Here is a 222,069-nt window from a genome sequence, read left to right on the forward strand (position 1 = left end):
CCCCTCAACCATCTATTCCATTGCTTCCTGCACCAGCCGTTTTCTGCAAGATGATCACAACAGATGTTTCATTGTCAGGAAGAAGAGCTAAATACAAGGAGTGAGAGTGTATTTATAGCTCCCCTGGATAAGAACATTCTGTTTAAAAGTTCTGCCGCAGTACATACTTTCTCTCTCTCCCCTACTAAAGAAGGATCCCAAGCACACAGGACTGCATTGCAAAAAGGTGTTTCCATACAGGGAACTCCAGAGGGAAAGATGCGAAAACCACTCCTGCAAGCAAGGCGGCTTTTTGCACATTATGCAAATGGCAAAGGAGAAAGCCTAACTCACTCAAGCCCTTTCCCCATCGTTGTTATAAACGTACAGAGGACAAAAAGCATTTGCCATGGGAAGATGCCAAGTTATTCTCACATCTGGAACTCATGCAGTCCCAAACCACCCCTGCTTCCTCCTTGACCCGCTTCCCGTAATGGGCAAGAAACCCCTGGGTAAAGTGTTTCCAAAACAACACAACAACAAAAATGGCTTTCAAAAACCAAGCAGGGAACAAATCTTCTCCCTCCCCTTATTTTATTTCAAGCCAGGAAGCAAAATAACCTGTAGTTTCTTAATAGACTTTCTGAGATGGTGGGAATACAGTCTAATGAAAGGAGGTGTGGGGGTTTTTTTTAATGGAATTGGATTTTTTAAAAATCCTCCCACATGGAAATGGTAAGGTCCAACTTTGAAGGTTTCAGCAAAACACAGACTGATACAGGCTTCCATGGAAAGGGGTGCAGAGAAGAGATATGGTTCTAGAATATATAAAGAGTGGGAGATTTTCTATCCACAAGATCAGGTGGGGGTTGGGATAAAATGAGCAAAATCAGTGCAGGTCAGTCTTTGAAACTGGCAACACTAAAGGTCCCAAAGCTAAGATGAGGGGCAAATAACCCTACATAGATTACCTTTAAAGTAACAGTGAAACCGCTGACTAGTCCCTTCCTATTCTACTTAGGTAACCATCAGACACCTAGGATCACATGAATGAAATTCACCATCAGGCTCCTTCCTATGCCAGCTTTGCCCCAACTTCTAGGAGGGGCAACAATAATCTGGCAGGGAGCCATGTCTTGGGACTCCTTTCACACGACCCAGGGCTTTTTGTGTCATCCTTGCACTGTGCCAAAAAGCTGCACCGCAAGGTCTCCCATGCCACAGTTCCAATGTATGCAAAGGTGATGGGGGGGATTATCTACCAGGAATATAAGTATACTCATGGCAAAAGAAATCTATGATCATGAACATGCATGCAAAGCTGGCACGGACTACACAAATACACATGTAGAAAAACAGACAAGGCATCTGACATTACTTAGCTAATGTTCAAAAAAAATGGAAACCATTCTGGATCTGACTCTGAGTGCTTCATGTGTTATTTTCTGCTTCAGTGAACTGTAAGAGATGTATAAAGATCCTACATAGCAGGACTGCTTTGTGCAGGTAACATTCAAATTTTAAGAGGAAGCTTTTTAGCAGTATCTCCCAGAAGTGAGTCACATTTCTGCTTGAAATGCTTGCAGAACATTTGGAGCGGAGTCCTCTTCTCCTCTTCCTCTAGTGCTTTGGGAAATCTGTCTCTGAAGGGAAACTCCCACACTGTTCTCAGATGCGCGCGCGCGCACACACACAATTTCAAGAAGTCTACGGCAAAGGTTCCAGAAGCTTGTCATTTCCAAAACGAGGCTGTCTTAATTCTTAACAGAGCTGCTCTGAGAAGCAAAGCCAGTGTTACTTTAAAAATGAGCAACTCCTCAACACCTGGAAATGCGAATCGGGGTAGTAAAGCCAAGTATCACAAATGACCATCGTTAGTAAGAAAGTTTAATATGAAAAAAGTATATATTTACAGACACTATTAAGCTGTACAATTCATTCTAATAAAAAAGGAAATGTTTTCACTTTACAAATTAGTCACACAATATATGCTGAGAATGTGCGCACGTGCGCACACACACGCACACACACACACACACACACACAAACACAAAATGCTGGCTGCCGTCAGTTCCCCAGCAAACTCAGTTGGATTTACTTTGAGCAATCTTCTGTTGATTCTCAAGGCACTCCTTCAGCTTGTCTTCAGTTAATGTTAATCTTTGTTCTAGAATGGAAACAGTCTGCGAAAGGAGAAAGGCAACAGCTGAAAGGTGTTGGAAGACCTTAGCATGCAAACCTACCACCTGGGACAAAGCTGAACTCAGTGGGACTTCACTCTGAGCAAATATGCCCAGGATCAGGGTGTGTAGCACATCTTCTATTTATGCATTGCGGGCTGTTTTGCTGCCTTACCAAACAGCCTTCCAAAGAGAATAATAACAATCACACAAAGTTACAACAGAACTTAAAATGTCTACTTTTGAGATGTAGGATCCTGGCACAACATGGGAGAAAAGCAGCTTGTTATTTTCAATTTTAGATGCAGACTTTTTGGGGGGGGTGATCAGGGGGAGGGAATAATGTCCCAGCAGATCATTTCCCTGCTGCTCTCCACTATTTCATGCCACAATTAATTCCCAACTGAGAAAAATAACCTTAATTAAAAGGATTTGCCATAATATTGTCCTGCTGAAAAAAGTCACTGTGTGAAAGAATGTCTGGCTTTTACTGTACACTAACTAAAGGACCACTGGGTCTGAGCCACAGGGAAGGCAGGGAGAATTCCCCCACCACACACCCAACCTGTAACCTCCCATTCATTGACACTACTGCATCAGGCACAGCGAGAGGTGAAAACAGGGCTGGTGTCCTTGTTCCCCAAGCAAATATAGCCTCCAGCCCTCAAGACGACAAAGCCAACAACAGATATACCCCCATTGCCCAATCAGGAATTGTGTTTCCTGGGATGAAAGGTCACGCCCTTTCATAGAATCCTAGAACTCCTAGAGTTGGAAGGGACCATGAGGGACATCTAGTCCAACCCCCTGCAATGCAGGAACCTTTTGCCCAACGTGGGGCTTGAACCCACGACCCTGAGAGCCTCATGCTCTACCAACTGAGCTGTCAAATCTTGGATTTTTGTCTGGCATGGGGAGGTAGTTTCTTTGGCCAGGGTGGAGCAAGGAGAGAACCCTATAATGACTGAGTGACCTGGGAAGAAGGGTGGGCTCACGATCAGTGGAGGTCACTCCAGCCACATCAGGAAGACAAAGAAGAGTTTGGATTTGATATCCCGCTTTATCACTACCCTAAGGAGTCTCAAAGCGGCTAACATTCTCCTTTCCCTTCCTCCCTCACAACAAACACTCTGTGAGGTGAGGCTGAAAGACTTCAGAGAAGTGTGACTAGCCCAAGGTCACCCAGCAGCTGCATGTGGAGGAGCGGGGAAGTGAACCCAGTTCACCAGATTACAAGTCTACCTCTCTTAACCACTCACCACACTGGCTCTCCAGTGACTGGCAGGTTCTTCCTCCCAGTGCAACATTCCATGTGGTGCTCTAATCTGTCCCATAGGAATGAATGCTAGCAATTCAGTTATATGATAGAAAAGCAAGAGTATTAAATTTTGTTTAAAAGAAATTATTAAACAGAAAAGAAAAGTAAGAGTACACACTGAGAGACAACCTTGGGGTGGTAATAAGGCTAGCTAGCCTTGGGTCTTGCTTGCCAGCAATCCTAGTGCTTGGATTGACAGGAGAGCTTGCCTCCTCTTAAGTGTGCCCCACACTGACTTAAAGCAGAAGAATGGGAGCAAGTGAGAATCAACCCAGATCTGCCTAGCCATTCCCTGGGTTCCGTTTCTTGGTCGCAGGACACTGACAACTGGTTTTTACAGATATCTCTATAAAGTGAAAGTATTAGAAGCCAAAGAATCACCAGTCATATACGTCCTAAAACTGGCTGCTGTCACCCTTCGATAGATAGCAAACTGCTACTTCATTGTGTGTTGTAAAGCTTGGGGGAAGAATATTTTGCAAGATGAGCTGAATGATGTTTGCAGATATGTAATATTAGAAGACCAATTAAGGCATCCAGCAATAACAGCCTCCTTAATCCATCTGAAGCCTCTTATGGGTGAGAAAGGCACATATTTAAAGCAATCATATTAGGACCTGACCCTGAAGTTCAAATGTAGAAGGCACATGTATATAAAGCTAAGCATATATCTTTCAGTACAGCGTGTTGGATATTAGGGCCCTCTGCTGGTCCTTTTATGGCACTGTCCAAAGGAATGCCATAGTAAGAAATCTCCGATAAGTACCAGGTGTGAATTTGTGCAGTTAATACGGTTTTTAAAGGTTCAAAACAGAATACAAGTTGAGGCCTATATATTCACATTTAATGCCGTTGTAAGTACTGGTGAAGGAACTGTAAAAGAAATGTGAAAGATCATTTACCCAGTACATTTAGTATTTATACAACACTTCCTTCAAGCATTGTATCATATACACTCTCAGTAATCATCAGAAACACCCTGTACGGTAGGCCAATAATATCATCCCTGTATTACAGAATGGAGAGGGGAGAGGCTGAGCTAAGGTCTGAACTGGAGACTTCCAGATCATAACTAACAATTCCAGTGCCCTAGCGGCTGCCGGTGGTTAGAACATGACCCAAGAAACAAGACGTTCAATTAGAAGGGAACCATTCTGCTACATTAACCTGCCAAAAGGAAGTACTGTTACTCTGAGATGCCACACACAAACACCCCTACCTATCAACTTCTGTTTGTCTAAAGTCAATTCCCTGGCATCAGCAGCCTTGTTCTTTTTTATAAAGGCAAGGTGGGACAATAGCCGTTTCAAACTGCTGTCACAAATACAGTCTGAGCAACTGGGACCTGCCATTTTAGTTTCCCACAATGTTGTTTTCCTGGAGTGCTGCTACTGCCAGGAATGCTCAACAGAGGGCTCCTCTGGCAGGCTTCCCTGGTAGCAGCAGCACTAGCAAGCTGGCCAAGGACTATAACCACTTGGAAACACTCAACTGTAATCTCTGGGCCACTGAATTTCCAGTTCCGCATTCTTCCAGGAAACTTTATCTGGACAAGCCTCCTGGTTGATAACTCCAAGCAAGATAGATCTCATGATAATGCTACTGTATTTAGCAATTGCAGAGGCCAGGACCGGGGTGGACTTAAGTCTCTTTAATGTAATCTTCCACCAACTCGCTCAGTCGCTGTGGGGTTTGAGATATATGCTTGACTTGTCAGGGAGCGCCCATTCAGCAAGCTAGAACAAGGCAGAGGCTGCTGACAAAATGAACACTTCAGCTAAAGTGCAAAAAGAAGCAAGGCTGCATATGAACACCTTGCTGTGCGGGATGTAATACCACTCCAGCCTCATCATTCCTAAATAATTAGTGTCTGGCAGATGGAAGCTACTTAACAGAATAAAAACAGTCCTGCTGTTCTCATGTACACAGAAACGCCACTTGACACTTTTGTCTCAGTAGGAAGCAGACTATTCCACAGTATCGCCACTGACCGCAACTGGAGTCGTCCACCACAGTGGTTTGAGAATAGGCCAGTGAATCTTAATTTTAAAAAAAAATCTATCCTGCCATCCTGGTGCAAAGCTCACAACACAAAAGCACCACAATTAAACACACAATAAATATGAACTGAGTTCATTTTTGAAGAACTGTGCGTTCTATGTTTTGAATATTGAATAGACCTCCCCAGATGCAGAATTCAAATAAAGCAACGGAATTAGAATAAAGCTAGCTGCATACCAATGACAACTAGAAGCGGAGAGTCTTTGTCTGCCAAAGAGAGAAACTATTCTGAGCACAATATCCCATTTTATAATTTAGAGGAAGCTGGTGATACTACGAATCCATGCCTCGCAACCTTCCAAATGGGGCCAGCCACACATGACGTTTTTTTCCTTTACTAAGATAATGCCCTTATAGGAGAAAACACACAAGCTGTCATTTGTAAAGTTCAGTACAAATGTTTGGTTTGCCATGAACACTATTCCTAGGGTCTCATAGGCCATGCCTCACCATTTGGCCCCAATGCTAAATCAAATAAAACTTGGGCTGATAGGAAGCACACACATGCTGAATTATAAGATGCAACATTTCCTCTCTTTATTTGCGGACTAGACAAGTAGAAAAGGACTTAAGATACATCAAAGAAGAATCGGTTGAGAATATATTTTGGGATATTCCATTTCAAGGCATCCATTTCAAGGAAAAGTCTCAAGTAGTAATTCCTTTTAATACCTGCTCTATCAACAAATAATGGGAGGAAATGTAGAAGTTTTATGACCCTATTCAAGGTTTCATAGAGACTCCTGAAAGTATTGCATACCTGAGTGAGAACATCCAGCTGTCCCACAATATGCTGGAGGGTGCTGGCAAGACCAGCCTCGTCAATTTGTTCATGTTGTCTTCTGGCGGATTCTGCTGTTTCAGTTTCTTGAATATGTTTATCTGGAACTTCTGCAAAATCCATCTCTGATTGCTAGAGGATGAAAAAAAACATTGCTTACCATATTCAATGAAAATTGGCGGAGTGGGTAGGTGGAGACTAGTGGAGAGAGACAGCAGCTCAAGTGAAATACACAGTTAAGGATCATGTGCATCAGAAATTCGGAGAAGGGAGGCTGCTCAAGTCACTGTACTGCAGCTGTACTGCTGACACCTTCCAATTTGTGCATGGTGGCCATGAAAGCTACTTAGTAGTGATCAGCAACACAGACACTCTGCCCGTAAGCCATCCCCACCCACCCCTTTCCCAGTGCAGCATTTATCTTTTAATTAAAGTAAGTATAGTGGTACCTCTAGTTACCGACTTGATCCATTCCGGGGTGCCGTTCGCACCCCAAAAAGTCCATAAGTAAAGTGCCACTTTTGCGTGCACAGCAAAACCCGAAAGTATACACTTCCGGGTTTGCCGCGTTCGCAAGCCGGAAAGACGCAACATGAACCTAACGCAACACGAGGTATGACTGTATAAAAGTGAAATATAACCAGAGAATCAAAAGAAAGAGCAGACAACTGCTATTTTTATACTCATCAAGAAATTTAGAAGCCCTTGGCTCCTCAATTTGATGTCAGGGGAGGAACATTTCTCACACCCCAAGGCACTTCAGTTGATATTTTGCACCTTTAGATGAATATAACTCAAAATACAATATAAAGTGTGTGTTTATTAAATAACAGCACAGTCTTTTCCTAGCCTACTGGATACTTGGCCATCCTTTCTAGCTCAATCCACATACAACATTCTCTTTCAATAATTCCTCAGTGTTTCTTGTCAGGTGCACAGGCCAGGAGAGTCCATCTACAATGAATGTGGAATTTGGAAAAATGCAGGTTCAAATCCTAGCATAGGGCTATTTCCCACAAAAGGGAAGAAGAGCATTTGCACTGTTTCCACCATAACAGGAGATTTATTCCTGCAGCAAAGGAGACATCTAGGGCCTGTAAGATTTTATTAATCACACTTGCAGGCAGAAGCCTGCCCTTCAAGTATTCTAATGTTCACTACAAGCACGCATAGGTCCGTAACTCACTGAAGGCTAAGTCATAGTTCAGCTACATGCATGGGCTACAAAGACTCATGCGCTGCCTCAGTCTTGCACAATCCCCTCTTCTCTCTTTTCCTCAATGCTAGGGGAAGACTTTGACAGTGTTTACTTTCAGTTTCCACAAATCCTGGCTTCTTGTTGCATCTGAAGCAAAGATGATGGTTCAAAACAAACCCATGGAAGTTTCAATACAGGCTAACTTCAAGCCATGGGTTATAATGTGGTTGTTTGAGAAGTTTGATTTAAACCACTATGTCTAGGTCATAGACAATGATAGTATTTGTGGAAGCTGAAAAAAAGTCTACATAAGTCTTCCTTCTGGCTGTGTAGCAGGATAGAGAGGGGGCCATATGCAATTTTCAGGCTTTGCTTGATCTCATTCTAGCTTATGTAGGTAGTGCTAAAACCATGTCTTAGCATTACATGCGAACCAGCTCAGAGCGGACATTTGATTATCATTTTCCACAGCTCACAAAGTGTGTTTCTGTCAAAGTCAATAAGTGAGGCTGTGACAAAGCTCTGTCAAAATACTTGTGAAGGCTTGCCTCTACTCATCACAGTAACAGGAAAAATACCCTACAGAGATGTTTGGTTTCACTTACCTTTTCTTGTCTGTAAATTCCAGATTTCTGAATCTCTCTACTGCCAGTATCCATTGGTTTCTACAAGCAAGGAATCCAAGAGGGTTGTGTTATTCTGCATTACCTGAGATGTGAAACTCGATGCACCCTAAATATTCCCTTCTGTCTCTGACAGATTTTCAAAAGTTAGCTACCTGCTGACTTGAACTGCACACTTGACCTCAATTTCACAGTGCAAAGCAGTGCCCTGGTGTCCAATTCGACAGCCCCCAAACCTGGGGTTCTGCCCCGAAAGATTGTTTCAAATAATGCAGTCAAAAAAATGAAGACTAAGCGCTTTCATCACTTATTCTCACGAGTTGTGACATTAGCCGCTGCTCCTCAAGATCTACAGTAAGTGGCTTTCCCCATAATTTGATCCTCAAGAATAATTTCAGTTGCCTTACTAGAACTGTGGAAAAGAGGGTGATAGAACAGCAGGGAGTTTAGTAAGCATTTCTTAGCAAGCAGCTGCACTGTGAGTAGAAGGAAAGGCCATCCAGGATTACGGTCTTAAATGCAAGGGGCCTGGCTTCTCCATAACGGGCAACAGCCCCACCATCACTTCCTTTAGTTTCCTTGAGGCTTCACATAATTTGTAGCTTAAAAGGTAAAGGTAAAGGACCCCTGACAGTTAAGTCCAGTTGCAGATTCTGGGATTGCGGAGCTCATCACGAGGGATGAGCCGAGGGAGCCAGGCCGAGGGAGCCAGGGTTTGTCTGCTTCTGCAGATAGTTTTTCCAGGTCATGTAGCCAGAATGACTAAGCCGCTTCTGGCGAAACCAGAGCAGCGCATGGAAACGCCGTTTACCTTCCCACCGAAGCGGTACCTATTTATCTACTTGCATTTTTGGCGTGCTTTCGAAACTAAGTTGGCAGGAGCTGGGACCAAACAACGGGAGCTCATCCCGTTGCGAGGATTTGAACCGCTAACCTTCTGATTGGCAAGCCCAAGAGACTCAGTGGTTTAGAACACAGTGCCACCCATTTCATCTGTACCTTACTGGACACAAACCTTTAAAAGGTATGACATAAAATAAAAGCAATCATAGATTGGCCAAGTGAAATGGCTCCATTTAAGAATTTTTCAACTTGCTCTGATTAAAAAATAGGATAAAACAGAACCTCCCAATAAAAAAAATCAAACGGATATTCTGAAGTTCAGCCTGAGAATGACTGCATATTGGAGCATATCACGAATTTCTCTAGCCCTGTGGTAAAAAACTAAATTTAAAGAAGGGCATGTAAAACTGACTCAAGTTCTCCATAATTACACCTATAATTACACAAGGTTCCAATGGGGCTTTCCCAAGCCTTTTAAGAAGATCAGCCCCCACCCCAGAATCACAGCACCGATGATCAAAGACAAATAATGCTAGCAAACCAATATTTGGTACTATCTAGACAGCATCATAAGATCAGTGCCAAAGTCCTTAATTCCTAGCACACACTTAACGTCATTCACAACTTAGTTTTTAACGTTATTTTTTAATGAAGGAAGCTGGAGCCTTCAGACCCTTTCAGCCAAGCAAACACACATACATGTGCATGAAGACAATGGCACTCACTCAATGGTTATCAAGCCACAGAAAGAAAAATTAAGCACAAGACATTTTTTCAGAGCTTGTTCGCAGCCAATATGCAAAATTCTAAACAGGGACTATTTAGAAGGGGTACTGTATAATTACACAAGTGCAGAGAATAATCCTATTTTAGTTCATTGTTCCTGTGCACAATTTGAAGAGCACAACAGAACAAAGGTATTTGATACTAAGTACCTACTTAACAGGTACTGGAAATATTCAAAAGAACAGAACACTGAACGGTAGGAGAGACAAGCCGTTTGTGGGACTATTATTGGCAACAACATAATTGACTAATTTATAGCTTCTACTAGATGAGAGCTGCAACTACTTTGGGTTGGGGAGGAGAATAAAAGCAATCCTCTTTTGAAAATCCCTATCACACTCCCAGGCAGCAGGCTACTCTTGCTAACTAAGGGGGTTGTCACAGACTGGTTGGACACAGAGGAATGGTGGGAGGAACCAGCTGGGGAACCCCCAAGTGAAGAAGGCTCAGAGGGAGAAGACTGGGAGGAAGTGTCGGAAGCTGAAAAGGTAACAGGGCTTAGTGAGCTGGGAGAGTCTGTGGCAGAGAGAAGTCCAGAATTGGGGCAGAAGCTGAAGCAGGAGAGGAGGGAGGCCAAGAAAAAGAGATGAGTCCCGCTCGTGAAGAGGCAAGGGAGTCTCCCCCCTCCTGCTGTGACAAGCTCCCCTTCCCACTGGTCTCCCAGAACCAGGAGAGGAATGAAGAGGGAGGAGGTTAGCTTAGTGGGAGGCAAAGTCTTGGAGAAAACCCTGACGAAGAGGGGACTTAGGCAGCTGTGGGAAGACATGAAGCTTCAGGCTCAGCAACTGCTTCATGGAGGCAACCTGCCGCAGACAAGTCACTGTCCTGTGCAGATCCTGTTTTTGTTAACAAAGAGTTAACTCCAACTTGCTCAGTGTGATTTACCGCTGGCTCGCTCCTGCCAAAAAAAAAAAGGTTGTTTGTCCAGCAACTTATCTGGGCCTGCAGAAGCTGAACTTTATTCACAAGTTGTTTCAATGGTGTCAGTCCATATTTATTGGGTTATAAAGAGCAGCCATCCTTCATAGAAACATAAAATTCAACAATAATTACTTGGCATTTATATATTGCTTTTGAATGTTTTAGTACTTTATACGTTATCTTATGATTAGGTTCTAATTTCCATATCACAAATTGGGGGAGATTGAGGCTGAAATCCCTCCTAGCACTACATACTGTAGCAAGTTCATGGGAGAGGTGAGATATGAACCAGGGACCTTCTGCTTCACAGCTCAAGTTTCTTTTCTCCAGCTAGCATTTCTCAAATACAAACCCATGTAAAATGACAAAGATCAAACACATACGACTCTTCCTTACTGAGTTCTCTGCAGTTTTACATTTAGGGGAATTCCAAACAAGAGAAAGAAAGCAAATTGTATTCCTATCCTCCCTAGAATTTGTGTAGCCATGGTATGAACTAGAAAGTCCACTCTCACTCAGAGTAACCAAAGTTATGGAGATTGTATACAACTGAAAGTATATGGCTAGTCTAATGCATCAGATAGTCTAGTTAGGAATAGAAAGAGAAACATTAGATTTTCATTTTTAAACTAAAGAATGCTTACATCTCATGACAAAAGTCAGGTCATAATAAAAATATTTTCACCTATCAGACTAGTTGTTTTAGATATGGGTAAAGGATTATTTCATCCCTAGCTGCACAGAAAAAGAGTAAAGAGTGACACCCAGTGGAATAACTCTCCTAAGAAAAAGAAAACACTGAGCATCAGATCCTCTGGGGCATGAGTTTTTGTAGAAAACTGGCAGAGTTATAAAATGCATGATAAGAAGCAAAAGGTGATAAAGTCAAGGTAACTGGAAGATAATCCAACCAGACAATAAATCTACATTCTTCTAAAAGCTTTCTTGAAACCTGAAAGCCAAACCCATCAACAGTCTGGTTCAGCTCAAAACAAAACGTGTCAAGTATGCCCACAAACATTAGAAAGAAATAATAAGCATCAAAATTAGTAAGGCACTGTACAATCCAAACAAGCTATTTCTTTAGGCAATGATGAAAGACAATGCACAATCTGGTTTTGATTTTGGAAGTGCTGCTTAGTAGAACTAGCAAATTACTTAATGAGGAAGTGAGGACTTCCTTATTCCAACAGACTTTTGGGAACTGACTGCTATTGATGAAAAGGGCTGGTGCTGCAATGTTTTTACTGTAATTATGTGTACATATTTAATAGATCTTATAATTTTCAATTCTATTAGTGTATAATTTTTTAAGAATTAAAAAATGTTTTTAGCTGTTCTTATGAATACTTGTCAGGGAGAAAGGCGGGGTATAAATAAATAGATGAGGATGATAAATAGATGATGACGGTGATGCTCACAAGCGCTCTGCAAATATGAAGTCCTTCTTTTAGGATTATGCCATATTATTCTAATCTAAACTAATTAAAATTGCCTCAAATATTGGAGGAGCTGGGCTAAAAAACACTTTAAAGAAAAGAAAAAAACCCTCAGCTTTCAATACACACCATGTCACTATTCTCTACTCTAGAGTTATTTGTGCCACCTGATAGTTTTGTTTTATTTTGTGCCATTTTAAAACTGTTTAGTGTGGGGAAAGAAAAGTTGCATTCTGTCTTTTGGAACTTGGGTCAACCATAAAAATAAAAGAATGTGCACGGCAACAATTCCAAGTTGCATTTAGAAATATAAGCAATTTCATGGTTGCTCAGCAACGTTTTGTTGCAACTTTCTCCGTTGCTCATTCAATGAATACATACCAGGGTGGTGTTCATTATAAGCAGTGGGGTGGACCCAGAGGTGCTCCCCCCGCCTCGCCAAAGAACAGAAGAGACTGCAGTCCAGTGAAGGTTCCCCACTGAAGACAGGGAGCCAATTATCATTGATTCCTCCTTCCTCCTCCTTTTATTCACAGTCTAGGAAAAGTTGAGGGAGGGAGGCAGGAAGTCTAACCACTTTCATTTTTATTTCCTCCAAATCCAAAAACATTCTTTTGATAAATAAATAAATAAGTTCTTGAATGTGTCTTTAGTATGAAGAACACTTAAATCGTTTGAATGACTGAACACTGCCATAACCTTTTGACCTCGTTTCTTTTTCTGATACTTTAAAGACAAAAACGGGTAACAGATCAGAGACATTCAGTTCTGAGAAGGTTATGTAAGGAGCACATCATGCATTAGACCTCTTGAAGCATCGCAGCTCCTGTGCTGCTCTACATGGGAGCTGGGATGTGCCTGGTATCCCTTTACACACAATTGGGGGTTCCAGGTTGTATGGAATCCTTCATGCATGCAACTGTACCTGTGAAGGCACAGGCCAAAGAGGGAAGGGTAGTTGACACTCACCCACACCTGTTTAGAGTTATACAGGCCAGAAGAGGACTGCAAAAGTGACTAAAGCCAGAAAAAAAACCAAATCATGTGCTCAGAGGTATTCAGATCTCTCATGATTACTAACCTGGTTAATTTTTTTGCTTTGTTTTTAAGATGAACCTTTTTCATCCTACAGGGGCCACAGAGAGAGGATAAACAGAAAAGATATAGCAGCAAGGGATAGGTGTAGGATTCTAAGAGGCACAGGGAATGGTAGTCAAGAAAGACAAAGAGGAACTCTTACAAAACTCTGGGTTGATTCTTCAAGACATTCTTCCACAAGCCTCGGGATAGTATTGTTATTTATAAAACTTATATACTGCTCTTCATCCAAAGATCACAGGGTGGTTTACAACACAAAACTCAAAATGCATGCCAAAAAAAATTAGGTTTGGGCTATGATCCTATAACGCACCTTAGCTAGGAGTAAGTACTGCTCTACTTAGTGAGGTTAACTTCTGAAAAGACATTTATAAAAGACTGCACTATGTATAGAAATTTGCTCAGGGCTTTTTTGTCAGCCAGATCTTGCCAGAACTCAGTTCCTGCACCTCTCAGGTGGATGCCATTGCCGTTATAAGAGAACAAGGCTTATTATGGTGAGCTCTGGCACCCTTTTTTCTAAAAAAAAAAAAAGCACTGGAGTTGCTGTTTATGACATAAATACTCAAAGAATTACATTGTGCACGGTGTAAGCTATTTAATTTAATCACTTCTCCTAAGAGAAGTTCCAAGGAAATTGTTTATCCTACTCCCCCTCATCCCCTCAAAATGCATTAAAAATCTGCTGTGGGGGGAGGGAGATGAACCAATGCCCAAATTAGAATGAATTCCTAATTTGAGAGCCACAAGGTCAGAACAGAAAGCACATCTGGCATATGAGCAGTTTGAGAAGAATTTGCTTATATAAAGAATAGCTGGATGAAAAACAACAAAATGTTATAGTCCGCAACAGAAACAGCCCAAGAGACCACTGACAAAGTGCAAGGAGTGGAGTGCCTTACACAGTAACCAGATGGGTAATAATGGGGCTATTGGACTTGAATGCCAGGCTTTGCTTTCTTTATCATCAACACGCAATGAGAAGCTCAACCGGGATTACAAATAATCTGTCCCAGAAAACTAGAACTCTGGTAATGGACTTTCTTGAGAGCTATTGGTTCTACCAAAGTGTGGAATAACCACAGAGCCGAAAAATCTAGAATGACCATCAAGGACATCAACTTACCACACTGTTGGAAGATCCATTCACATTCATACTGGACCTCTGTGTTCTCAGTGCATCACCATAATCAGTGCCATTCACATTCATATTGCATTTCCGTGTTTTCAGCAGGTCGCCATAATCAGCGGCATCAAAGTTTGTTTTCCACACCATTACCTGTAAAGCCATTTTGAAACAGCTTTCAAACATATGATTTGGGTAATAGCTTGTGTACAATTCACAGGATTAAGATTACATCTTCCCCAGAATGAAGCTTTTCCAAACTATGTTTAATTAATATTGCCTCCCCAGCAGAGTAGTTTCATTACAAGCTATTTCTTTTTTTAAAAAGCTTTTGAAAGACTGGCCCAGAGAGCACATGATGCTATTTTTTGAAGCTATGATTCCATATTGCCAGAGAGCACTGATGCAAAATAAAACTAATAATAATAATAATAATAATAATAATAATAATAATAATAATTTATTATTTGTACCCCGCCCATCTGGCTAGGTCTCCCCAGCCACTCTGGGTGGCTTCCAACAAAGATTAAAAATACATTAAAACGTCACATATTAAAAACTTCCCTAAACAGGGCTGCCTTCAGATGATCAAAAGCAACTTTGAGATTAGTAAATAAACTGGTTGCTTTTTAAAAAAGTTTTCAAAAGCATGCAGATTGTTTGGGGTTGTATCTAACAAGCCTTCATTGGAAGAGCCACTTATTAATGCTTTCCTATTTTTATTTGTTTTAACAACACAGAGAGAGAGAGAGAGAGAGAGAGAGAGAGAGAGAGCGCCACTCAGTACAAAAATGAGAAGTTAGGTCATTAGTAAGTTGCCTCTATATAATAAATAGGTAAGAAGCATAGATTAGATCCTTTGGGCAATGTCTGTGATTCCTTTTAGGACCTCTTGGCAAGGGCAGACTACAGGGGGAATACTGCTCAGCTGCAAAGACAGCTAACTAATGGCAGGTACTGGAATCCTTAGGCCCAGCACACCTTAGGGAATGTGTTCCCTCATACATATCTCCCTGTTCTTTTAAGATCAGCTGGAAGTGTCAGCTCCAAGTTCCATCACCCCAGAGATGCCAGACATATCACTACCAGGAGGCCAGGGCTTCCTCTCTAGCAGTGCTGCAACTTCTAGAACAAGCTCATCAAAGAACTTCCTTAATTCTGACACCAATTTGCCATATTTCCACTCTTCCAGGCTTCTAAAAGGCTGCTTTTGATATCTTATCTTCTTGTTTGTTTCTAGTTGCAATACTCTTTTGTACTCTGCCTTGGGCATTTTTATGAAAAGGTAGCAATTTTTCTTTTCTAAATTGCATTCAACTGCTTTCAAATTAAACACAAGATTTCAATATTTTAAGGCAAGCTTGCAGACACAGAGAAGAAAGTAAACAGAAGAACAGCATGGCCATATCTAAAGCTCTCTCTCTCTTTCCCCATTTAGGCCTAGAAACACCACCAAAATATTTGGTCTTCCAACTGGCCCTAAAATCCCACCGTTGAGACACAACAGGGTTATATTTATCTAACTTATTGCAACTCATTTTCCTGGGCTCCATTTCAGCTGGTTTATCCCGTCTTCAACTACCAGTCATGACTCAACACTGCAACACATCCCACAATCTTGGACTCTGATGAAAAGGAATGAAAGGGCTCGGCAATATTAACATGCTGGTGGCCTTTTATACTCAATCTCCAAACTCAGGTGAAAAACAGTTTGCTGAACAAAAATTTTCTAAAGAATCAGAGGAGACTCTTATCTGTGACGCCTGCCCTTGGCCCACTGCATTTTGTCTGTATATATATTATAAAATAAAATAAAATAGGTTTTTATTGTGAAATTGCAATTGTAATTTGTTGTAATCCACCTTGAGTGATGTGTATGAATTAGAAAAAGTAGGATAAAATTTTTTATCTCTGATGCCTGCCCTTGGCCCACTGCATATTGTTTGTGTATATATATTAAAATAAAATAAAATAAATAAAATAGATATTTATTGTGAAATTGCAATTGTAATTTGTTGTAATCCATCTTGAGTGATGTGTATGAATTAGAAAGGGGGGGGGGAGTTTTATAGAAAATAAACATGAAGCAGATACCTGTTCATCGAAGCCTCCAGAAGCAAAGAAATCTCCAGCTCTCGAGAAAGTAACACAGGCAGCTGGTCCCTGTAAGAGAACAACTCATATAGTATGGATTGAACAGCCAGAAACTATATATTGAAACGGGCAGTGGGAGTGGACCTGCTTTTCTCTTCTATTTTTTTTTTAAAGATATTTATTGAAGTTTTACAAAAACATAAGTTTACAAAATGAAAAAAGGTCATATAAAAAGAAAAAGATACAAAAAAAAGAACATAGAAAAATACATGAAAAAGAAAAAAGCAGAATAAAAATACAAAATACAAAAGACTTTGAACTTTGTAACTTTGAACTCATTAGCTTATTTCCTTGGCTTCCTCACACCTCCCCTTTTTGTGTTCCCATTTAAATAATCAAATCAGCAAATCCTTACCCTCTTTCGTTTATCTTAACTCTGTATCTTAACATATTATAACTCTATATTTTCATCCATTATCAATTCATTTTTGCATATTCTTATTAACTTTGTTGCTAATGCCACTTATTTTCTCTTCTATCTATTGCAATATATTTGTTGCAATCCCCATGTATTTCAACCACAATTAAGCATTAGTGTTGACTGAAAGCATACTTATATCCTGCTTTGCAGCCCCGAGAAGCTATAAAGCAAAGAGGTTCTTGCAGCAGCTTACAAAATATTCTCTGGAGTCAGGAACAGAAATAACATAGTGTCCCCATGATGCTAAGTTCAAGTTTTATTGCGGCAAAAGCCAGTAACACTAAACACCACAAGATCAAACAAAAAGAGATCAACAACAACATCAGAAAGGGGGGGGGGGAAGATTACACAAGGGAACTTTGCAGTGTGCCATTCAACGGAAGAGATTTACGCTTCCTGATTGCTAAAGTGCAAAATTTGGCCACTTCATATGATATTGAGCTTGAGGAATCTTCCAGAAGGTATTTTCGTAGAATTTCGGGGGAGGATTCCAAATAATGTTGTAGGGGTATAAATTTTGATAAAAGCGGCAAAATAAGTTGAACTCGTTCTTCACTATAAAATTCGCAAAATAGAAGGATGTGTGTGACAGATTCTACCTTATTAGACATACAGGGGCAGAGACGCGCATGCATTGGTACCCGCGTGAATTTGCCGTACAGCACTGCTTGATGCCAAGATTATTCAGGTGGCATTCCCCCTCCCACCTGCATCCCACTGAGGTCCTCTGAGGCTGCAAGGGGTGAGGCTGAGCAGCTAGATCACACGCAACCCATGATGGCAGCATGTTTTCCCTTGCTGGCAGGCAACAACTCCCACTGACGTCCTCGGAGGCAAGGGAGTGGAGCTGAGAATGTACAGCTATGACACGCTAAATAACCTTACCCAGTGATAGTATCTTGAACCTTCAATTATATTTGCACAGAACCACCCACAGCCAAGCAGAGCAAGGGAAGATACAAAATTTAGAAGTGCCTACTCCCTTTTTTAAAAAAGATCTCCAAAACTGTACAATAGGTTCCAAACCGCTAAAATACTAGATTTAACCTAAAAAAGAATTGCTGGCTGATTAAATTATGTGAACAAAGTCATGCCATGCAAACTTTTGAGAAGTAGCTAGAATACAACTTGGTTACAATAATGTCATATGCTCAACCAGCGTAGTCATTCAATCCCAATATTCCACGGTTAGTGCTTCTCCCAAGATATTGCCATAAATTCCCCTGAGTAAAAACTGAATCTACCCACAGATTTGTTCTGCACTCTTCTAGCCACTTACCTGGGACTAAGCTCCACTGAACTCAATGGGACTTATTTCTGAACTCAATGGGACTTATAACACACATGCACAGGGCCATCTGTGCATCCGCAGGTGACAAATCATGGCCACTGAATGTAAACAAGAGACTAACCATTTGTTTAGGACAGTTTTGTCACTGGTATGATTAATCTAGAAATAAGTGTGTGGGAAATATAATTCCAAACATTTATGTCCAGTATCTGCCAGATCTCATTTTGAAGGAGACGTGAAATGTGCATTACTGAACTTTACTATCAGATGATTCCTACCTCAACAGATTATAATCTATGTAAATTTTTCACACAAGGGAGATACTGTACTTGCAATTGTACATTATCTTCAACATTATGCTTAGGGACCTTTTTATAATAATGAGCAATGCAAATTCCCACAACTATCTTCCTTGATGTGATTAAATTAAAACAAAGCAACCACAGTGGGTATACGGATTCTACTGCAAAACTAATCTTAAAACCCTATCTGCGCTATACATCTAAAGCACTATGATACCACTTTAATCAACCATGGCTTCCCCTAAATAAACTTGCAAAGTGTAGTTTGTTAAGGATGCTGAAGGTTGTTATTTGTTATTCCCCTCACAGAGCTACAATTTCCATTCTGGGAACTGTAGCTCTATGAAAAAAATAGGGATCTCCTAACAACTTTCATCATCCTTCATTCCCAGGATTCTTTGGTGGAAACCATTTAAAGTGGTTTAAGACTGCTTTTAACATATAGTGCAGATGGGACCTTAATGTGAGAAACCATAAAAAACAGTAGCATTATAGAAGCATTTTAATATTAGTCCAGATTTAATATAGACACATCCACTGGGGCTTGTTCCAGATAAAACTACTCAATAAATATGCTTAGATTTGCTTCTACTTGCATTATACAGTACTCCTATGTTGTACCCACACTTATTCAGTCTTGTTAATTCTTTGAAACAGACTCTCATTTGTGGTCCATACGTTACATTCTATGGCTCCCCGTTAAAAAAAACTTGTTTATCTCAAGATTATTATAGCTTTATCTGTATCAAGCCTGGTTTATCTATCCAATTACATGTCCTGAGAATGGGTCTAACCTGCTATCCCAATAATTGTTCCAGCCTTCCCCAAGCTGGTGCCCCCCAGATGTTCTTGGACTACAATTCCAATTGTCTTTGGCCATCAGCCATGCTGGGTGGGGCTAATGGAAGTTGGAGTCCAGCAACATTTGCAGGGCACCAGCTTGGGGAAGGATGAATTATTCTATCATGTAGGACAAATTAGACAGCAAGTACAGCTTTATCGAAAAACAAACAAAAATCCCACAACCCTCCAATTGACACACAAAGAGAGAGAGAAAGAGAGAGAGAAGGAGAGAGACGCTGTACTTCTGCACAGGTTTAATGACCACCCAAGAATTGCATAGTTCTGAAACATTCTGTTTCTGTACAAGTAAAATGTCAGCAGTGGGCTGTATTCATTCCAAGTCCTGTTTGTACTTCAAGAAGAATGTATTCCATAAACTGAAAGCCTTAAGACGCAATCACAGCAAACCAAATTTTGCAGCTGCAAATATCAGCAGCGAGTTAAAACACCATTTCCCCAATGATCCTTCTGGTATGAAGAGTAAGCACCATTATAATTGAAGACAGCAATGTAAACTTGGCAGCCTTCTCTATGTAAACTAGTACTAATCAGCTAGTAATGAATTCCTGGTAAACCAATAGTTGCGTCAAAGCGCTTCTAAGGAATCCGAGGCTTCTCTCATGAGTAATTGTCCCAGAGCACCAGTCCAGTGTCAGAACAAGAACCAAATCTGAACCAGGCACTAACACGCAAATTACAAGAATTTAACAAGCTGTTCATCCAAGTAACGAATATTCCCTGTAGACTAGTCACTTGACTTACTGTCATTTCTATCAAAAGCCATTTAAAGCCTAATTATTAGTCCTATAAGATTCAGAACATCTATGCTATTAGGTCCCACAGAACTCCATCTCATCTCCCACGCTTGTTAGCACCTACATGAAACTGATGAGCAAGGTCACCCAGAGATTTTACACTCCCTGCTCTATTTCTGTTTTACATTGGATCCAGGTGAGGCAGCAAGGCAAATGAAGAAAGGTATGGCAATGAGAGCAATGGCTTTTCTGTCCTGCCAAGCAAGCATTGGTTGAAACGTACTCCATGAAATGGAGTTTCAGACTCTTTGGAAGCCAAAGAGAAGGAGAAAGGAGAAGACAAAGAAATACGGAGAAGAATTCTCAGTGAACCACTCAAAGCAAAGGCAGGAACATAAGAGAGGAGACCCAAAAAGACTTTTGAGACAACTGCACTCCTGCCTTTGAGAGGAGAGGGGAGGCAAATCTACTTGAGTCCATTATAATATCACAGGAGGGACTTCCGGGTTGGCGCCATCGCCGAATGGCGGACTCCCTCCGAGCTCCGGAGGGAGCCGGCTCGGCAGGGGCTGGGTTTTACCGCACCGGCGATGCGGGGACCCTTAGAAACCACGGCCACGGGGGCCGTGGACTTGGAGACTCGGCTAGCACCGCTAGCGCCCTCCCGACTCGTGAAGGAGCCTTTTTAAAGGCTACGGATCGGGTGCCGGGGAGAAGCGTGGTGCTTTGAGTCCTCTGCCATCCCTGCCGAGCGAAGCCGCATGCCATCCGGCGGAGAGCGCTGACTTCTTCCATTGAGAATTTGGACTTTTAACAACAACCCGTGAGTAAATTGGAAATCGGGTTTAAAAGAAGAAAAATTTTTTGGATTTGAGACGAGCGGGGGGGGATCTAAAAAGGAAGTCAGTCCCCCTCCCTATTGTAGACATTTTAAAACAAGGATTGGGAAGCCAAGGCCCAAAAAGAACGGTATCTTTGCTAAAATCAAGAATTCCATGATGGGAAAGTACAAGAATTGTGCTGGAGGAAGAATTGAAGGAGAAGGAAAATGCACCCCCCTCCCTGGGAACCGGGGCGATTGAGGAGTGAGCCTGGTGAAAAGAGCCGGTGATTTTGACAGCTGTCAAAGTAGCTGTCAAAGTCGGAATTTTAAAGAGGATTTTATTACAAGGACCTTGCTGGTCAAATTTGTTACAACTTGATATAATTTGTTAAGACTTGAATACAAAATGGCGAAAATACGGAGAACAATCGGATTTTTGGAAACAAAGTTACAACAACCCCCCTAGAGGAGCTTCGGGACATTACAAAGATGGGCGTAAGCCGGGAAAAATACAACACTTCGGAATTTCACAGAACTGGTTATCTCCTGGGAAAGCTGCAAAACTGAAACTGAATCTCGTCTACAGGGTGTTTAGACTAAAAGGAGACAACAGAATACTTTACTGAAGAAGGAAGGGACTGAACGCAAGTTTTTGTTCCTGAATAACAACAACCCATGTAGAGTTACTAAACTTCTGAATAAGAAAGTTTTAGCAGCGGAACAAGAGGAAGCTGGACTATAACCTTGAAAGAACAATGGGGGGAATTTTATAATTTGACATTTTTAAAGATTTAGGAATTAATTTTTAAAAAGTAATCCTAAAAATGGGAAATAATTCTGCAAGGAGTTGGGGGAAAAATGGGATTGATGGACTTAAGACTTCCAGGCTGGAAACATAGATTGGAGGATAAGGGAAATTAAACCGGGGAAGGGGAGGGAGAATTAGAATCCAAAGGCTTGCAACTATTTTCTGAATTGGTTTTCTTTTTTCTAATATATTTCTTATTTTTTTATACTTTTATTCTGTGTGCTTTTACTTTAATGGGAAAAAAGGGGGACATTGTGGAAAGAAAAGGGGGTGGGCTATGGGGAGAGATCTTTTGCTTTTTTTTTATCAAGGGTGTTGCATAAGGTTTGTATAAATTTAAATTTGAACAATGGGGTATATAAATTGTGCTTTAAATCAGAAACAGAACTTGTGGAAACAACAATATGAAAGGGGAATACGGTAGGGGTGGGGGAAGGGGGGAGTCCCAGAAAGTGGATGTTTGAAAATAAGGTTCTGAATGTATCTTCATAATTTCTTTTCTTCTCTTTCTGTATTTTGGAAACTTCAATAAATATTATTTAAAAAAAAAAAAAAAAATATAATATCACAGGAGAAGGTGTAGTGTACACAAACATGTGTGTGGAGCTTTGAAAGGTCTACAGTAATAAACGACTCATGTCTAAAGAAGTTCTCCTCACCTGATGGCCATGAAGTGTATATAGCAGTCTCCCCTCTAGTAAATCCAGTATTTTTAGAGTTGAATCGTTGGAAGCAGTAATGAGGTAGTTTCCAGAGGAGTGAAAAGACAGGCAGTTCACTGAAGCACTGTGAACTAAGAAAGAAAGACAGCGCAAGTTACCAATACAGTTTGACATTAAAAAATACAAACTGAAATAGAAAGGTGGATAAGGTCCATACATCAATACAAAAAATGGCTGAAAGGCATTTTTCACCCTGCTTATGATTTTCATCCTATATCAATGTAAGTTTTCAAGGACCCTCAGAAAAATCTAGTCCTATGAAAACTGGCACTGCCTCAGAAGCTCAATGTCTGCCATAACTGCAAGTTAAAACACATACACACTTCTTTTCCTCCAAATTTTAGTTTTTAAGAGAATAAACACATTAGTCCCAGTTGTAGCAATAAGCAACTCTACAAAGATTTCTGACCACTACACCCCTCTTGAGCCCCTCTGGTTAGCTGCACTGATGTCAGATAGGGCGTGGGAAGCCATGAGAGGGCAACTAAGTAGTAAGGGAGAGTTGTGGAGACAGACATCAGACCTTGAAATCCAAAGTTCATCAGCATCATCTATTAAATTAAACAGTATGTATGGCCCAGATACCATAAGCAAAGTGTAATTCAGAAGACCATGGTATTTTGAAATATCTTTGGATTAAAAGCAACCTAAACCAGCTTCTGTATATTTGAAAAAGAAGAGAGAAACTGGAGTCTTCAATCCAATTTGTTTACGCAAAGGAATTCCCTACAGCTGCAGTAACATTTTATTATGAATATTAAGCTTCATACACAAAATACCTTATTGAAACAAAAATGTCATTCCTGAAGTTTAACTAAAAACTAGCACTCTCTCTGTATAATGGTGTGATCACATTTTATTTAATTTCTTTAACTTTGGTACGTTTTAGAAAAATTATCTTCTTTTAAACCAGGTGTGGGGAAGCTTTGGTCCTCCAGATGTCGCTGAACTACAACTTGCATCAGCCTGAGCAAACATGGTCAATGGCTAAGGATGATGGGAATTGTAGTACAGCAACAGCTGGAGTGTCAAGCTTCCCCATGCCTGTCCTAAGCCAATGGCTCTAATTCAAAATTCTGCATGCAGCTCTTTCTGATGCTTGGAAGCTATGATGGCAAAACTACCTTTTTTGTTTAATTATCCACTTCAAGAATCAAGCTACAAGTTTAGCAATGAAGACTTCTGACAGCGCACTGCTTACCTTGGTAATGCTGCAGAAGCCTATTCATCCTAACATCCCATACTTTCACTGTGTTGTCTGTGCCAGCTGCAGCAATACATGTACCACTAGGGTGAAAGTCCACGTGAGGCACAAAGCTGCAAAAAGAAGGGAAGACAAGATCAAATCTCTCTTCTATTTTGGAGGAAGAAAAAACATTTTCATCTAAGCGAGTAGCAAAAAATACTAGCTCCTCAAAAGTTGTTCTTACAAAACATTGTGCAACTTCATAGTAGGTTTCCCCAAAAGTGTGTAAGATGGATATTAAATGTTTTTATCAGCCAGTTTTTGCTTTCCCACATGGTAAAGTCACCATGAGACTTTGCTCAGCCCATTGTATTGACTATTTCACTGCAACATTGGCTCTCTGTGCAGCAAAGAAAGCCACAGAATGGTGAACTGCACTGTCTTTCCCATGGTTTGGGGATTAGAGAAACTTCCATTAGGACACATCTCTTTGGATGTGATTATGAGGAGCCCAACAGAACACTGCTCACTCCAGAGAGGTCTTGTCCTCTCTGCACAAAACTACTGAAAGCTGTAACATACAATCTCACAGGTAACACAATATTCTCTTGATTTAGAGCCTTTAATGATGTTATATAACATTAATAAAAAAAATTAGCCTAACATGTTGAAATCAGTGGATTATGAAATTACCGATTCCTGCTAAAATACTGAGGACTTAAAAAATGGAACGACATTCAGTCTCCTATAGTCTCCTGAAACATCTGAGCTGTCAGACATGGAAAAATGAACAGGAGTAATTCAAAGCTGAGAACTGCTGAGACCATTAATGGTGCAACTATTTTGACTATTAATGTCAACAAATGAATTTGATAGCTTATTGAAATTTGCATCTTTACGTTACGTTAGATAGAACTTTGTTTTTGTAACTGGGTTTGTTTTGTTGTCGAATTTTTAAAACAGACATTAAAAAAAAAAGCAACATCACCCCGAAGATTACATATTCCTTTCTCCAATTAAGGTCCAGATGCAAGTGACTGCTGAGCCCTTGGCTGACAATCAATATTTATTATATTTTGCCCAGTCTTCCACTGGGGGTCTCAAGGTTACACTTCTCCCCTCTTATCCTGCTTTACCTTAACCAACAACCCTGTGAGATGAAATAGGCTGGCTGAAAGACAGTGAAAGGCCCATGGTCACCCAAATAACTTCAGGGCTGAGAAGGAATCACAAAGAACCTTGCATTGCCACAGCAGAGCCTAAAAAAGAGAAGTACAGCCGTACCTTGGAAGTCAAACGGAATCCGTTCCGGAAGTCCATTCGACTTCCAAAACATTTGGAAACCAAAGCACAGCTTCTAATTGGCTGCAGGAAGTTCCTGCAGCCAATCAGAAGCCACAGAAGCCCTGTCAGACATTCAGGTGACATTCGCAAACCGGAACACTCACTTCCGGGCTTGCAGCATCCGGGAGCCAAAACGTCCGAGTACCAAGGCATCCAGGATCTAAGGTACAACTGTATCTGCTATTCCCCAGTACTCTAGGAAAGCTAGAACACTAAGACAGGTTCATGCATGACCCACTTGAATCCAACACCCTCTGTGGTAAGTCCTCAAGTTCCCCCATTGGGGACAAAAGTGAGCTTTATCCCAAATCCCGGGTGGGACTGACTTTCATTGTTTTATTTCTATGCATTCCGTATTATATTATGTTGTTAGCCACCTGGGGCTCAAGGAAAGGTGTGATAGAAATGTTTGAGATAAATAGGAGCTATCCTAAGGGGCATGGCTGAGCCAAGCGAAAACAACGTCCAGAACACAGACAAATTTTAAGCATCACAATATTTACTCCCTCGCAATATAAATTTCTATCACACGTGGGTACATTCAAATGGGCACGGTCACCATGTAAAACCAACATTGTTTTTAAAGAAACTGTGACAACTTTAGCATTAGTGTGACACAGGCTTAAAACTCATATAATAAATGCTTGCGAGTCTACAAAAAAAACCAAACCTATGCACAAATGCAATTGTTATTATCTGGCTTCTAAGCTCAGTGTGGTGTAAAACGTTATATTAAAAATTTAGAGAATGTGACCAAATTAAAGAGAATGTTCACAGAATGAAACATACAGCACATAAGGAGATATGCTCTTGTACATCAATATAGCAAAGCTCTAATCGAGGTTCCACAAGCTGAAGGCCAGTACCCTGAAGCCCCAAGGAATTGCACCAATACTTGCCCACCATGTTCACAGAAAGAATGTATACATTCTCTGCTCGTTTTATCCCAAAGTTTGACAGTTTTGTCATCACTGGATGATACTATCAATCTTCCATCAGGAGAAAACCTAAAATAAATACATTCATTAAAGAAAGATTAGGAGCAACATAAGCTAGATCTGGATTTTCCTCAGTGACAACAAGATCATTATTTCAAAAGTCAATGGCTAAGAGACACTTGTGCTAAGCAAAGAGGGTGTTATTTAACTAAGTTTTACTCAAAATAGACTTACCTTTGTCATATTTACTCTGAGTTAAAACGTAGTTGAATACCACCCATAGGCCTTTTTCGAGGACTCTTCTGATTGTAATTTGTTTTAATCAATTGTAATGTTTACCTATAGTGGTAAGTTGCCCTGGGACTGTAAAATGATGGGCAGGTAAGAAATTCAATAAATAATAAATACTGCTATTGATTAACTCTTGGGAGTTTCCTCTTTGACAATCTATCTCAACAAGATTCCGTCAACTATTAGTCAGAACAATGGACTTTTCCATACATGGACAATCCTTTTGAGATATTATGGTAACCAATAAAAACCATAGCATTATAATGCAAGCTTTTCTATTAAACAATCCTATTGGACCAGTAATTAATGAAATACTGTATTAATGAAATACTGTACAGGTAAGTCTTATTTTTCCTTACAATTATTTCCCCTTTCCCCCTCTTTTTCTTATCTAAAATTTAAGCCTCTTTGGAAGGCTTAATTATTAGAAACCATTTTAAAGAACAGTGATCATAGTCAGTAGACTTATTGAAAACACGTGGAGAAACTGATGGGGAAGATCAGAAACCAAGAAGACCAAGTATTTGTTAGAGATTGGAGTAAATCCGTAGTTTATCTAAAAAACCACAGTAAGCAGTTAAAATCATTGGTAGCGTTGTAATGAAATTTGTAACGTGAAACTGATTATGATAAACTAGGGATACACAATTGTTGGAAAAATTACAATACGCAAGAATTTATTTTTTTTAATTTAAGAACCCATGGGAGGAAGGGGAGGAAATCGGAAGGTTCATGCAACCTTGTAATTGGATATATGTGAGAGATAATACAGTATGTATAAAACTGTGAAAAAATAATAAAAAATTATTACAAAAAAAGAAAGAAACCAAAGCACTTATTGAAATCTATGGATTTCAGAAAGTGCACTCAGTAGGATGACTTAGATAATGCTGCTTGGTTATATCCAACTGACTGCTTCTTCTAACAATGATAGTTCCCTTCCAACAAGACAGGAAACACAACTGAAGCTCTAAAAGGTGGCTAACTCCTAAAGTATATTGATAGCCAGGTTAAAAGATGAGTGGGTTTATAAGTGAGTTAAGCAGAATTTCAGATCTTCCTACAGTTGTGTACTTTTGCTATACAAACTGGTTTTATGCCATATATATATCCCTGCAACAATGTCAACAACAAAAAGGGGGGGGGAGAGTTTTACTTACTTCGCACAGCGAACCCAGTTTATGTGCTGACTTAGTGAAAATAAGAATTTTTGTCTGTGGACAGCCCAAACTTTAACTGTTTTGTCATCAGAGGCTGTAACCAATGATTGGCCATCATTAGAAAAGTGAACACTTCTGACGGTTCCTGTATGAGCCTTGAAGGTAGTCGATTCTCCCTTGCTAAGTTTAGGGGGGAAAGCACAAAAGATTAACATACTGCATTCCACACAGTATGAAGCTTATGCACATTTGCCTACTGGCTTCTAATATATATATTTACATTAGGAGAAAGCTGTTGGTTTAGGCCTCTGGAGCATACCAAACACAGGAAGAAAACTGTTTTACTTATATCTAGTTACTGGAATGGCTCCTAAAAGCAGACAGCCTGCGTTTGTATCTTTTACGCAGAACTCCAAAAAAAAAAAAAGTTTAAAGTAGTAAACGTCAAACAGACTCGTTCCAATGATGCAATTTAAAGAAAAATAATGTAAGAACGTCACATCATAGGTCTTGCTGCAAAAAGGAGAAAGACATCTAAACATGAGGGGCATACTATGAGTTTGAGAAACTTTTCAAGAGTAATTCACATTTAATTATACACATACATCATTCCGCCCTGAACTTTTTTGCACAAATAAGTGACGAGCTACAAGCATATTTGTGTATTCTTGTATATGATTCTACTGCTTACATGAAAGTACAGAACATCAAGCTAGGAAAGGTCAGAGCCAGGGTTTTGTTGTTGTTTTTTTAAAAAAAGAAGGTATTGAGGTCCCTCTTCTAAATATATTTCATAAAATTTATACACCACTTGATTGTAAAAAAACCTGAAATGTGTGTGAAACATAGGAACTGCCTTGTAGCAAGTCCATCCATCTGGCTCAATATTGTCTGCAATGACTGGCAGTGGCTCTCCAGGACTGCAAATACAAATATGCCCAGCTCTACCTAGAAATGCAAGGATTTGAACTCAGGACCTCCTGTATGCAAGCTCTTCCACTGAGCTACAGTCCTTCCCCAAAGCTCTGCCAATTGACACTTATTTTCTTATCAGATAGTATGTGGCTACTTTTTAAAAACTGGAGTGAAAAGCTCTTTGCCATAGTTACATACACGGAACAAGCATAAAAAACTTCTAATTCAGCATGTTTCCAAAAAATGGAATACCACAGAAGGAACATTTACAATATAGTTAACCTTTCCTCAAGGAAAGTGTATGCAGAGGCAGATGAAGCAGTAGCTTTTTCTTGTTGAAGCAATATGCTGATCGTCAACTCATTTTTAACAGGGACCATACAGCCATACCTCGGAAGTCAAACGCAATCCGTTCTGGAAGTCCGTTCGATTTTCAAAACATTCAGAAACCAAGGCACGGCTTCCGATTGGGTGCAGGAAGCTCCTGCAGCCAATCAGAAGCTGCGGAAGCCCCGTCGGACATTCAGGTTCCAAAGAACGTTTCCAAACCGGAACACTCACTTCTGGGTTTGCGGTGTTCAGGAGCCAAAACGTTTGACTCGCAAGGCGTTCAAAAACCAAGGTATGGCTGTATTTGGAATCAATCTACAACTAGAGGTCAGTAATGTGAGTTCCGTCCAATAAGTGTACCCACATGAGCTGACACACAAAGGGCTTCTTAACCTTGTCTTTAGTGTGAACAGCAACAGTGTCTTTGCCATTGTTCTTCCCTTATATACACCTGTTTTACAGTGAAAGTCGATGCACTTTATCCAGAAAAATAATGTCCGCCTTCATCGTTAATAAGCTGTCATATTCACCGTAACTGAACTTGGTTAAAACAAAAAGCCAAATTCAAATCTTGGAAGACTTTGGAGAGAGCGGCTGTAACTCAGTGGCAGAACTCAGGCTTCACCTACTTTAGATCCCAGATTCAATCCCTGACGAGGATCCCCACGCAAGGATAGAAATAATATCCTGCTCTGAAATGCTGGAGAACCACTGACAGTCAGTGCAATGCTGAGTAAGATCAGCAAATGGTCTGGCTCTGTACAAGCAGCTTCCTGTGTTCCTAATAAGAGAAATAACACACATACAAAGTGCTCAGATAGCATATACTTACACACTTGGAACCCACAAGCGAACTGTTTTGTCTCTAGAACCTGAAGCAATCAGATGGCCGGATGGTGAAAAATGCACACTCAGGACTGCATCTTTGTGACCCACAAAGCGGTAGGCTCTCACTTGCGGTTTCATACTCCAGATCATCAGGCATGAATCCATAGAGCCACTTACTGACAAAAAGAATATACTACCTTTCAAAATTATACTCAAAGGAGAGATCATATACATACACACCTGTCAGGAATTTCAGTCACTAGTTTCAATTTCTCTCTTCCTTTCCTTGAATGAAAGTACAGTGGTACCTTGTTTTCAGTCTGGGATCTGTTCCGGAGCCCTGGAAGCTCAGCGAAAGGGACGCTCGACAAAGCGCCACTCTGCGCACACACGCAGAGCGGTTTGCGCTTCTGCACATGTGCGAGTGGCAAACCCAGAAGTAACCTGTTCCGGTACTTCCGGGTTTGCCGCAGACGTTCGCCGAAATGGACGCTCGACGGGGCGGACATTCGCGGAGGTATTACTGTATTCACTAATCACAGAACTGAAAGCAAGCACACAAGCTTTCCAGTTCATCCCCGTAATTGAGAGAAATACTTCTTGAAGTATATGCAGTCTCACCTTAAAAACAGGCAAGGAAGGAAACCAAAGAATTACAAGCAACCATTTAGAAAATTTAGTACAAATGTCCTTTATTATCACATCATTTTAGCTGCCTCCACCAAGCTATTTGTTTTCAAATATTTATATACTATCCAACAAAAAAGTTCAAGGGGAATTTCAACTAAAAAAGATTATAATACATAAATATATGTGATGTTTTAAAAAATAATAATCAAAAACCAAATAAAACTTAACAGATCTGCATGGTTGAACCAGCCTTTCATGTTATGACTCAGTTGCTCTGCTGTAAAATCTTGGGTTTGTTGCTACTTTTCTTAATATCTGATAGCTAAAACCAAGGAGAGTACTTTAGCCAAGGCCCAATCCCACGCTGGATACTCTGTATGCTGTTAAGTCCAAACAGTTTGGGAGAACTGCTAAAAGCAGACTGAATGCTATTTTGTTCTATGAAAGAAAACTATACTAAAGAAAATTCTGCTTAGCTGACAACTTACCTAGCTGTTTATTATTTAGACTGAAATCCACACTCGTTACAGCATCACGGTGCCCTTTGAAATGCCTCTCCAATGTTGGATCTTCCTGCAGAAAGAAAGAAGTTGATATTGGACTAAATTTTTGTACGGCTACAGACAGTATTTCTGAAGCAAGAAGCACACTTTATATGTTTCTGGATGCTGCACATCTGCCATAGCAGGCATCGTTTTTATTGTGATTTCTTACTGGTTTAACAGTTTCATTTTCTAATTTGCTCAGTCTAGTTTCAGACTGATAGCACAGCCTTTTACCGTGACTCACCTGCTTGGAACAGGCAACAAGGAGTTCCAAGCAGCTCAGGATCCATGCGAGCAGAGAAGGGACAGACCACTCAGTTCCTCATCGGCCAGCCCACTGCATTTCCGCAATGGCCATAGGGGAAGGCAAGTCCTGTCCTCCACAGCCAGTGCAGAAACCAAGTGGGCTGGAACTGGAAGGCAGACAAGGGTTGGCGAGATCCATCTGTTCTCCACTGGTTCACTTGGTAGAAGCCAAGTAAGATAATCCTTTAGGTCAGTGGTTCTCCAAGGGTGTGGCAGGAGAAGATGGCAAGTGTGGCAGAAAGATTCAATGACAATCAAAAAACAATTTAACATTTCAGTGTAGCATAGTGTAGTATATTACCAAAATATTTCTTTTTTAAAAATTTAAAAACATTTATTCAAATGTTACAATACATTTTCAATCAATTTATTTCTTTTATTTGCATAATATGGATAGATATCTTTTCAAAATGAGAGCAGGAGTGCCAAGTGATACTGAGGACAAAATCCTAGTTGTGATCCAGAATCGCTGTGCAAAACATCATACTTTCTGGATGTCCAATGGTTTTATTATAAAGTAATTGTGTTCTATGTTATAAATCAAGCACTGCTAGTTGTTGTTTCTTTTTGTTTTCCAATGCATTTCTTATCAGTAAAAAAGTTAACAACTACAAAACACACAAAGGCAAGGAGAGTAGAGCATAAGGGCAGAATTCATACGGATATTTTTTTATTTCACAAAAATGCTGGAGCCATGTTCTTAAATGTAAGCATTTAAATACTGTACCATTCTGCATACTCTGTGGGAAGTGCAGTAGTGGCAGAGACAAATGCCAAGCACCAGACTCACAAATGCATATTCTGTACACTGAGCTTTGCAGTATACCTCTCTTCCTGGGATTCTTTTCTTCAGAATCCAGTTTAGGATGCACAAGGCCATTTTAAGCTACAGAGCTCTGCCCAAGGATTATACTTTAATACTCTGATTAGATACTCTCAACATTCAACACACAAATACTTCTTTGGAAGGATCAGTGCAGGGCTGTATATTAAACTATAATTCCAAAGAAGCAGTGTTCAGAATTCAGCTTCCTAATAAAGTGTGTACTCATTTTTTTAAAAGTTTCTATCCCTTGTGACTGTGAAGATATACCATATTTGTCTGTGTGTTATCAATTCCTGCTAAAACTGCAGAAGCCAGGTTTCTTGCATTTGTTTAGCAGTTTCAAATTGCAAATTGGTTTAATTTGAATACTCCAGCTCATCCTGTTACATAAACTGGATGTTCTTGTGTAAAATTTTATTTTACTAAACACCATACACATAGACCTGGGATAATTTTGGGGAAGAAAGCTATCCAAAATGGATTTTAATATAAAAAAGGAAGATGAAATAGCCTTTAGCCTACAAAAGCCAATACCATCTATTGAGTTTGTTAGTCCTTAAGGTGCCCATGACAACAGTTTGATCCTGCTGAATCAGACCAAATGGTATCTGGGTCAGACCAAACTTCTAGTCCAGTATCCTGTTCTCACACTGGCCAACCAGATGACTATGGGGAGCCCACAAACAGGACATGAGTGCAACTGCACCTCTTTGATCATGATCCCCAGCAGCTGGTATTCAAAGGCATACTGCACTGCCTCTGAAACAGACATCATGGCAAGTAGCCACTGAGATAGCCTTATCCTCCATAAATTTGTCTAATCCTCTTTTAAAGGCATCAAGTTGTGGCCATCACTAAATCTTGTGATAACTTTTTATAGAACAGTTCTAAGAATTACAGTTTATATAACGTGATCACTGATATACAGTGTGCATGCAACACCCAATCACATTCATGCATATTTTCAGCCACAGGTGTACACACCTGTCTCTTTAAAATGTATTGTGAGTAGCAGCTATTACATCACAATCCTAAGTATATTTCCTTGGAAACTCTCCTAGAATCAACGGAGACTTAGGGAGCTTCCAGGTCATCGCTATTTGGAGTGGGACTCAAATCCAGCAACAGGCAAATTGAGGGTCATTTGGAGCTCTCATGCAACAAACCCACTTTCTCCCCACAAACCAGACTTTTTTTTGCTGTAAGGAAATTGACAGGAAAGTCACTGGAAAGTTTCGAAGTCATTTGCTTGATGCAGTGCTGTCTAACACCCACAAACACAAATCTGAACGAATGCTTGTTAAATAACCTTCCTGCAAACTTTGTGCAAACAAATAAGAATGAATACCTAAAAGCAACATTACTTCTAAGCAGTGGTTTTTCCCCTTAGAAAAAACAACCATGAAGTTGTTACAGTGCTACACTTTTCAACAACAAAAAGAGGTGCCAATACTGCATACTCCTGAGTACCCCCTGAAAAAGCACTGCTTCTAAGTAACAATAAGGGGTTTGTGGTATTTGATCTAAAAACGTTTTTAGGTTTTTTTACAGCACCACTAAAATGATATAAAAACTGCAATGCTCCAGAATGCCTATCTCTACACGTTGTTTTTCAGGTAGTTCCTGCAAGTCAGGCCAAACAACCCTGACAAAACCCACTCAGGAGACCAATGTGAAAAACAATACAACCTAAAATTGCAAAGAAGCAAAAATGGGCAGGGTTAGCCTTAGGAAGTGATCAGAATTATCCCAAATCTGACAAACTGTGTCAACACATCAGGACCCATAGCCTTCCCCAACCCCACCCCCGGTGTCTTTATTCATTACAATGATGTGTGGCAGGCATTCATGTGACGCTTTTCCCAGCAGAGCGATTCTGCAAAGCCGAAATGGTCCCTGACTTACTCTCTTGTAGCTGTTATTTAACGGGGCGGGAGGAGACGGGCGGCAGGACTTCCTAGACCCAGAAGGGCAAACAGCTCTTCCTGCACCAAGCACAATCCAACCGACTTCAAGCCCAAAGTGCCATTTTTAAGCGTGTTACAGGCAGGAGCGTTTAACACTGCGCCCAAACCACGTACTTCGCTCTCAAACCCTATTTTCTCCGCCCGCCCCACTATATATTTATGAGAAGGAAATGTTACTAAACGTGTTTTGTTTTTGTTTTGAAAAAGCTTGCTGGCTCCTCTCTTTGTGACTTTTTAGACAGCCCCAATAGAGCCATGGTTCCCCACAGGGGAGCAATTGGATTTTTAAGGGGGGCAATTCGAGAATGAGTTATGAACAGTTAATGGCCTTTTAGGCTTCCTCCACGTGAATAGGAGTTCACTTTTTGAACACTGTAGTAAGAATTATATGTCGGGGGCGGGCGCTTTAGGATTTTAGAGATGCTTAGATGGGGCCTGGCCAAAAAAAGTTTGGGAACCACTGCAATAGAGAAACGTGTGGTGCTGGTCGCCGCGCGCCCCCCCCCCCCCGCCCACCGACCCCTTTTTGTCTGCTAACAGGGCGCTGCGGCTCTGCAAACTTGTGCCGACCCAGCAGCCGCGGTCTCCATCGCCCGCCCTGCTCCGAGGGGCCTCCCTCTTCCCGCCGCTTCGAAGCCCCGCTTGCCAGGCTGCCCGGCCCCGCTCCACCCCGGCCCCTTACCAAGCAGGCGAACGCCATGGCGCTGCGGAAGCCGGAGCCGGAGCGGAACCGACAGGCCGCCGCTGCTGTTCGCCGCCGGAGCGATTCAGTTTGCCCGCTCCTCGGGCCGCCTTAGTAACGGCGTCGTGCGCTTAAAGGGGAGGCGGGGCAGCGAGCGGGGAAGTGTCCGCCGACTGGAAAGCGGCGTCCTTTGAATGGAGGAAGCGGCGCCTGGTTTTCAAATCGAAGGGGGCGGGGAGCTCACGCTGCGCGAGAGACGCTCTCGGCGCCAGATTGTAGCTTGCAGGGGTCTCGAATGAATGGATGGATGGATGGGTGAACTCAGGATGGAATAAGCCTCGTTGAGTTCAGTGGTGCAAAAGTTAAGAGTGTCTTACTCTTGCTTGGGAGATCAGGGTTCATAATCCCAACTCAGCCGTGAAGCTCGCTAGGTGACCTTGGCCCACGCACTCCCTGTCCGCCTTCACCTACAGTGCCGGATTTATGTACAGTATAAGCTAAACAAGTTATAGTTTAGGGCCCCACTCTCTTGGGGCCCCCAAAAAAATTAAAGGGAAAAAACCCCTGGGTGTACATTTCCAAAATATAAGATAAAAAATAAATAAAATAAAAACTACATCCAGCAACAGTGGCAAATGGCTTTAGATACCTATTGCGTCCATAAATTGCCATATAGCATATATTCAACACAAAAGACAGCGACAATTTGTTGTTGACAAGGGACAGCTGGATGTATAAAGGGCCCCATTACCTTCAGTAGCTTAGGGCCTCATCAAACCTAAATCCGGCTCTGCTCACTTACCTCGCAAAGTTGTTGTGAAGATAAACACAGGTACTATGTGCTCCTCCTTGTGCTCCTAGAAGGATATAAATGCAATAAAGGAAGAAAATCTTACTCTGAGGAAAGTGGGTACAGGATTACAGCCTAAGACTGGGGAGGGGGAGGAGTCAGGTTGGAAATGGCTAGATACTGAGGGCCCTACTATTTATTTAATTGGTCCAGTATACCTGAAGGAGCGTCTCCACCCCCATTGTTCAGTCCAGACACTGAGGTCTAGCACCGAGGGCCTTCTGGCAGATCCCTCACTGCGAGAAGCCAAGTTACAGGGAACCAGGCAGAGGGCCTTCTCAGTAGTGGCACCCGCCTTGTGGAACGCCTCCCATCAGATGTCAAGGAAATAAACAACTACCTGACTTTTAGAAGACATCTGAAGGCAGCCCTGTTTAGGGAAGTTTTTGATGTTTGATGTTTTATTGCTTTTTTATTATTACTAATATTCTGCTGGGAGCTGCTCAGAGTGGCTGGGGAAACCCAGCCAGATGGGTGGGGTATAATTATTATTATTATTATTAATAATAATAATAATAATAATAATTAAAATTCACTGAGCAGTTTACCACAAACATTGCCCAGCACTGATGTGCTGATAGGAGCTGTGGTCCAGCAACATATGAATGTGATTGTTTTAATGGAAAAGTAAATCAGTCCTACTTCAGTGCATTTTGATGCAGAAATAATCACCACAGATCTCATCAGTATTTTTTCCCAAGTAAGCGTGCCTAAAAGAACAGGCCTATGCATGTTAGCTCAAGAAGTAAGTCTCGCTGAGTGTAGCGAGATTTACTCCCAAGTAATTGTGACTTGGGATAAGTGCAGAAAGCACTTATTCAGGAGTATGCATCGCTGAACAGTATAGGAGCTCAGCTGCACTGAGTTGCCTTTTCCTTGGGGTCCCGGGTTCAATCCACAGCAAAGCCCCTGCCAGTCAGTGTGGACAATACTAAGTTAGATGTACCAATGGTTTGGTTTTATTTGATTTGATATAATGAAGCTTACTACGTTCCTATGAGCTAGACTTAACTGTGAAGAAATCTTTCTTCTCTATAAATTACATTAACTCAGGTGCACCCAAACTTTTTTCAAAGAGGGCCAGATTTGATGAAGTGAATATGCGTGAGGGCCGACCAAAGTTCTTGAGCTTTTTTTAGGATTGGATTTGCTGAGCTTTTTTTAGGTTTTTACTCCAGGACATATACTGCTACAGGAACCAGATTAGGCCCCCAAAACGGACTGCATTAACTGATCAACCCTCATTTTGGAAAACGCACATTAACATGTTCCTCCAATGGTGGAAGTTGTTCCATATTGGAGCCACCAGATGGCGACTAAAATCTAGGTGTTAGAAAAGTGCAATGTAAAATGGTCTATTGAATACAATGTCTAATCTGAAATATTTGAGGGCTCGGCCACACTTCTGTTTTCCCCGCTTTCCCCAAGGAAAAGCTGCTGTTTGCTGCTGAATTGTAACAAACGGTCTTTCTGAGTATTGACTCTGTATCACCTTTGAGTATCGCCTTTGAGTTCTTTGCTAGTCCTGTAAGAAGGGTAGAGAAAATTCCTGTAGTGCAGGTAAGGCTGGTATTTCACCACAGAGAGATGAATGATAAGTGTGCATGTTTTACATCTCTAAGATCCTAGGCTGAATCCCTGACATTGCCAGTTTCTCTCTGTATGTGTTTTAAGATCTCAAGTAGCGGTGCTGGGATGGGCCTTTGCTCTTTATTATTTGCATTTCCTGGTCTCTCTCTCTCTCTAAAAAAAAATGTTTCACTACTGGGTAGGCAATCTTGGGCTAAAAGCATCTGCTCTTCATGCAGACGGACCCAGATTTTATTCCCTGGCATGTCCAAACAGGGCTGGGAGAGATCAGTGCTTTGGCTCAGTATAAGACTGTGTCCTATATTCCTATGTCTGTCTCAAATTCCAGTTATCTGGGTTAATTTAATGAAATACTGACTCAGCCACTAAGTACTGTAGAAGAAAATAAAATGCCTGTCAGTGTCCCCTTCCTCCATCTCTGGACACAACAGATGCGGGGGTGGGGGTGGGAGAAGCAGAGAGAACTATTTTCACAATAATGGACTCTTTCCTGTCATAGAAATTCAGAGAGCAAATCAGTTTGATGACCTTTTATGTAAGAAGAGATGGTATCTCTAATTCGGAAAACGGCGAAAGGGAAAGTAGGTATGGCTGAGGCAGCTTTTGTGGGGTTGTGTGGCAAATGCAGAGGTGTGTGTGTGTGTGTGTGTGTGTGTGTGTGTAGCTGGGAGAGGGACTGGAAGATGGATGTTTTGGATCTTCTTAAATTGTCTGAAAATGAGTCTGACTCTGTTCCACAATTGCAGCTCTTTAAAAATATGCATCCAGAATCCTCTCTTGTAAGAGTGGATTGTTACTGATGAATGTGTCTGTATTCTAATGGTGTGAGGATGTTTCCCTTCCAAAAAAGCCGGCTTTCAAAACCTTTAGATGAAACCCCTTCTCGCAGAAGATACACACAAGATCTACAGGAAATGGAAAGAGGGACTTGCCTCTTGATGGCATTCTGAAGCAGGGCAGGAGAGGAACCAACGCTGGCACAAGTGACAACGTACCTAAGGAAGAGCAGAAGACCAGCTGAGCAACTGGGCTTGGAGGACATTCTGCCCATCCATCACTTGGAAAGCTCAGGAGGAGTCAAGGTATTTGAAAGAGGCAGGGATGACTGAGCAAAAACCCAATAACAAGTGTTCTGAAACTTCTGACGCAGGAGATACTTAGCCTTTTAATAAACATTCCTTTAAAGAGGAGGGGAGAAATCATGACATTCATTTTGTGCAAAGTTCTGGCCTTGATGTGTACTCATTCTGTTGCTGGACCACCACACACACTCCGTTGGGCTGGCGTTTGCATGCGAAGGTCAACAAAGTTCACAACCTGTGCTGCACTCAGGGACACATTGACACAAATAGGCCGGATGCCAAGATTAGTATCAGGTGAACGCCACTGGAGTTCACGGAAGTTCACCTCCTCCCTGCTCCCTCTGATTACCTTCAAGGTCTAATTGCTGAGTCATCCTGAACACCCAAAGGACTGGGAGAATTATAGGTGTGTAGGTAACAGGCACCCCCTTTGCAGCCCATCTGTCGGTAGAGCAAACCCATCACAAGTCAAAGCAGCAATTTCACAACTTTGTCTTCAAAATATAACCCTGTGTATGTATTGCCTATACCTGGAGAACGTTTCATATGGAGGTGGTGTGTAGAAACCTCTGGACGAGATTCAGCTAAGTTGTGTGCACAGAACAAGGTTTGCTCATACAGTGGGACCCCCTCCTCAATTCTCCTCCCCCTGGTCTTCCTAAATGTGCTCTGGATGGGGGTGGAAACCAAAACAGTTTCAGGGAGGTGGGTAGAAGAGAGGTGGGAATCTTCTCCTTGCGCAAGCGGACTTCATTCTGTGTACTCATGTTTCCTACCCCATTTGAATGCTGATTTATTTTGTTATTCCTGGAATGGAAAGAGCTGACCAAGCTGGTCAAGCTTTACCACATTTATGAGAACCAGGCCTAACTTTGGCCTATCCTAACTCAAAAGGTGGTTTTGGTGAGACGGAGGCTGACAAACCCATGGCTATTTAGAGCTCCCTGGAGGAAGGGTGAGATGTAGATGAAATAAGTAAGAAGAGAAACAGAACACACACACACACACACAATGTTTATTTCTGCTTTATGCCTTGCCAAGAACCCTGTTGGCAAAGGATGAGTAACACTGATGTACTGTAGCATTGAACGGAATCCAGAACTCTTATCACCAGCCCTTTTTCTGCCCCGCTCTTCTCATTCTGCAGATTTTTCAATCTGAAAGGTTGGCTTCATGACACAGAGCCAGCTGGTTCATACAAGTTCAATGAGAGATTGCCTAGTCTAGATAAAAACTTGCTGAATGCCACGTGTAATGATTTGGAATTCTAGAAGCTTCCTGTAGAACTTGGTGTTTACAGCACTGGTGCTTGCCCCAGTCGGAAGGAACCACCTCACTCGCCTTGTTGGGCCAGCAGCAGTAGCAGCAATAAAAAGAAGGGTGGTGGTTGCGGGGAGACTTCAAGATTCACATCTGGGTTCTTCTCCAAGGCAAGCTATACTGTCACTCTTCTGGACAGCTCAGTGTATGCTATACGTTATCACTTGATCCCCACAATTTCGAATTATGTCCTGCATGTCTGAATCTTCACAGACAACTTCAGTGCTTGCTTTGCAGGTACAGCAGTGGGTGGAAGCCGTTGTTCAGAGCCTCCATTCCCACCCCACAGGGCTGCTGTAGTCCTAGCACAATATGGGCAGAATAACTCACACTGTTCCTTTCCCTCCAACAATCATTACTTGATCCCTGCAGGCTGGCGACTGTGTGGAAAAGGCTTGCACAATTGGCCCTGCCCAGTTGGTTCCAAGCCTTAGGACATTACAGGAGTCTTGTGGGGTGAATCTCCAGAAAAGCAGCTCTCATACTTCTTTCCCAGCCCGAACTGCAGGTGCTGAGAATTGAACCAAGGGCCTTTTGTATACACTGAGCACAGGAAGTTGATGCTCATTTCCTTAGGAACTCATTGGGGCTTACTTTTTATCAAGCATGGTCAGCATGCACTCACTTATTTTATTCCTTATTTATTCAGTATTGCCATGCAGGGTGATTTTGTTTCAACAAGCATTTGGGCATCTTATGCTGTGTCATTTATTAACTATGGGAAATATGTATGTCACTTTCCTACAACAGGAAGAGGTTGTGCAATTAAATGAATGCAATGGTTCAAAGTACAGAGAGCCAGTGTGGTGTAGTGGTTAAGAGTGGTAGACTCGTAATCTGGTGAACCAGGTTCGCATCTCCGCTCCTCCACATGCAGCTGCTGGGTGACCTTTGGCCAGTCACACTTCTCTGAAGTCTCTCAGCCCCACTCACCTCACAGAGTGTTTGTTGTGGGGGAGGAAGGGAAAGGAGATTGTTAGCCACTTTGAGACTCCTTAGGGTAGTGATAAAGCGGGATATCAAATCCAAACCCTTCTTCTACAGAACCTTTGAATTCATTTAATTGCAACGAGCCTGTGAATCCTTACAGCTCACTGTCTAAATGTATGGCTTTTTACTGCTTGCTTATTTATCTGCTCATATCATAATTTTTAAGATTATACATAGCTATGTTTATCGCATTAGATGATATTAACGTTTTGTGTCATTCAGGGTGCGGGGGACTTAACTTCCGAGTGGATATGCGTAGGATTGTACCGTAAGTGTCTTGAAAGTTGCCATACATTTTATAGAAAAGCATGACTAAAAACTGATAGATGAACAAACAAACAAATAAGAATATTTAAAGTTCTCATGGGTAATTCAGACCTTACGCAATATCTCCAAGACAATTGCCCAACCTTCTACTTTCATTGAAACATTAAAGAGCATGTGCCTCTCTGTGTGGGAGTCAAGCAGATGACCTGGAAAGTTTGCCATTGCTGTTTTGTTGGCAGCTAATTGGCAGGATGTCTGTAAAGGACTTGAATCTGGATGCAGGACACACAGGCTTATTTATAAATGTGTCTTTACAGAAGGCTCTTGCACTGTACAGGGCAGAACAAAGAAAATCCGGTTGTACCCAGCTTCAATCCTCCTGTTGCACGTTTCCTCTTTATTTCCTTTCTCCATTGCCTGTGATTTGGGAATCTGCTTCTCTGCACTTGTCCAGTTCACTGAGCCATTTATGGCTGCTCTCTCATTACATTTTATGTTTATGGACTCTGCCATTGAAAGGGGGGGGAATGCTTAATCATTTATAAGAGTCCAAGCAGCCTAGGAGAAGAGGCAGAAAGGGGGTTTCCTTGTCTGTGCATTCCCACTGAGAACACAGAAGAGGGAAACACATGAGTGGTGTTCTTTTGTCTTCTGGGAACCAGGCAGAGGGCCTTCTCAGTAGTGGCACCCGCCCTGTGGAACACCCTCCCACCAGATGTCAAAGAGAACAACTACTACTAGACTTTTAGAAGACATCTAAAGGCAGCCCTGTTTAGGGAAGCTTTAATGTTTGATGCATTAAAGGTAAAGGTACCCCTGCCCGTATGGGCCAGTCGTGTCCGACTCTAGGGTTGCGTGCTCATCTCGCTCAAGAGGCCGTGAGCTGGCGCCGTCCGAAGACACTTCCAGGTCACGTGGCCAGCGTGATGAAGCTGCAGCTGGCGAGCCAGCACCAGCGCAGCACACGGAAACGCTGTTTACCTTCCCGCTATAAAGCGGTACCTATTTATCTACTTGCACTTAAGGGTGCTTTCGAACTGCTAGGTGGGCAGGAGCTGGGACTGAACGACGGGAGCTCACCCCGCCGCGGGGATTCGAACTGCCGACCATGTGATCAGCAAGTCCTAGGCACTGAGGTTTTACCCACAGCGCCACCTGCGTCCCTTTGATGCATTACTGTATTTTAATATTTTTTGGGAGGCCGCCCAGAGTAATAAATTATTATTATTATTATTATTATTATTATGTTGGCTCCACCATTGTGAATTAAGACACATTGCAAACATCTCAGCTCCTCAAAACATTTGTTTTATATCTTCATCTCCCACCACATTTCTTTGGTGACCAACTCAGCCAGATCTCCACATATAACTGCTGAAAGTTGCCCAATTAGCTTAAAGCCAGTCTTAGTAAGCACTGTTATTTGTGAGTGTCTGCAACACTGCTTTTGACCACTGATTTCCCTCAGTGTATAAGTATTGTCTGCTGACTAGCAGCAGCTTTCCAGGTGGACCTTTTCCCAGTCCTACTTTGAGATGTCAGAAACTAAACATACTGTATATGCATTGCAGCTGCCCACCCCATCAACATCTGCCACCTGAGGCAGCTGCCACACTCTTCATAATGGTAGGGCCGGCCCTGTAAATTACAGAGCAGGGATGGTTGCATTACTAGAGACCTGGGGCTAATCCATCTTCCTGATCTTGCCCTACAAAGCCCCTAATTTGAAGGACTTCCCCATTCTTCCTTGTGCTTGCTAGATTGATTGCTTTTTGTTGTGTGTTTTAAGTAACATAATTCCATGTGACACATTTAGCATCATGTCTAGTTTGGCTCAGGAATCACAATCATGTGTGAGCTGCCAATGAAATGCACAAGGATAATTCCATGAGGATTAGAAGGCCAAAGTAGACATAGAATTAATTGTTTAACCTCCCCGCCCCCATGATTCTGGCAAAACTCATGCCGCCATGCCCCCCCTCCCTGCACAAGTTACTATTTGCACTGAGAGCAAAAACTACAATGGAAAAGCTCAGATAAATACAGATAGCAAGGGCTTTGTTTTTAAAACACGCACATACAATAAGGGATTTATTCAATAAGACAAGACCTTTCATAAAAATGTAGTTTAGATGTGTATGGAGCATAATAGAAAAGATGAAGAGCCTGTCAATTTTGTAGATAACAACAGGGATATTGATAGATGGACCCACGAGATCATCAAATCAGTCATATCCTTCAGAGAGGAAAAGGCACAAAGCGAAAGCCATGTGACATATTAGATACAACAGGGAACAGAACTGCTCTCAGATGTTTGCACCAAAGTCAGCCAAGTGTCTCGGGACTTACAAGATCATCTAAAGGAAATCAGCATTGAGGAGGCAAAATGTGAAGCCTAATTGTAGGCAAAGTACTTAAACCCTTCTGCGTTTGATGAGTAGTGATCTTACAGATCTGATTGGGAGTGTGTAACTAGAAAGGTGCCAAGTGTACCAACCAAGCAGGTAGCAGAACCTCCTTTGATAAGGCTATTCCAATAGACTAGGAGTCAAATGGTGCCTTAAAGTAACAACCCTTTTGGTCACTAGGGTGCAGGTTAGCATGGTATGCAATGAATTCATATGGGTGTTTCCTGAGTGATTCACCATATAGATTGTCATTTTTACCACGCCATTGCAAACATTCTAAAAGTCCATTAAATGAAGATGTGCTGATCATGTGCTCCATATTTGTGGAGAATAAAATTAGCACACTTGTGCAGATTGTGGGCTCAGCCATGTGAACCATAACCTGCATCCATACCAGAGGATCACCATAATTTGGTATTACTCTGGATGTTTCCATGACTTGGTGCTGGTGAACCACACTGGCCATGATAAGTTCATGGCTTCAAACCTGTTTCGGACAATATATCGCCCAAGCCTAACACACATCACGATTCGCGATATATTGCCAGGTCAAAAATTATGAAACTAATATCACAATACGGACTTCAAACCAGTTTTGGACAATACATCGATATATCGCCCAGCCCTAATCTCTACCATGAAACTTCAAGACTGAATGCAAATATGAATGGTACTGTTGGTATCTCTAATCAAGAAGGACTATTATTTGACTAATCAATAGATAATACGAGAGAGAAACTTGCCTTACATGTCTCATGCATGAAAGAATGCTTTTGAGCGTGGAACAGAGTAGCAAGTCTTGGAAGTAGGTGCAAAATAGATGTGCCAAGATTACAGAACAGCTTTTGGCTGTTGTGCAACATTGGGCGGGGGAGGGGGGGAGTTCTGTAAGCACCATCTTTACTTCAAACAAAATCATGTTTTAGAGACAGTGATTTCACCACCACCACCAACTGGCATGTATCTTTATGACTTGTCTACTTCAGTGCCTCAGAAAGGGTAGAAGGAATTACTGTGATGCAAGAGCAGCCCTTGTTTGAGCAGCTTAAAAATATCCATGTGTTTGCTTGCCACATGGCCTTTTTTAAAAAAAACCCAGCCTGGGCAGACTTTTATCTGTGCCAGGCTTTTTGTTGTTGTTGTTGTTTAGCTCAGCTTTATGAGTCATTGTTTTGAAAGACTCTTGCCTCCTTGGAGTTGCTTCCGAAAATTAGGGCTATGATCTTATCTGCACTCACCCGGGAGAGAACCCCATTGAAATAAATGAAATGTGCTTAGGTGTGCATAAGATTGCACTGTAAATATTCGGAATGTCTGTCTCTTACTAGGGAGGAGCTTGAACTTTGTAGAATAATGTTTTAATAGTCCATATCCTTGCTTCATAATCTGGAGCCTCTGAACCTGTACAAGAATAAGGGTGCTTTCTAATGCTTGGTGCATAATACAAACCACAGCAGTTGCAGTCAGTGATGTTATGCAGACCCAGGGGAAGGCAGACTTCTGGCTTGAGGGACCTACTTTGCTTTTTACTAGAACCCAGAGTCAAATAATTATTCTGAGTACCAGAACTAGCTGAGCACTCAGTCCTTCCATACTAAAAGCCCACCCACTGTTGAGCTTTCATTTCAGCAGTATAATTTGGAGGGGGGAAAGTCGTTTTGTTGTGCCATTGGGAGTCACAAATCCTCCTTGATCTGCTTTAAACCACCCATAAATCTACCAGTATATCCCTACCTACAGCCCAAGTGTAGACTATCTTATTTATTCTTTTTTAAGTAATTGACTTCATCAACATATTATTCTAAATTATAATGAAATATAATTACATGTTTGGTTCTGGTAGCACCTGAGGTGTAAGACTCAGGGATATCTTCTCTCTCTATCTGTCTCAAGGGAGGGTATGAGCCCCTATCAATATGATGCTGAGCAATCAGTAGTAACTACCTGCGCTTGCTTTCTTGGTATAGAGGAGGCCTAGCAAAGGTGAGATTTTGTGAGGACAGTCAGCTGCATAAGAACTGCCATGTGCCTTTAATACTCACCCACAGCAATTATTAAGAGTCCACTGTAGAGTGCATCAGCTTTCACTCGCCACATGAGTCTCGTTATAGCCCTGCCACACAAAGAAGTCAAGCTGTTTCGTCTCCTTGCTGCGGCTGTCGAAGTCTTTGCCGCAGGAGTTCGGTATTATATAAATCTCAGAGGCACATGTGCACTAAGCCCACAACATCCATTGTGCTCTGGCATTTAGAAGGTTTTTATTTGATTTGCTGGCCAGCGCTACCTCACATGCCCGTCTGTTAGCAGTTACAGGTGTGTGTATTTGTGTTTGATTGTGCTTTCCCTCTTTTTCATACAGCAGCTTTGAAAGAAATATTTGTTTATATTTATTTATTTAAGCAATTTATGTACCACTTAACTGCAACTGTCGCTAAGCAGTATACAGAAAATATTACACAGAAAAGTTAAAAACCTGTTAGAACTATGAAACCAGATATTCAACAGGGAGGGGTGCTTGTCTGATCTCAGTTGGAAGGGTCCTTTGAAGGCAAAAACTGGGGCACCATGTTCTGGGATGCCAGACCTTTATATATAGTGGGAGGGACCCTATATATAAGGGTCTGATGACTTCTGTTTCAGTGTATGTGAAGAAGTGTGCACGCACACGAAAGCTTATACCCAGAACAAACTTAGTTGGTCTCTAAGGTGCTACTGGACAATTTATTTATTTATTATTTTTTAATTTTGTCTGTGTCAGACCAACATGGCTACCTACCTGATGCAAGAAGTGAGGTTACAGGGAACTAGGCAGAGGGCCTTATCGGTAGTGGCGCCCACCCTGTGGAATGCCCTCCCACCAGATGTCAAGGAAATAAACAACTGAAGTCTGAAGGCAGCCTTGTTTAGGGAAGTTTTTAATGTTTGGTGTTTTTAATATTCTGTTGGGAGCCGCCAGAGTGGCTGGGGAAACCCAGCCAGATGGGTGGGGTATAAATAAAAAAATTACTATTATTATTATAAAGGCATTGTAAATTGATACACGAGCCTTGAAGCTTGCTCAGCAGCGTATGGACAGCTAGCACATGCTTTTGAGCACTGGAGTTATATGTTGGCAATCATCTGCCCCGTCAACAGTCTAGCTGCTGCATTTTGCACTAGCTGGAACTTCTAGACCAGACCCAAGGCCATGCTGAAATAATCAAGTCTTAAGGTTACCGATGTAGGGATCTCTGTGGCCAAACTATCCCTGTCCAAGGACAGCTGTAGTTGATGCACCGGCCCTAGCTAGTAAAGGACACTCCTAGCCACTGAGGCTACCTGAGCTTCTAGCAGCAAAAGTGGATCCACAAGCACCCAGTAAACCCCAGCCTGTCCTTTCAGAGGGAACATACCCATCTTGGCTCAAGAACAGCTGTGTCTGTACTCATCACTCTGTTGTTCTGTTGCAAGAGTCAGATATGACCATGCAGGGAGTCAAGTGACACATACGAAAGCAGACTTTAGACCAGAAGTGGCATAGCACTTTCTCTAAAGTCAGGGTCCAGTTTGTGTTTTAAATCCTAATCACTGATAAAGAACACAACAAATTTTGAAGCATGGTCTAAAAAGAGAGAGAGAACTGAGTCACATTCTGCAAGCTGGGTTTATTTCTCAATGACAGAATTTCCCAAGTCTTCCCTCAAGAGGTTTGCTTCCTTTGTACAAAACTTTGAAGTCATTGTGGTGTTCTATCGCATGCTTCCCTATCAGTCTGTGGACACAGATGTGTGTTTTGCTCCTAGCCTTCAATTCGGCATCAGACCATTTCTCAGCCTGGGTGACAGAACAGAAACTTTCAGAACAAGAACATTCATGACGGCTTATCACCCTGCCTTGATCCCCTTGCACAGCACTGTATTTTAAAATACAGCACTGGAGGAGACTCAGCTGAAACCCCAGAGCCTTGAGAGGTGGGAGACAGCGTGCTGCTAATTTCCACAGGAACATCAAAGCCGATTTTAAACATTTATATGCTACGTGACGCAACCAGCCCACAGAACCTTGAGCAGCTTCAGAGGCAGCAACTGCAGATGATGGAAAGCGACGCTGTTAAATAAAAATATCCCTCAAGTCACAAATGGAGGGCTATGTTCACTTGGCTGGGACATGGCCTTGCTCTTTATCTACCTATTATGGCACATGTTCAAGGAAATTAATGGAGCAAAGTCGTTTTCTTTCCAGAAATAGTAAACAACAAGGCAACAAGAGAGTCAGTGTGACTGGAATAGCAGTTAGGGTGTTGGACTAGGACCAGGGTTCAAATCTTCACTTGGTCGTGAAGCTCACTGGGTGACTTGAGGCCTATCACTGCCTCTCAGCCTAATCTACCTCACAGGGTTGTTATGGGGATTAAATGAGGAGGGGAAGACCTTGAGCTTCTTGGAGGAAAAGGTGAGATATAAATGCAATAACTATAAATAAATAAATACTGGGTAATGTCCAGATTACATCCTCCCAAAGTTCCCAGAGCGTCACAGTATTGGACAGCGTTAACACTTCGGCCACACCTACCAAAAACAGATATTGTTTAGCATTACATGATGTAATTTTACAAATGTTAATCATCATCATAACATTATACAAGTACAACCAATGTATACACTGTGTATATCATATTGAGATAGAATAACTAATCATTTTATTGGTGTAGGGTTTCGGTTATCTTTGTGTAGATAATAATGATGATGGTTTAGCATGGAGATTAGCACCAGCAAGCGGATGATTAAAATATCTCTTTTAAAAGGACTGACTGAAACTTCTGCCCATCTCACCCTTTGGTCTTGAAGAGAGGTTTGACCCTGAAGGAAAAATGTGTCGTACAATCCAACTGATCCCAGTGAACTGGCTTCTAAATGGCACATTAGAAATAAACACCCCCAGAAAGAATGAAATGCACACCCAACAGATTTCATTTCATCCCACATGATGCTGCCACCTGAGGAAAATTTAGCACTTAGAAGCAAACGTGCTTCAGGATGATGGGCACTTGAGGTAAAATCTTGGAGTGTAACCAAAGGGATGTCAAAACCATGAGTTGTTGATAGCACAGGGAGTGTATTCTGAAAGAAACACAACAAAACGCACCTGCCGAGAACAGTGAGCTGAGGGATGATGGGTGAGTCTTTTCAGAGCACAACCAGGATGTGCTGTGCAGCAGCCATGCCAAAGGAACATAAACCACTTAAAGCGTAAATAATTGCAGAACGACCACATTGGCCTATTATGAGTTATTGTGGTGTTGTATTGCAGCATTATTATGCTGTTCCTTTCCTCTTCTGTGGAAAAAGGCCCTGAATCACCCAAGATGAAGAGAGCTGGATAATGATTATGACAGAAAAATACTAGTTGCTGCAACCTCCATATCTCTGGCTCAATCAGCCTATTCTAAATGCATAATGTCTGTTTAACATTTTTATCATGTCCTTCCTCCAATAGCCCTATATAATATATGGGATTATTGCATTTCACCTTCACAACAACCCTGCAAAGCAGCCTGAGGACAGGCATCAGAGTCATAAACATATTGTTAAATGTGTCCCCCCCCCCAAAAAAACCTTGAGGTCCACCAGTGGTAGTCATGCACAAAACAGTAACTTGGGTCAGCTGTGTGGGGAGCCAGATGCAATGTGCTCAGGGGACAATAATAATCACCTACAGCTTTTACTCAAGTGAAACTACCATGTCGCAACACAGCACATGACCGGTAGTCATATGCTTCACTCTCCATCTTATTGTTGCCAGAGGCCATGCCTGCACTGCAGTATTTCCTGCTAATACTATGTATGATTTTGTTTCACAGCGCATAGAACACATTTGGTTTGTCATCGTCTGATCCCTCTCTGATCCCTGATCCTGCACACATTTCGGTTACATGATGCCCTGTGTGCTTATGCTTTTGTTGGTGTTTTTAATGTGATGCTGTTGCGTCATTGTTCATATACTGCATTTTATGGATTTTTTTATTGCTTTATATTGTGGTATGGTATTGTATATTATTTTACTGTTTTACAGTTTCCTGTTTGAATTCAGACTATAATCTGTCTGTGGAACTCCCCGTTCTTCCCGCTATTGAAAGCATGTGGTATCCAGTACAGTATTTAAATAATATGTAAATCAACAGTCAAACAAATGGAAAAATTGCCTTCACACATTTTCAAGGCATGGGTTAATCATACTGGGTACTGTACTGAACAGTGCCAAGGACCACACAACTCTGACATACATTCTCACTTCCGTGTGCTAACACAAATAACTACATGAGCTCACACTCAGTGAGGGGAAAGGAAATTATTTTTCTAGTGATGGAGACAATACATGCCAGGTAAAGGCTTCACAACAGGATCTGTCCTGTGGACTTATGAACAGTGGAAATAATTTCCCACAGGCCAAGTTAACACAACACATGAGGAGGAAGGGTGACTACAAAGCTCATCTGTGGTGCTGCTGCAGTCCATCTGATCCCTGCAGACCACCCAGCATAGGCTTCCTGGATAGCTTCCCATTTGAGGAAAAAGAGCCTGAAAGGGAGAAAGTCTGAAATTTCCAGAGTTCTAGCTCTTCCTGGTTCCTGGAGAGAATGAGGAAGTGGCAAGCAGAAATACCTAAAGGAGTGCCTCAACAGCAACCTGAGAGGGGGCATTTCATGACTCTGAAACAGCATGCAATAATTCACTGCTGAATTATTATTCTACGCCACTTCTTTCTTTCCAAAAACAACAAAGAGTTTTGAGTACTTTGAAGACAACTTATGGTGCCTCAATGTTCTTTGCTGTTTTTGCTGCAGCCATGGCTATGTACATATTACCAACTCAAAACGCAGCCAGGTCTTTCTCTTTCTCGATTCGGATCAATGCTGATTGAGGAGGGAGACTCGGTACTGTATTTCATAAGAAACACAAGGATATATAAGGATTGTAGCTAATATTGTGTGTACACCACTTCCCAATGCAGCAGTGGGAACACACAGAATGTAGAGTGAATGGAAGTGTGTACACACAGCCAGACTAGCATGTCTACCCCTCTGGAAATCCTTCCAGTCACACTAACATTCATGTTTCCCCCCAGGACATCTGCCCTGCTGCCAGAAGCATAAACAGCTGCCGCCTGGATATGCATTCTCTCATAGCTGGATCATGTGAGTTTATCTTTTGCTCTTTGTTCCATCCCCACAGGGCCTTCTGGTTTAGTTGGAGTATGAGTGCTTCCAGACTGTTCAGGTGGGATTCACATACCCACAAACATTCGCAGTGGTTCCACTCTCTCTCTCTCTCTCTTTTAAAATAATTTTTATTAACCGACCAATCAAATCAAATCAAATTACATCACATAAATTCCGAATTACAAAGCCAAATTTTAAATTTTTTGTTGGGGGGACCCATATTTCAAGTTCCGAAGGGGATTCCAATCATCTTCTTGCTGCTGCATTAATATCCACAAATCTGTCCAAATAATGTTCATAATTCTATCCAGTCCCATCTTGCTGTTCCCACATCTCATCTTATTCATCTATTTTTCTTTTTTCCTTATGGTCTCTTCTGATAATCTCCTTAAGCAGGTAAACACCAGTTATAATCCTGTGTGAATTTTTCCGTTCGTCCAATCACCATATCAAGATGGATTCCATATATCATCACTTCCATAAATTAAAGCACTCTTTCCATCATTAATCTTAGCAAATCTGTCGCCTTCTTTAGTCCCTCTGAGGAGGCTCGCCCACAATATGAAAACAGATCCATTCCTCCTCCCAGACATAAGTCTCTTGACAGAACTTGCCAAAATGGCGACGCTATTTTTTACTGCGTCATCCCAAAGCTCTTATACTTTCCACGATCTTCTTAAAACATGCTTTTGGTTAGAAAATTATCTCCACACAGTCTTAAATCATCAGCTTAGGTCATTTAAATGGCATTTCTGACTTGTGTGGGGGGGATACTTGGTTAATCAGATAGAGAAAAGAAAGGAAAGTCCCCCCCCCATCCAGTCCCGTTGCCGACATACCGAGCCTTGGTGTGTCTTCTCATGATATATTCCTGCTTATCCGACCCGTCTTTTTTCTCAGAGATCTCTTCAATTAGCAGTCTTTACTCCCCCTTCTTCCTTGAAATATGTGCATTAGCTTCCTCCTAATTGTTTCTTTTGAAGTTGCTGCAGCTAGAGGTGCGAATCAGAGACAGCGTCCAGGAGCGCCGAAGTCCACACAAGGGCTTTCTGCCTAGTGCCCCCACTCCCTCAAATTCGGGGGTGGTATAGGGCACAGCAGGCAAGGGCAGTCCCCCCATTTGCTTGGGGGGGGGCCGGGAGGCTGTTTACTCCCATCACAGCCTCTTAATTACCTCGTGTGGGTCGGAGACAGTGGTTCCACTCTCATCTCTACTTCATCAGATGAAACCCCCTCTCCCCAGCCTGATGTTGGTCTCTCATCAACACCCATCATCCCTAGCCGGCATTAGGAAAAATGCGGTCATTGCTGCTTCTCTCAACACCCTAGACAAATTCATGCTTGCCGTAGGAAATCAGCCATGTCCTGCTCGTCCTGATTGTGGAGATAGAGCTGTTCATTGCACAATAACCTTCTCCCCCCCCCCCCCAATGCCATCCTGTTCCCATTACCTGGAAATAAGCCCCATTAAACACAAAGAGACTCACTTTTGAGTTGACATTGTACTATAAGGTAACTAACTACACAGTGAATTTTTATTGAGTGTCTGGCTCTAGGTCCTGCCAAAACATCTGTGCATAATTTTCACATCTTGCACCTGTCATTTGGGGAGGGGATTCTTCAGCATCCACCTTCACTTATCACATAACAGCATTTACAAAATATAACTTCTAGGGAGCACCTGATAAACACACCCAGGAAAGATGCATTCTGGTTGCAAGGGAAGGAAGGGCAAATGCTGGAGATTCCAAGGACTACTGGACAAAAGCTGGAAAAGTGCTATAAATGGAAGAGGAAAAATAAAACTCTTTAGGACTCCAGGGATTCCTACTTACTGGTGTCCAAACAATGCACTTATCAATCAAAACTCATTATCTAAAAATCCTGACAGGCTGGCTTTTTTTCGCAGAAATGGCTTAGAAGGGTACACATTTTGCTTCTTAACTTTCTTTCTCGGTGGGATAGAGACTTACTTCTTTCTTTAAATATAAGCTCTGAGTCAAAGTTGCCTGACTGGGAGTGCCAATAGAGGCCTTTAGCAACACAGTATGGCTCAGATACAGACACGGGTGGCGCTGTGGGTAAAACCTCAGTGCCTAGGACTTGCCGATTGTATGGTCGGCGGTTCGAATCCCCACGGCGGGGTGAGCTCCCGTCATTCGGTCCCAGCTCCTGCCCACCTAGCAGTTCGAAAGCACGTCAAAGTGCAAGTAGATAAAGAGGGACCGCTTTATAGCGGGAAGGTAAACGGCGTTTCCGTGTGCTGCGCTGGTGCTGGCTTGCCAGCTGCAGCTTCGTCACGCTAGCCACGTGACCCGGAAGTGTCTTCGGACGGCGCCGGCTCACAGCCTCTAGAGCGAGATGAACACGCAACCCTAGAGTCGGACACGACTGGCCCGTACGGGCAGGGGTACCTTTACCTTTACCTATGGCTCAGATGCTTCATAAGGCAATATAGAATCAGTACAGTGTGGTTCCAGGCACTCCACCCTCCGCATATGGATTTGGGTGCATGGCACTTAAGTTGTAAGCAAACACAGTTTATGACATTGCAAATCATTTCTGATCATGGGACACATCTGTTATGTAATTAGCCTTAGCTTCCAATTTCCTGGCTTTATGGCATTTGAGCCAACATGAAGTAGTTTTAACTCTGGTCTTAAACTGGCAGATTTTTTAAATCAATGAATCTTTTAGATTTTTGAAGATAGCTGTCAACGTTTCCCTTTTTTTAAAGCGAAATTCCCTTATTCCGAATAGGATTCCTCACAAGAAAAGGGAAAAGCTGACAGCTATGTTTTTGAAATGTTAGCAATCTGACCTTTTCCCATCCAATTCATCTGCAGCCATTAAGGAAACAGCTTACATGATTCTCCTCCTTTCCCTGTATATCCTCATAATGACCCTGTAGTAGAGGCTCAGAGGAAAAGACTGGCTCAGAGTCACCCAATGAGCTTCACAGCTGAGCAGGGATTTGAACTCTAGTCTGCCTCTCCCCACTCTCTACCACAGTAGCTCTTTTAAGATTTGTTCTTTTTCACCCACCTCCCTCTCTTCAGCAGCAGCAACGGTGTCATTTAATTAGCCATCTGTTCTAATGTTTAGGTAATTTGAAAGGGTTTTTAACATTCTTCGAAAGCCGCTCAATCCCCTGCAAAGCTCACTACTGCAAAAGCAGATTTAGCATTGTTGTTTTTTCCAAAGGGAGAGGGAAGGAAATAGCAGCATAACTGCTCCTTTACAACAAGGCTCTCTGACCCTTAGCTAAATATCTGCCCCATAAATAATCCGCCTGCATTTTTCACTGGCAAAATGTTGGAGGGGGACGGAGTATGATGCAAGGGCTAAGCTGCACTTTAACTTGTTGGGAGGGACATGCTTTCTGAGGCCATGCCAAAAGGCCCTTTCAGTGCTTATCACTTTGTTTGCTTATTATCCTGCTGCTGCTTATTTTAAAAAAATCTTTAAAAGAGGGGAAGGAAAGGGAGGTGACCATACTCTTTCCAAAAATCAGTTAAGTTTGTGAAGCAGTTTCAGAAAACATACCTTCTAATTGTGCTTGTCTTCAGCTTTCATATGACCTACATACAATGTCACTGAAGCACAGTTGGTGTTTTTTCTTCCCTCCCCTGTGGCACAGGAGAAAAAAAACACTGAAGACTTTTCCTACTGCACTGTTCTGAGAACAATCAAAACAATCTTGTTTCTGCAGTCCCACCCTGTGCAGTCTGTAAACAGCTCTCCTGGATACGAATGGGAGCGATGGCCCCATGAGGAGAAAGCACTCAGCATTCTGAGTTTCTGCCAGAAAAGAGAACAAACACAAATTCAAGAACCCTCGGCTGCAATTTCAGCCCTCTGAAGAATTACAAAATGGCGTTCACGTGGCTGCAGGTTCTGTCAGGAATCACAGGGCTCTGGTTAACCTTTCCTCTGGCTGGCTGGCAGCTCTCTGCAATGGTGCTCCATCACTTGAGTCTAATTACAATGGCAAGTTCCACCACCATAGCATTTCATCGCCTTATCATGCGGTAATAGAGGAAGGAAGGAAAGGAAAAATCAAGAGTCTTTTACGAAGACACATTATGCTGTCCTACTTCTGGATCCTTTGCTGTCACTTGAGGCTCAGGTGGCCTCAGTGGTGCAGAGTGGCTTCCATCCACTTCGGTTGGTGGCCCAGTTCAGCTCCTATCTGTACAAGCATAGCCTAATTTCTGTCGTCAATGCTCTGGTAGCTTCTAGGTTAGATTACTACAACACGTTATATGTGGGGCTGCCTCTGAAGGCAGTTTGGAAACTTCAGCTGGTGCAGAATTCGGCAGCTAGGTTGCTGACTGCGGCAAGACGGTTTGAGCATATTACATTAATGTTACACTGATCCTGGCCCGACTGCACTGGCTGTCAATTAGTTTCCAGGCCCAATTCAACGTGCTGATTTCGACCTATAAAACCTTAAATGGCTCAGGACCGCAGTATCTCAAGGACTGCCTCTCTCCATATTAATTGACCTGGACCCCACAATCACCACCTGAGGCCTTCTTCTACATGAGGTCCAGAGGGTGGCAACACGAGAATGGGCCTTTTCTGGCGCCTTTAGGTGCCAGATGAAAACTTTTCTCTATAACCAGGATTTGGCTGATTGATATGGCCTTTGAAATGTTTTGTGGGAAGGGGTTGTTGGTTTGTTCCTGTTTGGTTTTTTTTTAGTATATATTTTGTATTCTCATTTTTCATTGTTCCAGGCCACACCAATCTCTGCCGACTGGTTGCAAGATTCCAGGGGTCTTGGCACTTAACCAGGGTTTGTGTTCCTTTAAGAAACATGTTTTATTCACACATATTTACACCTGAGTTTTATGGAGAGTTCACAGCGTTTACATCCCAAGAGGGGCTTGTCCTTCCTAGCAGCACCATCCTCGTGTCTCTCTGTAATAGCCTGATCCAGCCAGCCAGCATGCAGTTCTGCCTACATCCTCCTTCTCCTTCCCAGCAGCACTTGCAGAAACCACTCCTGTTTCAAACGGACACCTTTCTTCCTGTGGTGACATCATGTTGTTGTTTAGTCGTTTAGTCGTGTCCGACTCTTCGTGACCCCATGGACCAGAGCACGCCAGGCACTCCTCTCTTCCACTGCCTCCCGCAGCTTGGTCAAACTCATGCTGGTAGCTTCGAGAACACTGTCCAACCATCTTACCCTCTGTCGTCCCCTTCTCCTTGTGCCTTCCATCTTTCCCAACATCAGGGTCTTTTCCAGGGAGTCTTCTCTTCTCATGAGGTGGCCAAAGTATTGGAGTCTCAGCTTCACGATCTGTCCTTCCAGTGAGCACTCAGGGCTGATATCCTTAAGAATGGATAGGTTTGATCTTCTTGCAGTCCATGGGACTCTCACCTTGTTACTCCTGGCAACCTCCTCCTCTCAGTTCTTTTCTTGCTGAATCATCCACATATGGGGGCATCCAGGGAGATTTCTACTGCAATGGGAGTAATATTTTTGGCCCTGGACGAGACCTTAGAACATATGGTGGTGTGTCATTTTAACTTTCCTGAGACCAAGACCCTGGGAACAAAGAAGCAATTTATTGAGGGGGAAGCTAAAACAAAACAAGTATCTCATATACCTTTTGAGTTCTCTGAAAGAATTCTGGGTACTGTAGTTTAGGGAAGCTTTTAATGTTTAATAGATTATTGTATTTTAATATCCTGTTGGAAGCCGCCCAGAGTGGCTGGGGAAACCCAGCCAGATGGGTGGGATATAAATAAATAATAATAATTATTATTATTATTATTATTATTATTATTATTATTATTATTATTACACTGTAGCTACCTCCCCCTGCAATATCTTTTTTCGTTGGAACTCCTGCATGTGTGCTCTGTCTCTTTCACAAATGTGTGCGCACAAACATCAGCCTCAGATTATTGGTGAGTGGTCTTGAGTGAATTAGAAGATCTATTCCAAACTCACATTATCCTTTCCAGTGTTTTGGCAGAGTGGAATAAAAACATTGTGTTCTTTTTTAAAACCCAGCGGAGCAAAACCCTTCGGTTCTGCCCAACCTTAGAAACAAATAAAAACGTTTCAGTTCACTGCAAAAAGAGCAAAGCGGAAGAGCTGTCACTTGCTCAGCAGAAGCAGGCCAACCCTGCTTGATGATTGCCAGAGACAGGAATTTGATAAAATTACTGTAACCAGATCACGGAAAGGTGAAGTCTTGGGGTATTTATAGAAAGCTGATTTGCAAATGGTTGCCAATGTCATGTTTCCCATTTACAGACTTTTTCTGCGGAACTGGAATTTGTGCTATTGTCTATTTTGCCAGTTTTTAACTTGTACCACTCTTTGAAATTTCTTTTGTAATTACCCACGATAAATACAATAAAGTCCAGCTTACCCGTACCACTTAGCCATACCACAGCTAATCACGAAGAAGCAAGTGTGTGGATACACAGAGCAAAAAATCACTGCTACTTCACTCCCCACCCCACCCCATCCTGCTTCTGCTGGGGAGGCAAACCAAAAGCCTGGGTTCACAAATAAAGAATGCGCTAAGGCACACCATGCTGGAGGTTGTATGCAGTGCTTTTTTCTGGGGGAACGCAAGGGTACACATATCCCTAAACATTTTGTGAATCTTTGTATCTTTGTCCATTTACTGTATTTATTTTTCCAGATTTGAACTATAAAATAGTGATTTTCTTGAGTCAAAATGAGAGGACCCCTAAACGTTTTTTTAGAAAAAAAGCACTGGTTGTATGGATATTTCATCACTTGTGGCATGGATTTAAGCCTTCTAGACATTCAGATGGGACACACATGGGCAAAAGTGTGCAGAGGGACAGAGGCATACATGCTAGCCCCATTCTCATTGCCGCTGGACCAACAGCCCCTTGTCATTTTGTTCTTCCTGCAAGATGGGTGTATGAGCAACTTCCCAGTGGTCCTGGGTCCCTTGCCTGATGGCAGAGGCCAGAATATGCATCCCATCTTTTCTACAGTCAGGAACCATAACATATTTGAACCCAGTTCTCCCAAGTTAAGGTCAGGGCTACCTAACTGATCAGTATTTATCCCAGAGCACTTCCAGGCAATTTTCTGGTGAGATACAATACCAGCAAATGTAGCTTTTGTGGCTTCAGTTGTACAACTGTTGCTCTTGTACCACAAACCCCTCCAAAAATCAGAGTGTTTGCAATATTTATTTATCTACCTTTATCTGTTTATTAAATTTGTATACCACCCTCTATCTCGTGGTGGTTCACAGCATAAAAACACAAGATCAAAACACATAATATAAGCAAAACAGTAACACCCCCTCCGTCAAACACATTAAAAAGGATGTTAGTTAGCCAAAGGCCTGGTTGAAGAGGAACATTTTTGCCTGGTGCCTAAATGTGCCAGGTGTAGGATAACATTTACTTGATGCAGCATTGTGTAACTTCCCCTCAAACAAGTCAGAATGAATGCTTTATAAACAGGTATTAAGTATATGCAAGAAACAGTTTCTAAAGTAGGCCGCTCACAAAAGAAATGAATGTAACATGATACAGCAAGAAGCTTGGTAATCATATTTGTGTGTGTGTGTGTGTGTGTGTGTGTGTGTAGCAGCAACACTAAGCCAATGTAACAAGTTAACTTACTTCATCAGAAGCTTAGATACAATCCACAGGCAAAGCTTAGATAAGATCCAAATATGAAGCATATAATTAATTAGGCCACAGCCAAAATAAGGCCATAGACTGAGGCAGGGGAGATACATCATCTGATCTATGTGTCACCTGATAGTTAACAGGAAGAATTTTCAAGGCACTGAAAAAACCAGTTACTGTGCAAAATGTGTCATGGACAGGGGCACTGAAGCAAAGCAGCATACACCAATGTACAGTGGTACCTCGGGATAAGTACTTAATTCATTCCGGAGGTCCATACTTAACCTGAAGCACCACTTTAGCTAATGGGGCCTCCTGCTGCTGCTGTGCCGCCGGAGCACGATTTCTGTTCGCAACCTGAAGCAAAGTTCTTAACCTGAAGCACTATTTCTGGGTTAGCGGAGTATGTAACCTGAAGCGTATGTAACCTGAAGCGTATGTGTCAGGGACTCAGGAGCAGGAGCACTGGGGAGAGAGGAAATGGAGAGCGAAGGGGAAGAATCCGAGGGCAGCGTAGGGGAGTATGACAGTGGCCCGAGAGATTCCATGAGCTTCTCCAGCGAATCAGAAGATTCCCAGAAGGGGGCGTCTATGGTCAGGGCAAGGGGGGTCCCAGGGGGGACGCACCAGAAACAAGGAGACAGAGGGGAACCCCAAAGCAGCAGTGGGGGATTGGGACCAGTTTCCCCACCAGAGCGTAGTGGGGGGGAAGAGTCACATGTGTCAGGGCCAGCGTCTCCTCCAGCGGGGAGAGAGAGTGAGTCAGGGCTGACCACGCCTCCAACGGAGGGGAGGTCAGTTGCAGCTAGCCCCCCCAGAGGGGGAAGCAGTGACAGCAGCAGCAGTGAAACGGTCAGGAGAAAAGTTACCGGCTGGGCGGGCGCGCCAAGTTCAAATGTACAGGTGCGGGGAACAGCAGGAGACCCGGATGGGGAACCAGCTCCTAAAGCCCGCCGGAGGGAGGGGGAAGGCTCAGGGGACTCAGCGGTCTAACAGTTGAGACGTAGAGCTGTGCGCTGCGGCTTTGGAAGTGAAACTGAACTTCAATAAAGACTTTTGTACTTAACAAAGAAGCAGCGTTGGTCCTTTGTGAGCTGGGACCTTGGGCAGCCCTGACAGTATGTAACCCGAGGTACCACTGTACTCTGAAATGTACCAAGCAGCTAACCAATGCCATAAGCCCATTTCCTTCTCCAGAGGTAAGAACAAGCAAGAGCAAGAGGGAAATGGCATTCTTGGGGGTTCAAGAGGTGTTGGTGTACAGGCTCAGATTATGAAACCGATTCATCCAGAATATCTGTTGACGCAAATCTTATCTAGAATGAAGGGGAGTAGCTGGAGGACGGAGTCTTGAGCAACTCCATTCATTTCAGTGCGGCTTCTTCAGGAGACAGTGCCAAGAGTCTAGATTCTAATCTGCTTTGCAACGTGATCGCCTTGTACAGTTTGATCTGCTTAATGTGCTGTTCTTCTAGCGACAGGCAAGTGGCCAGTTGTGGTGATGAAAAACAATTCAAATTAAATTTCCTCAGGAGGCACCTGGTCAGCTAATTAAATGTGTGAACAACATATAATAAAAGGCAAGCATGTCATAAAACAACTGAACACATGGGAAAAAGCATGTGAAGACGTCAACACATGCCTGCTTCTGGTTCAGCTCCCCTGGACTTCACCATGTATGGGAGCTTTATTCTGGCTTATTTTGGGGGTTTTCTGTTTTTGTGATTTTTTCCCCTCCTGTTTTTGTGATTTATCTTTTAGTTTGGTATTTTTACACTGGTTTTCAGTCTGTTTTCTTCTTTCTCAACCCCTGCTTCGGATACCCTTTACTCATGAAAGCATTTTTTTCATTCTTTTAATATTTAAAGTGTGAGATTTTTAATGGAATGATTCTGTCTGCTGAACATTGCAAGCTGTTCTGGGGACAAGTCAAAAAGTAGCATATTGTTAATTATTGTTAATTAATTAAACAAAACACTGTAAGGAAAGGTTAATTTCAATATTTTTAAAGGAAAGCAGCTGAAAACAAAAACCATCCCAAATCACACCTGAAATTGTGTCCTTAAGGAAGTTAACATTTGAAAATCTGTATCAAATTCAATGAGCTGTATTAAAAAGTAATACGTATACAGTACTCAGATGTAGTAGTCCTTTTTGAGTCAGAGTGAAATGTAGGAATCAATTCTGAGATTTTGATGTTTGGTTTTAATACCATTATTTGACTTTTAAATGGATATTTGAATTTCAGCACAAAAATTGTTATAATGAAAAATTTAAAAAAATGAGCAAATAATCTATGGCTACATACAAGTAATTAGGACATAATTTACTTTGGTGGAAGAGCCTTTCACTTCCCACACTGATGAACTTCAAATCAATAATTCCATGGTTCCATCATCAAAACTGCCTTTAAAATTACAAATCTATTTTGTTAACAATAAAATAAAATAGATTTTGTTAAAATCTATTTTGTTAAAAAATCTATTTTGTTAAATCTGAGGGCTCCCTTGGACAAAAAAAAACAAACAAAAAAAAAAAAACCAAGGACACCAGCCAGGAATACCAGAGCAAAAACAGCAGACAGTAGGCTTGGTCTTTATTGAAGACTGTCGTGACAGGACTCCCACCTGCCACCAGGTGAAACAAGATGGCAGCCCTGTACAAAAGAGAACCCAAACTTTTATTAGCTGCTAATTCCCATGTTACACCCCCCAAAACTACATCACTAATACATCATGGTTACATCATGAAAGGAGAGGTCTGGTGGCAATAATCTGAGCATCCTGGACCCTGCCCCATGCCTCTCCTTGCCCTCCACCAAGCACCTATCAAATGTAACAAAAGAGATATTTACATTTCCCTGTTTCCCAGCCAAGTTAATCACACCCTTTTGTCTTCATCTGGGTTTCTTATTTCTGGAATGGCTACCTCTCTGGCAATCAGGTATCAGGATGCCAGGGATAATCACTCAGGCAGAGGGGCTGCTGAGTAGCTGAGCTCACATGTCTATGTGAATTTCTGAAGTTTTCCCAGTGAGCCAGTACAGAGATACATTTATCAGTGAATTGTTACATTTGGTACAGTATTGTGCAGCAGAGGCCCTTTGCATACAGTGGTACCTCGGGTTAATTACTTAATTCGTTCCAGAGGTTTGTTCTTAACCTGAAATTGTTCTTAACCTGAAGCACCACTTTAGCTAATGGGGCCTCCTGCTGCTGCCGCGCCGCCGGAGCCCGATTTCTGTTCTTATCCTGAAGCACTATTTCTGGGTTAGCGGAGTGTTTAACCTGAAGCGTATGTAACCCGAGGAAGAAACTGTGATGAAGTGTTTTGTGGGGACAAATCACAAAAGTCACAAAAGTGTGCTGATTTTAGTAGTGGGATGCATGTGCATGATATCTGCTGGAGGGGCAACACCCGCCCCCCCAACCTATACATAAATTCCTGCAACAATTTCAACACAAGAAAGTGTGCATCACAGCAGCCCATGACTGCAAATTCAGCCAGAATAATGCTGACCAAACACCTTACCTATTCCAAACCAAACACCTTACCTAGGCTATTGCAGCCAATTTCTGGAGACCACAGTGGGGAGAAAGTGTTCTAATGTCTGGGTCCTGCTTGTGAGTTACCCACAGGCATCTGCTTGGCTGCTGTGTTAGAACAGGATGCTGAATTAGATGGGCCATTGGCCTGATCCAGTAGGCTATTTTTATGGTATTGTTATAGTCGGTGTCATCTCCAGGTTTTGGAGGATCCTTGGGCAACACCCCCTCCATGCCCCCCACCGGTGAGTCTACTTCCTCATTGTGGCTGGTCCAAGGCTGTGGGCTCCCTAATGAGGTGCAGGTTCTCTGTGTGTTCCCACCTATGCTAATCCTCGATCCCAGCCCTGAATGGGTCAAAGAGTACATTTGTGCACATTGCCTTTTGTTCACCAGAAGACCAAACTGAGGCACCCTCAGCATAAATACTGAATACACAGCTGTGTACTGCAAGGGCCCACACTTATTTTTCTTGGCATGTTGACCACCTTATATTTGTTACTTTCTATATATTGTGTATACATGCCGCCAGGCTGTACAACAGATCCTAACATGTACACACACCATTCTTCCTTCCATCTTTGCTCTGCCATTCAAGATTTCTCAGTTTAAGGCAGAGTCTGTTTTGTAATAAAGTGCTGTAGAAATATTAAGCCACACACCCCTTGCAGTTGCACACACTAATGAACATTTGCACATGCACCTTTGAGATGAAACGCTTAGCCTGCAGCCTAACTCAACTCAGCTCCAGCTACAACTGCCATGAGAAGTGTCTAAAATCCTCTGATAAATGTCTGGGTGTGTATTTTAAGCACAACAGCCTACCAGCCTGCTTCAGGGAGGCATGTGACTGGAAAAAACAGGTGATGCTTATCAGCACTGCCATCTCACACCTCTGCTGCTCCTTATGGGATCAAAGCACTGAGAACTTCAGCAAGGAAGTTTTTAATGGGACTACAGCTCAGCCAGCCAGACCCCAATAGCTTCTAATATTACAGGCGTTCCCCCCCCCATACACTTATGCAATGGTTACATTTTGGGGCCCCATGTGCATAAATGAAATTGCATAAAGTGGGGAGCACCCTCTAAACACCCTTTAAATGCCCTCTCTGCTGCTCTCTCTTCAAACTGTACCAAAAATACTGTATCCAAATATATCCACAACTAGACTTGATGCTCTGGGGCTGGCAAGAGACTGGAGGACATGGAGGAAAGTGGCGGCGGCTGCGCTACCCCACACATCAGCTGTTAGGCGGGGTCACTGCACCTACAGTCTCTTCAGGGCTTCCTCTGCCCTCACTGACGTCGTCTTCGGGCTCCGGGGAGAGTCTCCTCGCAAGCCACAAGGACTCTCCAGCTCTCTCTCACCATTTCCGGATTTGAATTTAATTCATTAATTATTCCCCAGCACCACGCATATACGCTGTTGCACACGAGTTGATTGCGCATGAGCTGGGGAACACCTGTACTGAAAATGCTAACGCTTTTACTTATCCCCATATTCTGCTATAAAAGAGGTTTGGGTGACTTCCAGCATATATAAAAACATAATACAACCATAAACCTTAAAAAGCTTCCCTAATCAGGGCTGCCTTCAGATGTTTCCTAAATGTTATACAGTGGCGTAGCGTGGGTTGTCAGCACCCGGGGCAAGGCAAGTAATTTGCACCCCCTAACCCGTGGATTTGCGCCCCCTAACCCGTGGATTTGCGCCCCCTAACCCTAACCCCCAGATGTTGCGCCTGGTGCAGCCGGCCCCCCCTGCACCCCCCACGCTACACCACTGGTGTTATATAATTACTCATTTCCCTAACCTCTGATGGGAAGGCATTCCACAGGGTGGGAGCCACTACCAAGATAAATGAATATATAGGTATTGTAGCATTGGATAGGATGGGATAGTAAAGCAATCCAAGTAAATCAGGGTCACCTTAGAGTTCTGATGTCATAATGTTTGTTATAAATCTCTAAACATAGTATCATGGATACACATAACTGAGAAGCCTGTCTGAGCTTTTATTTTTTTCAGGAGGCATTTGAGGTTGGCTGTTTGCTTGTTATTGTTACCTCTGGAAAGTGCTGCTGTTGGTGGTGTTATGCCTCTTTATTACCTGCTCTTTTTGCTCTCTAAAGAAAAAAAAGTTTCTCTGGATATATCGAGTTGGCCTCAAGTGACAAGGGAGACTGACACAAATGCCGTTCTCTCGTACTGTACTTGCAATTTCTCTCCAGACAAGCAACATAATTGGTCTACTGTTTTTATCGATTGTTGCTTAGCAAGGCTGCCTTTCTTAGAAACAGACTTCAGGTAGACTTCAAACATGAACACCTTTATTTAAGTACAGTCCAGCTTATTCTTCACTCTCTGCAGGCCTGCAGTGGTTTCTGCCTTCCCCTCACCTCTACAGGCATTTCCAGCAGGGAGCAGGTGGCGCTGTGGTCTAAACCATTGAGCCTCTTGGGATTGCTGTTTGGAAGGTTGGCAGTTCGAATCCCTGTGACAGGGTGACCTCCCGTTGCTCTGTCCTAACTCCTGCTAACCTAGCAGTTCGAAAGCACACCAGTGCAAGTAGATAAATAGGTACCGCTGCGGCAGGAAGGTAAATGCTGTTTCCGTGCGCTCTGGCTTCCGTCGCAGTGTCCCGTTGTGCCAGTAGTGGTTTAGTCATGCTGGCCACATGACCCGGAAAACTGTTTGTGGACAAATGCTGGCTCCATCGGCCTGAAAGCGAGATGAGTGCTGCAACCCCAGAGTCACCTTTGACTGGACTTAAAAATCCAGGGGTCCTTTACTTTTTACCTTTTACAGGCACTTCCCTCCTTTGATTTTCTTTGACCCCATAATTAACTACATATACACCTTTCACCAATAGAAGTATGATACTGGCAAGTGAGGGTGGGGTGGGCAAAGCGCACTCCACCCCATCCCTCAGCTATCTAGAGAGAAAATGCCTTCCACTCATGTATATGAACATACCTGGTGGTACGAGGATGGACCACCATCCCTCTGTTTTTATCTCATGATGTTTGAGTTCATCTATATTGTATTGTTTTAAATTTTGTAAGGTGTCTTGGGGGACTCTGCCCCAAAAGCAAGGTACAAAATTTTAGATATAAATTTGTTCACATTTTTAAAAAGGGTATAAACACCCTTGTTCAGAGATAGTGTACCTCTGAAGCCCAGATACTCAGCACAAACAACATGGGAGGGCTGTGGCCTTCATGCCCTGCTTATGGACATCTAGCTGCCACTGTTGGAAACAGAATACTGGGTTTTGATGGACCTTTGGTCTGACCCAATAGGCTTCCGATGTTCACATTTCCCAGGCAAGAACCTGGCACTGTGTGATGTTTTGTCCCAGCTCACGTATATGTGGCACATTTTCCAGTTACTTCATTTGGTCTGTGGGTTAAAAGTAACATTACAGATGTGAGGAAGTGTAGTTTTAATACTGGGTTGCATCTTGTAGGTAGTTTGTGGGTTGTATCCTAGTATTTGTTTTTAAGCTGTTGCCTGAACTGTACCATTAGGGAGGATTGGGTAAAAATATAATCCTGTTATTTATTTATTTTTTAGAGGGCTGTTTGCTCCAATTATGTATCAACGTTGATTATATGCCCTCAAATGGATTTGTGAAAAGCAACCGAATTAAGTTGCTGAATCATCTATGTCCACTAGGTCAGTCCAATGTCAAATGAGAAAATGAGAATACTGCTATATGAAGTGAATAAACTTCTATTGGGAACATAGGAATCTGCTTGTTACTGAGCCAAACCATTTGGATTTGATATCCCGCCTTTCACTCCCTTTAAGGAGTCTCAAAGCGGCTAACATTCTCCTTTCCCTTCCTCCCCCACAACAAACACTCTGTGAGGTGAGTGGGGCTGAGAGACGTCAAAGAAGTGTGACTAGCCCAAGGTCACCCAGCAGCTGCATGTGGAGGAGCGGAGACGCGAACCCAGTTCCCCAGATTGCGAATCTACCGCTCTTAAACACTACACAACACTGGCTCTCATTGTTCCATCTTGCTCAGTACTGTCTACTCACTGACAGTGGTTCTTCAGGCTTTCAGATAGGAGATTTCGATCTCCTCCCTGGTGACTTGAAACTTGGACCATTTGCATGCAGAGCATGTGCTATACTCCTGAGCTACAGCACTTATACTATTTGGCTATAGTCCTTACACATATTCAAGTCAGGCTACATAGTCTATATCTATGTTGGGTTGCACTTGAGGAAAGGAAAGGGCACAGTAAGGCCTGTTCATGCCATCCTGAACACAAGGAATAACCAATAAGAATCTGTTACCACTGGATTTGGGTTTTAGGGGCTGTCACTGTTGTTGTTTATAAAGACAAACTTGATATCTGCAAGATGTTTTGAACTACAAACGCCATAAATCGCAGCCAGCACAGCTACTGCTTTTCTATGGCTCATCAGGATTTTGTTCATAGAAATCCCAGATAATAACCAGGGGAGAGACAGTGTGTGTGTGTTTACTGCTTTCACCTGCCATGCTCTACCATCCTTTCCCAAGGGCCTTCATAATGAAAGAGCTGCCAGAAAAACTGTGATGGGAATTTTGGCCTTTAGAATCAAGTTATAAAAGCTGAGCACTACAAGGTATTGCCATTGGCTTTGGGTCTACTTGGCATATTCTTAATTGTCTTATTGGTAAGTTTTATGCTTTCAGTTTTCTTTGGACATATTTTATTTTATTTATTTTAAATAATTTTATTAACGTTTTTCAACAAATTTTAACATATTCAAGAAACTCAAATTACATTTTGCATATTCAATATACCCCCACACAACTTCCCACAACTTCACTTTCTGATTTAGAGTGTATTATTTTTGTTCTGCATATAGTTTTGTATCCCTTCTATGATGAACTTATTTCTTAATCTGTACTTAGTCTCTTAGTCCTTATTTGTTTTTACTATTTGTATTTGTCCATTGTAAGTGTATTACACAAATCCTGCAAGTGAGTTCATTTCAATGTAGTTTCTGTATATATATCTTAAAAGGTTCCCAATCCTTTTTGAAGTCATTATTGTCTTTATCTTTAATTCTCTCAGTTAGCTTCACCATATGTCTTTGAACATATTTTAAATCAGTTGCTACTTATTACTAGTGATGTTGTGATGCTTTATGAACACTGTATTGCACTACTGTATTTATTTTCTGTAAATGTCTTTGAACACAAATACAAAATGTGATACATATAAATTGATCAATGACTAGCAATTCAGGGTGCTTTCCCTCATTTTTCTGGGCATCATTTGGTTGCTAAGCAATATTTTTTAAATATTTTAAAAATCAACAATAACATCATCTGCTATTCTTCCATAGTTCCATGCCTGGCTAAGTTACATGGCAGCTGAACATATTACAGCAGGGGTAGGCAACCTAAGGTCCTAATCGCCTTCTCAATCCGGCCCACAGACAGTCCAGGAATCAGCGTGTTTTTACATGAGTAGAATATGTCCTTTTATTTAAAATGTATCTCTGGGTTATTTGTGGGGCCTGTCTGGTGTTTTTACATGAGTAGAATGTGTGCTTTTATTTAAAATGCATCTCTGGGTTATTTGTGGGGCATAGGAATTCATTCCTCCCCCCCCCAAAAAAGAATACAGTCCAGCCCACCACATGGTCTGAGGGACGGTGGACCAGCCCACGGCTGAAAAAGGTTGCTGACCCCTGCATTACAGTTTCCTCACTGTATTTTTAATCTTTTGTTGGAAGCTGCCCAGAGTGACTGGGAAAACCCAGCCAGATGGGTGGGGTATAAATAATAAAGTTGTTATTGTTGTTGTCACTGCATTGTCAGAGATCTCTTTAGAGTTTAAGTTGTCACTATACCTTTAATAATGATTCCTAAAGTCAATTGTTTGGTATCCAGAAAGAAATCAAACAGTTAAGCTGGCTGGTCATGACATTCACAAGCCCACGGAAAACAAGCAACTTGCTCCAATGTAGTGTTGAACTGAACTGAAGCCTTCTAGTCCTCTGGGGAAGGCGTGGCTACTGGTTTGGGAGGCAAGGCCTCACTGACTCGTGGAGGGGCCCGTGACAAAGTGGGTGTGGCCAAAGTGTGGAAGTGGGCATGGCTGGGTTTTTCACTGTATTAAGGGTACACTTTAGGGTTTCGTGGGGGGGTGTCACAAAAACCTTTCGGCATCACAGAATCACAGCAGTGGACCCCATGGGAGTGGTCAGATACGATACACTCATACACACATAGGCTACATGCTTGGGGTGCTACAAAGAACCTTTTAGCATTACGGTATCACAGCAGAGGACCCATAGAAGAGTAAAATAATAACGTCTATGAGGCACTTTAGGTCCGGTGCAGAAAGGGATCTAACCATGATTGCTTCTGCTAAGAGCTCGCCATGGTTCCCACTTATCAAAATGGAGCATGCCCGAGGTAGATACCTGACAAAGCTCCCACTTGCCATATTAAGAATCGCTTTTACAGAACTATGATTCCAATCGATGCCCTTGGTGGTGTTGGATGGACGGTATGGCAAAGTACATTACGAAGAGAGACTCTGTGTGGACAACCCTATGTCGAGGACCTGTGCCATTATTTATTGCAGTGCCCATTATATATAGACCCAAGAGACCAACTTATAAAACCCGTTTACGAATGGAACATATTTGAATAGGGTGGAAAGGGTGATATGGCTGCTGAGCGACACCGACGACTTTGTTACTTATAAAGTAGCACTCTATGTGCTGGCAACTAAGAAGATCAGGAGAAGGAACTACACAAAACAGCGGTCAACTGCAAAGGGGATTCAGATATTTAATTTGGCACATCTTACCTGAGAATATCCTGCTATTCTATTCTATTTAATGCAACAAATAATTTTAGTAGCTGTGAACGTGGTTTTATTGTATGTCTGTGCCCAATGACTTTTATGTTTTTTTGTTTTGTTTTTGTTCTCCTTCTGAATGATGCCATGGCTAGTGCAATAAAAAGTTTAATTGGAACTGGAATAACGTTTATGTAGAGACGGATGGTTCTTAAGGGGGTGCAGGCTCATGGACTACTGATTTAAGAAACTTCAGTGGGGTCCATTGGCTCCAATGTCTCTGACTGATAAGTTCCACCTCAGGTCTGGTCATGATGTTGGATGAGGGTCTGTACTCAGCATCTCTGTCTGCAATGCCATTGGCCCAACTGAACTGATTGGTCCCAGGTGGTTGCTCAGGGTGGTGACATACGTATACGCATTATATTTTACGACACTAATGTTTATTCCCATAATTCAGATTAATGAACTCCATAAAATAGCCTCAATGACAGCAGCAGTATGCCGTTTAACTTCTACAGAGGCAATAAAGACGACACCCTTAAACCTCATAGGCATCACCTTTCTCCAAGATTATTGGCACTACTTGCAAAGGCATTTTGCTGGGTGGTGATATAAGACAGAGATTTTTAAAAGGCACTATCCTGTCAAAGTTAAGCAGTTTTTAAGTCCAACAAATACTCAACACTGGGTACTTATAAGAAAACATGTATAAAACTGAGCTGCATATTCAGAGGGATTCATTCCCAAATAAATGTGTTTAGAATTTTAGCTGAACGGCTCACCTCCTGTTAGACCGTGCCCTATATTTCTGTGCAAAGTCAGCTTCCATTTCAGTGGAGGGGTGGGAGGAGACAGGCAATTTTAGGAGAAACCACTTTAATGATAAGAACAGAAGATGCAACAAAGATCCTCCCAACAAAATATAGGCTAATCTAGTGTGTGCACTAAGGTCTCCTATTTCATAATTCTGTTGTACTCAAATTACATCAGGGCTGGAGCTAGAGCCAACGTAGATAAAAGCATAACTGTTAAGTCCATGGCTGAGAATCTAGGACATGGTTTAGTTACTCTAACAAGTCTCTTAAACAAGGTTAGCTTGTTGTTTTTTATTGTTTATTCTTTCAGCAGTCTGCTTACACTCATGACCCTTTATTTCTGAGTACCAAAACTAGTATTTTTATGCATGAAACAAGTACAATGAAACCTATTATTAGACCAATTTGGTTAGAATCCACCAGCTTTTGATCACTGAAGTTCATTAAGTAGAAAATAGAAGGCTTGGCCTAGGGTCTGTTTCGTTATGAATAAGAGTTCTGTGTATCTGAAGCTTGAACGCATTAATAGCATTATATCCAATGAAATAAAGCATTGGGTCTTTTCTTTTCTTTTTACCCTGCCTGCTGTTGCCTGGTATGTTATTAATGTTTCTTTCTTGCTGGTGACATACTATATCAGATTTTCTAAGTGGTCTGCAAAGTGAGCTGTTTGGCATCTTATACTGTTTGGTTGAGGATGTAGAGATGCACATAATAAAACTATTGTACTCAACAATATTTACTGTATTGTACTGTATCTTTACTTCAGGAATTCAGTTAAATAGAGCCATTCATATTTAAAATGTTATCAGTTTTGCTTACATCCTCTAAGTCTATTTAACTCTGTAAGATATGCATCACAACTACCTTTCAATTTTTTGCTAGCTATTCTTTTGTTATTGGTGGTGGCCTGTTTCTCCATTTTTGTGTCACTAGCATGTGAGCAGCAACCATTAAATTGCACATTAGCACCTTATGCTTGATTTGTTCCCCCAAATTCCCTAATAAAATTGTCATAGAAAGATAGGGTTGGATGGTACCACGAGGGTCATCTAGTCCAACCACCTACAATGCAGGAATATTTTGCCCAGTGTGGGGCTCAAACCCATGATCCTGAGATTAAGAGCCTTATGCTTCATCAACTGAGCTATCCCAGGACAGTGACTCTAAGGATAGGTCAGCTTGTTATCATCGAAACAGTTTTAACCACTTTCCCCCACAATTTTTTGATTAATAGATATGTCCACCACTTATGCTTCATGACTGCCCTTAGCATATATAGATTGCCATGTTGGTCCATGGGGTGGGGGGAGGCCAAATATTGCAGTATAGCAGCTCATTTATTAGAACCCACCAAAAGGTCATGAGCAAGCTTTTGAGTTCTCCAGAACTCTACATCAGCCTGGATTTTAAACAAAACGAGGAGTAGGGGAGAAAAAGCTGGACACGATATTCTCGCTCCAAAATCTGCAGTTTGTGTAACAGTCTTAAAATGGAATTCAGGAAGAGCTGTGCAGAAATAATTGGATTAGGCATACAAAGAGCAAGACACATTCCAGGATGCACCCAGGGCTACTTGGGATAAGTAAGCAATAATGGCCACTTCCACATTTTTAAAAAACAGAACACCACACCAAGTAGTTACCCAGTTTTGTCTCTAGATAACTACAAATCTATTATGTGCAATCCTAACCATGTCTATTCAAAAGTCATATTGAATTCAGTCAGGCTTACACAAAGTAACTACCTGCATACCTGTAGGGACATCTCCATCCCCAACGTTCAGCCTGAACATTGAGGTCCAGCTCTGAGGGCCTTCTGGCAGTTCCTTCACTGCGAGAAGTGAAGTTACAGGGAACCAGGTAAAGGGCCTTTTCGGTGGTGGAGCCCGCCCAGTTGAATGCCCTCCTGCCAGATGTCAAAGAGATAAACAACTATATGACTTTCCGAAGGCATCTGAAGGCAGCCCTGTATCGAGAAGCTTTTAATGTTTGATGTTTTGCTGTGTTTTTATGATGTCAGAAGCCTCCCAGAGTGACTGAGGCAACCCAGCCAGCTGGGCGGGATATAAGTATTAAAATCATTATTTTTATTATTATTATTATCATCAACATCATCAAATCGAGTTAGGATTGCCGATTGTTCTACTAGAAGTTATATTGTCTGTTGCAAACTGCAACCTGTGACTTTTCCCTCCAACCCCGCCTCCAGTTTTGTTTTAATAACCAACATGTTGAAGAACTCAAAAGGTTTGCTTATTACTTTGTGATTTTTTGTTTCATTCTAATGAAGTGTTACCATATTGTGACTTTTGGAAAATGTTGTGTTATTTATTCGTTTTCTTCTGTTTCTACCCTGCTTTGTTGCCAAAACCTCTGGGTGGCTTACCACAGTATAACAAGCCAGAGAATTAAACACGAAAAGCTGAAGCATAAAAACAAAAACAATACAAGCATGTGTAATGTGCTTGTTTACATCACTGAGGTTGAAACAGGCTTGTGTGGAATTACAGTCAAGGAATATGGAAACGAGGACTCTCCCATGCTTCCTGGGTCCCCTGAACCATCACAATTTCATTGCTCAGATGTGTTTTGGTTAAGTTTTGTAACTTGGATCTGCTGACTCACAGTGCTGAGATCACAGGGAAATTTCACACGCAAAGACCAGGAAATAAGTCCCACATCCTTTCCAGTTACTTCCCTGCCTACTTTCTCTTACTGGAGGGAAGCAGGCTTCATCTTAGCCATACTCATACTGTCTACTAGTTTGAACAGAAGAGAGCTTGGAGCAGGGACCTGACCACTCAAATAATATAAAGCACTGAGTGCAGATGTTCCTATATATAGAATACTGTAATGAAATTAGTTTCACTCCTGGCTTGAGGATGCTGTGCATTTGACCCTTAAGATTGCCTGTTCCACTGATCCAGAGACAACCAGTTTATTTGTTGCTGCTGCTGTTTTAAACCTTCTTGGGCTTCTGCTTTTGCAATACTTCGCAGCAAGAAGCAGCACAAGTATCTTCAATCAGAGTTTGCTCACTTTTCATTTCTGTTTCACTCCCCGCTTCCCCAAGGGCATGAGGTAACAACATTTTGAGGGAAACACAACATGTTTTCCAGTTAAATAAATTAAATGGATCTCATCCTTCAGCTTTGTTTGTTAAATCCAGCACAAGCAGAAAAGGTATTTAGGCTTTGTCCTTTCATGTTTGTCTAGAGAAGAGTTCCCCAACTGACACACACAGCTCCTCTCTAAGATGTGCCCTTGATGTTTGAACCTGGTGTACAGACGCACTTGGCTGACATTTAAAGGCCATGCCTGAAGAAATTAGAAAAGGCAGGCCTCTGAGATATACAGAGCCCAAGCCATTAAGGGATTTATTCACCAGTACAAGCACTCTGAATTGTTATCAGACAGTAAAGGAGCCAATACATATGCTTAAGCACTGGAGCAAGATGCTCTTCACAGCTCATCCCTCTCAATAAACAAGCTTTTGCAGTATAACAATGAAGATTTCAGCAGCCTTCAAGGACTGCTCCCATTTGCAGCATCAGACCAACTCTGGAATGGGCAAAGCCACAATTAAGGAGAATGTTCCCTATAAATTGATGCAGAGTGCCTTTCCTTCTCCACTGAACTGAAGCTCAGTTAAGCAAAATCTGATAATATCCAATTCAGTGGGCAAGATTGGATTGATTCCTGGGGGAATTAATCGGTACACAGTATGATCAAAATACAGGTCAAATGCAAGTGTGGATGTGCCCGTAGCACACAATTCCCACAACTTTGGCCCTGATATTAGAGAGCAGGACTTTCAGGCTAGAGAAGGTGGGAGCTTCCCAACATTGCTCTACATGCTGAGCCAAGCTTGACTCAAGCAGCCACCATGCCAAACAGGAGTCCCTGGCCTGTTCCTGTTAGGCACAGAAAGGGCTCTCTACACTTACCTTTCCCTGCTCTTTCCAGGCACTGCCCCTGCTTTAAAACTCTGGGTCCGAGGATCCTTTTCGCCCCTCCAAAGCTTTCCTTGTGAAAACCTGTTCTTTAAAGCTGAATTGGAGCAAACAGCAATCTGTGGAAAACCCAACTGACATTTGATCTGATTGACTGCTAAAGAGCAGGTTTTTGCAGGGAAAGAGGTTAAAGTGCCTGTAAAGAGTGGGGTAAAAGGTAAGCATGGATAAATACTAGGGCAGCAATCACAGGTGGAGTTGGACAGCATGTTTGTGTGTGTCCTTAGGGGTTGCTTTTATCTCTCAAGGAAAAACACTTTCCACATATAACTGGGTCATAAAGTAAAAACTGAAGGTGGGTGGGAGAGATGGTCCTTTCGAGTTCTGTGATTCTATGCAATTAAAACAAGGCACTTCTCCGCAGCCGCAGCCGGGAGACATAGAACCATCTCGACTCTCTCCCTCCCCGCAAATAAACCCGGGAAAGGAACAGACGAGCGCGACGAGGATTTAAGCGGCTGAGGGACAGACTACGCCCCCTCGCGAGGAGGGCGAGTTGCCAATCCCGGCGCATGCGCGGCGGCAGGGCTCTTGTGGAGCGGCGGCGAAGGGAGGGGGGTTGCCGCGGGAGAGGCGTCTTCGGGTGCGCGTGCGCGGTGGTGCCCCTTTGCTTTCGACTATATAGGCGGCGGCGGCCGGAGCTGGGTTGACACTGAGCGGAAAGAGCTGGAAGGCGAGGGTTGGAGGGACGCTAATTGACGGGTAAGGGACCGGGGGGGGCGGGGAGGGAGGCGGATAGGATGGCGGCGGGGGGCGCGTGAGGGAAGGAGGCCCGGTTTCCTTCGAAAGCGGCGCTTATCCCTCGCTTGCTCGTGTCCGAGGCGGCGGCGGCCCAGCCGGCACCTCTTCGCTCCTGACCTTGTCCGGCCTCGGATGGACGGAGCTGTCCGGGGCGGGGGGAGCGGGTGTCCGCTCGGGGCGCCCTTGGCCGCCGAGTCTGGGCGAGACGCGGAGGGGCTTCTTCACCTACAAAGCACGGATGCTGCCCGTAGGCGAAAGGGGCCGGGAGGGAGGTCTTCGTCCCCAGGAGGGGAGAGGGAAAGCGGGGGGTGGTCTTCCTCCTCCTCCTCCACGCCCCGATCCCTCTGTGCCCATCGCTTCGTTTCCACCGTGCGCCAGGGGAGACACGGCCCTCCTTCACTGGCAGGCTTGCGATCGGCCACAGAGGAGTCTTCACTTCGGTCCCCCGCAAAAGAATCCGAGAAGAGGAGGAAGAAGTGGCCGGGTTGGGGCGATCTCGTTCAGTCCTCGGGGATGGAGCCTCCCTAGATCTGCCCGTGTCAGTTGTCTTAGGAGACTTAGATGGGGTTTCCGACAAGTTCCGCGTCCTCTCCACAAACGTCCCTCACTCACACCAATAAGTTTCCCTGGTTTTTAAACGCCTTGCAAACAGAAGTGTTGGCGGGGTGGGGCGAGGTCTTGCAGGTTAGCGAGTTCATTGTGGCATATTCTTAGGCGGGCTAAAGCTCGCTTCACTGAACCCATGAAATATTGCCTGTCCAGATACTGGCATCTAGCGTTATCTGTCATTTTGGGCAAGCACTCAAGGCTGGCTGTAGTCCACAATGTGCTATGCCGCAATAAGTCTTTGTAAGTTTTAACATGCTGCAAGACTCTTTGCACACAACGTTGCAACAGATCCGTAGGCTACCCTTCTGGAACTGGTGAGTCAAGATTCTTTGGACTGCCTATCCTCCCAGTTTTTCTTTCCTCCTTTTGTCAGTCAAGGGGTCATATGTGAAATTATCCACTGCTGAATTACTATGCCAGTGGTTCAGGTATTTTGGCCTGTAGCTCAATGCGTGTGCAGCTATTTAATCTTTGGTGGCGCTATGTTTTTGTTTTCTGTTGTTTGCTTTTGCTTAAAGGTTGCTTCATGCATTGTAAACATCTTGAACTGGAGGGCTGTCCTTTGTAGGACTGAACCTGCAACTGTGTGTGTAGATCGTAATATGTTACAATCTTGAGTGCATCTAAAAGCTGCAAGCACATCCAAAAGTCAGTAACCTATGTATGCTGGTCATCTATATGTTTGTCATATGTGAAGTGACCCCAGTAGTTCTTGAAGTCTTGTATACAGACTGTCTCTTTGCATCTTTGTATGAGGTTAAACTACTTTGTTTTGTTATTTTCAGCAAGACTTTTGAAAACTCTTGAAAAATGGAAGCTGTTGTTCGCCGCTGCCCATTCCTGTCAAGGGTATCCCAGGCTTTCCTGCAAAAGGCTGGCAAATCCCTTCTTTTCTATGCCCAAAACTGCCCTAAAATGATGGAAGTTGCGACTAAGCCTGCTTCACGTGCCCTGAGTACTTCATCTGCTCACTGTCAGCAAACTGAAGAAACCACTTCTACTAGTGAGAGTAAGGCTCAACTTTGCGATTTTGCTATTTAATACTGCATAACTTGAAACTTTCTTGAAATGTTGTCCTTACTAAATTGAAATACAGCAGTGAGCATACTTCTGAAATCCAATGGAGTTGCAATACCATTGGCCTGATCTTATTCATCCACAAGAGTTTTTGCAAAATACTGATAGTTAAACCTCCTAGAATTGCCTGCTTGTTTGTTCAGCAATTTAATTTATTCTACAGTACTCTGAAACTTAGGGTGAGATCTAGTAATGGCAGCCTGTGAGTGCAACAGCCATACAATTGGGGAAGGTGGGGGGACATTCTTAATGTAGTGCAATGGCCAAATCCAGTGAGTGGGCAGCTTAGGGCAATAGAAATGTCAAACAGAATTAACCTGTGATATCCTGTTTTATACTGTTATACTACTTCTGCATGAGTAGCAAATAGCTTGCACAACAGTGCCAACTCTCCTTGATATGGGATCTTGCCCATAGTGATTATAATAGAAGTGATGCATTACATTTTAAAATTAACTTTTTATTGGCAGTATGTTTGTAAATGGTTTATTATTTCAAGGCAATATGATGTTAGCCAAGTTCACTTTTGAGAAAGTGGTAGGCTGACTGAACTTTGAACGTCCTTTTCCCAGTTACAGAGGCCAGAGTATATTGTAACTCGCTCTCTGTACAATCTAAGAACAAGGGTGAAGAACAGTATAAAAATTATTGCATACGGTGGATGACACTGATGAAGCTTTTGCAGGGCAACCTTCCAGGGCCCACATGCCAGCAGTAGGGGGGGGGCAGAGACAGAACTGGGCAAAGCAACAACTGGAAATGTTACCTTTGAACAGTACCCTAGTTTCCACACACACACACACACACACACACACACACACACTGTCTAGGCAAGCAAAAGGCATTATCAAAGTTCACATTCCAGCCATGCAGTAGTGTATGAAGTGGGACCGGTGAGGAGAATGGCTAGTGTGGCTGGTCACGGGGTGTGGTTTGCAAAGAGATTCAGGGGCCAGATAGGCTTGCGAGGCTGCATTTGCCCCTGAGCCTCAGGTTCCTCATTCCTGATTTAGGGGCGTCTTAAATGGCAAATGACCTGGCACCACAGTTTTGCCTTTTTTGAACTTTGCTTTTGTTGCTTAAAATATCTTTAATCACAGGCTTTCTACATGCTGTTGAAATATGTTTTCATCACTGCATCAGGAAGTGCTAACTAAAGGCAAGAGCCTGGCAGGAGAAACTTCAGGAAGCAAGAACTTGGGAAATACTAACTGTACAAATCTATGTTTTTCATTAGAAGAAAATCCCACTTAATTAAATGAGGTGTACAACCCTTCAAAGTGTGCATAGGACTGCAGTCTAAGGCTTTTATCCTATATACTGTAACTTAGAAGTAAATCCCATGGATTCAGTTGGATTTCCTTTTAAGTAAATGTACATAAGAGTGTGCTGCTGGTTCTCTTGAACACTTGTCAGTTAAAACTATATGTTACACACTGTTATTGTGAGGCATAGCCCTGATTTTTAAAATGATTCTACAAAAGCAGACTTCTCATTAATGAAAGAAAACTGTTGTGTGTTCAAATATACTGTATGTCAAAACGAATAATGGGACTGATGTAACGATTCATCCATTTCTTCTTTGCACAATACTGGTCCGTTTTTTAGTGTTCCCCTCTGAGTATAGTGTTCCCTTTTAGTTTTAGTGTTCCCCTTTAGTTTTCTGAGTATAGTTTGATATGTTGCTGGGCAGGGGGGAGAGTGTAGTGTTTCCGCTCTCTGAGTATTTTTTTAGTTTGGTTAGTTAAACAGCGCTTCTGAATGAAAATGTTTTCAATCCTTACAGTATCTGGATAATATTTAAGGTATTACACATAAAATATATTTTAAGACACATACAACTAGCACCCCTATCAAAATGAGTACCTCAGATACCTTTGTTGCATACTAAACACTTTATTCTTTTATTCAAGAGGCCAAAAATTCACCAGATGTGGCCCAACGAAACATAAGCAGATCCCAACTTCCATTGAGCCACCCACCTGCCGCTGGCCAGAGTGCAAGCCAAGCCACTGTGACTAAATGCCCATTCTTGGCAGCTCAGATGAACGAAGGGAACAGCAGTGTTTTCCGCAAAGCTAGCCTGGAACTCCAGGAGGATGTGGAAGAAATGCAAGCAGTAAGAAAAGGTATCACCTCTTTGGAGGTTTAATAAAATTTGGTTCTAATCGTGCTAGGTAGATTTTAAAGAGAGGAGACAAAACTGAACAAAGTTTAGTCCAAGTTTCTCAAGCTCTTTAAATTGTGTAGCTCTCGCAGAATCCACGTGTTGCACATCCATTGGCTTGGGTTTTTCTATCTGCTTTATTTACCGTTAGTTGTTGGTGTAATAATAATGATCATAGTTCTGAAACCTGTCTGAGCCAAAGATCTCTCTTTCTAATGGTGGTGTTTCCTGTAAGTACAGTTATGAAATAGAGGAAAACACTTTGGGACAGTTAATTCACACGCTGCTTTAAATGCACTGTAAAATAACAGACTTTCACTTGCCTCTGCTCTGAAAGCATGGCTACTTTTAGGGAAACACTAATTGATTCTCAGTGACTTGGACTTTGAATAGGCCACAATACAAGGAAGAAAGCAAGTGGACACCAGTGTAGTGCTAAGCAGTTGTTCATGTATAACTATAAACTTTCGTTGTCCGGTTAACTAGAGTAGATTCATGCAGCTGTGTTTTATTGGTTGGATTTTTGGGGGGAAATGTGGGATAGTTTGAAAATAACTGAGTTTGAAAATAACTAACACACATAAAACTGGGAAGATACCTATCATGAAATGAATGGTAGAGGGCTGAGAAACAGTTATCCCCTATGTGAATCCCCAGCACTGCCAGGACTTATTCTGAAGAAAAAAAGTACTTGTAATCATTAAATATACTACTTCATTCAGTTACAGTAACATTTTTTAAAAACAACTGCATTGTTTACACATGAAATTTAATTTGAGCTGTCCAATCACTACTTTAATTTTCTTATGCCACCTTGCTATGTAGAATTTGCCAAAACACCAGAAAGTACTGTTGCGGTAAACACTAAGATGGATGGGGGAAATCCAAATGATGGCTTGTTGAAGAAATTCCAAGATATGATGTTGAAACAGAGACCAGAAAGGGTGTCTCATCTGCTTCAGGAGAACTTACCGAAATGTGAGGCACAGTCTTGTTTAACTTGATGGAAATCAAAAGCTTGTATAAACTTTGTTGGTTGTTCTAGCTGCTTACATATGCTAATGCCTTCCTCTTCTAGCTGTTTCTACTTTCCAGTATGATCAGTTCTTTGAGAAAAAAATTGATGAGAAAAGAAAAGATCATACATACCGTGTGTTCAAAACTGTGAACCGAAGAGCCCAGGTTTTTCCCATGGCAGATGACTATTCAGAATCCCATAGCAGCAAGAAAGAGGTGTCTGTCTGGTGCAGCAATGATTATCTTGGGATGAGTCGTCATCCTAGAGTTTGTGGAGCTGTTATGTAAGTGGTTTTTAATTGACAGTAAAATGTTGGCTAATTACATTGTGTCTTCTAGAAGCCTACCCAACACCATTGTTGGTTACAAGCAAATTACTAAGTTATAGGTCCTCTTTGGTTATTAGGGGACCTTTTGTCACTGTCTTTTCCTTGTAATGAGCCACCCACCTGTATCATATTTCCACATGACACCAAACTGGTTTTAAAAGATTAAATGGAGTTCCCCTGTATTTCTTAATACAGAATGCTTCTCCTCTAATTGCCACAAGTAGTTTGCTTATAATGAAGAGTGTTTTTTAAAAAAATCTCAAGCTGGTAACCTATGAGATCCGCCCCCCCCCCCCCGCAAATTATCCTAGTTTGTGCTTGGATTTATCACTCAGGCCAGCTATTTAAAACTCCCCTACATGAATGGGAATGCAACTTATTTGTGAATGTGAGATTGCTTCAAGTTGTGTTTAATGACCCTGTTGGAACCTTCCTCACAGGGAAACACTGAAACAGCATGGTGCAGGAGCAGGAGGCACCAGGAATATATCAGGAACCAGTAAATTCCATGTTGATCTTGAGAAAGAATTGGCTGATCTCCATGGAAAAGATGCTGCTCTGTTGTTCTCTTCTTGCTTTGTAGCAAATGATTCAACACTCTTCACACTAGCCAAAATGTTGCCAGGTAAATCTAACATGAATATGCTGTTCTACTGTACCTTGAAGGAATTGCTAAAAAAATATATTCCGTGGTACATTCATTTCAAATACTGTAAAACACCAAATTGCATCAAGATTGCCCCATATTAATTCAATACAGACACTTAAACTAGCTTGGAGTTGAACGTGGCTAGCAGTTTTATCAATCCAGCCAGGTTAAGTGCATGTTTTTGCCACCTCATGGAAATTGTATCAAAAGCTTTGAACTGAAAAAACCCAAACTTGATGTGTGAAGACAAAATGCAAGTACAATGCAAGCGCATAGCGTCTAGGGTTTTGTTCCGGATTCTGTGTATACATGAAAATTGCTTATACCCAAACCCTTGGAGCCGCCCCGGCGGCTAGCAGGTGAAGAGAGAGAATCCCCCATACTTCCATAGCCTGTGCACTGGGCAGGCTTTGCCTCCCAAGTAAAAGCAGAAAACGTAGAAGTTCTTTTTATGCCAGGTAGCCCCAAGTGGACCCAGTGCAAAAAGAGCTTGCTGGGCACATCCCGCTTGGCACACTGGCTCTGGGAGGCTAGGGATGCTCATATGAGATCTTGCAGGAACTTGGATGGGCCCCACAAGATCGTGTGCAGAAATCCCAAAGCTGGTGCGCTAAGCACGCATTTCCCCCCGCGGGCAAGATAGGGAGCTTAAAAGCTCTTTACGCACTGGGTAACCCCAAGCAGACCCAGCAAAAACATAACTTTTAACCTCTCCACCAGGCTTGGATTTAACTTGCGCAGTTTCAGCCAACTTGTTGAAACTTGCTCAAGTTAAATGGGTATAAGATGCGGCTGTACGGTAGCTGAATTTGAAGGTACCACTTGGTTTTTTGTTTCTTTACATATTTTCCCTATGTTCTGGGTATCTAATGACACTTCCTATATAATATGTGGCCACAGCAATACCGAGGCAACACTGGATCATTCCTGCCCTGCTCACTCACTAGATTTCCTGCTTAAAAGACTACCTTGTTCAGTGATGTTGCTTCCCTTCCAGAATCATAGAATGGGGTTCTCCTAACAATTCTGGATTTGAGCAATAGTTGCCAGGAAAATTCCAAGAACAGAATTTGAAAATTGAGGTGACTTGCAAAAGGCAGGACCAGCTGGGTAATATCTGGGTTCAAGGTTTGAACCCGCTGCCTCCTTTCCCCCAGATACAGTAGCTTGTTTGACAGGTTCCCACAAGAATCTTATTGCTCTAGGTTTCTTTACATTCAGGTTGGGATAATCTGATCTCTCTCTAGCTGGATTAGTGAGTTGTCCTAATCCTATCCAGTTACAGATGATCAAGCTGCAATGTGGTATTTGACTGGCATCTCTCTCTTTCCCTCCTCAGGTTGTGAAATTTACTCGGATGCAGGAAACCATGCTTCTATGATTCAGGGGATTCGAAACAGCAGAGTGCCAAAGCACATTTTTCGCCATAACGATGTTGGCCATCTCCGAGAACTGTTGAAAAAATCAGATCCATCTACTCCCAAAATTGTTGCATTTGAAACTGTTCACTCAATGGATGGTATGCTTGCTATATCGTGCTCCAGGTCCTGAAAACTGGGAAGACACGGGTTCTGAAATGCAAGAACTTGATATATTACTATTACCTTGTTTTAGGTGCAGTCTGCCCATTGGAAGAGCTTTGTGATGTGGCTCATGAACATGGGGCAATCACCTTTGTAGATGAAGTACATGCCGTTGGGCTGTATGGAACTCACGGTGGAGGCATTGGAGACAGAGATGGGGTCATGAACAAAATGGATATCATCTCTGGAACGCTGGGTATGTGTACACTGGTGCTGTTCATTCTAATTTTGAGTAAGAGTGACTAAGAATGAGTCATAAAACAGAATGATCATACCCTTGTAATTCCATTTGCAAGGATAATTTGTATTTGTGGTAGGTCCTCCATTCCTGCATTAAATCAGTGTATGTGAAAATGTTAGTTGTTTTACAGAGTCCTCCTATCCTTACCTTGAACTTAACTCTGTAAAGTAGAACGTTCTTAATCCTGAAACCTGACATGGGAGTTGTGTAAGGAGATTTGGTAGGAACAGAAGTAGTAAATCTATGTCGTAGCAACAAGTTTTACCAGTTAAGGCTATTGCTTATTGCAATTTCAAAAGCTGCTATGAAAACAATGTACCAGTGGAAGCACTTTACCTCCATAAATTTTAAGGAACTATGAATTGGCAGTTGGTATTACATAACAACTGCAAAGTTGTACCCACTCCAGACTGCTTGCTCTTATTATGCAAGTGAAATATATGCTTTCTCTGTAGATAACAAGACACTGTGAAAATGCTGTTAACACAAAGTAGCAAAACTAGTAGAGAGGACTGAATATTGTACTAATCTTTCCTAATTTTTTGGTCCTAGAAGCCCTCTTGGTGGGCCAGTTAGAAAACTGCTCCTGCCACTGAAACCTGTTTGACAGTTGTTTTTAAGTGTCACCATGTGATGTCAAAATGTACTGATTCCCCAAAGAAGGCTTCATGTCTGCCTTTTCAGATGTGGTCAGGGGTTTTCTTTATGCAGTTTCCCTGTATACATGTGTTTGTGTGCGCACACCTTTAAGCAGCTTATTTAAAACTGGGGTGGTAGTTCTGTATTGAACATACCACCTTACTCTGTTGCATGAAGACTTAAAACAGCTCTCTTCTGTAGAAGAGGGATCAAAATACTGCATTGCTTGTTAAACATCTGCTTTTTACCAAAATTAGTGGTTTGGTATCAAAAGAACTGTACGCCAAGGATAAAATAACCTTTTGCTTGTTTTTCCTGCAGGCAAAGCTTTTGGCTGTGTAGGGGGTTACGTGGCCAGTACAAGTTCTCTGATAGACACTGTCCGTTCCTATGCTGCTGGCTTTATTTTTACAACGTCCCTGCCCCCCATGCTCTTAGCTGGCGCTCTCGAGTCTGTGAGAATCCTCAAAAGTGCAGAGGGGCAAGTCCTTCGCCGCCAACATCAACGCAATGTTAAACTCATGAGACAGATGCTGATGGATACTGGCTTCCCTGTAGTGCACTGTCCCAGTCACATCATTCCTATCAGGGTAAATATTTAAGGACTTAATCCAGTACATAAAAACTCCATTGTTCTTTTATGTCCCACAGAAATTTCATAATTAAGTCTGTATGCATTTACATTCTTGTTGAACTCTGTAGAATATGGCATCTTCCCCAATTCCCCAAGAGGCATCTTAATGGTTATGACTTCAGCAATCCCCCCCCCCCACTGTTTCAGTTTAAATTTATGCATAAAACAGATTGAGGGAGTAGGAGATTGATGGCAACCTGCATTTCTTTGCTTTCCGGCCCAGGACCCACAGAATACAGCAATCTGACATTGATTAGGGAAGAGATTGTTATGAAGCCCACATGGTCTGTTGAAGGAACCCGGGATGGGGATACCCTGAGGTCTCCCTGGCAAGAGAAGTGGCACAGGAGTATATCACTGGCCTTGGACCACACACATGTGCTTCGTTCTCCCTGCCTTTTCTGCTTCCACCCCACCCCAAAGCACTTGCCTCCTAGTTTTAGCTTGTATCTTACTGGTTAATAGTTAATGCAACTGGCAGTGTCTAAGTACAGGTCTTTGTAACTATAACTTTTGGAGTCTGGTCATGGGAACACCTGCTTGTCCTTGGTGGTGCAAATAATGCATTTTAACAGTCTTGGAAACTTGTCTAGAAATAATCTTTCTGCCTCAGGTTTCAGATGCTGCTAAAAATACTGAGATCTGTGACAAAATGATGAGCCAGCATAGCATCTACGTCCAAGCGATAAACTACCCCACTGTGCCACGTGGGGAAGAGCTGCTACGTATTGCCCCTACCCCACATCATACACCACAAATGATGAACTATTTTATTGGTGAGTGAACAAAGACATAAAAGCACAACAACATTTCCTAACACTTTTCTGACTATAGTGCTAAAGAACTATTTGGGCACTTATTGCTTGCACAATTCCAATCGTGTGTGGCAGAGAGTAGGGCTGCCGTATCCACAACACCCCTTATTCTCATTAAGGTTGAAGGCTGAAGCTAGGAGCCCACTCTACACTCAGACTCCCCCATGTGACTTTAAACCCTGATCATGCATGGGGAGCCTTTTATGTGGAGCATGGCCCTGCTGTACCCCCGCATGTAACTGGAATCCCCTAAGTAATTAATGCTCAAATAGGGTTACCCCTACAGAAAAAAATGTGCTTTGTCCCTAAGGCTGAACTACCATAAACATGAGAAGCAGGATGGGTGACTGCAAGTACCACTTCCTAAAATGTACATAAGCTTACACAGTGCAATATATAAAACTGAATTTGAGACCAGTAAAGTTTTTTTGTGATCAGGTTAGATTGCTGGGGTAAAGGTAAAGGAACCCCTGACCATTAGGTCCAGTCGTGGCCGACTCTGGGGTTGCGCGCTCATCTCGCTTTACTGGCCGAGGGAGCCGGCGTACAGCTTCCGGGTCATTGGCCAGCATGACTAAGCCGCTTCTGGCGAACCAGAGCAGCGCACGGAAACGCCATTTACCTTCCTACTGGAGCGGTACCTATTTATCTACTTGCACTTTGATGTGCTTTCGAACTGCTAGGTTGGCAGGAGCAAGGACCGAGCAATGGGAGCTCACCCCATCACGGGGATTCGAACCGCCGACCTTCTGATCGGCAAGTCCTAGGCTCTGTGGTTTAACCCACAGCGCCACCCGCGTCCCTCAAGTACTGGGTTAGTGCCAGTAAATCTGCTATTTCTGTCCTAACACACACAAGCTTACTAAACAGTTGTTGGCATTCATCTGTCTCAAGAGACAATGGAGTTCACCTCTGGGGGTGAAATCAAACTGAAGTGACCTCTTTGTGGCACAAGCCTGGGCTGCCCAGATGACAAAATCCCCTCTTGGCCTCACTGATGTGATCCAAAGGAAGGCTGAGCAATACGTTTGGCACCAGGAGTTGCTGGAAGGAGGCGTACAAGGCTCCATCCAACCGTTTTAGAGACTCCATTTCAGATTTGCGTAGGGTTTTGGAGGCTTCCTCCAAAAGGGAATATTGTCTAGCAGGTAATACAAGAATTGAGATTGTCTCTCCTAGTAAACCTGTAACAGGCAAAGGGCCATGAAACCTTTGAACATAACGGGGTCATTAGGGTTTTAAAATTCAAGGCTACTGTGTTAAAGAAAGCTAATAAGGATGAACCTTGTATTAGTTGTTTTGTGTCTTCATGCTACAGATTAGCAAGAGTGTTTGCCTTGTCTCTGCAATTACCAGAGTTTCCTTCTCTTGCAGAGAATCTGTTAGCTACTTGGAAGGAAGTTGGCCTGGAGCTGAAGCCACACTCCTCTGCTGAATGCAACTTCTGCAGGCGACCCCTTCACTTTGAAGTAATGAGTGAAAGGGAAAGATCCTACTTCAGTGGAATGAGCAAACTTGTGTCAGCGACTGCATAAAGCAAACTATAGTCCTATCTATGTCTAGTTGTTTAGTGTTCAAATGTTCACTGTAGCCTCTTTCCTGCATATGACATGCATTTTATTCCGTAGCTTAAGAACAGAATTCCTGAAAATAAATTTTCAGATGGTGTATACTAGTTCTGTATTTTATGGTGGTGTTTTCTTTTCCCATCCTCCAATTATAATCATTGCAGATATAACAGAGAGCATGTTCAGATAGCAGTAGAAACAAGCTGGGGTCCTGTTAATGAATAACTCATCTAGTCTTTCAGTTGTGCTAACAAATTGCCTTAACAGACTAGGCTAGATGTTACTAAACTGGCAAGGTTCTGAACCTGGGTATTCTTTCTGCCTGTGCCAGGCCCTCTAATACCAAGAAATTTAAAAGCCAATAGGAAAGAGATGTTATCCTTTATGCAGGTTTAAGAATTTTTGGGGTGTTGGGGAATCAGTAGGTTGCATACTTGTTCTCCAGTGCCATGCATCTACCTAAAATGAAAGTCTTTAACCAGTAATTGCTCAGGAAGAAATGCAGATGGGGGGCGGGGAGTAAATGCAGAAAGAAATAGCACACGTGTAATATCACTTGGGGTGGAGAGGAAATTTTATTAGAGCTAGTGGAGTTTGTCCCCAGACAGTTTTCAAGTCCCAGAACTCCAAAAATGGATTTGGGGAAGGAATAATGTATAGACACCCAGGAGTAGAGGGGATAGGATGAAACCGCTTTCCATGCACAAAGGTACCGGGGCCTTGATGAGCAAGGTTTTCCTGCAGCTTTTAGTAATTTTATATCTAGTACTTCAGCCTCCCCCAAACAGATGTTGTCTCAGCTGAAAAAAAATTGCTAGATTTTACATAGGTGTGCACATACCAGCATCTATATAAAAGTGAGGATGTTGGGGTTGTCAAATGCATGAATTAAGTGAGTCATAAATTCTGTGAGGACTTTCCTCAAAGTATAAGGAGACAGTGGGATAAGTCAGAGAAACTTGGATGATTGTCTCTCTCTCTCTCTCTCTCTCTCTCTCTCTCTCTCTCTCTCTCTCTCTCTCACACACACACACACACACACACACACACACACACACACCATAGGTATGATTATTTACAAAAAGTTTCCAAAGTAATCAGACCTTGAGAAAGGAGTATGGGAGAAGTGCAACTCCACATACTATGTTCAGAATGACTCTTCACTTCCTGTTTCAAATAAAGGCAATGGTCTCTAGTGGACTGAGAGAAGCAAACAGCACTCTCAAATTACTGGAGGTAAGAGTTATGAACACACAAATCCCTTTCAAGCCAATAGAGACATAGCTAAGGATTTGGTATGTTTGAATAACTAAAAATTGCATAACAGTAGGTGAAAAGGAATTAGTAACGGGTGTGTCAAATCTATTTAGTAGGAAAAAACATTCCAACCACACATCGTCTACTAATCCATGCATATATTTGACCCAGTGCTCAAGGGTTGGGGGGTGGAATCAGTGGGGACATGCAGGTGGAGCTGGCACCCACAGCCCCCTCCTCCTCTCACTCTCTCTGCCCCCACCTTTATTTCCCCAGGTGTTCTTTTGAGAACCTGGATAAGATTATAGTCAGACTATAAACCCTATTATCCATTGCTTGGCTAATTTCCCAGCTCCATGACTGCTTCAACAGCTCAAGTTTTCAAATGTACTTGCCAACAAACCAGAGTCTTTCATTATCTGCATTCCCAAATCAAATTCCTAAGTGGAGGGTGGATATTGGTTAGCAACTATTAGGATTCCTCCCCCCCACCCCGCACATATCTGAATTCAAGTCAAAAAAGATGTTAGCAGCTGTTTTATAAAACCTGGGCGGATTGGTCTGAATCCAATAAACCAGATGTTATTTTAACCTTTTGTGTTTTGCCTTGGAAAAAGGAAAATCCTGTGAGAAATTAAGCTTCTGTGTTCTGAGGGAAGACGGTCACATTTCTAATGCCAACTTTTCAGTGAGCTCAGAAATAAGCATTGTTTGAGCTTTATAGTGATCCTGTGAGGCAGCTTGTCTGAGGGCCATTGTGCCCTCCAGTCATGAAATGTGAGTGATAAATAGCAGGCCAAAGGACACCTGTGCTCCTTTCTTGCATTCAGTTTTCTCTGTGCTTACGAAATATAATTTGGCAATATGTCTGACACCAGACATCAATGGTGAAAGATCAGCGACAGCCCTGCCATTAGTGAGGCAGCCTGTTTGGGGTGTCATGAAAGGCCTGCACATTAGTAGTGATTTAACGTATTGCTTTATTCTTACTTCCTAGGCGAGATGCTTGTGGGATTTTTCTAATTCAAGCATCAAAGTAACTTGGTCAGCTTTGGGTACTATGCATCTTGCTTGAGGGAAAAGGGGCAACCATTTACCTTTCCATCTCAGGCAGAAAAATGTCTCGAGCCAGCCCTGTTAAAGGCACTCCTGAATCCAGTTTGGAAACCATGCTGATTTCAAGCATGTGGTCTTGTCTATGGCATAGAGAGGACCCTCTTCAGCTGTGTTGCTCTGCAGCTCAGTACACTAAAGGCAAAAAAGACCACATCAACAAGGCCCCAGAGTAGGTTTGTGTGCAGTATCTTATATTTCAGAGTACTGCAAACACTGGTCCCTATTGGTTTATTGGAGGTGGTAGAGAAACGGAACAATGTTTTGGCCTGACCACCGAGGGTTCTGCATAGGACCTCTAAGAATACTATTCTGGCAAACGCTGAACTTAGGAAACCAGGTAATACACACGCCCGAGTGTATGTATTGACAGCATGAGCCATATTTTCCTGTTAACAAAAGGAACTACAGTCTCAACTAAACCTCCTTCTGCCAGTGTCAAGCTTCGTGGGAAGAGGGGAACTGAGGGAGTGTGTTTTGCAGACCTGCAACTTCCTTTGTGGAAATATTTCTTCAGTCCTGCACTCTTTAAACTTCTCTTCTGATGAAAAAGAAAAGAGCAGCTAAAACAGTTTAGATTTGTCTTCGCTATATAACCAGGCAGATGAAGGTAGAAATTAGAAGCCATTTTTTTTTGGCCTGCTGTTTCTTTCCTAACATTTGTGGTGCTCCTGCCTTGCTTATGGTATATTATTTGCACTGAACCTGCCATTGGAAATTGATTGGTTCCAGAACACAAATCACTTGTCGTTCCTCATTACTAGATAAGGCACTGAACCCTACATTGTTGCAGATTACAATGGACTTTGCATCTCACAGCTGCTATAATAATAATAATAATAATAATAATAATAATAATATTTTTTGTTTGTGTGTTCTTGTTCAGAACAGTCAAACAAAGATGGGAAGGACAGATGACAACTCTGACCCCATTCCCACCCTTGTCCTCCCTCATCTTTCTGTCATAGTAGCACCAGAAGCTGCTTCTTTTCAGGAGAGGGCCTGGAATCTGGACAGCTGCCACGGTCTTCCAACAGGGCCGGCCCAAGGCATCCTCCACATTTCAGATATCAAAGCCAACCAGACTGTCACATGAATCTTACTTCAACACTGGCAATGGGCAGCATCCTCCACTGCCCAGCAGTCTCACCTAGGGGCAGATCATGTGGCGCACAGTTCCTCCGCTCTTCAGCATCTGCTGCCATCTCACTCTGCCTAATAGTAGAGCCGGCCCTGCTCTTCATGGATTTCTCATTTTCTCCTCAGGCGGCACTGACTGCCCACATATCAAGTGATCCTCTCACTCCTAAACTGCTTTAAAAGCGTGAAGAGTCTCACTCCTTTCTGGTCTCTTCACCCACCCAACCCACATTTTCTCTCAAAAATATTTTGTTTTTCTCCTTCCACTTTGCTTCTGCTTCAGCATGGACAGAGGACAGAAACTGCCCACACTCCACGCCTAGACTACAACTGAGGAGAAAAGAAAGGGGAAGGAAGCACCTGCTCTCTCACACTCTGCTACTGCTGCTACTACTACTAGGTGGCTCTTCCGGGTTGCATGAGCCCAAAACTTTCTGTTATCCCTTGGTTGGGCAACAGCACCAATAAAATAATAAAATCAGAAATGCATCACATTGGCCAGCCTAGCGTATTCTCCCACGTACGATCTTGATTGATTCAGGGCTGACCCTATCATTAGGTCAAATGGCACAGCCATCTCAGGCAGAAGATGCTGAGCAACTTAGAGCAGAATGGGATGTTATGTGCCAGCTAGTTTGCTGAACTCAGGTATGATGGAGGTGCTGCCCATAACCTGTGCCAGAGTAACATTCAGCTGCAGTCTTGTCGACTTCTATACATGGAATAAGGAGAGAATCTTGCCTTTTGCCTCAGGCAGCATAATGTCTTAGGCCGGCCTTCCTTGGGTTTCTTGTTACCATGCAATGATGTACATTTAGAAGTTGAGGGCTGCAGAAGGGGCTACAGCCCTCCTCAAAATTTGTTGGGAGCTGGCTGAGCGCCCCCAGGAATAATCAGGGAAAAAAGACTGTTGTTGCAATCAGGGTTTAAGTGATACTCTGTAATGTTATTTTAGTTGTACTCCAATCAGTTACAAGGAACATGATGCCATTCTTTCCTTCTGCCAATCAGCCCTTTCAAATTGACTCAGAATATTAGTTAGCCATTTATTTGATTTATAACCCCTACTGTCCCAGGGACAAGTGACGTGTTTATAATTTTTTTAAGGTAGTGATGAAACCATCCCCATTTCAACCAGAAGGGTTCAACAATCCCTCTTCCTAGGCAGCTCTGGAAAATGTAGCTGTGTGAGGGGAATCGGGGTCTCCTAACAACTCTCAACACTCCGAACAAACTACAGCTCCCAGAATTCTTTGAGGGAAACCATGACTGTTCAAAGTGGAATCATAAGGCTTTAAATGTCTGGTGTAAATGTGGCCCTAAGTTAGTCATGCTTATTAACCATGTGGGTGCATTGAGGAAGACTGCAACACTATGTTGTAAGAAGTGAGCTTCTCTCTTCATTACAGATTTGAAATGGGCAATAGTTTGGAATATTGTTACACTGATGAGGCTGTATCTGCAAGTCACTTATCTGATATACAAAACACACACACACATACACAAATAAATAAATAAATAAAATAAACAACTGTGTTTATGCGAGAGCCTGGATGTTATGCATAGCTGCTTCAAGCTACAGATGTATTATTTTTGACAAAGGTATGATGAACTGGGAACAAAATTTGCAATCTGAAAGGGGGTCCCCAGGATCTGTGCCCCGCCCCATAATTTGTCACTCCATTTCATAAATGAAAATACCCCTAGCGGTCATTGAGATAGCTTGATTCATCAAGAAACCACTCTTCTATTTTGCTGCTTCTTTTCTTCACAGCTTTTGCCAAAATAAAAAATATTTTTAAAGTTCACAAAACTTAAAAGCACAAGCATCATGCGTAACGCATATGTCAAGGCTGCCCAAGGTCCCAGCTCACAAAGGACCAACGCTGCTTTCTTGTTAAATACAAAAGTCTTTATTGAAGTTCAGTTTCACTTCCAGAGCTGCAGCGCGCAGCCCCACGTCTCAACTGTCAGACCGCTGATGACCCTTCTGAATCTCCTCCCCCTGTACACCAATTTGAGACCCTCGCCTTGCTCCACCTTTTCCGCTGCTCCTTCCTCCTCTGGGTCCGCCTGCCCGCCGGGGTCTCGCCCTTCCTAGCCTCTTCTGACGCTGATTCCCCTGAGCCTTCTCCCTCCCTCCGGCGGGCTTTAGGAGCTGGTTCCCCATCCGGGTCTCCTGCTGTCCCGCGCGCCTGTACATTTGAACTTGGCGCGCGCGCCCAGCCAGCAGTCTTCCTCCTAACCGTTTCACTGCTGCTGTCACTGCTTCCCCCTTCGGGTGGGCTAGCTGCAACTGACCTCCCCTCCATTCCCCCACTCTCCGATGGAGGCGTGGTCAGCCCTGACTTACTCTCCCTCCCCTCCGGAGGAGACGCTGGCCCTGACACATGTGACTCTTCCCCCCCACTACGCTCTGGTGGGGAAACTGGTCCCGATCCTCCACTGCTGCTTTGGGGTTCCCCTCTGGCTCCTTGTTTCTGGTGCGTCCCCCCTGGGACCCCCCTTGCCCTGACCATCGGTGCCCCCTTCTGGGAATCTTCTGATTCGCTGGAGAAGCTCATAGAATCTCTCGGGCCACTGTCATAGTCCCCTACGCTTCCCTCGGATTCTTCCCCTTCGCTCTCCAATTCCTCTCTCCCCAGTGCTCCTGCTCCTGATTCCCTGACAGCATACAATTTCTACAGAACGTTGTTAAAAAAACAAGAACCGACGATGTTATTCTCTCTCTTGCACATTGAGCAAATACTGTACCCCAACAAAATATATTAGAAAAAATGAACTGCAGTGTAACAACCACAGTAGCACACTTTTGCAGCCTTTTCCCAACACATCAAGCCATTTCCACACATAAGGGCATCACTTTATTTGGCACACATGTTCCGTCATTTGACATACATTTAAGGTGAACAGGACACTGCCCCAGCAACCTCAGTCTGCCCTTTGCCAATCTCACCTGCCAGTCTTCTTACTTAAAACCCATCCTTGGGGGGAGGGGGAGCACTGGCTGTGTGCTTTCTCATTCTCCTTAATCTCAGTCCTCCTGTCCTTGTAGAACTCAGCAAGGAAGATGACGAGACAAAGGTAAAATTAGTTGGCTCTGCCTCTCAATGACTCTGGCTCCACCTACTGTTGGTTTCTCTGCCTTGCACCCTACTAGTCCCAATGGGCTGCAGCCAAACAAATACAGCTGTCTTTTGACTATAAGTCACCTGGCTGCAGTCCTTTCATCAGAGGGATGAAAAGCAAAGCAAGAATATTCAGAAAGTCATTTTTCTGTTCTTTATGCATTTGGACACCTCTTAAGATATCATAACCAGATTCTGTGTGATAGTTCCTGAGCTCAAGAAACAGGTTTTCATCTAATTTTGGGTACAATTGGACACTACAGTGGTACCTCAGGTTACATACACTTCAGGTTACATGCGCTTCAGGTTACAGACTCTGCTAACCAAGAAATAGTACCTCAGGTTAAGAACTTTGCTTCAAGATGAGAACAGAAATCGCACGGTGGCAGCTAAAGTGGTGCTTCAGGTTAAGAGCAGTTTCAGGTTAAGAACGGACCTCCGGAATGAATTACGTACGTAACCAGAGGTACCACTGTATTGTGAATCAAGATACTGGACTGAAACTTTCTAAACTGCACTGATTTTGTTGTTTCTTAGAATACCTAAGCAATGTTGGGCATAAGGCTGCTCATTGCTTATAAAACAATACTGGAGTAAGCAGTTCCACAAAGCACCTTGTTAGTTATTTTCCCCAAATTGTCTATTAATTCTCAACAAGGCAAATACTAAGTACTTAAGGGAAGGGTTGCCCAAATTCCCGAGGCATAAGCGCTTTGGAGAAACTCCCTAAACTGAAGGTCTAAACCTCTCTGTGGTCAGCTCTTGTGGGAAACTGATAACAAGGTACGCTGTCCTTGCATTCCTTTGCCTTTGTCTATTTCTTTGTCTCTACAAAGAAATAAGAAACGTTTTCTTGCAAAACATAGGATTATTATTCATTTTAGTAAACTATGGAGAAGCATAATTGCCCTTTTACTCATGGCTGAGGAAATCTTAATAATTTGCATAGCAATTGTGTTGCCATGGCTACACCAGAGTTTCCTGCAGCCAGCCTGTGTAAAGTGGGGAAAGGCAGAGCACATTCCTAAGCTTCCGTTTCCACACTCCTGATATGCAGAGAGGCCTAAGGTTCATTACAGCCTTATTAAAGCAGAGTGGCACAGTGGCTGAAGTGCTGAGATGTGGATGCGGGGGGGGGGGGACTAAGGCTCAAATTTCTGCTCAGCTGTTGAGGCAGAGCAGGTGGCTTGGGCAAGTTACTACCACTCGATATAAGCCACCTCACAGGGTCCATTGTGAGGATAAACTACTTCTCACAGCTTTCGTGAGAGAGAATGGAGTATAACTATACCAAGCAAATAACCAATGCTCCTAAATTGTGTTTTTGCGACAATTTATTTCTGATAAAATGATCTGGCCCACAAGAGCCTTAAACCGACAATGTGGACTATGGCATGTGCAAGCTTCTGCCATAATAAATTTGTTAGCCTTTAAAGTGCACCAAGAGCTAGTTGTTGCTGTTATTTTTGCTACCACAGGCTAACATGTGGCTACCCTTCTGGAAACTGTAAAGGTAAAGGGACCCCTGACCGTTAGGTCCAGTCGTGGACGACTCTGGGGTTGCGCGCTCATCTCGCTTTACTGGCCGAGGGAGCCGGCGTACAGCTTCTGGGTCATGTGGCCAGCATAACTAAGCCGCTTCTGGTGAACTAGAGCAGCGCACGGAAACGCCGTTTACCTTCCCGCCGGAGTGGTACCTATTTATCTACTTGCACTTCATGCTTTCGAACTGCTAGGTTAACAGGAGCTGGGACCGAGCAACAGGAGCTCACCCCGTCGCGGGGATTCGAACCGTCGACCTTCCGATCGGCAAGCCCTAGGCTCTGTGGTTCAACCCACAGTGCCACCCGCATCCCTGCATGCCAAAGTTCACATTTAGATGTGAGATGACTGTCCTGAAAAAAGGGCAACTGTCTTCAGAGCAGTCCTGTCAAAAGTAACTGACCCCGATATAAAATTACAGTATAACGAAATGTTCCATAATTTATAAAGGGCTGTGACATGACACGTCAGCAGGTGGCGCTGCAGAATCACAATATTTAGGACTCTCAAGTCAAGACCATTGGTACTTTTCATTTTGAGCAGCTGAAACAAAAGTCCTTGCAGAAGCCTTTGAACTGCTCTAATATTAACCCAGTACTGTCCGTCTACTGTAACTGGTGTTTGCTTCCTGGGGGCTCAGGAAGGGAATCTTTCCCAGTGCTGCTTCTCCTCATTGGATGTGCTATGAGTTGAACCTAGGACCTTGTGAATGAAAAGCTTACACTCTGTCACTGAGCTATGATTCAACAACTGCTTTCATTCATGTTCTTTCTGATACTTCACATTGGTTCAGGTGAGCCTGGGTGTGCGCAGCCCCCCACCCCATTTTCTAGTATGGGGTTGTTCCCTGGATTCAGGTAAAACACAGGCTGCTCCATCAAGCTAGAATTCCCCCCGCCTCTTCTGTTCTCCTGGTGTCTTAGGAGGGTGCCAAATGCCCTATGGTGGGTGCAACTGCTAGCGGTTGCTGTGGCTGAGTGGCCAGTAAGCAGTTTGGCGGTGTCTGCAGTGTGGGCCCAAATCTCAGGGACTCCACCTCTTTTACCCCTGAGTTGACCTTTCCCCCCAGAGAAGCAAAAGGTGAGTGTTGCTCCCTGCCCAATTCCCCTGGTGGGGCTGAACTGTTTCCCAGACCCATACCATGCAATGAGTCATGGTGGGGTGTGTCGGGATACCCAGATTGTCACAACACCGTGGGCTGCTTCTGCATCCATGTGCCATGGCTGTAGTGTCAGCGCTGATTCCTGGTTAGTTGGCTATGGAGCAGTTTCTTAAATTCAGTTTTGAAGCTTTCAGTGCACAACTTTCCTGGCAGGCAGCCTCATTTATTTTAGGAAGCAACCACCCCGGGCAAAAGCCATTGAGGCACCTGCAGTTGCCACCTTATTTTCCCCTTGATCTTCTTCTGTGACTGCCTCCCTCCCTTTCCCCATGTCACACCCTCGAGTTCACGAGCCTTTTCCTGCTTACTCAGAGATGAGTCACAGGTGAAGACATCGCTGAGCTGCTCCCAGAAGCACCAACTTCTGACGACTCCCGGGCGTGAGCGGGCAGGGTTCGCGGCCAGGTGAGGCGGTGGGCGGGGCCGGTGCTGGGTGGGCGGGGCCAGCAGGTGAGGGGCGGTCCTGTGCCCTCCTCCCCCAGGTAAGCGGCGCCGGGGGATCCGGCGGGACTCAGGCAGCGGTCCAGCCCTGGATGCCTGGACAAGGAGAGATGAGGACGCGGCAAAGGTACGTTTGCGTCGCGGCGTCTGCTGGGTTGGGAAGCCTAAGCCGGTCCTTCCTATCTGTTGGGAGCGGAAACCTCCCCGCTCCCTTCCTCTCTCGAGTTTCTCAGTGACTCCTTTGTTTGCAAAGACTTCGGGCAATACAAATACCAGCGTCCTCTTGGGAGCTGAGTTCAAATCCAGGGGGTTGCTGTTCTACCTGTTGAAATGGGTCTCCGTGGGCTTCGAGCGTTGCTTCGTGGTGGGTCAACTTTTTGGAGACCTCTTCCTCTTCCTCCGCCTGCATTTCCACTTCCTTCCTGCCTTCTCCGGGGCTGCTTTTCCTAAGGAGCCCCTTCTCCCCGCGCCCCGGGTCTTTCCCTTCCTGGTGTGTAGATCCAGGTGTGTAGGTCCGCTAGCGCCGCGCCCTTTGATATTTGCATCTCTTAGCCCGAGAGCAGCAACTCCCTTGTCGCCTCTCAAGATCGCGGCGAGTGAGATTACCTTGCTGGAAGGGGCTGGGGTGAGGGGCGGGAGAGAGAGACGGTGACAGGAATGAAGCCCACCCCTCAGTTTGCTTCTGGAATCAACTGGCAAAATCAACGGGGGGGGGGGGGCATCGCAGCAACCTGTTGAGTCTCTGCCCTGCCCAGCAACTCCACCCTAGGTATTTATTTCATTATCTGTGCTTGATAGTTGGAGAGATTGCCATTCTATAGAGAAAAAATTCACCCCATCTCTTCTGAATATTGATGGTTCCCCTGACCACAGCACCTGAACCTTGGTGTGTGTGTGTTTAAGTCTTGTTTTAGTGAAGACACCCTAAAGCTGTTGGGTAGGCTTTGTATGCTAGATGAATTTCAAACATGTACTGGCTGCCTGTGCATCATGTTGTACCCATTACCGAAATGACCAAGCCTACTCAATAATGTTCTGATTCAGTCAAGCAAAGATGGCCCTTGATGTCCCTTCGAACTCTGCAATTCAGTGATTCTAAGATGGGGTTTGCAGGTACCTTCTCTCATCTGGGCATTGGGCAGACCAGACCTCCTTAGCTTCAGCAAAATCGTGACCTCATGTGCCTTGAGCACAGATACCTTGGGGGAAACTTGGATACGTAATACCCATTTCCCTCTCCAGAGTTCCTTCTGTGCCAATCCTTACATGCTGTCCTTGTTCAAGTGTCCTCTCTTAAAATACTTCTGTGGAGATTGCCACATATGTGAGCAAATACTCAAGGAGGAGGGGTGGGGAAAAACCTTCCTAAAAACCCGGCATTTCTTTTCCTTCATTATGCAACCCCCAGGACTGCAGTTGATCTGCCAATCAGATTTTTATTTGCAGTTTACAAAGGGTTTGCAGCAGCTGTGTGGAGCTTGCTGTGTAGAAGACGCTGTGGATGACATCAGCTGAACGATTTGTGGTGGCTTTTGCCATCACTGAGTGCAGGGCATGGAGTGGAACAGTTTGTCTGCCCCAACACACCATGTACAGAGAGAGTGCCCTTTTCAGTGAAGTGCCCAAAGCTGATCGACATGTGACATCCACAGGTATCTTGAGCTCATGCAGCTGGCCAGGAGCTGCCTGAGAAATGCTACTGCTCTAAGCACAAGGTTCTTATGAGCACAGATGTGCACTAAGGATTGTGGACTGTGGAGTTCATGGAGTGTGCTGGACCAGCTTAGACAAAAGTTCTCTCAGGCATGGTGATAGCTACAGTCAGCTTCTGTTGGATATGAACTTGCTTGTCTGACTTCTCCCCATGATGATCAAAAACCCTTCCAGTGTGGTGTAGTGGTTAAGAGCGGTAGATTCATAATCTGGGGAACCGGGTTCGCGTCTCCGCTCCTCCACATGCAGCTGCTGGGTGACCTTGGGCTAGTCACACTTCTCTGAAGTCTCTCAGCCCCACTCACCTCACAGAGTGTTTGTTGTGGGGGAGGAAGGGAAAGGAGAATGTTAGCCGCTTTGAGACTCCTTCGGGTAGTGATAAAGCGGGATCTCAAATCCAAACTCTTCTATCAACATAAACAGACCTGCCAACATTCTCTCTAGCTCTTTGGGAAATGGGCTGAAACACAAGTTTCACTGGCTAAAAAAGCATTCACTCTAATCTTAGCTATTTATTGCTAGTAGCATTGCCTGGTAGTATACTATAATCAACTGAAAATGGTGAATATAACTGCAACGGTTATGAATGTAGATGGTTATGAACAGAAATGATCCTGCCAAATTGAGCCTTGTTTCCATTTTAGTGCATTGTCAACTGGCAGCAGCTCTCCAGGGTGTTATAGCAGAAAGGTGGTTTTGTCCTCAACATTCACCCAAATTTCTAGCCAAACTACAGACAGAGGCAGGTGCCGCATGTGAGCTTCATGGCTGAGCGGGGATTCAAACTCCAAGGTCCTAGTCTGACACTGTAGCCATGACACCACACTGGCCGCATTAGTGGCCATAGTCTAAGTATTAAACTACATGTGATGGCAGCAGATCATGTGCAGACCCCTTTTACTCTGACTCCCCTCCTCAATTTGGGGCAATTTAACCACAGCTGTAGAAGCGGTCCTGCAAACATGCCCTCTTTCTTCCTCTCCCCATATAAACTCTGTGATTGGGACAAATCCATGTTTTAAACACATGAATCTATTGCTGCCATGTGTACTTTGAGCCTTAACTGCTCTTTTGATCCATAAATACTCCTTAGCGCAGGAATGCAAGCATTCACAGGCATTTTACAATATACAGTATATATAACGTTATAGTCCTTTAACAACCTCGCTAAGCCAGGTTAATGCAAGCAATTTTATCATGAATGAGAACAGGCTTACAATCTGGGTGTGCATCTGTTACTTTTCTTGTATTGGTTTAAGAGAGGAAACAAGTTGACTGTTAGATTTGTCTCCCACAAATTGCTGTACCTGTTCTGTTCTGTGAGTAATGAACACATCATTGTTTATGTTTTAAAAGAAGCCTGAAATGATAAAAATATTTACAACCCGATTAAGAAATTAGTATTTTGGGATATGCTCAAGGAAAAACCTGGTACCTTTTGAGCTTCTGCTGAAAAAATGTTTTGTGCAGTCTTCTGAAATGTAATCGGCCATCTGCCAGATGAGACCCAGACCTGGAAACTGCTAGATAACAGCAAGGCAGGCTGACTGAGCTGAGTGTTTCAACATTTGAGCTTATGAATCCAGCTGTTTAAATCATTGCAGGATTTGTTTAGCTATGAACATGAAATTATGATGTCAGTTTGCTAATCCAGAGTGAGTGCTCTTTCCTGATGCATAACCTAAATATATCTGCATGAATTCATTTTCTGGAGAAGTAGGCATGCTTAGGAGAGCTTGATATTTAAGGGAAGATCGGTTAGCAGTACTGCCTCAAGCTGGAGAATATTATTTGGAGATTAGTGTCAGCTGCTACCAAGGGCAAAACTAAACTGACTGTAGCAGCATTGTAGTCTTTGCTACATGGGTGGAAATCTACAGCAAATGAATGCTAGGCAGCTATTCCAGACTGAAACCAATTTGACCTGAAATCCAAATGAAATCTGCTGTTGTCATATCTGCTCAGAGTTGCCTCCCTGTTCTGTCCTTTGCCCGGATCCTTTAATGTTCAACGGATTCTATACCGCCTTTTATGGTTTGTTTACTTCCACGCATGTCAAAAGTGCCTTGCAGTGCAATTAGAGATGTCAAAACAGTTCAGAGAATGGGGTTCATTATCGTGGTCTCCTGTGGATGGCTGCCTCTGCAACGAAGCCAAAAGAGGAGGAAGAAAGAAAAGGAGCTGTTGTACAGTACAAGCGCAGCCCATTAATTCCTCCGTGATGGTGCTAGCCAACTGAAATGTGGCCATTTTTCTTAATAGGAAATTTTGAATTGGATGCAGGACACAAAGCTACCTCTTCTAGCTGCTCTTTATATGTGGGATGCTTCACTAGAACCTAGTTGTGATGGAAAAGTTCACTGCAACTAGGGAGTTCTGCATGCGTTCCTTCGCACGTATCCACATTTTCACCTACAGTTGTTAGTCAGCTCAAGTGTTTGGCAAAGCCTTGGGCTGCTTTTCCCCTATCAACTCACAACAGGTTCTCGGGGCTGGATAGGCCAGTCCTAAACCTGTATACACAGCAGGAAGTTGTAATGAGTTCAGTGGGACGAAGTTTCTAGTAAGCATATGGTTAGGATTGCAGCTTGACTCTATTGGGTAAGGACAAGGAGAAAAACAGGCTAGCTTGGGCTTGTTTATGGATTAGGGTGAAACTTTCCACTTTCTACTAATCTTGCCTTTCTAAGATAAATTAGAGCCAAACTAGACACGCCACATAGCTCGCCCTTTTACAGTTGGTTTTACAAAAGAAATAGCAAGTGTGTTTCCTCTCATTGTGAATGGCAGGTGTAGTTTGTTTGTGTGTGTGTGTGTGTGTGAGAGAGAGAGAGAGAGAGAGAGAGAGAGAGAGAGAGAGAGAGAGAGAGAATCTATTGGATCCCATTAATCTTTGATGTGGATGGTTATCCCATTTCTGCAAGGAGGAGCTGCCAACATGTGACAAAACCTCAACAGGAAATGGTCTAACCCTGACAGCAGACTTATTTTGGCTCGCACTATATGCAGATCCTTTCTCCCACACCTTGAGGCAAAGACAAAATAGAGGATTGTATTCTCCTCTACGCATTGGGCCAGTAACAAATGAGAGGGCCCTATGGTTGTCATGGATGCCATGAAGTCTCAAGTCTGCCCATCTAAGGCAGCCTTGGAGTGAATGTTGAAGACCCACAAGACAAATGTCTTACAGTTCTCCATTATCACAACTGTTACTTGCTAGTACTCTACCAGTTATGTTTAGTCAATGCTTGTTGATGTATATTTTGATACATCAGTGTCGGTGGCTGGTAGGCAGGAGGAAAGGCTTTGCAGAGAACCTTGTATAGTAAAGGATAAACGCATCTCTCTCTCTGTCTCTCCTTTGAAAATTGCACATAGAAAGCTTTGGGCTTCTGGTGTTGTTTACTTATTCTCTGGGCCATTTCAAAATATTATTTTTACCAGGGTGTCCACTGTCCACCTACAATGAAGCCATGTTAGATTGATAGTCAACAGATGTAGGTTCACTCACACTCTGAGGCTGGCAATACAAGGAGTGGAAGCAAGCAGCAGAGCATCATTCAGGGTCTTTTTGAGCTTTTACTGCAGGAAGCAACTGAGCAAGGGGAAGGTTTCTGGGCACTGCACCAGTGACAGCCTTAGAATGCACCTGTGCAGACAGCACCAGTTTCTCCGAGGCACAGAAGTCAGTCAGGAATAGCTGCATAGAGAAGAGCTCTCACTTTCAAGTCTCTTCCTACTCCCACCCCACTAAGAACAACTGTGGAGGATTTGGATGAGGGGAAGTACAGGATGTTTCCAATGTCCCCACCAGTTCTCATAAAATCATAACACTTCTTGGTGTGCAGTAGCACCTGGGGCACCTAGCTAATGCCACAGAAACTGTGCCCACAAACAAAGTCACACAGCAAGAAGGTCCAGCGCCGAGGGCCTTCTGGCAGATCCCTCCCTGCGAGAAGTGAGGTTACAGGGAATCAGGCAGAGGGCCTTCTTGGTAGTGGCATCTGCCCTGTGGAACACCCTCCTATCAGTTGTCAAGGAAAGAAACAACTATCTGACTTTTAGAAGACATCTGAAGGCAGCCCTGTTTAGGGAAGCTGTACACTGTATTGTGTTTTTAATACTCGGTTGGGAGTCACCCAGAGTGGCTGGGGAAACCCAGCCAGATGGGCGGGGTGGAATTGATAAATTGCCATTATTATTATTATTATTATTAATAACATTACTACTACTATTATTAGTGAATCCCACCCTTCCAATTAACATTTAAAGGTTCTCCCTAGACCTGAAATTTTAGCAGGTTTCTTATCTAGGGTACCTTTCTCATGTCTGCTGTTTTCAGACTAGTTTTCCTCATAACAAAAAAGGAGAACTGATTACTCCTTTTTTTAACTAACCTCAAAACTGTAAACACCATCCTCGCAGGAAAACCATGGCAGTTATTCACCACCTTGGAAGGGTCTATGATGCCTGAAAACTCCATCAAATTCTGCCCAAAAAAAGTACAGATGTGATGCTGATAATACCAAGGTTACAAGTTTTTCTCCCCAATATGGGACAGCTCCCTCCCTCCCTCCCTCTGTGCATCTGAAGAAGGCCAGCTGAGAAAGGAACATGGGAAACAACTCTCAACCTGGGCAAACCTCAAGTTGTTTTACAATCTCTCCCTGCAATTGTGTGAAGGAGATTCCCCAGGCAGCTGCATTTCTAGACATTTATTAGCTAGCATTCTGTATCACAAAGGGAATCATCAGGCACACAAAGGTAGTGGAGATGTCCTTGGTTGCAATCTATTTGGAGGAAATTATTCCATTCTGCTTTGCATGACTGTGCTCTCCAGGGTGGCCTCTTTTAAGAGTTACTGGCCACAAGAAAGCCCTGTAGCCCTTCCCTTTGGTATTTTTATTTGTCAGGAATCTCTAATCTATGGGAGCTCTGCTCCTTTCCTTCCTGAAGAGAACACCAGTTGCTCCTATTTTGCTGTAGCAGGGCCTGCAAAACAGGGAACGCTAGTCTTGATTTTTCCCCCATTTAAAAATATTTATTTTATTACTTATTCCATAAAATGTATACACCGCTTGACTGTTAAAAAGCAGCAACAACCTCAAAGTGGCTTACAAAAATATAAAACCAAAAAAGTTAGGAATTTCCCCCCCAGGACATTAAAACATATAAGAAGTTAAAATACTAAAAGCAGATTAAAATTCACATCAGCATTTCCAAGCATCTGGGTAGGCCTGTCTAAACAGGAATGTTTTTCGCTGTACTCCTGATGCTCCATCATCAGGGTCTAATGATGGAGTTCTTGCTATGTTCTGTTCACTTCCCTTGTTTCCCAGCCTGTGTGTGTGTGTAAGACTCTTAACTGAGACATTCTTCTGGTATACACTCATAGAATCACAGAATTGGAAAAGACCATGGGGGTCATCTAGTCCAACCCCCTGCAATGCAGAAATCTTTTGCCCAACGTGGGGGCTTGAACCTATGACCTTGAGATGAAGAGTCTAGCTAATGCCACATTCACAAGATCCAACCCTTGTACTCTGCACAATTAATTAATCTGGAAAAAAGAACTATCCCTGATATTGTATATTCTATCAAAAATTGAATTAAAATCTTGATGAACTTTGAGGTTAACCAAATTCCCAAATATTTAATTTTTTAAACTACTTTTATGCTCGTTTGTTGTTGCATCTTATCTACCATTTCTTTATCCATATTTTTAATTAACATTTTTGTCTTTTTTATATTTATTTTAAAGCCTGCTACTTGTCCAAATTCTTCAATTTCCTCTAATCCTTTCTTAGCACTGACTAACGGTTCTTCTGTTGTTAGTACCAAGTCATCGGCAAAGGCTTTAACTTTATGTTCCTTTCTTCCAACTGCAATTTTTTTAACTTCTTCTGTTTTCCTTATCCTCATCAGGAGGACTTCGAGTACCGAATAGTAGTGGTGACAATGGACACCCTTCAGGGTCATCAAGTTTTAGGAATAGCTTGTCATGGCTTTGTGTAGAACTATCACACCTGTAACCTGTATTCCAGCGGCAAAGGAAAATGGCTGTGGAAAAGCTGACAAAGCCATCACTTTTTCTTATTTTCCAAAAGCTGGCTGTTTTTGCTTCTTTTGATCACCACATATTTTCTGATTTCCAGAGATGTCCCCCAACTCATCTAGAGCCCAGCTGGAACAACTGCATATAATTGTTGCCTTTTGAGATTTGTTAGCCAATCGTTGCCAGAGACAATCAGCTTGATTTTCATTTTGCAGCTATATCCTAGAACCATCAGGCTAGAACCTCCTTTGGCTTTACTGAAACGATAGTTCAAGATGGTGGGTACCTGAATGAGGAGGAATTGCTCAGCTGCCAGCGCTGGGTATGGGACAAATGTTAACATTACAGTTTTCAAGTAGTAACCTGCATGTCAGTGCAAAAATCTATCATGCGCCAGCTCCTCTCCGCTTGGTACATGTTAATGAAAAAGCTGTAGGGGGTATTCCTGCCGCTGAACAACACATTATATGCGTGCCAAGTTAATCAAAGGGAATTGCTTTTGTTCTGATGAAGCTATAAATAAATAACGAATGCACATCTGGCCAAATTTAAATTAGGAATAGTTTTGGATCAAATATAGTTGAGTGCATTTGCCTGGGACTCCTCTGGGATGTCAAGGATTCAGTTAAGGCAGTTTTTATCACGGAGAGCTGGTGAAACGTTAAGGCAGTTTTTATCACGGAGAGCTGGTGAAACGCCTTATACTGTCAGACTGTTGGTCCATTCTAGAGTAAAGGCCAAAGCCCTGAGGTCCACTAATTGGGTGCAAAGCAGTGTATTGAGGAAGGAGAGGGGAATGGCATGACTTGCACTTTGAATTAAGGAGAAGAATGTTCCTGAGCATATGCTCAGGCACGAAATGTGGCCTTAAGAGCAGAGGTGAGCGCACAAATTCACACAAAAATCCACTCCTGCCCCTCCACCCCAGGTCTGATGTCAGCAACCTAATTGGGGAGTGGTGGGGGGGGAGGAAGCCATTTTGTTCCTGCTGTTGTGAAACCATCCAGCAACAGCTACCACAAGATGTAGTGATGGCCACCAACTTGGTTTAAAACAAATTCATGGAGGATTAATCAACCACGAAATACAAGTTCCGGTGGTTAAATATTGGCTCCCATTATCACTGTCGATATCCCTCTGAATAATGGGGAATGAGAATGGGAGAGGGGCCTATTGCATTCAGGGCAGGCTTTTTGTATCTGGATGGGTTACTATGAGAACAGAAGGCTGGCCTAGATGGGCTTTTGGTCTGATCCAACAGAGTCCTCCTTACATTCTTACTTGCCAATCCTACTGCAAACCACCCAGTCAATCCCAATCTATGTTCTACCCACCACTGACCAGGGCTGCAACTGAACTTCTTTTCTAGCCTTCCTGCCTGAGACTTGTCAATGGAGTGAACCTGAGACATTCAGCATCCATGACATGTGCCTCTGGCCCTGAACTCCGGCCCCTTTGTAAAGCTAGGCGTACTGAGTTAAATCTAAGCTCCCTGATTCAAATTGCACTACTGCCGCTAATGATGTGCCAAACCTTGGGGAAAGCATGATCCACAATACAGGGATGCTGCAAACCTACCTTACAGGTAGGTTGGAAGAATAACTGAGCAAATTTATGCAAAGTGTTTAGATTGCTCCAAAACACTAAATATTATCATAATCCATTAACTAAATTAATCGTACTGTTTGTATAGCAGGTGGTATTTTCCATTGTGTTTTTAAAAGGGGATAGTGGAGCTATTTCCTCCCCCCCTTTTTTTGGATTCCATTGGAGGAAAAGCAGCAGCAGCCCTGGAGTAGTTCTTGGATTCTTGCGGCTTCAAACTGCCTCTGCTGAACTTGTACTGTACATGCCTTCTCTCCCCCACTCCCGCGTCTTCCGCTGTCGAAAATGTTTTGAAGTCTGTTTTGCTTCACGAGAACCGCAAGCAAATCGGGTACCCAAGGGAAAAAAACCAAATAGCTACTGTTTCGATCTTGCTGGATTGTGAAACGAACCACAGCAGGTGGGATGGGACTGTATATGCTTCGGGAAATTGCAATTCCCAACGGTTCATGGGGATTCTCATTTAACTCAGCATATTCAAGAGCTGCTTTCGGAGGCAAAGCTTTGGAATGAGCACCGTCCCAGCAGAGCCAAATTATCACCAGCCCTTTAGCCTGAGTCTCGACAGCTGAGGACCAGGGGAAACTGTCTGGTGAAATGAAAGACTTTGGGATTGGCAGCAGCACTTGCTAGCCTCCAGATGTCTGCCTGTCACTCGCCAGTATTTGTGACAGTCAAGCCATCTGCACTGATAACTGCGAGAACTACAGGAAGACAACAGGAATGTAAAATGTTGACAGATCTTGCACGAGATGGGTTCTGTGCCATTTAATTGTTGCATGGGATGGAGTTTTGTAGCAGGCCTGGCTTTTCTGCCATAGTTAAGTTAAGAGAAATTACATCTGTCAAAGTTCTCCTTTGTACACAACTGTTAACAGATACAGGAGCCTTATCATATGTAGAATTGGCAACTTAAAGCGTGCCTCCCCATACATCCGTAGTGAGTCTTCTAACTTGTTAGTATTAATTAGCTGGTTTAAACCAATCAGCCTCACCAACCTAACTGTTTCTGTGTTATAGTCTTGGCCCTAAATTTCTTAATACGGTTCAGGAAAAGAGCTGGTCCAAAGTGCAGATTTTTCTGTCCTTGCGCACTCATTTTAATAACTCTCTTGATTCACCATGTTGCAATCTCTTATGATTCTTCTGTAGAGCGTGACTCCTTGTTTTCTGATCAGAATGACCAAGAAGCCGTTTGGGTCAGGTTTCCCCAATTCTCTCATATGCTAGATATCCTTTGGGACTAGCAAACTGAGCAGGACACATCGCCGAAGTGTTGTTTCAGTTATGCCTACGCCTGGGTCCGCACCCACACACTTTTGTCACGCTCGCTTTGTTTTGTTACTTGCCGTTCCAGAACAGACCACTTCCTGTTTTTCCTACATCTGCTGGAGTGGCAAGCTTGGGTTTTTAATTAAAGAGTAAATTTGAACAATTGCACGCATATACCAAACCACCGCCGCACAAGGATTTGCAGAGTATATACATGCTTTTGGAGAATAGGCACACCAGGCACACATTCACTGTTTAAGCATAAGGAACTCACCCCTTTGCATTTCCACTGAAGCGTTGCACAAATATTGATGCCTAACGGGGCTGGCCCTACCATTAGGCAGAGGAAAGCGGCAGCCTTGAGCAGCTGATTTGGGTTGTGTCAGGAAAAGGCAGCAAATTGTCAGCTATTTAATTTATTATGGCTGCACTTTTACTGCCAAGGAGCTTGAGAGGCACTTGTGGGATTCTCTGCCTCAGGTGCCAAAATAACTTGCCCCCTCTTTGGTGATGTGAACCTTGACCAGTGGGGAGGGGTTTCCATTTGTTGCTTCACCTCAGGCAGCAAAATGTCATGGGGTGGCCCTGATCACTAGCTGAGATATGGACTATCCTTCCTTGCGCCAACATGGCAGATTGTAGAAAAATCAGCCATTCTGGAAACTCACACTGATCTGTGTAACAACCTGTGTAACAAGAGAATATTAAACTGAGGGGGGTGGGGGAGACCCAATATTTTAAGGAGATTTAGAGATGCATGCTTATGCTCCACTATTTGGCCTGTCAATCTTTCAGCCTGGTGGTGTTTGTTTCACCAATTTCCTGTCTGTAGCCACTAGGTGAAGCAAGGTAGACTAAAATGCTGTCATAATGTATTCATTCATGCTTTGTGTTGCTTTTTGGGTTGCTGTTATGCTTTGAAGAGAGGCAGCAGAGCAGTTAGGTAGCTTTAGACTCTGGACTGTATTGTCTTCCACTCACCCCCTCTGTAAATAGTATGATATGGTGCATTGATAAACCACCTTTTAGCCCCAAAGAAATATACAATAAAGGTATAATACATAAAAGACATAAATGAAAACCATATAAAATAGCTGTTGTTCTCACTGAGGTTTATTATGCATTGTATTTTTCTGTATTACTTTGCTATGGTAATGTGTATTACTTCAGAATGTCCTAAGCCAGTCCTACGCTCTGTGTGCTTTATTGGGGTGGGGGGCTACTCATTCTGCAGAGTGAGGCCCTGGATTTCTGCCCCAGAGGCTCTTGCCCAATAGGCACCACTGCAGGGGAGGGATGCGCCTTTCTTCCTGTTGTGGTGGAGCAAACGTATTATGATTCGTCACTAATGGAGTATAACACCACTACATGTGCTGGGAATCTCTGGCAGAGCCGTTTGACCACTCCTCTTCCTCTATGCTGCGCTGTTCTTTCCCTCCAACCAGATGGCACCTGATGCCTCGGGGGACTGGCAATGGGCTAAGGTAGCCTTTAGTCCAAGCGCCGTTTCTCTGATCCAGACAGCCAGTTGTGAAATATCTGGCTGTTGTTTCCTGCCAGTTTTGCTTCAGTTGCCTACTTGAAATTCGTTGGAAGGTTTGGGCTTGATTCCCACCCTGCACCATTTGGTCCTCCCAGAAATGCTAAGGCATGGAGGCAGTTTTGAAACTGAACTCTGGAAAGACATTCCATTTAAGTAGGTCCCAGGGTCAGAAAGCAATATAAAAGTGGGGTTGTAGTTAGTTTTCGGTGCCAGTCTGGGACATTTTGCTCCCTGAAGCAGCGGGGGTCTTCTCCCTCACCCCCACCGCACCAGGGCCAACACTTAAAAATCTATACCTTGGCTTTCTAGAGCAGATTCAGTAGCCTTTCTTGCTCTGCACCTGTGTTTAGGTGTACCTAAGAAGAGCCCTGCTAAGTCAGACAATCGATCTAGTCCTGCATCCCATTTTGCACAATGGCCAACCAGATACTACTAGGGATCCCACAAGTAGGGCATGAAGGCGACCTCTCTGGTTACCTAATCCTAACATGTGCAGTAGCTCTGACAGAATCTACCTCCAGAATATTCCTCCTTTTGGGACCATCCTATGAATGATCTACTGTTTCTGGAGAGGGTAGGGACAACCTATAAAAGACTGTCTGACGCATTCCCAAGACAACCTCATTGTCGTGCAGTAGCAGAAGAGCAGTGTAACCTTGTTTGGGCTCATGAATTCTAGACAAAGATTTTCCTTTAAAAAACATGCATTCCAATTCTTATCTTAACTGATCCTGGGACTTAAAGTCTCAGACCTGTTGTCAGAGTTGGCCCACATGAGGCAAGGTGATGCAATCGCCTAGGGTGGCAGGACCCCCAGGGACAGCAGATCCTGATGTAGATCTTTATTCCTTTCTCCGTAGTTTCTGATGTAGATTTCCACTCACCCCTTGTTCCCTGGCAGGGTGTGTGTGTATGTGATTATGTAGTTTGCTTCAGGCTCCAGATGCCTTAGGCCAGGCATGTCCAACAGGTAGATCTTGATCAGATCACCAGTAGACCCCGGAATGTCCATTGTAGATCACTGGTAGATCACTGGCTTCCCCAAAGAAGCTCAAAAAGTTTGCCCTGCATGCCTAAGAAACTGTGCTTTTTCTCCCCTCAAAAAAAAGCTCAACAACTTTGACCTGAACCCCTCAAAAGGGGGCGTGGGGTAGATCACTGCCAGTTTGAGTAGATCGCAGTCTCTTGGGAGTTGGCCATCCCTGTAATGCCACCCTCTCCAAGGTTTGCAAGTTAAGACGCCGCCTAGCACTCACTCCTGTTCCGAACTGGCAAGCGCAGCCTATTCGGTTTGGAACTTTGGAGCAACTGTCTCTCTTGGCAGCCCGCTGGGTCCCTTTGCACATCACAGCTGCTTTGGGGCTGTCAAATGCATCGGAGCAAAGGAAAACCAGGGAGCTCCAAAGGGCAAGGCTGCTGCCGTCTGCTCAGAGAGGCTGTGGAGACAGGACAAAAGTGGCTGCCGCTGCCGCTGCCCGCCCGTCCTTTCTCACGGGGTCGAGCGCAGGCGAGCTTTCTGTTTGACTGAATGAGCACACACGGCACTCGAGCACGAGGTTAGCCTGGAGGAGGTGCTCACAATAAACACAGCTGTCCACAGAGCACACAGACATGGGCTGTACCACTTCAGATGCAGGGGAGAGCAGCCACAGGTAGTTCCCCCTCCCTTCCGGGTCCCTTGGTCTAGGGAACCACCTCCTGGGTGTCTCTGAGCACAAGACTGATGTGCAAATGCATCTGGCAGGGATGCAGGCGAGAGGCACTGAGGCACCCTGAGCAGCCTGAGCAACTAGAGGGCTTGGTCCTAGCCAGAGGGGACCCACTGAGGGCGCTGGCTTAGCAGGCGCCCTCATCTCCCAGGTCTGAGCCTGACTCTTAAGAGGGAGACAGAGCACTGGAGGGGCCAGGAGGAGGTGGCTCGGTCCCATGGCTGCAAAACTCTTCAGGTAGGTGCCCCTTCCCCTCCCTCCCCACATGTTTTCTTTTGTTTGGCTGAGCAGTTGTTTTTGTATTGTTCTTTGGAAAAGAGGTGGGAAATCCATTAGGGCTGCGCTGGAAATTCACCTGTCAGAGCTAGCAGCAGCCAGAGAGAGGCTAGTCTTTACTCCAACCGCTCACATGGACATTGGGGGGTGGGGGAGGTTTGAAGTCATGAATTGCAGAGATGCAAGTTTGCCACAGGCTCTTTAGTCTTCCGAAAGCCTGCCTTTTCAAATCAGAGTGGGGTTCCCATTCCTCTTCATTCGTAAAAGTGGCTGATGGAATGAAGACACAGAAGGAGCTTGGCGAATTAAAGCTTTCTGCTTCTGATGCAAGCAGCCAGGATATCTGAAGCCTTCGGAAAATTGCTGCTTCCTTGCTTTTAAAGTATCTGTACTTCCCCTCTACTCCTATAGTCTAATGATGGAACATCCAGGAAAGAGAATCTATGTCTCACTTTCTGATCACATTCTTTCTGTGGCTCATCCTACTGCTTATTTAATGGATAATTGTAGTTTGTAGATCTTCTGGAATTTTATGTGACTTCCTTCCCTTTGAAATGCAATTGTTAAATGACTGAGGTAAAATAGCCTGCCTCTTATTTGCCATGAAATGCATAAGAATGAGAGAGAACAATTCTTATGTATATGCGTGCATACACACAAAGACACACGCCTGACTTGTGTCCTCCTATAAACAATTTGGTAAACAGCTCCAATTTTTAAAAGCAGTTTTAAATGTTTAAACTGTAGCATTGTTGTGAGTAAATTCCTGTTTTGTAGTGTTTATTTCTCTGCCTTTTACTTCAGAGGGAGACCAGAATCTATGAAAATAAACTTCACAGGACCCTCATTTACAGACATGAAGATGCTTAGCATTACTTAAGTGTGCCCCCGCCCCACTTTCATGGAATTCAATGCATCCCTTGCTTAAAACATTGATAATTGGATATTTGTTATTTATATTCTAAGCCCAGAAAATGCTGGAAACATGTGAAGAATAAATAGAATGTGATGGTGGTGAGAGGAGTAAACTGAGAAAGAAAGCAAAATGTTTTCAAAGGCATCAAATGTATCTTGTTTTTTCTTTCTTCTTTGCATTACACTGGTGATCCTGCTCTGTTTGACATGTGTGGTTGCCTGAGTCCTTAACCTTTGCTGGATCATGTCCTAATTTATTCTTTAGCAAGCAATTTCAAAGCACTCATCTGGCAGGCAGGATGCTACCCTAGTACAGGGTGTGTGTGTTTTTGTTCTTCTTACAAAGTTTCTTCACAAAGTTTTGATACCGTTCAGAGGTTAACATTTTTGCTATATTCTACACCTGAGAATACTTACTGTTACCTAGTTTTCAGCATGATGTTCTCGTATTTTCAGGCACAAATGCAATATTAGTTCTTTTAAAAGGATGGCTGAGTGTCCGATGAGCTAAGAGCTTTATGGAAAACGGGATCATGTGGGAGGCAGTCTTCTGTAACTGTCATAGTCTCTCCAGAAACTCCACCTGGATTTACAGCTTAAAGAATCAATAGCTGCCCCGAGAGCATTGATGCTACCATTCTCTAAAGAGCAACTGATGCTGAACACACACCCTCCTATATATCATTGTATGGGATCCACTTAACGGCCATCAGAACTAAGTGCCTCAACACGAGGCCCCTGGGGTCAGTGGACCCACACAGAATTGGCAGGAATAGTTAATGGCCATTGTGGCAGATCAATTATTATGACAACCTGTAGGTTTGTGTTGTAACTGTAAACTTGGCCCAGGAAGTTACATTAGCACAAAAGGCTGGTTTGCTGCTATGGCACCAGTAACACAACTGCCATTCCATCACAAGGCCTCTTATTTTTCTCACAATAAATTTTCTCATTAATTTGTTTGAAAGGGGAGAGTTGGCACAGGCCAGGATTTAGGGATGACTTCACCATAGACTCCTGCAACAATGGTTTTGGCACAGCCCTATGCACGTTCTGTAGAATAGCAATTTTATAATTAACGATGATTGGCATGGGAACTTTCGCCTCGAGATGGAAGTGCGCATGATGCTGAAACTGTCACTTGAAGGTGCATCTTTGTGCAAAACCTTAAAACAGCTGGTGCGGGGGGGGGGGGGCTCGCCAGGCTTGCAGCATGGTGGGCTCTATCCATGACCACCATCTACAGTTCTGTGATCCCAGTGAAGGTTCTTCCTCTCCCCCAGGCTGCTGTTAGTCCCAGAAAAGTGTTCCCATGGGCGCCACTTCTGTTACACTGGGAGCAAGTCCTTCTGGCTGCTCTTGTAACTGCACACAGAGAAGGGGCCACGGCTCAGTGGTGGAACATCTGCTTTCTGTGCTGAAGGCCTCCGGTTCAATTCCCATCAACTCCACATAAGACTTGGGACTCAGCTATAGAGCAGCAAATAAGGTGTTTTGAATATGTTGTAAAGTGCACTATACATATGTGACACAAGATGGCGACCGTGAGCTATGCCAAATTCAAAGTATTTTTCAAAACGTGTTGTTGTTTTTTTAAAGCATTTTCACAGCATTTTTTATATGTGTGTAGGTTCCACCTTGGAAGTACACAAATAATCCGGCTCTTACAAGACAGGGAAACTACAACTTTGCATGTGAACCCCCCTGGCCCCCTTTTCTGGTTCTTTCACTTTCCTGTAGCAAAGTCTTATCTTTGCCTTGCAATTACATGCATCTAGTCTCTTCCATGATCCATTTCTGCAACAGGAATTGAGTGGTCCAGGAAGAGGGGATGGGCTTGGCAGTGGAAACATTACCATGTTTCTGCAGTGGCATTTCAAGCTGCGATGCTGCTTTTAACTCATTTATATTGTCGTATTTTCATTTAAACCTCTGTTGATTTACAAATAAATATCACAACTATGCAGCAGTGTGGTTATTGCTGGCTCTCTGGAACAAGCACACCAAGATTGGTCTGTGTTAATTCCCCTGAATTAAGCCAGGTTATCAGACAAATGCAATTCTGTCTGCCCTCTCCAGTAAATATCCCAAGAGTAGCATCACAAATCCGTCCCCTCCCCCGAATACCTGTTTACCCGTGTAAGACATATGAACATGCATATGTATGCATTGGCACACTAGGGAGCACCATGTTATCCTGTTTATCGCTCTGCCACAAAGTTGCCTGGCATCCTTCCAGCAGCCTTCTCAGAACTTAAGTGAGCTGGCATCTACAGTAGCAAGAGCATGAATTATGAGCAGGAAATCTCCTTAAGCTCTGAGCTCACTGGGTGGCCTTAGGCATGGCCTCCTCTCAGTCTTCGCTTTCAATCTGCGAAATGGGGATAATAATGCCAGCACTTACAGGGGCGCTGTAAGGATTACTGAGATACATGAGAAGCACTTTGAACATTTCAGGGGGGAAAGCACTATAATTAAATATTAGTGCATTATTAAATAAAATTGGTGCATGGGATGTGAATCACATACACTACCCCGGTGAGGAGAAGAAACTAGCTGGCAAGTATTTAAATGCTGTTTTCATGGCTTCCCTGGAGTAGATCCCTCTGGTAGATTTACTCACTGTTTAGGAACACTCCTGAGATGTAAATTATGTCTTGGGAGTCAAGTGGGTGAATTGCTATGCCATTGAGACCGAAGGCTAGGTAGTATTTAATTATAGTTTGTTCTCCACCCCCACTGCTTAGAGAGGAGGAGGGGGGAAGTCTTTCTTTTGGGAACAAACTCCCCCCCCCCCCCCCGCTCCCTCCCATACAATCTGCTGCACTGAGAGCTTTAACTCTCCAGAAGGAAATCTTAGCTCTGTATCCAGTGTTGCCATTTAATCTTCCCTGGAGGTCTACTTAGTGCTTCTGAAGCTTGGGTTCAGATAAAAGCAACTTCTCCTTTACAGCTTGGGGGGGGGAAGCTTATTCTGCTCCTGGGTTGCTTGGTGAAAGTGGTGCTGCTGTCCTTAAACAGAGGGCAGCATGGCACACTACGCTGGCGCTGCTGCGAGCTTGTGATTTTTGTTGATTTCACTGTAGATCCAGGGGCTGGAGAGATGCCGAGTGGCTTATAGGATTTATCTGGGAGATCAAAACCACAGACAGAAGCAGGAAAAAGGAAGGCCCGTTTACAGGCACCCTGCTCCCCAAGTAAGTTAATTGGTGGTTTGGCTATTGCTTCCTATTTTCTGGTCATCTTCTCTGAAAAAGCCACTAAACTCCCATTATGATTGCTTTTTTGGCATTTCCCCTTCTAAATATGCAAATGCACCTTCAGGGTCTTTTCAGGTCTGGATGAAAGATCTGGTGGAGATTATGGGAAGAATAAATAGGGAGGAGACAGGAAGAGGAAAAGAAGGTATTGATTTTTCCTTCCAGGCACTATGGCATCATCACTTTTCATCCTGCCTTTCCTCCTCCTTTACAACAGCCCTGTGGAGTAGCACTCAGGGATGATGAGTGGCCACATGGCTAGATCAGCAGTCAGGTGGGATCTGAACCGGGACCTCCCTGTACAGCAGCATTACCACCACCCCTGCCTTTGATTTCTCTGTGCCACCTGCCCAGCCTCCCTCCGTCCTCTGCCCATGTGCAGAGTTTCAGGCTGGGCACGCTCCGTTGGCTCCTACCCACCCAGAGGCCTCTTTCTAGCCTTCATTCTGGTTGATATTCTACCTCCCCCTCCCTCAATAAGCCCCTGATTCCCCGCTCTGCAAAAGCTCACATGGAGGCGCTTTGTTCCTCTCCCCTATCTTATCAAACGTTACAAACTTTCTGGCTTTCACGCTGCTTCTACCCTGCCATGTTATACAAGGTTTTCTGAGAGCTCTGGACATTAGTGGGGTAGTGCATTTGACTAAGAAGCGCTTCACCTCCAGGGAAATACTAGGCTGTAATGCAGGTCAGCAATGATTGAAAGCTGTAATCATCAGATGTCTGCTCTGTGGCCTATGCAGAATGAGGTTAATGTGACTACTCACTTCCTGGTGGAATTGGCCTCACTGAGCTGAGAAGCATGAGAAGGGGAGAACGGGATGCTTGCAGTGGTAGGAGGGGGAAGGGAGCACCTTGAATGTGCCAACAACAAACTGGAGCTTCAATTCAGAATGTATATCCATGTTATTTTATAAACCCTAAAGTTGCATCAGGGTTTTGTTTTGTTTTTTTTATTTAAATCAATGGATTACATTATAAACTGGGCTAGGGAACCTGTGGCCCTCTAGGTGGTTATTAGACTCAAGCTCCCATCATCCCTGACCACTAGCCATGCTGGCTGGGGCTGATGGGAGCTGGAGTCTTGCTAATGCAGGTTCCCCATCCCTGTTTTAAACAGAGAAAACTGCTAATGACAAAACAGACAAGGCTATAGTGACACAGCAAAGTGAGGCCACCATTTACCCTACACTTGGATAAATAGCACTGGGAGCAGATTTGTGACCCTGGAGCCGGATGGCCTCTAAGGAGCAGCAGCAGCAGCAGCAGCAGCAGCTCTCCTTCCCTCCCTCACGTATGCTGCAAATTGAATTACTCTGCAAATTAGCTTGAGGGAAACCTCTTGCAGCCGAGGCAATTAACAAAAAGGCAGCTTTCCTTTCAGACCTGATTTGGAGAGAATGGAGCCTTTAAAAAGCCACCACTCACCCATTGTCCTGAGCTTGCCACCAGTCGTCCTTTTCCTACCCAGTCTGCTTTTGACCCCTGACCCTGGGATGTCAGACAAAAACAAGGGAAGGGGCAAGGTTTCATTTGTGCTTTTTGCAGCTGGAGTCTTCAGAGGCTCTGTGATGCTCACAAGTGAAAGGAAGACCTTTCTGACGGCAAGAGCTGTTTGACGGTGGAACAGACTCCCACAAGGGGTGGTCAGGCTCTCCTTCCTTGGAGGTTTGCATTCACTGCCTTCAAATTGTACAGTTCTATGATTGTAATGTGGCTGTCGGATGAAAACATCTATGATGAAGAAGGCTTTACATATATAGCACTAGTTGGTGAGGCAGGAGGCAAGGTGGCCAACAGTAGGCCAGGGCCAAAGACAGGCAGAGCAAACTAATTCTAATTTTGCCCCATCTTCCTCTGTCTGGGTTCTAAGAGCAAGGAGGTTGCTGGCAGCCAGTGTCAACCATTATTTGTTTGCAAATAAGGGGGCAGGCAGGCAGGCCGGCCGTGGCTAAGCGTGGTGGGGCAGTGCCCCACTTGCCCTAATGGATCAGCCTTGGGATGACTGGGGAGCAGTCACACTCTGCGCAGTGTTAGAAACTCAGTTGCGCCAAATGGCACCTTAAACTTAGGTTGCGGTTGTCTGTTTGCCAGGGGGTTCTGCTCTATATGACCCTTCTAATGCTACAGTTCTATGATTCTATGATCTCAACTACTTTGCTTGACTGTAGCTTGCTCTTACAACTGTTCATTTGTCGCAGTATGCAAGAAGGAGAAAGACACGCACAGGGGAAATGGAAATAGTATTAGCTGTGGACTAAGGCAGAAGTTTTTAAACTGTGATCTGAGTTCCATTTGGGTGACTTGTGGAAAGGCTGCAACGCAGTCAAATATATCTGCACTCAGCCCTGCACTGACTTTCCTTGATGGGATGACGGAGGACTAAGATGCCCAGCAAAGGGTTCATGGTTCGCACAGGAAAACAAAATGCTTGTCTTTTGCTGCACACAAGTTAGCTGGCTTGATGGAGATGTCAATTGCCAACCTGGTGTCCAGAAATCTCCAAGTAGATTTCTGCAATTGGGCCTGCAATTGTGGGGGAATTAAACACCTGGGGCATTTGACCCTTTAATCACTTTGCTTTCCCCCCAAACTATCCAAGACACATGCTTTTAAAGCTAAAACAATGTATAACTTTTACTTAATGTACTTGCAACTTGCAAACTAAAATATGCAACGTAGGTAGGTGTTAACTTACATTGCTAATATATCTTACATATCTAAGATAAATACTTTTACAGACTACCTCTGAGACAGTCAGCAGCACAACAGTTCAGCTGCTCTCACATGAAAGACTAACTGCCATAACTGTACCAACTGAAATAACTGCCTCTGGGCGTGTGACAGCACAGATTTCTATAGCCCTTGTGAGCATTAACCCATTTAATTAGCATTTTGGGTGCTTCCATCCCACAAATTGGACCCGTGGCAGTAGCAAAATGCACCTGGGGAGTTCCGAACATTGCTGCATGGGGAAACTGATTTGTTAGCTGTTAACCAAAGTTCCAAACTGGAATATGGTTGGGTTTGTTTTAGAATACCTGGCCAGTCAGCATCAGGCTCATGTAACTCTTGACGGGCCTCTTGTCTTTCCTGCAGCATTGCATGCGACGCAGCACCCTCATGCTCAGCCGGGCCACCCGTGTGGGCATCCGCACCCTTGAGGCTGTGCCAGCCCTTCAGCCGCCATGCCCTCCTGCTGCTCCTGCTCTTGTTCCCAGACCTGCCTGTGGCATCTCCCAACCTGAAGCCGTCCTTGCCTCCCATTGTCAAAGAGAGCCCCTTTCTGGTGGCCTGGAATGCGCCCACTGCCCGGTGCTCGGCTGCCTATGGGGTGCCCCTCCGCTTGGACTCCTACAGCATCCTGGCAAATGCCCAGGAAGCCTTTGTGGGCGGCAACGTCACAATCTTCTACTACGACCAGCTGGGCTTGTATCCCTACTACTTGAACACAACGGTGCCGCCCACTGCCGTCAACGGTGGCTGCCCTCAGAACGCCAGCCTGACAAGGCACTTGGAGCAGATGGAGAGCGACCTGACGGCAGCCATGCCCTCCAGCTCCTTTGCGGGCCTCTCTGTGATAGACTGGGAGAACTGGAGGCCCCAGTGGGTCCGGAACTGGGACAAGAAAAACGTCTATCGGAACATGTCTGTCCAGCTCGTCAGGCAAAAGAATCGCCATTTGTCGGACGCCCAGGCCGAAGTGCAGGCTAAGTGGGAATTTGAGACGGCCGCCCAGGAATTCATGTCTAAGACCCTGCAGCTGGCCCGCTCTCTCCGCCCCAAGGGCTGGTGGGGCTACTACCTCTTCCCAGAGTGCTACAACTACCACTATTTGGATAGCTTTGAGAACTTCACAGGGCACTGCCCTCCGCTGGAAGTGCAGCGCAACAACGAGCTGATCTGGCTCTGGGAGAACAGCAGAGCCCTCTACCCTTCCATCTACATGGAGGAGGCCCTGAGGACCTCTCCGCAAGGGAAGAAGTTTGTGTGGGCCAAAGTGGGGGAAGCCCTGAGAGTGGCGGAGCTGCCTTCTGTTCAACATTCCCTCCCTGTCTTTGTGTATGCCAGGCCGTTCTACACCTACACACTGAAGGAGTTGTCTCAGGTGAGATACTTGCCCTCTTCCCCACCCTTGCTCCTAAACTGCACAGTGTGTATGTGTGTGTGTGTGTGTGTGTCTCTGTGTGTAGTGTCCATGCTTTGAGGCCCAGTAGATTTACTGCTCAGCGATGTTGTGAACACATCTGAGTCTTAGTTAGAGCTCTTGATCAATGGTAGCCAGTGAAGGAAGGAGCCTTGTGGCAAAGAGGAATGGAAAAGAGATAAGGTGTTAGTTGATTTCTGAGTTTATCTCAGGACTGTGTGAGTTCCCACCAACTTCACTCCTGGCCATGGTGATGCAACCAAATAGAGGGTGAGAGGGCTATTGGGAGAGACCTTTGGATTAAAACACAATATTTATTGCAAAAATTTCAATACCCTCTTCATCTAGAGTGACTCCACGATGAATGGCATCCTTTTTTTAAATGTAACTATTACGAGGGGTTGGAAGAGATGACACTTCCAATACACACACACACACACACACACACACCACATTCTTCCTTCACAATGTGAACATCCCTTCTCAACATACACTATTAAATCTGATACACATGGCACTAATGTTGAACATTTAATACCTGCACGCAGATTTCACACCACTTTACTGGCCATGCTTGCCGTGGTTTTCTTCCCCTCCAACTACGTTCCAATTAAGTGTGTCTGCGTGAGCAATTCTCAAATATTTTGGGCCCTGTGGCAGGAGTAGAGATCCATTAGGAATCTTGATTTTCTATGGTGGTGTAATACTCAGTCATAAAAATGTTTAAAATGTGTGTGTGTGTGTGTGCTGTGTTGGGAAATGCCATTCCATCTCTCTTCAGGACTGGAAATTTTACTGTTTTACAGGATAACAAAAACTGCTTCTGTTGCACAGAAAGCAAAATGGATTAGGTTTATGGTTTGACAATAAACTTACTCCTACTCATGCTCCATGAACACACACACACACACACACACACACACACACACACACACACACACCAGTCTTCCCTTACACTGTGCAGTGTCATTTGCATCAAGTGAGACTGATATTCCTGTCTAGCCATTTGAGCATCAGCAGTGGCCGTATTGGGCTATATACAATGGTGCCATTCTGCTCATGCAACAGGCTTCTGTTTGCTCAATCGAACTTCCTTCTCCTTTCCTCTGCAGCCCCCGTGCACAATCAAAATCCACCCAGAGGACCTTCCAGAGCATTTGGGGGGGGGGCACGTGCAGGGAGAGGATAGGATGTCCTATTGTGTTGAGCAGAGTCCCATTATTGCAGCACTGGACACAATCCACAGTTTGGGTGTTTGTTCTTGACTATAGCAGGAATAGAGGATATCCAAACTGCGAGCGAATATCAGATTCCTGGTGGTCTTTGCTTTTAATTCAAAAGGAGAGGCGATCCAGAAGTTGCCAGCAACTTGCTTCTCCATGGGGGCAGTACCAAAGAGAAGGCAGCAGTGGAACATGGTGCCCTTGCTAAAGCTTTAGTGAATAGTTGGGAATTGCTACCAATACTCTTGGCCCTTCTTTCCCAGCCCTTGCTGCCTGTACTGACCACTTCTGAAAGACATGCATTAGAGGGCTTGATTTCATACAAGTAGTGTGTGAATTGCCTGTAAGTTTATCACCCTCATGGTTGAACAAAGAGAAATACTGGTAAATGTCTTGAAGCAGGGTGGCTAACCTGGACCTGGGCCCTCCAGATCTTATTGGATTACAACTCTCATTGTACTGACCACTGGCCATGCAGGCTGGAGTTGAAGTCCAACAATATCTAGAAGGCTTTGTCCCAAAGCTTCAGAACGAGAAGTCAAACCCAGATTTGTAACTGTGTTTATTCAGTTGAGCATCATGATTTATAAACTCATGTAGAAGCTTCCTTTCTTTATAAGCCAACTGACTCAGATCTTTGTAAGTATGGGGGAAAGTTCTATGAGAAACGTTATACCAAATATATTCTGGTGCCCGACATCCACCAGAAACGGCTTAGGTATTTACCGTAAACTTGCAAATTAATGTGTGCTGGTTTCTGTTGTTCTAGACAGACTTGGTGTACACCATTGGGCAGGCTGCAGCCATGGGGGCTCACGGCATTGTACTCTGGGGAGACGCAGAGTATTCTCGCAACCGGGTAATTTTAATAGTAGCCCTTGAGGCTGCTTTTCTTACTCATTCTTTTATTTTATCTGTCTTGTTTATTTTTCTGCATCAGGTTGATGGGCAAAGGGAAGAAGCAGAAGTTCTACTTTGTAAACTGGTTCTTGGTATGAGCTTTCGTGTGCATGCACACTGCACACGAAAGCTCATACCAAGAACTAACTTAGTTGGTCTTTAAGGTGCTACTGGAAGGAAATTTTTTTTTTTGTTTTGACTATGGCAGACCAACACGGCTACCTATCTGTATTTGTAAACTGGCTACTTAAAAGACTAGCAGAGAGTACCATGGGGTATTTAAAATGTTCTAACTTCACACACTGCTGCTTATTCTGAAATGTTGAGCTTGTCAGTCTTCTATATGCACATCTGCAGATGCAGAAATTCCTTGCATGTTAAAAAAAATAATGTCAGGGAGAAGGTTTCTAGACTAGTCTTTTCCTTGACATCCTAGCTCCTGACATGCAAGGGGTATTTAAAAAAACAACAACCCTTTTCCTACAGTCTGAAATGATGCGCCCCTGATACAGATTTGCCACTGTCCTGAGAACTTTTGGCCTAGGCATTGGTATGCAGCCAGTGTTTGGGTGCTATATTTAAGTTACAGAATGAATTACGAAACCTCTCCTGTCACAGACCCTCCCATGTTATGCTAAAGGAATAATTTTAAGGCAGAATCAATTCCACAGGACCCCAGCCTCAATTAGGACATTTTAAGCACTAGTCAAATAGGAATAAACAAGTCCCCAATACAATTAAATTCCAGTATTTTCTAATAGATTTATTTAGTTTTGCATCACAGACTTTCTGGCATTTGTAGCTATTAACTCTTGTAATAACTGTTTTCCTCACAGACCAATTGCTTAAAGATTCAGGACTACCTGAACAGCACCTTAGGCCCTTATATTGTCAACGTGACCATGGCGACCAAACTTTGCAGCCAGAAGATCTGCAACAGCCACGGCCGCTGCATTCGCCGATGGATGGACTCGGCCAGCTACTTGCACCTCAGCCCTGACACCTTCCAGATCCAAACAATAGCAGAGGGCAACCAAACCCGAGTGCTGGTGAGGGGGCAATTGAGACGTTGGCAGGAGGACAAAATGAGAGAAGAGTTTGTGTGTCACTGTTACCAGGGCTGGAATGGAGAGCGCTGCTCTGCCCGGGGGCGGGGCTTCTGGCTGCGGACAAGTGATTGGTTAATTCTTGGGGTGTTCCTGTCCACACTGTGGGGGTGTTGTTTGTGAGCCATTTGGACCAGTTGTGATACATGTGGATTTTTTGTGTGAAGCCCACAGGGGTGAAGTGAATCCCACGAGCCGCTGCATAGTGGTGAGAAGGGAAGACCAAGACACGCATGGTGTTTGGTGACAAAGGTGTTGTGAAGTGATCTGTGGCTCCCACTGATGTTCCTTCTCCTTGTTGTGTTCATCTGGAAAAGTGAGCACATATGGATTTTACCCTCCAACAACTTCCATGACCTATGCAGGATTCTATTCTTCCAACACACTGAAGATTTTCTTTTAAAGTTTTGTAACTCTCTTCACCAGCATAGCTGCAGCTTTAATATTCAGCGGTGCATATTTTCCTAAACTGTGACAAGAACAGTAGTTTTCTAATTGTTTTTTTTTTAAAGCAAAAGTTAATTCAGTCAGGATCTGATATTTATAACAGTTAAATAATGGCACAGTCACCTTTAACAGCACTGTACTGTATTTAAGCAGATTATTTATACAGAAGAAACATTTCCTACTTGAACCAGATAGGAGTCCTCCAAATGTGATTGGTACTGTTTAACTGATGTGTGTCTGTCTGTCTGTTTGTATATGTCAAGCTACCTCTCTTATTAAGCGGGGGCAAGATTAAAAAAACTTTTTAAATTAAATATTTTTCATGTGACACAGATTGACCTAGCATTTCAATATTGTCACCTACTGAAAGCCATAACCACCGCTGTTCAAGATCAGTGGCTCTCAGACATCCCCCCTTACCACAAACCCATGGACCATGTAAAAATTGGGTGCATGGAGGTTCTTGACAGACCGTAAGAGTAGTCTTTGTTTTCCAGCTGCAATGGATGTGCCTGTTTTTCTGAGCGAAGTTCTGTAGTCTCAGGTGTCATGTTTGTCAGCTGTAATCTCAGGTCAAAAGCCTTAATCTCAGTCGCCACAAAGAATAAATCAATTGCAGAGCCAAATACAGATACTCTAAACTGTTTGACAACCTGAATGGAGTTTGTGGAGCACCAGATGAGAAACTATGATCTAGACTGGGGTGGGCCACCTGCAGACCTAGCCTAATTCCAAAGGCCTTCTGCAAGAGAACCAGGTTAGACTCCTGGTAACAGCAATCTACTTCTCCAGCAGCCAGCTGAGCAGGGAGAAAGGGTGGAAGAAAAGAAGTGGTTCTTCTCCCCTGCTGGCCTCAGCCCTGCCCACAGCTGCCCTGCTTCCCTGAACAATTACCTGTAAGAGAATGCAGCCCTCAATAGCAAATGTTCCAGGGATCATGTAGTCCAGAAACATTTGCAGGGCCACAGCTCTCATGATCCATGATCATTCACCATGCTGGCTGGGGCTGATGAGACTTGTAGCTCATCAACATCTGCAGCACAGTTTTCAGGAGCTGCTGCCACCGCCATCGCATCTGTGCATGGTGTTGACTCAAATCTAGAGTCACAGGCACATAGCTCTAATGTTGCAGGAGAAGCACAGACACAGCTCCCTTCAGCAGGTCCTCTCCTGGTTTTATCAATTCTCCCCCTGCCCAGGCCCAGCCATTTTTGTCTGTGCTATGCAGCAGGGATGGGAGCAGGAACAAAACAAAGGGTCATGAAAAGGAGGAGTGAGTGGAAGGTTCTTTGCTGCCACCACCTTATCCTTTGCTCCTGGGCTGCTGCTACAGATAGGAAAAGAGGCAGAGGGGGTGGGCAGTAAGATGCTCCCCCAAGCATCAGCTGCAAGATTGATCTAGATCAGATAGTGGAACCTTGTGGCCCTCCAGATGATTAAAAGCTGCAACTTAGATTTACACAATATTTAATCATCCATTTAAGCCATGATGGGAGAATAGTAACACATGAAAGATGGCCTGGGAAATGCTGAGATAGCAAGCATTCATGTTCATCCCATCGCTAGTGCTTCTATTTATTTTATTTTTGGTTGGTTATATGCCATGTAATTTTCAGTATTCATTCAGACAACGTTGACGTGGTTCCTCCGCCTGCCTTAACAAGTCAAACTTTTCTGTCCTATGCTTATGAGATCAAAAAACAAAGGATTAGAGAGGAGATCCAATCCTAGCTTCCACTTTTAACAGGCATGGGAAGGGGAGGGGCTTACCACACCTTTTGATCACAATTGCCAGGGAAAGTCAGGTGTTTATTTTCCAACACAAGGCCAAAAGGGTATGTTCATTTCCTTGCTGGCACTGATATACAAACATCAAATGAATTATTCTTCCACTTCCTGGATTTTGCAAGAATACATTGGCAAAAGCTGGGAAAGTGGGGGGGGGGATGACCCATCACAAGGCTGGCATTCTAGGACATGATGGTGTGCGAGTGTAAAACCTGGTCAGAATACAGAAGTTGCGTTTATCCCTGCATTAGAAGACCCCCCCCCCCTGCCCCTAGAGAGCATCTGTCCCCTGTAATTATGAAAAAATGGTTCCAGGGCCTTATAAACCAAGGATAACCAATTTATGTAATCTAAGGGGCAACATTATTTTCCACGAGATGGAATTAAAATTTGTTATGAGTCCAGGCTGTCTTGTGGATAAAGTCTTCAAGCAACTAGGACCCACAACCTACAAGACCCAAAAAGACTGAGAATGGAAGGTTTTGCTAAATACCAATAGGATCAAGATGCAAACATCTGGTGTGTGTGTGTGTTGCTTAAAAAAAAACAAGGCAACATACCTGTGTCTTCAAAGTTTGAAGTCCATTCATTTGCAAAGCCACCTTACCTCCTTCCAGTGCTCCAGCTGAACTGATTGATATTCAGAGTTACCTTCAAAAGCAAGCTAAGCAGCACCAAAATCTACCCAGTAGGCAATGATTGCTACCTCCTTTTAAGCACCGAGAGACCCCAGGAGAGAGACTGAGAAAGGGTGGCAATCCCAAATGGAAAACAGAAGCTTCCATAGCTGTGTTGACAGGCAGGAATTCAGCATGTTTCGCATTCCCCATCCTTGGCAAAACCTATTTAATGTCTGGTTATCACACAGCTGCTGAAGGCATGGAGGCTCTCACGAAAAGAAGGTTACACCCCCAGTTATAGCCATAATACAACCAAGGCATGCAGCATCAATGAAAACAAGAGTCTGAAGCAATGGGCAGGAAGACTTGACTGCGCACAAGCCAGCACTTGCTGTTTTGTGGAACTGGCAATCACATTCCTTTGGCTCTGGCCCTCCCACAGAGTTGCAGCGAAGTTAACGATTATACACTGCTGGTTAAGTTTAGAGCAATTAGGGTGATCTTACAAGCTGCCTACAGACAATATCTCCCTTTTTATGAGGGGTCTGCATTCCTGCCTTTGCTCCGACTTGTCCCTTGCACATTCCAGAGACGCAAACTTGTATTCTTGTCGTCAAGCTGGCTACCACAAACGCTTAAGGAAAAGGCTTGACTAAATTAGTACAGTGACCTTTACCTAGAAACTGAACGCATGATTATTGGCTGGGGTTGATTCATAATTTACACACCTGCTTGCTACACACACACTGGGGTTTGCAAGGCTGAACACCAGAAGGGGTGATGGGGAGACGTCCATTTCCAAACACACAACTAGGCAAGTGGTTGGGAGTCCCAGCCTATTGGCACACAATCATGTCCTGTTCCCCCAACCGATGGGAGATGCACGCTGCTGCTTCACCATAGGAAATACCAGCAGTTACACATGGTTGAAGTGTAATAGGTAAGCGGACATGTTAGCTTGAAAATTAATGCCCCTGAAGGTAAAGCACACTTCTTTTTTTACAAGAGTGAAAGACAAATTTTTTGCAGCCAATACGAAAGACAACAAGAGTGCATTTTCCAATCTAGAAAACAGGCCACTATACCACACATAATAGTTTACAGGAAGATTAAGTAAGTAGGTAAAAGTGGGGGGATATTGCATGAATTGAGCCCTCAAAGACCCATGGCCAAACTGGTGTGGTAAGAATGTGGGCCGAAAATAAGCTGGGTTGAGTTGCAGTCCTAGCAAAGCAGTTGGGGGGTAGCTTTGCTATGAGGAGACCTTGACCTCACCTGCCAGATACTTGCTATCATGTGCGGAACATGTGAACTTCTGTGCCTTCCTCCTAGTGTCCCCCTCACTCACCTCAATGTGCCAGAATGTCACATCAAGCTTATTAAAGAAACCCACATCCTATCACACCTATGATGAAGTAGACTGTGGTCTACAGGTGCCTAAAACTGTTAGCCACAAGCTGTTCTTAGTGCTGAGAATAAAGAGATTCAGAATGAAATGACTCTCATACAGGAACAAGAACAGGATCCATAACTGTGTCCCATTATGTGCATGGCAGCTCTGGCTTGATTCTGGGAACATGAACAGGATTAATATTATGTATTTATTTATACCTCACTCCCCCCACCCCCCCCAAATGGGACTCAGGGCAGCTTATAAATAAAAACAAGAATCACTAAAAATGGGGGGGGGGACTATCATTAAAAAACAATTAAACATTAATAGAATTAAAACTCGATAGATTAGATATAGATAGATAGATAGATAGATAGATAGATAGATAGATAGATGATAGATAGATAGATAATTAGTTTAAACATATGAATAATCACAACAAAAAGAACACAACACCAGCCCTTTCATTAAAAGCAGTCAATTCTGCAAAACCCGTTGGAACAAGGTCTTCCATTTGCTAGTGGAAAGACCCACTAAGAGGGAGCCAGTCTACCTTCTCCAGAGTCTGGGAGCAGCCACCCAGATTACATGGGTGAATGCCTCTTTCTACTCACTTAGGAACTTACCCTACTTATTACAAAATTCACAGCAAATAGAACTACTCATCCTCAAGATCTGAAGATCCTCAAGCAGGAATACTCACCAAAATGCCAAGTTTCAGCTACTATTAAGTACACTTGGGGTCAAGTGTGTACATTCTATTTCACAAGAATATTCTTCCTCCTCATGCTCTTGCAAAACACCTACTCTAACTTGGGCAAGTTGCTCTCAGCCTTAAGCGCATGCTGATGATGAACAGCTTTTCTATGCAGTAAATCAAAGGGATATTTTGTGATTTTTCTGAGCAGCTGCAAAACAACAAAGAAACAGATCTCACATTTCTCCGCTTGCTGTACACTCTGCTGTGCTGGAACCAGCCAAGAAGGCAGAAGAACATCAGCAACATTCTCGAAACAAGTCAGTAAACTGAGCAGCAACAGAGTTTGGGAGATGGGCTGTTAGAAGCAAGTGGAGCACCATCTCCCTTTGGTGCACGGAAATAGCCACCGGAAGTACCACCTGTACCACCAGTGACTGAGTCTCTGCCAGGTTGCGGTCTTTGCATATTGAACTTTCAAGTAGCCAACACAGGGCAGGCAGCTGCCTCAACCTACTAAAGAAACACACAAAAACCAACTGTTTTAAAAATACTTTTTATTTTTTAGAAAATACAGCATTCAGTACAGTGTGCCCTGCCTCCCCCATAATCTACAAATCCACATCATCACCCAGTCCAATCAGGAATGTGCATTTCCTAAGTTTCTCCAAACCTCTGGTGCTCATGTTAAGATTCTGCGTGCTGTTAGTGTGAATAAGCTAGTGGTAGTTTCTGGCCTGCTCGTCACTGTGGCAAGTTACAGTCAAGTGACGGCTGCGAAGAACTCATCACTTTTACCACGCTGTCCATTGGCCCTGCCTGTCAGCCACTACAGCTAAGCACCTGCTAGAGCAGAGTCTGCACTAAACCTATCACAGCCTCCACCGAGCACGTGCAGGAATACTCTACTGTTCTTCAGTAGTAGCATAGTCTCAACACTCTATGGGCTCCTGCCACTTTGGGGCCCTTCAAAACATTGCCCCTGGGCTTCCATATAGCGCCAAAATGATTCAAGTCAAAACAAGTTCCAAATGAGAGCGCAGCAACTACCTTGGCCACCATAATGATGCAATATTAGTGAGCCCACTAAAATAAGCTGAAACATTTTAAAGGGGAAGAAACCATGTCTTCTGTTTCTCTGACTTGACTCCTAGATGGCAAAATTACGACGTTATCTTGACTCATTGATTCTAATCCAGCCTAATAAATTTGGAGAATGTTTTAGGGGTGGGAAATGATTTCCACAGGCAGATATACCTGAGGATACCCATGGAAAGAAGGATATCCCATGCTCTGAGTAACATTCCTCTCCAGCTTAGAAGTGTTCCAGTGCTGGGGTGTTTCCTCCAAAACAGGTAAGGTGTGTGTGTGTGGGGGGGGGAGTTTTCTATTGTGCAGATTGAATGGATACTTGTGAAGGATGGGGTGCGGGAAGGCTGGATATTTATGGGATTGTCACATAATCATCCAGCATGGCTGATTTTGAAAGTCTTCTCGTCACCTCGGAAACAAGGGTTACCCGTCCATAAAAGAGAGAAGCTCCAGATATTTAGATCACATAGTGGAGTAACCACAGGCACTAGTCATGTTCATGGGTCAGTGGGTAGGCGGTGGGAGACACAATGATTCTGTAACTAGTCTCTCTGAAATCCTGAGATTTGGCCTTTAGTGTTAGTGGAGAGGAGAAAATGAGACAAGAAAGGGAGTACTGAGACGTAGGCTACCAATTCTCTCTTTTTCCTTCATGGACGTTCTGACAGGTCCTCAAATTATAACTGATCATGCACTTGAGGCTGCTGATTGGACCATCACCATTACATGGTAATGTTCTGAATTAATACAGCAAAAGAATAGATTCAGACCAATCTAATGGAGTCCAAATATCACACAAGGCCAAGCTAGGTCTTGGTTGCTTTAGCCACCAAATTCCTTTGGGACATGTTGTGGGATAATGAACATGGGGCTAATCCATTAAATAGAACATGGCAGAGAACATGTCAACAGTGACCTTGCTAGACAAACTTAAAATGGAATGAAATCCTTGTTTTATTAATCTTTGGCAGTGGTGGGGATCCCAAAGAAATGTCTCCTCTGTGACATGCTGGTTACCATCTTCCAGCTACAGAATGGAAAATGCATCCGAGTCAGCAAATGCTCACATCTAGATGTCCCTTTGCTTGGGCCTTGGGTAGATGCTCTTAAAAATGTTGGACTTCTTGCACATTCCTGAGGGAACGGGATGACAGAGGCACCAGTATGCATTATCTCAAGACAAGAAAGCTTTTCGCTGATTCACTATGTCTCACAGTGGCAGTAAAAATGCCCACAGAGGGTGGCAACATCCAGAAGCACATGAATGAAAGCACAGGTGGGCTAGATAACCCCACACGTGCATAGCACACTCCACCTAGAATGCAGACTCGCCCCACAGGATTGTTACTGGGAGGTGGGGGGTTAGGGATAAGCCAAATAATGGCGGCTGGGGAGCCTAGAGCAGGGACAGCCAGTGTGGTGTCCTTCAAATGTTGTTTGAATGCAACTCCCATCATGCTAGCAGGGGCTGATGGGAATTGGAGTTTGACATGTGGAGTGCACCAGCTTGGCCACTCCTGGCCTATAGTTGTCAACAGTTACGGTGTTCCACGAACAAGAATTGGGGGTGGAGGAGTGAGACAACCTACCACTGCAGTCCCTGAATGTAGCTTGACAGTTTGGGTTTTGGTCACAGAAAATATAGGCAAATGAGAGAGGAAACCCCCAGTAGAGGATTTCATTATCCCTATTTGAATCTGGATCTTGTTGGCTGAACATGACATGCTGAGCTAGGCCAAACTTTGAACCTAATCAATGTCTTCTTATCGCTACATACTGGAAGCAAGGCCTGCTGCCCAATGTGGAGGAAATTCTTAAAAGCTAGAAGAGATGGTTCTTCCAAACCCTTCCAGCATACCTCTCAAGAAAATAAAAAGATTATGGGAGAGTTAAAATTTAGGTTTCTCCTCTGAAATTATGGCATGAGCTGTTCTGTATTTTTTAAATCATTTTTAAAAAGCCAGATACTTGAAACTGCCCTAGGGCAGTGTGCTTTGAACTTGGAGAAACCTGCCCTTCCTTTCCTGAATCACAGGCCCAAGTCCCAGCTGTTTCCACCATGGGAATGAGCGAGCTAGAGAAAACCCAGGCTCTTTCCTTCACAAGTGTTGCAGCATTCCTTGCTGCTTAACTTATCTGCCTCTTCTGTAGACTTCAAAAGAATACACTGACTTCATAAAAGGGGGGTGGAGGGAGGGGCAGGGAAGAAATCACGATTCAAAGCCATCAAGCTAACACCACACAATTGGCTATGCAAGAAAAGAAAAAAAGAGAACAGGGAGAAAAAAGGCTTAGCATTTGTGTGGATTTTTTTTTTTTTATGAGATACAAAACAGACCACTACGAAGCTCCCCAGGGGTCAGAAGGAGAAGTTTAATCATGCACGTTAAATTCAGTGACCCCCATGGAATGAACACATTGTCATCTACTACAATGGTTTTCAGAAGTCCCCAGTCTGGGTCACATTGCTGGCTTGAGCTGAGTCAGGGCCTACCTCTACTCTTGCATTCACAGCAGATCGAGAAGACTTCTTCTACCACCACCACCACCACCACCCCTGGCAATGCAACTGCCCTTCCATCATGAGCTGCTCCAGCCTCCCTGCACATGGGTAACACACCAGCAGCTGCCCCTTCCTTCCACCTGGTTTACGTGGATCTGCAGCAATCACTCTGGGGCACAGAACATTCCCGCCACGGTGAACAACATCTGTCATGGGGAAAGTGCATCCCATGAAGAAGACAACCCGTTCAGCGTTCAGCATCCTGTGGAAGTGCCAATATTCCCTTAGCTTGGCAAAGCTTTACTGTATAGCTAAGGATCAGCCTGGTTTTGCATCGCAACCTACAGGTGCCAGTGCAGGTGTCACGATTGAGGGAGGAGGAGGAGCACGACACCTGAGCAAATACATCACTGGGCCGAGGAGCCCAAAGGCTTCACAGCCAACAGCCAGCTGAATGCAATATTTGGAACCATCTAGCTTGAGAAAAGGCAGTTCCTGTAAGTCAGAGCAACAGCTAGGTAAGCTGACATGGCCATTTGGCTGGGAGCCAACTGCAAGGTGAGGCGCTGGTGTGGCAACGTGTGGTAAAGCATACCAGAGCTATACATGGAGGTGACACAAAAAGAAGAAGTGGCAGCCTTAAATTAAGAATGTCAAGGAGCCAACCAAGAGGACCTGGGCAGGGATTGCACTTCCTGATTTCTAATTGCTCTCGTCTTCTCATGTGGCTGCAACAGTGTGAGGCAATGAGCCATCAAAGTGAGGCAGAAGAGGTTGGGGGAGAAATAGCTTTACAAAACTCATAAAAGTGGAAAGTGACATCCAGGACCTGTGTGTGGATTTGTGGCGCCACAAACAAGGCTACCTGGTAAGGCCTGGAACTGGACGCCAAGCCTCTTCACTGGTGAAATGAGAGCCACTATCAGGAACTATCAGGCTCTCCTTCAGCTGCCTGGAGATGAACAGCTTTTCTACATCCAAACAACACACCTGTGTCGTTTGAGCAAATCCCACTAACCTCTAGCACCTCCCCCACCAACTCCATGGTTTTAAACAAAAAAGGGGGAGGGGAGATCCTGCTGCAGTGTTAATCCCTGGAACACACTCCTTAAACCTCAAATAGTGAGTACTGAGTCAACTCCTAGGCAAACTTGCCATCTTGGTAAAACATGACATTAATGGTATGGGAATTTCCAAAGACTATTGATGCACTGTTTTGTAACAGTGAGAGAAAAGGCATTTGGAGGGGTTTTTGTGGGGAGTGAGTAGAGTTCTGCTCTTTGCGTGTGAATACCCCACCCCAGATAGGTGGTGAAGAAAATCCTTTGAGTGGTGCTGTTTCCAAGTAAACCAGGTCACAATATGAAGCAGTAAACAGGAGCATCAATTTTAAGAGTCATTTCAATCTAGAACAGTTATGGTTTCCCCCCCCTCCCAGGATTTACACAACGACAGAGCAAAAAGGAAGAGAAATGGCTTGCAGGTTCTCTCTCTTCCTCCCTGCCCCCAGATTCCTACCCTCCCTCCCCCTAATGAAACCAGGCGGAGACGACTTTGAAAGAAGAGATGGAGGAAACAGCTCTGGAGTTCGGTGGACAGGCTCAGATGCAGAGAGGTGGGTTTGGTTGGAGCTGCGATTCCGGAGGCTGGTAGGCACCCGCAGCCCCTTTCCTGACCTGTCCTCCTGTCCACGAGGGTTTAACTGTCTTCACCATTCTCGCCTGGTCCTTTGATAAGTCGCTTCTGTCCCCTCTTTCCCACAGGCCCCTTGGGTTTGGCAAAGGCCTGCTTGAAGGCATGCTGCTTGGGGTGGACCTCATCATACAGGAACTCTGCTGTCAGCTCAGCTCCATCATCAATTTCAATCTGGCAAAGAGGAAAGAGGAGATGCAGTCCTCTGCCTTGGCCTCTGAAAACACCTACATCTCAGATGAGACAAGGACTGTCTTCCTCGTAATGCCACTCTTACCTCCCTCGTCCACCTCTTTCCCCAAAATCATTTCTACCATCCAGCAGCAACTCTAAAATGTTGCTTCCAACCAGATCTACTTTTCATCTCCAGAATCTGAGTATCACAGCTCCTCATCTGAGCAACGAGCTTCTCATCATTCCGTAGGTCAGCCATACAATTTTGAAATTTCTCTTGGCCAAGAGTTCCTTCATTCCTCCCCCCCCCCCCACTGTGAGAACTATCCAGTTATTCCTATTCTCTGCTTCCTTTTCCTTAAGCCGTTACTCATCTAAGAGAGGACCTGTCCTCTCATCCCATGACTGCAAAGAACTCTTTTTTCAGATGCTTGGTATTTCTATCCTTAATAATGGTTTCCACCAGTTTCCCCAAAACACGTTAAGCTAACTGGCTTGTAATCCCTTGGATCCTTTTTTAAAAAATCAGCAATTTTCTAATCTGCAATCTGATCTTAGGGACAAGGCACAGTTTCCTTAGATGGCCAGGATCTGACCTACATCTTCTGCTGGGAAGACAGATGCAGCTGATTCATTCAGCTTTCCTGCAGTCTCTTTTTCCTTCTTTAACACATATTTGACACCCTTGTCATCCAAAAGCCCAACTGCCTCTCTAGCTGATCTTCTGCTACTAAAGTATTTAAATATTTTTTTAATGATTGGTCTTAAGATTTTTAAGACCAACGTCGGGACACTTCCCCAAGTTATATACTGGGTCCTGAGGAATTCCTCCGGAAGAATCTTCATCTGCTGTCCCAACAGTCCTTCACACCATCCACAGCTCCCAGTGTCCATATGGAAGGAGGAGGATTTCATCAAATATAAATTTAAGGGTCAAGGGGTGGCGGCAGCCTAGGCTTACCTTCTTTGCAATCTCTAGGCGGAAATCTTGTTCCACGGAGTCAAGCAGTCGGCTCTTGCAGCTGGAGTACAACATGCGCTCCTTGATGCTACATTTGTAACCAGGCATGGAGTAGATAAATACTGCAAGGAAGAGGAAACAGGGCAATCAGTCATCCCTGGGTCCGGCCATGATTAATTCCACAAAACTATAAGGAGCGAAACCATGCATGCAATAACTATAATGCAGGAAGTGCAGAACACAAAGAGTAGGAAAAAGTTTTGCAGACGAGCATCTTCCTTTTCATGTACTGTATTGTTTTCAAAAGTTCTAGTATTGGTTATATCGGAATTCTTTGCACTAAACCAGTGATGGCCAAACTTGGCCCTCCAGCTGTTATGTGACTACAACTCTCATCATCCCTAGCTAACAGGACCAGTGGTCAAGAATGATGGGAACTGTAGTCCCAAAACAGCTGGAGGACCAAGTTGGGCCATCACTGCACTAAACCAATGGCTTATGAGGCTTCTGGCACTGGAGAAATTGCATGAGCAAATACGTATCATCAGAAAGGACTTAAAAGGCACATTCTCACAGTTCCCCAGATTCATGGACAGAAGAACCTGCACTGGTGGGGAGAGCCCTTTGATACATTCAGAAAATAAATTCCTATGCCTGTCCAGAGGGAGGGAAGGAAGGATGAATGAATGAAAGAATGGACAGGCACAGATACAGTTTGCAAAGGGCAAGCAAAATTCTGGTCTGTAAAAAAAGACAAAGACAAGGCTGTCTTACCAACTGACTCCAGATAATCTCCCTCGTGAGAGTGCTTATACAGGAAGAAGTGGTAACGGGCCGAATCCTGAGGAATTCTTTTAGGCAGGTCTGCTATCTCAGTGGCGTTGGTGTGGACCAAATCTATGGTCTCCCGTTCCAGGTCCAGCTTCTGTATAAACAAAGGCAAGAAGACACACTTCAGAACAACATTTGGCTCGGGGGAAACCAAGAGCCTTTGAACAAGCAGGGCTTGCACAGAAGTCCAAGAGGTGTTCAAAAGGCCAAACCGAATAGTGAAAAACGGACTTCTCACCAGCTGGATGTAATTGATCTTCTTCTGTTTTAGTAACTGGATGGCCTGCTGAGCTTCTGGCTGCAAAGGAAAAGCCAGTCCCTGGAGGGTCTGGTGTTTGCTTTCGACGCTGATTTCAGTCTTGACCTGTTTAACAGGGGTGGGGATGGGGGGAAAGGAACAGAGGTGAAATGAAGGAAGGAGGAAAGCAACAAAGGTGACAGCAAAACACAAGCCATGCTGCTGGGACTCGGGGCGCTCAGAAGCTGATGCACCCTGGAAGGGAAAGAGCCTGTGGCAAGGGGCTGCTAGCAGCTGCCATGGTACATGGGGATGGAGCCTGTCCACAATGCTGGACCAAGGAGAGGACCAGTGGAGAAGCCTGGTGCCCTGCTCCCTAGACCGATGCAGTTGCAGAGTAAAAGGATCAGTCTGGAGGCCAGAAGAAGAATCCTGGGGCAGGATTTGCACTGAGGCACTGGCAAAGTCTGCTTTCAAAACACCACCACCAGGTTTGGTAGGCAGTTGCAAGCAGGGGCGCTTCTCAGTACCTAAAAAACCCTCTGGGAAATGGAATATGAAAGAAATTTGCATGTGCTCATATATATATATGTGCACAAATTTAGGCCTCTGAGCAAATTAAGACGGTGAGTGGCTGGGGTCTCGCCAGCACTGTGCTTTGCAAAGTTTAAGTTGAGGAAAGGGGCAGAAGATATGGGGCCCAGCACAAAAGACCCAGAAATCAGGCTCCTTGAGCTAGCCCCTAACATTAGCCCAGCTGTAAAGAAAAACACATGCAAGCCCTCCCCAATTTTTGGTCAAGTGTATTCCATATGTTCTGAATAGAAGCATTCATTGAAAACCAAATTGTACATCTGTTCTGATCTTTATCCAACCCCTCTCCACCACACACACCATATTCTTTTGTACCTGCCCATGTTTTGTCTTGTTTTTAAATCAGAGAAGTCTTTTTGTGGAGGGGTGGGACAAGATTTACAGAGGAGAGAGAAAGGAAGTTTCTCATTAGATTTATGAAACTGGTTAATTGTTGCAGTTCAAATGTCACATGTTTTAAAAAATAATTAAAATACAGTCTTAAGAAGGGGAAATGTTGTGACTAATTCTGGCGACTTTGGTGCACTAAAACATATACATCCTGGCAGTCTCTCTTAGCTTAAAAATATTAATAATAAATTCATTCCAAAATAACTGCAAGTAGCTGTAGACCACAGCCTTATAAGGCTTTGCACAGTGTCACCAGAGGAAAAATCATTAGCTTTTTGCTCCCTGCTTAATAGAAGAGCAAGAAATAGGTCACACGCTTCATTGAGTAACTATCAATATTTCACTTTCGTTCTTGATAAAGGAGTGAAAGCGAGGCTTTGCTTTTTATCATGAGAGAGAAATGTCATTTTCCGGTAGATGAAAAATTATTAAAATCCCAGCTCTGCCGATATATAATTTGGAATATATTAAGTATCAGAATAAGGAACTGGTCTGTAGAAGAATCCATGAGTGACACAGTTAGAAAGCCGGAAATGTGGAATGCCTGAAAATAATACTACTTAAAATAGATCATGCTGTATTATTTCAGGAGTAGCCAGTTGGGTCATGCTGGCTGGGACTGAGGAGAGCTGAAGTCTAGCAACATCTGCAGGGCACCATGTTGGCTACCCCTGTATTACTTACTACAAAGGAGGCAGAGAACCCAAAACTACAAGACAAACTTGTGAAAACGCCGTTTAGGACAGACATAAGAAAGTAGTTCTTCATTTAAGGAACTTGCAGCCACATGAGGTGGTGGTGAATGGCAGTTTAGATGTCCTGAACAGTCCTATGTAGTATACACAGAAAATTACAGATCCTGCCACAATTGGGATTCCTCCCCACTTCTGAAGTTGCAACCCCATTCTGGGAAGGAAGCATCAACAGAAGCTTTCTTCCTGAGGGTAGCAGATGATGTCTGGGGGGCATTTTCACTGGGACTGCAGCACCCAATTTTTTGAAAATGCTCTGAAGGCCAACATTTTGTCTCAGCCAGCCCCAGCGTTCGAATGAGGATCAGGATTTAAAATGGAAGCCAGGAGATCACATAGCAATCTGCTTGGACCTGAGACTACAGGGATGGTCTCATTCAATGCTATGCAGTAAATAAATCAGTTAAACTCTTGCCCACGGTGTAGGGAACACTCTCCCAATGTCAGCTGCACAAATCCTTACTATACAGAGGCATTATCTATGCGTTCCCAAAGCAGCCTACTAAGTTTATCATCACGAGACAGAAACTGGGAGAGGCTTCCACATTCTTTGGTTGAAATGTAAGGATTGTCCTGATGTCCTTCAAATTCAAAAATAAACACCCCCTTTAACATATTTATCTTGAATTCCTGTGATTATTTTTTTTATCCAAGAGCACTCACTCTGTGCCACATTTATCACGATAGCATTTAAGCAATTACATGCGTTGCACGGAATCCTCCACAGAATAGGCCCTGAATTAGTGAAGATCTCTAATGACCATCCAGATTACACTATCAGCAAAACTCGCTCACCAGTATACACCAAAATCACTCCAAAAAGGAAGGCAGGGATCAGATTCTTTCTGTTAGAAATTCACATCTCCCATTAGGGAACTTATTTCTCTCAAGGCCATTTAGAAAAATGGGACCCACACTCACTTGGTGAGCATCACAGGGACGGAACTCTGCTTTGTTGGGAATGTTTGTTTCTTTGAGAGAACACAGAGAAGGATGCAACCAAACTGGCAATCAAGAGAAAGAATTCCCCACCACAACCCCAGCGAGAGCAGAAAGCAAAATGCAGGCAACGCCGCCTACCTCCTCAAGGTGAGGGTATTCAACCACTGATGGGCAGCAGCAACAGCCCACTACCATCTGTCATGCAGAACGTAGGGAAACGGAGTCACATTGTGACAGAGACAAGAGAAAAGAGTTACCTGAAAGTCTTCACATATTGTGGGCTGAGCTAATAGCCAAGAAGGGCCGCTAAGCACTCCAGGAGAACACAATCCTTAAAAAGGGGGTGGAAAACATCTGCCCCATGGGTTAAAAATGCGGCCCTCTAGGCCCTTGAAACTTTCCCCCAGCTGTGCCATCCCACCCATCTCACTGCTCTGCCTCACCACAAGAGTGCCTTTGCCTGCCTGGACTGTGTCCTTGTTTGCAGGATGATAATAATAATAATAATAATTTATTTATACCCCGCCCATCTGGCTGGGTTTCCCCAGCCACCTGGGCAGCTTCCAACAGAATATTAAAATACAATAATCTATTAAACATTAAAAGCTTCCCTAAACAGATAGAGAGCAGTGTGGGATAGTGTCAAAACCTCTGGCTTTTGTGAGGCTGGAATCCAGCCTGCTGTTACACCCATTGCTCAGTCTACCTTTGCCTCTGGCCTCACCCACCACTGGCATGTGCCCACCCTTCCAAGGTTGCCCGTAAGGTAACATAGTCCTCAGGCTGAAAGAGATTCCCCACTCCTAGTCTGAAATGTTGCCAACAGGTATACCACCTCAGATACAGAAGAGCTGCTTCACTAGGCACAGATGCCCATTTTTTGGAGGTGAAATTTCTGCAATGGGTTCTGCCTTGACTTTGGGGGTGGAAGGAACCAGCCAGCTTTTCAAACCCCCGCTGAACTTAAAGATGATGGCTTCAGTCCCACAGTCTTGAGCATGCACTCAGTGGGGCCAAGCAAGCGTACGTGACTGATTGCACAATGGCTGGGGAAGTGGTTTCGAGTGTTGCTTGTAGGTTTTTGTTTCGTATTGTGTGCAATGAGGATGTGGCCATTTTTCAATGGAAAGCACACAATTACTTTTTCTGTTGACCAGTATAATAAGAGTCAAACATGGGGGGGCAGGGAACGCCATCCAAAAATGTTGCCAAATGCTTTCGGTTGGACAATGGCCCTGGGAAGCCAAAGAGGCTGAGGTTGTGTCTGCAAGGCTTTGCCTACATCTGCATGGTGCAGAAGTGCAACAGGAGGGCAGCATTAACATCTTCCCACAAAACACTCACACTAAACGTCACATTATGCACTTTCATAAGAATGCCATTCGCTATTCAGGTCAGCATTTCCTCTTCTAGAAAATTTCTCAGTTCATATTATAAGAAGGCAGCACTAGCAACATAATCTGTCCCACTTTCACAGGGAAAGACCAGCCAAGAAAATGTACAGGGGTTCAGCCATATATCCTCCACTTCACTGTATAAACAAAGTTCCCAAGCAAATGAGAGCCAGTGTGGTATGGTGGATAGAGTGTTGAAATAGGACTGGGAGCCCAGGGTTCAAATTCCCATTCATGCACAAAATGGCATGATTTGGGGCCAGTCACAATCTCTCAGCCTCGCTACCCTACAAGTTTTGATATAGTTCGGGTTGGGGTGAAGACTATGTATACTGCTTTTGAGGTGCTTGAAGTTAACATGGACTATAAATACAATCAAATGAATAAACAAACTAGGTAACTTACTATGATACTTGGTAGCTCAGAAGTGAGTCTGAACTTACTTTAAATGTAAAGTAATAAAAACAGAGGCTAAAAAGACTCTTTAGCCCTCACCTTCTTGCAATGGCACAAGAGAGAGCCAGCAGGCTGAGAAATAAGGAAGCCCTAGAGTCCCACTGATTCCTGACCTCCCCACCCCCCACATTACTCTATAGTTAAATGATAAATTAATTCCACAACTGTGAATCTTATATATACCCAACATGGCAACATCCATGCACAAGGGGGGAGTGTCAACAGGCTTGGGGAAAACTCAAGGTTTACAAAATATTTTAATGAGGCTAATTTTAAGGAGTCATATTTATATTTCAGTATTTGCATTGCTCTGTGCTCCACAAAGATTGCATCAGTAATGTTTAGGATACCCCAATAAGGCATTTGGAGAGAGAAACAGAGGCACAGAGAGGGAGGGTGGCATGCCTGAAGAGATGTTGGCTGACTTGAGACTGGAACATCTCACCACACCATGAGGGACTACAATGGATTAGCTCAACACACTGCTGAGGCAGGAAGGAGACAATAATTGTTTACTATTTCTGAAAATGGTTGCATTACAAGCTGCTGGGTGAAGTGGCTTCTATAGAACGACAGTAGCACTTCCTCTTGAAAAGAGGCTTTGAGCTTGAGGTGAGAGCTGGCACATGCAAGAGAAGGAGCTCCATAAGGAAAACATAACTGTGAGGGAGGAGGAACACACATCACCAAGCCTACCATCTTCTCAGTGTGAGACTCCTGGGAATCTGAGTACGTACTGAGGGCAAGTGAAGAGAAGAAACAAGAACAGCAAATAAATGCAGAACCATTTGAGAAAACTGTTCTTTGTAGAGGACAATGGATAATGCTATATACCAGTGTATTGGGGAATTGTCACCAAAAAAAGTGAAATAGACTTTGAGGAGGACAAGGGCCTACCATCTCACTGCTGGAGGCCAGGGAATGAAGATCCTTGGAGCACATGCAAAACAAAATGGCAACAAGGTTAGCTCTGTACTAAAGCCCTCCAGAAAGGAGGATCACCAATACAGAAATGGATCAGAGTTTGAGCCACACTAAAGAAAGGCTTTGCGGTATCTAAACGTTTTAGCAAACCCTGACATTGTGCACAAGACAGTAAAATAGTTTCATGCATTTACCACAGGCCTTCTAATGGAGTTCATTCACACAGGGTTACTTTCACAAAAACTAGAAGGAATGCCACACAATTCCTTCATACAGAAATATGCAGAGAAGATGAAGAGGAAAGCAAAATACAGAATGGCCGCATTCAGATTATCTTATTTGGCTTAATAACAATATTATTGAAAGGACTTGATTGCTATATGAACATATTATAATTGCTAATTCCATGAATAACTCTCTTAAATTAATGATAATGTTTGGTTTTGCTTATAATATGTGTATGGTATTTTCAGGCCTTCAGTAACCTATACTTTGTTTTGTTATATTGTTTCTTTTGGGGAAAAGGTATCATTGAAGAAAGACACAAAGAACAAATTAAAAAATAATGAGCCTTTTGGCCATGCACACAGCACTTTGCTCGTCCCTGTGAATGGACTACAATTAACCAGGAAGTCTCTACTTAACCACAGTTTCATGTTTCCTCTGATCCAAGAAACTATGTTTACCAGTTACAGAACAAGTCAGGATCATAAACCACAGGTTGCAGTTGGTTTAGAATCTTCCATAACAGATAAGATGTGGTTAACCTGCAATGGAAAACACTGGGATCTACTTTTTGGATAATTTCCAAAGAAGACCATGTTTGATATACTGACTTGTGGACTAGCACAGTACAATAAAGTACTGACTTAAATTGAATAAGCGAAGCCATCGTGCTTTAGGGTTCAGAACCACCTGTCAGTCACAGACTCTGCAGTGGAACGAAGAGGCCCACTTGGTTCAAGTGACAGGATTTATTGACAGAACAATGTTTTTCGAGGTAACATGACCCTGAGCATCAGCCAGTTTTCCTGAACGGAGACATGGACTATGGGTCAGCGCATCAACCTCCATCTCCTAAAAAGAAATCTGCCAGCAACTTTTGTTACCATAAATGCTACTTTCTCCAGACACATTTCACATCTAGTATGGCAAGCGGGTGAATGGGTGGCTGGTTTGGGCCCCTAGTTGTTCACAGTGTGATCCTATGTATGTCTACTCAGAAGAAAGCCCTATTGACTTTGGTGGGACATACAACCAGGTAACTGTGTCTAGAGGGTTGCAGCCTTGGACCCTGAAAAGGAAATGCTAAACTGTTCTCTCTCTGTCTCTGAAGATAAACATTGCAATAAAAAGTTCTAAGAGAAACTACAATTCTGTCTTAAGAAATCACTCCTATGTTAATTTGAGCTAAAGAACTATGCAGGTTTCAGATGGGCTAAAGAACTTTCAAGTGCATTTTTATGTTCTGTTACAAGAAACCAGAATAAGATGGAAGGGTTTAATGCTGAAAGTCCGGAAATTCCCAGGTCTTAAGCCTGCCCTTGGAACTCAGCCAAATATGGTATCAATCATTTCTCTACTTCTCTTTGGTAAACATCCACAATCAGAGTAATCTTAATGGTATGCACTAAAAGCACAAAATATTGCCTCCCCAAAAGAGTCAGTAGCACCTTTACACCTGAGATTTCAGAAGGAAATCTGCACTGGTGTAACATTTGGATTATTTGACAGCCCATTTTTTCTAACTCTATAGAACAAGGTATACGACTGAAGTCTTCACATTCATTCTTGGGTATTTCTGAACTAACACAAATTACTGCCATTTCAGAGACACCGTTCAGTACTGCGTGCCACACTCCAAATACCTTGCACACTTGCCTTGACACACACATTGAAGTCCCCATTTTTATTTCTATGCCTCTCCAAATTAACAAATGTTTTAAAGTGATATAATTGTCATAATTGCCAAATGATTTATTATACAGAGTAGAACATTTCAATGGTGGCCGCATTCAAAAACTTTCCAACCTGGCATGCACATTCTAGCGCATGTGAACACACAGCAGTCATTCAAAATGGTTTTTAGATACTGCATAGAGTTTTCATATTCAGTGTAGAGAACGATCCCATGAAAACCTCACAGCTTTCTCTATGATGCATTTTAACCACAGCTTTTTTTTTCAGAGTGAACTTGGCAGAACGCAATTCCAGCACCTCTCAGGTGGGTGCCATTGCCATTCTAAGAGAAAGAAGGAGGCATTCATGGTGAGTTCCAGCACCTCTTTTCCAATAAAAATAGTACTATTTTAACCAAATCCATCTTATCCAAGGCAGGGGTGCCAACTTGAATAAAATATTTGACCGGGGACGGACGGACAGCTAAGCCTCACACCACATAACTGATCACAAAACACGATACATGCCCACCATCTGAGTGGCAGTGCCCATCAACTTTTGGGGGGTTGTCCCCTCAATTATTTCATTGGAGGGGTGTGCAAAGGTACCTTGGTCTCTAGGAGTTGGCTCCTATGATCCATGGGCACTTCTAATTTGCGATTTACTACTGCTTTCAAAACCTTAGAAATTTGTATTATATTTAAAAGTGATGTGGGGGGGGGAGGGGAAACCCTCTTAACGTCCTTTGGATTTGAAGAACAGGAGTGCAAAAGGATTCGGCCTTCAAGCATTTCCCATGGGGAAACAGCCGTGCACAGCCAAAACGATCTTACGCAAGAAGACTGACGCCTTTTTTGCTGCACAGGGACGAAGGGATATTAAAAATAAAACCTGGGAGCAAGTTTTTAGTGAACTCAAAGGGACTTACTTCTGAGTAAACATGCACAGGGCGGTGCTGTTCAATTGTCCCATTTCCTTTAGGCTACTTACACAGCTTGCTTTTCCAACACTGATGTGACTCTGATGCAAGAACATGACAGAGTACTACGACAGAGAGCTTTTGAAAAGGACAAAACTAGTTTTGAGAGCATTCAACCTGAACACTAGAAGGTTGGGAAAGAAACGCCGAGATGTGCCTAATGGGCCACCTGAATGCCGTCCTGGGAAGTCAGGCAAGTCACAGAAAAGCAACACTCCAAACACTCAGCAACCTCTCTCTTGGGGTGAAAGAGCACAGAAGCACTGCACAAACAGGCACTCATGCGTTAGGCACAGAAAGGCAAGCATGGAAGAAATACAACTCACAGCACACTGATTTCCACCACCACCCTTTAAAGCAGCAGAGGCCCCCTTCTAGCACCAGCTAAAATCCACTGCTTGATTATGAAACCTGCAGTCAATAACGTGTGCCATTTTCCCCTACTGGTCCAGAACTGTTATCACCAGCCATTTGCCTCCAGTAAACAAACAGGTCAAGGCTAGCAGAGGCTTATCAATGGGGATCTGCTAGCGTTCCTTACCTAATTGTCGAGTCTAATAAATTCTGCCCCTTAGTCTACTTAGACATGCCAAGGGCACTTGAAAACTAAAGCAGAGGGAGAAAGGGGCAATCTTAAGTTTTAAAGGGCTTAGCGAAGCCGGGGACAGGGATGGGCCCTTACATGTTAAATGCCTAACATGATGCTAGCACCTTGAGATACAAAGATTGCCCAGTTAAACCTCTCTCTGTGTGTGCGTCACTAGTACTTGAGCCTATGGAAAAGATACCAGTACTAATACGTATTTCAGGCTTTTGTCGTCAGAGCTCTGCCCTTCACTCAAGGAAATTGGAAAGACAGAGAAATGATAGAAAGCAAGCAACAAAAAGCACTTACCTGGGCTGTTTTACCCTGCAAGACACAGGCAAAAAGCAGCTTAAATCAAATAAAACTAAAATAAGGCTCGTAGCAAGGCAATTCTGAACAAGAACATTGCTACTTCTGTAAAACGAGACGACAGAAGGCACAAGCCTGCCTGGACCTGGGCTTTCTACCCAGGCACCGCTTAGGCCAGTTGTGATGGCACAGTGGCAAGAGAGAGATGTTCTGTATGTGCTCAGAAGTGCTGTCTTCTGTAATAATAAGTTAAGGAATAACAGGAGACTTGGTTCCTGGACTGAAAATCCATTCCAGAGCAAGGTTACATAGCTGTTGTCTCATTAAGTAGCAAGGCAAGAATTGTCCTTAATGAGAGGCATCTCCATTCACTAACATGCATCAGGAGGTAATGATACCCACATGCATGATGGAGGGGACAATCCCTGCACCTTGACAAGGGTGTAATGATTCCTTGGCAGTGCTAGGAAAAAAGGGTCAAAATGGAGCATGATAGGAGGGATTTAAGCTAACTGCCCCTTGGCTTTGTAGCATCAGTTCCAAAATGGAAAACTGGGAGGATGGAATCAGAGCTTCTGATCCCCACAGCCCAGAAATGTGGATCCTTTGCACAATATCTTGTCCTTACAGTTGGGCCACCAGCATGAATGTCTTTCCAAATGGAGAGCATGTGGTGCAGCACAACCCATAAGCTCCCAAGCTCAATTCCTCTCTCGAATGGAGGGTCAGCAAAGACCTTGGCTCAAGAGCTGGGAGAGAAGCTGCAAGGACTTGCTAGGTGAAACGGAGCAATGCCTCAACTCTGTACCAAGCAGCTCCTTGTGGGTTGCATCCAGTTGGTGTCCCCTCCACTGATAGAAGGCCCCTTCCCCCTGCGCCCCCCTCAAGCTGGGCAACAGTTTGGGAGGTGGAAATTGCTGAGGATGGCGTTGATCCCTCTGACGCTGGCAGGAGACTCTGGAGTGTCCCAGGACAAGGGGACGGAGAGAATGTATCTGCCTGCCCAGGGACAATTCATTTACTTCTGTTTGCGAATTATGGCATCCAACCAGGAGCATGAACAGTTGCAATCGCAGACGAATTCTGTCTGCAAAGTACTCTCTCTGTGTTGTCAGGAGAAGCGAGGGAGGCAGGGAGAGATGCCACTGTTTAGGCTTTCACCGGTGATAACCAATTCTGACATCTCTCCTGCCACAGTGACAACAGAGGCCCTGCACGTTGACCCAGGAAAAAGAAGCTCTGAACAGAGAAGGACTCTCTGTCCTAACCACTGAGCCGTGCAGGGATGGCGATGGGCAGAGGCAGAGCTGGGCGCCTGTCAGCAGAAATATCGACATGAATATTCAGAGAAGGGTGCAGAACGAGAGGTGATAACTGGGCTGGGATTATTTCGACTGACTTGCTGAACAAGGAAATGAGAGGTGGGTGGACAGAAAGACTGTAGGGCTGTATCTTTTGTACATGGGTCTGATATGTTAGGGGGCTGGTTGTGATTGAATGGTGGTGAAAGAATGGTCTTCTGCACATACTTGAAGATATTGCCTTCTGCAATATGTGGAAGTGTAACGGGCAGGGCAAGCTGATTACAAAGTCAAAGATCGAGGAAGGCAGAAACTGCTGGGGTGGGCTGCATTTTTTAAAATGGCAAACTCTAAGTTGTGTGAAGTTGATCAGATTTAGCCATTCTCTGAGTGTCAGTCCTTATGCAGCCAAAACAACCCCATCTATGCACAAAAAAGGACCTAACATCAGGTCTGGGTGAACCCCAAAAGTTTGCAAATGTACCAAAAAAAGGTGAAAAACTTAAGTGGGGAAGCAAGTCTCAAAAAACAGCCCAATGAAAACTAAACACACTCAGTGGCCATGGAATGGGGGAGAGGAGGGAAAGGAACTAGGGGAGAAGAGGAAGGGGAATGGCACGGCCAGCATTGTTCCACACTGCAACACTTTGCTGCGGATGCTATCTGCATATACTGTGAGCGATCTCAATTTCTCCAAGTGCCAGAACACTTGCTCAAGAGAGAGACATCAGTGGGCTTGGGGAAAGGTTTGCAGAATGGCAAAATATTTGGTGGGGGGAGGAAACCCTTGCTAGGGAAATCCCCAAACACGATTATGCATGCTTAGTCAGCTGGAATGCTGACTCCGACTATGTGGAGGGGGGTGGGTAGACAGAAAACAGGGGGCAGTGGGGGTGGAGTGGAGTGCCCCGAGAGAGCGTGTGACTAGAAAGGCTCACTCCACACCGCAACATTTGGTGCAAGCTCCAGTAGTCTATATAACATGACACTTGGTTTCAATATTTATGGAACTTTTCCAACATACGGAACGTTGAAATCAGGTACACACAAAGCTCCAGGTAAACTCTGATTATTAGAGAAAAATGGGTGGGAGGGAGGGACATTTGTATGTTTTGTGCCTAAAATGCACACCCCCCACCTCTAACTTGCTACCCAGCTATCAGCACCTCGTACCTCTACATGGTCAGTACAGATACTGCAGGGTGTGTGGCAAACAAGTAATACAGACAAGAAATAAGTCACTATTTGGAGCTCTAAGTCTGGGAAGGGAGAAATTATCCTGCATTGGTTTTTTCCAGTCCACACCAGCTGAACGTCAGTCCAAGTAACATCCCCCAGAAAAGCAAATCCTTTTCAGCGTTTCCAGCAAAGAACAATACAATTTGGTGCTTCTCTTGCACTCCTAACACCGAGCAAAAGAGGTATACTTTTTAAAATGATTTAAATTTAGACCATGACAGAAGCTTAAAGACGGAAACAAATGCAGAGGAATTTGGGAGACCTGACTTAACGAAACTAAATTTAGAGAGAATCCATTTTGGGGGTAGTTCTTCCACATCCTCCCGCCCTCGACTCCAAAGCAAGTGTTCCTTTGCCATCCTCCCTGCCTTCCCCTGTATTCCACCCACTCTAATTCTCTGCTTTTTAACAGACAGAAACCTTTTTCTTTCCTTTTTTTACAAAAAAAAATTACTTCTCCAAACAAACTCTCTTCCCCAGTCCATGTCCCTCAATCTCACTGATGTGGTGCAGCCGTTGTTGTTTTAGACACCTCTTGTCCATTCCTCCAGCTTATACCTGGGGGGAGCCCTGGCCCCACCTCAGTCCATGTCCCTCATCTGCAGTGGGGACAGGGCGTTCCTGGCTCTTCCCTGCTTTTCCTTTTCCACCCACTGTCACCTTTATAAAAACACAATGTTAAGCCTCCCGGAAAGTGCTTGCCGCACATTTAAGTGTTTATTTTACTGCACTTATAAGCTCATTTCAGAAACAGCTGAAAGCAATTTATTTCTGCCTGTTTTCAGGCTTCTGCATTAGCCCTTCTGGGAGAGAACGATAACATCCCAAAGGCTTAAGTCGGTACAAATGACAACACTGGCTGCCGCACCAATAGTTGCTAAATCACCATTTCAATTGACCATCATCTATGGCTGGGAGAACAGAGCCATCAAGGGTCAAATCCTGTCAGTTAAGAAAAATTGTCTGTATATATACATATTATACTAAAGGAGCAAGTGGCAATAGAAAACAATGCATGGAAGCACAGTGGTTGCAAAGCTCCTACTGGACAGCGCCTGTGACGGGAACTGCACTGGGTAGGGGCACAGATTCATCTCCCCATATGGCTATGTTCTGGGACCGACAAAGGTGGGCAACTGAGAAAACACAACAGCGAGGCATGAAGCAGATAAGGTGAAACTGCAGAAACAGACTCTGCAAGGGGGAAATGGCACAGGAATGGAAATTTGGAGGCAGGGAGGAGAAACTATACCCATAGTAGTTTGTGCCTTGAAAAGCTTTCCGCCCAATATTGCAAATTTTCAGTTTCCTTAGCCAGTGTGCACAGCCCAAAGCGAGGTGGCAGTGGATGGGACACTGTTATGGCCACCCCCCTCTGCCACCAGCAACAAGGCTTTATCCCTCAGTCTAATAGAATGCACACTGGAAGTCGTTCTGCTTGCTCTATGAGGCACAATAGTGCCAAAGGAAAACCATGATTAGCTGGGCAGGATCACCAAGCAATCGTTTGGATCAGTGCCACGATGTGCTGCCTCTCACCTCATTGATGCGGATCTGCTGGAGCTCTTGTTCAGCTGCAGTCAGAGGAGCCGGAGCAGAGTAGGACGACACGTGCTTCTGGTAACCGCTGAGTGAGATGTCTTCCTGTAGTCAGACAGAGGTGGTGATGTAGCAGCCACAGATATGGTTCAAAGGACAACAGAGATGAACGGGGGCACATTTTCTTATGGGCTACATAGGTCAGGCAGCCCATAAGCTTACACACAAAGGCAATCCAGTCAATGCTATCAGCTGGCTTTGTTGTGCAGGGCCAGGAATAGCAACTCACTGTTAGCATCAACGCTCTTAACAAGCTCTCATTTAAAACTGCAGCATAGCACACATTGCTAAAAGGGGGCATCACCTATTTCCAACATGGTAAAAGAGCACTTAATGCATTAACTCATGGGTAGGCAAACTAAGGCCCGGGGGCCGGATGCGGCCCAATCGCCTTCTCAATCCGGCCCACGAATGGTCTGGGAATCAGCATGTTTTTACATGAGTAGAATGTGTCCTTTTATTTAAAATGCATCTCTGGGTTATTTGTGGGGCATAGGAATTCGTTCACCCCCCCATATAGTCTGGCCACCCACAAGGTCTGAGGGACAGTGGACCGGACCCCTGCTGAAAAAATTTGCTGACCCCTGCTAACTGATCAAAGAAATAGGAGCAGTAGTGGCTGGCAGGTGGTGAAGGCAGGATAGTGTTGCTTACCTGGCTTCCCAAATCTGTGCATGACGTCTGGTTACTGAGAGAAGAGGGGCAAGGAAGCAGGTAGCTCAGCACAGTGCGGCTGCAGCAGTGGAATCGACCCAATGCTCCGGCCACTGCCCCTACACAGAGCTCTCCACTTCTCAATAATTGGCAGCGCCATGAGCCACTGAGAAGTCAGGTAAACAATGTCGCCCTGCCCTGACAGCTGCTACTGGAAAGGAGTTCTTTGGTCAGTTTCACCATGATCCAGAAACAAGGGCAAGGAATGCATTTGTATGTAATGCTAGACCATGCTGTGGTGCAACAAGACTGAGCCTGTGCAAGTCACGGGCACATGTGTTCTCCCCCCAAAGCATCCATGAGAAAAAGTGAAGAAACATCTGTTCTTCATTAACCAGGGCAAGCAGAGTCTGAACTGTAAATGGTGGTTCAACTTAACTATGGCTTTCTAAAACAAGCCAGCTTAATAAACCATGGTTCATCAAGCTGGTTTTATTTGGAGTAAACCACAGTTAAAATCAACCTACTGTTTGTCCAGGTTCAGACCTAATGCTAGGCTGTGCTTAGAGAAAAATGGAAGCAAAAGCTTTCCAATTCTTCCCTATGGCAAACTGCAGAGACTCCTCCACCCAAAGAAGATTGCAGGTGTTGGCAACAAGCCCATACAAGTTTGACTCTGTTGCTGGAGGCATGGGGACCAGCCAATGCTCAAACTGGTTAACAGCATAGAATCACAATGTTTTCAATGTAAAAGGCATAGCTTAAAAGAATAAATATGCCACCACTGAGAGGAACTTGTCCAATGTTAGCTGGTCAAGTACACTGGGCTTAGTATTAGATTTCCTGTCAAATGACAGGCATGTCTTGAGGATTTCACAGTTATATATAACTACTGAAGGTTGCAGACAAACAGAAACGCAAGATTCCTCCCACGCTATATAGTGTGATCTCATTTCATGAGCAATGCTGCCACCTTATGGTGCTTTCCTAGAAAGCCACAGTGCCATGAAAACCATGGCTAGCAAACCAGGGTTTGCTATTGCATCGTGCATAGAATCATGGACTACCCAAGTTTCATATCAGTACACCCACCCAAAAGGGAGTGCTCAAACTTGATGTTAAGCCTATGTGCCTCCTTTCCTTTCTGTCTTTCATCCATCTATCCATCCACCTGGGAGTACTGCTCTAATTATGGAGAGGAAAGGTAGAGACAGGGCCTTAATGAAGACCACACAGCCCAACCTCTGACCCTCACCAAGTGTGGATCCAAAAGGATTAAAAATAATAATAATCACAAATTAAATAAATCTGTGGTGGGGGAAAAATGGGAAACACTGATGATCTCAGTTAGTTTAAGAACTTAAGAAACCTGTTGTATGAGGCCAAAGGTCCATCATCCTGTTCACACAGTAGCCACCTTGATGCCCATGGAAAGCCCAAAAGCAGGACATGAGAGCAACAGTGCTCTCCCTACCTCTGCCAGAGGCATACTGCCTCTAACAGTGGAGGTCAAACACAGCCATCATGGCTAGTAGCCACTGATAGCTTTATCTTCCAGTTTCCCAGAAGCTTTTATTACTACTGTTAACACACTTGATTTTCTTCTGCCTTAAAGAACTGAAAACTACTCAAAGGGGGTGTGGGGGAGGGGGTTAAATTGACCCAGAAAAATGCCTGCTTTCTAGATGTAAGGTTCTGAGCAACACGGTACAAGACAACAATGGCTAAGGCTCTTCTTGACGGCCCTGCTGCATATTGCCGTACCTTAACTGTTCCAAAGAGCTCATCCTTCACATGCCCTCCTCCAAACTCTTTCTTCACTGTTGCTCTGGTTGCTGCATAGAGCATCTTCAGTCTAACCTGGTCATACAGAGAGAAACATCAGTGACAAGGACAAGTCATTCCATGAGTATGAAAACATAATAATAATAATAATAATAATAATAATAATAATAATAAGCAGCTGCCTTGCCCCAACCACTCTGGGTGGCTCCCAACACAATATTAAAAACACAATAAAACATCGGCCATTAAAAACTTCCCTAAACCGGGCTGCCTTCAGATGTCTTCTAAAAGTCATATAGTGAATTATCTGTCTGACATCTGATGGGACGGTGTTCAACAGGGCAGGCACCACTACCGAAAAGGCCCTCTGCTTGGTTCCCTTTAATTTCACTTCTCACAGTGAGGGAACTGCCAGAAGGCCCTCGGAAATGGATGTTGGTGTCCAGGCTGAACAATGAGGGTGGAGATGCTCCTTTAGGTATACAGGACCAAGGCCGTTTAGGGCTTTAAAGGTTAGCACCAACACTTTGAATTGTACTTGGAAATGTACTGGGAGCCAGTGAAGATCCTTTAGGATTGGTGTTATATGGTCCCGGCTGCTGCTCCCAGTCACCAGTCTAGCTGCTGTACTCTGTATGAGTTGTAGTTTCCAAGTCACCTTCAAAGGCAGCCCCACATAGAGCGCATTGCAGTAGTCTCCCAGTTACAATGGTCATGGAATGCTGTAACTGCAGGGTTTTACAATTGTGGGTTCTGAGCACATTCTTTATTAAGGAATATGTCCCCTTGCCAATATTTTTAGATAGGCATCTTCAAACTATTGTTCCAAAATACATTCAGACAGACTAGAAAGTCAACCATGTGAGGGCTTGCAAGTATAAAATCTATAGGGCTGCCAATATAAGCAATTACACAGAGTCAATTGAACTGGCAGCTATTCCCCAGGAGGTATTATGGATGATCTTATCACAGAGTTCAACATCAGGACTTGGGGGATGGTTAGCAACTATTGTTCCTATTACTGTAACCTTTTTACCTTAACTGCCTTTTCACAGCTAGGAGGGTTTTATGTTTTAATAACTGGGTGAAGATACTTGGGTTAACCTCCACCCCCGGCTGAGGGGAAAAAATCCCTTGACCCTCTCTTATACTGTTGGTGGCTATGTATGAATGATGTTATCACAGGTAAGACACAGAAATATATGTATTTCAATATAAAAATATTAACACTCTGCCATTTGAATTAAAAATAAAAATCTTCAAAGCAGCTCAAATTTAAAATCCAAATATTTTTTAAAACTATGAATAAGGCAAAATGCCACAAGCAGAACAGAAGAAAATTAGAAACTCATTAGTTAAATGGTAAAAAGAAAGTCAGCAGGACACACATATTGTATTCCCTCAAACTCAGTCCTGTAGACCTTCTGAAAAAAGCACCTCCTTTGCTGCCTGTCTAAATGTTAGCACAGCAAAACTTCCCAGGAAGGAGTTCCACAATTCTGGCAACATTTCTGCTGCCACTGTTAAAAAGACCTTGTTCCAGAGAGTAACCATACACTACACTGAATAGAAGAAAAGGATCCAGATCAGAACCTCCACAGAAAATCTCAAAATATAGCCAAATTCATATGGGAGCAGGTAGGCCTTAAAGTACCCTGAGCCCCAAGGATTCACAGCAACCTTCCCCAACCTGAGGCCCCCTTAGATGTTGCTGGACTCCAATTCCCATCATCCCTGACTATTGGCTATGCTGTCTGGGTCTGATGGGAAATGGAGTCCAACAACATCTGGAGGCCACAGGTTGGGGAAGGCTGATTTAGGAGTTTTATGATTTTGTATTATTAAAGTATTTATCAACTTCATTTTCATAGAAAATGTAACGAGGTGGTGATTTAAACACAGGTGCCGATTTAAACATGGGTGTCACACGTTCCCCTTCAGCTAACTATAGTCAGAATTCTGGCAGTGTCAATCTCCACACAACCCCTCCATATTCTAGCGGTCGAAGGTTTTAACTATGCAAAAACCATTTTAGAGTAATGTGTGGTCTGCATTTTATTTATTTATATCACCCTTCCTTCTGTGTGTGGTGACCAGGGTCAGGGCTTTATCTGTGGTGCTACTTCTTCAGCAGCTGTGAAACTCCTTCCCTCCTGAGATATGGCTGGTGCCACCATACGAACCTTGCTTTCTGCCATTGTCTAAAAACATACCTCCCCACACCCCACCCCACCCCCGGCTTTTGTATGGGAGTAACCTTTCAGGTGGAGATTTGCGAACGGGTGTTTTTAAAAGGCTGTCTTATTTCAACTGCCTCTGATGTTTCAACTGTTTTAATGGCTTAAGTGTACAAACTGCGTTTTTACCAATTTTTATTGCAACCTGCCCTGTAATGACTTTTTGATGAAGGGTGGCATAGAAATGCATTCAATACATAAACGGGGGAGAATGTTTCCACTGATTTAGCTGATGATCCTTTAAAGAAATCTGGGAAAGAAATCTGGGAAAGAGCTAGGGAAAAAGAATGGGAGCACTTCTCACAGAAATGACAATCCATGTTAAAACATTGCCTCCGTTGGCCTCCAGATGGCACGCTAGTCTAATAAGAGCAGAGATTAAAGGAGCAAGAGTTCTGCAAGATTCTTGCAGAGTAGTTCACAACACAAATGCCTGGGAATGCAAGAATGTGTAAATGGCAGTAGATTAAGTACAACCTTCCGTATTTACCCTTGTCCACAGAAATATTATATGATGAAACAATAGGATACATTAAGTCCTATCTCTGCTTGTAGGGTTTTTTTTTTTAATCAAGTGATGGTCCATTTGACTGTTCTTTAAAGTCTGTTTTGAATGAATGCCTAAACATTGTGAGAAAGAATCACCTCCAATTTCCACATGATATTAAACCAGGGGTAGGGAACCCCTGGCCTATGGGCTGATCATAGCCCTCTAGGCCATGTTCCCCAAACTGTGCCCACCTGCCCATCACTGGTGACGGCAGCTGGTGGGCAGAAGGACCGTGTTCAGTCTTGCATTGGCTGCACGATCCTCTTCCCAGCAGGGAACAGGATCTACTTTTTCACCTACAACCCACTGCATAAACCAGCTACCCATGCCACTTTGGCTCTGAGCCCTAGGAGGCTAAAGTCAAGCAGAAACAAAGCAGAGGCTTACAGGAGAGTTGTCAGGAGACCAGGAGATGAAGAGCCACTCGTAGCCCTGTGCATTCTGGGTGTCCAGGCGGTAGAGGATGTAGCATGGCTGTAGCTCATCCAGCAGCGGCAGCACAAATGAGTCGTAGTCCTTATCCCAACGTCGAGACAGTTCTTTGTAGGCTCCAAGCACCAACTGCTCTGCAAGTTGGAGGAGGCGGGGCAGAGAAAACGAAAGAACTATCAGCAAAAAGATGTGGCACTTAAACGCAGCATCGGTCAGTTACAACCAGGGAACCTTCTGCAGCCCCAGAACCACATGCAGGCAACTTTCTGGAGGTTACAGGACAGTGGTGGGCAGAGCCTTTGTCCTTGTACAGTGGGCTGTATACATCCCAGCCATGCAAGCCAAAAGTTTCTACACCTGCCTACCCACCCTGCAAAAAAAAAAGGGGGGGGAGGGAAAATTATCAAGGATGCATTCTAGCCAGGCAAAAGCACCTGAGGAGGGTGTGATGAAGAGAGCTGGAGAGAGGCTGGGAGGTCTGGGGGGCTGCAGTTGGGCCACCCAGGCCTGTTCTAAATCAAGGGTGAGGAACTTGCCACCTTCTCCCGCCAACCCAGATTCTTTGGTAAGGCCCACACATGCTTGGTTCATCATCATCATCATCATCATCATCATCATCATCATCATCATCATCTTAATTTGTTGAAACTATGCTCAAGGCAGCTTACAACATGACAAGATTTACATAATTACAAACATAACAGAAGTCATAAACAATAAATAAAAGGTAAAGGTAAAGGGACCCCTGACCATTAGGTCCAGTCGTGACTGACTCTGGGGTTGCGGTGCTCATCTCGCTTTATTGGCCGAGGGAGCCGGCGTACAGCTTCCGGGTCATGTGGCCAGCATGACTAAGCCACTTCTGGCGAACCAGAGCAGCGCACGGAAACGCCGTTTACCTTCCCACTGGAGCGGTGCCTACTTGCACTTTGATGTGCTTTCGAACTGCTAGGTTGGCAGGAGCAGGGACTGAGCAATGGCAGCTCACCCTGTGGCGGGGATTTGAACCGCCAACCTTCTGATTGGCAAGTCCTAGGCTCTGTGGTTTAACCCACAGCGCCACCTGCATCCCTTAAACAATAAACACATCAAAAAGTACACAACTTAATGGAAACAATTTCCACATAAATCATAAGATCTGAAACTAAAGATACAACAACAATATCAATAACAGCAACATCTCTCTCAACTCCCCATAAACAATACTCCAGCCCAAGAATCTGTTCAACAGCCTCAGCTTTTGTAGCTGGAGTCAGTCAGCACTCCACTCTCCCAGGCCAGATGGGAAAGGGCCAGTAAGGAAGGGTGCAGGTCTTCCAGGGCTCACAGCCAAGATGGTCTCATTTAAACCAAAACAGATAAAAATTAAAAACAATTTAAAGGAGGAGTCCTCAGTGCTAAGCAGCAGCCACAGTCCTTGTGAAGCCAGGTGGAAAGAGTTGCCCTAGGCAGGCATCCTCCCAGGCCCTAGGAAGACAGTCCTTCTTGGTTGCAATTACGAGAATCTCAGCTTTCCTTCCTTCTGAGAACCCCTGCTCACTCTTTTTGGTCAGAGAGACAGATCTGAGCACTTTGTGGGCAAAAATTACTGCCACGTTCCCTATGGCTGAAAAGAGGCGATAGTTCTGTTTAATGGGTTATGGGAAAATAAAAGGAGTTGGGTGCAAAGCAGAATGTCTGCATTATGTATTGATCTTCTCCACTCCCAAGAGCACAACTCCAGGAACACAACAGGCGTGGCAGACCTGTGATCCTAGAGCCACTCTCCTTCACTGTTGGGACCCCTTGTTCTCCATCATGGAACTGAGGGGGGAAATCTGTTCATGGAAGTGCCTCTTGAACGGACTGCATAAGGTTACGGAAGAGCTTGGAAGGTGCACAGAAGAGATGCAAAAAGCGCAAGGACTGTGTGCCTCCCTCTTCCCCCAACCCCAACATGCTGCTGTCAGACTGCAATTGTGGCAGGGCAAAAGCGAGACCCATCCCTGCCTGTGTTTCTTCTCAGCATATATTGAAACACCCATTTTATGTTGACACAGCTGTAAGGTTCTGGACAATCCCTTTTGAAATACAAAGGGCCATCTGGCAATGATAATAACCTGGCAGTCCTATAGATTACATAATGAAACCAGCTCCTATGTATGTGTATAAAAAAGAAGCCCGGCCTAGAGACTTTGCCACTTACAAAGGGAACACTAATACTCTGAGTCATGACTTGCTTTGCTACATGCAGAAAGTCTGAGGTTCAAATCTAACACTGCTACTTAAGAGCATTGGGTAGGGGAAATACCTGTGTGCCTGAGACCTTCCAATCAGGATAGACTGTCCAGTACATGGGACAACAGTTGGCTCCAATATAAGGCAGCTTCATAGGATTTTATGTTGGGGGGAAACAGGGGTAAAGGATGTGATTACTCTGAATGTACCTATCAGCCTATAATCAGAGCTACTGAGTTAGGCAGAAAATACGAAAGCACTCCAGGCCCTGAGACAGTGACCACTTGGCTGGGTAAGTGATAGCTGTCTGTTGCATCATTTGTTTTGTTTCTACTGCAGACCCATTTCCCAAGGGCTATGTTTTTCAGGAACCCTCAAGTGCCCATGTTAACTCGCTCTCCGACTCACTCATGATAAACAAAAACAAAAAAGGGGCCAAGAAGGTCACAAGGACCTCTGCCAGAACTCAACCTCATAAAAACATAACAAAATGTTTCTGTTTCAACACAGAGGTGGCCAACTTGAGGCCCAGATGTTGCTGCTCAACAGCTCCCATCATCCCTGACCACCAGCCATGCTGGCTGGGGCTAATGGGAGTTGGTTGGAGTCCTGAAACATCTGCAGGCCTGAAGTCCCATGCCCCTATGCTAGAGCCACCCAGGCCTCCTGCCTGCTTGCCAAATCTCCTCGACCATTCTTGTCCTTATAAAGCTATACCCTGTAGTTTCAGGTCAGCAAAAAAAAAAAAGGGGGGGAGAGAGAAATTAGGAATGTGGGTGTCACTGTGGGTGTCACTCAGGCTGCGGAGACAGCCCCGGAATTGTCCACTTCCCTCTAGGATGCAAAACATGCCCTCAGCTAGCAGCTATTTCCTGCCCTTTCATTTACTGCTACTTATGCCACCTTAGCAAGTTTTTGCTTTTACGGAAAGTCGATTTAACCATCTGAGCTTTCAGTCTGCTGTTTAAAAACTGACTGAAAAAGTGAGTAAATATTGCAGTTCAATCAAAGATAAAATTCTAATTTGACCTCCTGAGGAATGATGCATCCAACTACACACACACAACTTTGTGGTCTTATTATCTTTGCGAAACACTGTGATGCACTTCTACAGTTTCCTGTTCTGACAAGTTTGCCACAACCCTTGATCCCACAATGAAGCAGCAATGCAAACCATCAAGGGCCAGCACATGATATGCTGGCCCCATGTTTCTGAAATGGAAATATGTATACAGTTGATGGGGAAATGAAAGGAGCAATTATTAATGAACTAAATGAAAATTCTAATTTGGAGTGCATCCAATCTAACCAGTTTTGTTTGTTTGTTTGTTTGTTTGTTTGTTAGGAGGTGGCTGGAGAACCTCCAATGAACAGCCATATAACTCAGCATCCCTAGTTTAATGCTCTGTTTCTAGATTTTCCTGCACACAAATTTGAACCTTCTTAAAGACCTAAAAAACTTTCCACCATTAGTTTGGATAGATAGAATTATTACCAGTCATGATGGCTCTGTCTATCCTCCTTCCTTTCTCTTTTATTCTTTAAACACAAACACACACACACACACACACACACACACACAGACACGTATGCAAAGGTGCACATGTCCATTTAACATTATGGGAATAAAAATAGATGCACTGCAGATACATTACAAATCAGGAACTGCCCACTCAAGCAAGAAATGACATCACGATGGAGAAGCAAATTGCACACTGGGAAATATGATGCATTATGGATCACCTACAAATACACCACTTTGGAATATTGGTGGCCTACCACATGACTAAAGGTTCCCAGGGAGCCATAGTCCATTGTTGCTTCCCAGTGTATGCCCACAATGCTTTTCTGTTTGTCTGGAGGTGGCCCATGCCTGTTTCAAACATCTGTTTATTTGCTTACATTTCCACCCTGCCTTTTCTCCATCACACAGCCCAAGACAGCATACATATGGTTCCCAAGCAGCCTCCCATCCAGGCACAGCAAATGGTGACCTCAAGTGCCTTTAGACCACATGCGTACAAACAATGAATCGACAAACCAGGCCTTCAAATATGTGCCTGATCTTGGCCTGTCAATTATCAGTCAATCTGAAGATGAGAGGTCAGGGAAAACACTTTCAGGATTCTTCACACAAACCCTGAATTGTCTCTTTAATTCTCTGCAAACAATAGGAAAACAACAACGGGCCACAAACAAACAATGCAACAGCTTGAACAGCAGCAGGTCAGGCAGCCAACACATGTGGCCTTTTTTTTTAACCTGTTCGGTCATGTTACAACAGGGACCATGCCAGAATGCTGCTGACCTCTTGCAATCTGCACATGCCCCTTCACACAAATTCCCCTTCCACTAAGTTCCACCCTTTCGACAACGTATTATTTCATCGAAAGCAGGCAGTCACCACTTTCCAGAGGAATCACTGCTGCTCAAAGTGAAAACCTATGGACTCTGTCACATGACATTGGGAATGAACCTGCCATACGCGCTGCAAGCTGCCTCATACCAAGTCAGATACCACCCATTAATGGAGCCTAGCACTTTGCCTACTCCAACAGGAGAAGCCCTTCAAAGTCTCAGGCAGCCAGTCTTTCCCATTAACTTCTGCATGTCAAGCATATCCCGCTCCAAAAGGAATCAAAGACTGGAGTCATGGCTGCATACACTGTGCACATATGGGAAAGCACAGAAAGATTTCCTGCCTGGAGGTAATCCTGACTCACCACAGGCAACGAGGCAAGTGGCTATTTTCAAGCCCGAGCTAAGGCTAGTTCACCTGTAGTCACAGCTACATACTTCATTCCCTTCTAATATACAACCTTCTTTCTTTTCTAATAAGTAACCCTGTTGTTACAGAAAAGAAAAAGAGGGGTAAAAGAGGGAGGTGATCAGCAAAAGGAGGCCTTGGGTTTGAATCTGTTCTTCACTGAGGCATCTTTTTTTGCATTATTGTAGTTATCGACTAAAGATGCAAGTTGCATCACCAGCAAGTTCCAAGATCTAAGTCAGGAAACTGGCAAGTAACCTTGCAGAAACTGCAAGCAGACAGAGGTATAGTTATGAAACACTTAGGCAACCCTTTTTTGTACTTTACGTCACAGGGTGTAAAGGTGCTGTGGCTGGTTGTTAACATTCAGATCTGCTGTCTTTTTTATTACCTGGCTCTTTGTTAAAAGAAGAATTGTCTTAAGCAGGATACATTAACATTTTGCTTTGCTGATTTAGAGCACAATCCCCCTCTCCTCCCGATGCTAATGACTGGAGGGAGTCAGGGTTGATACACTGGCTTCTTGTCAACAAAGAGAAGATTGTCTGGGGAAGCGAGACTTTACCATAGTGGAGACCACTGTTGTACTCAGGAGTGCAGAATGATACCATCAATGCTTATTCCACCAGTAGAAGCAGATGAACTACAGTCCAACAATATATTGAGGGCACCATCTTGGTACCCCTTATTATCCATGGTAAAATCACTTTTCTTTTCATGATCTCTCAATTTACACTACCACACATTTGCTTATTGTCTGAGGCAAACGAAGAAGTTGCCCAGAAATCAAGCATCTACAGGAGAGAAAGTGGCTGGCTGGAGATATCTAGATTCAAAAGACTGAAAGATTCAAAAGACTGAAGGAAAGTGAGATTTTAAAATCAAGTAACTACAGGAGAGAAAGTGGCTGTCTGGAGATATATAGAAATGTACAGTTGGGTACCTCTCAGCTGGCCCAACACCAATCAGAAACACTTATTGCCACTATTTTTCAACCCCACCCCACCCCAAAGAAGCAGGTATTTTTAGATTTGCCAGTGTGCCTTTGTAGTTTGGGGTTAGCCACAAGACACAGATACTCAAAGGAGTTGACTAGAAGCACACCTACAGTTCTGGTCCCCTCATCTCAAGGAGGATACTGTAAATTTGGAAAAGGTTCAGGATAAGTTTTTCTCCCTCTTGTACAATACCAGAACCCAGCGCCATCCAATGAAATTGAATGTTGGAATATTTAGGATGTAAAAAAAGACGTACTTCTTCACACAGTGGAATTTGCTCCCACCAGATATAGTGATGGTCACTGACTTGGATGGCTTTAAAAGAGTGTGAGACAAATTTATTGAGGATGGCTACTACCCACAATGCACTCAAGGCCTGTTTGCAGACTTCCCATAGGCGACTGGACTAGGTGGCCTGATTCAGCAGGGCTCTCTCTTCTTATGCTCTTATGTACCACCAGTCAACAGAAGGCTGCTCTGCTTCTTAAACCTGAATTAAGCTGCTCATTGCTCTTCTGTTCTGCAAAACGAAGAACGACAGACTGAGCCAAAAGGAACTCTTACTTCCTGTATAGACTTTGGGGTGTGGAGAACTGGTGTTCTCAGTTAACCATATTAAAATGGAAAAACGAAACACAGCAGAAGGCACTGCACTGTAAAGCCAGATTTGCTGAACACTTGATTGCTGACAGATTCAGTGTGCAAAGTAGGAAGTGGCTGGGAATCAGGGTAAAGACCCCATCAAGTTATCATTTGTTACAAAGGGCATGAACGTAGCTTGTTCAAAAAGCATAAGAACTATAGCTCATTTTGGGGGGGGAGGGGATTCTGCAGAGATCTGAGTGTCTCTAACACTTCTGGTCACACTCAGGTTTCGGATTTAACAGCCACTACCCACACTGGTGCTTTTCTTGCCACGTGGCTTGCTGCTTTCACAATCTGGCTTTCACCTTATCTCCTGCCATTTAACTTGGGACCCTGGTAGTGGCATCTCTGCCCCCATCCCAACTCCCACTGCTCCCACTTCACATTTTTTAAGGTTTTTGTAAAGATTCAAAAGACTGGATTTAAGTTCTAAGCTCCACTGGAACCAATACAAGCTTTTGTGACTCACTTCACCCTGCGGATACCCAGGAACTTCTTTCTCAGTTTGGAACCACAGCCCTTCCAATCTACAAGCCGCAGGCAGACTTTGTTACTGTGCTAGAAGCTAAAGCTACACTGGGCACACCCTGACCTTGAGGTTCAAAGGGAAGTTAAGAGATTAATTCTTAAAAGCACCGAGATTAGAAATAACAAACATTATTCAGGGCTGTGGCAATAGGAAAGACCTGATCATTGTAGACATAAAACTGCTCTAAAGAAGAATACTTTTTTAACTACCCAGCTACATAGCTCTGGTGTGTCTGTTCTATGGGCCTCAGGACGGATGCAAGAGCAAGTCTTCGGCTCACATGCTGCCTGCCTACCAACACCGTTCATATACAAGATGGCTTGAGGAGAGGCAGATATTTCTGTCATTCATGCCATCTCTGAACCCTAATATGAAATAGAAGGGACCCCCCCACCCCGTTCCCTACTCAACACAAATAAAAAACCTCCCATCTCTCTCTCTACCCAGCCATCTAGCACACAAAATACAAACTAAATAGCTGATTAGTTAATAAAGCTGGTCATAACTGGTCACAGCCCAACCTATATATCACACACACACTCTTTTTTATCATTATTAAATGCTTTATTGAAACTAAAAGGAAACAACAAACAAAAGATTTGTCCAGAAGAAAAGAAAATGGTGATATTTGTTACATCATATCACAATAAGTTCTTCTTGCATTTCTAACCCCATCATGCATCTACCACTTAATCTATCTAGCACACTGTTTGTTTTCATTTTCTTTTGTTAATTTTCATCAGTAATATATTCTCTTCTAATTATCCATCATGCCACAAAAGTCATTCAAGGCCTGCCACTTACAATAGTCCTTAAGAAATTTTTTTTGTGCATGTCCCATTTTCTAATAAATGTTTGATCTGTGTCACACACACTCTCAGCAGATGGAAGAGTCATCAGGAGGGCAAAACTTCATCAAAATCTATAATAAGCTCCATGCTTACTCACCCCATGAGAGCCCCACCTTGTGTTGAAATCCTAAGTAATAATCTACCAGGGTCACATGAGCAAAGAACATTAACCGTAAATGCTAGCATGGCAACAACCTGACAAGTGCGACAAAACACATGGATAAAGGAGAGCAGACAGCTTTCAAGTGGGTCCTTAAAATGTAAGCTTATATTCCCAACATGCCTAAGACGTCAATCAGGACCACCGCCAAACGGCAGTAGGTCCTCAGTACAGTTTGGCTGATGTCCCTCCCTGAGACCAATCTTCCTCTTTGTGGCAACAGCGCCACCAATTCTCCTCCCCGCTTTGTTACTTTAAAAATTAAAAAATATATATTTGCCACCACAATAGCAGCAGCAGCAGCGCTGGCCCCTTCTCTGCCACCAGGACTCTGGGAGAAGGCCAGGGGTCTCCCTCTCAGAGCCAGGCACTCTGGGTGAGGTAGCCAGCTGCTAAAAAGAAGGTGTTTATAAAGGCAGTGAGCAAGGGGGTTGCAGGTCAGCCCTTTGTGAGTCCTGGCAGGTCTTTGTCAGTGTCCAGTCTGGCTGACTGCTGGCACCAGGCCCGATATCAATTACTGTGATTCACAGTTTCATCCTCTTGTTAGGGCTCCGGGATAGTAATCCAGTAACCCGGCAGTCTAAGGCGAAGAGCACAATGGAATAAGTGGATTGTATTTTCAAGCGTAGGCCTTCAGGGTGTTCTTGGCGAGACTGACTATGAGAACTATCAAAGCACAACGTTATTCTTTTCTTCAGGAGGGCAGGTCTTTAAACCAGTTGAAAGTGCAACGGAACGGCAAATGAGATTTCCTGTAAGTGATACGCATTAGGGGAAAATGCTCCTGTTGCTACATAGGCACTACTTAGGGATCTAAATTGGGTCAGCAAGGAATGAGGTATCTGGGTCATTAATGGAAAGCTCACTCGAAATATCAACCTTATGCAGAGAGACAATGGGAAAAAATGCAATTTCCATGTTAATAATAATAATATAATAAATTTTATTTATATCCCGCCCTCCCCAGCCAAAGCCGGGCTCAGGGCGGCTAACAACAATCAAATAATCAAACAATCAAATAAACCAACATTCTAAAAATATTTCATTATAAAAATTAATTAAAATCAAGTTGATGGCAACCATTAAGCAAAACTCTGTGCAGGTTGCCAGAGGAGGGAGTCAGGCTGCGCCCTGACCAAAGGCCTGGTGGAACAACTCTGTCTTGCAGGCCCTGCGGAAAGATGTCAGGTCCCGCAGGGCCCTAGTCTCTTGTGACAGAGCGTTCCACCAGATTGGAGCCGCAGCCGAGAAGGCCCTGGCTCTAGTTGAGGCCAGCCTAACCTCTCTGAGGCCTGGGACCTTCAGGATGTTTTTATTTGCAGACCGTAGGTTTCTTTGTGGGGCATACCAGGAGAGGCGGTCTCGTAGGTACGAGGGTCCTAGGCCGTATAGGGCTTTAAAGGTTAAAACCAGCACCTTAAACCTGATCCTGTACTCCACCGGGAGCCAGTGCAGCTGATATAGTACCGGATGAATGTGGTCTCGCAGAGAAGACCCCATAAGGAGTCTCGCCGCGGCATTCTGCACCTGCTGGAATTTCTGGGTCAGTCTCAAGGGCAGCCCCATGTAGAGCGAGTTACAATAATCCAGTCTGGAGGTGACCGTCGCATGGATCACAGTGGCTAGGTCAGGGCGAGAGAGATAAGGGGCCAACTGCTTAGCTTGGCGGAGATGAAAAAATGCCGCCTTTGTTATAGCTGTAATCTGCGCCTCCATAGAGAGGGAGGTATCGAAGATTACACCCAAACTCTTAACGGACGGTGCTGGCACTAACTGCACCCCCGCAAGAGATGGGAGTTGCCCCCTCAATCCCATATCGTCCCGTCCCAGCCAGAGGACCTCTGTCTTCGAAGGATTTAACTTCAACCGGCTCCCACGTAACCATCCAGCCACAGCCTCCAGACATCTGGTCAATGTGTCTGGGGCCGAGTCAGGATGGCCATCCATCAACAGATAGAGTTGGGTGTCATCGGCATACTGATGGCAACCCAGCCCAAAACTCCGAACAAGCTGGGCGAGGGGGCGCATAAAGATGTTAAAAAGCATCGGGGAGAGAATCGCACCCTGAGGCACTCCACACACCAAGGAGTGGCGCGATGACAATTCCCCCCCAAGCGCCACCCTCTGTCCCCGACCAGAGAGAAACGAGCGCAGCCATTGGAGGACTGTGCCCTGGATCCCCACGTCGGCAAGGCGGTGGTCTAGGAGTTCGTGATCGACCATGTCGAAGGCTGCTGACAGGTCTAGAAGAATCAGCAGCCCTGACCCGCCTCGATCCAGCTGCCTACGGAGATCATCTGTTAGGGCGACCAGAGCCGTCTCGGTCCCATGACCAGCGCGGAAGCCGGACTGGAATGGATCGAGAGCCTTTAGACTTTATTAGGTAAAAATAACTAAAAATAAAAGGAATTAATTATAAATGCTTCTATGCAACTGTACAGTACAGGCATGCTCCGTACACTGTGTGGTTCTAAAGCCAATCACTACTCAAACGATAAAGGAAAGTTTAATTAAAGCAGTAAAAGGGATGGGACACTCTTCCTAGGAGGGAAGATTGAAAAGCCTGAAACCTTTAGGAGAGAACTAAGGGAGAAAACCATTATAAAGTCTATAAAATTATAAAGAGAGAGAAGAGGGGCACACTTTGCACTCTCTCCAACTCAGTTTAAACTTGACAGCAGGCAAATTCAAATTGCTTTTCCATGTTGCATTCTGCATAGCTACTGTCATGTTCCAACTAGGATTTCAGTCACAAACCCCTAACATGCTATCATCACTGCCTAGAATAGTATTTAAATTAGGCCTCATAATTCAAGTTAAGTAATAAAGCTATTTGGCAGGGGTTTGAGAGAGGTGAAAGGAATCACACCTCTGCATGCAAGTACAGAAAAGGAAGAACACACAGTGGGAAGGTTTGGATGCTCAATTCCCAGTTTGCTAAGCCATAGTTTAGCAGCTGGGAGGAAAGCAAGGGGGCCACAAGCTCCCTCCGCCCCCTTCCTCAGTGCTTGCATCCAGGTTTAATTAACAAAATGATATCGGTTGCATCCAAAAAATGGAAGGGTGGTGTATCCAACAAGGGGAGAAAGGAAGCAGTAGTCCTCATCCTTCATGTCACAAGCATGATCTGATCCCAGCAAATCCTGGATTTGTTTTACCCAACAAGTAAAAAAGCAAACCATATACGTCAGGCGTGGGGAACCTCTGGAGCGCCAGATGTTGCTGAACTACAACTCTCATCATCCCTGGCCACTAGCCATAATTGCACTGATGGGAGCAAACGTGGTAACCTCACAATTGGATTACTGCAATGCACTGTATGTGGGGCTACCTTGGTTCTTGATCAGATGCACGGCATAGCAACTAGGTTGTTTGTGGGAGAAGACGATGTAACACTGTGCTTTCAGGATTTGCACTGGCTGCCTATCTGCTATGAGGCCCAGTTCAAGGTATAAGGCCCTACATAGCTCTGGACCAGGTTACGTGAGAGGCTGTCTTATCCCTTATCCATCCAGTAGATTGCTAAGATCTGTGGTGAAATTTCTCCTGCAGGTTACAAAGTGCTCAGAAGCCTCCTCCACAGTAATTCAGAGCAGGGCTTTTAGTGCAGCTGCCCCTCTTCTGTGGAATGGCATCCCTGTCGAGATATAACAGCGGCCAGCTGTCTGCACTTTCTGGAACCAATTGAAGTCATTTATGTTCTGACTTTGGCTTTCCCAGCTGGATTATGAGGTTTTTACCACAAGCGTCTACTTCTTACTGTTTTTGCCTTGTTTTAACAGTGTTTGCTGCTTTTGTGTTTTCAACTGTTTTTTAATTATCTTACGTGAGATGGTGATTTAGAAGGTGTTTAGTAAATCAGTAGTAGCAATAGCAACAACATCTGAAGGACCAAAGGTTCTTCGCACCTGAAACACGTGAAATGCTCTTCTTTACCATCTTTGCTCTAAATTGCTTCCTTCTTTTTCCTTTTTTCTTTTCCTAGAAGAGATGTTTCTGAGGTAACTGGAAGGCATATTTCCCAGCTTAGCACTGTGGTTGGAGGAGAGGAGTCTTAAAGCCATACCCTTCATTTTGGAATCATTCAGTCTGCCAAGGGGAAGGTTGGCTTCTTTAGCAAACCTAAACTTTTACACCCAATGATAGTTTATGCATTTAGAGAATAAATAACTTGCCTCACAAATAGAGTGCAGGATAGAATGCTAGGATGATGAGCAGGATAATTTTACACTAGCATGAGTGTAGGATATTAGCAAGGGTAGGAAGAGAAATGCCCAAGGAAGAACCTTTCCTTGTTTAGTCAAACAGCCTCCTAAGTACCTTACAGTGCAAAACTTTGCACGTCTTCCCTGAAATAAGGCTCACTGGGTTCAGTGGGTTTTACTTCCCTGCATGTAAAGAGGTTGCGGCTTCCGTTTGTCGGCAATGACTGCTAAACTATTCCACTGGAATAAGTCTACATAGGACACAGCTGGAATACAAGCTGTACCAAAAAGATGTTCACTGTAAATGATATAAACTGTATTCCTTAACTGTCATCTGGCAAAAAAAACCACACCACCCAGCATTGTAAGTGCTGTTCACACAGACACTTTTTGAGAGCTGCCTAAGTGTCCCTAAAAAGATTTTCCCAAAAAAAGTTTCATGTTTAATCCCTTGTGTCTCCAGGCAGGGCTGGGAAAAGCTTCTTCAGGAAACCCTGACAAGCCACTGTCAGTTGGCGTTGAGCTGGGCAGCCCAATTGGTTTAAAGGAGCTTCTCACGTTCCTGTGACCTTTACTGTATCTCTGTGGCAAAAAGCTATTGCTGGACGGAATTCCTGAATGCAAGGAGCCCAGGAGCAAATCTGCTGGGGGACTGGCCATGCCAAACAACATGGACGGAGAGTGGGGACAGTAGATTTCACACTGAACTTTGTGGGCATCACAGAAGCTCATTACATTTTTTTTTTTTTTAGTGCTGAAAATGAAAGCTTTAAAACCATTTATTTCACAAGTGGTGTCTTCCATAAGAAACAGACAAGCTATAAATACATTTGAAATGACCAAAGAGAATTGTGAAATCTGTGGCTGCTTTTAAGGAGATCATTGCACTGCCATTTAGAAAGATGCCCAAAAGATCAACCCTTCCTTCAAGCCGAGTCATAGAAAGGCCATAAAGACTGGGGCTTTCCATTCTAGAAATGGAAAAAATGTGATCCCCCCCCCCCCCACACACCAGCAGCCATTTAAACCTCATTTCATGCAAACCATTCTTTCAGAGCTCCTTCTCTTCTTACTAGTACATCTGCTTTTCTGCTCTGCTAAAGAACCTTTGGATGTTCACACATACACTGAGAGGAAATGTAAATTATTTCCAAAAACATTATTTTTGCAGTGCTGCATTTCAGGGGCCATCCATAATACTCTTAATGCACATCAGGCCATTTTCAAGTTGCTTCCCAAAACCCGGAGATCCCATCATTAGAAGCAGTTGCATCAAAATGAGAAGAAGAAGAAGAAGAAAGCAGCATCAGCAGCGAGGACAAGAAAAGCATCAAAAAGTCTTATGTGGCTTAGGCAATGAGTCAAGAAGCCCTGCCATATTGAGCAACAGGAGGCCCGAGGAATGAGAAGAGAGCAGGCGGCAGCAAAGGAGAAAGCTTCAAGTAAAATAAAAATCAAAATCTGGCATGAGTCGGTAAACAAGAAAGTTCCTGCTCTTACAAGTACACTGCAGAAAATGTTCTCATCAGTTGGGCCAGACTATTTTGCATGAAAAGAATCCTGCTGTCAAGGATGGTGCAGAAGACGGGGATTTCAATGCATCCCCCACATAATGAAAGAATAGTGCAGCCGGAATGTGTCTGAACTGTGATGATGCCTCTTCTTCACCTGGATGGAAGGTAGAGAGGTGTGTGTAGGCAGAAACCTCTGGATTGTGTGGCTGGGATATAGCGCAACTACACAAAAGGAAGAGTCGCACCTGCTGTTCTCCCTGCTTTTGCATCTGGCGCTGCCTACCACCTGTATGAGGTCCCCAGGAAGATTCTCTGTAAAAAAATCCAACCCCTTCCCCTTCCCAGGCAGAAAAAAAGTTTGCTTTAAAAAAACCTTCTTCCTCTTTCCTCACTACTACAGAGTACAGAATCTCTGAAACAAAGTTAATGATCTAAATTTTATTCTCCTCTCTCCCATGGAGACATCCTTGGTGCCCCTGGCAATTGCTCTTTACCAAATATAGAAGACGGAAAGACTCAAGAGGAAAATTCCTTTTATGCAGGCCTCCCTCAAGTTTTACAGCAACGCGTCACATATATAAATATACCTCGTCAGCCATGACTAAGTGTGCGGATTCTTATGCCGCATCCATCCATGAGTATTTACTAGTTCTAAAAAGCCTAACACTGAATCACCTATGCTGGGAGGAAAGAGAGGGCATGTTTCTCATATACAGAATAATGTTTGTTGGATAAATAGACAGACAGATACATAGACATATAGATATACACACATGCAAGGATCATCCTAGTAAGCTGCTTAGGAGGCATAATCTTTCTAAAGATCATGAAATTGAAGCATCGCAGAGTTTTTCCACACAAAGTAATCAACCACAAGTTCCAGAGTCCTCTTCTGGAAAATTCTAGAAGCAGAAGCAGACTTCAGATTACCTTCCCAAGGCCAGTGACTCAAGTGGGAGCAGCAATGAAATGCTATTAACTTTTGACTAACCACAAGATCTCCATCTTTCCTGAACTGCTGGATAAGCTCAAGTAGATTTGGAGACTACCAAAGTCAATTAGTTGGCTACATTAGTGGTACATATTTTCATGGGAGCCATCTAACAATTCAGATATTTGGATCATGGGTATTTATTTAGCTGTAGACACAACTAGGGATGCGGGTGGCACTGTGGTCTAAACCATTGAGCCTCTTGGGCTTGCCGATCAGAAGGTTGGTGGTTCGAATCCCTGTGATGGAGTGAGCTCCCATTGCTCTGTCCCAGCTTCTACCAACCTAGCAGTTTGAAAGCATGCCAGTGTGAGTAGATAAATAGGTACTGCTGTGGTGGGAAGGTAAACAGTGTTTCCGTGCGCTCTGGTTTCTGTCACGAAGTTCTGTTGCACCAGAAGCAGTTTAGTCATGCTGGCCACATGACCCAGAAAGCTGTCTGTGGACAAACGCCGGTTCCCTCGGCCTGAAAGCGAGATGAGCGCCACAACCCCATAGTTGCCTTTGACTGGACTTAACCATCCAGGGGTCCTTTACCTTTTACCTTAGACATAACTAAGCTTCTTGCCTGGAAAACCCCTGACCAGTCCATATTCATGCACTAATCTCACCATCCCGATTCTCATCAGCTGATGAGAGTCACCAGCACGTGAGAGTCATGGAGATAATAAAACTAAATTGGAAGAAACAGCTGGTGGGCAGCGGCAGGAAAAAGAGGAGTAGAAAACAGTGAGAGCAGAGAAGAGAATGCCTTCCCATTGGAATGTAACTGATATTGAGTAAGCAAGAAGGTGCACACATCACTTGCTGGGAAAAACAAAAACCATTTCTCAATGAGGGATAAAACTTGTATGTGGACCATCCCATTTGAAGCTGCAAGTTCATATAAATTAATGCTTCTTCAGTCAAAATATTACCTCCATACAGTACACTAGTAAGTCACGGAGAAAGACTTTAGTGTAGCCTTGTCCTTGACATGCTTGCATTTTAGTAAGCCAATCCAAAAACTAGCTTCTAAAAGGGAAATATTTGGAGACTGATTCTGAGCTATCTTTCCAAGAGAGACAGCACAAAGGATGTGGAGTTTCGTAAGACTTCAGCAGCCCTGACCTTTAGGCCCTCCAACCGTTGTTGGACTCAAACTCCCATCAGCCTCCACTAGCATAGCCAATTATTGGTGCATGCATGTGGGGAATATTATATTGGTCTATCTCATGGGTAGGCAAACTAAGGCCCGGGGGCCAGATCCGGCCCAATCGCCTTCTAAATCCAGCCCGCAGATGGTCCAGGAATCAGCATGTTTTTACATGAGTAGAATGTGTCCTTTTATTTAAAATGCATCTCTGGGTTATTTGTGGAGCCTGACTGGTGTTTTTACAGGAGTAGAATGTGTGCTTTTATTTAAAATACATCTCTGGGGCATAGGAATTTGTTCATTTATTTTTTTTCCAAAATATAGTCCGGCCCCCCACAAGGTTTGAGGGACAGTGGACCGGCCCCCTGCTGAAAAAGTTTGCTGACCCCGGTCTATCTGATTATAATGCTAGTGCTTCTGTCTCATTTTCTAAGGTTCCTTTCATACTGCAGTACCTGTTGCATTATAGAATTATAGCTTTTGGCCAATATACTGGCCTGTCGTGCTAAATTTCATTCGCACCAGTGAGCGTGGGGTGACACAACAAGAATGACTGGACATTACTATTTACCCATCCTTTCCACTCAGGCATGCTTCTATTCCCTCATGAAAAGAGCAGGAAGGAACCGTATGCTGGTATACTGCCCCAAATTTCATCACTTCACTCCTGCAGTGTTCTGAGTTAATGCAAACAGATTTTTTTCTGAAAGCAATTAACATGGGAAAGAGTGCTGAACTTCCCCTACATTCCCTTAGATTTCCAGAAGTGACTTCTATTTCATATCTGTGTCTAATACAATGTGGAATTTACCAGTTAGGGAAACACTGAGGGAACAGAATAAACTACCATGTGGATGCAGCCTATCAGGGATGACGGTTGATGTAGTCGAGCATCATCTGTAGGATCAGAGGTTCCCCAACCATGGGTTAAAGAAAGAAGGAGTTTCACAGGAGAAGCCTACACACTAGATGGGGATTAATCTGTAAGTGGTTCAGTTATCTACTGGCTGAGAATTGTTCCATAGCAGCCATGCAAAACAGCAGCACCTGTAGTCATTACTAGAGAATTAGGCTGGAATCTATTGGAGGAGTCACCTAATGGAAGAACAGGGGAAACAATTTTTGCCAATCTTCCTTTCCCTTTGCAGCCCACCAACTCCCAGACTTCTCCCACCCTGTTCTGGAGGGTCCCTCAACTTTCTTGAGTTGGCTTTCAGGAACAATAGGAGCAGGGGAAGAGGGATCAGTACAAATTGCTTCCTGTCCTCTTCTATAAGTGGATCAAAATCCTTTTCACTACCACAAGGGCACCCATTAGATTCTATCCCGTGCTTCTTTTGTTAGACAAGTTTTCAACTGCCACCATATCAGACACTCCAATGGCTAACATTGACTACAACCTTTTATTTACATTGCACAGGAGACAGATTTTGAAAGCACCCAGAAAATGGCCCCGTGAACAGAACAGTCTACACGGCCACCTCACTTTGGCCAGACAGCAAGTATCTTATTCCATCTAATGGGACTCCGGTCTGTTGCTTCACAAAAATATCAGCAAGCACCCTCATGCGAAAAGTTGTTCAAAATATGAAGGGGTTCACAGTATGTCCCAAAGGAAGCTTCACTGGCAACCAAAAAACCCCCAAATAAGGATAAAACCTTTTAAAATTAAAGTTGTGTGGATTCTTGAGGTAATGAATTCCAGAAGCTTCCACTAGAATCTTCCTCTGGGCAGCTCTAGGCCAGCCACCCACCCTGCCCAAGTTGACTGGTGGCAGCCAGATTAATGAAGTGAAGAAATATTTATTTGTTAATTTTGTATCCTGCTTTTCTACCACTGGTACACAACTGAAGAAGCTGACACCAAAAGACAACAACACAAAATCAATGTAAAACTTACCATCCTCAATGACGATTTTGATGAGGCGGACCGAACCGTTCCGGGCCTTGGCAAAAAAATCCTTTAATTCTGTTGTGGCTAAAAGAATCAGAAACATATTGATCAGGATCTGAAAAGGGAAACCCAAACTTTATTCCACTCTTCAAAACAAGGTAAAGGAAAAAGAAAAAGGAGAAAGAACTAGTACAGCTTTTTTTTCAAAAAGAAGAAAGATTTCAGTTGCTCTGATCGACTGTGTGGTGAAGTATTAACTCTCACAGAAGTTTCAGAGTTAAATACCGGCTGGGAGGGAGCGCATGTGATCGAAAGAACTTGATACTTGGCTTGGGCGAACATAATATCCCAAATTTAGCAGATAGTTTGGCTTGCAAAGGCAGGGTGGGCTCAGGTGACAGTTTATTAAATATACAGTGCATCCTGATGTATACACAGGGCAGAGGCAAAGAAGCCTGCTGGGATTAGGGGTGATGATGGGCAGAAGCAGCACTGTTCTTGCTCTTGCAATGACGATGTTTTGCTTTAGGTGCCCCAACCAGAAACATGTGACACCCCCCCCCCACCAGTGAGCTGCCAAGCAAACAGCCAGCCAGACATTTATAGGAATCGGAACTGGAGCTGCTCTGGCATTCGCCCTCTGCCTGTCCTATGTCGACCCTTGAAGGATAATATGCTATGAACCCGAGAGAAGAGAAGCCAGCAAAGTTCTCGGCGAGGCCACAGATGCTTGCCAAATGAAAAACCTGTTGGGTTGTGTGTTGCCGACAACAACAGATAATGTCACCTTTATGGACGGCAGAAAGGATTTGAGTTACTTTGGTTGAAGATGATGTCATCTGCCAAACCCTTTCATCCTGCTCACCAAACATGGATACAACAGCTCTAGGTGAGCTGGCTGGCAAGAATTGCATTTTACAGGCCATGCATTTCCCTGTGAGAACAAGTGATAGTAAAAGATAAACTAGCTAAGTAGGAATTAAAGGCTCATTAGCTTCACTGTGTAATTAGAACAATTGAAATAATTGAATAAACAAGGCAGCCCTGGAAAACATCTGATTCTCTGACCTGGCAGAGGCCAAATTTTCACATAATGCTAAGCCAAACTACTACTTAGCATGGAGGCTCCCAAATATGCAAGCATGCTCACTTCACTCCTTCCCAGAATTTTTAGCTCAGAGTTGCGTAGCTACTAAGCCAAGGTCTGAGTTGTGTGTCCTCCAAGCCAAGGGTTGCACAGGTCTCTCCTCCTTAACCACAAGATTTGGTCATGACTAAGGAGAAGAGGTGAGGGATGCAGGTGGCGCTGTGGGTTAAACTACAGAGCCTAGGACTTGCTGATCAGAAGGTTGGCGGTTCGAATCCCCGTGACAGGGTGAGCTCCCGTTGCTCAGTCCCTGCTCCTGCCAACCTAGCAGTTCGAAAGCATGTCAAAGTGCAAGTAGATAAATAGGTACCACTCCAGCGGGAAGGTAAACGGCGTTTCCGTGTGCTGCTCTGGTTCGCCTGAAGCTGCTTAGTCATGCTGGCCACATGATCCGGAAGCTGTACACCGGCTCCCTCGGCCAATAAAGCGAGATTAGCGCCGCAACCCCAGAGTCGGCCACAACTGGACCTAATGGTCAGGGGTCCCTTTACCTTTACTTAAGGAGAAGAGACCTTAAGCAGGAACCCCAGTTTGACTTAGCTGCAGTTTTGCACAGTTAAAAAAGGAGGAAGCACAGTGGGCGTGAGAACCTCTTTAGGCACCAACATTGTGCCAGTAAGTTATACTTTGGTTTACCGCAACTTGTGTACTGGACCCATAATGCTGGTTCTCTGCTAACCATGGCGTACAAATCAGCAGCTGGCTTCAGGAATGCACCCTCCCTCTACTCCTCTCCAGCATGCATTGCCCCTCCATTCCCTTCCCTAATCAAACTTAACTGTGGTTTAGTGCTACATCTGCACCAAATTGGGCTAAAGCCCACCACATTTGCATCATAATCAGCATCTGAATCAGGTTGGCAAACCCTGGTTAAGAGGGAATCTCATTAGCATGTGCTTTCTTGAAGTTGTCGTGATTTGAAAAGCATGGTGTCTTTCTGCACTAGGCTACTGCATTTCTTACCATGATTCACCATCTATGCTTCAAGATCAGCCTGGTGGAACTGAAACCTGTTGATCCTATTAGATTAGAGCTGGGGAACCTCTGGCCCACTGGAGTCCAGTCTGGCCTGCAAGGCCATTTTCTCCAAACCAGCTGATGGACAGGAGGGCAGGGTTCAATTCTACATTGGCTGTGGCTATCTGACCCTTGAAGCCAAAAAGGTTCCCTACCTCTTAATTAGATTTTTCAGGAGTCAAATACAACATAGGCAACTTTTTGTGGGACCACTTTGGAGAAGTTGACACTGATCTTGCAGTCTTCCATGATTATATGGTACCTGGATGTATCGGCAACTGACGCAAAATCCAGACAAAACCAAAGTAATGGCAGCTTGCAGGCTCTGCCCAGGCAAGTCTTGGGAAATGATGTCTCACTGATGGTACTTGTTCACTCTGATCTCGCCAGTCACAGCCTGTCCTGGCTGAATCTTCCAGTTATGGCAGCAGCTGGGAAAGAAGGCTGCAAACCCTTGGTACAGATTAACTTGTGTGATGTTTAGCCAATACAAGATAGATAAACGCACAGCACTGATCTGCAGTGCTGATCTTAGAATCAACCTGGGGCTACAAATGGTACAGATTGCAGAGGAGTGCCTTTGGATGAGGCACCTCCTGAGGAATCTATTGCACCAGGATCTAAAGGTGGCTCTCAATTGCCTCCTAAATACTAATGCAATACGCTAGTATTCATTTTAACCTATGAAACTAACTCAGAGAAAGCCAACATGGTGCCCTCCAAATGATGCTGAACTTCAAATCCCATCAGCCCCAGCCAGCATGGCTATTGGGCAGGGAATATAGGGGTTGTCTCCTAACATTTTGAGGGCACCACATTGGCTACCCTTGCTAGCTCATGCTAAATCCCTACATGATGATCTCCTTCTATGTACCCTTGCTGATCTTACTGGCCATGCAGTGCAACCCAAAACAAGCATTTCACCACACAAAGCAGCAAAGTCATCCAATATACACTTTTACCAGTGCAGATTTTTCATTACTCATACAGCCTGATGCAAAGGAAAGCCTACGTAAGCCTGTGTGTGACAATACCTTAAAAGGCATTGTCGCTGCTTGCTCCTAACAGCTGGACTTCCCCCTTCTGGCTGTGTGCATAAGTGAACACACACTGGTTTACTTTATCATACACAGCTTCTTCTGGCTCTCTCTCTCAGCCACAGCCCACAATTAACTCGCTCCAACGCTGTTTGAGAAGGGCCATAGCTCAGTGGAAGAGCACATGCCTGGCATGTAAAAGGTCTCAGCATCTCCAAGGAGGACTGTGGAAAGACCCCTGCCTGCCTGAAAGCCTGGAGAGCTATTGTCTGTGTAGATCAGGGTTTCCCAAACTTGGGTCTCCAGCTGTTTTTGGACTACAATTCCCATCATCCGTGACCACTGGTCCTGCTAGCTAGGGATGATGGGAGTTGTAGTCCAAAAACCGCTGGAGACCCAAGTTTGGGAGACCCTGGTGTAGACCAAGTGTCTGACTTGTGCAAGGCAGCTTCCTATACACCTCTCCACTTTGGGTGTGACTCAAGACACATTGGCTGAGAGTTGAAGCACCACTGGCCTCTACAGCTGACATGGTTTTCCTTATTCCTCAGGTACAATGCTCTTGGACCCAGTTTGCTGGAAATAGAGCTGGAGAAGTTGTGCTTCACAGAAGCCTGTAGTAAGTCTCCACTTTCCTAAGACACTGGTCTCTTACACCTGCACAGACCAAGAGTGAACCTGCTTCTTTCCACCCCCCCCCCAAAAAAAAACCCAAGCTCAACAGCCCATACTGTTGTAGCCAGCACTGTGCAGCTGGCGAGTCCTTGGTTTCCCTCATCCTTTCCCTGCTCCATCTTTTGTATTTAGTACATACGCAAGCCGCAACTGCTAGTGTGCTTGAGTAGAATTAGCCATTCAATGGCCCTAGGGAAATCATTGTGTGTGTGAATATATTGCTGGTGGGGGTGAGTTTTAAGAGGAGTGCTGCCTCACCCAAGCAAAACATTTTCCTGCAAAGGCTGGGAGCATCACCTTTCAAGAAATTCCTCATCCCTCTGCTTTTAAGGATGCAGTTCCTCTCTTTGTTTTCAGGAGACAGACTTTATCTTTTCACAGGACCCTACAACATGATAGTAACATGGAATGATTTTCCTTCTGGGAGAACCCCCCCCCCCCAAAAAAAAAAACCCATCCCCAAACCCTAAACCTACATGCAACAATTTAAAATATTTGCCCTACAGGCAAATGTCAAATGTAATGCCCAGAACTGTGACCTTAGGAGCTTACTTCTCTAGTATGTTCTGTAGATTTGTACACTCATATCAGATGCCTATTTCTAAGGAAGATACTGCTCAGCCTGCAAGATATCTAGCACAGCATTAAACAGGGATTAATTATTTGGTCCTGACTAGATCCAAGCTTCCCAGTGTTGTGCTGCCAATGCTCATTACAAGCGTCCTTTGTAATCGGGAGAGTTTTAATCAGACTTAGTAACAGAGAACCTTAACACACAATGCCAGCTGTAAAGGTGGAGAGTGAACGTTCCAATGATACCCTTTTGAGTTGCTTTACAAAAGGAAGCCATGACAATTTCTCTTATTAATACAGAGGAACTTTGAAAGGCTGCAGGAGCCGTCACTCAGCACTGCTCAGGTTCATCAGCTCCAGCCACCACCAGAGGCCATATCTATTCCATATCGCAGGACATCAAAACCCTCTGTTTTAGCACAGATGTGGCCCAAGGAAAATTATTTACTCTGCTTCCAAGACCCCAAGATATGCAAGCACTTAAAAAGTCCCGCCCCACCCCCATAGAAACTAGATCAGAATAGATATCTGTAAGACTGGGAGTAGAAGATCAAAAACAGAACAGGAAGCAGACGACTATATTTTACTTACTTACTTATTTAGAATACTTAAATCCTGCTCATGTCTTCCAGCTAGACTGCAACTCCCATCATCCCTGCCCATTGGCCATGCTGGCTGGGGCTGATGGAAGTTGGAGTTCAACATATCTGGGTGACACTGGGGTAGCTACCACTGTATTTCTCAAAGAGACTTGCAAAAGTTTATCACAATAAATATCACATTGAAGTCTTCTGTCAGGAGCAGAAATAACCTGATGCCCTTATGGTGCCAGGGGGCATTTCCCGCCCTTATCCTTGGTGTTGTTATTTAGCTTGAAAGGAATTGTGCAGCCTTAGTTTCCTTGCAGGTGAGCAGAGAGCACTAAACAAACAAACATAAAGTCCATCGTCTGTAAGGAGATGTAATTCAGCAGTTGCACATGAACTGAATGACCAAGAGTTTGGATCATGCTCACCGGTGGATTCCCTGTAAAGGCTTTATTTAGTTGCTAACTGATATGTTTCCATTGTTATAGCAACCGGTTACTACATATGCCTGTTCAGGAAGGACATGATTGTTGTTTTGTTGTGTATTTTAATTATGTATGTATTTTATAATTGATTTCATAGTTGGAAACTGCTTGCAAGTCATTCTGGCATGTAAGTGATAGATAAATTAATGATAACAACATGAATTTCTAAATGAGAACCTTGATTTAAAGCAAAGATTGGAAGAGTACGCAATTATTTTCATTTGGCATATACTGTCATTAACTGTTTTTTCCTCATAACGTATTTCGACACACCTGCCTGTTGCAATCTGAACTGGGCATGAATATATCCTGACACTTATGACATACTTGCCTGAGTCTACTCCTGCTACACCAATTCACTGTTTACAACTGTGATAGCATCATATTTTCACATGTACCCCACACCAGGAGAAGAGTGGACCAAGTTTTAGTATGAGCATCTTTTCCTCCATCATCTCATGTCCCATCACCAGCTGGATCAATAATACATGAACCCTGAAATAAATGCCCTCCTGAGTATGTCAAGTCACTCTGTCCTCCTGACAGGAAATCTGAGCCTGTGGCTATCAATCTTTCATTCTCTGGACGTAATCTTTATGTTAAGGAGACTTCAAGTAGCTGTTTTCGTTTCCCATTCACTGGGTTTGAGGAAATAGGTGCTACATTTGGTATTATGACTAAAACAAATCCCAGAAGGTTGTGGCCTTATAGGGTTCCCAAGTAAGGTCATCCTGACCTCCTGGCTAGCTGCTCCTCAGGCGTTCTCGTTCTGAGCATTATTTCATGGCACTCCCAACTCTCCAGATCTCCCCCAGTTGCTGCATTGACACCTGTCCTTTGTTGTACTACAGACGCCACCCAAAAGCAAGAGCAGAAGCAGCCAAATAGATACACACAGAGAGAGCTTTGTTGGTATGAAACAATGCAAGCTCCTTAACATTTAAGCCTCTGTAACAGCTTCCTTCGCACACACACCGAAAACTCTTCTTATCTGAGGCCTGCGCTAGACCTGTCTCTCATGGCAACAGCCTTGGTATGTTGGCTACTCCATGCCATGGTCATTATGGGCAAGATGAGGTTGGCATCTGGAACATCTGTAAGCCACTTTGATGTTATTTACTACAATCAAGTGGTACATAAATGTTATGAAATAAGCAAACAAATACCACCATTCGGTGAAAAGCTTCCATGCCGACATACCACCAGCTTTTGTAAGGAGTACCCAGCAATGGTGTTAAAAGTTTCAACACAATATCACCACACCACAGTAGTGAGGGCTCTTTCTCTCTCTCTCTCTCTCACACACACACACACACACTTGATGGCTGCCAAGCACCAGCCACTGCACGGCAAGCATCATATACAAGCCAGAAAGTTACATGAGAGAATATTAAAATAACTGTTATGCCCAAGGGAGCAGGAGTGGGTAGCAGCGCCCTCAATACCACCAGCTAAACATCGTGATATATCAACGTATCACAATGTCTGAAATTAAGATGGAACTGTGTAGAGGTGAGCGGCCCCCAAGCGATGAAAAAAAAAATAGTACTGTTGATATATAACTGGTGTAGAAAGCTGGGTTGAGCAATCGCTTGCTTCTAGAAGTAATTTCTCTCTAAAGATTTATAGGCCACAAGTGCAGGTCAGGCAGGCAATGAATGAAGCATGCGGCTGGGTAGCTTAACTCCAGAAGGAATAGCTGAGGAATATCTATGCCACCAACCCAGGCTAGAGTCCCAATTCTACTTCTGCAGTTTTGTCATGCTTCAGTACGGCTTTTACGCACCTGCCTCAGCTTTTGGGGATGGAGGGTGGCCATGCTTCAGGCCCATCTAATTGAGACACAGTACTTCTTAAGTACCTGCTCCAAAGGCTTCCTGGACTCAGTGCGCCATGGCAAAGGTCAGCATTTCTAGGCCATGTTGTCACTCCCGGCAGGGGTCTTAAGCTTTGATTTAACTGTCATGTTTGGCTTGGATGCATTTTACTGACCTCATAAACAAGTCCCTGATATGGTCACTGAGGCAATCAAAATTCAGGACAGCTGTCCCTGCTTTCCGATGGACTCCCGATAAGAAACGGAGGGGTTACTTGCAAGACAACAAGTCCCTCCTGTCTGAAATCTAGCCCTAGTAGTTCAGCTTCACAAAGAGCCAGAGAGTCCTGCCGGTGTATATATTACTCCCTGAACTCCAAGCCTGTAAAACAATCTCATAGCTGCTTGTCATTCACCCTCCCAAGAGTCGGGCAATGACTGGAGACGGCTGGATCAGGTGTCAGGTCCCCAGAGCCCAAAGGATGGATCCTGACAATCAGCTTATTACACTAAAAGGTTCTTAAACACACTGTTTCCAAGGGGGTTTCCTCTGCTTGGATAACTTTAAACGCTCAGCTTCACAGGGCCTTAATTATTCAGACAAAATTACAGCTCTGTATCAAGTGCAGCTCCTTTGTTTGTGTAAAAAAACCTCCTCTCCATTTTCTGAACACACTAGCCTTTAGCACTCTCCACAAAGCGACGGAAAGGACAATGGGAGCTTCTGGTATGGAACGGAGCTGGTAGGAACATTCAAAATAATAATTTGATCTGCCAACCAGATCTGCAGAATGTGCTTGTGTCTGTTCAGGTCCCATTGAAATTAACCATGTTTCGGTTTCATTGTTTTTATTCACCGGCCCCTAAGGTCCCAAGGCAGGTTACATTAAAACACAGTAGTAAAACGTTTAGCTCGTAAAAGAAGAGCTGGGGGACCAGTGGCTCTCCAGATGCTGCTGGACTCTCACCTCCTCCATCACCCCTAGCCAGCATGGCCAATGATCAGGAATGATGGGAACCCAAGAAGATCTGGAAGGCCACCATCCCTGATGCAGAGATGAAAAGAGAGTCTCTCGGAATACAACCTGCTTCACCCATGACACTACATAGCGGTGAACACACATTTGCCACCAGGGTGTAGACAGGGCAAGAAGCTGAGGCCCAATCCTGCCTCTTTGGCAGGTGCAACTGCTGTGCTTTTGCAAAGACCTGCTTGTCATCATGAAGCGATGCCCCTTTGCTAGATTGAGGCATCTGTGCGCTACTGTACTGTCTGCTTTTTTCTTTCAGCTGCATCTGTTGTTTTATTGCATTCTAATGTTGCTCCCCGCTCTGGGATTGTGTCAAAAATGAAGAGCGGATTATGCATGATGTAAATAAACAAACTGCATTTTAATTAGAAACAGCAATGTATTGACATGTGAAAGGCAAAAAAGACGTATGCCCATGTAAAAATGTTAAAGGGCCTGAAAAAAATATACAGTTGACCCACAAAGTCATCCAAGAACTAAGCAATGTCTTTCTTAGCACGATACATGGCAAGGTTAGCGACTATTTTCCAGCCTGAGGACCATGTTAGTGGGTGCGCAATCTTCTGGGGGCCGCATGCCAGGGATAGGCAGGGCCAGGGGCAAAAAGTGGGTAAGAACAACAGATGTGACACCTCTGCACAACAGGGTACATTCCAGCAAGACAAAAATCAGAGTTTCTCTCTCTTACTTCCATACGCACACATTATATTATCCACTCAGGCAAGAAAGAGGCATTATCACAGTTCAAGGAACTTGGCAGAACATGACCAGTGAGCGTTGTGGGCCAGAAAAAGGGGGTATGGCCTTGGAAAAGTCCCAAGGGCCACATAGTGAGGCCTGGAGGGCCACCTTTGCCCTTGAAGCCTGAGGTTCCCCATTCCTGCACTGTAATGTTTCCACTTGCAAGAATACAGAACCTCCTATCTTAAATCAGAAAGGCAATACCTGAACCAAATTCCTTTTCTATTTTAAAATCCCCCTTTCCACCAGTCAGCAAACAAAAGATCTTGAGCAGCGCCACGCATGCGTTCCAAGAGAAGGCTGTCACTAGAATGTGGTGTTTAAAAATACTTCTAAGAATTTGGAAGATGGGCTGCCAATTGTTCTGTTACACCACTTTACAGCAATGCAAATAAGGCGTTTTATCTACCAGACTGGAAAAGCCAGAGGCAGCCAGATGGAGCATTGGCTACATCACAGCCTTGTGAGAATAGGCTATAGAAATTGGCAAGTCTTTACTAAAGCAGCCCACTGACCCATATGATTCAGGGCAGAGGGGCTTTGATTTAATACCTAGCAAACCCATACTGAAGTCACCTTGCAGAAAGGTCTCTTTTGTATTTTCTCATTGCAAAATGTGCTGACAGCCACTGAGCTCTTAGACTGTGCATTGAAGTTCTTCTCCAAGTAAGCAACGGGTGAGTAAAGTACATTAACTACCTAGGCAGCTAAATCAGACAAGTTTATTCACCACTTAGTGATGCCCAACAGAAGATGGAAGCAAATGGCCAATTTTTGTTTTCTATCTCTTTTTTAAAAAACTGCACAGTGAAACAAAGCCATCAGAATTTTCTATCGAGAGAGAAGCAGTAAATAAACATTCTCACTGTGTCTTCATGCTGTCTAAAGTGCTAAGTTAGGCTTCTTTTAGAAAGCCCAAGTGTTCAAAAACAGAATCCACACCTAGTACCAATTCAAATGTGCACTAATAGCACATGATACAGTCCTTCCTGAACTATACTATTCCAGAATACAGTAGGACAGCTGCATGATGAAATGCTCCAACACGTTAAAAAAAAAAAAAAGGATTCCCTGCACATGGGAAATTAAGTCAGATCTTCCACCTTCCCAGAAAAGTGCTAAAGCAGCACACACTGTTGTGACCCTTACATTACTCAGGTACCACCTGAACTGCCCTTACCCGTCCATCTTTGATAGGTTGGTTGATGAATACTGCCAAATACATGATGCACAGGCACCCACAAAGAGCTTATCACACAGAATGGCCGTCGTACAGTTTAGCTTTCCAGTGGCCTTCCTCACCTAGCAGTTGGAACACATGGATCAGGTTTTTTGCTCCAAAGTCATGGACTCTCCAGGTGGTGCCTCAATATCTCCAGGCAACATGGTTCGATGTCTTAATTGATTCATTCTATCAGGCTTTATCGTTTGCTTAAAAGTCAGTCTGGGAGTCGGCATTCCCATTGGATGATTCACAAGTGACAACCTACAGATTATCTCTGTCCTGCAGCAAGAGCTCTCTCCTTATATGCGCCACACCATCTGGCCAGTAGGATTATCCACCGCGTGACTTCTGTTTCAGCGTATCTGAAGACGTGTGCATGCACACGAAAGCTCATACTAATAACTAACTTAGTTGGTCTCTAAGGTGCTACTGGAAGGAATTTTTTTATTTTGTTAGCGCACAATAAGGCTGCAATGTAAGCAAAAGAGCATATTTCGCTTCAGGACAGCAGGCAATATAGCGATGAAAAGCTAGAGAGAAACAGGAGGTGAGACAAATAAAAACCCTTCACACAACAAAACCAACTTCCACATGTGGCAGTTGTGGGGAGAGGCTGTATCTCGGTGGTGTGGCTTCTGTCCAGCATGCAGAAGGTCCCAGGTTCACTTCCCAGGAACAGGAAGTACAGCTGGGAATGTCCAACAGAAATCCTGGAGAACTGATGCCTGTACATGTCAATTCTTCTGACTGCATTCAGTGGGGCTTACTCCAAAGAAAGTGGGGTTTGGATCACAGTTACCAGAGTTACCTTCCATTAATTGTCTCAACCTAACCTGCCCTCGATAAAGGCTGCCGTGTGGGTAAAACCGAGATAACTATATAGGATTGAAAGTGGTTTGCCATAAAGGGCAGGTTGATAGAAACCTATACAGTGGTACCTTGGGTTAAGTACTTAATTTGTTCCGGAGGTCCGTTCTTAACCTGAAACTGTTCTTAACCTGAAGCACCACTTTAGCTAATGGGGCCTCCTGCTGCTGCCGCACCGCCGGAGCACGATTTCTGTTCTCATCCTGAAGCAAAGTTCTTAACCTGAGGTACTATTTCTGGGTTAGCGGAGTCTGTAACCTGAAGTGTATGTAACCTGAAACATATGTAACCCAAGGTACCGCTGTATTAGCTAAATAAAATGGAAGGTTCCTCTGCTCTTCTCTAGTAGTTAAAAAGGGTGGAGTGCTAATCCACGTTAATGATTATGAGAACACACCAGGTAAATCGGACCTGGAACAAAAGTCATAGCTTAATTAAGCACTTTAAGAACATTCCCATAATCATGCAATGAGACTGTGGAAAAGCTGCACCATTCTTTATAACGTATAACACACACCCCACGCAAACTAGAAGGTACAGTAGGATTAGGCAATCTGTGTTCAATTATTTTTAGAACTCGCCCTACAGCAAAGAATGATGACTCTAATTAATGTTATTAGCTGTGAGACTAGAACCAGATAGTTATGCTTGGTTAATTTTGCTAAAATTCAGCAGTGCCGTTTTATAGACTTTTCCTCAGGTGAGATAACCCATAGCATTTGGGATTTTTTATAATGCCTCATAATAAGCAGCGATGCTTCTCTTGTATTCATCTTCCAGTTCTGCAACGCCTTGCGGAGGGTGGGAGGAGCAACCATGCAAGCAAGCCCACGACTTTGATGGATTACCAGCTGTGAAGTGAAAATAGCTTTGGAAATTTAAAGGTGGGGCAATCTGGCATAATATTCTACTAACCACCACAAGTGATACAATTGATAGGATAAACTCAAGAACCATTTCATGGTGGGGAGGACTGTTTAAGGCATTACAAGCATTTCACTTAAGGTTTTCAGAATAAAATAATCCAGGGCAGGGCAGATCCACGGGGGGGGGGGGGCAGCAAAATACAAGAGCTGCAAGGTAACACCTGAAGAGCAATTTGGTACAAATAATATGAGCATCTTTTCAGATTTTGCAAACTGCTAAATTCTTAATACTTGAGATATATACCTAAACAGGAGATTCCTCTCAACACAGCATGGGAGCACAGAACAATGAAGCCACATTTGGTTCTTGTTTTCTGCTCCAGTCCCCTCCCAGTTAGGGTTAGATATTAACTCTGCAAAGAATTGGGACCTTTTTCTTCAAGTCAGGAGCCAAATAATCCTGACTGCATTTTCCTGATATATTTTTATTTATTGCATTTATTTCCCACCTTTCTCTCCAAGGGGCTCGTGGTGGTGTATATGGTTTCCCCCCTCCTCATTTAATCCCACAATCCTGTGAGGTAGGTAAGGCTTAGAGGGAATTACTGGCCCAAGGTGGCCCAGTGGGGATTTGCATTAGCAGACAAAGAAAAAGAAGAAGAAGAAGAAGAAGAAGAAGAAGAAGAAGAAGAAGAAGAAGAAGAAGAAGAAGAAGCAGCAGCAGCAGCAGCAGCAGCAGCAGCAGCAGCAGCAGCGGAGGAGGAGTTTGGATTTGATATCCCGCTTTATCACTACCTGAAGGAGTCTCAAAGTGGCTAACATTCTCCTTTCCCTTCCTCCCCCACAAGAAACACTCTGTGAGGTGAGTGGGGCTGAGAGACTTCAAAGAAGTGTGACTAGCCCAAGGTCACCCAGCAGCTGCATGTGGAGGAGCGGAGACGCGAACCCAGTTCACCAGATTATGAGACTACCGCTCTTAACCACTACACCACACTGGCTCTCTTCATGTTTGTCTTTCACACTGTTCCTTTTCCATGTCATTCACTGCATTTATAACCTGCCCTTCAACGTAAGGTCCCATTGCAAAAACACAAATTCTAGAGGGGCAGTTGCTGTTTTAGTCTGCTACAACAAAGAAACAAAAATTCATTTTAGCACTTCAATGCGCTACAGCACAATCCTAATCATGTGGTTCAGAAATAAGTCACACTGAATTAAATGAGGCTTCGCGCAGGTAAATGTCTGGATTACTAGACATGATAGAGGGGACAAATTTGAAGACATATCAGTGTTGAAAGTGAATCATGCTTAATGCTCCTTACTTCCTAAAAAGTATATTGGACAAAAGTGGAATGTGATAAGGAAGACAACTAAAGCTGCAAGGCTAACCTTACTAATCTGGGAGTAAGCCCCACTGAATTCAACTTGTTTCTGAGCAGACATGGTTAGGATTGCTCTGCAAAGCAGTATTATACACGTTTACCTGGAAGTCATTCATACTGAACTCAGTGGGGTTTACTTCTGAAGAGGTACGCATAGGATAAAACTGCTGCTGTCCGATTTCAGCTACCCAACAGAGGAAAATTCAAGATATAACAGCAATTTAAATTTTAGCTTAAAGGCATGGAAGGTTGAGTCCTGGACTCCAAAGTCTGGTGGTCTCATTTACAATCAGAAACAAAGGAAACAGAAATTATATATAGGACTGAGCATTATTAAGCACAACACGCCAGTGCTGACTCTGGTTCTTACCCCTGAGAGGCCAAAGCATGCTTTACTTGGACTTAATACATTTGTGGAGATCATCAGCATTGCACCCATGTATCCCAAAGTCCTATGGCACTTTAAATGAGAATATGAAACATGAACAAAAATGTATCAGGATAGCATTTTCTAAGGGTAGTGCCATAAGGAAATCATAGCCTGTGTTCCTCATTACAGCATTTCCAACTTCTCCGATGTACTTGTTGATCAGGAAACTGATTTCCCTTGTTTGCTTCTCACGAAAACTCTTTGTGGAGCAGAGGCCAAAATACAGTTGGCTCCATTGCCAAGTAGTAGTGGTTGAGCCACTAAGTAATAGGGACCATAAATGTTAAGTTCTTGCCAAAAGAATCTCACCAAGGTGTTTAACAACAGGAAGCATTCAGGTATTTCAAGATCTATTGCTTTGCACAACAGACGCCTGAAGACCGCCGGGAGGGGGGAAACATCAGTGCATGATACACTGCAATTGAAGTGGACAAGTCCTGGAAGAATCTATAGTAGGTAACAATTCTGCATCGTCAAGAGTGGCGAAAAAGCTGACCCAGGAGGTCTTTAGCATCTCCAGCTCCTACATACTTATATTGATTATGTTACATAATTTATAGCACATTTAAAACCTCAATTGAGATTTCAAGGTAGTTAAACTATATAGGGGGAAGAGCGATCCACCATCTCTGCCTTCAGTTTGTTTACAATGAACAAAACCTCAGATGAACTCTTCTTCTTCTGTACAGCATCTTCTTCTGTAGCAATTTAAAACAATATGTCAACTACCCTAGGAGACATTTCAGCACATAATAAATAGAGACAAGAAAATTTACTTATGTCAAAGCAAAGTCAACCTTCCCCAGGCAAAGCATCAAAGTATTTAGATAACTAAAGAAAACGCAAGCCTGTGATTTCATCAGGTCCCATTTACAAAAAAATCCAAAGATTCTGTAGTTAACAGGACTATTAAATTGCAGTTCTTAATCCAAGTCAATAGGCTTGCCTCAGGTTTGATTACACAAGCAATAAATTCCAGTAGCTTGTGGGCAAATCCCTGTTCTTCCACATTTTCACCTGCTGTGGGTTTGCTTTCGGTTATGGGAAACTGCAAAATCTACTGCACAAACAAAGTGTCAAGGTGTCAGAACACCACTCACTCAAACTTCCATCATGTAAACAGACCTGTAGCAAGAGAACAAGGAAAGAGTGGATCGGAGGGTGCGAAATCAGTCCACGGTTGTGCAGAAGTTCTGTTACATTCTAGAAGCAACTATAGCTGTACTGAGAGACATGATGCATATGGCACAAGATGCCAGACAGTATTTTACAAGAGCAAAGGCTCTGATCAGTTATCTCCTGAAGTCCAGTCCTGTTCTTAGGATGCTGAAATTAATGGACCACCACCTATAGTGTGTGAGGCTATGAACAATTACTGCCACTCCCACAAAGAGCCTCTCTCGGGTTTCAGAAGGTTGATTCAGCACACCTGATGTCTACACACTGCAGAAGGCCCATGATAATCCTGTTCTGATCCTTGCTAGTCAAAATGGCAGACCAGCAACCAGTAAGATCAGTCCAAGTGGCACAGTCCAGAAAAAAATGCTCAGGGACACCATGGTAGCTGGTACCTCTTCGCAATCCACTCACCCCTATTTTAGTATTACAGTGCTAAGCCAGGAGTAGTGGAAAACATCTTGGTGAGATGAGCAGAATCTCAGGATCTTCAGGACTAAGCGATGTATTACCAATTAATGTTATTGACAGACATATATCTGCTTCCAAGCATGACATTGTATAAGTACGTATGTAGCAGGGTGTGTGGTGACAGATGATGTGGCCTACTAGTCAAAGACGTGCAGTCAAACCAATGAGATCAAGTCTCAAATCTCCACTCAGCCATGAAACCCACGGGGTGACTATGGGCCAGTTTTTCAGCCTGAGCTACCTTGCAGGGTTATTCAGAAGGTGATGCGGGAAAGGAGAGAAGTATACACACTGCCTTGAGCTTCTTGGGAAGAAAACTGTAATATAGTTCATTCTGGAGTCAGCTATATGCTCCTTGCCATATATAACTAATTCAAATCCAAGAATATATTTTAATCCAAAACTAATGAAGGACCCTTAAATTACTAGTGTTAACTTGCAAGCCGAATCTGCTTTAGCTGAAGAGGACTTGCTTGCTGTTGGCAGTCGTCTGTCTCAAGAGACAATGGAGTGCACCTCTGGTGGTGAGGTCAAACTGCTGGTGAATCACAGCATCTGCTGTGGCTGCAGAGGCCAATAACTTGTTACTGCTGCTAAATGAACTGAAATTGTAAGATCTCTGCAGCCACTACAGAATTACACAGGCAAAGACAACAGTTATTAAAAGAGTTTGGAAGCTACCAGTACCCATACAATTGTTCCCTACAGTAAAATCCAGATGTTTGATTCAGCCAGGTCTTCAGGTACTCCAACACCTACCTTAACAGTATTTCTACATTATAAATATGAATTAATTTTACAAATCCTGGCCATCACTTTATCACACTCCTAAGAAACATAATTTTGTGATAACCCTGAAAATCCTCTTGTCAGAGATCCAACCCACCCAAAAGAATAGTTCAAGGTTAAAGATGGGTGTGTAAACATGACCTAGGAGAGCATTTGCAGAGTGCTTTCTTAAGAAATTATCCTGGTTCCAATCACATTTCTTGCTGTTCTGTCATATCAAATTGTATCCTCATAGCAATCAATCCCTCTTGGATTATTGCGGCCTGCAAAGATTTTCGCAACATGAGACACCTGCATTTTCTTTGTAGGATTAAAACTGAAACAACACTAGGTTTGGATTAGGCCTGGGGTGACATTCTGCATCCTGATTTTATCTATGGAAATTCTTCGTAAGAAGTTAAAAATAGGAGGAAAAGAACATAGTTTTTTTTTGCCATGGTTACCAGTAATTTGATCAGTACAATTCACATACATCATACCAAATTGTTTAATGAATTACAGTAATGTACATTCTGCATCACTTTGCCTTCTGAAGTACTGCCATCCTATGCTGCAATCCTGTGCTGCATTTCAGCAACATCGTAGCATGCATAAAGAACCTGAGAAGATTAATGTTTGTGATTATCTTTTGTGTGATCCCTGGGCGAAAGCTAAAGGCAGAGACAGAGAGAAACAGTGAAGCGAAGGAGCTGCCTGCTACGCAGAAAGGGAAATGGTTCCTGCAATTATGATTCATGCTGCGGAGCTGAACATGTTAAGAGATAATGGAGAAGCAGAGGAAAGGCTGACACATTTCTGGTGAGAAGAGCTGCTACCTACAGATCTTTTGCAGAGAAATACAAGCTCAGGAAGCAGCCGTCTCAGGCTTGGCATCAAAACAAGTGCTGTGGAGTGCCTTTGCAGCGTTTACAGGAAAGAAGCTGCTGCACAAATGTGAAAATCACATGTAAAAGAGAAGGTGCTAAAGGAATTTCAGGGCTCCCAAAGAGCCACAGTCATTCAGAACATATGCAGCTGTGGGGTCTAAGGGTAGGAAAGATGATCCTCACACCGGGCTTTGGTGGTGGTGTTTTTTTTTGGAAAATCCAGGCGAGTGAAAGCCAGCAAGGGGCTATGAAGAATATACCAGCTTTTACCCAGAACCAACCGCTCCAGGTAAACTGTGCAAACTCTGTTAAGGAAAACTGGTGTTCTTTACAGCCATTGGACGAGCACCTAAGAAAATGGATACTCTCAGGTGACTGCGGGCTAGTCAGGCATATGGGAGAAATGGTGCTTCAGGGGGGCATTCATTGCCTTGTGGGGGGGTGCAAGGTCGAAACACCAGAAGCCTGCGAGATCTCCGGGCTCCAAGGCAGCCAGTTAGCCTTCAATTCAAGGCATGTCCCCCAGCCAGCCAGCCAGCCAGCCAGCCACCTTCGCACGGATGCCCCTGGGCTTCAGAAGCCTCCCCAGAGCAGACGCCGCCGCTAGTGCAGCATCCCTTTCCAAACAGACAGCGGGATTATAATACTAATAACAACAACAGGATCCAGCTCGTTTAACTGCTGCCTTGCAAAGGGAGATGCAAGGCTGCATCGAGCAAGGCACTGGGGCGAGGAGGGCAGAGGAAAGGCAGATACGGAGCGGGGCGCGGCTGCACGGGTGGAGGGGCAGCTGGCGTCCGACGGGCCGCTCGGGGCAGCCTTCGGGGTCCGGGCGGGCGCCAAGGAGCTGCCCAGGCGCAGAGGCAAGGGGGGGGTGAGCGGCTCCCCGCTGTCCTTACCGTGGATGCCGGTCTGGTGAGTCATGGCTCCGGATCAGGTCCGCTGCAACAGATCCCACCCTGGCCGCTTGTCTCCCGGGCAGGAAACGGCTCCGACTCCAGCACCGCCCGCTTCCGGGTTGCTGCCGACTGGAGCAGGAGGGGCTTGAGCGGGGTCCGCCCGGAGGGAGGGCCGCTCTTCGGCGGAGGGAGCGCGGGGGGGCAGCGGGCGGGGCGTCGAGGAAAGAGGACGGGGGCGTCCCTTGTAGGCTTGCGGGGAGCGGGTGGGGGTCAAGGCCTGCCTGAGTGTCAGCCCCTCCGGTAAAACGGAATACTGTATATATATATACATACACACACAGTATATATATAGAGAGAGAGAGAGAGAGTATATATATAGAGAGAGAGTGTGTGCAGTTTGCTTAAAGGCACTGCTGTGGAAATTACCTAGCACAAACTAGGCATTGTCTCATCTATTGCATTTATTAGAGCCCACCTTCCCAGTACCTCCCAGTACACGCTTCTCCCCCTCCACATCCCCTGCCTCATTTAGTCCCATAACAACCCAATGAGGTGGGTTAGGCTGACAGATTGTGACTGGACCAAGGTCACCCAGCGAACTTCATGGCTGAGTGGGGATTTGAAGCCAGGTCTCCCAGGTCCTAGTCCAAACCGCTACCCCAGTGTTATGTACTGAGTTGAATAGGATCCAAACTGCAGCAGTCTGATTGGTCCTAGAACAATAGGATCCAAAAGGCAGCAGTCTGATTGGTCCTAGAACAATAGGATTCAGAATGCAGCAGTATGATTGGTTGGCAGGAACCACCCAATCATGCTCCAGATAGAAGTGAATCCACAACCTGATTGGCTTACAGTAGAATTCCGGAATTAGCCAATCATGTGCAGCCCATTGTGTAAATAATGTATATAAAGCAGATACCTTGAGGGGACTTTCATTCATTCCTCCTCAACACTATGAGCTGAATAAAGAGCATGAAATCACTTTGCGACTCTGAGTATATTTCACCCAGATTAGTATTATTACTAATGCTAATAATAATCTGGCAGAGATAGAAACAGCGCCACTAAGGAAAAAAAACTTATGCCAGCCCTAAGGCTGAGGAGAACCAGAGAACTAAAGAACTCCCAGTGGATAAAAAAGCTCAAGAGATCCCTCACTTAGCTGACACACATGATGCACAGTTTCTTTAAAGCCACAAAGACCATCTATGGGCCAATAAATCATGACATATGCCCCCTACGCTCAACAGACGGTAAGGTAAAGGGACCCCTGACCATTAGGTCCAGTCGTGACCGACTCTGGAGTTGCGGCGCTCATCTCGCTCTATAGGCCGAGGGAGCCGGCGTACAGCTTCCGGGTCATGTGGCTGGCATGACTAAGCCGCTTCTGGCGAACCAGAGCAGCGCGCGGAAACGCCGTTTACCTTCCCCCCGGAGCAGTACCTTTTTATCTACTTACACTTTGACGTGCTTTCGAACTGCTAGGTTGGCAGGAGCAGGGACCAAGCAACGGGAGCTCACCCCATCGTGAGGATTCAAACCGCCGACCTTCTGATCGGCAAGTCCTAGGCTCTGTGGTTTAACCCACAGCGCCACCCGCATCCCTATAACAACAGACGGTACCACACTTCAAAAAGATAAAGAAGCTAATGGATTGCATTGGAAATAACATTATCAGCATCTCCTTAACTGCAACTCCCCCGTAGCTGCAGAGGTCCTCACACAAATCCTGGAAAAACAAATTAGAGATGAGCTTGCAGTATCTCCAAATCTGGGGAAACTATCCCAAATATCTTTGCTTACAAAAAGCTTGGCCTATCGCTCAACATTCAAAAAACCAAAGTACCGTACCAAAAAGCACAAAACAACCCCTCTGCAGTGCCACAAATCCAACTCAATCGTGTAACATTGGAAAGTGTTGATCACTTCTCCTACCTGGGCAGTTATCTTTCCACAAGGGCCAGCACTGCTGCCGAAATCCAGCATTGCCTAAGCTCTGCGAGTGCAGCTTTTTCCAACTGAAGTGCAGAGTGTTCAAGGACCAGGACATTTGCAGGGAAACCAAAATGCTTGTTTACAAAGCTATTGTACTACCAGCCTTACTGTATGCTTGCAAAACATGGACCACTTATAAACGCCATCTCCAACTCCTTGAAAGATTCCATCAACGGTGCCTCTGAAAAAATTTACATATCACTTGGGAAGACAGGCGAACTAATGCCAGTATACTGGAAGAAGCAAAGATCACCAATGTCGAAGCAATGATTCTTCAGCATTAACTTTGTTGGACTGGTCATGTTGTTCAGATACCTGATTTTCGTCTTCCAAAGCAACTACTCTATTCCAAACTTAAAAATTGAAAGCTTAATGCTGGTGGTCAACAAAAGAGGTTTAGAGTTTGGATTTGATATCCCGCTTTATCACTACCCTAAGGAGTCTCAAAGCAGCTAACAATCTCCTTTCCCTTCCTCCCCCACAACAAACACTCTGTGAGGTGAGGCTGTGAGACTTCAGAGAAGTGTGACTAGTCCAAGGTCACCCAGCAGCTGTATGTGGAGGAGCTGGACAGGAACCCAGTTCTCCAGATTACGAGTCCACTGCTCTTAACCACTACACCACACTGGCTCAAGGCAAGTCTTTAAAAATGTGGCATAAACACAAAAAACTGGGAAACAATGGGAGCCTGCAAGTGCTGTCATTAGAGAATAGCCTTTACCAATCAAATCAGTACATTAAACACCATGTTACACAGAGGTGGGGGAGATGTACTGTCCCACTAATATAAAGTCTGAATCCTACAGTTATCATAACATAACAGGCTCAGTTATGTTGGAGTGAAGGTACTATACAGTGATACCTCAGGTTAAGAACTTAATTCGTTCTGGAGGTCCGTTCTTAACCTGAAACTGTTCTTAACCTGTAGCACCACTTTAGCTAATGGGACTTCTGCTGCCGCCGCGCTGCTGGAGCACAATTTCTGTTCTCATCCTGAAGCAAAGTTCTTAACCTGAAGCACTATTTCTGGGTTAGCGGAGTCTGTAACCTGAAGTGTATGTAACCTGAAGCGTATGTAACCCGAGGTACCCCTGTATTTCATCAAGTGCCCGAGTGAGAGGAAAGCCTAATTTGGCTACCCGTATAGATGAGGGCACCTGGTAGAGCTCACTCACCATACAGAGAGCAAACCCAACACACCTGGCCACACAAAACGGCAGGCATCATGCAGGGGCACGTGTTGCCATTCTCATGCAATGCGTGCTGGCACAGCCACTCCCTGAATTACAGCATTTGTTTGAGCAATAGCAGGCAGGTGCTGGGCAGATCAATGAGCAAGTGGTGGCAAGGGCTCAAAATACAGGGCAGTTTGTGTGTACCCTGCACCCTGTAACCAAGCCTGCTCTCTTCAGGTACAGGGGATGACACGCCCCATGGCCTGTGCTGAAGTATGATCCATCTGCAAGGCTGATTGGCTTCTGTATGTGGGGGAATGGAAGGGGGCTTCTCATTGTACTCTGGCAGGAAACGACATGCTCTCTCTCCATCTTCTTTTCTTTTCTGTTTGTTTAAAAGGAGATAGTTCATGGAGCATTGGATTGGATATGACCCAGATTGGGTACAAACCAGTTGAAGACCACTGTCCTACAGAGGAATATGCTGCAATTTCATCTGCAATGCACAGGGATTGCACAGCAGACACAATGGGGTTCCTCCACAGGTACATGTAAAAAGTCTTCTCTAGGGGTAGGGAGATGCATTGGAATAGAAGCAGGAGAGCCTTGTTATCTGGGGAGTTAGACTGATGCTCGCAATTGCCCCTTTAATGCCACAGCTTTGCACCTCACAACAGGCTTTGCCTGTATCCATTGGCTGTGAGTCCTGGAAGACCTGCTCCCTGCCTTATCAGCCTTTTCCCATCTGGCTTGGGAGGGTGAGGCCGGATTGATGGATTCCAGCTACAAAAGCTAAGGCTGCCCATCGGACTCTTGGGTTGGAGTATTGTTTGGGGGGGGGTTGTTAATTTGTTGTTGTTGATACAGGCAGAGCCAATTTTGCATGTGTCCAATTGGCGTGTGACCGCTGATATGCAGGTCCTTTTGAACCCAGAAAAGGGCAGGGTATAAAGGGGTGTAGCGGGGCAAGGCAGGGTTATGTGTTCTCCACCGACGCACACAGGGCAAGGTACAGAACCCCACACAAAATATTCACTGCCTGTAATAATTATTGTATCCTGTTTTTAGCTCTTAATGTGCTTTATGTGGGAATTTTGTCTTGTGCTTTTTGATGTATTTTGTTTGTTGTTTATGACTACTTTTGTACTTATGTAAATCTTTTCATGTTGTAAGCCACTTTGAGCATGGTTTTATCTATTGGAAGGTAGCATTTTATTATTATTTTAGTTATTTCTTCCTCCACCCGTTAGGGCAAGGTGTCAGAGGGTGCTTTATCACTTTAGCATGTGCAATTTCAGATGTCGCGTTAGTATCTTTGTCAAATATATTTTCATAATCTTTCTTTTCAAGGCTGCCTTTACTTCGGGCTATGAATTTACATCCTCTCTTCCAGTGGGTGTATCTCTAGGATTCTCTTATTGCTGTTGTTGGAAACAACAATTATTTTCTGATACTGAGCACCAGTGGAACATATTGCCCCTAGAACCACATTCATACTAGCTGAACAACATCACTGAAAGGGGTGGCAAAGCATACTAGGCAGCTGTGCTTATTGTAAGCAACGCACTTATTATACTAATTAGATACAGACTATACGAATAAATATATGATAATAAATAAATATTGATATATTTTATTTAATTAAAAAAGAGTGCACTGATTATTCTGTGCCATTGCTAGGCAAACCAAACAAGGACACTAAAACCAATCATTAGTAGTTCAAAGTTTTCCCTTGGATTTCATGATATCTTTTGCTGGACACTGAACAACGCAAGATAATTTGAGTCTGCTTTGGGGTCTTGCTGCCATCTGGTGGACTGCGAGCACTTTGCAGCTCCTGTAATTTCAACAACCAGGAAGTGTGCAGTTTTAACCTGAGACTTGAATGGAGTCTCGATTGAATGGAATGGATTGGGGAAAATAAAGCAGCCTTCTCTGAGATGCTGAACTGCTGTTTGCTCTTTTATAGAATAAAATCAGCGTCTGTATTTATTATTATAACCATTATGGTCATTGTAACACAGCATCAATGTAGTGAAGCCCTCCAGTGCTGGAGAGGAGAGTATGTAAAATATAGTAAACACAGCGCATGGTTCACATTGCGTGGCCCAGCCTAAGCTTTCACAATGAGCATCTTGTCTAAAGTGGTGCCTGATTAAGTCAGGAAATTTTTGTCATTAGTTTACAGCATGGGTAGGCAAACTAAGGCCTGGGGGCTGGATCCGGCCCAATCCTCTTCTCAATCCGGCCCGCGGACGGTCTGGGAATCAGCATGTTTTTACATGAGTAGAATGTGTGCTTTTATTTAAAATGCATCTCTGGGTTATTTGTGGGGCATAGGAATTCATTCATTTCTGCCCCCAAAATATAGTCTGGCCCCCAACAAGGTCTGAGGGACAGTGGACCAGCCCCCTGCTGAAAAAGTTTGCTGACCCCTGGTTTACAGGCTGTTGGAGTAAGTAAACATTGCTTTGCAGCCCTAATTCATAGTGCTAAAAGACAGTTGGCTCTACCTACCTCCACAAGGTCAGTTTCCTTATCAAGATAAGGATGTTTTCAGATATATGTTTACTTAAAATACAGAAGAGGGTGGACTCGTAAAGCGGGCAGTGCAACCTCTAATCCTGCGTCAGATTCTGCCAAAGGAATAGATAGCTGCAGCCCCTGAAAGGCTTAGCTCCAGCTCCATGAGTTAGCCTAGTCCCCTTTTAAGTCCTCCAAGCTAGGGGGCACCCCAGAACTTGTACCAATACTTTGAATACATTAAGTGTGCGAAAGAACACTTTCTTGGGTCCATCCTGAATCTTCCATTCTTCAGCTTCATCAGCTGACCCCTGGTTTTAGTGAAAGCAGAGAAGGAAATGTCTCTTTCTGCACATCATGCATAATTTGGTAGCATTTGTTCTTTGCCTTTTTGTTCTAAATATGCACCAGCCATGTGTGAATGCAAACACACTCACTCACTCACTCACTCTGTCTGGCTGAAGAAAGTGGCACCCCCAAGGCTGGATATGTATATATTGTTGAGTGCAAACCCTATCTCCAAGCAACGAGTGATGCCAGGGCTTCCTGTTCTTACTCAGGGTTCAGTTATGTTGGCGTGAAGGTACTATACAGTGGTACCTCAGGTTAAGAACTTAATTTGTTCTGGAGGTCCATTCTTAACCTGAAACTGTTCTTAACCTGAGGTACCACTTTAGCTAATGGGGCCTCCCGCTGCCGCCGCTGCACAATTTCTGTTCTCATCCTGAAGCAAAGTTCTTAACTCGAGGTAATATATCTGGGTTAGTGGAGTCTGTAACCTGAAGTGTCTGTAACCCAAGATACCACTGTATATGGTTTTATTTACACATATGTAAAACCTGAGCTCACAGTATTAACACTCCCCAAAGTCCAGCAGAGAGCAAGCATGTCTCTTTCTTGAACATCGCAACTTTTGGATGTGTCTTTAAAAAGCTCAACGATTTTCGTGGTTTCCTAAAAGAAAGCTAAACAATTTTGAGGTGTCCTGCTTTTATGACAATCCTATCCTAGGATGATGTGGCTTCCAGCCAGGTGAGGTGAGGAAAGGCCCATCCATTTGTCTCTATGGCAACCTCTTTGGACCTGTAAATTGCAGTGCTTAACTGGCCAGCTGAAGCCATTAACTTAATGGAACTGGTTTGGCTGGTTTCTTGTTGTAGATTCTACCCTGCATACAGAGAATCACATGGAAGAGACCCAGGGTATCATCCAGATTGATACCCCAAACTCATAACAATGTATATATAGGGATTAACAACAGTTAAGTTCTTTATTCAGTTCACAATAACAAAGGCAAGCCGGCCTTGTATCAGTGCAATGTATTTATATATATTTTTCCTACTTAAATACACTTGGTTTCATCTCTACTCACACTTGCAACTTGCTCCCAATATTCCCCTTAACTGCAAATTTATGGGCATTATTTCTTATAATGAACAGCCAGGAAAGAGACAGCTACACTGATCACGTTTAGCACATTTACTCACACTGTTATAACGCAGATACTGACTGGCAACACAAACATTGCCAGCCTCACTTCTTCAGCATCATTACCTGCCAGACTGATTAGCCCCTAAGTTGTGAACTAATTTGTGTTACTGTGAAGCTAAGGTTAAGATGAGTCTAGACCCTGCAACAAACCCAGATTCATCCTCATATCCACTCAGACAACTCTATTACAGCACTGAATAGCAATCACCGTCAGGGGCCCATGAATCTCTAATGTGACATATGCTGCAGGTCAATCACAAAATTAAAACATCAATCTTTATTTTCAAATATAAATGGTCACACATCCAACATAAAAAACAGCAATGTTGAGGGCCAAATGACATTTGATTAAGACCATCCAAAACTGGATGCATGTCTATTTTTTTTCAAGAAACTCACCCTGGAATAGTTTGGATTTGGACTGTGGCACTATGGGAGGGGGCTTAAACCAGATGCATATCTCAGTCCCCTCTGAGGTGTTATTACTCGTAAAGTGCAAATCATAATTGCAAAAGACAAGTGCTCTGTGGTTAATAGTGACTATGAGGGGATCATCTGAACAGGCATGGGTGTAGCCATGGGGGGGGCAGCTGCCCCCCTAGATCCACAAACATTATTGAAAAGCATTGAAAGTACTCAGTTATTTGAGGTTCTGCAACCCCACCCCGCACAGCAGAAGCCAGCCCCCCTGTAATGTCCTCTTCACAGGGTATTTTGATTTCCCAACTTTGATTTCCTAAAAGAAGCTCAACAACTTTGGCTGCCCCACCCCTCAACAAAAATCCTGGCTATGCCCATGTGTACATGGAGAAATAATTAAAGCTGCTTCGCTGGTGACATGGCCCTGGTCCCAGCTGGCTTCCCCATGGCTTTTAGGAAATGGAAAAGATGTTGGGGAGCCAGTCAAGATCTCTCATGTCATGTTATGCAGGACCACCAGTTTGGCCTTAGGAACCAATGAGACAGCATGAACCGAGGTCTACTTCAAAGTCATCACACTTCCCAGCACTGAAAAAAAATATCAAGGGAGATTTTCGGTGTGAAATTGATTGGTCAGCAGTTTTGATTCTATTAATGTAGGACTCAGTCAATCAAGACCATGGTGTTAAATTGGTATAGCAAAGCTAGGAAGATTATATTATTGCAATTACTGTTATAAATGGCCACTGTGCTCACCTTGCAAAAAATTGAGGTGTGGATAGACAATTCAGCAAGCCTCATTGACTTACTCTCAGATCTTTATTTTCTCTATATCCATGCTGAGATCTGCCACCTGAGGATAGCACTGTATTTACCTGATTGTCAAGGCTGGAGTCAGTTGCAGGTCAGCACAAAGAAACAGAGTCAGTTGTCAGTGAAGTAAATCTTTATTCAAGGAAACAGCAGGCAACTCGGCAACACTCCCCATTTGGTCTTGCACCTATAGAGTTGCTAGGATTGAAGGTCTCCGTCTACCATGACTTCTAAGAGTCTTCGTCTACCAGATGTTTCCCAAGTAGTCTCAAGCTGTGTCTGAGCACCTCCAATCTTGGTTCTGCCCTCATTATCCTGTGTAGGAAAGGGAGCTGGTCACAGCCAGAGAGGGAGACTCCCAGGATACTTCAGCAGCCTCTTGACCCCCACCCCTTCAGCCTTGGAGTCTGGTTTCTCTTGCTGACTAAACCCTGTTGTCCCTCCAGCACCTCCTCCCAATCTTCTCCCTCTGACCTCTTCTCATTGTCCCTCCACCAATCCCCAGGCTCTGAGTCTGGAGTTTCCCTTGAGGATTCCGTGGCTGGCCCTTCCAGCCATTTCTCAGCTCCCAGCCAGTCCCTGGTGAGCCAGTGTGGTGTAGTGGTTAAGAGCGGTAGTCTCGTAATCTGGGGAACCGGGTTCGCGTCTCCACTCCTCCACATGCAGCTGCTGGGTGACCTTGGGCTAGTCACACTTCTGTGAAGTCTCTCAGCCCCACTCACCTCACAGAGTGTTTGTTGTGGGGGAGGAAGGGAAGGAGAATGTTAGCCGCTTTGAGACTCCTTCGGGTGGTGATAAAGCGGGATATCAAATCCAAACTCTTCTTCTTCTTCCCGGACACTGATTGAGGTAAGCTCTATTCTAGTCTATGAAAACCTTTGCCACAAGAAATCTTTTCATTTCTAATGTGTGACAATACACTCCTGTTTTTATGGCAAAACTCCAAAATGTCTTCTCTCTCTCATGATACAATTTGAGTGTTTATTTGCATTGCTTCAAAACCTATCAGTTTGAAGCATGTGAAAAGCGATTCATTCACAACAAAACAAAGACTGTGTGCATAGCTGCTTAAGTAGCTGAAGTAATCATGTGATAATGAACTGCTAAGATTCTGTGATGTTGACTTGGAGCAGCTGGCTGGAGAGAGGCTCTTGTTCCAGGAAGGTTATGGCAGCTTTTATTTTCATAAAGGGTGTAATCAGAAAGCAAAATTTACACAAACCAGAATGCTCATCTGCGTTGCTAATGACCCACCTCTGCTTTCAGTTCCACATGATCAAACCTTCATAGCAAGAGGTGGGAGAATCTCAGGGGCAATCTAACCTTTGAAATACAAAAGAAAGCAAAGTAATTCCTATCTGCTGTTAGCAGAAAAATCAACTTTTCCACAGCTTTTCAATCCTCTGCAGAAATTCAGTGAGGTTTATTGACTCACACGTGCATAGGGTTGCGGTCTTGGTTTATTTTCCCCTGTTTATTTTTACTCGCTTTGTTGCCACTTTTGAGGCATGGTGTACTGGTGGTCAGTTTCACTTCCCAATTCTCTCTCTTCATAGTTATTTGGGGTTTGGAACATCTAGTACTCTCTGCCCCTGTTGGTTCTACAGAAGCAGAGACATACAGACAGTGACGGAGCTTCATGCTCCGGCACGGGGGGGGGGGGGGCGGGGACGGAGAGCAGGCGGTGGTGGGGCTGGCGCACGTCCTGGGTGCGTGGTGCACTGCCCGTAGGGGCGTGGTGCCCAGCGCGCGGGGTGGGGGGGACAGCCGCAATGTCACCCCACCAGGATTGCGCTGCTGGGGGCGGTGTGCTCCCCCAGCACTCCTCTTCCTCCACCATGTGCATACAGACTCAGAAAGATTGCATAATGGATTGGACCAGGCAGTAATTTAAGGATTGTGGAAGCTTTAGAATTGCACCGTTGTTGTTTTTTCATCTTGGCGTTTGTGCACACATGAAGGAGGGGGAGTTTGTCCAGGTCCTTTCACTCTACTTGCTGTGCTATCTCATTTAGGGATTAGATGGTGCTGCAGAATATATTGAAAACAAAGTAAAAGTTTATGATCCAGTCCTCAAAAGGTAGGATGGAAGAACTTAGATTCCTCCTCTCAGGATGGATATTAGGGAAATAGGGGTGGTATGTGTGGGAGATTAGCAGCCAAACCTAACAAATGCATATTATAGCTAGTTAGCATGTGAAAGGGCTAAGGCCACAGAACTGTACTGCTGACAGGCAGACACTCTGTGTGATGTCATTTCCCCTCTGTTCCTTCTTCCCCCCCTTCCTTTCTTTGACCAACCACAAGGGCAGGTGTACCCCGCGCATGCTCCAGATTTAGGTATGTGCCTGAAACTGGTTATACTGTGAATGTAAGTATTTTGCCTGCATAGTTTTTACAGCTGCCATTGCTGTGAACCAATGCATGATTTTAAAGTAAGTAAATCTTATTTGAAACTTACTTCCCAAGTTGTTTCCTGATTCTTTGTGAAGCAGGGTGAGAAAGGGAGAGCCACTTTACTTCATAGCTGGGCTTGCTTAAAACAATATTTTACAATCTATTTCCTGTGCTTTTAATTTTTGCTGTCCACGGTGGGATTTTAAAACTCTATTTAGCCCACATATGTGGGAGCCTGGAGGGATAAATTGCAATCACCTACCTATTAAAACCCATCCCACAGTATGTGTGTGAGCGAAAGGTGTGGTGGGGAAGGAGAGGAGGGATAGTTCTGTTGCACTAGCAGGGATCCTTGCGCTGGCTTCTGTGGGTGCAAATACATGGTTGATTCCAACTCATGGTCTTTAGAAGAGGCTCAGCTGTCATGATTAAAATACAACTAGGAGGGTGATCTTTATTTACTGCTGTAGCAGGATTCCCCCCTCCCACCGCCACAATGAAGAGAGAAGACCCCCATCTAACAAAGGAACATACCGGTACTTTATATAGTGCTTTAAATTTAAAATACATGAAACTACACTTCCATTGGTTACATCACAATACAGTGGGAAGATCTTCCAATTAAATCCACTCTCTGTGTTACCAGCATGTTTAGCTGTACACTTATCCAAACAAAACCTCTTGCAAACTTTTGATGTTGCTCTTTCTGCCTCTCCCAAACAAGATCCTTTCAATGAGTGTAACACTGTTATTTCATGTGCAAGCGCCTCTTCCAAAGATAAGAGGACTGTGGGCGATTCAGAACATTTCTCTCATGTTCCCTTAATGCCTTGAAAACCAAGGCTCCCTAACAACACAGCTTCAGGGTTTTAGAATGGGAAGGGAAGGGTTTTTCTCTTTATACGGGCAACCCTAAGCAGAAGCAGTAGGGCCAACTTATTTAACCATGCAAGTTATTGTTTGTCAGAGGCCTTTTTGGTTCATATATGCATAGTTAATGCTTTTAAAACATGTCTCCAACTCTCAAATTCTATGCTATCATTTCATTATTAGTAAAGCTGTGTTTTTGAAGTTTTTGGCTTTCCGCAGGAGATTTAGCCTGGGAAAAGTCTGAGCTAACCACATTCCAGAGGTGGGAGGTGTGTAAGAGCTTGAGAGTGGTTTTAGCTTACAGGAAGGGTGAAGAAAGGTGATGCAGGCAATCTGAATTCTTCTCTACTTTAAGAAAAGTTCCTATGCATGTGGAGAGACCAGTTTGGCTGTTTCTTAGTAAAGACTCAGGTTATCGAGCCTGGGCTTCCACAGCCACCACCCACCACGAACCACCATTCACAGGATTGGCAACAACAGCTGCAGATGTGTTCTATCTGCATGAATATTCTCTTGCTAATTGTGTTGTTTTAAATGTGCATTTTATATTTGACTACCTTTAGTCATGTTTTCTTTTGCAACGTTAAAGTATTCCCCCCCCCCCGCTAACTTTGCTGCATTTAATGTGCATTCTGTACTTTACCTCTTTTCACAGAATCATAGATTTGCAGAGTTGGAAAAGACTCTGAGAGCCATCTAGTCCGACCCTCTACAATGCAGGAATCTCAGCTAGATCATACATGACAGATGGCTACATCTATTCTTCAGACTGCATCAATTTAATGTTTTGCCTTGAAATCTTTGAGATAATATTTTAGTATCCTGTAAATTATATTGCTTTGGATGTACTTTATAGTTGACTTTCTTCTGTAATATTTTATTTTTGATTGCTTTGTGACATGTTTTGTGCCATGTTTTAATGTGGGTAGTAAAATTTATTTATTTTTTAAAATGAAGCAGTATAGAAATGAAATAAAAATAATAAAAATATAAAGATGATCAAAACCTGGATCTTGGCAGGGAAGAATGCTATTTTCTCAAGCCAATTGGCATTATGGATTCTGGGCGGGGGGCAGGGAACACTTTTGTTCACCAGGAAATGTGCATAAAGTCTCCCATCAATGACAATTCAGAACCAATTCACAAGAAGAAATTCTGAGAATATTGCACAGTAGACATTTCAAAAGTCAAAACTTGACCTCATTGCTTTGATCTCATGCCTGCCTTGTTTCTCCTATCTTTAGAAGACTCCCTAGCCAGGATCCTCTTTTTTGTGTGTGTATTTTTCCTTTTCTTGGTGTGTGTGTTAGGGTTAGTTTTGTTGTAGGGCAATTCCTTCATTCCAATTTCTGTTCCACTTTCCAGGTTTTCTCTTCACAACAGAAATACCATCCTAAGCTGTATAACATTTTATAAGATGATAAAGCTTTGAACTTGCATTTTTGGTTTAACCTGGTTGTTTATCCTGATATCCTTGCAATCCCCTTGCAGAGAAATATCATTATGAGCATTTAACACCAATCCTGGTCCACACTTTGAATACTGTGTACAGTTCCAGTTGCCTCACATCCAGAAGAATGTTGTAGAGCTGCAAAACACTCAAGAAAGGTCAACCACAGTGATCAATAGCATGGAGCAACTCTCCAGCGCGGAAAGGTTACAACTTTCTGAGCTTCTCAGTTTACAGAAAAGGCAAGTAAAAGGAGACATGATAAGAGATGTACAAAATGATGCAGAAAGCAGATAAAGCGTTTCTTCCTTTCACATAAGCACTTGTGGACGTCCACAATGTTGGAATATTCGGTGCAGGCAAAAGAAAACACCGCACATAGTTAAAACTATGGAATCCGCTCCCAAAGGAGGCACCAGTGGCTTCAAGGGAGGATGGGACAAGTTCAGGGAGCATAAGTCTATCAGTTGGTACCAGCTCTGTCAGCTATGTCCTGCCTCGCCTCTGAAAGCAAGCTGCTGGGTATCACTTTTGTTTCTGGGCTTCCCACAGGGCATGCGGTTTGGCCACTGTGAGAACAGGATGCTGGACTGGGTGGGCCGCTGCCCTGATCTGTTTTTTAAAAAAAATATTAAAGCAGTGGTTCCCAACCATTTTTGGCCATGCCCCACCTAAGCATCTCTAAAATCCTGACCCCACCTATAATTCTTATTCAAAAAGTGAACTCCTATTCAGGTGGAGGAAGCCTAAACTTGGTCTAATTCATTCTCGAATTGCCCCCGTTAAAAATCAAACTGCCCCCCAGTGTGTGTGGGGTGCCCCATGTTGGAAGCCACTTGCCTAACAGCATAGCTCTGGGAGACAGAGAAAAGGAGGGAGGAAATAAAAACAAGGAAGTAGAAACCAAGGAAGGTGCGTGGCGCCTGGTGACACCCGGCGGAGCAACGCCGCGCTGACTGGCTGCCGCGTGCTGGTGAGTCACGAGCGCGACGCCCATTGGCTGCGGGAACGGCTCCCTGGATCTAGAGCAGCGCTGGGCTTCTCAGTTGGCTGCGGGAGAGGCGAGGGAGCGGACCTCTCGTCCCTTTCGCTTCATGTCTTCGGACTGGTTCAAGAGGCGCTTCTTGAGCGCGGCGAGCCGAGGGAAAGGCGCTCCTCAGCAGCAGCAGCAGCGGCCAACGGAGGAAGGAGGCACACGGCCACAGCCGCAGCTCCCCCGGTTGCCGTACAGGCGGCCCAAACTCCTGCGCGGAGCTGCCTCGGCCGGGGAGAGGCAGCCTGGCAAGCGCCCCGTCGCCTGCCCGCCGCGAGACAAGCCCCTCCAGTGGAACGCGGGCTATGCAGAGTAAGTGGGCGGCCGGGGCGCATGATTTGGGGATACCTCTTGCAAAGCAGTGGCTTAAAAATAAACTTTAAACAAACAAACACCTCTTGAGGACTACCATGCCAAATCGGCAGCAGCTGGAGGTTACGCCTAGAGGTGTGCAAAAGCAGCAAGTAACCCTATAGAGCTTAAAAAGCCAGGACTTTTAAAAAAATGGCACGATAATCCTGCTTGCCCAGTTTAGTGCATTTATTTTTCACGCACACGTGTGCAGACGCCCCTGTTGGCTGAGAGTGAGACCTGGCCCGCACATTTCTGTTTGTCCCTGTAGTATCAAGGAGATCGAGAAATCTGATGCTGTTTTGAAATTTTAAAATGTTTTTTTCCTAGTCTTACATCTGGGTTCCCTGGTTCAAGTCCCTCTCTCACTATTTTGCCACGACTCACTCTTAGTGATGGGCTGGACCGCTTTGGTTAAATCATAATTTTGTAGCCTTTGTTCTGGGCAATATTGTAAGGTTATTACAAGTTACAATAATGCACAGTCTGTAAGGTAGGTACAGATAGCAACCACCTCAGCATAACATGCATGTTCCTGGCTGTAAGTGGTACAGCAAGAGATTGTAAACCACAATGGTGCAATGTGGGGCTGCTTTGGATTGCTTGATTCTCTATCAAAGAGAACATTTGTACTTTTAATAGTTGTATGGCAAGGAAATGTGTGGCAAGACTGGTTTCTCCCGACACAGTGGTGCTTTGACGCCAGCAGCATCCATCCTGTCGCACAGAATGGATAGAAAGGCAAGTGAGAAATAAGCAGTTCGCTTCCCCCTTCTTGTACCAATGTAGTAATACCACAGACCATGATAAGGGAATAACAACCTAAATGGCGTGACCTAGTGCCTACAAGCACCCTCCTTCCTTTAATGCTTTGACTTTGTGGGCAGGATTCTGCTAAAGTGAAGCACCTGAAGTCCTATTGAGTTCAGCTGAAGGGATTTAACTCCCCAGTAAAATCAGTGGCACATACATGGCTGAATTGACCTCTATGCTTTAGGGTGAAATTTGTTCTTGGCCCTGGTTCAGTATCTGTACTTATACAGTCCATTCTAGAACTTCTGGCAAACTTAGAGGTGTGACTGCGAAGTGCTTTTAATGCAGTATTTGCATTTTACAGGTGAGAGAGGAACGGTATTAGTAAGGAGCATTCATGCTAGTAGCTGCGACAGGCACAACAACACTTTCCCCCCTGGCACCGTTGGGCCCGCCCTCACTTAAATATAGTGCACCCACCTCACAGAACACGAATTCCACGAATTTCTACAAACTACCCCAGATTATCTTGTGGGGACCTTGTGGGAGGGAAAACTTAATAATTTGGAGTCTCAGGCAGGATTTGATCAAATAAACAATAAAGATTTTATTAAACAAAGAAAGTTTATGACACAAGTGGGTAAAACATAGGATACTTCAGAATATAATGCTATTTCACTTCAGTTCTTTCTCAGTTGTTGCACAGCTGTTGCCGCTTAATACTTTGGTTCTTAAACAAAGTGGTACTTCCTGTCAGTTACACACCTCTTAGACAACCCTACTCCTGAGGTACTCCAAGTAACAGACCCAAGGGATCATCACACCCCTCTTAACTGGTTTGGGAGTCTTCTCTTTTTGTAGAAGAATCTCTCCCCTCCTGACTGGAATGAGACCTAAGTAGGCTGTATCTTTCCAGCTTCTACTTCTCCTGGCTCAGCCTCCCAGTTAATTCCTGGCCTCTTTCAGGACACCACACACTCTGCTTCACACTAAGCGCAGAGATTCCTTTCTCTAGCTTGTGATATATTCCTCAGAGTGGATGTTTCTACCCAGAACCAACTCTCTCTCCTCTCACTCCCTATCTCACTCCCTATTCTCCCAACCTACAAACTGTCTCTCAAAATCCTCTCCTTTTCAACTCCCCCTCCTGGAACCCCGACCAATCAGAGGCTGCCATTCATTAACTGTTTGCTCGCAGGGAAAAAGAAAAAGAAAGCACTTGGGGACCCAACCTGTCCAGCAAAACAAACTCTCCCATCACAGTAGCCAGTTATCACCAGCAGTAAATAAACCCATCACAGCAACAATTGTAAATGAACACTAAGACCTATGATTTATGGAGGAGATGGGGGACACAGCATTGAATCTGGAGATTAATCTGTAAAGAAAAATGAAAGTGGTCTGTGGTACTTAATTATATATTTAACAGCCATGATAAGTAAGCCCTATTAGCAGTCTAACAACTTTATTTAACATTAATACATCCTTCCCTACTGTGTTACGTAAACACTGTTTAGTTATGGAAATGGTTTTCCATGCAGCAGCACAGGACTGATCACTGCTTATATGTATTCCCAGCAGAAGTTGTTAGTGCCATTGATACACACACAAGTTATGCCAGCTGTCCGAAACTGATGTTATTGTGCAAGTCCTGAAGATTAATCTTTTACATCACCTGACTAAATAAAAGCTATTGAAGAGAACTAAGTCTGAGCACATCCAAATACTAGTGCAAGTTCTCATTTCACTCAACAGATGATATCAACAGGAGAGGACAGAAGGGTTTTCTCAGTTCTTGTTCTATTAGTAAGAATAACAAACTCCAGTTTTTTAAAAGCAGCTGGAGTTTCTTCCTCATTCTTTCCTACCACTGGGACTTTCTTGGTTTTCTGGATGCTTTTCTTACCATAAAAAGCTTGAAATACCCAAATGGCATCTGATACACAGAGCCCAGTGAAGATAGGTTTATGAAACCAATCCCCACTCATTTTCAATTATAAAGCAAAATTTTGAAGCACAGATGTTAGTATGGACTGCTGGTATATTTTCAAATATTGAATATCCAAGTTCTTGCAGTAACGTGTTCATTGCATAAGAGATTATATTATTTTGTTCTTGAATATAAAATGCAAAGCAGTAACATTATAATGCAACAAATTATGACAAAACCAGAACCAAAGAGAAACAGGCTCTTATTGAAGATAATTTTAATAATATTGTAACCACTATTACTGAACAAAATATAAATGCATTTCTTTCTGCAACCCTTCCCTCAATTTTAATGCAGCTACAGCATAAGCTCAGAGACTCCTGGGCTGGTCAGACTGCAAGGCCTAACTAGGAGATGGAGGAGTTTAGTGAGCAAAGCCAACTGGGATCAATACATTAATAGTCATAGTTCTCTGGGCTGACTCACTTCCTGGATCTCTCCATCTCATACCCAGCTGAAATTGTCTTCCTTTTTTTGGGTGGGCGGATTGGAAGATTGCAAGTGCAGTACTCGAAAAAAGGGGGGGGAGGTTTCCGTTGATGAAATATCGGGCATTGAATGTGCTGAAAGAGTGTACTCCTTGGCTTTTATGAAAAAGGTCAAATTCTTTACAGGGTTGCCAGATTCCAAGAACACTAATACCATGTTCTCCTGCTTGCTCATTGCAACACACCTGCCTTTAATTCAGGAATATTTGCTATGTAATAGCAGTAGCATATGGTGTCTTATTGTAAACTTCTCAGAGGTTGTTATTACATTATATTATATTATATTATATTATATTATATTATATTATATTATATTATATTACAGTGGTACCTCGGGATGCGAACGGGATCCGTTTTGGAGCCCCGTTCGCATCCTGAATAGAACGTAAGATGCAACAGCGCATCTGCGCGCGCGGCGTTTTGCCGCTTCCGCACATGCACGTGACGTCATTTTGAGCATCTGTGCATGCACGAGCGGCGAAACCCATAAGTAATGCGCTCTGTTACTTCTGGGTTGCCGCGGAGCGCAACCCGAAAGCACTCAACCTGAAACACATTCAACCCAAGGCATGACTGTATATAATATCATATTATATCGTATCATATTATTATTCCACCATTCCTCCAAGGAACCCAATTAATAAGTAAATAAATGTTCAATTTCCCAAGAGTAAAGGAAATAAACAGCACAAATAAACACATGACTAATTAACTGCACCATGCACAGTGAACTGCTCAGTGAGGTATATTGTGCACTACACTGGTCATGAGAGAACGCCAAACTATTGTGCACTCCTGATGACGTGCACATCGTGTAATACACTGCATATGATCTTCTCACCTTCTGAACATAATACTTCATGTTTTTATATTTTAAGATTGTTAATGTTTTACTTCTAATGTACTTTTAAAAAATATTCATGCCCCTACCACCTGGTTGAGAAACACTGCTCTGCACGTAGAAAAACACATTGAATTTGAGGTTGAAACTGAAACTGAGGCCATTGTATCAAGTGCCTCTTTTTTTCTTAATGATTTGTTTGCCTAAAGCTACAGGAAATCTTATGTTCTCTGCCTGTTGAACTTATAAACCTGTCCTCAGACTGAACTCTTCAGATGAATTGCATTCTGTGAGGTCAACAAATCCTCAAGGGGGCGGGGGGGGGGGACCAAACACAGCAGGTTTTCTAACTCTATATGAACAAACACTTTCAGAAAATAAAGAAGCAACACCATGTGACTGACAAAAACTGCTTTCAGCATGAAAGAAAGAAGGCAAGTTGCTTATGTTGAGCTTAGTGTAGTTGTAGGAATAGAAACAAGAGCTTCCTTGTTGCAGGAGCTGCCTCAGTGATATTGGACCAAAACAAATGAAAATGTTTTAGCCCACCCACCTCCTTAATGTATTAGGGCCAGACAAATTTTTAGTTGTTTCTGCTGCTTTCCAGACAATTTGGGGAACTGCTATGCAGCGGGCAGGGAAAAGATTGTACTATTACTGTCAATCAATATGACTGGACTTCAGTGTGCCAGAAAATCTTTACTGACCTTGACAAAATAGGTAGCACTTAAAATACTGCAAAAATGGTATCTCTTCCCTATATGTTTAGGCCATATTAGCTCCTCCTATTCACCAAGCTGTTGGAGAGGATGTGCAGTGTTAGGTTTTATTCAACATATGCAGTGGATATGCGGGAGAGTTCTTGGAGGAAATATTTGGTGAAATAAAAGCAGTTCCTGGACAAAACACCTCTAAACGTGCTCAGTCTTTTTGTGGGAATAAATTAAATATTTGAATTTGCAATGAGCAGACACAAACTGTTAAGTAAGTTTAAAATGTTTACTTACTGATTCAAGGTCTGCATTGTTTCATGCAGCAGCAACGATAATATATGCTAAATTGGGTGGAAAATGCAGTAAGATAGCTTCAGACACTTGTTCCAAGCTTAGAGCTAGCTTAAGCATGTTTGTTCTGGTTTATTACATGATGCTGAGAGAGAGAGAGAGGAAGTAGAAAGGTTTCACTTCCTCTGCAAGGAGAAGGGGCATGACCTGAGTCTGTCTAGCAATATAACTCTGTGGTTCTTACCCTCCATGCACCACTAGCAGCAGGCATAGTTATGTTTGACTGTAATATCTTTTTATGAAAAATAACGCTAACTTACAGTTCAGAAACCCTAACAAGTTCTCTTTTACTAGTGGGCAAACTCCTAATAATAAGATACTGGAAGAATTTGGAGGGTGCTTCTTTGATATCTGGTACACTAAAGTAAGCCAAAAAGCAGTTGTGAAAAAAATTACTAATAAAATTGGCACATGGTTTGATGCATAGAGTCCTTTGCAACTGATTAGTACATCTTTTTCCATAAGTTTATTGTATTAGCCAAAGGCTATGATACAGCTTTAATATGTACATGACCAAAAACGAAAACAGAGTATTCCCATCACATTATAAAACTTCCTTAGCATAAAGCAGGCTTCCTCAAACTTGGCCCTCCAGATGTTTTGCGACTACAGTTCCCATCATCCCTGACCACTGGTCCTGCTAGCTAGGGATCATGGGAGTTGTAGGCCAAAAACATCTGGAGGGCTGAGTTTGAGGAAGCCTGGCATAAAGTTTCTATCACACTCCATACAAATGGTAGTCCGAGATAGGAATATTATATTATTTAGGTGTAATTTTGGATGCAGTGCTTAAACTTAACTTATTCTGGGCTAGGGTGCAATACTTTATTGTGTGTGTGTGTGTGTGTGTGTGTGTGTGTGTGTGTGTGTATAATGTTAAAATAATACGTTGTAGGAATCTAATAAAATAAATCAATAAAATTAATGTTGAAACTATGTTGACCCACTGCTGCAATAGATTATGCTACATAACAAGAGTACGGCAAAATAGCAAGTCTTGCCTCTTGGTGTGGGTGAATGTTGAGTCAGTCAGTGGGGCAATATCTTTTGAAAGAGGACACTTTTTGCTCAGAAAGAGGAAAGAACATTTAGAACGTCAGCCATTTCCTGTGCTAAGTCATTATCTCCATAATGCAGAGGTTTTCAACCTTTTTGAGTCCATGGCTCCCTTGACCAACAACATTTGCTCTGTGGCTCCTCTCTGGGGAAACACACTCCAAGCCTTGTGGAGTGTTCCCTCAGGCTCCGCTCCCTTCTTTTTGGGAGTCCTCTGGGTAGCTTCCACCACTGCCCCTGGTTTCTGAGATGCCCCCCACCTCAAAGAGAGGTGTCTCCTCGTGCTGCCCCCCAGGGGCTGGGAAGAGGATGCCCTCAGCCTTAGCAGCCTGATGGAGACATAGACGTGAGAGGGCATCCAAGGAGGGAGGGAAGTAAAGAGGGACAGAGGCCAGTGTTGCTTGCGGCACCCCTGACCATCATTCAAGGCACCCCAGGCCATAATGAATCGGATTAATGGGGATTCTGTGGCTAAATTATATTCTTGCGGTGCCCCTGTGCTTGGAACAGAGGAAAGGCGACAGGAAAGGCACCCAGTTCAGCACCTACAGAAAAAACGTGGAGCCCCTAGAATAAACGTAGAGGACCCAGAGTGTAAAGGGAGACCTACTCCCTGCATAGCTGGGCTGCTGCCCTTTCTCCATAACCACGTGCAATATGCAGGTATTTCCTATCACACCACTTCTCACTGTTTTCTCAAAGGCCTTATGAATGACTGTGGCACTTGCTTGCTCTAGGATTATGTCTGCTAGCCCTGAACTAAAGGCCTGCAGCTTGGATTTCTATAGATTCTCAGTCTTGGTGATTTGGGTGTACTCTCCTACTCACCAGTATCTTATAAGGTCTGATAAAACAGGTTGCATCCTGCTTTTAGGCTCCAAGACTACTCAGCTTCTTGGCACCTGCAGGGTGTCATTTGAAGTCAATTATGTCATCAACCATAAAATCGCTAGTTTTCAATTACATTGGACCTAATAAAATGGAATTGCTTCAGTTATTCTAGTGATTTTGTTTCTTGTGCCATCAGAACCATCAACGCAGAAAAATCAGAATTCAATGAAGACCAAGCAACATGCTGTCATATCTCTATCAGAAAGAGGGAACATGGCAAAGAAGAGGACCAGGAGTGGCTGATTCTGTGCACTACTGAGGTGAGTTCAGATGTAGCGTTTCCGTCTACAGCAGGGATTAATTAGAGCCAGGACTTACCAAGGCTCAGCCTATGGCAGAACCTGTTTTGATTCACTTCTGAAACTTCATAGGTGAATAGGTCTATAGGTGAATGTCTCTGAACATATACAGAGTGCATGAGTTTAATTGCTTGGCAGTTATATTTGTCCCCAACTTTGTAACGTCTTAAGATGATTTACGGAGATTCCATATTCAGTATAGTGGCTGTCATGGACTGGCTGGAAACAGAGAAAAGGTGGGTGACACCAAGTGGGGAACCCCCAAGGAAAGAAGGCTCCGAACCCAGGGATTGGTGGTGGGATGACGAGTGGTCAGAGGGAGAAGGAGGTTCCAGAAGCTGAAGAGGCAACAGGGTTTAGTGAGCAGGAAGAGGCTGTGGCGGAGAGCAGTTCCATAGTGGCCAACTTACTAATTTAACTATTGTCAGTCAGAAAATTGAAACAGGACTTACATAATCATTATATCTAGTAAGATATTTTGAGTGATTACAGAATGCTATATTCACATCCAGTCAGATGTCATGGTAGGCATTCTTACATTGTGGAAAATGGAGGTTGTGTCATTTATTTGCATTCATCAGAGGTAAAGGTCACAACAACATATTTCTTCTTTTCCTCTTTGGACTGCAGATCTTTTCACAGTTCACAGACAGAGAGGTGCCAGGTGCAGTACCCATTAAAAGTGGCAGCTATGTCTATCTAGCTCCTAGCTTTGTCTTAAGTGGCTTTTGCTAACTGTTTTGCTCTCACAAGTATGACATTCTCTCCCATTTATAACTATCTGGCTTCCATTCAGTCGGCTAATTATTTCTGGACCATAGTCATGTGGGGTCAGTATGAGTGAAGCACAAGTATTTCTAAACAATTAGGGCTTCTTCCTATTCCTCTTGCGGCATACGCTGAATGGCTTGGTTTGTTCTTCAATTCCTCATTCAACATTCTGAGAATCCCATGAAAGGCATGAGCTGCAGGTTTGTATCCGCCTGGCAAATCCATTTAGATAAAGGAAAGAACAACAACAGCAAAGCTCAGAGTAAAACTTGGAATATAGAGGAAGTTTGTACGTCAGAGAGTGGGCAGCTGATGCCCTTGTGGAACTAGCAGATTCTATGGTACACTTTGGAGTACAGTGGTACCTCGGGTTACAGACGCTTCAGGTTACAGACTCCGCTAACCCAGAAATAGTACCTCGGGTTAAGAACTTTGCTTCAGGATGAGAACAGAAATTGCACACCGGCAGTGCAGCAGCAGCAGCAGCAGCAGGAGGCCTCATTAGCTAAAGTCGTGCCTCAGGTTAAGAACAGTTTGAGGTTAAGAACGGACCTCCAGGATGAATTAAGTTATTAACCCGAGGTACCACTGTATAATTGTGGCTTACAGCAAAAGAGGAAATGCTTGCTCTTGTGTGAATGAATTTCTGTCCAAAGTTCCTAACAAGCAGATGTGAGGGTTGTGTTTTAGAATGTTTTAATAATAATATGAATCGATTCCTGAAGCACACACCGGTCTGCTTCAGTTTTCAGACTATAGAGTGGTTTATAATTCTAATGCTCACAACACTGAAGCAGGTGAGGTTGAGTGATTGGTGACTTGCTTAAGTGAGAATTGTGAGTCTGGCTCCCACATACAAAGCAAACATGCAGCCTGCTGCACCCCCAGATGTTCTGGCAACAGCATGGAAGAGTGTACTAAATGGTGGTAAAAGTCTCAATGCTTTGACTTTCAGTATCTGACTGGCCACTACTGGGCACTGTTTGATGGTCATGGTGGACCAGAAGCCTCTATCTTGGCCTCCAACTACTTGCACTGTTGCATCAAGCAGAAATTGGAGGATGTGGTGGAAGGCATCACTCAAGACCGTCCCCCGATGCACCTCAGTGGGCAGTGCGTTTGCCAAAGTGACCCACAGTTCGTGGAAGAAAAACAAATTCGGCAGGAGGATGTGGTCATTGGAGCACTGGAGAAGGCCTTCCAGGAATGTGTGAGTGACTTTGTTTCCCCCTTTATTGTCTCCGAGAGGGTTAAGGCTCCTTAAGTCACAGATGGCCGTTGGTGCAAATCTTGCTCAAGATCCTGTTGTTTTCACAGCCAGGCAAACCAGCTGCCTCAGCCCTTGGAAGTTTCTGCTGATGAGGTTGTTTATGCCATGACTCATTGTCAAATGTTGTGCCGATGCAGACTTAGTACCCTATGCATTTCTGCTTGGTATATAAAGTTTACTATGACATATCTGTTCCCATGTAAGCTGCCAATTCACAAGAAACGTTTGCTGCACGATCATGTATGTGAAAGCATAATCGCATGAAAAGAAAGTGGCATGTGTTTGTTTGAACTGACTTGAGTGTCCGGGTGATTAGTTATCTGACGGTGGTCTTAAAGTTAGATTTCAGACTTTGCTGAGAAATACGGCACCTGCATTGCATCATCATCAGATGTTTTTCCCCAACAGGATGATGTAATTGGTCAGGAGATGGAAGCTACTGGCCAATCAGGAGGTTGTACTGCACTAGCTGCACTTTACTTGCAGGGAAAGCTCTATGTGGCAAACGCAGGTGACAGCAGGTGAGTTCACATCCAAATGCAACCTAGGATGAGACCCAACATTGTCCTTTTAGCCTAGTTATATAGCAGGATTCTTCATGTCTCTTGAGTAAGAAAGATATTCAGTTAATGTTAGTTTTCTCTGTTTAACAAAATTAGATGTTTTGTTAAGTGTTGAATATATTACATTAAGCATGCTTGTTGAAATCGAAAAAAAGCAGCTGCCGGAGGCCTTAATCAGGGTCAGGAATGGTGTTTAACCCTTTCCTCCCTACCTCAGGTTCCTAATGAAAATCGCTTCTCTGTTTCCTGTTTGAACCTTTGCGTGGAAACAGGTGTGTGTGTTTTGTGTTGATTTTCAACGCTAAACTGGTGCAGGGAGAAAAGGGTTAAACCTCTCTTCCCAGACTTTTGAAGTCCTGATCTGAAAGGAGGTCCTGTGTGGCTGTTTTTCCTTGGAAAAATAGAAAGATGCTGTGAGCATGTTTTTTAAAGAAGAATTGAAATTTCACTTTTTGCCTTCGGGAGCGGAGTGTTGGGACAGCTAACAGCTGCCTTATGGATTAACTTCTTGCCACTCTTCAGGCATAGCTTGTGGAGAGATAGTCTCTTTGTTGTAATATTGATGAAAGGTGTTTCAAATGTATACTTGTAGGGTGGTGGCATACACATCTTGAGTTCTTGGGCTGGCCCAAAAAGGATCTTCTTCCCCACCTCCTGTATTACTAAAGAAGCTGGTTGTATAGCAACAATCACATACACCTGTCAACTTATTCCTATGTCTGAAAAATGTAATGAGAGAAATCCACTTGAAAGAGTTAACCTCAGTTTTTATATTATTTTATTTAGGGCACTCCTTGTTCGAAAACAAAGCATTGTCCCCCTGAGTACTGAATTCACTCCAGAAACAGAGAGGCAGAGAATCCAACATCTGGTAAGAAAACACACACCTTTCTGCATATTTTCTAATGGCAACATGTCTGTCTTGCACTACCCATCTCTCATGAGTGGTAGGGTCATCCTGAACAGCAGATTCATTCTGAGATATCACTACTACTCTTGCTTTGTGTTGCACTGAAGTGGTGTGAAGTACTAAGTGTCTGAGTATAGCCTTATATAGAATACATCTATATTCTGCCATTCAGAATAATGTTAATTAGACTGCACAAACAGTGGTGATTTACCAGACCTTTATTCATATCCAGTGAGGAGCAGTCTCTGTAAGGAAACAGGTTTCCCTGCAAATATCATTCCTGTTGCTTTTATGGTTTTGGGACCCTTGTTTTAATTTTGAAATTAGAATACTCTACCAGTAATTTAAGGATTTTTATTCCCATTCTCCATAGAAATAGAGTATTATGCCACTGATAATTAGGGACTTACCAGTGGCAGAATACGCAACACAAGTTTCCCCACTTTCTCTACCACATTCCCCTGAAAATGATGCTTCCACTTTAAGTATTTTTGAATGTTCTTTTTCTTCGCAGGCTTTCATGTACCCAGAGCTTCTGGCAGATGAATTCATACGGTTTGAGTTTCCAAGGAGATTGAGAGGAGATGATGTGGGCCAGAAGGTCCTTTATCGAGATTACTCAATGGAAGGCTGGTGAGTCACTCAAGCCTCTCTTGGCTTGGATAAGAGGATGCCCTGGATGAGCAGTGTTTGTGTGGTGGAATTGTGTTGGAAAGGGCATTGGAGGCCATCACTCTGCTCAGTGCAGGATGCTCCTGTAGCACCTGACAGCCACCCAGCCCCTGCTTAAATGCATCTACAATCTCCCAAGGCAATCTATTTTGCTGTCAAATAGCTCTAGTTGTTAGGAAGATAATTCTAGTCTTTAGCTGAAAATCTGCTTCCTTGCTGTTTACACTCTCCAGTCCTACACTTAATCTAGTCTTGCCCTTTGGAGCAGCAAAGTACCAGCCACCATTTTCCGCATGGCAGTCCTTCATCTCTCCCCCCTTATTGGTCTCCAGTTGCCTATCTGCTTCAGCCATGCTATTTTCTTAACCTGGCAGGATGGCTTACATCAGGCACAGGCAAACTCGGCCCTCCAGATGTTTTGGGACTACATTTCCCATCATCCCTGACCACTGGTCCTGTTGGCTAGGGATGATGGGAGTTTGAGTCCCAAAACATCTGGAGGTCCAAGTTTGCCTATGCCTGGCTTACATTATAGGGGGGAAAGGTGTTTGGCTTTCAAGAGGAGACAACATCAAATTCTGAGATACAGTGGTTGTCTCACTGCTCTTGTCTCTCAATCCCTCAAAGGATTGAAGAAAAGCCTAAGCTTGCTCCCAAGAACCCATCAGTAATGTGCAGCTATTTTTTTTAACATAAATGTGAGATGGAAGCTGCTCAATAATGGTGTTAATTAATTGTAGTCTGGCTTCTGGTTAGAGTATGGTGCTGATAATGCCAGGGTTGCAGGTTTGATCTCTTTGTGGGACAACTGCATATCCCTGCATTGCAGAGGGTTGGACTAGATGAGGCCCTTCCAATGCTGCAGTTCTGTGCTTTCTGGGGATCTGAGCTGCAATTCTGAATCCACCCACCTGTTAGGCCTGTGCTCTGAAATGGCTTTGGGATTGATGTCACTGATTACTTTCTTAACTGTGCTACAGGCTTCCTGTACAACCTTGTGAACCTCCTTGTGTAACGGAGTACTGCAGCTAGTAGAAAAGTTAATATGTCTGCATTAAAGGGACGTTTATATACAAAGACTGCAGCCACGGAGTAATATGTTTTACATTTAGTGTGTTTGAACATGTTTATCTTCATATTGGATTGTGGCCATGGTATGACAGAAGGACTGCAAAAATGACCTTTCTCGTTTCAGGGGATACAAGACGGTAGCAAAAGATGACCTCAAGTATCCTCTTATCCATGGACATGGAAAACAGGTGTGCCTGCAGGACCCTTGCAAGCAAAAAAAAGGGGGGGGGCGGGCGGGAAGAGCCAGTGTGTCCTTCCTATACTGTTTTTTATGCATGCATACATACATAAATTTTAGTTGTATGCTGCCTTTCCATAGTTGGAACCATGCTCAACATGTAAAATATTGCACAGCTGCATACATACCAACAGTGTGGAGCTACCTTGTTAGTGGTGCCTCCGCTATGAAACGTCCCCTTGTCAGTTTACATGTTGTCAAGTATGATTATCTTTAGGGACCAGATAAAAATAAAATTGCATTCCCAAGCTCTTGATGCTTAATGGCTTTTATGTGGCTCTTGAGAAGTGTGCTGCTGCTGGAAACATTGGTTTTTTTAGATTTAATTACATTGTCCTTTGTGTTTAAATGTGTATGGTGATCTGTTGTGAATATTACATTGAAAAGATGAATGTTTTAAATAAGTTTATACTTGATACTTGAAAATACTTGAAATTACCACTGGCTCTATGCTTGTGACATTCTTCCACTCCTTGATGCCTCATCCTTTTTTAGGCTCGCTTGCTAGGCACCCTGGCTGTTTCACGAGGCCTGGGAGATCATCAGTTGAGAGTTCTTGAAACAGATGTTGAAGTCAAGCCTTTCCTGTCCTGCATCCCAAAGGTAGGAAATTGATAGGACACACTAAGTCTTTTCAGCCATGGGTTTACCATTGTAGTTCAGCTTCCTTCCCCTTTCTGGGTCATATGAATATCTTCAGGGAAAGATAATTCAGCTTTGTCACTATTTCTAGTATTTTGCCTGATATTTTTTTAAAAAAACCACCCCAAAAAACGTAGGTCCATATAATGCTGCAGCCCTAAACAGAATGGGTAGCTAGTCATTAGGAACCCAATTAGACATGCATGTGTATACTGACTTTGAGGGTCTACTGATGTGTTTGTCAACAGGGGAGAGCTATTGCCTCCATACTATGCATCTAAGTTTCTCAGGAACATCAGGCTTCCCCCATTAGAGAAAAAATAATGCTGTGCTAGAAGATAGCCTTTGGTCCCATCCAGCAGGCCTTGTCTTGTATGCCCTTATTGTAGTGACATGTATTTAAAGCATGCGTGGCAGACCTGTGGCTCTGCACAAGTTGCTGGGCTCCAGGCTCCCCATTTAAACCATTCTCTAGGGAGACTGCAAACATCCAGCTGTTTGAGGATAGCAGTTAAGAAAGCTTGTATCTTTTCGTCAATTCTGACTAGGTTGAAGTATTAGACTTTGCCAAACAAAACATCAAGGAAGGCGATGTCCTCATCATGGCAACTGACGGCCTTTGGGATGTTATGTCCAATGACGATGTGGCTCATATTGTCAGGAATTTTGTCCAGGAGAACACATCTGACCCATACAGGTATGTTAGCAGAAAATATTTGAAGAGCATTTGTGCTAAAAGAATTGGGGAATGAAACACACTGGAAAATATTTGAATATGCACACCTCTGCTTTTGCTTATGTTGACATGTGTTCTGGCATAGCAGTGGTAGGGAAATGGCAGTCCATGGGCCAGATTTGTCCCACAAAGCCTCTCTTCTCAAGCTCCTCCTACCAGGAACTGCAGTCAGCTGTTTGATGAAAAGATGTGGGGAGCAGAGAAAATCCTCCCCACAATCTTCTTCATTGCTCAGCTGTTCAGGAAATAGCTGCATGAGAATGAAGCAGTGGCTAGCTCATCTTTGCACACTGAAAAATGAAGCCTCTGTGAGGTGTATGTTCTATCTGTATAAGAGACCATGTGGGTGCCTCTACCCACCCCCCAGGCATGTTTACTGTGAGGGAGTTTTTTTTCTTAGGCTGAGTTATCTTGATCACCTATACAGTTGTACCTTGGTTTTCAAACAGCTTAGCTCCCGAACGTCGCAAACCCGGAAGTGACTGTTCCGGTTTGCGAACTATTTTTGGAAGCTGAACGTCCTGCTTCCTGCAGCCAATCAGAAGCAGAGTTTTGGTTTTCAAACATTTTGAACATTTTCCATACTTAATGAAGTTCTCTGTAACTGATACTGATGTACAGAGAAGCATTTTAAGCAGAGGTAAAGGCAACAAGAAGCTAACCTGTGTGGTCTCAAGTCTTCAAAATTGTTAGGAATTGCTGGTGGGCAGAGAAGTGTTGTACTCCTGACCTGCTTGTAGCCTTCCCAGTCATTTGGTTGGACACGGAGAACAAGGTGCTGGACTAGATGGGCCACTAGCCTGAACCAACACCCTTTTCTTATCTTCTAAGAGTTACTCTGACAAAATTCTATTCCTTTTACATTTAGCTGAGATTGCTTTGCTAGAGAATTACCGTATTTTTTGCTCTATAAGACTCACTTTTCCCCTCCTAAAAGGTAAGGGGAAATGTGTGTGCGTCTTATGGAGCGAATGCAGGCCGCGCAGCTATCCCAGAAGCCAGAACAGCAAGAGGGATTGCTGCTTTCGCTGCGCAGCGATCCCTCTTGCTGTTCTGGCTTCTGAGATTCAGAATATTTTTTTTCTTGTTTTCCTCCTCCAAAAACTAGGTGCGTCTTGTGGTCTGGTGTGTCTTATAGAGCGAAAAATACGGTAGTTTACCAGAGCTGTTGGCAGTACTCAAGACTCAAATTGGATGCTGAAGCGGTTTGCTTCTGCTGTAGTGTGTGGGCAGCAGTACCAGAAGAGTAAACCAAACTCTCAGTGCCTTAAGTACTGTAGTTCATCCTTCACCTGTCTTTAGGATTGGTAATCACTGCTTTGGGAGATAACAAAGTAATTGTTTGTTTTTATAGGTTTACAGAACTAGCCAAGTGCCTGGTGCAGAAAGCAAGGGGAAAGAAGGATGGATACTACTGGACTATGGGCAGTAACAGGCCTGCTTCTTATGATGACATTTCTGTGTTTGCAATTCCACTGTACAATAGTGGAATGGCAAACACAGTTCTGAACACCCCATGACTACTGAGCAAGTTAATTATGGTATGATGGTATTATTGCTATTAGTGACAACATTTCCAGGCCAACAGCTGCCATGTGGAAAAACAACAACTTTTCACTGTCGTCATTGGAAAGCAAATGCAGAAAACGCAACTTGTACAGTTTTGGTGTCATTCCCTTGGGGCAGCTGTAAAGTCCCACTTCCTTAAAGAAGCTTTTCTAACTCCGTAAGTGGAGCAAGATGGAAGCTTCCCTCTGGACTTTCTTTTGCAATAGCATTAGTATCAAAGAAATGGCCTGCTGCCACTAATGTGAACTTAATCCATTTTATTCTTAAATGGGATTTTAGCAGCAACTTTGTATATCTTACAAAATGTACCAAGCTAAACAGCTTCTATCAGGCTCACAGAAGTTACAGCAAGATGTTAAGCTACATCAATACACTGAAAACATGACCACAAACCACTAAGTGAAAGTCCCAGTGCTTTTCATGCAATAATTCTGTACAGGGGTTTGCCCAGTCTTTTAATGGAATCTGTATTAAATATAGTGTTTACCAAGTTTTGCCTCAAAACTTCAAGCTGAAGCTGAGGTACTGGTACGTGGTGAGCACTTTTTTAAAAAAAAAAATATCTTTTTTTAGATCAGACAAGCTTGTATTTTGTTTATAATTTTATATATTGTTGTGACTTAAACATGGTTATTTTTAAATGCAATAAAATATCTAGTTTTTATTTTAAAATAAATGGTACAACTTTATTCAAGTTGACAGATATACCCTGCAGTAAAGTTCAGCATAAAAAACACCAAATTGAGAATCAATCTAACTGCATAATGTATTTAATTATTTGTTTTAACTAAAGAGATAAACAGAATCAGCTGGTCTGTCTCATACGATTGCATCCTGCTTTTTCCATTGGTGGTAAATGGGTTTTCCATCAGAAACTTTAATATGTTCTGAGTATGAAACAGCCCTAGCTAACATGGGATGGGGTTGCTATAGTAACGTGTAAAATCCTCACTATGCCTCAGAACAATTCTTCATGGCACATCCATCTCAATGCAAATCCAAGCCAGATAGGTTAACCCAGGGGTTGTCAACCTGGTCCCTACCGCTCACTAGTGGGCGTTTCAGGATTCTAGGTGGGTGGTAGGGGGTTCTACGGCACAAGCTGAATCCATCCATCAAGCACTGGTAGACGGTAAGGAAATTTTACCATCAAGAAAGATGCATTAGTGGGCGGTAGGTATAAAAAGGTTGACTACCCCCAGGTTAACTAAAGCATATTGCTACCTCCCCTCTTACCAGCATACCTAGAAGATAGAACATTATTTTAAAAATAACAAACCATCAATATGGGCCAATGAGGGCCAAACTACTCAGTAGCTTCTAAAACCCTACAATTTTGAGTGCCATTTAGAAAAGGAAAACTGAAGGGGGCAGAAGGAGATGACCAGAGACAGTCTTGTCTCCTACAGGTACAATACTCTCTTCAAACAGCATACATGGTTTAACAGTAAAATCAACCTACAATATATTTTTGTACAAACACTGTATTTAGCATTTCATGACAACTTTACACACATTCTGTTCCTTGTTAGACAAGCCAGTCAGGTTTTAATGGGATTTGTTTCTGCATGAGACTGCAGCCTTAGCTCACATACCCAGTGAAGTTCATTCTTTGATTAAAACTATAATTCCTAATGCATCCTCATTTATCTCTTTTGAAATGGGCAATACTCTATAGAGCTATGAAGCTGAGAGTTAAACGGGCAATAGTAAGTTGTAAGCACCAAGACAGTAGCTTGCATATGGAACCACTTAACAGATATTTTTAAAAAATGAGTCCAGATGGAAGAGTAAGCAAACAGGCATACATATTATTAAAGCTGAACACATAGTCTACCATACACCTACATGCTATAAAAGTCTAAAACCAAACTACATGTATTTTTATAGAATAGAAGCAGAAACAAATTACCCAAGTTTTTGCCCAGAATTGTTTGACCAACAGTGCTCCCATTTCTCTAACAGACTATCTGCACACAGGTGGGGAAAACTTTTTCAGTCCACGGGCCACATTCACTCATGGGCAACTTTATGGGGGTTTTAAATAGGTCAGAGCAGCAGTTGTGACTCTTCCCTTTATATATTATTCTACGCTGCAGTCTGGTTTTTATTAGCTGCACAACCCTCAGTCTTCCATCTAGGCAAGTAAGACAGATCAAGAACACGTTGCAGACAGATAAAATCACTTGGGGAAATGGTGGAGGCTGGACTCTAGTGAAGTTGTGTGAACTAGAAGGCCACATTTGGCCACCCAGGGATAAGGTTCCCCTTCCTTGGTGTAAAACATTTAGGGCCAATAAACCTATGTAAAAAAAAAAAAAAGGTAAGAGGTTTGAGGGTCACTTTCATAACTGAACAGGCCTTAGAATCTTACCTCCTGGCAGTGCAGTAGATCTTCATAAAATCTTTATCTTAACATCTAGCAACTGCTTCAGAAGATGCATCTATTTCGGTAACTCTGGAAAAATTGATGACTTGCACACTTTGCTGGAAGGATACAGTATGTTCAAGAGTGAAGAAATACTGTAGCCAGGAAACATCCATTACATACATGGTGGGAACACTACGTGGCAAAGTTAATGGAGGACAGCAGTGCTCCTTGTGTCTTAATACTGCAATTTATTCTTGACTTTAACGTATCTGTAAAGTCTGCAAATACAGGTTTACAAAATGCAACATGTAACTTAGGATACATAATACAGTTAACAAATATGAGTTCATTTGCAAACAGTGCTTTTCTTTAAAAAATGGTTTGATCAAAACTAGCTCCCGGCAAAAGTAAATGCAGTACACATACACTCCACTGCCTACTGAGAACCAGCTTCAGTAGAGCAGCAGCTTACTCAAGGTAAAAAGTAAAGCACTCATTGACTTCTCTTTTTGTAGCAGAGTGGGCAAGATTTTATGATTAAAAAAATTAACTGAACTGCTCGTAGAAAAGAACATGCAGCTCAGTGCAGCACCATGCAAATGAATTACTGCCAAGAACATAATTGATGTAATAGTGCTGCCCCTGGATCTCAACACTGCATCTGACAGTCCTGCTAGTGCTGCCATACTGTGAATTAAAACAGAAGAAGCCAGGAGGTTGTGTGCTGATGCAGTTGAGGCAAATCCCTGAGCTGCGGCTACCTGCATCCTTGAACTTTGGCAGGCTCAGGAGAGATCCAGCCATTATCTCTGCAGAGTGAGCAACCGCTGGAAACAAACACAACAAAAACCCATGCAATTTACTTAATAATAAGGCAATTGGAGTTATCTACCCCAGCAGCTCAAACTTAAAAATGTTACATTCCTCAGCACGGCTCCTGCGCAGCAGCTCTTTGTGGAGGATGTAGAGAATGCCTGGGATGCAGTACTGTAACATGTACCACCAGAGCATGTTCTAAATGCAGAGGAAAGTTCTCCAAAGGTGTGAACAACACTTAGCAAAGCCAGGACATAGCCAAAGGAAACATGGTTCCGTATCAAAATGCTAGTGGCTTTAAGAGTGAGGGTTTCATGGGAGTTCAAAATCACTAGAGCATGAAGCACTGAAATTGTGCTTACTTGGATGATAATTATTGAAATGTGCAGGCACTAGTTTTAAGTACTTGGTAGTGAAGACTACAAAGCAGTAGGCCCAGATGCACATCACTATAATAGAACAGCTGACCTTGATTTCATTTCCTGTTGCCACATGACATGCTTACTTACATGTCCCTTTGTTCTTCAGCAAAAGGACTCACAGGCCAA

General features: G+C 43.7%; 5 protein-coding genes and 3 long non-coding RNA genes across 16 annotated transcripts; 5 read left to right on the forward strand and 3 right to left on the reverse strand.

Moving 5' to 3' along the window:
• Nucleotides 1–1,850: 1,850 nt before the first annotated feature.
• POC1A (POC1 centriolar protein A) lies at nucleotides 1,851–34,878 on the reverse strand. Of its 3 annotated transcripts, none has more exons than XM_083603478.1 (12): nucleotides 34,421–34,878; nucleotides 30,583–30,667; nucleotides 29,469–29,636; nucleotides 27,392–27,571; nucleotides 25,902–26,009; nucleotides 23,674–23,789; nucleotides 22,410–22,543; nucleotides 16,448–16,516; nucleotides 14,354–14,506; nucleotides 8,123–8,182; nucleotides 6,299–6,451; nucleotides 1,851–2,162 (listed from the first exon to the last, which is right to left on the reverse strand). In XM_083603478.1, the coding sequence occupies exons 3-12, from the start codon at nucleotides 29,627–29,629 to the stop codon at nucleotides 2,064–2,066; spliced, it is 1,233 nt and encodes a 410-aa protein (XP_083459604.1). In that variant the 5' UTR covers nucleotides 29,630–29,636; nucleotides 30,583–30,667; nucleotides 34,421–34,878; the 3' UTR covers nucleotides 1,851–2,063. The 3 variants fall into 3 exon arrangements, with proteins under 3 accessions (XP_083459604.1, XP_083459603.1, XP_083459602.1); XM_083603477.1 differs by having other exon boundaries at nucleotides 29,469–30,416; XM_083603476.1 differs by having other exon boundaries at nucleotides 29,469–29,640; nucleotides 34,421–34,877.
• Nucleotides 34,879–46,551: 11,673 nt separating this feature from the next.
• On the reverse strand, nucleotides 46,552–48,243 carry LOC310756392. 2 transcript variants are annotated; one of them, XR_014544851.1, is made up of 3 exons: nucleotides 47,739–48,243; nucleotides 47,397–47,474; nucleotides 46,552–46,740 (listed from the first exon to the last, which is right to left on the reverse strand). It is a non-coding gene; the product is annotated as an uncharacterized lncRNA (long non-coding RNA). The 2 variants fall into 2 exon arrangements; XR_014544850.1 differs by lacking the exon at nucleotides 47,397–47,474.
• A 25,207-nt stretch (nucleotides 48,244–73,450) lies between these two features.
• ALAS1 (5'-aminolevulinate synthase 1) lies at nucleotides 73,451–85,148 on the forward strand. The gene is made up of 11 exons (XM_083596291.1): nucleotides 73,451–73,674; nucleotides 75,108–75,331; nucleotides 77,313–77,528; nucleotides 78,392–78,544; nucleotides 78,645–78,867; nucleotides 79,353–79,537; nucleotides 80,901–81,080; nucleotides 81,176–81,340; nucleotides 82,346–82,614; nucleotides 83,272–83,434; nucleotides 84,848–85,148. The coding sequence occupies exons 2-11, from the start codon at nucleotides 75,133–75,135 to the stop codon at nucleotides 85,006–85,008; spliced, it is 1,914 nt and encodes a 637-aa protein (XP_083452417.1). The 5' UTR covers nucleotides 73,451–73,674; nucleotides 75,108–75,132; the 3' UTR covers nucleotides 85,009–85,148.
• A 9,298-nt stretch (nucleotides 85,149–94,446) lies between these two features.
• Nucleotides 94,447–121,323, forward strand: LOC310757766 (hyaluronidase-4-like). Of its 3 annotated transcripts, none has more exons than XM_083603433.1 (5): nucleotides 94,447–94,951; nucleotides 112,999–113,109; nucleotides 116,272–117,280; nucleotides 119,312–119,401; nucleotides 120,279–121,323. In XM_083603433.1, the coding sequence occupies exons 1-5, from the start codon at nucleotides 94,917–94,919 to the stop codon at nucleotides 120,669–120,671; spliced, it is 1,638 nt and encodes a 545-aa protein (XP_083459559.1). In that variant the 5' UTR covers nucleotides 94,447–94,916; the 3' UTR covers nucleotides 120,672–121,323. The 3 variants fall into 3 exon arrangements, with proteins under 3 accessions (XP_083459559.1, XP_083459560.1, XP_083459558.1); XM_083603432.1 differs by lacking the exon at nucleotides 94,447–94,951 and adding an exon at nucleotides 108,924–108,958; XM_083603434.1 differs by lacking the exon at nucleotides 112,999–113,109 and having other exon boundaries at nucleotides 94,816–94,951.
• A 4,710-nt stretch (nucleotides 121,324–126,033) lies between these two features.
• Nucleotides 126,034–188,205, reverse strand: TWF2 (twinfilin actin binding protein 2). 4 transcript variants are annotated; one of them, XM_083603507.1, is made up of 12 exons: nucleotides 187,993–188,149; nucleotides 169,919–169,996; nucleotides 151,962–152,140; nucleotides 148,767–148,862; nucleotides 146,289–146,393; nucleotides 142,210–142,224; nucleotides 138,410–138,442; nucleotides 135,801–135,857; nucleotides 132,985–133,110; nucleotides 132,690–132,840; nucleotides 131,916–132,037; nucleotides 126,034–130,954 (listed from the first exon to the last, which is right to left on the reverse strand). In XM_083603507.1, exons 1-12 carry the CDS (start codon nucleotides 188,015–188,017, stop codon nucleotides 130,787–130,789), a joined length of 1,155 nt encoding a protein of 384 aa, XP_083459633.1. In that variant the 5' UTR covers nucleotides 188,018–188,149; the 3' UTR covers nucleotides 126,034–130,786. The 4 variants fall into 4 exon arrangements, with proteins under 4 accessions (XP_083459633.1, XP_083459634.1, XP_083459635.1 ...); XM_083603508.1 differs by lacking the exon at nucleotides 169,919–169,996 and having other exon boundaries at nucleotides 187,993–188,096; XM_083603509.1 differs by lacking the exons at nucleotides 135,801–135,857; nucleotides 138,410–138,442.
• Nucleotides 171,686–175,596, forward strand: LOC310755837. Its single transcript, XR_014544573.1, has 2 exons — nucleotides 171,686–173,732; nucleotides 175,269–175,596. It is a non-coding gene; the product is annotated as an uncharacterized lncRNA (long non-coding RNA).
• LOC310757880 lies at nucleotides 186,797–201,148 on the forward strand. Its single transcript, XR_014545535.1, has 3 exons — nucleotides 186,797–187,382; nucleotides 191,563–191,707; nucleotides 200,332–201,148. It is a non-coding gene; the product is annotated as an uncharacterized lncRNA (long non-coding RNA).
• Nucleotides 201,149–202,129: 981 nt separating this feature from the next.
• On the forward strand, nucleotides 202,130–219,010 carry PPM1M (protein phosphatase, Mg2+/Mn2+ dependent 1M). Its single transcript, XM_083603459.1, has 10 exons — nucleotides 202,130–202,471; nucleotides 209,730–209,853; nucleotides 211,619–211,873; nucleotides 212,342–212,454; nucleotides 213,283–213,367; nucleotides 213,921–214,039; nucleotides 215,274–215,337; nucleotides 215,883–215,990; nucleotides 216,578–216,726; nucleotides 218,120–219,010. The coding sequence occupies exons 1-10, from the start codon at nucleotides 202,221–202,223 to the stop codon at nucleotides 218,283–218,285; spliced, it is 1,434 nt and encodes a 477-aa protein (XP_083459585.1). The 5' UTR covers nucleotides 202,130–202,220; the 3' UTR covers nucleotides 218,286–219,010.
• Nucleotides 219,011–222,069: the final 3,059 nt, after the last annotated feature.

The sequence above is a fragment of the Podarcis filfolensis genome (genome assembly GCF_964270895.1).
Source record: "Podarcis filfolensis genome assembly, chromosome: 2".
In the NCBI taxonomy this organism is placed as follows: Eukaryota; Metazoa; Chordata; class Lepidosauria; order Squamata; family Lacertidae; genus Podarcis; species Podarcis filfolensis.

Coding starts and splice junctions, on each gene's coding strand:
- ALAS1 (XM_083596291.1), top strand. CDS start 75,133: ATGGAAGCTGTTGTTCGCCGCTGCCCATTCCTGTCAAGGGTATCCCAG. Junction 81,081..81,175: donor AACTGTTCACTCAATGGATG/GTATGCTTGCTA, acceptor ACCTTGTTTTAG/GTGCAGTCTGCCCATTGGAA. Junction 81,341..82,345: donor TATCATCTCTGGAACGCTGG/GTATGTGTACAC, acceptor TTTTTCCTGCAG/GCAAAGCTTTTGGCTGTGTA.
- TWF2 (XM_083603507.1), bottom strand. CDS start 188,017: ATGACTCACCAGACCGGCATCCACG. Junction 152,141..169,918: donor CAAAATCGTCATTGAGGATG/GTAAGTTTTACA, acceptor TCCAACTTGCAG/AGCAGTTGGTGCTTGGAGCC. Junction 132,841..132,984: donor AGATCAATTACATCCAGCTG/GTGAGAAGTCCG, acceptor TTGTTTATACAG/AAGCTGGACCTGGAACGGGA.
- PPM1M (XM_083603459.1), top strand. CDS start 202,221: ATGTCTTCGGACTGGTTCAAGAGGCGCTTCTTGAGCGCGGCGAGCCGA. Junction 202,472..209,729: donor TGGAACGCGGGCTATGCAGA/GTAAGTGGGCGG, acceptor TTGTGCCATCAG/AACCATCAACGCAGAAAAAT. Junction 209,854..211,618: donor TGATTCTGTGCACTACTGAG/GTGAGTTCAGAT, acceptor TTTGACTTTCAG/TATCTGACTGGCCACTACTG.
- POC1A (XM_083603476.1), bottom strand. Junction 14,507..16,447: donor CTGGAGGCTTCGATGAACAG/GTATCTGCTTCA, acceptor ATGGCTTTACAG/GTAATGGTGTGGAAAACAAA. Junction 2,163..6,298: donor AGCTGGATGTTCTCACTCAG/GTATGCAATACT, acceptor CTCCTTTCGCAG/ACTGTTTCCATTCTAGAACA.
- LOC310757766 (XM_083603433.1), top strand. CDS start 94,917: ATGCCTGGACAAGGAGAGATGAGGACGCGGCAAAG. Junction 94,952..112,998: donor GAGATGAGGACGCGGCAAAG/GTACGTTTGCGT, acceptor ATTTCACTGTAG/ATCCAGGGGCTGGAGAGATG. Junction 113,110..116,271: donor ACAGGCACCCTGCTCCCCAA/GTAAGTTAATTG, acceptor TCTTTCCTGCAG/CATTGCATGCGACGCAGCAC.